At 36.7% G+C, this 288358-nt stretch overlaps 1 protein-coding gene across 6 annotated transcripts; it reads left to right on the forward strand.

Annotated features, from left to right (window-relative positions):
• Positions 1 to 64904: 64904 nt before the first annotated feature.
• EPHA7 (EPH receptor A7) lies at positions 64905 to 232508 on the forward strand. Of its 6 annotated transcripts, none has more exons than XM_032989915.2 (17): positions 64905 to 65235; positions 69752 to 69816; positions 74287 to 74956; positions 121452 to 121607; positions 122486 to 122821; positions 189633 to 189757; positions 193136 to 193304; positions 199117 to 199225; positions 199918 to 199973; positions 204426 to 204551; positions 208788 to 208973; positions 209535 to 209596; positions 210599 to 210808; positions 211859 to 212008; positions 216509 to 216702; positions 217819 to 217974; positions 231574 to 232508. In XM_032989915.2, exons 1-17 carry the CDS (start codon positions 65139 to 65141, stop codon positions 231767 to 231769), a joined length of 3063 nt encoding a protein of 1020 aa, XP_032845806.2. In that variant the 5' UTR covers positions 64905 to 65138; the 3' UTR covers positions 231770 to 232508. The 6 variants fall into 6 exon arrangements, with proteins under 6 accessions (XP_032845806.2, XP_032845807.2, XP_042659115.1 ...); XM_032989916.2 differs by having other exon boundaries at positions 204438 to 204551; XM_042803181.1 differs by lacking the exon at positions 231574 to 232508 and adding an exon at positions 219149 to 221276.
• The last annotated feature ends 55850 nt before the right edge of the window (positions 232509 to 288358 follow it).

Consider the following 288358-nt stretch of genomic DNA (forward strand, 5'->3'; position numbering starts at 1 on the left):
GCAATTGTCTACATTAAAAATCTTGTTTCCCTCTGGCAATGTAATATGATGAAGATCAGGCAAATAAACTGGACACAGAATCATTCCTAGATCTCCAACCTCACATGGGCTGGTGGAGTACAAAGAGCCCACAGTTTAAGTTGCTCAGGTGACGAACAGGCTTTAAGCTTACCACTGTAAGCAGTGAGCGTTTGACAGGCCTGAGTGTAGACAAAGTGAGAAAGGGACAAGAAGATTGTCAATTATATTGTTTCCAGGAATGTGAATTCTGGGAAAAGATGTATTCCCTGTATGTTTCTGAAATATCTAATCTAAATTCAGCACTGTGCAAAAAAATAAAGGAGGTAAAAATAATTTGAAAAAAAAAAAATTCTCAGAGTCAAAACAGATCTTTTCTTTATTTCCTTGTTTTTCATCAGTAGTTACTACAAAAGTTACCTAAGACATTTCACGGATTAAAAATGACAGTAAAACCATCTGAAGTGAGAAAAAGAAAGAGAGACTGTGTGTGCACACTTGTATGCATGCGTGAGACGTGCTCAAAATATTACCATTTTGATTTTGGAAAAGGAATTTGGAAGAACATTTGATGCTCACTGATCTTTGGTATGATTTTAAGATCTAGATATCTATCTATCTATCTTTGTCACATGTCTCTGGTATGTGTGTTATAGAATAATTTTGTACTCTTTGACATAATGGGCAACCAAATTTAGATTCTAAACCTAATAAACACTTCTGACTTCCACCTTCAAAATGCCCTGCTTTCTTTTCAACTTTATTTTCAGTATTAACAACTTGTAATGGTTGACAGAATACATAAGGGACTGGAAAATACAGTGGCACTGGAAGTGGTTGTTTATACTTTTCACCATTTTCATAGATGATTCTCCAAATTAATTAATTAAAAATCCTAAAAATATGTAGAATTGCTTCACATTGTTAATAAATGTAAACATATTTCATTATAATACTAAGACTAGGAAAACAACACACACTGGTGTGCAAGTTTGGGTTCTCAATCACACTGAACTTGATGGATTTAACTGATTAAATCAGTGTGATCCTTTTTTCCCCTTTGAATCTGTTTTTCCATGAACTTGCTCAGACAAACAAAATGCTTAATTTGAATTTTTAGAGTTATCACACATTTAAAATGTGATACTACTCTGTCATAAGTTATGTATTTTATAAGGGATCATTGAGAAAGATCTTGTATGGGTAATTTGTTTTAGGTACTGGGAGAGTTAGTGAATGAAACATAGAATCTGAGGAACTCTGAAATTGTGACACGTGCCTGAACCATGCTTCTTAGTTTGATCTATGGATTACTCATTCAGGTCCTGATCCTCTTTTTTTTTTTTTTTTTTTTTCTAAAAGCTGTAGAGTTTAATGACTTTATGGGCTTATAGTAAAAGGCATGAAAGGTAAGTATGTTTTAACAGTGCCTATGTTGCACTAAGAGAACAAACTAGCAGGGGAAATCACAGCTTCTGCGTTCTCCGATGTCACTGAATGTATGCTTTTCTGAAAGCCAAACATAAGATACTGATCTCACTTGAATCAAATAGGTAATATTAACGGTCTTTTAATATGCAGGTGAATATAAATGTGCAAACTGTGAACCCTAAAGGACAACGAACGTATATAAGCAGTCCATGAAGAAATAACTAAGGAAAAAATGTTACTTTTCCAGAGGCTTAAATATATTATGCAAGAGGTATCAAGAATCTGGAAACTGAAGCAGAAAGACAAGGATACATTTTATATCATAACAGCAAATAAAATGTGCGTGTAGTTATACATTGGAAGTGGAAAGGAGACAGTGCTCTAAAGTCCATTCAAACCAAGAGAAAGAATAACAACAACTGAATGGGCTTTATGTTGAACATATAATGAGTAGGTACAATGAGGACAGAAAGAGATATAAAAAGAGAACAATTTTATGTTTGCCTTTGACTAGAATTATCTTTTCCAGAGGAAGTGACTGTTCCCTATGTAGTTTATACAAGACTTTTTCTGTTGCTTAAACTATGATTTCTTTGTTTAATTCTACTTTATTTAGTTATTAATTTTTTAATTTTTCATAATATATTCAAAATTGATCTGATGTGATTTGAAGTAATACCTTGGAAACTGCTACTCTTTGACTTATTGCCAATTTTCAATACCTATAAAAATGGAATTGCTTGAAAGAGTTGTAAATTAAACCATTGCATATATCATAAATTGTGTCAGTGCCTGTTTGTAAGGCAATACTTTCTGGTTATTACAGTCCATCATGACTTTAAAAGACTGAAATATTTGAACCAGGTCACAATGTATCTGATATTATGACCTACTTCTAAATATGCTTTGTAGACAATTTTATGTTCTTTTGCCCCTTTAGCTGGGGGAAAAAAACTGGAAGCCTTGAGCATTTTCAAGGGTTGACCAGCAACAATATTTGATAACTGGAATACTATCTATTAAACTATAATGAACTGGCAGCCAGGAAGGATAAAATTGGGGATAAATCAATGTCTGGGCTTCTTGTCTTCTAAATGTCTCTAGGATATGGTTTTCAAAATTCTCTTGACTTCAGTAGTAAATATTTAAACAATTCCAACATCTGAGCTGGGAGGGACACATCCAGAACATACTGCATTGCTGTCATTATTTGAGAGGGAGATAGTTCTGCAGGTGCAAATTACCAGCTTTTCCAAGCTCTCAAATGAAGTTAGAGGATTTATGCAAAGCATGTAAGAGCAGTGCTCTGTATATTTCAGTTGTCTTGTTACTCTGAAAGCTATAGGACAATCTCTACCCTAAGGCAGATATGTAGGAACTCAAAATGTTTTGATCTTGGCACACATGAGTTGTTATTTGTTTTCTTGACTCCCATATTCTTAATCAGCACTTTGCCCCCCAAAACCTATTACTGGGTTTCACTGAGGGCTTAATTATAAGCATATCTCTGCCCTATTCTGTCTTCAAGCTCTTTCCTGTTTTCTTTCAGATTTAATGCACTTGTGCACATAAAACACACATAAATACACCTGCAGGTTAGTTTATTCCTAACAAATGTGCGTTTATACTGGCCTCCTGAGAAACTCAAATTAATCAAATGCCCTAGCAACTATCTAAACTTGTACTCCCTATTCATTATTTAAGCTATCAATAAATGAAAAGGTATGTATTTTTTCCTTACCTAGCCTGAATGGAAAGCAGCCAGCATGTTCTTTATTTTCAGACACTCACACTGAAACAATGAAACAATGAACAATGCAAGAAATTACAGTTTTAGGCCTCATTTACATAAACATGTGCCTAAGTTTAAATGTATTTGTTTTCAAGAAGATTTCAGGTTATATTTAGTTGTCATTGGTTTATATTTAAAATAAAAATAATTATTATTAGTGATAGTGCTTAGTGACAGAAAAGAGTTAGAGCATTACCTGTGTTCTGATCAGATCAAATTCTGCCTCCACTTTGACCGAAGGTATCAAATCTATTTGTAAGAGAGCAACTATTTAAATATTTCATTGCAAATTGACTTTACTGTAATTGTGCCTGCTGAAGCTCCCTCTTCTGGAGTCAAGTGTCCATGCGGGAATTTCAGCTTCAGCCAAAACCACTTAAAGCTCAGCCTGAGAACATGACCCAGATTGACCCCACGGGCTCTAGAAGCAGCAAGGAGAATGGCCATTTGCTTTTAAACATCTTAACTTAAAAGTCACTTTCACTTGTTCTGTTACCTAACTGGCTCATGAGTTTCACTTGCTTATTGGCTTTGGCAATATCAAAATACAATTATTTGTAACAGGAGGTATAAATTCAGGACTATATACTGTCTGCAGTGCAGGGGCCACAACACCCACTGACGTCAGTAGAAAGTTGGCATAGAAATCCCAGACAGGCTTTTATTTAATTGTCCAAATGTCTCCTTGTCACATTTGTTACTCTGAAAAGATTTGCTCCTCCTCTGCCCACTTCTGGTTTTATTCTTTGCTTCTTTTTTTCCTCTACCCTCTTCTTATAATTTCCTTTGCTCTTTTCCACAATTTGAATCCTTAGTTTCCAAGCCAAAGTGGTTTAAATCTCATCTTTTGCACTCATTCCATGAACAGTGACTAAATAGTAAATGTCAACAGCAACATGCCAACACTGGGCTTCAAAGTTGATATTCCAATCAGCTAAATAGAAACAGAAGAGTTCACTTCTCTGATTAATTGTTTCAGGATGCATGCATACTCAGGCAGAAATTACTGCATCCACTCTATTTAAAAAAGCTTTCTAAACGGATCCTTATATTACTGAGAATTTGCTTACGCTATTTGGGCCACATGAACATGTTATCTAGTCTGTGAAACACATTTTTAAGATCTTTCAGTCTTTTCCTAAAGCGAGGAAGGAGGAATTAAGCTTTTTCAGCCTTGCCACATACAATTCACTGTTGTTCCATGACTTTGGGCAATTCCTGCCCCACGGTCCCCCATATCTTATGGTTAAGACACAACTCTCAGTAAGCTGAGGTGCTATGGCAGGGTGGGCAGCCCTGCCAACTCACCATAGGACACAGGGTCTCTGCTCCAGCACACTTCCGCCACATCCTTCTCCTTCTTTCTGCTGACCTGAGTGTTCATTCTTCTCACAACTCCTCTTCATAAGTCCCAGCTCCTTCTCAGGTTCCCCTTCTTAAATACGTTCCTGCTGAGGTGCAATCACCATCACTGATTATCTCAACCCTGGCCAGAGGTGGGTCCAACTTGGAGCCAGGGGAGCGTTTTGAGAAGCTTCTCACAGGGGCCACCACTGTAGCTCCCCTCCCCCACTACCAAAAAAACCACACCACAGAAACCCAACACAGGTGCTTAATGAGAAAAGGTTGACAATGAGCTAGCAGCTGGGACAGTTAATTTGAGTAGCTGAGAGGTAGGATCATGCCCTAGGATACAGGAAGGGGAGATTAGAGACAGCTGAAACAAGTGAGACATCTGCAAGTGTGTGAGACCACTGGCACAGGACACTGGAAGAAATTGAAGAGCTGCCAGGAGTTCTTCCATAGCAAGAGAGAAAAACAGTAGATACTTTGATTTTACACTCTCCATGTTGTAGTCTCTAGCAAACTAGGAGCAAATGCACTGTATGAAATTAAATTAAAGGGCAGCTGTCAATTCATTTTGAAACAGAGGAATATATTGAGTGAAATTTTGCAGCTTTTGTTTTCGGCCTAATGCTGATCAATGGCTTCCTTAATATTTGCTTATATTTTCAGGTGAAACAAACACGAGAGTGCTTTGGAAGGTAAGATTAAAATTCAAAATAGAGGAAAATATAAGGAGCAATTAATGAAAAACTGTGTGGACAGGTGCAATAGATAGCAAATAAGGCAGTGGTAACCAGCATCACAAATGTAGAACAAATAAAACTTGAAGAGATAACATTAGATAACAATTAATTAGGAAAAAAAAATGGAGGCTTGTTGCAGAAACTCTCAAATAAACATATAAACAGTAAAAAATAGAATTTTTTTTTATACACAATTAATCAACACTCCACAAACATAGAAACAGCAGGTTCAAATGTCTGTGAGAGGAGAACAAACTATCACCACACAAACTTCTGGGGTTTAATGACAACCCAAAACTCTATCCAGGTTTTAACGACAACCCAAAATACTCAATCACTCACCTAATACAAGGTAAGGACTCTCAACCTCGAGAAACATCTCAGGGCAGAACCCTGAGAAGTTTCCTTGGGCAGCTTCCCAATCCAAGGGGAGAGTCTTTACCTGCAGCACACTGCTCCAGGTGAAATTAGCTCCAAATGGCTCCCCCAGGGACTCCATTTAAACCCCAGCTGAATCTGACCTGTGGTCAATACCAGCCCCTGTTGGCCAAGGACCCCAACTACTGTAAAGCCCTGAGAACAAGGGCACAGGGAAAGTTCAACAGCCAGGGAGTCACATTTTCATCGTGCGGGTGCACCTGCCACAAGTCTATAGGGGATCCTAACCTGAACATGTGCCAAAAGTATCAGCCTGTTGCAAAAAATGCAGACATCATATGTGAATAAGATGAGCAAGTACAAGTACAAAACAGTCCTGTTTGGAGTTGGCAAGAGTCCAGCTGGAATACTGAGTAGAGTATTGGACATTCATTTCAAGCAAAACGTTGGCCAGAGGAGACAGACAGAACCAATCGTGAATCTAGAAATCACAACTACATTGAAAGGAAATATTTAATGACTTGGCTTACCTTAATCCAAGAGTAAGGCCTAGGAAGTGAAGGAAGAAGGGAGGAGGGAAGCATATACATGTATTTCTATCAATTATATGTATATATGTATGAGCATACTTGTGTACATGTGTGCAGATATAGGCTACTGCAAAGAGAAAGTAAAAATCAGTTTTCTGCCTCCACAGTCAAAAGGACTAAAAGTCATACAGCAGGAAAAAAAATCAAGTAATACATTAGTAAAAAAATTCTCATGTCATTAATAACAAAATAGACTGTCTGGTGATACTATAAGTCTCCAATACTAGCCGTCTTTTAAAAAGGAAGGGCAAACATATGCCAGAATTGACATAGGCTTAATCATTTAAGTCTTGGGAAAGAAATGGAATAGAGCTTCTTGAGGCAGCCACTTCTGTTGAGCACAGAAATATCCTTACAAATGGAGTTAGATATGCCCTCTATTTTTATATTGCTACCCGACTTATGGTTGCTCTTAGGGAACTTTTCTCTGTAGCAATATTGAGCATCTAATAATATTAAACATTTTCCGGTATGGAAAATTTATAGTTTGCTCTTTTCTGAGAATTAACAAAACAAAATCAACAAAGTACATACTGTTAGAGTGTCCTGTATGTCTATCCATTTAAAATATTACAAAATTTACTTAGAATAGAAAAATTAATAAAGTTCAGAAATGAAATAACATCTCTGTAAAAAATAGAAGTAGGTTTATAGAATCTAAATCTGAGATTTGACCATTAATATCTACCTCAATACAAATTATAAAGTTAAGTAATTTAACATCTTATTAATAGATTATATGCACTACAAAAGAGGGAGTGAAAACAAGGTATGAGGATATCACATTTCTAAAAGTATGATTATGTAAGTTTAAAGCTCAGATACTAAAAAATGGAAAGTTGCAGAATTCTGGTTGTCATCTGCTATTCCAGCAGTACTAATAAAATCAAAGTTGATTTTTTTTTTCCTGAAAACCTGAATTCTTCCCCTTTTTGCTTCATCCCTAAGATAGTTTTCCTCTTTTCTACTTCTTACTTTTGGCTGTAAATTTAATGTTTCTGAGATCTCTAGCCCTCTGTCAAATTTAGTTGACATTGCAACTGGTATTATAATAGTCAAGTGACAGCTAGACTTTTCAATAAAAAGTTACTGTAAAGAAACACAAATGTAAGCATAATGGACCATGTTCCTGAAGTGTCCTTCCATTGGAAAAGGCAGTTAAAAACATAACTGGTCTTCCAAGCTTTCAGTGTAAGAAATTCTTATGTCCCACCTACATTATTCTTGTGACATAAATAGTTAATAGCAAGAAATTCAGAGTCAGAAAATTAGATTGCAATTACTTATATTTATGTAAAGGATGAGTATAGAATACATCAGCTTTTGTGTATATCAAGTTTAATGACCCTTTTCAGCAAAGGATATTTTTGCATACCACATTGTTTTTCATGCAATTCTTTTCACTGATTAAGAAGATATTATTCTTCCCTCTGTAGTGTGGTGTCTCAGTCATCCGATGAGGCTTAGCATGGGTTTGCATTTTTTCCATGGATGGATTCACATGAGTTAATAGAGATTAGGCATTTTCTTTTATATGTCTTCTCCAGAAGGGAGCAAGGGGAAAGCTGTTGGGTGCATGCATCTAACTTTTGTTTCTCTAATTAGGGAACTTTTACGTCACCTAAATGCTACATCTGTGACTCCTCCGAATTCCCACTGGCTGTGTAGATCTTAAGGAGATGATCTCACTCCAGAAGCAAAGCGTTTTGCCATTTATGTGGGAGAAAGGTTCTTCTTACAAATACCACCAGCAGATGAAGCTGTGAAACTTTTAACACATAAATCACAGTGGAAGCATTTTCACATTTTTTTTCATAAATTTTATAATATTAAATACTTTTCTTTAGTCATGGAAATATTGACAACAAAATCTTCAAAAATACAAAAATGGATAATGGAAAACAGAAGCTGATCTCCTACTTTCACTTTTATTTACCAAATGCTCCTTTTCCCCATTTCAAACCAAAAGCCACAGTGGTCACCTCCCATCCATTAAAATAAACAAAATAGTAATTAGAGAGGATATAATTTTAAATACAATTTTGAAATAAAATTTTAAAGAGAAAGTAAGTATAGAATATAAATTATCTTCTGGTGCCATGAAGTAAAATTTTTCCTAGTTTTGTAAATTATGAGTTAAATTTAATCCACCTTTAATTATTCTCTCTGTGATTAAAATCAGGAGATCTCAATGTGCCAGTGTTACTTACCAGTTTTAGGGAACCAAAACCAGGGTTAAACAAGTGAACTGTTCTGTGCAAAGTCACCTAAGAGACCAAACTAAAATATCAAAGTCAGAAATTTAGTTGCAATTATATTAGTTAATAAAATGTCCAAGTTCCATTACCTGTCCCTAAGTGCAAGTGGCATGGAACAGAGCACATCTTCACAGCTAAGCTGCCTTATCAGGCAATCTATATGACCTCTTGGGAAAGATCCGTGGGCCATGCTGTTTCCTGGACAGTGCTCAAGCATTACCAGTGCTTGTTGGCGTGTAGCAGAAACTGAGCTGAGGAGCATGGTATAGTTTTAAGCAGAACTGATGATCACAGGATAGCGCTGAAATGCCTGGGTCTGTTAATTTATTGGTATAGTCATAGCCCTTGTGTCCCAGTGAAAAGCATTAGGTATTATGTTACCTTACCTCAAAAGTAATCCTTTAAAATAATGTAAATACCTAGTTTATAGATCAGAGTTCTGGTCTCTAACTAGAAATTGCAGGTATAGAACTATCACTTGAATATAGATGTTTCCCCAACTTGAGAAAGTTTCTCTGAACTTGATTTTTATGTTGGACATAATTCACTAGACGGAAATTTTCTTTTCACTGCAAGTTTTTCACTTGGAGTTTCTTGTGTGACATATGCATTATATTCTCACAAATCAGAAGAAGTAACAAGGGTTTTCTTTGTGTGTGTGTGTGTGTGTGTATGTGTTTTGTATTACTCCTGGTAAAAGAAACTAACTAACAAATAAAAGCACAACACGGTGCAGCTTTATTCCAGCTTCTGTTTTGAACATGTAGTAAATCTGGTGCACAATAATTAATATTAGGCTTGATTTTTATTAGTGTTAGTTCAATTGTAGAAGAAATCATGAAAAAAACATCGCAAAGATCAGATCATGAAGCACATCTAACATCTTTTAAGACAACTTAATTCTTCAAGCACATTCTCTTTGAAAGAACATGTCACTTGCTGAACAGGTGATTGACTGTTCTTCCTCACATTGCCCACTGATATTTACACTAAGGTGATCTTATTATATTGTTTCTTTGATGACTGATATGCCTGTGATGATGGTCACAGAAGTAGTGACCTTTGAACTTGAGGCTAGTTGATGAACCTGGAAAGTCAGCTTGATGTCCTCCACAGCATTTGTCCCATTAATCTTTTGTGATTCTTCTGTCTTGACATGTGCTTTCAAATTGTCTTGGTGTGATGTTTTGTCTCTGTCTTATCTCAGACTAATTTTATACATGGCAGTTGGCAAGAAAAACAAGTTTTGAGAAATAGAGATCGCACAAAGCATGGGGTAATGGAGGAACAGGAATGCTGCGTTGGGTTGCTGGTTTGAGTTGAATTGACTGTGTTATCAATCACAGCTTCCAGTGACACTGTTCCAATAATACATAAATATTTTCTATGACATTACTGAATTTGGTTCAACGGAAGCAAAATTTAAACAATTAAATTGGAAAAAGAGCCACCATGGACAACTATAATTTTGCAGGGATCAATAAGAGAGATCTACATGAGAGATGATAGCCCGAACATGAATTTTTGGGCTGGGTGAATATAAAACAAAATATCAGATTTAGAAATATTAACACAAAATGCATGACAGTACTTAATCTGCTAGTAAATATATAACACTAGAGCTATTCTGGCAAGCACTCCCAGTCAACATACGATGGAACTTTTCTTCAAAAAAAAGTCATAGTTGTTTCCTGAATGAAATGCATTACTTGGGTAGAATTATTTTTGGCTATTATATTTGCCTTATTTTATGAACATATAGACTGTATAGTTTTGTGAGTTAAGCAATTTTTTCCACATTTTTAAATTAAGATAGTTCAGCTTGTAAAACTTATGAGATGGTTCATAGTTAAGAGAGAGACAGGAGAACAAACAGTCCTTCTGTTTTAGGTACCAGCTTCAGAGTGATAGTGTTGATGTCAATAATATCAGGAAACTGCTAAAGGAGAAGAGCACAGATTTAGAAATTAAATCCATACATTTAAATCCACGCAGTCTTGAACAACTAATGAGACACAAGAAGCCTAAAATATGAACTGCAAATCATTGGGATGAAAATGGGAGGTCTTTTCTTAACATCTCCATTATCTGAGATCACCCTGCCCCCTACCCAAAAAAAAAAAAAAAAAAAAAAAAAAAAAAAAAAAAAAAAAAAAAAGAAACGAGTTGGCAATGTGTAGGATGTTTGGAGAATGTAATGCTTAATGAAGAAAGTAGTCCACAGAAACAAATAATAAAGAAATGCTTAGAGACAGTCAGCCAAAAGACAAACAACTTAAAAATATCAAAGGACATCCAGCTTAAGGAAAGATTGAGCAAGAATGTTGAAAACCAGAAGGGTGGACAAGGAGAAGGAAGAAGTACGGCTTGCAAGCGGCTGTTTGAGGCATTTCAAACAGCAGCTTCAGTGCATGAAAATGACAGGAACTGGTCTGGAAGCTGTCCAGATCAATTTTGCAAAAAGAAACTTGAGACGACAGCTATAATCAGCATGTTAACTGACCGTAGAACTGAAGGGCGGGGCTTTCTTCAGGTGCAGGGGAAAACCGAAAAGGGGAAAGCGTAGGGGAAATCTATTTGAATGTTAAAAGCCAGGAAACAAACAGCAAGAAGGTCCAAATGAGCAGGAAGTGCTGTAAGACTGAACTCTGCAAGAGCAGAACTGAAGAGGTCTCAGGAAAAATTAGATACACCTTTCTGAATTAGTGCAAGCACAGAAGATTATGAAATGACTTACGTGAATTATTACTCTGTAATGTGAATGATTCACGGAGTAAAAAAGTCCTTTCTTGACATATAGGGGGAAAAGAAGGGTTGGCATAATGAAGCAACATGAGGAGTGCTAAGTTGTTTTCAGGACAAAGCAGGGACTGACATAGTTGTCGAGTGACTCTAAGAAGATGTCCTCTGAGACTGGGCTAACCACTAATTTAAAGCACCAGACAGGTGACTGCTTATTATTACATGTATGTTCTTTTCTGTGCATCTAAGTAAACTTATTATTTTTCTAATTGAATATCATAATTTTTTTTTTTTTTTAGAAAAAATATGGTAAGTTTACTAATAAAAGTAGCATACTCTCTTCAAGGGAAGAGAACTACTTTTACTGTGATTCACCTACATTTATTTGCATTTCTGTATGTTATTTCAATAGCTTTAATGGAATTAGTCAAAAGCTCTTTCTGCTGCATCGCTTGGAGGGAAATGTAGGAACACAGAGGGAAGCACTGAGGCCCCGAGAACACGAGGAATAGGAACAGAACTTACATAGCAGGTTACAAGGCCCCAGGAGTGCCTCCTCATGAATGCAGCATGGCTGGTATTAAGCAGGTTGAGAGGCTGTCAGCTTGAAGAAGGAGTGTGCCTAGGGACAGTCACTTAAGTTAAATGCCGGAAAAGCCATTAGCAGCAAAGCTCTTGAGTATATGCTGCCAGGAGTAAAGGAAGGATGGGAACTAATCCTTGCACAGATACCCTACATCAGAACTTGATTTCCCATAGATCTTTTATGCTTAGCAGGCACTGCTCCCTCAGCCTATCCATAAATATCCTCTCCCTCCTTATTTCCCCCTGCTCACTTACATTTTTCCCTTGACCTTCACCCCACTGCAAAATGTCTCTTTCAGAGCCATGTAAGATCACACTGCCTGAGGAATATTTAGGGGACAAAAAATACATTTGTTGCAACAGACAGTATTTCCCCCCAGAAAATTAAATTATATGTGCCACTTTGTGTTCCACAGATACCCTTGTGAATGGCATTAAGGGAGTACCTAAAGGAAAAAGGGGTTAACAGATATCTGGCTGAGATCAGTTTTCTGAAATACATTTTCTAATCAGATAACCAGTGCAAAAAGATAAAACTGTTCATCTGCATGCACCATTACAGAAAAAAAACAGAACCCTTTTACTGTACTACACAGTGTTATGGGTCAACTTCCAACTTCAAACACACACCTCCACGTTTCTTGAAAATTTCCAACACAACCATAAAGCCATATGTTTAGAGATTCACAGAATACTCAGCTGGAATTAGAATGTGATCCTTAATATCTCAAGTACTTCAAACAATGTTCATTGTGGCTAAATGCCATACGAAAATAAATCTGAGCTATAGTAAGACTCTACAAGTAGAGTATTTCCATATATTGGAATATGACAAATCTCACATTGAGGGTGTGGTTATAGAATAAGTTTACCTTGTGTCTCTGTCTTCTGATTACAAAATAATGAGTTTGCACAAGCAATTCTCTGATGCAGCAAGAGTGAAAACTCAGTGTTGTTGTGGTTTGGGCCTGATGGGCAACCCACCCCCGCAGCTAATCACCCTCCCTTCCCCCTCCCACCTGGGACTGGGGGAGGGGATTAGAGGGGTGAAGGGAGACTCGCAGGCTGAGATAGGAACAGTTTAATAATGGAAATAAAACGAGAACAATAACGATGATGGGGGCAAAACAAAAAGCAATATATAAACAGGCAATGTACAGCGTAATTGCTCACCACCCGCCGACCCACACCCAGCCCGTTCCCGGCCAGCGACCCCGAGGTACCAAGATCCCACAGTCGCAATCCTGGAAGCGAGAGAGAGAGAGCTCTTTCCCGACCACCCCTCCTCTATACAGTGAGCATGACGTTCCGTGATATGGAATATTTCACTGGCCAGTTTGGGTCAGGTGCTGTGGCCGTGCTCCCTCCCTGCTCCCTGTGCCCTGGCGCACGGGCAGGACATGGGGAGTCGGAGAGTCCTTGAAGTCTCAATAGCAGCTGAAAACATCAGTGTGCTATCAGCATTTTTCCCATACCAAACCCAAAGCTAAATCCAAAACACAGCACTCATTTAGTCCCTGAAAAGGAATATTAACTCTATTTCAGCCCAGACTAAGACAAGTGGTCATTCATGTGAGTAACGGATCACTTGCATGAGGGTGAGGTTTACAACCTGCCTTCTCTTTTTTAATTTCTAATCTGTTAGCAAGAGCTATATGTGCAAAGTATCACTAGTTTAAAATACTTTTATCATCATCTTAAATACATTTGCAATTGGTATAATTTCCTTCAACAAATAGTCTGAAGACTGCATTGCATTCTAGGTATGTGCAAAATGTCATATTCTTAGGAGAAAATAAATAGGAATGCAATAATCGCTAAACTGGTCAGATGAAAAGGGTATATAACTCAAAAAGCTGTCTCAAGTAATGTCCAGTAATCGGTGTTCTGGGAAAGAGCATGAGAATTAGCCAGCCTGAGAGTGGCCATTTCCTGGTATAGCATTTTAGCTTCCATCTAGACACAATTATAGTCTCTTTTATTTGTTCAATTACAAAACTAGAAGTCTTAATTAAAAACAATAAGAAGAAAAGGTTTTCCTTTTTTTTTTTTGTTTCTTTTCTTTTATGAAACATGTCTTCAGAACATAGAATTAACTAATTAGAGAAGTTTTACATTTGCTCTCTCCCAATAAAGGTGGAAAATTTAATCTTTTGAAATTCTGTTTAATTTTCAAATCATTCTGACACAGACATATTGACAATGAAATGGAAGAGTGTTATTCACTGTGCTCTGCTTCATGTCATTCAGCTGGGAAAATGTATGCAGCCCAGCTAGGAATTTCAACTTGCAGAAAATCTCAAATTGGGATAGAACAGGGAAATAAGGAGAACTGTTATTTCTAGTGCAGTCTTACCAAGCAGATCAAAACATGAGAAGATTGGCAATAATTTTTATTTTGTTTCTGTTAATTTAAATATTTTAACTACTGTAAATGTGGCAGTGAAAAAAAAAAAAAAAGCCTATATCTTAACTGTTCCATTTCTATTTCCAGCATATTATGCAAAAGATGTCAGTCACTTCCATGAAGACAAATATTGTTTCAAAGGGCCTGGTCTTGTCGAATATGCTCTGATAGGACATCTTCAGCACTCTTTTTAGTCTCCAGTCCCAATGAGGCATAGGCAATGAGAAGTACACATCTAGAGAGATGAAGTGTCCAGTCTGTTCAAAAATTCAGATGTTACAGAAAATTCAGATTAGATTGGGAAGCATCATAAATTTAGGCAGCTACTTGAATGGGCTAGAACAGAATTCCTTGGCCCAGGAAAGGAGATGGCCCCCAGGAACCTCCAGATGTCCCTTCCAACCTCAATTATTCTGTGATTCTGAGGAAGGGGCTGTGGGTAATAATTATGGACTTTGTGGTTTTTTAGAAGTTTAAGTTCTTTTCAAGGTGTCAAATAACTTGTAGAGTCAAACGCTTTTGCAGACATCTGTCTACATCTCCTTTGCTTTCCAAGCTTAGAGATGTTCTGCCACACTCTTGAATATGCTATGATGTTACAAAAAGAGAAATAGACTTAACAATCAACACAGAAGTTTTAAAGATGAATGTGAAAGCACCCCAGTTTTTAGATAATGACAGTGCTTTAAGTGAACTCTAGCACTCAAGTGTCAAATCAGAAGATAAGGAAAGGCATGCTGGATCAGAAAAAAGGTCATACAGTCCAGCAGCAGAAAAAGCCCACGCTTAACTACCCTTCTGCTGGATTTAACCTGTCATGTTCCCACCTATTGTACTGAAAGGTACACTAACCGATTCTCACAAGTAAAAAGCAAACTCCATTGGGTAAGGGTTACTGAAAGACGACCATGATACTCAGAAACTGTTCTTACATGTGACAAGTGCTCTTAGCAGTCTTACACATATTTCATAATTTTCAGATATCAGGGAAAGAATTGTCAAGTTTAAATGTAAAGATTTATCAATATTTTCAGCATCTACTAACTAATCTTTATTCAATTATAGTTCATCTTTTAGTGAAGACACCGCATTTCTACTTAATTATTTCAGGTTCTGGCAGACTTACAAACAGAGCACACTTGTTCCAAGAAAACTGTACTGGCTCTTTCAGCAATCAATATCTTCAGAGGTTTCAGGTTTTGCACGATTTTTCAGTCAACTGTTAATTATCAAAATACAGTAAAGGACAACAAACACTACTTAAATTTAATGAAATTTCATTTTAGAAAGGTCATCTGAACAAAACATAATCCTGATTTCATACAATGTAGACTTCATCTTTGTATCCCATTACATTTGAGATTGAATAATGAATGAGCAGAAAATATGTATTTTGAATAAAAAGCTAATATGCTAAAAGCAAAAAGATGTGATATTCACACTGTCATTAATGCAGAAATAATATTCACAATTAATATTGATAACATATCTTGTTTAAGAAACAGTTGAATATTAAGTACAGAGAATTACCTTTTCTATAACTTCAGACTGACATTTTAGAAGTGGACACAAAATTACTGATTAAATAACAGGACATATTTGGAAAGCAATAATTATAATTTGCAAATTAAGGGCATAAGCATATAAATACGACAGTATGGAGAAATCCCTGTTAAAGAAACAGTTCTGGATACATAATGAAGACTACTGAGCTGAGGTAAATGTGCTTTTAACCAAGAAACTTTACTTCATTTCCAGTCCAAGGGAATTTAATCCTGAGGCAAGGCAATCTCTTCCCAGAATAGTCCTTCATTTGCACGCTGTTACCCTGAGGCATTTATCTCCAGTCTTTTGTCTTGAGATTCCCTATTTTGGGTTACTTCACTGGTGTATTCCTACCCTCAGTCTCAATTGACAGAAATAACAATATAAGAAATATTACTTAAAGAGACCTGATAGTGCTTGATAGAGTGTAAAACTGGATGTCAACAAGCTGTAAAATGTAATCTCAATTATTCCACAGATTTGACATTATGTAAATCTTTAGAAGTCCAGTACTTCAAATTTCCCTTTTTACATGGGGCTAATGCCTCACATAATTCCATGAAGAATAACTGTTTAGTAGTAAGTGACTGTCAGACATCTGATTTTCTTACTTTATTACCCTGAATTTTAGTTAAACAATACAGTCTCAATCATTCCAAAGGTTTAAAGGAGAGGACTGAAAACCCACAAAGCTCCTCATGATTTTCCCTTTTGAAGTACCTTATTTTCATATTTTTTTGCAGTATACCAAATAGCTAGAAAACTGACTGAGCCTCAGCTTTATGCTGCTGTACATATAGCTGAAAGTCATTTTTTGAATTGTGAGATAGAGTGATGAAGGAAAATTAAATAATTATGCTTTTTATCATACCACATTGATCACCTACCAACATGAGAATTGGCTGTAGAAATGGACACTGTGCATTCTGTCATGACAAAAAACATACTGGTTTCAGTACAGTAGCTCTCTATAAGAAGGACGTTATTTACCAGTGACAGTGAATAATATGCAAATGTCTAAAATTATAAAGCAATTTTTACATTTTTAATTACATGCGGCATTTGACAATTAACAGTTTTTTAATCATCAAGTTCCCAGTTTTATTTGACTTCTAAAGCAAATAGGTTGCCCATTACCTAAGTAAAATGATTTATTAACTGAATCTCTAGTCATTCTCCAATTTTTATGTCTGTCTTACTAGTTTGGACTCCTGGCAGCTAGCTTATTCAGCCAAATTAAGTGACTTTTTCCTGCATTGCTTGGCTTATTTGCAGACAAGGGGCCCAAGTGGTTCTGATTCTAGACATCTTTCTAATATTCTTTTTTTCTTTTTTCTTTTTTCATTCCCATCTCAGAATTTATCTTACTTAATTTGGGCAGTTACACTGACTCTGTCCTCTTTGAATTACTTTTTTTCCACTCTTACCCACCTATGCCCATTAGAAAGCATTATATCCCAGTGTATCAAAGCACTGAAAATCATGAATTGAGCCAGCTCCCAAAATAGTATATATCAGGAGCAGAATTTTACAACCTCCCATATCTTCTTTGACATTCACAGATCTTGGCAGAATGATTATGCACTTCAAGCCAGATGTAGGCATCACTTTTCCAAGCCATGTGGTCCACTGTGATACGGATCTACAGTCTCTGTTCCTTACCCAACAACTATTGGTTCTGAAAAAGCCTAGAAATTACATCAACACTAGCACATTCAGAAGGTCTCAATGTTGGTAATATCCAAAAAATCACCTTCTGGACAGTCACCATCTCCCAGCAGAGCAGACCATCTCACTCTGCTGTTCTTTAGACTTATCAGCATTACCCACCCACCTCCCCAACAGCCATCTACTCCAGCCACAGCTAACTGGCTGTCTTGTATTTAGTCCCAATCTAGAACAGGATGAATGTACATGTAAGTGAGGAAACTGGTGACATTCACCTGTGAGAATGATTCATCCAGGAGCTAGTTTTGTATCCCAGGCTTCATGGTTTTGTATTACAACCAGAAGATTAACCTGCCAATTTTCACCTTCACAAAAAATGTTTATGCATTTCATAGCTGTCTGTGTGACAGATGCTGCAGTTTCCCTGACTCCATCTGTTTCTGCTGCTGAGTTAGACGCCCACTAGTGATAAGAGGTGTCAGGTTTCTCATCAGAGAAGTTGTCCTTACCACAGTAGTATGCAGAAGTCAAATGGGATGAAATCATCTGAAAACTTTTTTACTCTGATGCACAGAGCAATTGTTTCAGACATGTAACAACCTTTCCTGAATGCAAACTTCAAAATTCATTCCTTTCCTGCAGGTCTGGCAGGTGGGTAGTTATGCATTTTTCCCTCTGCAGCTTTACTATAGCAACTGGAACCACATGTATTACTATGTCATGTCAAGGTAATAGAGTTATTCATTGCAGATCAGATTGTCTGATTAATTTCACCATTTTTTGCAAAATAAATTATTCAAGAATGCATCAGATGAACAGATCTAATTTCAGGTACAAGTGTTCTATAAATTTTATTATTTTCCTCTTTTTGAGTAGCTCACAGTCTAATAACTCCATCCTTGAAAGATAAGAGTAAAACCACGACTCACACCTTAATCACAATTTAAAGTACATGGGTATATACCCAAGTGAGGCAAAGGACTCATAAAAAAAGCAGTAGATAAAACACTTAAACTGGTCTAAATATTTGACTGTTTAAGCATTCTGCAGGCCTTCTGTATGCAAGACAGTATATTATTTTATAAATCACTAGCATTAACATGGGATTAGACCCAGCAAATGACTGAGGCACCAAATGCTGCCTAATTGCCCCCTCTTCATCAGGTGAGGTAAACTGAGTTCAAATAAGCTAGGTGTTACAACTAGCTGTGACCAGGACAGAGACTATCATTCAGCCTATTCATTGTAAAAGACAAACATGAATGAAAGTTTTTTGAAGGAGGTAGAAGTATGAGGCAAAGATGAGTGGGGAAATGATTTGCATTCTGAATTAACAGCCCATGTTAAGAGTATGCTTGCAATTTGTTCAAGGAGGTTTACTCAGAAAAGCAAAATTTAAGCATCCTAACAAGGAATTTATTGGCACGTTCCCTCTAAGAATCAAACCCTTTTGTTTATGAAACAGGTTTTTAAAAAAACAAAGTGAAAAGTCTAGATTATTATGAAAACAGACACATCTGAAGTGTTGCATGTTGAGGATCAACTAATAAAAGAGATGTGAAAAGGACCTCTAAATTGTTTTCAATTTACAAGGAAAATAACTCAATCAAGTGGCCTTGGCTTAAAATTTTTGTTATGTTAATTTGTCTGTTAGCTTGGGAACATCCCATGAATTCAAATATTTAATATTTCTGTTTCAGATTGATTCAAATCACATACTTTTTGGTAATAAAAATGTATAAATTGAATACTTTTCTATTCTACTGCCCCCATAGAAAAACTACTTCAAAAACGTTTCATTGTTTATAAAAAAAGAGGTAATCAATATATTCTAAAATTTATAAATCTTAAAATCCATTAATTCCTTACAAGCAAGTTTCAATATTTATGTGATTTTTAATCAGATAAAAAATATTGTACATTTTGAGCTTTATACTTTTAAAATTTTGTTTCATTTTTAAGGAAGAATGAGAATGTAAACAGGAATGAGCACTGTGCATATGCTTATCTTTTACTTCAGTCTAAAAAGCAATTCTTCTTATTGGACTTTTGGTTGAACACTGTTTAAGAAGAAAATATAACCTTTATTATTAAGTGGAAAATAATGTACATTTTAAGAGTATCACTTAATATCTTCTTTGGCAATAAGATAGAGGTTATTTCATCATATACAAAGGAATACCCCCCCTTATTATACCTTAAAAGGTATTATAAATTTTCCTTATACACAAATCAAAGGAATATTAAAATATGAATCTGTTAACCAGTGAAAACTGTATTAAACATTGGGCTCTCAATGACTTTATATGGAAAGATGGGACTAAAATATCACAACATACTTTTCAATTTACTTTGTGGAATAGGATTTCTGGTAGAAATTATATTATGAAGTCCTAAAGTTCTATAGGTTTTCTGTCCTTGGTTGTTTTCCTGTAATGTCTCAGAAGGTTGAGATTTTACATTTCTTCCAAAGAAGTTATAATTTATGGAGCAAAATATAGACTTAAATATCCAGTGAAAGGACTTAAACATCTAGGGGAAGGTCAAAGTGCACAAACTGAAATATAGGAAATTGCACTTAAAAGAAAAAAAAAAATATTGTGAGGGTAGTCAAATACTGGAAGAGGCTGCCCAGAGATGAGGTTGTGGACTCTTCGTCCTTGGAGATATATAAACTGAATTCCTCTTCCTACTCAAATTAATTCTTCACCTTTTAATCCCTGTGGACACAGACAACAGGTTATTTCCCAAAGCAATTTTATTACATATTTGTCTGTAGTCATTCCTCCTCTAATATCAAGACTTAATGATTCACTACTTTCAGATTTTTTTCCTGTATCTTGTCTTTTCTAAATTTCTGATCATTTTCACAGTCCTCTGGATTATGCCTAATTAAGACCATTTGTGGGCAGTGGAAAGGATTTTTTTATTTCCTACATATAACTTTCCTATTTATAGATCACATAAAAATGTTGTTTTTCACAACTGTGTGACACTACCGAATTTCCCCAGAAATTTTAAGAATTAAAGTATCTCTAAGATCACATTCTGCAGAACTATTTAGAAAATCATCCCACATGTTTCAGGTGCAGATTAGTTTTACTAAATGTAGTACCTTGATCTCTTTCTTACTATTTTTTTCCTATTTTTCAAGAATTTATGCAGCTTGTCATGGTCATTTTGTATTATATTCCTGCCCTCCAAAATACTTATAACTTTTCCAGCTTGTTATTATTAAATAAATGTACTCTCAATTACTGTTAAAAAAAATATTTTGTACCCAGTATTCTGGTATCAGACCCAGAACAGACATCTGCACAACTTAGTTTCATAAAATCTTTGATAGCAAACAGCACACGTCTATACTTTGTTTTCTGATGCTCTGTCCACCCACTTTACAATAGTTTCATCTACCTACTTTGGTTATGGTGTCAACTAAAACTGTATTAGAAACCTTAGAACAGTGAAGAAAATCTACATATTTAATTTTTCTCTCTTCCATGAGGAATAGTTGGAAATTGTATTGATTTAATGATTGTTCTTAAAAAATCTGTGTTGCCTGTTACTTACTGCCTTATTATCTTCTAAATGCTTACAAACAGATTGTTTTATTTTTATTTCAAAACCTGAAATTCAGTATACACATTTCATCCTACCACATCTTTTTCCAGTTCTCTGATGTTTCAGTTGTCCTTCTTCATTTCCCAAAGATGACTTCTAACTAGTATGAAATGATTTCAGCCAATTCCCTAAAGGCAAAATCAACTCAAACTCTAGTTTATCTAAGAAGATTTTGACATAAATTTTTTCCTATTATAACTTGAATTTTCACCCTTATATGATTGGTGCCAATTGTTAGTCATACACCACAGTTGAACTTTATAAGAGAGAAAAAAATACAAAAGACAGTGTCACTTCTGGTGCTCTCAGTGTTTTTTCTTACTAGCTTTCCAACATGCTGACTAATTGACCCACTATTCTTACTGCTAATGTACTGGTTCAAAGAATTTTTATCTTCCTTTAAAATTCTGGTAAGCTGCAACTTGCAATTTCCAAGTGCATTTCCATTTTTGATTTGAGCTTTTTCTCCTCCTGGATAAAAACTTTGGATTCCACAGTTCTGTTTACTCCATTAAAATCAATGAAAAGATTCAGATTTAGTGCATAACATCCTATTACTCTCACCTAATACTAGGTATTGAGGAAATCAGGCTACTCTAGGATAGTTCCATATGTTCTTCCTACAATAAACGATGAGAAGTAGATTGTGATGAGGAGATAATCTTATGACACATCCCATCCTAAATTTGGTCTCTGAGTTAGGGAGGATAAATTATCCTTTGGAAATGCTCATCGCTGTTGCTAGTCACTGACTGTGCTCATCACACCCACAACATGGTTCTGAATTTCAGAAAATGTGAGGGATCCAGATCCAGTGTTTTATTTCTGCACTAGCTGTGTAAATCTCATGAAATTATCTTAAAGTGCCTTACAAATATTAGTTAACTTAGGTCACAATATCTCTATGAATGAAGGAAATAAAGATTGAAGAACCCATCTGTTCTCCATCATAAAACAATGCTACTCAGTAGTTTAGGACAAGAAATATTTTGCATCTAACCCAATATGTAAACACAATACAGAATTAAGAAAGATGATCAGAAAATTAACTGAAATACAATGAGAAAGTCCCAAAATAAAACATAATTATGATTTAAACCTTAATTTGCTCTGGAGAATGTAATCTGTGATTTCTAATATGAAACTACTTTGGGGATTTTGTTTTTCTGCTGCTTCTTCACCGAGGAAGTTCTAGCATTGTATAAGCACTTGGCATAATTATTAAAAATAATTATTGTTTTAATACTTGTATTTTCATAGTTACTCATCCCTTGTCATTAATAAAGCAGCTAGAAATTAACTGCTTTGGTGAACCTGTTTTCTTGGTTCATGCAGATATTGGAAGATATTCATACTATACTACCAATACAAATTTTTGTCATGCCTGGATGATCTTTACGGAACCTTCATGATTCAGATATCACATTTTACTTTTCAGAAACAAAGAAACAGAAAAGCAAAAGACTACATGTCTGTTCCCACCATTTCTCAATGCTTACTAGTAAAGAATGTGTCACATAATTCCCTAAACAGGTAAATTACAAAGTGTGTCAGAGTAGAAAATCAATGGTTCCCAAGTATGTATTTGCTGTTGAGCATTATGATGAAACTCCTGATATGAAGACCTAGTTGTTGTTGACATAGCTGTCTTATCTAAACTCAGGTTTTATTAAAATATGCTACTTTTGTCTGTTCTGCTCATTAATAATACTTTTGAAGGATTCATACTTAGGAACTGGTTATTTACAAGAGGAAGGCATGTACTATTCTATAACCTATACAAAATTCTATAACCTATTTAAAATATTTTACAGAAGAGGCCTCTGTCTATCTACTCAAGAGACATTCAAATCCCTTCTTCACCAGATACCTCAGTCCAAGGACAGATGGTGGCAAGGTAGGGTAAGCATCCAATATTGTTGAGATTACAACTCTGGCTGTAGGATATCTTGGAAAAGAGAGGCTTGAGGCATTACCAATGGCAACTCAGCTCAGTCCAAATCCAGATAAAATCCACTGAAATTTGTATTGTCTTCAGGAAGATGGTGAGATTAATGAGGAGGAAAATAACCTTCATGTAATCTGGACTTCATCCTCAGTTAAGAATAAAGGGATAGAATTCTTCGCATTGTCAGCTTGGGGCACAATTTAGTGGAGTGGACATTTTTCACAATGTACAGAACAGTCCTAGTCTTTCAATTACCCATACAAGGGGATCTATTAGAGCTTAATCTAACTTCCTCTGCCCCTTGCCCATGTACCTTGGTATGTGTTGCTGCCATTTCGCCAAGGCATCAGACAGAAGCAGACACATCCAATGGCCACTGGCATTCACTGTGTGTATTTACTTGTGTATTAGCACAAATCACTGGTGAATATCCTGAAATGAACTAGAAGTCATGAGTCAAAACTTTCCATTTCCAGTTCTGTAAAATGAGATGATAAAACTTTTCAGTTTTTGATATGTTCTACAAGGCTCAATTGCTGTTTGCAAAGTGCTTTGAGATGCTATGATTTAAACAAAGACTCATGCATTTCACGACGTGTTATTATCTTAGTGAATTTTCTTGAATTTAATGTATAGGAATATTTTATTACAGTCCTGGCATAAAATATATAGAAAAAAAAAAAAAAACAGATCAAATATAATAAACTTTAAAAAATGTAAACTATGATGGGTGTTCAGAACATCAAATGATAGAAGAATTTAGACTCTTCAGCTAGAGGCTGATAAACATATGTACGGATTTTTAGAAGAAGGTTTCATATTTCAGAAAGAAATGCTTAGATATCAAACCCAAACAAACAGAAAACACAGTTAACTGATCCACATGATGCAATGGTGGATCTGAAGTGGTATGTGTCTGTCCACCCACTATTGTACTGGCACTCAAGATACTAGTCATGAAACTATTTTTACCATCATGAGCTTGGTCTTTTAACCACCCACATTTGTCTTTTAGGTTTTCACCTGTCAGTGATGTAATTCACACCTTCACTTATAGCCCTGACCTAAAGCCAAGAATAATATGAAAGTAACAACATTTTTTAATTTCATTATTTCTCCTTAGGATTTATTTGCCTCTGTATTTTTTCGAGAATGTTTACATTAAATTATTCCTGGAACAACATTCTTAAGAAAACCAGGATTTCTGAGAAAAAGAAAAAGTAATTATGTTTAAAATATTCCCTAGGAAGTAAACTGAGTAAACTTTCTTTAGAGTTTCAGCCTGAAATAAAGCAGATAGCTTTTATTCCTGTTTACAGCATGGTTCCTACTTTGCACTGATGCTACATGGGCACTCTTCAAGAATGAAAGTAGGTGCTTCACGCTAAAGAGTGTCCATCCACTTTTCAGTACATGGTAACTACCGGGATCCTTTGTTCACTTGTCCAAATTAATTTGCTTTCCAACCGATCCATTTTTCAAGTCTCTAGAGAACCTTTTATATTCTGTGTGTTCAGACATCCTTTTCATAGCTGTTCATCTATCTTTCAAGTGGATCGAATACATTAGCTCAGGGGTAGGAAATTTTGTTAACATTTACACAAAAGGACCATTAATTAGAACAGTTTTCTTGGAAGGAAGGTTACTTGACAACTGCCCCCTAATTATGCTCTTGAACTTTATCCTAGCCTTTCTGTTCTTAACATTGATATTCACAGATTATGATATCATAAAGAACCACTGAGATTATCCAGTCTGGCCTTAAGGTAGCAATCCTCCATGAATAAATTTTTGTACTAGGACAGCAGGTAGTAACTGTAGTTTGAAAAGTACTAATGGCCAACAAGACTAAATTAGGTCATTTAAAGATGATTCTCAAGTTATATATAGTATTTTCAGAAAAATAAATTTATATATAGTAACATCCTGCAATAGACAAAAAACCTGCTACATGGTTACAAAAGCTCAGCAACTTCTGAACCACAGTTTAAAAAGCCTTGCTTTGAAAATTCCGTCATGCAACATCTACCGTAAAATTGAGAAAGTTAGTGCACCAGTCAGTTACTCCATTGATTATTCTGCCAGTCACTGGTAAAAAACATTGTCTTGTTTCTAGTGTAAATGCATGTAGTTTAAACTTCCAACCATAGGCAAAAAGCCCTAGTGATTTCTAATTATGTTAAATGTAGCAATCAGTTATGAGCATGTTCTTATATCTCAAAGGAGTTCATTCAGATGTTCCAACTGAGTACGTGCTGTCTTCATTTTTGCTGAGTACATGGGTAGCTTGTGCAGAACTCTTACATTTATCTCATTATTTTCTCTTACTATAAAACATTTTTAAGAGACTCCAGATTCTTCCCAGCTACTATAAAGGTACAGAATTGTGACTGCTACAAACTGTTTCAGAAAAGAGTATCACAGAAGAAGTTGTCATCTGGATTAATAGTGTGCATTGTGGGTTCACAGCCTTCATAGTAGATTGGAGGCTCCATTGCTCAGTTAAATACACACATAGCTAGCATTGCATATCTTTTCCCCCCTATCCAATGTATCCTAGATCTAAGGTGAATCCAAGCCATTATGACCCTTTTCCACATTGTACAAGATGTCCTGTTACCACCAGCAGCCTGGGGTTGAGTGACATCTATGAAAAACAACTCTTAACTATATTACTTAGGGAGGAAAAAACTAGGTTGTTATCCTGCAACTGCCAGATACATCATAGCTTTAAGAGTGGTCAGCAATATGGCATAATATTTATGTATTTCTGATAATACCTGTGCAGCCATTGAGGAGTTACATTTACTAATAGCAGCAGAAGCACTTTGTCAATCACTGCACACAGTCATCCACAAATCTTGATGGTTCCACATCAACAATGCTCCTTCAGAAAGGACACATAAAGATTTGCTGTCGGCATAAAAACACTTTTGCATGAATTACAATCTATATGCTTACTTACCAGTCATTCACTGTTGTCAGGTGATTGAGAAGTCTGTCCTTAAAGTCCGACATCTGAAATATGAATACAGAAGGGAATAGCCCTAGAGAGAGTATACAAACAGCATGAACCTCATAGGTTGTGAATCCTCTGTACGAGGGCTTGTGGTGTTGATCCATACATGCTTATGTTAGAGACAATGTAGTGTAGGTGAAATTCAATGTGTCGGATTCAGTGCCTCAGTAGTCTGATACTATGGGCTTTCAAAGGTAAGAAGCAAGGTCAATATCCCACTGGAAAAATTAACATTTCCACTTTTCACAACCACACAACAATCCACTTCTAACACCACAAATTGACAAGAGACTGAAATGACGTTACATTTTACTTTTTCAAAAGCTATCCCTCACCTAGCACGCAATCTTATTCATGTCTAAAGACAGTGCAAGTGAGTAGTTGCAGTTAAAACCTCATGAAAATATGCCCAAATAGCATTTTAAATATGCCCGCTTACTCTATAAATGGGAGCCCTAATAATATACAATTATCTAGACATATATAATTACTTATTTTGATTTCCTCCAAGCCTATTAATTGCATCTCAGATTTCAAATGTCTCACAGCTTCCTACAAAACCTTACAGTCTCTACATAGCACATTGCAGCATGAATGTCTCCTTTGGCACTTTCTTCACCTTCATTTGAAGCTCATAGCCTGCTGTTACTGAGCTGAAAAACACTCTTCCTTCATGGTCTGCCTCCACCAGGGACTCAGCCTAAGATTTAGTTCACTGAACTTTGACTAAAGTAACATCTACTCTAACTTAATCAATAAGGATCCTTCTAAAGTCGATGGGTCATGTAATCTTTCTAATTAAGGACAGTGATATTAAGTCAGCCTGAACCACATACTGGCGATGTCTCTTTCTCTCTATTGAGATGAGAGACTGGATGAGGAGGCTAAAATGACATGTGTATCAGCTAAAAAAAAAAGACATGGACTGTTTTCTGGCCTGAGCCCAACCAGTATGGCATAATTTTGAGTCCTCCATTCAATTACATACAACCTCTTGCCTGCCAAAACAGTGCCAGGATCTGTGCTTACAGCTGGATGCTATGGATGATTGCATGCCAGTGATAAGGCCCACATACTGGTCTTCTGTGGTTTACCAGTATAGGTGTAACCTAAGTACATGTAAGTAACTTCTATACAGCTAAAAATTAATCAAATGAATATACGTTTTGGTCTTGAATATACCCTGTATTAAAAGGGTGTCTTATGGTAAAGGAAACAATTTTTTTGACATATAACAGAAAGAATTATTGAAACCTCACTAACCAATTCACCCGCTGTGCTAAAGACATCACTTACAGAGTATTTAGCCAGAAGCTTCATATCTGAGTATTGTTTACACCAGAAGAGCCTCTGCCATTCTAATCATGCCAGTTACCAAGGCTGGCACCGCAGTCATGCCAGATACCTAGATTGGCACTGATGCCACAGTAACTCTTTAATGAAGACCTGGCTTTACTAACAGATAAGCACTAAAAATAAAATTCTATATCCTGGACAAAATTAAGGAAGTTACTCTTATAGATGATTAAACAGATGTGGACTGTTTGAATCTGCATAAGGATTCTTATTTGAAAAATAAAAATAAATTCTAAGATGGATTTACATGTGAAGGGCAATTAAGATACACTAAAGCTGATTTATATATTGTAATAAAATAAATGTTTTTATTATATAATTGCAATTTTTCTCATGCACACTTTTTGTTTGCATCTTTTTTCTTTTCCTTTTGACACAACTATATAACCCTTTTCTGAATACCTATTATGAAAATGATATTGTCTGATTAACAGCTGTGTAGCTTCTCAATAACCTAAGAGCTCATTCTGTAATCACAGAAATAGTCTTTCTGAGTGCAATGGGGCTATTTGCATGAATAAAGACTTGCAGCCTTAGTCCCTAAATTTGTATTTATAGTATCTTTAAGTATAATAAAATTAAATTACAAATGAGTCACTGATTAAGTGTCCTTTCAAGTGCTATAAAATCTTGCATTGAACTAGAGTTCCCTGCTGTTCCTGTGATAAATAAGTGTTCAGAAAGATACCACTGGAGGGTTTAGTAGGCATGCAGATCATGGGATCTTCTTTATCCTAGTTTTTGATAGAAAATGGCTTTTCAGGTTTACATATTATCTGAAAAGATATCCAGGGGCATAAACCTCGTTCTAGTTCCTCTTCAGATACTGCAACTACAGCTTTGGAAATGAGGTTTGGAAGGATTTGAGGAGATCGGTTCTCCTCTGGCACAAAATAGGGGACATCTGGGCAAGCCACAAACCGCAGAGAAACAACCCCAGAGAAACTAAGGTGTCCTCTTGTCAGGACACCTTAGTTACAATTTCTTACAAAGAAATCTGGTAAGAAAAGAAAACTCCACGGAGATTTGAATGCTGTTGTAGAAACATCCCAACAGTAAAAATGAGGTAGGCAGTGAGGACCGTGATGTTATGCTGGAAGGGCTGCCGTCAGTAGCGGACTTGGTTAAAGCACAGGTGCTCGTTAGTTTCTTCTCTTCTATCAACTTTGTGCCTTCAAATATCTTCTGTATTTCCTGCTCTGAAAATAGTCACCCATCCATCCCATATCTGAGATGCTGCATGTCTCTCCTTTTTTTTTGTTCCACTCCAAAATATCTTTCTTTTCCCTCTCACTCGGTGGAAGGTACGGAGAGATGGTTTTCCCAGCTACACTTCCTATTACCACCCAGCTTTTTTCCCTGGCTCTCAGCCAAAGCAGGCTTTGGGGAGGAAGCATGCTTGAAGAGAAGGAGGAATGAAGTGTGTTTCATTCTTCTTACCCCCTGCCTTCTCCTGCTGGCTGAACGTCTGTCCCACACCCCCTAGACATTTCCCAGCTGAGAAAACACTGGTCAGTTGTTTAAGTGGTGCTTTTTTCTGTATTTAACCAAAACCTGTAGAGTTCCAAATTTTGTAACCTTAAACTGCACATCTGATTGGAACTTACGTTTAAAATGTATCAAGTTCTATATGAGCAAATTGAAAAATCCCGGTTGCTTAGGGTCTCAGTTTATCCATAAGAAGAGCAACCAAAAAAAAAAAAAACAACAAAAAAAAAAACACACCAACTTTTTTCAATGAATTATGAAAAAAAAAATCAGTCAGAAAAATGGTCTTATACTAATGTTTCTCATATTAATTGAAAAAAAACACAGCCTGTCTCAAAGGCAAAAAAAATTGTTGGGAAAAATATCTGCGCAATATAGAAAGTATGCACAATATATGCACAGGGAACATGCATAAATCAAGATAGAATCTTCTTCCCCTTCTGTTTGGAATCTTACAGCTTTAAAAACATAATACTAGCATGAAATCTATAACTGGGATTTCTGGTTGGAGAGGGGGGCACTAGGTACATGAAAAAATTATGAAGCTCTTTAGTAAGAATCTGATTCAAGGCCTGCCATTATAATTTCAGACCTTGTCAGCAATTTTAGTGGTATTTAGATCATGCTATAAGGGAAGAAATACTATATTTACTTAGTTCACTTCAGGATGTTGTAAAAGATCACTCCTCGGATTATATTAATGCTGTTAGACAAATATTTATAGATATATATATGTATATAAGCATCTTATCTCAGAAAGGATTGTGCAAATGTATAGTCATCAGTTACTGAAGAAGTCCCACTGCCTCAGAAATTACTTCTGTAATATCAGAGCCCTGAGATGTGAAGGGACTACTCCCTAAGGTTAGCAGGACTTAGCATTGTGCCATATTTTAACTGGAAAATGTAAGAAGGGAAGATCCAAGAAATTACTTTCCTGTGATTGATAAGTGCTTTGCACTCCCAAAATTCAAGCAAGGTAAAAGCTAAAGTGAAGGTTGCTTAACATCTCACCTTAAATTTTTCCTTGAATTTCACCTCACTCCATCTTGGGGCTGACATATGAGCACAAGTAGATTAAACTTGTCTGGCTGAAACAGCTATTTTCTGCTATTATTCACCTTGCCTCTTTCAGAGGTGGCCACTCACAGCTGGGAAGGCTGGTCCAACTCTAATGCTATTTCTTGAACATCTTACCACTGCATAGTAAGGCAATAGGTTAGCTGTAAAATGATGCTATTCAGGAGCAACCTCACAGGGAGTGGGCTGTCCTAGCCCTGTGTCCAGCACCTGCAGGGAAAAGGGTAAAGCAGAGTGCTCCAAGACACTTCAGCCACCTGAGTTTAATCATCCTGTGAGTCAACACCTTCAATCACCTTGAATATCCTTTGGACTTGTTGCTTTTATTACTTCATTTACACACTAAGCCATTTTCTATGTCCTGCTCTGAAACCCCCTACACATGCAATTTCTCTGGTGTTTCTACTTTCAGGCTTAGCAGAGACCACAAAAATTACTCTCTGCTATTTAGCACCTCAAGCTAGACAGCAGCTTGGCCGTAGGAAAGAACAGTCAGTGTTTTATTCACCATTAAACACAGACACCTCTTAAACTGTTCACATTGCATTCTTATTAAACAAAAGGCATATTATTGGCTTAGAGCCATTTCACATAAATATTTCTTGGTCAAGATCTAATAATGTAAAACATCCTGAAAAACATTAAAAGAATCGTATAACAAGATTTGTATGTCAGATCACATAAAACTGAGAAATTTAAGGTTGATTAGTTGGAAATTATTGTACTGTATGAACTGAATGTTGCTGAAATCTATAAAAAATATAACATGAATATATAAACAGAAGTTCTGATATCTATTCCAGATGTATCGTTTTAGTCTGGTTTCCTGGTGTAGTAGGGTTTATGCTGCCATGCTGTCTGTCCTACAAATAACTTCTGGAGTCACTCATCAATTTCAACCAGTTTAATAAAGAATTTAACTTTGCAAACTTCATACAATAAATGGAATCTGGATAGAGGGAAGAACCTCAAATTATTGCCTCCCCTGAGGGAAAAGCAAATATAACTTTTCCCTTTACATCCTTTGAGAAGAATCAGACATCTGGACACTCAGCATCAGTATATTGGCAAGCAATCATCACAAACATAGCATCAAACCACCTATAGCAAGTAATAAAATAACACCTAAATGAAGTTGAGGAGGAGGGAAATACTGTGTGTGGTAAGAAGAAAGGATAAAATTCACAGAACAAAATTCAAAGAAATGAAGGCATTGCTACTTCCACTCTGTTAGAATAATCTTCTCCTTCAAAAGATTTTTTCCTTTTTTTTTTCTTTTGTTAAACCCCATCAGCACCTCTCACATTTTTTGTAAGGAGAAGGAGTTTGCATTTACAAGCTAGTAAACAGCAACTGTCAAATAAGATGCACAAGTCTAGGGGATTTTTTTTGTGTGTATATATATCTTGCTATGAGTTATGGGAAGTTCTAAACGTATTAAATTACACAGTATTAGAGAGGCAAACTAGAATGAGGTCCAGGGTGTCAGTCATGGATATACTGAAGTGGGGTTTTAACTTTATTGAATCTATCACAGTTTGTTGGATCAACATGTCATGTTGACCAAGTTAAAATATGGACTATTTTTCTCATGAAAATTAAGAATGGACCAGCCTATTCAATGTTTCAAGGACAAACACTGAAGGTAAATCACTCTTTGAAGTGATAACAGCAGTTTCCATCTCTTCAGTGACACAGATAACTAATTGCTTACTAGATTCACCAGAGAATATTGGGTACTTACAGGGTTTCTTATGCTTCTAGCCATAGCTGATCTCCACCATCTCCAGTCCTAGTAAAACACCTCAACAGAAAAGGCAGTGAAATGAAAAGCAGGAAGTGAGTCATTGGCCACCAAATGACCTGATTTTCCTCAAGGACTATGTTCCAAGGTAAAACTAATGCTGGAAGCTGTGCTGGAGAACAGAATCGAGTAGGTACTACATGTACCTACACACAGACAGTTAGTGAAGTTAAGAGAAATAATTAACAGCTTAGTAGGATGTGAGTTTAAAATGCATCATCATGCCACACAAGTATTCCTTGTAGACCTTTAAACTATATCTATCATATTAAATTCAGCCATGTCTGGGAGTGTTTCCAGATGCTAGAACACAACTGTCTATATGAGTAAATGCTTAAATGTTCCTTGGCACTAATTTGGCTCACTGACAGCTATCATGGCCCAGACCATGCCCAGAAATAATTCATGAGCTTGCACAGGTTAGCTCATTTCCAATAAACAGTTTACATGTAACACCCTGTTCTGGAGCCAAGAGAGTTTGCTACCAGAGATGTGGGCAGCATCATGCCAGTTGGCCTCAGCACCCAAAAGTGTCTTCATGCACATATAATTCACCAGTATAGACATAATATTAGTGAGAGCTACAAGTAATGTTTTGTGTAGTAGCTACACCATCTTGAATAGTGAGTTTCTCATCCCAGGCAGAGAAATCATTGTGTACATCCATAGTAGGAATTAATGAAGAGCAGATATTATTCCTATGCTTAATTCTTGCTCTGTGACCCTTCTGTGTATACAGGTCCTAAATAGTGATGTCAGTGTACACAGTTTAAATCATACATTGCCATAGAATTTCTTGTATTTCAAGAGAAAAGTGGTAATCAAGGATTTCTATAGTAGCTTTTTAATGAAAACTGGAATATTAATTTAAAAATTATCTTCTCACTAGCAATCAGTAAATATGAAAAATAAGGCTCATCCTGTAAATTAGTCAGTACAAATTATTCTTCCACTCTGGTATTAATGACTCAACATCAGCTTGGCAGAAGTTATTAAGCTGGGTCTCTCAGGGATCTATTCTGGCTTCAATATCATTCAATATTTTCATTAATGACTTGGAGGCTAAAGTTGGGAATATGTTAATTGCATTTGTAGATAAATACAGTGCTGAAAGTAATCAAAATATCATGGTGGTATAGGACAGATGTAGATGACAGAGCCTCTGTATACCTCATAAGTATAGAGTATGGAAGAAGCCATGACCAGGGATTCTGGATATGACTGTCCTACCAATGATAAAAAATAACTATAATGATGATAAATAGGGTATTATTCCTGAAAAAAAAAAAAAAAAACAAACAGAATCCAGTGAGATTACAAGAAGTATTCCTGATAAGAAGAAACAACCAAATGCACACATATAAAATATGAGAATCAGTAACTTTGCAGTTAGAGAGAAGGATCTAGGTATTTTAGCAGATGATGAATTAAATTAGTCAACAACATGACATATCTCAAATACCGTAAATGCTGTCTAGGTTGTATTATTAGGAGTGTCGTGTTAAACAAGCTAGGCAATTATGCTGCATTGCTTAGCAGTACATCAGTGTATTTTAGAGTACTATTTTCAGTTCCAGTTACTCCTCAAAAAGTGCAGGAAAAAAAGGAGAAAAAATGGAACATTTTTCCAAAGTAACAATTTATTCAAATTTGGAAGAAAGTCTCAAGTGGAGGAATTTGGAAAACAGTAAAATATGCAGATTTAATAAATGTAAAGTTAAATAAACTGATTCTGTAAATACTACATGGCTCAACTATCTTTGCATTAACCAGAACTAAACATAATGTTACAGGATTACATTCAAGGATTAAGATAGAAATCTGAGCATAAATATTTTGTAAAGCTTTGACTTCAAGTTGACAATGAAAACATCTGCCTGTTGAGTCCATGAAAACACCAATCAGTGTGAGAAAACAGGCACATTATGTAGGGTTGATGGGAAAATCATTCCTTTGCAACAGATTTTGGGAATCCTGGGACCATAAGCCAGATATGGGTCTTTTGTGAAGAAGCCACAGCCATTCAGGGCAGAAGGGCTAAAAACAGTATTACCCATGAATGTCATTGCTACTGGAAATGTCCCTGGAGGAAGTGCATCAGCTGGTATAGTGAAAGAGATTTCCAGCCAAAATGCATAGAGAAAACTTTACATCACCAGTGAAGAAGGTAGAACAGAAGCAGAGGAATCCAGGGGATTGCAATTAAAAAAAAAAAAAAATCTGGAAATATAATCTACAGTATAAAAGCAGATTAATGCTCCATGTAGGATCAGAAGAAAGGGTAGATGATAAACAGGGGTAAGAGGCAGTTTGAGAGAGGTGGCTGAGTACACCAAGTCTTATGAGAATTCCCACAGAGGTGAGTTTTGGGAGTAGGGGCTATGGGGAAGGGAAGAGAGAGTGTAGCAGTGCAGGAGTGGAAATGATCCCTAGTACAGGAAAAAAGAGATTTTTGCATAAAGAAGTTGAGTGTAATGCTGTCATTTGACAAAGATACTTCAAGTCAGGATGCGGGGAAAGATTCAAATAGTGTGCCTCTGTATTACCTTTATTACAGGGCGATGTGGCCCATTGGATCTAAGCTCGCTTTTATCTTTCATCTGAACACTATTCTACTAAGACTGAAATTTATCTCATAATTTTTAGCTGTCAACCAATTAGTTATCTATAGTTAGTCAATTGTTTGGATCCCTCTCTAGTCAGCAAAGGAAAATTTAGTCTCAGAAGACTTTCTCTTTCTCATTCTCTTTCTTTTTCTTCCCCTCCTCCATTGTTTACTACTTTTCTCTCTTGCTTTTCTTTCCTCCTTTCTACCTTTCTGTCTTTTATTTGGCATTGTTTCCTGTGAACTTCGTGTATTGAACTGGCTCCAGAGGGATCTGATGAACACCACAGGTGGGTGCAGTTGCTGAGTGAGAAGTGAAGAAAAATTAATATGCATCTGTCAGTGATGTGGAGATGTCAAGAGTCCACTGATAGCTACCCAGCTGAAACCAATGATGCCACTAAGTAAAAGCTATTGTTTTTTTCTTTAAATACTTACTGAATACTTCCCAAAACCACAATATAGTCCACCGTGCTCTCTTCTCATCAACCAGAAAAGCCCATTCATTTTTTTTTTTCTAATAGCTTCATTATGTTTTCTTTTTTTTTTTTTTTTTTTTTTTTTTTTTCCATACTGTCCTCTGTATATAACATTCTCCCTAGACTGGAAACTTGCTATCATAGACAGTTCAGTAGGTGACACATGGGAAAGTCTTGCACACGTAATTATATGTTTTAATTAATACTAAAGGGAATTACATGCTTGAATACTACATACTTTTGGAACTCTGTTTAATGCAAAGCTGCAAGGTTACTGAACTTCTCCTCTATTAAAACAAATGAACTCTTTCAAGAACAAAAGGAAAAGATGTTTTCCTTTAATGTTAACAATTTTTACCTCTTGGTTACAATCCCTAATCCAATAGTCTGTACTAAAGTATTGATTCTATGAAGAAGAAAGGGACTCAGCTTCTCTCAACAACAGGTTATATTTTTGCATTTCTTATCAAATGATGAATGATTTCTTCATATCCATTTTTAAAAAAGCCATGGAAAAGTTTGATTTACTAAGTGAATAAACATGTACTTGAAAAATCTTTATGCTTCCTTAGGATTTTTATGATTCTTATTCATTGCAATCAGAAGCATAATTTATTGCTTATAATATTTAGGGGTCATGATATGGGAGAAGGAGACAAAAGCAAGTTGACAAAAATTTCAGTGTAACCTGAATACAATGGCAGTCTTGTATACCATAGACTAACAGAAAAGATCAATGAGTTATACCATACATTTAAAATCTTGTTTGCTCTACATAGAAAAGCAAAATAATAACAGAAAGAAAAATATAAACAACATATGTGATGAATGTTAGGGAGCAATTTAGTTCTTCAGTGATATGTGATCACTCATTTGGAGGAAAATGGTAATATTCCCAGAAGAAAAGGAATTCTCATTTCTTTTATGATTGTTTATTTAAAGTTATAAATTGAATATTAATCAGAAACATAAGTATGTTTAATAACTGGTAAATTCAGATTTTAATGGAACTTTCATGAGCAATATGAATAGAAGAAAATACTTATATGATTTAGGAATAAACTTACAAATCTCCTCTTAAAAGTTTCTGAAAGAAAACAAGTCCTTTCATGACTGATTTTACCTTGAGATCTCTTAACGAGCAGCTACTGAAAGCAATTGATTTTACAAACTAATCTTTTGTATGTATCCCATAATTTACAAAAGGAAATGCTTGGATATATCATAAAAAGATCCAATCTACCAAGCTGTAGATGCATTGTTAACTTTAATCACAGTACTCGCATACACAAATGTTTGCAAGATCAACACTCAATGAAGTATTTAAAACTACAAAGACTGGAGCCATATGATTTTCAAACACTAATTACTTTTCCATTTACAACTGTGAAATCCAATATTTTCTCAATTAATATGGATAGCTCATTATACTGGGGAAAAAAAAAAAAAAAAAAAAAAGGAAATTTATTTGAAATATCTTGCTCTTGTTAAAAGAAATATGAAGGAATTCAGCCCTGGAATTTCACTGAGCTTAATAGATAAGTGACATGGTTAAATCGCTCCTGTCATTTTACAGATGAAAGGATTTGCCAGGATGTGAATTACAACTATAAATCTTCTATATATGAATCGGATAGTAGACAGTCTCAGTTTTCTAAGCCATAATTTGTTGACAGTAATAGCCCTGATAATTAGCAGCAAGTTTTTATAATATTTAAGCAGCAAACTTCAAGGGTCACTGCTTTTAAATCAAACCTCAGGGTTATTTGAGTTGTATTGCGTTGTAGAATCAGAAGGCTGGCACCTCATAAATCCCCTTGTATTCTTAACTGGTATTGACAGGACTCTGTTGCAGTATTACATGACTTCTGATTTATTTTGTACTCACTGTGCAAGTATTGCAATACTGGAAATTCTCAGAGGGTGGTTTTATTGTATTAATAGAGCAATACAAATAGAGTTTAAATTGTCTATTGTTCCATAACCTGCAAAAGAGGAGCTTGAAAGGGTACTAAATGTTTCTTTATACCAAATGTGGAAGAAAGCTTATTTTTATGACTACAAGCTGACAGCTAGATCCTGCATTATGAAAGCTACCCTTATAGCAGATCAGCACCAAGTCAGGCAATAAGAAATTTCTTCCTTCAGTGTTCGATATGCCAGGAACTGCTTCCTCCTACACAATCATCTCACAGGTGCCTAGGTTCATCCACCTTATCATCAGGGAGAAAGCAGCCATTACCAGAATTAATAAATCACTTTTTGAAGGTGCCTCTCCCTAAACTGGCTATAAAGGGAGCTTGAACTTATTTTATAAAGGGATAACATAGGGTGAGAGGACTTCAGGCAAAAATATAAGGACTGTCAGGCTTAGACTGAAGCTCTATTTAACTGACATTGTTGTTCCCAACAGCATGTGCCAATAGGACCTATAATCTCTTTGGAGTAACTGTGTTCCCTATTGCCACCAAAGAAGGGAATCTTGCTGAACTTCTGCTACACTACCCTTACCTTCATGTGTAGGTGGCAGAGATCCTCTTGGCATATGGAAAAATGGTGTCAGCAAGATTGGAGACCTCCTGGACTACAGTCAGTGGGTATTCATGGGCCCATACTGCCTGATTTCTGACACACATTTCCCATCCTCTGTTCCAGAATATAAGGGCTACTTTGAATCCCTTGATCCCCTCCTCCCTCAGGCAAGCCTCGCAGGAGAATGGCCACCAGACACGTGTGACTCTTGGCTACATAGGTCTGCTTACCGTGTTTCTGCCCTTATACATCTTTTCAGGCAGCGTGAGCACACCACAACCCCACATGAGCTGGCCTCATGAGATGTAGCTGCTCAGTCTCTAAACTGCACTGTGAAAACACTTCCTCACACACATAATTCTTTCACTCTGCTTCCTTGTTTCTGTGCTCCAGACACACTAATTGATAGGCTCTTTAAATATCAATTTGGCAAAATATTCTTGTGAGGCAGCATTCTTCACATTTCACTGTGAATGCATGGAAAATTGTCCACATGTGGATATGTTCATGAACATGGAGAAGTTCTTGGTGTCTCCTGCATTTCCTGCAGTGAGAGGGAAATTCTAGTACAAATGTATACCATGTATACCATGCAGTCCCTCTTCCACCTCTTCAAGAACCCCATGATTTATTTTTCTCCTTTTCCTTTTTTTTATACCAGTGAGGCCCTGCCATGCCCTGACATCTCTTCATCACCTTCCTGTTGGCCCTGACCATTCCTGGCACCAGGAAAAAGAAAATGCACAGGGAAAGGGGACAACTGCAGACTATTTCTGTTGCCTTGTCCTGTCACATCTCCATGCATTGCATCAACGGGCAGTGACCTGCCTGTCCTTGGATGATACTTCCAAGGAATTATGAGTGCTTTTAGGGGACTCTACTTGGTGTCTCCTGTTGTTTCCCTGCCCTTATCTTTGTGACCTTTTAAATGTTACCCTCCTCCCCTTACTGTTTATTATTTCCCACACACTCATTTTGCTTGCTGCGGAGGGTTTTTCAGAGGTGTATCTGTCTTCCCTTTGGGAACAGGATGTGGGTTTCAGGGGAAGACTTTTTGGCTGGGCATGAATCTGTCCATAAGAAAAAGAACCAGCAGGAGCACCAGCTGCTAATTTATGTTAAGGTAAGAGCATAAGAATAAGATCTACACAGTCTTTCTTTTGTTGGTCTAATTTTCCTCTTTTCTCCATAAATTGTTTCTGCTACCTGCTAACTGGATTCTGGGAGTTATCAAAGTTAGAGATTTTGAGATTTAACATCTATGCTAACAGGATTACAACTGTCAGTTGACCTCTTCTTCATTTTGACCAACTCTACGCTTCAGCTTTACAACTGTGTATAACAAAAAGTAGTATAATGTAACAATATTTTGTGTAGAAAAAAAAATAAGTCTTCTTTTTATTTGTTTTATAGATGCTATTTGGTAATTTCATTGGATTGTCCCTAACTTCTGCATTACAAGACTTGGTTCCTGATTTACTTTTGCTGTATGATGTATGATTTTATAGGCCTCCTTTATGTATTTTTCTTTATATACCATCCTCAGTTCTCATAATTTGTCTTCCAAATAAGAAGTTAAAAAGTATTTATTTTATTGCATGTGGTACTGATAGCTCAGATGGAACTTTTTTTTTTTTTTTTCTTTTCCCAGATGGGATAATGCTGGAAATGAGTGTGGTATTCATTTCGGATTCTCGTTATTCATTTTTGAAATACATGATATTTCCTGTTTATTTTCTTCCCTTCTCTGAATAATTACCCCCTTCTCATTCTAGGACTTTTCTGAATCATCTCAATCACTGTTAACTCCTTGATTAATGTGAAGAGAGATGACCTTTGCATATAATTGCTGTCCTATTGGTAGTGGGAGGCTAACCCTGTAATTATGGTAAAATTAAAACAGAATAATTCTGTGCCAGTGATATATACTTATTTGCCTTTCAAGGCACTACCAAAAATCTTTTTTACCTTCTTGCTGGTGTTTTCTCTTCTGTTCACTTCTTTATGTTCTCGTTTCCTATATTATCTTATTTGTCTATATTTACTTATGGTCATATTTTGCCACATTTTTTCATAGTGAGTACTTGTACTGAGTAAAATATTACTTCTCAATTTTAATTTACCTCATTGGAGCACACACATGAGCATTCAAATAATGATATGGTTTGGTCCCTACGTTGTAAGTTCTTGGACTTAAAGAAAATATCTTGCTCTATTTTTGTTAAGTATTTTATCATTTTTCAGAACTTTAATAAATAATAAACAGTACATTTTTTAAAAATTGCATCATTTATAAACAGAAATAAATACCAATAGAATTGTTAGTCCTTATCCTGATGGTCTAAAGAAAACAGCTTGAAACAGAACCATGATTTTTTTCTCTCACAAGCCTAAAATTCATGAAGCAGTATGCTGCATCTCCTGAAAGAGTTTAGGAACAGTTGCTTTCCTCTGGGGCATTGCAACTTCATACTACTTTCTTCCTCTGAGCTGTGCCTAAATGAAATAATTGAACCCATAATTTGCAGTTACACTAGCGGGAATACAATTATAAAGATTCTCACTCCTAAAACACGTATTTTTTTCATTCGATTTAGGCACTTAGGAGTCTAATTTCTATTGACTTTCAAATGTGATTTAGCCTCTTGTGCCAGATTTGTAAAGGTATTTAGGTTCCTAATTCCTGTAATCAATGGAAGATAGTAGCCTTTAAAAATCTGGCCCTGAGGTGCATAATTTCTATTGACTTTCCCAAGTGTCTAAGCCACTTTCAAACTTCTGAGTCATGCAGGTGTTTTTGAAAAGTCACTAAGTAGTGTCAACCAGAACACCGTCTCCAGTCACTGGGTGAGTGGTAACTGCAGTTACAGTGTGAATACTCTTAGCCTTTTATGGAGGGAGCTGACACTGCCTGCAGTTGGAGAGATGGCACAGAAATAAGTGATTCATTGATTGGATGTAATTACTATATAAGGCACGACTCCCAGACTTAATCTTGCTCACATACCATGATCACCATTATTGCTATTGCAGCTAATGACATTCATGTAAGCAGCAGCTTTTACCCTTGTCTATACAGGAAACAGAACTGGGCTTTTAAGGCATCAGTTGTATTTTGCTCTAGTTCTTTGTCAGCAGTTTATTCTAGGCAAAATGTTAGTTATTAGTGTCTCTGAATGCTCAGTTAAAACAGAACTAAATCTTTCTGGGTAGAGATCCAGATTAAAATTAAGAATATAAAAAAATATAATTGCTAATTAAATTTATTACATTTTGCAGCTGGCAAAGGTACAAAGCATAGGCTTCGTGTGTGTGTGTCTTTTAAGAAAAGTGTGGGCAGAACACTTGTTTTCCACAAACTGTGGACCATATGCTAATTTTAGTACATATACTTCCACTGATGTCAAATGGATTTTCTGATTCGTATCTGAAGATGCTTGTGGCTCTCTATATGCAAATAAGAGTAGACATTGTCCATTTTTTATATAAATTATGGACAGATTGAATTGGCATGCTTTGAAGCCATATGTAGCTTCAAGCATTGATGTACAAGCGCATATTCCATAGCAATAGGTTGCTGAGGGTTCATACAGAGAGGTGGTGTGGATGGAAGGTTAGGCTATAATGCTTAATAGGCTTAAACTGATTCTGTGTTAAACATTTCATAACAAATGTGGCTCTGAAAACTGAACAAAAATTTTGTTTCAGACACATATTTTTCTTTTCTGAAATGAATAAAAAACAACCAATCAAACAAAATCCCATGCACACATGCACCAGAAAACAGCTGTGATTTTTATAATGAAATTTTGCAGGCAATTAGCCTGGAATGTAGAATAATCAGTTTAAGTAATTTAAATTGGGCAAGATGTTGTGGTTTTAAAGCAACTACTCCACATTCTCAGAAGCTACTTGCCATTGGGATATTTACTTTCCATTGAGTACTGCAGGTTCATAATATGCAATCTGTACTATTATTACAACACAGTGTGTCCATGTTCAAAGGAGCCATTACCTTAATGCTGCAAAGTAACAAAAGTAGTGATTGCTTTTCATATATATAAAACATAAAAGATACTGATGTTGAAAAAGTGTTCCGTGAGCTTGCTTTAAAACTGCAGTAGAAGCTGCAGATCCCCTATAGCTATTTTAAATTATTGTGTGTACACATTCATACTACATGTGATAATGACCCTTGGGAAGACCATGAAAAATCTAACTCCACGTTATAGAAAATATCGACATTGAAGAAGCCTGCCAACCCAGTGCATTGTAACAGAAGGTCCCTATGTCTTTTTTTAATTTCCATGATAAAAGAGATAAAATAAACAATAAAGAATTACCCTAAAATCACATTGACAAGTATGCTACATTTCCAGCACAAAACAGATAATACAGAATACACAATTTATTTTAATGGGCTGCTTTCATAGTTAATTATTCTACTAGAGCTGCCATATGTCCAGGTTTTTCCTGACATGTCCACTTCTTCCTCGTGGAAATGGTGTCCAGGTGGAATCTGAGTATTTTGGACATTTTTTTTGAGTATTCCAGATGCCTGGCAGCTCAGTTGGAGGAGCAGCACAGACATATCGGCTACATATGGGCAGGTCAATGCATCTGATTTTATGTGCACATGCAGGCCATCTGTATAGCTCAGGTGCAGCAAGCCCAGTGCTTTCTAGATGTATTTCTTCTGGGAAATCCTGCAGAAAAAAAGAAGGTAAACCTATAAATTACTCAGGCTGAAAGTATACCTCCATTTATACTCTGTCAGAGAACTTCAGAATGAAGTATTCAGTCCCAGACAATACTCTGGACTATTGCCATACTCTAGAGCTCTTCACCAAATAAATTATCATCTCCTGCAATGTCGTCTCTGCAGCCTTGTTGAGGTACTTACAAAAAGATGAAGAGTGTAGTGCGGGGCCAAAAATGTTGACCCATGTAAAGCAGTGGGTGACCTTTTAAAGCCATCACATCATGACGACACAGCTCAGCAGAGCTCAGACACAGCTGAGAGCATACCCTTAACTGGTAATTCACTGTTCAACTTCTTCACTGTACTAAGGTATTATAGCAAATACTGAATATAATATACTACTATTCAAGACCACTTCAGTACTCAGTCACAACAGTGTGAGACAATTCTTTATAAAATAAAACATCTTCTGCCCCAAAGAAATCTAAGTCAGTTTATATATAAAGTTAGGAATCTATTCACCACTAACACCTTGTCCCACATCTAGTCGGAACTTTAACATTCCTGACTCTAATGGGTTAAGTTAGCACCAGCTTAACACAACTTTTTTAACTTAGTGATTTAATAATGCATGGGGTCTTCAGCTCCAAAATTAGTAACAGATGGTGAGGTGGGATTCATTCCCAGTCCTCATGAGCACTTTGCTATACTTTCTTTGCTCCAAAAGTGATTGAGAATGCAGCCCAGAAATATAGGTGTGCAGACTGCTTCTCATGGGGAAAGCCTGGTTTGTGCAGAATCCTCTTAACCATTGCTGTACCTCACTGTTTTATAATATGTAAATCTGAGCTCAATAAATTTATGGATGAAAATTGAAGAGATGATTTCAAGAAATGTTATATACTTCAATATTTCTAACTATTTCTGTGTCAGTAACTTACATTCTCAGTGCAGCCACAGCATTCTGAGAAATGTTTTAGCATATTGCTATGAATATTTTTTTTTCTTAAGAATTACCTGGCTATATATTGTATATAAGTAAGTGGGAAGTAAAAGTTAGTATTTTTATATTTTTCTCTATTTGTAGAATTTCTCCAAAATACTGCATGGTACCATACAAGAAAATTGTTACAATCCAAGAAAATATTTTAAAGTAACCTGTGTTTGATGAAAAAAAACCCCAACATATATATATAATTTTGAAACAGTACCCATAGAGAGTATTGTCTGATAAAATACAGCGTGACTTCCTACCTACCCTTCTTTCCACTATCATGTCTCAAAGGAAGCCCCTTTCTTCTGTTTACCTTTTGAATCATAGATACCCTCCAGTCCTATAAGCCTATCATTTATTTTTATTTCTTTCTGTTATCCACAAAGTCTCCAGTCCATTTTGCTTTTCTCCTAACAACACAAACATTAATCTACTAAAACTAAAAAAAAAAAAATAATCTCAATTTCTTCTACTTTTGAGTTAATTGATCATTGTTTATAAAATCTTTCTTAATTTTTTTCTCTAACCTAAACTCTATTTTCCATCTTTTCCTCTTAGGTACAGTGAAACAATTCTTGCTACAGTTTCTAATTACCCTTTTTTGCCAGACCCCATTCTATCTTAATCTGTCAGCTGTGTTTAATATTACTGACCTTTCCTTAAATCTTGTCTCACTTAGCTTCTGAGGTGTTTTGCTGGATCCTCTCCTGCTTCTAACAACTGTCCTTTCAGTACATTTGTCAAAGGAGAAACCTCAGTGTGGTGGATCTAGACACTGTGTTCTAGATTACCTTCTTTTCCTCTTTAATTCTCTCTCTGCAGGTAATTTTACCTTCAGATGCAAACTGATTTTTTTCTTTCTCTGTTATGACAGATCACGGTTCTACTTTGGTGACACCTGTCTTCTCCTGTACAAATCAAAATACTGTTTCATCTCACATACATTTGTGAAGATATCTAGTCTTCAGCTCAGACTCCATATGGCTAAAATAAGTTCTTGTTCTTCCTCTTAAAGACTACCTCAATTTTTTCCTTTCTGTTGAAAAAAACAATAGAAGACATATCTGTCAATCAGACCTATCAGCTAACCATCACAGACACCGGTAGGGACAGTTAAAGCTGAGCAGTCATTTAGACTTCCTTAACAATTTATGAAGATTAATAGATACTTCTAGGACAATTTAATTTTCTCTAGATCTTTGTTTGGAGACTGTATCTAAATCATTTGAAATATCTCTTGCTTGTAGCCTTTTCTATCCTTCTATCAATTTCAGCAGGTTCCTGTCATCTGGCATTTCAGTTAGCGTAACATATTTCTCCCATACCTGCCTTAAAACAGGTAAACATTCTCTTTCAGTACATTCAAAATGGTTCTGTAAAGATTTTGTCAATAGATTGACACTTTGACCAACCCAACCCACCCCTTTGTGTCTTTCTCTTGGCTTTCCCTTCTTTCTTACACTGAAATCTGGCTATCTGCTTTCACATTCAAGGAAGGGCCTTTCATGGTTTATCCTAGCCATTTTCATTCTTTTAAATGCAGTTGCTTAATTTTTCTAATTTTTCTGTCAGGTCCTTCATGTTTTTTTCCTCTCTTTTTTTTTTTTTTTTTTTTTTTTTTTTAACTAATATTTGGAAAAATATTCTTGTGAACATCTGCAATCTTAATTCACTATCTTCCTTTAAAAGTTAAACCTCTCCTTTTCCCTGATGCCTTCAAAACACTTCCCAACTATCTAGCTGCTAGTGCTGAGCCAACTGCCTGCAATGCTAACCAATGTGCCTTATTTTCCTACTGTAAAAATATGAGGTTGAATATTTTCCTTAATGGTGACTTCAGTTGTTCGAAGTGGTCAAAAATTCATAAAACAATATACTCATTGTTTGAGGGAAGTGGTATGAAAGTGGGGAAAAAAGTAATTTAATCAATGACAAGGAATTTTAATGAAGCTCAGCACCTGTATGAAGATTGGGTTAATTAAATACAAAAATTATAAGACTGAAAAATCAACAAACCAAAACTAATATTACAAAAAAAAAAAAATCTAAATATTGAATGAAATAGTCTGGGATAGTATATTCTATCTGTAACCTCATTTCTCAAAACTTTGAAAAGAAAATCTTTTCTTGATGGATGGACTCAGTAGTGAGCCTGGGGGGAAAAAAAAAAAAAAAAAAAAAAAAAAAAGATACTATTCCTCTTGTTCTTATTGTTATCATAATTGTCATCAAGACTCTTCCATTAAGGACTCATGATCAGCAGGATGTCCACATTAAGGACACCTGACCAGTGGTCAGGTCAATTCTGAGAGCAATCACAATGGCAGCAGAAATGGAATGGCCCAGATATTTCAGCATAGCCTTAGCAAGAGCAATGAAGGAGATGGACATGGCCAGATCAGTCACACAACATCCTGGAACAGCTAATGAGAGTCTGGAGCAGAAACCGTGATATTAGAACTGACTGATCCTCTTGAAAACATCTTGGGAAGACAGACCTCTAAAAGATTCATTACACTCAACTTTTACTATCCCATCTCTATTTTCATTTGTGACTTTTTAAAGGAGGAAAATAGGTATTACCACACTGATTAATTCAAAATTCACAAGCAGAGGTAGTACTATGTTTTTCCAGCATGAGAGAATGAGGCTGCATCTAACTGAGTATTGAAGGTATCTACTCCAGAGAACAATTCATGATCTGCAAGTCAGGTTGTGCCTGCTGAGTGCCTCACATCCACTCAGCTCAAAATTAGCTTCCTCTAGAGTAGACTAGTCCTGTTCACACAATGTAACACTTAGATGGAATTTCCTGTGGGTCCTATGTGGTACACCTTTGGAGGAACAGTGAAAAGGCTATTGTTTTCTTCTTTATTTTTGGTGCTGATTTGGGTTACTTTTTGTTGTTTGGAGGTTTTGTTTTTGTTTTGTTTTGTTTTGTTTTTCTGGCTCAAAGAGCTTTAAATAATGTAAAGGCCTTATTGCACTGCTGAGTTTTATAATGTAAATCAAGACTGTGTTAGGTCTTTCCTAAACATTAACTGCTTGTTAGTGATTGGATTATGTTAATGTGCTTGATTTTCTGAGCCCATTCATTCCTTTAAAATGAAACCAGTGGGTATTATTTGCTAATGTTACATAGTTTGTATTGTTAATTAAATGATAGTACAATCAAATTTCAGAGACAAATTAACATTTAGTTTGTTCTAGAAGCACAAATATTTCCTTTAGGGAACTTGGTAGTCTTTTCCTCTAATTGTCTTCATTGTCCTAGAAGAATGTAAGTTCCCTGGTAACTTACAGATGTTTTACTGTTTTGTTTGTTTTGTTTTTGTTTTTTAATTGTTGTCCATTGTATAAATAATTACCTATTGACTAGGCCACAGAGAAACAAATGAAAGTCTAGGACCTGCTAGAAGAAGAGACACCCAGCAGGGATTCATATCACCCAACGTTGGCTTGCTTCCATAAAGATTAGTTTTAAATAATAGTTTAAACTTCCTTTACCATCAGCAGAGAAATATTCACATCTCAAACTAATCCTTAGATAGGTCTTCAGACTGTTTTTATGACCTGACATTGACTACAGAGGGATCCTAGAAGATGGCTTAAACAAAATGACTACTGTTCATATGTCTAAAACCAAGCCACATAAAACTTGCTCTTAAATTTTAGCTTGTGCTTTGTTGAAAATGTCAGTGCGATACACAAAGCAGAAAAGCTGTAATGTGGAAGACTGGAGGAAGAGCAATTAATTGACTGCCAATATCCACAGAGCTTGTGTTTATGATTCAATTCAAAGAGATAATACATCAAAACCTTGGCCTCCTAGGTCCCAGAGAGGTGGTAGCAGCAGTAGGGTTACCAGAAGCAAGTATCACCACTTCAGCCATTAGGGGACTTTCTTGATTTTCTGAATGGTGCTCACACACACACACACACAAAAATTGTGTCAAGAATGCTGAACTGGACTGTTACAGTGTCTCTTTTTCTCCTTTTTTGCTTTTTTTTTTTTTTTTTTTCAATTTTTTTGCTTCAGCAAAAACTATTTATTAAACTTAATCCAAGTTCAAATGTTTTCCAATGCCCTAAGGTTTTACTTTGTGTTAGAAAAAAGATCCACTTAAATACTTTCATCTAGCTCTGAAAAGAAGTGTGCCAAATGTAGCTGAAAGAGGACCAAAAATATGTTCTGTCTTGGAGACTTTCCACTGTCCAAGTGGAGGTAATATCTAAGATTGTATCTCTTTTTCTCTCCTCTTACCAAAAATTATTTCCCTTTAGTCTGATGCAAACTGGTAGCATTTTGGTAGCTTGTATTCTTTCTTACCTTTTGAACCATAAGAGTTCTTAAAACCTTTTAATTCCCTTGTCTTTTGTCCATGAAAGTTCTTGAATTAATTCCTATGACTTCTTCCTTGGACAAAAGACTTACTGATGGCATATCTAATAGATGGACTAAAATTCTGGACAGTACTAATAGAAAGAGCAATCTGAACACAAGTCAGTTTAATCATCCTCAGGAGAAGCAGACCATGCTTTGAGCCCAGCTCAGTGACCATTAGTTCAGCAATCCCAAATTTGGAATACCTTCTAAACTGTAGGCCTCCATCCTAATATTCTCATGATCCTGCCATAATTCATCACAGCTAATTATATTAACTTTCTCAATTTCATGCCATATGCTTCACTATTTCCATAAGAGGAGTCAAGATTTCGAAAGAACAGTCTCTTATTTAAGGCTGAATGTACTCAATTATTTAATTATTTTATTTATTTTATCATTGTATCCCACTTAGCTTACCCCTCTGATGATATAGTCACATTACCATCAGCAGGTAAGAAGAAAATTATTTTTCTCTGGCTTTTTCTTTGTCCTCCTTTTGTAAAACTCAGTTAAACAGTGTTTTCCCTTTCACAGCTGAGAACCCTGCCCAATGATACGGCTGAAGTTAAAACTAGTTGAAAGGGAGTGTGAGCTTTTGTTAGGATCTGGCTGGAAATCGTTGCTTAGTGGAAGGCAAAAGTGTTCCTACTTTTTCCACAAACACTTTACAAGGCAAGGAACTTTAAAGAGGGATGACAGCAAAAACTATTGGAAGATTAATGAGGATCCCTGCAGCCTGGTCTTTTATGGATCACCAGGTTTTCTTTCATCAGCCATATTTACTCAGCAAGTAAATCTACTGCTAAAAAATATGAAAAGCTCTTCCACAATCCTGCTTAAAGGTAAGAGACCCTAAACAAAAGAGTTAACAGCATTCTACCAACAAAGAAAGCCCTGAGGGCGGGGAGAGGGGAAAAAACCCTTAGGGAAACCTTCATTTTGCTTGTCAATTAGTCATTTTGCTATTCACTGCCGAGCAGCTCCTGAACTATCTTTTCTCACAAATGGAAAGAAAGCAACACAGGGTGGTTAATCATATTACTGCATTGATCTTTCATTAAGCAATATGCTGAACCTCTTGGATTGTTATTAAAACCAAAATACATTTATGGCATACAGCGTGTATATCTAGCCTTTTGGATCAAAGTGTCTTCTGAGACTGTCACATGCTAATGATGAGGGGAGTTGAGCCTAGCAAACTTCACATTTATCAGGGGAAACAAAATTGTGTGTATTATACATTTTTAATGACTTGTCTCAGTCTTGATGTTAACTTGTAATAAATTACATTTGTAACTTATTACAGCAAATGCAATTTGTAATGATACAAAATAGTTCATGGAAATAACATTCTATTGACAGAATTTTCTCATGCGTTTCTACTATATTCTTGATGACATGGTGGTGATTCACACCCTATTAAAAATGATCATTCAAAACAGACCACTCCTATTCCAGGCCAAAAGCTCTTTCTTGTGCTCTGCTCATCATCAGCAAAGCTCCCCAACATGAGAAAAGCTCCCTAATCCCTGAGAATCAAGTCCAGAGGGTAAATTAGGCTCCTACCAAAGTTTTAGCGGAAAGCTAGTCCCTTTACTACATCTTTACTAAGAAACTAATCAGGGCCAGGGCATAGCTTTAAGTAGAAAGCTGTACTTGCCATCCAGGGCTCAGAGATGGGGCTGTTGGGGTTTGGGGTGGCCAGCACTGGATCAGGTGGGTGACACGCAGCCGGGACTGGTTGCAGGAGTCACTAATTCCACCCTCTTTTAGGATGGAGGAGTTGCAAACCATGCTGTGCCACTTGATTTCAGGCGTAAAGAATAGGCCGTGGCCCATTGTATTTACTAATGTGGATGTAGCTTTTGTTTGTTTTCTGCCATACTTAAAAGCTACATATATATTTGGTGATGCGCCTCACTTTTCAAATCACCTCTATACCTATTGAACCATTCTTTTTGCAGTATTTTCACCATAATAATGCTCAATATGTAATTAAAGTTGATTACTGGTTTTTTTTTGAAACAAACCTTCTTTATTAAAATTAACAAATAAGATGGAAACCAGCTTCTACCTAGGGTATTTCTCTGAAAAAAGAAAAATAATCTGGTTTTATTTTTGTCATTTCTCTTTGAAAGAAAATAAAATCCCACCACCATCAAAACACTTCAAATATAAAAATACTTTCATTTTTTCTTTTGAGTTTTCCTACAGAAAATATGAGAAAACCAAAAGTGTGGAATTTTCAGCACAAACTAAAGCTTCATTTTTATGCACAACCATCAGCCACATGCCTTAGGAGACAGAAAATCCTGCAGAGTACCGGGTTCCTTACAAATATACCACCATAAGATACAAAATCTATGTTTGTGCTTAGGTCCAATGGTCTGTTACAGAGGACAGGCTATGATACTAGCAGAAAATCAGACAATGTTAGATAATCAAATCAGCAAAGTTTATACCGTAACATTTTCATTTACATTCCATGGCTGGTGAGACTCGTGTAAAATCTGTGGTGATTTAAACATTTTTTTTTGTTGTTCAAAACGTGCGACAGAAGGCACAATCAGAGAATCTTCTGTATTTTCTTCAAAGGCACATCAGAGCTTCTCTCTTCTCTAAACTGCCTTCAGCCTGCACCGCAACTGTGCTCTATCCACGGATATGCACAAGTGCGCATAGGGGAGAAGAGTGGCAAACCAAGCACAGCTTGCTAGTTATGGATCAAAATCAGCTAAAACCAGACATTCTCACAAGCTGATATCATGTTTTCCTGTCACTCCAAGCTACCCTATGGGGCTGTTTTCATTCCAGTTTTGCTCCTAACTTTAGTCCTATTCAGAGGCAAGAAATCCTGTAACATATGTTCATTGATGCTTTCAGTTTGAGGCAGCGAAACTGGTAAATAATACCAGTAAAGATTCAAACAAACAGAAGTCAACACGGACTCATGTGACCAGGCTGGGGAAAACACAGCCGAATGTGGTCAAGCCTGCTAAATCTCCAGGGTCTTGTAATTTTCCCTGCATGTCTGCAAGAAAGAAGCAATTTCGCCATCAATATTTTGGGTGTGCTTATGTTTCCATCCCCAAAGACTTAGTATCACAGACAGCAAGTACTGGGCCAGCCCTGACAACTCACATGCTATTACTATGTAATATATACCTTCAGTCAAGCTAGGCTAATAAAAAAAAAAGAGTAATTCAAATGCAGCATATTCAAATGAACTCTGCAGTGAAAGAATGAGCTAAATGACCTTTTTGATAACATTTGCGTGTGAGTCATTAAGTGGCTGCAGTGCTTAGGAGGAATATTGTTCAGCAATTCCTCTTCATTTCCACTGATTAGACTATTGGTTAACAATAGTCTGCAAACATTTATGTATGTTTTGACTAATGAATCGCTGACTGCTTCTGTTAAAGTTTGGATGGATCAATAATTTTCAGGTCAGAAGTGATGTGTGTAAACCTCACCCATATTATGAAGTTACTTCTATTAGTCAATATTGTCAGTAAGTGGCTCATCATCTAGGTCCTACAGTATTGATTCTAGTCCATAACAGAGTTGAAATAACAGAATAAAGGGAAATAATCTTCTTTTTAAGAATACTTATATGTATTAAAATAGATGCAACTTTTGAAATCAGTAAGAATCTGCATAAATAACCTTTACATTTTTCACCTATCACATCTTCCCGTCTCAGAAATGATCAGCAATCACAAGTACATTTACCTGTGAAAGTTTATGAAAATTTACTGTTTCACTACTCTACTTCTCATTACCCCCTAAAACACAGAAAAGATGCACTGCATACTGCAGACAGGCCTGTACTCCATTTTGAACTTTTACAGATGTTCATTAAATTTATATTTTTTTTTTAATAAAATACCACTGTTTAAATGCCTGGAAAAGAAGAGAATACTTGCTAAAGAAAATGCTATTAAATACTTCCTGGTCTGTTCACTGGACCCACTTTCCCTTATTACCATTTTATTTGCTTTCACCCCTTTTCGATTTAGTTATGATATTCTCAGATTATAGCATCATATTTTAGATAGTTTCTACTGTCCTCAGCATGGCCAATGTTGTATAAAGACAAACAGCAAATGAGAAAAAAATAACACAACATAATTACTCTCCACCTGCAGAGAAACTGTAATACTATGTAACTTTCTCCTGAATGAAATAGAAAGGGTTTTTTTCTATTTCTCCACAATACCTTAATCATGAACTGTCCAGATGAATCAGGCTATCAGCCTGGACCTTAGCTGTCACAAATGCTGCTTCTGAAAGAAACCACAAGATCATACATTTTGTTCTTCACATCTTCTACGAAAACAACAGGTTTGTAATTTTCAGCACAACAGTAATAATGCCATCAGTAATAATGCTATTGTATTTTTTAATATCTTCCTTCTGTGAGCATTCTTTTATTTTTTTACTACCTATTCAAATCTATTTTCTTGCTAATTCAGCTTGAATTTTAGCTTCAGGGCTCCTATTTCCCATTAGCCAGCCAAGCTTGCCATACAAGAGGAAGTGAGGGGTGTGCTTAGTGGAAGCACGTGCCATATCACTGGACGCATAAATCACACAGGCCAGCGTCTTATTCAGTCACTGGAAGGACTGTCAGGTTCACTTGCAGTAGCTGGTAGGTTCATTTGCAGGCTGATTTACTAGGTAGCAGGCAGTGATCTTCAGCGTGTGCCTATTCCAAGGCTACTACTATGAAAAGAACACAGTTTTTCAGCAGTAGTGGATCAAAGAATATTTTATTCTTCTCTTATGAAAGCTCACCCAGGACAGCCAGACAAAACTGTACCTCTCCTGGAACAGTGCCTTTTCCTGTTAATATACCAGGAATTTGTTAGGTATATGATGTGCAGATGCCAGCATATGTCTATGCACTAGTCATTCAAGGCTACCAGCTCTAGAGGTAACACGGCCTTTGTCAGCTTGAAGGTCTGGCCTTCTGAAGCTGGATTCCTCCATTTGGTACTGGCAAACTTCACCCTGACTGAGATTTCAGATCAGTCCATACCAACCTCTAGTTATCTCATCAGTCTGAATGGCCTCAAAGTCTATGTCTGTATTAGTAAATAAAACAGCATTGGTGAATGTTGCCAAACACTGATTATTTACACTGTCAGAGCAGAATCTGGCCAGACCAGCTAGCACTTTCCTGAGTGATTCCTGGGCATGGGCAGGTGCAATTCCCCATGGGCAGCCTGGATGTGGCTGCCTGATTTGGTGGTTCAGCCAGCTGAATGGGATATAAAAACTCCTCTACCAGAAAACCGGTGACAGAGAACCGTCACAGACATGGCTTACCAAGACAGACTTGGACAAAGCGGCTAAAAACATTGTCAGAACCCAGAAAACTAGGACTTCCTTACTGTGAGATTAATATCATAGAATCATAGAATATCTTGGGCTGGAAGGGACCTTGAAAAGGTCATCTAGTCCAACCTCCCTGCAATGAGCAGGGACATCTTCAACCAGACCAGGTTGCTCAGATATAATACTGAAGAAGCACAGCACTTCTGAGATTTACACAGGTTGCACTTTCTAGCAATACTTATTTTTCACCCTACAGAATAGCTTCAGCTTTCGAAGGGGACATAGACGAAGAAAGTTAATTTAATCAAAACATCAAGAACTGCTAACCTTTGTTCAGATCATCAGTTCTACGGAAATAGCAGGCTCTGCTTAAAATTCCTATGCAATCCCAGTAGCAGAACATATTCTTGGCTAGCATAAATTTGGGTGAGCTGGAAAACAGGTGTCAAATCCCTGATTAATAATGAAATTGGAAGAAATAATCCAAAGGAGTTTGAAGGCTGAGTAGAGAATTTCAACAGCCCTATTACAAGCTGAATTTACACTAAAATGGGTGAGCCTTTCAGGGACAGAAGGATGAAAAAAGTGAGTTTGACCCTTTATGCCACTGAATCATAGTCTTCCTGATCTATTAAATTATGTCCTTTTTTAAAGTTATACAAACAAACAAGTCATCCTAAACTTTTTACTTCTGGTCCCTTTGGAGCTGTCCAACTCAAAAAAGTAAAATGGATCTTCTTAAACTTTTGGGAGGAAAATATGATCCCATAGTGAATAGTGTGAACACCAACTTTCATCCCAGTCTTAATTTTTATAGTCCATTTATTAATCTTTGAATTATAGGATTGTAATGGAAATACTGACAGACCTTTAACAATAGCGCTGCTATAATAAGATTTGTCGTTTATGATTAATTGAGGACAGTCTTAAAACATCTTTTCTAAAAGCATCTTCTTTACATCTGCTTTATTTCCCATAGAGTTCCCCAATCTTGTCAATTGCCAGAGACATTCTGCTTATTTACCCTTTATGATAATCCAAGCTTCTGACACATAATAATTTCCTGTGTGTCACTTCAATCAAATTGATTTTATTGAAAACCTACAAAAGCAGGGTCTAGAAATCTGCAGTGTTTTTAATAATGTCTTTCAAATCTCTATATTGTTTTTAAATCTGTGAGATACAAATGGATTTAAAAAAGATGTGTGCCTAATTACATGACTGAACTAAGAATACAAAACAACAAAGAACAGTTAGCTGAAGACTATCAAAAAACCCCCCCGTTTCATTCTAAATGTTTCACTTAGTGCATTAATACCACTTTGTGAATGCAGTTAGTTTACTCTAGTGTAATTGAATTTTTTTGTTAATCTGTTTCCAAAAGGTGTTTAGAGATACAGCTGTACAAGCAAATGGAATCTTACAAAAATGAATATTGATGAAGATCCAGATTTCCTTATTCCCAAAGGAATGTTAAAATTTTACCCTAAATCCTTAAAAAGATTTTTTATCTTGTTTCTTGCGTATATTAGTGATGTGGGCTGCTTATTAATCAATGTTTAACAATGTAATTACAGCTGGTTTTAGTCTTACCAGATAACACAGATTAATAAATGACCTGCAACTAGTGAAGTGTGTAGAAAGGGTAATGAATTCCTTCCATCAGCACATTAATTTATTAGTAATAAACAAAGAGTATGATGAATTAGAAGAATTTGTAGAGTTTCTGAATATTGCAACGAAATTTCCAGATGAAAGCATTTAATCATGCAGTTTTCATTCATTTATTTCACTTTGCGTGGTATACTGTGCTGGGATTTGCCTTTCTGAGCTGCATTAAGCAGTCCATTGAAAGCTAGGTTTCCAGAGTTTTATATCAGCTCACATTGATTCAGCTCATACTGCTACACACCAATTTGACCTGTCACTGAAGGTGGTGTAACTTTGATGTGAACTAATTAAATTCTTTCCATATAGCAAAACAACTTAATGCAGCTGAGCAAAGCACTGCCGCATTAGCCCTGTCTCTACACTGGCCATAACTGTGTGGAATTCCTTTGGAGAACGATATGCAGTCGCAGGTAGAAAGAAGCAGTTATAGAAGCAGCCTGATTAATGTGACCTAACTGTCAGTTAAGTGGGGTTATCACACATATCTGTGTGCTAGAGAGACATAACAGTTAAAACCATAAGCAAATGTAATTCAAAAATAATCTTGTTATTTTAGCCTTCTTGTGAATTCTTCTGGCTTTCCATCATTTGGATACAGCCAGACACCTTTTGAAATCAAAGTTACACCTTTCTGAGAATTGGATAATACCCTGTGAACAGCAAAACTGAAGGTGAGAATAGAAGGTAAGGCATGGATAATACACCACACCTGATGGCAACATCAGAAATTACATCAAACAGTAACAAAACTGTTTAGGTGACTACCACAGTATCCACAGCAATATGCCAGTACATCCCTCTGCACAGCACAACACAACAGCCTCCCCTTTTTTTGTGGCTTTATGCCTGCTACCCCCCTTCCTTAGGCTGTCCCTCTCCTCAGTTCAGCAGGGACGAGGTGGAGGCAAGCTGTACTCTTCATCTTCCCTGACTCCTCTCGTTTCTCCAGCACAGCCGTGAACCAGAGCCAGAACAGTGAGCAAGTGGAGTCACACAGATCTGCTGTGCCCTTAGGTGACAGAGGGTGCTTCCCGGGGACAGGCAGTGCTATATCTCGATGGCGATGTGCAGAAGAAGGCAGTTCTAGAATCTCCAATCTCACTGCAGGTTACTATCTCAACTGCAGGGCAAATTTCCTCAGGAACGAGTCCCAGCGTCCTAGCAAAATCAGACTGGTGGGAAGCTAATGGGAGACGTGGAGAGAGAAATCCCCATTCTCACAAAAGCCTGCAGATCTTTTGTTCCCCCCAAAATCTAATATTATCCAGATACCTAATATTGTAGATTTTTGTTATATCTGTATAAGCACAGTTTGAAAGATTTAAATGTTATAACTCATCATAAGGTAGAAATCTTAGCAGGTGCATAAAGACAGTAACTTCAGGGGCTCACACCAGGAAAGGCTCAGGTTCACAGCAGTTAGTAATTGGAAGCATGTGCAGAGGACTATTAGAATAGCTCAGAACCTACCGTGCTGTGACCAACATCCAGCCCTATTACCTATGTGCATCTAAATCCTGCACTGACTTCTGTGAGAACTGCATAGAAGGAAGAATTGCAGCAGTGACTCTCAAAGTGACACAGCGACAGAAGCAGATCCACGGAGAACCTGAGGGCTTGTCTAAAGGGAATTCACAAGCAGAAATCACTGGAACTGTACAAGCTATGCCTAAAAATATGCACAGATTTCAGTAGGTTAGAATATGTTGTAATTAATTATGTAACTGGCATGAATTCTTGCCAAAAAGCCCCAACTAGCATAATGTTGTTGCAATTATGTCAATTCACAGGAGATAAGGGACTGGCCTTCTGTACACAGTATTGTGCACATGAAACTATTTTCTCTACATTTCCTTTATCTACAGCTATTGAATTTATAAGGAAACTATGTACGTAGACACATACATATGCATATTTGACAAATAAACATTCAGAAGAGTCTCTGTCTGAACAGATACGGTGCAGTATTTGTTTTGAAATAAAAGTATCTTAAATTAATCTCCTAGTGAATCTGAATTCAGATGAAGTTCTTGCCAGCTGACAGCAGTTACTCACAGGTACAGTAGAGGCAGTGCAGACTTAAAGCTATGTACTGATTTCAGCTGGAAGGAATGTGACAAGCTATGCTATTTTACTGAGCCTGATTAAGCACCTAAAATCTAGTTTAATTATGCTACAGCTGGTTATAAGCAAGGCGCATTATACGGAAGGACAAAGAGGCTGGAATAGCATTAAAGTCCTACAATCACTGTTTCTGAGAGAGGAAAGCCTTGTCATAGGCATGCTAGAAGACAGACTTCAAAGCACTGCCTTGCAGATCATAGCAAGGGGCAAAGTTAGAGGCAAGCTGGGGGAAGGAAGAGTGGGTTGGGGCAGGGCTGCAGAAGACAGAGACTGAAACTGGTCCTGCAGTGCACTAGACAGCCTTACGAGTGTACCATAATTTTACAGTTCCCCTTGAGCACTTTTGGATACACTGAGGACATTTTCAGTTTACCAAATCAGAAGGACACAAAGGTGACAGTGCTCTCTCAGCCTGCCATGCCCCTGGTCTGTAAATTTTAAGAAGCACATTGTGCTTTTTCCTATTTTTTTTTTTTTTTTTTTTTTTTGTGTAGCAACATTCATTGAGAACTCTGTGCCCATTTCGGGGAAAAACAAACTCCCACTACCCATATGGGACGATTAGAAAGATATATGTCAACACTGAAGAAGGAAAAAGTAACATAGAGTTTTTCTCCTAGAATTCAGGAAGCTGGTTTCTGCTGAAATGTCCTTGGCAGATGCCCTGGTCTGGAAGACTACCTTTTCTTTTTTTTTTCTTAACACTGGAAGTTCAGTTAGGTAAGTTATTACTACTGTAATACAACAGTTACAGAAATTTGTCTGGTAGTTTGTGTACCAATAAAATACATTAAAAAAAAAATCATATTAAATCACAGAGATCATGAACCTGAATTCTTTGTTTTTAAGGTTCCGTCTGCCAGCTACACTAATTCATTTCCTTTCATTCAATGTTATTTGAATATTTCATTATATTTGAAAATGGGATAAAGAACAAAAATAAAAAGCAAATGGAAATGGACAATGTTGTTAATTCATGTATTACATTTACCTTTCCATGCTTTGGATTGCACTATTAAAAAGGGAAAAAATAAAATTTCAAATAAAATGATAAAAGATAGTCTGTTAAGTCTCCCCAAAGATGACTGTTAAGATCTAAATAATTGCAGAGTGTGAGGTAGACATCTGTCAAGAATTACAGTCTGGTTTTGAGGAGGAAAACAAATTGCATTAACAAATAAATGGTTAATTTCATCATAAAATCAATCAAATTATAGGATGCTCCAAGATATGTAGTATGAGTAGCACAGTTTAATATATTTATTATGTATTGTAGAAATAATAGACAGAGATATGGCAAAAGATTATTAAAGTTAGCCAGGATTAAGAAAGGTTATACAGTGGATTAGAAATGCTACCTATAAGCAACTGGGCAACACAATGACAGATGAATTACTGTAGATAGCTTCCATGTTATTCACTAGAAAGGAGAAAGAAAAGAAAAAAAAAAAAAAAAACACGACTATTCAATCACATTGATGGGCTTTAAATTTATTGCAACCACTTAAGAGAAAGACCTAGACATCACTGGCAAAACTACAGCTCAGTGACAACTGCTTATTGTGCCATCACTGGTGGAAAAAAAACAAAAACAAAAACAAAACAAAAATCAAAACCCAAACAAAACAATCTCAAACAGAAAAACAAAACAAAACAAAAGAAAAATTGCACCAACAAAAAAAAATGAAAAAAAATCAGTTATGGTCTTGAAAAGAATTGATATACGAAAAAGCACACCCCACTGCATCAGTTAACTCTGCTTACTGCTTACAGTACATATCACCTCCTCAAGAAAAACATGTACAAAAGGACAAATAAAAGATTTCTTGAAATGAAGTGTTTTCCATCTGAAGGACCTTTAAAGATACTTAGTGTTTACCTAAGAGTGTCACTCTCATTCAGCTTGAGTAGCACCTAACTCTCACCTAGATCAATGGAACTGCTTACAAGAGGAAAACATTATCTGAACAGAGGCTTTAGACAGGAGACAACTAAGAAATTGCTTGGTAAATGTCAAATAATAATAATTAAAAGAAAAGAACCTACTCGGTGGTGACTGGGGTGAAATCATCCATTTTCTGGTGCACATTGTCATGGGGACAGAAATTGCTAATCTGGTTACATGAAGGACAGAAGGGGTCCAGACGCAGTTTTGTAATAGTGTGGTTTATTTCTCAGTCTGTATTTACTGATCCAGGTAGGTGTTAGCTTGCTCTTTAGGGTCAAATATAGCAAAACTTTTTTTCTTCGTTATACAGTCATGTAGCTTAATTTTACAGAGGATTTGTATCATCCCTGCATTTGTATTACAAGATTATTGCTTTAGATAAACCAGACTTGACTGTATAAAGACAGTTTGTTAGGTACTTCTACTAACCTTTGTCGCACTACAGTAAATACTAAAGAAATCACATCCCGAAACTTCAGTTGGCAAATTCAAGCCAAAAGTAAATGCATTCTGAATAAACTCACTATCACATGAACTTCCACATTTGAAAGAGATAAAATTAAGTATGTAAGGTCTTGTGATTTAGCATATCTGCTAAGCATCAACTATCTTAGGATAAAACACACTCCCACAAATTAGTATGTTTTGCTTGAGAGAAACCTGGTTTACTTACAGTGGATAATGAAAGATCAGTTTTGAGAGGAGGTAAATCTACAGACCAGGATAGAAGTGGCAGTATATGTGCATGGAAACCTGACAAGAGTATGAGAATATGTGGAAGATGGAAAAGAGGGAAATCTGCAGGGGGTTGTACTCCTGACGGATGTAATTCTTAAATTATTCTACTTCAAGGAACACCTTCTCCCATACACTCTGTCAGCTTTCCCGTCAGTAGCAATGCTCCACATCACTACACTTCCTGGATCTTGAGGTGAAAGCACTGGAACTCCTGCCATCACAATCTGTAGTTTATCTCTCAGAACTAAATAAGGGTTACTGCATCTGTTCTTTCATCCTTCCCCCTCTTACCTCCTAACACAGAAGGGAGATTGAGAGGAGACATGCTTCCATGCTCTTTCACAGAACCATAAGGAAATTGAGAGATTGCGACTGACTGTAAGAGGAGGTAATATATGGAAACAGGAAATCTACTGGGTCTGATTTTTCACCTCAGCTGGTCTGAAAGAAGAATCTAGGGCTGTCACAGATGGAAGTGATCAGATGTCACTTGTACTGAGGAAGAACAGGAAGATACTAACCTCACTGGAGCAGATTGCTAGAGTTTATCTACTACTTACAGCTAGTTAACTAAAATAAGAATTAGCTACCCTTATGATCAGGCTCTTCTATGTGGATTTTTCAGTATGACAAACATCCTAGGAAAATCTGAACTTTCAATCTTATTGAGTGTTGAAATCAACAATGTGCTTATGTGTGTGGTTATTTCTTGTTACACCTGGGCATCAAAGGCATTCCTTTAATTCACAGGTGAAATGGAAATTACGTCCTTTCAGAATATCTCCAGATGCTACTGCAGGATGATGACACTGGCTTGCCCTGCTCCGGCTTCTCAGGGGAAAGTCCGCAGGACAGTGAGATTGACTATCAGACTCTGAAGAGTGATCAACACAGAGGCAGTATACTCTCCAAAGGCTCTTGTTCCTCAGTAAAACAGTTTTCAAATTCAGATTTATCAGGGGAAGGAAGCAGTCTTACAAACCCAGATGCAGCATATTTTTGGACCCCGTACAACTCCTCGCTACTGTTCCTTGGGAAAGGCAGAGGCATTTCGTGTTCACATACATATTTAATGTGAATTTAATTTGTATTGTCCTATAGAATGTATTTCATTTCCATTAAATGGCAAGATGACACACCATTGTACCTCTATTTCTGGACAGTGTTTTTCAAGTGTATTGAAAATTCATAGATTTGGAAAAAAGAATCTGAGTATCTATTTAGCACAGTATAACTAAATCCCCTGAGAGAAAAATTGTCAGTGAATTGTTATTACCATTCTGATGTACATGAAGACTTTAAAGTGTGAAGCTTTATAGCAATATTTTTGATTTAACTAAAATAGTTTAATAAGAAAAACAAAACAACTGAAATTTCAATGACAGAAAGGACTTTTTATATGAGCATGCTTTTCAAAAAAGCCAGTCTCAATCCTCTAAAATTTCTTTATGAACCAGTAATATTTATTTATTGCATTGCCTTCATTACTATAATAGAGCTAGTCTCACTTATAAATCCACCAGAAAATCTGAAATTCACACTGTATGGAAAATTCAGCTCTGGTCCAGATTTAGAATATAAGTGCCATTACATCTGGAAGACTAAATGCAAAGTCTCATATAATGATCTATTATACACATATTACTTAAAAGCCAAATTTCATGAAGCTGCTGCATTTCTGTAGTAAAAAATCTACAAAAATTGTACAAAAATATGTACTTCATATTTCACAGAAAACCTTGTGCACAGGTAAAGAATTGCTTAGGGATTGATTAGATTATGACCACAAATGACCAAACTCGGGGTTTAAAAAAATCTTCTTCTATTACTTAAGCCTAATTTCTACTTTTATTACTGTAAAACACAGTTCAAATGTTTTTGGTCAAAACCAGTGTGAAGGATCATTCTGGTGTGGACAGAACCAAGATCCAATATAATTTTCATAAACTATGTGTGAGGCTAACCTTCAACACCTTTTCGAAGCTACAGAAATTTTGCTTCAGCCCTGTACAGAGTAGCCAAGCAAGAAAGTTTGAATCCTGCAAAGAGGGAATTTGTGAAAACAGAATTTTATAACTACTTTCAAACCATGCTCATATCCTTACGTATAGCCTTAGAATTCATCTCATATTTCTTGTATCACAATTTCACATTGAGTTATGCGGTGAAGATAGAGTAAGCCAATTTTAAAGAGAAAATTCTTTAAATATTTCTCCGAAGTCTTCTTATACCATTGCAATTCAGTATAGGGAAGCTTGGCTAGTATCAAGCTAGTATCAGTACATGAAATCTAGGTAATATCAAGAAAGTCATTCTAACTACACACAAGTTCAAATAAAAGGCAGAATCTGGACTACAGATTTTGAGTAAGAAAAAAGGACAAACCAAAATAAAATGAAAAAGCAACATTAGTATCTTTGATTACATTGTTCAGTTCCAGTTAACCATTTACTTTGATGGTGTCTGAATTGTAACACATTGAGTTGAATGAAGTTCCCACTCTTTTTTTCTTTTTCTTTTTTTCCCCTTGTCTCAGAGATTTTGATACCAAATCTGAGGGTTGGAGTCCATTTAGCTTGAGTATTTTGGTTCAGTTGTAACATTTCTCTTTTCTGTTTTGTTCACAGAAGATCCAACGCTCAGCTGGATGAGATGCAATACAGGCTGTGCATCTTACAGAATACAATGAAGTGTTAGAGAACACTACAAAAAAGCAGAGGAAAAGGAAAAAAATAAAATTCACTAAAAAGGATTTCAAATTCTGAATCAATTTCACAAAGATGTAAGAAGCACAATTTAAAAAAACCACACTGTAATATACCCTCTTGATGTATATGGATTGTTTTGGTATAACTGTGAATACATCCATGACTGTTTTACGGATTCCGTACATATAATATGTCATCTTTTCCTAAATTTATGATTATCAGGAAGACAGGGCATTTAAAATGTGTTGATTATGGAGAGAAATACACTTTTTTTAAAAAAAAATATTATTTAATTTCTTTATACACTCTGTCATGTGCACATATATCCTTTGTGTGATTAATACTTTTACAAAATTTTAAGTATCCTTATATGTGTACAGACCCTATACACATCATTACACACATACAATATTAGATTGTACAATATAGTACAATATAGCCTGTATAAATGCAGGTAATTATGAAAATAAGTGTCTGGCCTAATACTATATGCAGGACATGGATATTTCTCATTACCATTTGAGCCCTTCTCCTGTCAATTTGTTCTTTTAATAAGTTTCTGCATTTTTATGAACATAGTCATTCAAACTCTCTTTACAAATCCTTTTTTTTTTTTTTTTAAATAGATTCTGTAGGTGTAAAAATTGTCTTTTGAGTTAATGATGTTGCAGTGAAATGCCTGAACTTTATGCTAGGAAATCATAAAGGACTAACTAGGTTAAGGACTTTCTACATCTGCTTTAATCACTGCTACAATGTATGCCACATGAAAACTAACTTTACCTATGAAAATTTGCAAGGAAGTTACAAAATACCTGCACGTAAGTATTTAAAACAAAACAGTATTTTTAAAAGAAGATAAGCAAACTCACTGTTTTGTACAGCTCCCCTTTCTGAGTGTGCACGCATGAGGATGGGAATGACAGATGAGAGAGGACGAGAGAACCAAGAGTGCGTACTTTGCCTACACTCATCATGGCATCCAGAGTATCAAAAGAGCGTTCTGAATGAAACGCAAAACCTGTCATATTCTAAGCCGTGAGTATCAATTATTCAGCAAGTGAAAGGAATACAAGTGCATTTTTGAGGCTACCTCCACACTATTCCAGAAGTAACAAGGAGACCACAGGTAAAGTGCTCAAAGCCCTGAGTATGGTGGCTGTTTTTCTGACAATGCTGAGCATGGTATTAATTCTAATTTTGCCTTATCTACCTAAAAGTCCCATAAACATCACCCCACCCCCACCCCCAATTTAAATTTCCATTTGTGGCATAACATTTTCCGTATCAGCGTCCCCATTTGCGCAAGGATCGTTTCAGTTTCTCGCATAATCTTGCCACCGAGTTGCAATCACACACACACACACACACACACACACACACACACACACACACACACCGCGCTTCGCTGTCTTCCGCCTGCTTCCAAGACATTAATCACTTATTCCATTTTTAAATCGCGTTCCTGGCCTCCGACAGGACCCGGCGAGGCACTTTTAGCGGAGCTGTACCCACGCCCGCTCCGCTCCGCGCGGCAGCAGCCGCGGGAGGGTGCGCAGGGCAGAGTTTGGGGCCGGGGCTTCGCGGGGCGCGGAGCGGGGCCACCGCCACTCCCCGCGGGGGCTGCGCGGCCCCGGCCCCGGCCCCGGCCCGGAGCGCTCCCACCGAGGCCACCGGAGGCACCGGTGCCCCCGGCAGCAGCCCGGGCTCTGCAGCCTCCTGCAGGGAACGGTAAGTTTTCGGGTCGCCCTGTTGTTCCACTCACGGAAGGAGCACGGGTGGGTTTGGGGAAGGGAAAACGGAAGGGTGGGGGGCATAACGGATCCCCGGGGAGAGCGCTCCCGGGCCCGGAGCGTGAGCGCTGACAAAAGAGATTTGGCAAGTTCCCCTCTCCCTCGGGTCTTGTCTTTTTTTTTTATTTATTTATTTTTTTTTATTTATTTATTCTTTCTTTTTCCTCCCCTTCCTATTTAAATTGTTTCATTGTTAGCGGATTACCCTCGCCTCAGGTTACACCCGACGGGGAAAGGGGAAGCAACCGCCCCTTCTTTCCCCTTCTCCCCCCCCCCCCCCATTCCAAATAAGATCTATATTATCATTAACCTGCTCTTCGTATTTGGGGAAAACCGGAGACACAGGGCGGAAAACCCAGATAAAACAAAGGGAAGGGAGCCCGAGCGATGTCAGCCCCGAGGAACTTGACTTTCGGCGGAGGACTGTTTCGGGGCACCCTCCCGCAGCTCCTGCCGAAGTTTCCCTTTCGGCGGCAGCGGCCCAGGTGCGCGCTCGGCCGGGCCACGGGCGGGCACCGCCACGGGTGGGCACCGCCACGGGGGGCAGCGCCTCGACCCGCGGGCAGGTCGGGATGGGGCTGGGGCCAGGACGCCCATCGCTCCCTACCCCGGCAGCTGCGGCACAGGGGAGAGCACACGGAGCCCCGGGGCCGGCCGCCCCGCTCGCTCGGGGAACCAGCCGGCCGGCCGCCCCCTTCGCGTGTGGGGCGGCCCCACGGGCCGGCCGGGCCCGGCTCCCGGCTCCCGGCTCCCCGCTCGGCCCCGCCGTCCCACCGCCTTCGCCCCCCGCACACCCCGCGGCTCCCCGGCCCCGGCGGCAACCCGACACCGCCGCACGCTCATTGGGCGGCGCCGCCGACCCCGCCCCCCGCCGACCGCGGCGACTCAGGAAGGCGGCTCGGCCCGCCGGGCGCCGAGGCTCGCTGTTGTTTGGCCGGCGGGGGCTGTCAGTCAGGTTGAGGGACGGGCCGCCCTGCCGCTGCGGTCCCGCCCCCTCGCCCTAATTGATATTATCGGAGCGCGGCGCGGGCGGCCGGGCTGCAGTCGGGGCTGGCGGGCGGCCGGCCCGGTGCGGGAGCCGGGCAGCGGCGCGGAGGAAGAGGCGGAGGAGAAAGAGAAGGAGAAGGAGGAGGAGGAGGAGGAGAAAGAGAAAGGCAGCCGGGAGGGAGGGAGCGAGCGCCGAGCCAGAGACTAGCAGACCAAATTCTCCACCGTCCCCTAGCACCCACCAAGCGGCGGCAGCGGCAGTGTCTAGAAATATATAGCTAGAGATATAAAACCACCCCGCTCCTGCACCATGGTTTTCCAAAGTAGGCTCCCTTCTTGGATTATTTTGTGCTCCGTCTGGCTGTTCCGCTTTGCACACACGGGGGAGGCACAGGCTGCAAAAGAAGGTAAGGTGATGCGGAAAACAAAAGTTTGGGCTTATTTATTGCTTTTGCACACTAAGTCTGTGTGGTGGCTTAGCGAAGGACCTGCCTGCCACCGCGAGCTGCTTGTCCACCCTCCCCACCCCCGCTTAAAAAAAAAAAAAAAAAAAAAAAGACATTTTTTTAGCTGAGGTGAGAGGGGGGAAAGAGCAAGGCATTCGCTACGGGGGGTGCGTGTGTATGTGTGAGAGACCGGGACAACTGCCTTTGCGCTCAGGAATGAGGTTTGCGAGGCATTTGCACGTGATGAAAAGGCGTGGATGGGGCTGGGGATCCGTGCAAGGGAGCCTCACTCTCCCCTGGCAGCCTTCATCCTCCCGGCGAGGGGCGGGGGGGGGGGGGCTTGCCTTGCTACTCCCCCGGTGGGGGCTGCAGGGGCCGAGGGCCGAGTTTCGGGGCTCGGGACGTTTGGTGGGAGGCAAGGCACGGCGCGTGGCGGAGGCTGCGGGGCAGATCCGCGCCACTGCCCACCGGGGGCCTGCGGCGCCCCGGCCCCGCGGGGCCGTGCACGGACCGTGGGAAGGAGCATCGGGGTGCAGTTTTGCACCTCCCGGCCAATGCAGGCTGGGCGTGAATTTAAAGGGTGCATACAGCCCGGCACCGCTGGAGAGAGAGAGGTTTAAGGATGGATATTTTACACCATCTGCGTATCACAGCGGGGCTTCGCGATGCCCATCAATCCAACACTGGTACCTGTGTGAGGCGAACCCCGGACGTTTGTTTCCCCCGCGCACAGAGACAAAACAGGCAGTTTTTTATCAGAGGCTGATGGAGGTGTATAAAATCCATTCACAAACTCCATCTGGGAATCTCTTTCCTCACGATGAGACAATCCGAAATGATTTAAAGGAGCGCCTTGCTCGCGTCTGACAGCCAAAGGCGAAGGTCCGTCTCCATCTTCGGGGGGGGGGGGTGTGGGAGGGGGAGAGAACGGGCGACGACGACAGGGAACAGGGAGTCAGGGGCTTTTTCGGTGTCTCCGCATATGTATGCGTTTGGGGGTTTTCCCCCCTCAGCTAGATACGTCAGTATTTTTCATCAAACAGTTGGCATGCAGTAAAATACCATTTCGAGCTTGTAACTGGAGCTTAAATTAAAAAAAAAAAAAAATCCTTCAATTAAAATGTCCTCTGCCCTTAAGGATATGACGAGGTTAGAGAGGGAAAGGGGAGAGAGCCATTCCTTAGCAGCATTTCGAAAGTTTTTCTGGAGGGTCTGTAGAGCCCAGAGAGGGCCCCCCCCCCCCCCCTCCGCCCCCGCCACGGGCAGTACTAACGCGTGGCCGTGGGGCGGGGAGCGGGGAAGGGCAGGGAGGGTGCGAGCTGCCTGCCCCGCTCTGCCCTGCGGATTTCGCCGGTGCCTCCCGGCGGTGGTTTGCCTCGTGTTTGTGTATGTCATGGATGTGTATCTATATACATACATCTCTACATATCAGCGTGTGTTCATAATGTGTGTATGCTTGGGGAAAATTAACCTAGTCAAAGGAGGGTCAGGAGGGGGCGAGCGGCAGACAGGGATTGATAGCTGCTACCTGCTGCAAGCGCAGAAGACTCCCGCGGAATAAAGAGCGAGGGGGAGGAAAAAAAAAAAAAAAAAACAAAACAACAAAAAGCCCAAACAAACAAAACAAAACAAAACAAAACAAAAAAAAAAACACCAAAAAAAGAAGTAACTTTGCAGCTTCACCCCCGGCCTCGCCGAAGGGCCGGAGGCGGCGGCAGCCCTGCGTGGTTTCCCACCGCTTCCCCGCAGGGCACCGAAGAGGGATGAGAGGCTGAAAAGTTTTGCGAGTTTCCTTACTGTAGCTAAACAGAAGCCGCGGTGAGCTGCTGGAGAGGAGCGGGGCAAGGTCCGCCCGGCTCTCCAAGCCCGGGGGTGGCCGCGTTACCTGCGCGGCCAGCGCCGCGGCCGGGACCCTCGGGGCGAGCGCAGACGCGGGGCCGCTGCGGCTGCTCCCCCCGGGGTGTGAGAGGTCCTACCCCACCCCCACCCCCCCCGGCTACGAGACCTCGGGGCTCCGTTTTGGGGCTGCCATCCCGGGCTCTCCCTCCCCAAACCGGCGGCTGCCGGGCTGCGGGGTGGTGTGTGGCGGGGGGGGGGGGCCACCGCGGTACCTGGTCCTTGGCCGCCCAGCCCCCGTTCTTCAGCGCGAAGGCGCGGCCGCCTGCGCGCTGCCCCGCGCAGCGCCCGGGGTGGGTGCGCGGCTGCGGCCCCCCCCGCGGAGGCGAGAGTCCGCTGCTCCCCTCCTGCGCGGCGCTCCGCGGAGCGCCTTGCCCCCGCCCCCGCGCTTCGCCCGCTGGTTTTACGCCTCCTTTCGCTTTCTGTCCCGCCGCGCCGCGGAGGGCGGGGGGGGGGGGGGGGGGAACGGGGGACCGAGCGGCGTCTCTCCGCCCCCACCGGCGGAATGCGACCCGCTGCGCCCCCGCGGAGGGACCGCGCCCCGGGGTCTCGGCGTGCTGTGGCAGGCTGCGGATCCCTGCGCGGCTGCGGATCCCTGAGCGGCTGCGGGCGCGGTGCGCGGAGCACGGCCCCCCCACTCCCCCCCCCCCCCCCTCCCGCATCCGCGCAGCGCGGGTGGGGAGCAGCGCACCAGCCGCTGGGCTGGGAAGCTCTTCCCCGGCAACTTTCGGTGCCACTCGGGAACGCCACGTTTTCCTCGCACGGGGTGTTTGCAGAGCCGAGGGATTTATGTCTGTTTGTTTATTTGTGTGTTTGTTGTCTTTTCTTTCTGGGATTTTTTCCACCCGTTGCTATGTGATGGAGAATTGCCGCCAAATAAAAAGTGTAGGGAATTGCAGCCATGGGACGTTGTGCTGGTGCCGAAATGGTTAAATTCTTCGTGGTACCTTTTTTTTCCAGGAGAATTATAAATGTTCGTGTTTAACAAACCACCACATACACCACCTGCTTTTTCTATAGAAAATGTTACAAAGTAAAGCCCCTTGAATCCAGGCTTAATGAAATAAGCAGATAATCTTTCTAAGAGAGAGACTATCAAACTTCCTTAACAAGCAGTTCCACTTTATTACTAAAATATAGGCCTAGAAGCTACCGTTTTGCGTTCAGCTAACATTCCAGATATTACTCTATGAACCTTTACATAACTTTTTTAGTCATCTCATCTTTCTAGTAATTCACTGAAATTTTGTGTTAAATTCTACTAGGAGAAGGGGCCGGAGCCAGAATTATAACCATTTCAAAGGACCTGACAAAAGTTGCTGAAGTTTACAGACTCAAATCATGCATTGAAATATCAGTACTTAAGTGCCGTGTATAAAGTTATAAATAGCTTTATAGCTAAGAATATACAGAATAGATTTACATTAGAAATGTTACTTTTTATTTAATCAAATAGAAATTTGACGTTAAAAGAGCAGCTGTGAAGAAGGAATCTTCAAAGTGTTCCAAACCTAGACATATGGTTGATAAAGCTATGGCTGTTTGAAAGAAGGTATTACAGCAAATTACTTCACTTTTAAAAATTTATTTTATTTGGGGATCACAGATTAACATATGTACCATTTGAAAGTCTTACAGAAACTTATAATAATATGCTAAGAAAGAAGCTCATAGCTATAATTGAAATATAAGACATACATAGAAATGTATGTTTGGAGGTAACAGAACATCAGTAATATAATCTCTGATATGTACTGTGAAATATGTAAGAGTTGGTTTATTAGGCTGTGATTAGCCACTTTCAGAGATGGGGTTACAAGTAGCTGAAAATAACCGTGGTGCTACTAGAACTGATGTTTTTTTTGTATGGAATGTCACTGGGGTATAACAACATGAATATTTTTAGTAAACCATTACCATAAAGTGAATTAATCTGATTTTGTGTATGTATGTAGTGTTTTAGGTATGCATGCAGAGTCTTTTATTTTCTGTATTCCTGGTTGTCATTTGTTTACAGAATTATGGCTTTAGCACCTAAGGGACATGTTTGGTTTTTTTTTTTTTTTTTTGTTTCAAACTCCGAAAGACCATTACTTTTGCAGTGAAACTGCCAGTAAGGTATAGTCTAGTCCTGTCTAAATCAGTTTGGAACAGTGTTGAAATGTTGGTATGCGTTTGTTTGTTTTAAGCTCATTGTAATAACCAGCATATGGGCAATGTCCTTATGACAAAGGACATGAAGGGAGCGTGCATCTTAATGACTGATTAGTAACACTTTAGAGCACTAAGAAAAACAATACACTTTGATTTAAGCAATGAAATTGTTAAAATTGAAGTGTATCTGCTTGTATGTGGATGGTACATAACAATTTAATCATCTATTTACAAGTAAATGCATAGTTGGGATTGCAGATTCTTTTTAATAATATAAAGAAAAAAATATTAATTTGTACAAAAACTGTATTCTTTTTATCACTTTTTTTAGTCAGACTTTGTCGTTTGGTTTTATATTCCCTCTTACTACATTTAACAAACAGTGAAAATTCTTATGTGGTTTTTTTTTTTTTTTCCCCCTTTTTAGTAATATTGCTGGACTCTAAAGCACAACAGACAGAGTTGGAATGGATTTCCTCTCCTCCCAACGGGGTAGGTACTCCAGACAAAAATGAAGTTCCTAAAGACAAGTAGTTATTTTACCAAAGCAATTGAAAGACTTGCTTTAAACTAGCTCCCCCCTCATATTTCTCTCAGTAATTGTACCAAGTGTTTATGACTTTTTCATTTTTAGAATGGAAAGGAGTGTATTTCAGGTTACAGTGTACAAATGTACAAGCTAATTAAAAGGAAGAATCTCTTTAGAAACTCACCTAAATGTTCTCCTTACCTTTTTGTTTTGTAGTGTAATCCTTTGTGCTGTACCAGAAAGCTCTGTATACTTATAACATATTATTTTAAATCACTTTTTCATTCTTCCTTTAGAAACAACAGACTTACTCCTATGTGGAAACTTTCTAAAAATATGTTTTTCATTTTCTGTATAATGGGTGATCATAAATTTGTTTACGATGTTTTCTTTGTAATTGAATAGCACAGATTGAAGTGCTCTAAAATAAAAACATTTATACTGCAGATGTGTTTGAAATGACATACCAAACTTGAAACATCCCCGAGTCTTGAGGAGCTTGATATCTGGAACTAGGCACGAATTATGTGGTTAAGGCCACCTCCAGTTTGCTTACAAATGAATCTCATGGTACTCCATGAAATGTACCAGTGTAAAGTACATCATTATAAAAAATGAGAAGTTTAGAAACATTGGTATTATTGTCTAATATATGTAAAACTGAGAAATGCTTCTTTCAGTCTGAATTACAAATGGTATAAAAACCTTCCTTCCTCAAGCCCTGAGGAAGTACATTTTAAGAAAGATATAATGGGTATATTGTCCTACCTTAACTCAGTCTGAAAAATCATAAATCATATGGATAGTTCTTACTCATGGAAGCAATCTTGCTGAATCCATTGTGACTCCTTGCATGAACAAGGACTTGGGGGATCAGGCCCTTAATCTTCACCGCATTAAGAAATCTGGAGCCAGAAGGGCGTGAAGTGTGAGTGGGGATATAAAAGTGTAACAAATCCTTTAAATAAGAAGAATGAAAATCCAAAAGTGTCTTTCTTTAAAAGCAAGATCGTAAAATCAATACAAGCATAAACTGGAAATGAATGTAAGGACTTCAGAAAGAATGTTATGCGAGCTCAACATGTATGATGGCTAATAACCTCGGCATTAGCATTTTGCACTGGTTGAAGCCTTTATCAGAGGTGTTTGAAAGATTAGCTCGGTGGCAATTATATTAGGGTAACCTGTAGATAATGAAAGACATGTCAACACGTTAGATGTGTCAGCATCCTGAAAGATGAAAAGTAGAGTCCAATTCAGCAAATAGTAAAAGGCAACTTTTGTATGTAGAAGCCAATTTCAATCATGAATTAAAAGTGAATCAAAACTAATGGCTGGATTCATATGTGTGAAGATGTCCAGAAATATTTGCCTGTGAATTAACATAAAAGTACCATTTTAATAATGTAATTTTGAAAAGAAATGTTTTTCTAGTTTTAATTACTGAATTTTCTACTATGCAAACAAGACTTCATGGGAATAAACACAGAAAATCTAATTCTCCAGGGAAACTACTGCATCATCACAGTACAGACTATATCATCCAGACACTCGTTAAATGCCTCATTCAACTGCAAATGTTACATCTAACAATAATCTCAAGCATTGTTAAGATAACTAAGAAGTTAAAATATCATATATTGAAACCAATAGAACTGGACACATTTGAATGGAATTCCATGTATATTCTGATATGTTGCAGCAGGACAAAGAAAAGTTGTATTTTCTTGCTGTAAAAGCTATCATGGAATTGATCACTTCAGAAAGACTTTAATGACACATGACCTCAGATGGCATAGGTGAAACCAGATCCTGAAATACTGATGTATTTTTTTACCTGCAGAGAAGCAGGTACACCTCCAATGGGCTACCTGAAATAATAGATCTGTGATTACATACTTGAATCATAATTTTTTAGAAAAATCATACTCCATGGCTTTGGGAAGATACAGAGTGATAGACTTCAGTGGTTAATGCTAGGGGTAATGTAAAGTAGGGCTTATCTGAATTTAGTGTTTTGTATTGTTTTCATTGACTGTAACATGAGAATCTCTCTGATACTAGCTAGCCTCATGTAGTGGGCTTTTGACTCCAAGAAGGCTCATTTGTTTTGTAGTGTTGTATTACAAAAAATGGTTTGATTTTGTTAAATTTTTTGTTTGTTTTTGTTTTGCTTTCTCTTTTTTTTTTTTTTTTTTTTTTAATTATTATTAATATTATTTTCTTGGTTGGTTTGTTTTTTTTTGGGGGGTGTGGTTATTTCTTTTGATGCAGCAGTTCACATCAAAACTCGGGGAGTGAGATTCTGTTGTGTGGTTACTTTCACTTCAAAGATACGATATGTCGTCTAACAGGAATATCTCATTGCAGAATCTGGCTTGCTGTTTTGAGGGAGGACTGCTTACACAAGATGAAAAATAAACAAAAAACCCAAACCAACTCAAAAAACAACCCCACCTCAACACAACCTGATGTGAAAAGGAGAATATAAAAATCAGTAAAATTTTAGGCTTCTTGCTTTCTTTGTCATCTTTGTGCGTTGTTTTTTTTTCTTTTGTTCTGTGTTTTCATTTATTTTTGTTTTTGTTTTCCTTCTTGTTTGTTTTTGTTGTGTTTTTCTTTTTTTTTTTCAATGCAGCAGAGCCAAAAGCTTCTGTTCAAGGCCCCTTTTTTACTTTTTTTCCTTGTTTGTGCTAGTTCTTATAGAGGGGGGGAAAAATCTTACTTGTTAAGATCTAATAAATCTACTATGAAGACAGACTTTCTTCTGTTCTGAGATTAATACAGTTCCATATGCAATTGGTTCAGTTAATTCCATAAGCATTTAATAATAAATTTCAATCATTTAATACCATATGCATATATAATACCATACATACCATGTCTATATTAACTGTAAGCCTTTGAAATGTGCTTTGATATTTACAACTTCTGTGCATTTCAGCATCTGCAGCCATGAAATATTTTGTGGTGATAACTTCCAGCATCAATTCAACCACATCTGCTTTTTCTTGAAGCAGTACACCAACATTAAAATGATCTCATTTGCTGTCGAATAGGCTTGCAAAGTGTTGTATACTGCGTGGCTCTTAGTCTGGGAAACCAATGCCTTCCACACTCGGTTACCAGTGTCAGGAACGTCACTGGGTGCTCCATCCTGTGGAGGTGCTGAGTATGCTAGTCCCACAAAGCATTTAAGCACATGCTTACCATTAAGCTCATAAGTACTGTCATTGATCTTAAGCGTGAGCTTAAGTGCATTATTGACACAGGGCCAGAGGGCTAAGAGCCATACGGAGAAGTCATGGTTGACTATCGTTGGGTGAGGATAGCTCAAAGCCCCCCTCCCCTAATTTATTGCAGCTGCAGTTTCTGCAGTGAATTAAAGGTTACAAGAAACGTGAAACAAGGTGGGAGACAGATACTGTTTTCGTTACACCTCAGCAGATCTGCCTGGTTGATTTCAGTGGAAGGTTTGCCATTGCTGGAGGTGCAAATTCCCACGCCACCGAAGGCTGTTAAAGACTATGGGGCTGTTACAGGCTTACCAGTTTGTTATGTAGTTGGTATCCCAAAGAGGGAATAACAACAAAACCCAGGCTTCAAACCAGTGAGCTTTCAGTCATGTGGGTTGTTCTTAATTACGCGTATAATCTCACGGTTCGTTTGAACTCCCAACTAAATGAAGTTTGCTCCTTTTAACATGGGTGCAGCCACTGAATAAACTGCGAGGTGAGGAGCTCCTGCTTACCCTCTTTAATTTTTAAGTAGAACAGAAGGTGGACCTGAACAAAAAGGGGACAACCAAAATGTTTTCCTGCTTTCAGATTTTTAATTCTGTCTGTTTTCTCCTGTACTCTCTCTCTATGCCACTTTCATTGTATAGCAATCATCTGACTCACAAGTTTCAGGAACCAGTCCCATGCTTTCTGTACAACTGAAAGTTCCACTGGAAGTTTTATGTACACAAGTTTTATGTACTGTAACACTAGGCAATTTCAGTTTCTGAGACTTCACTGATTTTAGGTTTCTCTGTAAGTGAAGCTGCCTCCCTCCTTTTGGTCTTTGCTTACCCAAAACTGTCATGACCTTAATGAAATGTGGGAGCGTCCAGTGTGAAATCAGAACTTGGTACGGTGAACAGCCTTCTCTCAAGCTTCTCCTTTACAACTGTGCCGATGATATGACAGTGATTTTTAGAAGTTATTTATATGTGGGAAAGACACAGAGGGAGAGAGAGCCTGAAGAGCTGCATTAATGTGTATTTTCTTCATTTGGGTGCTCAACAGTATTTTAACAATAACCTACTTTTTATGGAGCCGTATTGTTAAAAAGGAGGGAGACTTGAGTTGTATGAAGCCTTTTAAAATACACAGTAGTTGCATCTGGTGGCATACTTGTTTTGTATTACTAACTGTTTGTTATTGTTTTAGTGGGAAGAAATTAGTGGACTGGATGAAAACTACACTCCTATACGAACATACCAGGTATGCCAGGTGATGGAATCAAACCAAAACAACTGGCTTCGGACTAACTGGATTGCAAAAAGCAATGCACAAAGGATTTTTGTAGAACTGAAATTCACTCTGAGGGATTGTAACAGTCTTCCTGGAGTTCTGGGGACTTGTAAAGAAACTTTTAACTTGTATTATTATGAAACAGACTACGACACTGGCAGGAATATCCGAGAAAACCAATATGTAAAAATAGACACTATTGCAGCAGATGAAAGTTTTACCCAGGGTGATCTTGGGGAGAGAAAAATGAAACTTAACACAGAGGTGAGAGAAATTGGACCTTTGTCCAAAAAAGGATTCTATCTTGCGTTTCAGGATGTAGGGGCCTGCATTGCTTTGGTCTCTGTCAAAGTCTACTACAAGAAGTGCTGGTCCATCATTGAGAACTTAGCTATTTTTCCTGACACAGTGACTGGCTCCGAGTTTTCCTCTTTAGTTGAAGTACGAGGAACTTGCGTCAGCAGTGCAGAGGAGGAGGCAGAGAACTCGCCGAAGATGCACTGTAGTGCGGAGGGAGAATGGTTAGTGCCTATTGGAAAATGTATCTGCAAAGCCGGATACCAGCAAAAAGGAGACACCTGTGAACGTAAGTAAACATACAGCTTGCTGTCATATGTACATTATAGGTCATGTTCTACTAGATATTTTTTTTTTTTTTTTTTTTTTTTTCAAGAGAAATGCATCATCAGTCTTCCGTTAAAGTTTTTGGATCCTCAATCTGTAAACTTCACACTGGCTAATCTAAAGCAGTCAGACCTTCCAGATATGGAAATCAGTGGTTGCATACTGCATTTTTAAATTTAAACAAGAAAAGTTAAAGTTGTATGAAGTATAAATATAGATTCAGGACTAACATTTTAAACAGGTTAAGATGATGTTCCTTGTACCTCCTGGAAATGCTGAGGAAGTCATACCTATCACAGAACATTGTATAAATAAACTTGGATATGAGTAGTTAAACAGTTTGTTCTTTCATCTGATCTCTGACAGAAATATAAGAAAACTAAAACTAAGTAAACTTATAATGAGGTATGATTAGTAATGGGAAGAATACACACACAATAAAAACTTGAGTTAGAGGTTTGTGTCAAGTGGGTATAAATTCAAACACAAGATAGGTCTTTCAAGCAGAATATCAAGTTTTCAGAATAAAGTGTGTTTTCCTTTCTACAACATCTTTCTGCATAAAGCTAACTCTAAACTTTTGGCTTGCCATGTGATCATGGTGATTAGTTTAAAATACTGGCAAATCAGAGACTACTGAGTTCTAAATCAGACTGATTCAGCTATCCGTATTCTTAGAATGATACGTACCCTTAGCACTGCTGTCACTGGGGCTACATGCATAAGATATTTCTGCTTAGTGTGAGAAAGGATATTTCGTTGTCTTTGCTTACAGTAAAATCAAAAGACTATGGAGTTTGTTTGAAGACAGGTGTTTTCAGGTACATTTAACACAAGGTCTATCATTTTTATCATAAGATAACACAAGTACTTATATATCACCATGTTTTTATTGTAAGATAGGCAGATACTTGTTGGTGAGAAATTTACTAAGTCAAAAACTGGAAAAACCCCTCAGAAATCTATAAAGAGGAGAAACCTACGGAATCTCAGAAATAAAACTGGCAGCAGTCACTGAGTCAGAGATGTCTGTGTGAGGACTTAAGAATCTGTAGATGATTAGGGACACCCAAAACCGGAGTAAACGAGTCTTCTTATTAATAATTTGTCCTCAGGAAAAAACAGGATTTTGTTCTTGATGAGTTTTTATGTGGAAATTCAGTACAAGGTGAAGTGAGTGGAGTTGATCTGAGGCCTTTGTAGCCTTGCACAAATCTTCCATTGTTCTGTTGGGAAGGGATGAGGGCTTATACACTGCGGACAGTGATCTCATTAGGAGTAATTGTAATGTGAGAAACTGCCCCCACAAAACAATTCAGTAGACTGTATTAAAGCTCTGTTAAAAATATTAGGGGCTGTGTTCCATAGAAGCATGTTTTCAGGTTTTCAAATATTTTTTTTGAGCGACTGACTTTTTTCCTTTTCTTAGTTAACTTGCTCTTGATTACAGACCCAGTCATGGTTGATGTAATTAATATTCTAATTTTATTTGACTTTCAATAATGGAGAGAAAGTATCCAAAAAAGAAAGCAGTGCATGTTGGGAGGTAGGTGGAGGACAGGAGCTGAGTGAGCATGGTGGAGATGGAGAGAGAAGAAATTGGTGTTTAGTAACTGGAATTCAAGTAACCTGTTTATTAAACAGGCTTCTTAATTTCTAACCGTGCTGATGTTGACAAAAGAATTAAATGATAACTTGTACTTGAGCATGGCAGCGTGCTCATTTGCAAGAACACTTCCCATTTTTGGCTTGCTTCCAAAGCAATCGCTAAGAGAATACGCTACTCTGGAAACAGTCCAGAGGATCATTTATGGTATTTTTCCTCTTTTCTTTCAGTGATCCTGTTAAGAGTTTCAAAACAAACTCTGGCTCCATATCGAGGCAAGTTAATGTATTTGAGAGGGAAAAGGTGGGAGGCAGGCGCTCACCGAATGCGCGCCGTTGGCAGCTCCGAGTTGGAAGGATCTGGGTGACTGTGGCGCACGATAGTAATTGCCGTCTGTGATACTTGTTAGCTGTGTCTGTGCTCGAGGATGTTATTAAGTATGATCAACTATGTAGTGGCCGATAATACAGCTGGCACACTGATACTGCGTCTGTTTTTTGTGACAGATATTGAGAGAAACTTATCTGAACATTGACACTAATGCAACCGGCTATCTGTTACTGTCAAGCTGTGTAACAGATCAAGCAGAAGCAAGTTGGCGTGTGCTTCCTTAACCCAGAGCTTTTATAGCCCTGTCTGAGGGCTCACTTCTGCAAATACTTTGTACCTGGCATGCTGTGTGACTTCTTTGGGACTACTCATGGCAGAAAGCATTGTGCTCTGTCAGGATGGGCAGAAGTCTGTGATTCCTCTCTCACACTTGCTAAAGCTCAGCTGAATTAACTTAACACAATAGGAAGGTCTTTTAAAGATACAGAATAATACCTTATCTGGCTGCATTGTAGCAAAGGTAGGAGTAGATGGCCACATTGTAGTTCCAAATAGCTCTTCAGCCTGTAACTCAGTGGGGATTTTCATTTGTGTTATGCTGGCTTGATTGGCTGGCTGTGATTGAAGAATGTGCGCTTTTTGCATACATCTTCTCTACTGTGTGTGAAATTTATTGAGTTCAGATACTAAAACAATTGAATTTTGATTTATGCACAAGTCTGCACTGGATGTGTTGCCAGATTTTTTTTTTTGTTGTTGCATGAATGTAACTGGTAATGCTGGGAAGGAAAAGGAAGAAAACAATTGTGAGCAGTGAAATGCATAACCTGGGAAATGAGCTCCCATGTGTTCCTTCTTCAGTGCTCAATCTTTCAAAATGATTTTTTTTTTTTTTTTGGATGTACACTGATTACTTTTCACTACAGGTGTACCAAGGAGTCCATGACAACTCAGTGATCTATTGTGATAGCACACATACATAAGAGAGCCAAATTTTAAGAGCTCACAATTTTAATTTAAAGCAAAATCTTAAAGCTGGGTGAGGACACTCTGAATTTTGAGTTGCAGATTCTTTTGCTTATGTGCAAGAACACTATCTCCTCAGTGTTGGTCTTATGTCTATTTGTGTGTGGCACTGTGCTTAGGTGTGGAAGTTGTACACTTTAAAGGATTGTCTTGAAGGCACCTAGAAAAGATACTTAGAAATATTCAGTTCTTCCAACATAATTTACTGCATTTGTTCTGGAAAAAATGAACAAACAAAAAAATCCAACGAAATAAAAAACTACCACAAAACCCCAATAAAGTTCTCAGTAACTGTAGTGGACTCCCAGTAGGTCTAACTTAGATTTTTTTTTTTTCTCACAGTGGAGTTCAGTCAATACGTTGTGCATGTAAGGAGTACACTGTGATCAGTGATTGGTATTTGAAGGAGAAAATGATTTTTTGAGAACTTCTAATGTAATATATTTTCCAGCTGTTCCATGTTAGTTGGGGGTGGGGTAGGGAGAGAATTAGATTTATTTAATCGGAGCAGTAGAGTGATATTTCAGAAGATAGGAAATATCTCTTAATATGATTGAACTGAGAAATTACATAGATGATTTGGCACCAAGTCCAAAAGTTCATATTTCTAGGGAAAGCCAAATGGGTGCATTTTACTGTTAAACATTTTATAATACCATATGCATTAACAGTTGTTTCATTGGCCCCAAAATGGAGAGGGGATTATAGCTATTTGTACATTTTGTCTTGGTGAGGTAAAAAGGGAGCTACAGGCTTTTCCTTCCCAACTTTGTCATGTGCTGTACACTGTGCTAGACCTCAAGCTACATCTGTTCCTTCTTTTTTTCCTTCTTGGGACAAACATTTATCTCTTGATTTTGTGAAATATGACTTGATAACAGATCCAGAAACTGAATTTGCCTTATGCTTTGCATAATCATGGTAAAGTACGTGTGGTTGTGTGTGTTTGTTTGCTTGTGTGCCTGTTTGTTTTCTGTTTGTTTGTTTGGTTGGGTTTTTTTCTGTTTTTATTTTTTAATACTGCTCCACTTAGGAGCTGATGTGCCCCAAGTTTATTAGCAGAGGGCAATGAATTAAGGGGCAAATGTGAATAAGTTGTCATTAAAAAAATGTTACCATGCTTCTAAGAAGCCCAAGTTGCACATATTGTGAATTGGGTGTTGAGTTTAGCCCAGGTAGTGTCCCAAAAGCTTTGAGTGAGCTGCAGTTTGAGTAACCTGTATTGACATTCCTGCATTTTTAACTTGAAAATGTTTTGCTTTGTGGAAAAGGGGAAAAATGGTAGAAAACTTTTTCAGTGACATTTATATCATTAAGACTCTATATGTTTCCTTTTTTGAAGAAGAATTACCTTTCTTTCATTTGCCTCCAAAATTACTCTAGGGAAGAGAATGTAATTATTCTCAGCAAATTGAACCAGAGCAGAGAATGAGGATATCTTTGAGCCTTGTCATTTTCTCTGAAGCCAGTGGAAGTTCAACAGGAGAGTGTCTATCTCCTTCCCTTTTTATCCCCAAACATTAAATAAATTTTCTGTCCCTTTTTAAAGAAAATTCAGTGTGATCTGATATAAGGTCCCAGATACAGCTGCATAGGAACAATTGGATTAAAAACAAAACAAACAAACAAAAAAATCATGTAAATATCTTTCCAAAGGATCCTAACAGGGTTCAGAAAAATATACCAGATACTTACTTTTAAGGTGCAAGTAAGATCTTCTAGCTAGATGGTTAGGAATACTTGAAGGTGTTTCTACTATGAAATGCAGAGCTGTGATTTCCCCTTTCAGCCCTCTTTGGAGTTTCTGGAAAGTTGAATCTCTTGGCTTTCTTTCACCCTGGAGTTTTCTGACTGCCTTTCTTGTCAGAGAGATGTGGTAGAAAGGTATTTTCTTGCTATATCTTTCTTTCAGAACAGTCCAGTGTCCATGAAGAAGATGAATTCCACAAATTTGTCAGTCTCCCTATATCATTTGGGTTTATTTGACCTCCTTTGTTCATGTCCTTCAGCCTTTTGGATGTGTCAACACAGAGAAGAGGATAGGAGCTATGTCTACTGTTAAACACATCCTTTTTGAAAAGTAGTTTCCAAATTAAATCATACAAAATGGCTTGTGTTCTCAGTGGTAAGGGCTAGCCATTACCTGAAGAAACTGGTGCCTTCATGCTTAATAGCGTTTTTTCCAGGTCTCCTTTGGGTTGTCTTTTGTCCCTAAGATGCAGTTATTTTTTTTTGTAGTGTTCCTTTGCCTTCAGTGTCTGATCTAGTTTGGTTAGTATGATTATAGGCTATCATAATTTTGGTGATGCAGCATCCTCTCTCAAGTGAGACATGAAGATATGTGGGAAGTAAGGTGATGTTGAGTTGAAATGACCAAGTGGCAGAGGCAGTCAAAACTGTCTAGTTCCCATCCATAATGCCATCAGAGTGATCCCAAAAATTAATTAACTGCAGAGCTACTGATGGGTTTAGTTTCCAACGAACTAGTTGTTTTGCTCCAGAAGAGCTGACAGGAGTGAAATAGCACATGCAGGTGGGCAATCAAGAGCTCAGATCCTAGAATTGAAATTGTTGGATAGTGTAGTAGAATGTAGGGCTCTTTACCTTCTCCCTTCCCTTCACCCTCTGCCACCCTTCTGTACCTCTTCCCAGATTCTGTTGTCTCCAGGAATTAATATTATTTTTGCATTTTGCTAGAGGTTTGTTGAATATCAAGTTCTTAAACTAAATTTTTTGTACTTTTTTTTTTTTTTTTTTTTTGTCAGATTCACTGCTGTGCACAGATTTTGAAATCAAAACAAAGCCAGCAATGAAATCTAACAGAATCTTAGTAATTTCTCCTTTAGTTACAGAGAAAGCACTAAAGCTGTCTTTTTACGGGTCTGGGATGCCACTGCTGAATTAGCTACGGTTGCTCAACAGCTGGGCTGTTAACTCCTTAGCCATAAAGTCTATCTTCTGTTTGTTCTAAATGAAGCTTTAGTTGGTATTTAGAAATGGAATCTCATCATGTCAAGTCTGTTGCCCAAAACCATACATCTTGCTTCTGAAACAAACTTTTCTGCCCAGAAATCTTTTGTGAAAGGTGCCATAGGCATGCAATATCTTTGTTGTTATTTTCTAAGTATACAAGATTTTCCTAGATGAAAAAGCAACTGGCTTGCTTGGAAATCTTGGAAAATCTGGGGTTGTTCTTTTCTGTTTATTTGTTTCTTTCTTTTTTTTTCTCCTTTTTTTTTTTTTTTTTGGTCCAAATTTTCTGTTAACCTCTGAGAATTAAGCCACTAAAAAGAAATTTAAATATTCCTTCATTTCCGAGTACAAATGGGAGCAGTGACACATTTAATCCTTGTTAAGGGAATCTCAAATGTACATGCATTCCATTAAATATGAGTGTTAGCTTTTTAAGAAAAAAAAACAAAACAAAACAAAAATTGACCCCTCCAGCCAGAAACCAAGGTTCCAGGAACTGAAAAAAAGAGACTTACTAGATTACAGAGAAACTGAAAGTAGAGGTTGCTTAATGATAGAAATGATCACAGAAAACATGTTAATAAGTGATTAATCTACTCAATGTATCTGTAAGATGTGTATTGTATGGATGGTGAAATGCTATTCAAAGTTGTTCAAGCATGCTGCAGTTCAAAGTATAAATTGTTCTCTGCAAAAAAGGAGCCTTAAGCAAAGGAGTGAAGTGGAGGTTCTTATTTGAGAAGTGGGAGAACTGTACAGAGAGAACCATGTTTGGTACTGAAGCTGAAAGAAAATAAAAATTATGTGAGCAAAATCATTAGATTAGCTTTTGAATTTTGCTACATCCCAAACTTCCCATTATCATGAACAGATTTGCCCCCTGACTCCCCAACAGTTCATGTATATTAAACAGTATTAAATATTTGAGAATATATTTCTGCTTTTACTTGGAAAATTGTGGAGATAGATTTCTCTTTATGTGAGTTTTCAGTTAGTATCATTCTTATTGCCACTTGAACTACAGTGTAAAAATTAATTGTTGCTTCTTGACTTTTCAGCATTAAATCTCGGTGTTTTCCCTGTACTGTGCAAGCTCTGTCTGCAATGCTAATTTAGTTATTAGAAACAATAAACTGTACACAGCTTGTGGATTAACACTTTTTAAATTGAAAACAGGTAAAACATTTTCAAATTAATATCTGCAAAGACAAAATTAATCTTTCAAAGTGTACTCAATACATATATTTTGTTTATGTCATGGTTGTGTTGGTTCCTGCCCCCCCCACCGAGTGTCACCCCCCCCCCCCCCCCCCAGATACTATAAATACTACTTTGTTAATAAAAACTTAAGGCTGGAACCAAGTTAAGAATAAAAGAGTTTGTAAGGGTTTCCCTTAAAATAATTAGAAAAGTATGTTCAGGAAGCTTATTAAAAGCCAAACACCGTTCACATGACAGGAAAAATATGTGGATGTTTTCTACTGTAACCCTTCACAGAATGTTGTGGCATCAAGCAGGAAAAAAGAAAAATAAAAAAAGGCAGGTTCACTGTTTAATTCAGCACTACCCATCTTCAATTTCATAAAAAGTAACCTCTCTCTGCATGATGATGTATCTAAGTATCTAATTTCTTCTAGAACCTTAGATTATTGAGAAAACAGTAACAATAGCAAATATTTTTAAGACATTTTTATGAACAATCTTCTCCTTACTTAAAGAAGCTTTTATTCCTTATGCACTTCCTGATTTTTCTGTTGCCTGTGTCTGTCACAGTGAGTTCTCTTGCCTCTAATATTAATGAAAAATGTTACATGTGAAAGTGAATAATATCCTAGTTAATAGTTCACAGCAGAAACATTGTTTTCTGTGGAATTTTTGTATTTGATTTCTTGTCCTTACACATATCAGCAGTATGTCCAGTGTCTCTGGTGAAGGAATATTCTCATGTACTTTTCCATTAATGACTGTTTCTAACTTTAAGTCTCCCTTATAAAACACAACACGCCAGCATACTGGACAGTGACTGTTCAGTTTTTAACGCTTTTTTCCTTACTTCTATTTTTCTTCATTAAGAAGAGATTTCCTTTTAAGAAAAAATATCTTAGAAGCTATATATGTTTTAGGAAATTTTGCTTAATATTAAGATTATTATAAGATTAATTATAAGATAATTATATATATTTTATATAATCTTAATTATAAGATATCTTATAATTAAGATTATTATAAGATAATTCAGAGTAGCAAATTCAGTCAGGTATAAAACTTGTATGAGATAAGGATTGGTCTCGATTCTTATACTTCTGGAGTCCAAATCCTGTCAGTGCATGTACCATATAGCTTTATTTAGCTGGGTGGCCCTGCTGCCTATACGAAGGAGGATAAAGTTGCTCACAGCTGTAAGAAACATCAGGGTTTTATACCCAAGGTAAATTGATACTTTAACTTCTTAATTTTTATGGTTTGGATTAGTTACATGTGACTCTTGGCAAGACATGTCTCTCCTGCAATAATAATATAAAGCATTTTTCTAATAAAAGTCTAATTAACTGTAATTATTAGTGTATATTCTAACACCTGACATATCTCAAATGTGTGTGATTGATGAATAAAAAGGAAGTACACGATTAAGAAATATAATTACTGTTATTATTTTGCAAGGTATTTAATATACATAAATGCAAAGATTATTTCTTGCTATAAGTGTGAAATAAGTGTTCAATTATGAGAAGCTGGTGCAACTCTAGAGCCTTGGCTTGCTGGTTGGCTACTGATTTTTTTGTTCTGAACAAAAAAATTTCTGATAGTATGTAATGCCATAAAAGAATGTGCTGTAAAAAGTGTAAAAATGGGGCTCCTACTGTTCAGTAAACAAGTTGTGATTATTTTAAGGAAGTAATGCCTAACTCAGAAAACTATCTGTAGGACTGTGGGCAGAGACATCATCCCTAAAACTTAATGGCAAGAATCCTATTAACCCAATGAAAATAACATCATGTATTAATATTTTCCTACTGAGGAAGGTGCTAAAGTTTTAAGTAACTGTAAGCATATACATAAACCTAAAACTTTTATGTTGATGAAACATACTTAAATGCATGTTTGATTAGATGTGCTTTTCTGAATTGTAGGTATTGTGCTGGTATAAATGTATACAGAGAAGCGAATATAAACGGGACTCAAAAATTCCACTGATGGTACATGAGATGTATAATCTCTAGCACAGTTAGTGGCTACAACTTGTTAGTATTCTTTTTTGGTCTTGATTTAAGCCCAGAGGGCAACTGAGCACCACTGGCTGCTCACTTACTCCTGCCCTCCACCCCAGTGGGATGGGGAGGAGAAAATACAACAAAAGGCTCGGGGATTGAGACAAGGACAAGGAGGAATGACTCACCAATTATGTTAATGGGCAAAAGACAGGCTCAATTGGGGAAGAAAGAACATCAATTTAATTTGAACATCACCACCACTAATTTACCGATCTAATCAGAGTAGGATAATGAGAAATACCACCACACCTTAACAACACCTTCCCCCCACCCCTCCCTTTTGCTGAGTTCAGCTTTGCTCCTGATTTCTCTACCTCCTCTCTCCCGGTAACTAGGGGAGATGGGGAATGGGGGTTGTGGTCTGTTCATCACCTGTTGCTTCTGCCATTCCCCCTCGGGGGGAGGACTCCTCACACAGTCCTCCCAGCAACAGACTGCTCAGCACAGGCTTGCATCCGTCCTGGCCTTCTTTGGGCATAGACACCTGCTCTGGTGTGGGGGTCTCCATGGGCTGCTGGTGGGCATCTGCTCCACTGTGGACCTCTGTGGGTTTCAGGCGGACAGCCTGCCCTCTCACCACAGGCTGCAGGGGAATCTCTGCTCCCGCACACCTCCCCTGCTCCTTCTTCACTGACCTGGGTGTCTGCAGAGTTATTTCTCTCACTCTTCTGCCTCCTCTGCTGCAGGTTCCCCTTCTTAAATATGTTATTGCAGAGGCACATCCACCTTGGCCAGAGGTTGGTCCAACTTGGAGCTGGGGGAACTTTGAGAAGCTTCTCATGGGGAACCACCACTGTAGCCCCTCCCCTATTACTAAAACCCTGCCACACACAAACCCAATGCAACCATCTTTTTTTTTTTTTACAATAAATTATTATATGGGTAGATTTTGATGACAAATGATAGATTTCATGAATGCCTATGTGGTACCTATTTGAATCAAGTCACTTGTGTCCACAGAGGGACATAGCTGGTGCTGAGTATCTCATTAAATCTCTAATTTAAAATCTTGGAATGAAAATGCTTCAAGACTGTTGATAACTGAGATTCTATAAGTAAAGTTTACTGTATTCCTAAAAGCTTGGCAGTTTATGTGCCAAACAGCTCAGCTCTGTTGATGCTGGAACAAATTACATGTTCAAAAATTTGTCTGTGGAACACTGTCTGAGTGGGCAACATGTGGCTGTGATCACTGATCATATTTACGTGATCTCATTCAACTCAAGTTTTCCAGACTTAGGTCAATTATTTTTCTTGCTAAGGAGAATCTGAACTCAGATCTCTTCCTTCAAATAGGGCATGGCTATTAACCGACATACAGTCACTGTTAGAAGGTTTTATTAGCCCCTGCTGAAACTTACTCTTCTCATAGTCTAGCAGTTAGAACCAATCACATGGAGCGATGGGTTTCAGTCTCTTAGGTTCTGAGCTCTCTTTTATAGATATATATATTTAACATATAAAACACACACACGCATACATATATAAATATAAACCATTTAATCTTGGATGTTTGAGCTCTTGTGTTTCAGAATGTTAACACATTTTTGTTTTGATCAATTTATTTGCACAGCATATATATATCTGTATATATTCCTGAGGTGAATGATAGAACTGGAGAAAACGTTCTACTGATTTTTCATTTGTTTATAAGGCTGATGTGTTTACATGTCAAAGCAAATGTAGATGTATTGATCTTTTTCTTGTTTCTGTTAGACCGTATAGTTTTGTTTGAAGTCTTAAAATATCAAATAGGAAAATGTAATTAGAAAGAAAAAGATCGCATGAAACAGATTTATTTTTTTTAAGATCATCTTTGATATTTCTTTCTCAATTGCTGCATAGATACACATTTGGAATGTGATTGGAATCCTATTGAGGAGAGGGTATTCTTACTTGATTTTGTTGTGTTGGATCAGGCCCATGATACAATCTATTAGCTGAAATCAAACATTGAATCTTGAGTGTTTGATTTCTCATGTTTCAAAATGTCAACATATTTTTTCTTGGTCAATTTATTTGCACGATAAATAAATTAGATAATTCTTCATTTCCATTTTTGTCCAATTTATTGAAAAGTTTTGTTTCATACCCGTACTTCTTCAGTAAAAATTAACTTTTATTATTTTCTTTCTTGAGTATATTATAATTGTGACATTTAGTGCTGATTACGTAAGGATACTGTGTTTGTACAGACAAATGGACAACTTTCAAAATCTGGGCAGTTTTATTGACATTAACTATAAAAAAAAAGTACTGATAAAGTCCCCCCAGATGATACATACCTAAAGGAAATGGACATTGATTTAACTGTTAGCAAATCCCAAGGCTCCACATTGTCACCTAATTATCTCACCTATGGCAGCCTCAACCAGATTCAATCTGCAATCTGCTGCTGGGAAGTGTGAAAGTATCACCTGCTTAAAACCATAAGTAGGGTTGAAAATCATGTCCCCCCAGTGCAGACTGAATAGAATATTTGATCTGTGATCTGTGACTATCTCTTATGTTCATTTTCACTTATCATTAGTTGCGTATCACTTAGTTTTCTGATTAAAAGGGGCAATTCTTCGGCTTTATGATGTGTATGCTTGTCTGTCTGCTTTAGTTTGTTAGTTAAAATAAATCTCTATTTGGCCTATTATTAAAAAAAGTCTTGTCAGTGGAATTTCTAGTGAATAATGCCAGTAAACAAGGGAGAGAAATAACATCTTTTTAAAACACACTTTTTCTTTTTTTCTGTGTGAGTGCAACAGAGGATGAAACAATGACGTACCTACTTTTGATCTTTTATCTCAAAGATTTTCTGTCATATGTAGAGCTACAGTCACTGTATTGTGTATTACTGTTGTGAAAATCATGTATCCAGGAACATAAGATTCAAAATTGCATGGTACAAGTAGTCATGAGTGTTTTTTAGAAAATAAAGCACATGTTGATAGTACCAATGTTATGCAGTCTTTAAATGAGGAATTTTGTTTCTCTCCTTAATACACAGACTTAATGAAAATACAATCTTTGTTCTCATAGAACAAACCCCATTTTTTAAATTCCACCAATTACAGACATTTTGTGTATTTAAGCAGTGACAAGGGTATTCATTATTAATTAACATTCAGGAGATAACTGACTGTCAGTTGCCAGTCAAAGTGGAGCTTGGAAGAATGTTGACATTGATTGATGGATGTGTTCCGGGTCTATACACAAACAGGCTGATCGGGTCATCTGAACACATAAAAACATTACAGATACACAAAAAGATCTTTTGCTTGGGCTGCCCTTCTTTCTAAAGGGAGGATATCCTTCCATGTATTCTAGATTCACTTGATTTTTAAGTTAAACCTTAGCTTTCTAGCACCATGGTCACCACTTAAGAGGAGTTTAGTTTAGTCCAGTAAACATGGATAATGTGTCATTGTTCTGTTTCTAGCTGTGAGTGGTAGAGGTGCTTAAGCATTCAGGTTGAAACAATACTTTTGATGTTGCTTTATGAAGTGCTATACGTACTTACCTAGTGTAATTTCTTCTTTAGGTAGAATTAAATCCCCAAACCCTTATTTATATTATATTGAAATGCAGAGATGGAAGAGGCTTTTCAATCTTTCAATATCTTCAGAAGTGAGTTTTAAATATCTGCGGTCATACCAGTTGTCTCCATTCCCCTGAGTCAGTAGTGTATTTTTATTCAGTGAAATGAAGACCCAGCTTGTGGCATCCTCACACCTCCTTTTAGAGGAGGATATAACAAGCTCTTTGTGTGTCACATACAAATTATGCTTGCCCTAGGCTGGGTAGCCTATGCCCTGTGGAAATAGTGGCTCAGATCCTCCTGGTTCTTGTGGTGGGCAAGTGATCATACAACACTGGTAGTAGTTAGGTAAAGAAACACAGCATGGTGGTTTATGGAACAGTATAGCCCATGTAAAGAGATGATACTTTCCTGTACAGGTGAATAGCCTGGTCACCTTCAGTGTATGAAAAGCACCTGCTTCACAGGTAATTATTTCTCATAATTTTTCTTCATTTTAATTTTCCGAATATGCTTACAAATATATCATGGCTGACTTGGATTTGTTAACTGAAAGAGATGGAAGGTTGTTCATTATGGTGATGGAACAGGAGAATGTCTTCTGACTGGAGCCCTTTTCCTGTGATTATTCATTGGGGAAAGTCCCATGTGCTGTGTTACACATCTCTCTAGGCTAAAAAACGGATCTGTCTTGTCTTCTTTAATATTCCCGTATCTATCTGCTTTGGGAGACACTATAGTTCCACCCAGTCCAGATGGAAATAGAGTGCTGCTGGGGATCCCTTGCCAATCTCCATCCCTGATAGCAGTTTCTGAAGCATATTGGGGAAATCTGTTGAGAGCTGTCATCATTTCATGCTTACGTGCCAGCTCACTTTCTTCCTGTTCCTTCCAAGTCCCTGCAACTAAGGTTCCTTAATGCTTCCTTTGGGGCTGGCGGGGTGTGCCGAAGAGGCAGAGCTCCCTACTTTTATGCAGTGGAAAAGGGGACTGCAAACATTTTTGTTGCAAAACTGCTATTTTCCCATGGGTAGAATCTTGCTTGCTTTATTTGTAAAAAAAAAAAAAAAAAAAAAATTAGTCCCTTGAGACTACTTGTGAGTGTAAGAAAAACAGGAATTGGCCCCATGTCATAACCATCTGTTATTAACACAAAGAGCAAGGGCCCAGTCTTGCAGTCCTTGCTAAAAGCAGTTTGTTTAATAGGAGTTACTACAAATATGAAAAATGTGTGTTTTCCTCATTACTGTGGCAATAGTCCCTACCAGCAGTGTGAAAAAAGAAAGTCATCATGAGTCTTGGTGTACAATTGCACAATTGCGTTATTTTACACTGCAGTAGGTTGTATGCAATAAACATATAATTCCAAGAAATATATGTATTGCTGTATTTTCAAAAATCACTTCAGCTACTTTGATGCATATTTTTTCATAGTACATATTTTCATTTTATAGCTGAATTATGACTGGGTTTTCTTTTTTACTATTTTTATGACTGAGGTAGACTTCCTTTCAGATTGTGGCTAGTTTGAAAATGGTGCCATTTTTCCCTCTCCCCCAGCAGAAAATGTTTGCCTTTTTCCTTGATGACCTTCCACTTCTTCCAACATCCCTCCCTCAATTATAACTACAAGCATTATTGGAAAACTGAAATAATTTGATCCATCCTGACATACTATGTCATGGCAGAGAGGTAGTTTTGGTGGTTGATACTTCCATTCACCTTTATAGGCTAGAGTGCCAGGTTTGATTATATTTTTTTCCCACCTTTCTGACCTCCCTTGTATTTGGCATTTCTACCTTAATATTTGAGATAATTACTCCACAATAATTACTACAAAACCCACAGTTCTGTAAAAATCAGTTTTGGTGTCCCATTGCCTTTTTTTTTTTTTTTTTTTTTTTTTTCTCCCCATCAGTTTTTATATGCATTATTTTTAGATCATCCTTGGTTCAGAGAGTCCTACCAGTCCCTGCTAGATAACTTGGGCCATGCGTTTTAATAGGGACATTTAATCCATGTTCCTTCGCTTCTGGCTATAAACCTATGTTAGGCAGAGCAAGGGTTATTATAATCCTGTCAGTTGCATGTCAGTGGGAGACCAGTCCTCTGGGTAGCTATAATGCCTTTAAGGGTGGCTTTGCACAATCAGTCTGGCACTGAGTATATGCAGCACAGCCCAGAATCTGGGAAAATATATAAATTATGATAGAAGGTTGGGTGTTTCCATGGTATATGCAGAAAGACAGGAATTGCTATATTGGATCAAACAAGTGCCTTGTCAAATCCATTACTTTTTTTTTTGCCAGCAATGGCCAGTAGCAGATGTTTTTTTTTAAAAAAAAGATAAAAGAACATCAGTTTTGTTTTTCTTCAACCTCAAAGCATTGTATGCAGCTCTGTTATGTTTCCTTTAGATCCTTTCCCCAGTCATTCTGTCATTCAAGTGTTAAAAGATATCTTACTGTTTTAATTCCATGTGATAGATATGTTCTAATCCATTTAAGGTCCTAAGGTATTTTTGTGATTTTTCTTAAATTTGCAGCCTCAGCTTTAAATAGACTGGAAATTATACAGATGTTTACATTATTAACTATTCAAACCTTATTGTTTATAAAATGTATAATTTGAACTTGACTGAAAAACCCCTTGAGGATCTGACATAGAAGCATACACAGTAACAACACCAAACTGATTTCTTTGCATTTAGAGATGCGTATCTGGAATAGTTTGATTGGAAAAACTAATTAATCATTTGTGAACTACGTATTGGACAAATGCACTAGAATTTTATTACAGCAACGTTACGGCAACTTCTTTTTCTGTACTTATAGACATTTTGAGCCATTGAAGGGTTAACCCCCCCCCTCATACCCCCTCTCACCCCCCCCAGGCAAACGGTGTATCACTTTCCTTAAAATGCCATTGGGAAACTGAGATAAATGGTGAAGCATTTTCTGTGTTGACATGATGTTCGCCTGTCCGATTGCATCCTTCCCAACAGACAGCAGAGAAGCAATTACAAAAAAAGACATCTGTGCCAAGGTTTGGCTAGCCAGGGAGGGCAAGCTCTTGTGTTTAAGAGGTAGAGAATCCAATCGATGAAAATGTCTGGGCCTGTTAGCACCAATAAAGCTGAAGGCCACTGGGAAGCTCAGAGAGGGTCTTTTGTTGAGGAGACAGAAAAGAGGCCGATGCTGTGACACTTGGGGAGGAATAGGGTCAGCTAGTACGATCATCCATCTTCCTCAATGGCAGCTTTCTGTCAGTTTTTAACCCTGCTCAGCAGAGGATCTAAACCTCTATTGTTGGCACCAGCCAATTCTCAGCCAAGTGTAAATGAAGTTAATATTCACTGACCTTATGCATAGCCAATGAAGGCCCTTGATGTCATCCTGGAAATAATGTTATCTGACACTTCAAAAAGCAGATGTTGGCAGGTTGTTTGTGTTTTTTTGCTGAGCCAGTACGCAAAGACACATTGTTTAGCCACCTCACATTTAAACTGATTTCCATAATAACCACAAATAGGCCTTTTTGACCTTAAATTGACATAGTTATGGTTTTAGTTTGCATATCATTATACGCTGCTCACAAAGCGCGGCTAACCTGCACTAAATGATCTGGGAGAAGTAGCTCAGTTCACTTAAATAAGAAATATATGGGTCAGTGAGCAAATTTTATTTATGCTGATAAAACAGTGAGTAATTAAAATAGTTTAAATAGTTCAAAGTAGACATTTTTAGAACACAATGAAAAATAGTGTTTATTTTGCCTTCATGAAAGGAAATATATCACAGAAGTAAAAAAAAATTATCGCTTTCATGGGTATGTTTTTTATTTTGAAAAGCCTATTACAAGCAATGGTTAAGGTCTTCCTTTGTCTCCAGTAATATTTTGTTACAGTGAAACATGATTATTCTGATATTGTTTTAATTACAGAAAGTTAAACGTTTTTCATAGGTTCTACTTTGCCAGAAGTTTATCTAAGACAGAAGCGTACTGATGATAACTGCATATTTATACAGCACATTTCATCCAGATAGATTCCCAAACCTTCCACAGCCTTTTACGAACAGATGCATCCACGCTCCTCTTGTGTAAAAGCCAGTGTCAAACATCTGTTGTAACTCTGGGATGACACACTATGGCTCTTTTTAAGTCACAGTGGTGTTTCTCAGCAGCCTGTGGTTCTGATTCGAGGAAGCACATAAGCATGTACCATGCATGGGAGGTGAAAAGTAATTTGATTTGGTTATTTTTTTCTTGTAATTTAGCTGTAGTTCTGGCTCAGGTGTGCTTACCTTATGAGAGATGAGCATAATGACTTATGGTAATAAAGTGCAGATGCAGGATGAAGAGTCATTATTAATGAAAACTTTCAGCTGTATCCAGCAATGAACTTCACACAACCATGTTTTTCCCCGCTGTGTACAGAACACAACAGCAGGTAACAGAAAAGTAGAAAACTCTCTTATTATGCCACAGTATTGGTTTTAAAAATACATTTGAAGGATGATTGTAGTATAGTTAGCACCTTTCAGGCTTCAATCCATACCTGTCACTTTGAAAAAGAACTCCAAGTGCCGTAGATTTTTTTTTTTTTTTTTTTCCTTGGTGAAAGAATGAGCTAATGGTTGAATTGAGAAAGCATGATCACCAGAGTTGCTTGGGAGGCAATTATCTGACAAGTCGGCAAAGATGAGAAATACCAGAACAGATCTGCATCTGATTGAAATCACTCAGATCTGATCTTAAGATAAACAGTCCTTGGATTTTTGGAAACTATTTCCTTGATTGTGTTCTTCCCATCAGTTGTGTTTGTTTGTACCTGTTAAAGATGTGAACATGTTTCATGTAGTAACAGATTTACTTAGTAACTCACGAGCAAGAGATTTTTCTGTATGCCTTTGCTTGATATTAATTCTCATCAGATGGGATTTAAAGAAAAAAAAAATAAACAAGAAGGGAGAAATAAATTCACTAGGTTTCTGGATTAAATTTTAAGAAATTGGTTGTTGATTTTGTTTGAAGTACAGCACCATATTTCATTAGCTTTTGGTTATTTGTGTGCTGACTGTGATGTATGATGGCTCAGTCATGTAGCTCAGATGATTGAAAGGGTACTTTTAGTCTGGACCGATTTTAATGGGGTATCTGATAGGACTAATTTTACCAGATAGATTTACTCAGATTTTCCCCCCACTCCTCACAAATCCTATATTCAGTCCATTCTGCAATCATTCTAAAATTACTGAAGCTAGAAGATAATTTCTAAAATTCAGAGTTGCAGGCAGCTACTGAACAGTGTGGGAAGAGCAATGAGCCAGAGAGCATTGAAAGCAATGAGGCACCTTAGTGGGCCTTTAACAAGCCCTAAGTCTGCTAAGCAAGCAAATTAATTTGTGTAAGACTTTACAAAGACCCATTTCTTCTGTAAGTTATATTGAGTAATAACCAGATTGAGTCACATTCTGATTTTACTACGCCGCTGTAAATCGATTTATTTCTGGCTCAGTTTTGATAGTCTGTCCCTTTGTTGGGCTTTATCCTATGAAGAGTGTAGAATGCCAAAAAAACCACCAAACTGACTCAGTTCTGCCCTCTTCTCCAGCAGAAATGGATACTGAAGTACAGAAGTTTATTTCCCATTTCTGGGACAAGACTGAAAGAGAAATTTGCCTTTGTGAATTAAACCATGGGCAGATTGATTCATTTCATCCTGTCAGTATTGAATATTGTTTTTGTTTTAGTTGAAAGTTTGCAAAATGCTAGCTTTCTATGGGCAGGCTGCTGAGGAAGTGATCCAAAAATAATGTAAATTGAAAGTGTTTGGTTTAATGTACTTTCCTGTTTGTTTGTGGGTCGTTTGTTTTGTTTTGTTGTGTTTGTGTTTTTTTTTTTTTTTTTTTTTTATTATTATTCTTCCTTTAAACAAAACAGAACAAAACAAAAGATGCTTTGGACTAAATGTCAGCAGAAGATTCATTAGGAGGGTAGTGAACACAGCTAGCTGTGAGCTGGAGGGGTGTGGAGAGGTGGCTGGTGGTGCCTCTGTTGCTGTCTGAAGGCAGGAATAACGCTGGCAGTATCAACAGCTGGTTTGCTGGTGATGTTGTCACCATGTCTGGCTGCTCTCATGAAGAGAACCTGGCAGGGGCTGGGAATCTGATGTTCTTGCTTGGAGCTAGGTTGATTTTGCCTCTTACTAATCTCATCTGCAAGGGGTGAGGTCTTCAACAGCAGATTTTTTTGGCTGGTTCTGTTGTTTAGAATAATAGATAATTTTCACCTCTGGACTCTGGGCCTCTGCAGAAATAGTCTGTATGGATCCGAGTTCATTCTGTATTGCATTGTCAGCATAGCTGTGATTTTCTTTGACAGGTACATCAGTGGGGAAGAATGGAATTAGGTATGAGAAATTGCTTTGTTCTCCAGTTTCTCAAAAAGGCCTTCGAAGGTGTAGTGTGAAATCTCTACCACATCTGCAGATGATTTATACTAATAAAGACTAGCTAGTAAAACTGTGTTGGAAAAAAATGATATTTGAAGAAAAAAGCACAAAAAAATCAATTGTATGAGGAAACAGAATATTTAGTACTGAGTCATCTTTCCTAATCAGTAGAAAAAATGGATTGTATGACTAATAAAGAATCACCTCAAAGAGAACAGCTAAACCATGTACCATTTTGTTGGACAGATCTGAAATACTGTAAATAACCTACCAATAATGAAATATGTGATTTTACAACAAACAAATTTTGCCATATGGGGAAAAAATCCCAATCAAATGTACCACTTTGTTCTTTTGTATACTAACAAGGCTATCCATTTGGCTGGTTTTGTTTTTGTTTTTTTGTTTTTTTTTTTTTGTTTTTTTTTTTTAAGTTAGTAATATAATTTGTTCCACCCACACAAAGCATTGAATTGCTTAAAGCACCTGCTGTTGAACTGAAGCCTGGGGTATATCCGGAGGAGATGGAAGAGGAGGGTATGTTGATGAGGACGGATGGCAGACATGTGAGGAGATGGAATATGAGGGCATGATTTTGGGCAGGGGCTGATCTTGAGGGTGGAGATGTGTCTCAGCCTCTACCTTGTACTTCACAGTGCCAGGCAGTGGATGTGTCAACAGGTGAATGCAAGTGTAAAGCAGGAGTTTTCATCACTGCGGTTGGCATATCATTTAGTGGTTCGCATACCACAGCAAAGTGCTATCTGAATGCTGTGTAAATAGCCAGTGTCTCAGCCAGTGTGCGGTGCATGGCTGGGAGCTGCCATTGCTAATGACACAGGATCACGCAGGCATCCTTGGTTTGCACAACGAGTTCTTTACTTAGGGCTTTGCCTTTGTTTCATAAAGTCAATAATGCAAATGCATGAGAATAAAGGTGAGGCCTGACCTTGTCCCATTGAAGTGACTGGGAGACTGTCTTTGTCTTTCATAAGAGCTAAGGTCTACTTCCTGCATCTGTTTTGTTCTTTTCATAACAGTTTTCAAAGTGCCTTTCACATACAAAAAAGATAACCGTTTTAATAGATTAAATATCAGTGGTAAATGTTGTGGAAATACCTTTCATAAATAATAAAAGGAGAAGGGCTCATTTGTAAGTGCCGCCACATTCTTTTTTAGTGGAAGAGAATAAGGTGCATTCTTCCTCTTCCAGGCTGCATGCTCTTCCTCTTTCTCCTCAAATGGTGGAGGGTGTGACAAAGTTTAGATTTTTGTACTACCCATACCAAAGGCTTCACTGTGTTTTATCCACATGGCAAGAGAGGGAGGAATTGTGTAATATCACTTTAGGAAAAAAAAGATATAATTTAAATTTATGGTATGGACCTAAGGCGACAGCTCTGTGCTTCACATTAGGCAAGTTGGAATGACTCTTTTTTCTCTCCATCATCCCTAAGCACCTGCAAACTGGAAATTAAAGGATGAATTTAGTACAAGAAGAAGGCCTCTGAATCTGGGAATTTCCTGTGGGTTTTTTGTTTGGTTGTTTTTTGTTGTGTTTTTTTTTTTTTTTTTTTTTTTTTTAAAAAAAACTTCTTAACCTTTAGATAGACTTGTGTAGCTCATGTAACTGAAATTAATTGGGTCTTCACAAAATCAGGAATGTCTGAAATCTTCATTTTTCTTTAATCTCAGTGTATGCATCTGTTCAGTCTCTGCAATGTAGTTGGGTCATCTTTTCAAACTATTTTCCACAACTGCAAGAACTAGAAGCCATTTTTTCCTCAAACTAGAGTTTAGATGCTTGTTCAGAAACAAAAATAACAACAAAACTATGCGATTCTTAGAACTGAAATTTAAAACAGATTATCAATTTCATTAGGATTAAAAAAAAAAAAAGATTTTTTTTTTTTTTAAATGGAATTGGCAACTTTATATGCTTAATCATACTTTTATTCTGAAGCCCACATTGAAACCCACAGTTAAAACAGCTGCAAATTTCTTTCATATTCAGTCAGACCAGTTTGGGATTCTTCTGCTGTTTTTTTTAAAACATGCTTTTAGTTCTGATGAATCAACGTATCTCAAAAGTGTAAGCCTAGTTCATCTCATGCACCAGTGACACGACTGCTTAGAAAGTTGTGATAGCATAGTCATAATGACTTCCAGTACCTTTTACCTGTATAAAACCATCATTGGCAAAGTGTCTCAAAATGTGAGAATGTGTATTTGTTGCATATCTGTAATCAAGGACATAATTTAACTTGTGAAAATACTGTTACCACCGAGGAGGAATGAGGAGGAGAAAAGCCACTTGGGGCTTTGAAAGTCATTAAGTAAAAACTGAGTTCGTATGGCTGGTGAATTGCAAAAGCATCTTTTTTCTTGCAAACTAAGTATATTTGCTGCAGAATTCATCAAGCAGACCATAAGCATGGATGGTTGTCTCTCTACTGTATGACTGTAGAGGCCCTTTTGGAATGAAATCTTGCTACAGCCTGTGTGTGTAACATACACTCTATGACCAGACTGCAGAGGACGTTGAGCTCACAAGATCTGACTCTTTCACAGTTCCTCGCATGCAGCACATCAGGGAGCACAGGACTTGCATTCCAATGTCTGTGTAATTCGAGTCTCCTTACGGGCAAAATTTAGGTTAAGAGCAAGGAAATATCCTTCTACACTGAGCAGCAGAAGGTTTCTAGTCAGGGCACACCTGTTCCTCCATGCTGAAGAGTGTGGGATAAAACAGGAATTGTTGGTGGAGCACAAGCATGTCAAGGGGAATCTAGGTTTAAAAGCTTTTTAAACTAAACAGGAATAAGTTTTATTCTGTTTGCATGGATTTAATCAGGAACAACTGCATGTGAAAACCGCAGTGATCCTCAGCTTGCAAATCAGATGTTTAGCTATGAGTTGCAATGTCTGTTCTCTTTACCACTGACTGCTAAATGGGAATAAATTGTTGGATATGCAATACCAATCTCATTATTTCAGAACCGTATTCCACTGCATTTCCTACTTTGCATGTATTTTTTTACTTCCATTTAAGTAATGCACAGTGCTCTCAGTATATAGCCCTAGCAGTTTACAGCCTTGCTGCTGCTCATTTATGTTATGACATCTAACATTCCTGGAATGATCAGCTTCTGCTCTGCTGTATTAACTAAAATGCTCTCTCCTGGTGATACTACATCATTCACTGAATTTCTTTGTACCACTGGGGAGAAATAGAGAGGGTAACTTTTAATTCTGTGCTAAAAATAAAGTGCAGGAATTCAGTAAAGTTATGCTGTACAATAAAATAAGTCTGAATTTGCCTCATTGTGTGAAGTGACTTTTGCCAGCTCTTGTAGTGTTATCATGAGCTTTATGCTTACTTGCTGCTGTACAGTATCAGCTCCTGCAGAAATATATTTCTGTTTTTCTTTTCTTGAATTTTTTAAAGGGTAAGCTGTCAAACACTTCTGATGTTTGACAAATGCTGTGTAGTTAAGGATACTAAAAGAAGATAATAAGTGATAAGGGATAATCAAAAAGGAAAATGGAAATGGTCATATTTAGAGTCTCCAGTGCAAATAAGTAGAGACCGACCTCCTGTTGTTAACCTTTCTGTATGCCCATCGTTCATTAGGCAGGGAGTTTAAAGTTTTTTGTTGAGATGTGTTTTTCAGATGTGGACTATTTGTTTGGGGCTGTGTGAGAGTCCAAAGTAATCTGCTTGCTCCAGAGGAAGAAAGTAATGCCTTCTAGGGAGTTTTCTTTTAGGACTAAGAGAATGTCTTTCTATTTTTGTCGCAAAGCTATCACCTATGGTGCACTTCAGGCCTGAAGAGGATCATCTCGATGGAGGAAAAAATGGTTGTTCTTTTACTAATAAGATACAGTGTATTATGTTTGTGCGGGTCCTTGCTGCTGCACAGAAGCATCCCATTAAAGTCATTAAAAACTCATTGATACATTTATTCTCACCACAATGCACTAATAGCATTCAAAGCCATTAGTAGCTGACTATTGTGCATTTGCAAAAAGTTGCAGTGCTAGGTCAGCACACATGCTACTTTTCTGTGATAAATGAGCAATATTAATGTATCTGGCCAGAAACAGATTAAAAATATTTATAGCATCAGCTTTCTATCTTACATTTCACTTTTTTTTTTCTCTTGCTACAATTGTGAGGTAAGTGCTAATTAGGGTATCATATGGGTATAGTAATTTTACATTATTTTTTTTTCAATTTGAAATAATGATTAAACATAGTTTGACAAACTTACAGAATGAAGCTATGTAGTAAAAGATAACCCTCTAACATGATCAAAAGTCCCATACTCCTTGTTGCCTCAGTAAGCACAAAGAGTTAATATAATCTCACAGCACATTGCTAGAAATACGGAACAAAACAAAATTATGTGTAATTCAGGGACAAACAAAATAATTTTATTTCTATTTGTAGAGTGCCCCCTTTTAATTTGGCCACTGAGACAACTAATGAACTCCCAAAATCCTAAACTTTCTGTGGACTATATCACTTTCTATAAAATATTCCAATGTATGCATGTTTTTCTGCCTCCACATCTTATTTGCATGAGATAGGTTTGTCCATGTTTCCACAAAAATGAATGCCAAACCTCCTGCTGACTTTATTTATCAAATGTTATATAAAAACTGGCTGCCATGTTCTGATCAGCTATTCCCACTGGATTTTCATTGGAGGAAGTTAAACGGTGTAATTTTGGCCTTGCTGAAGAGAAGGGCATGTACTGTAGTTTATTTGGAACAGGTTTTGACCCAAAGTATTCTGCTTATTATCTCATATTAATTTCCATGACAGCTAGTTGTGATGTCACAAAGCAGAAGCATCAGTGATGTTTAAAGGCATTTCACAACTTGCTATTAGAAAGAGTTGGTATTTTTATTAGGTAGTGGTGAAATGAAAATGAAGATTATAAATTTCTTCATGATTTTAACATAATTGTATGAATATCTTCATGCGCCAATTCGCTATACTAAATTTTGATCTGAACAATGTGCAGGACACTGACCAATACAGGATCAAGGTTTCTCTATTTTGATTACAAAAGTGTTGTCTACTGTCACAGGAGAAGTGAACTTAATCAGATGTGACTCGACTTTACATCTGTGCAGGAGGTTATCTTTTGTAAAAGGGTAGAGTTGTGAATGAAACCTTCGTCTTCAGCTTCCTTGTAATCCTGCAGTACAGGTGAGCATGTTAGCTCAGTTGGAATAATGTGCTGATTTTCTAAAGATGAAAAAGGATTTTAACCCCCCCTTCCTCTTTTTAAGTTCTCAAATATGCACTTAGATTTTACACTACCTGACTTGGTTTTAGCAACTCTGATTTCAGTCTGTCACTTTCCCTGGCTAAATATAAAAAAAAAATATATGCTCCTCTCCTTGAAGGAGAATATTCAAGAAATTCAATCCCGGTGAGAGTGCTGTTTTGTAGCAGCAGGGATTCTTTTTTCCTGTCATTTTCTTAATTTGGTCTCTGTTTCAAATCTTTATCAGCACCTGTCCTTTTAAGGAAACAGATTAAAATGTCTGAGGGTAAATGGAGGATTGATTTGGTGTGAACGTACAGCTTCTGTGCTTTTACAATACAAGCAGTTATGAACAGATATACCACATGCTTTATCATTCTTACCAACTCTAACTGCTTTGCTTCATTGCCTTTGTGCACACTGCTTTTAGTTCTCCTTACACCATATTAGGCATAAATTAAATGTATATTTGAAAGGAAATAATTGTTTGTTTGTTTGTTTGTTTGTTTTTTCTTTTTTTTTAAGAAAAAGAGAGCAGGTGAGGCTATTGTATGAAATGTTAGATCATCCAGTCTGTGTTGGAGAGAGATTATCTGCTAGGAAACTCTGGAGGTATACAAGGAGTAAATACGAAAGATATTTGGTTTAATAAAATGATAACAATATTCTGAAATATTATGGAATATATTGCTGTAGCTCAAATATATTGATGACTGTCTGACTAGGTTAGAGATAAAAACAGTAGACATGCATTTGCTCTGTTTGCTCTCATTTAATTTCATCATAGTGAGTCACATAGGCATCAAGATTTATATGTGCCTGATAAGTAGTCGGGATAGAGAGTGCTAATGATGGTTGTAATGCTTTCTAGAATTCTATTTCTTCTGACTTTGGTTGACATTGTGACTCTAAATACTGCAGACTCTGTAAATTAGAGAGTGGAAGACAGAAGAGGGGAGAATGCACCTCAGAATTCATACCATAGTCATCAATATTTAGTCATCTATAGGTTGATTTTTTTTTATTTTTTTTTTTTTTTCCCTGTATGTCTGGACAGGCAGGATGCATGGTGCTCCTCAGGGAATATTTATCAGATTGGAGTGTGCATTTATCAGGAGAAATTCAGGGCAAGTAAGTCATAAAACATGCTGAGGTTTTTTGTACATACAAGGAACTTAAAATATTTATCCCTCATTTCAAAGAAAATCCTTTTCAGCAGTGATCAGTGCAGAATGGAGAGAATTGGCTGAGTCTTACTGATGCACATGGGACAACTGTCTCTAGCACAATCTGTTTATGCTGATGGCCCTAGCACTGACACGACAGATGCTTGGAAAGCTGCTGTCTCTACTGCTGCTGTTGTTGACACCATTGCAAATTCTTAAAGGGAAGTTGCAATGAGTCTTACTCTGGCTGAAAAAAAGACCCACAGTTAAAAACAAGACAGTCTTTTACAGCCTGATCCTATGAGATCTCTCTTGCCATCATGTGCTTTTGGATGGTCTTAACTGTAGGTATTGTGTGTTGAAGGTCTTCACCTCTTTAAGCGACTGTGGTGTTGATTAATAGGAGATTTTGGAATATTGTGAAGTGTTTACATATCTCTTACTGTCTTCATTTATATGACTTGGGTGTCTGCTGCTGTTGTAGCAGTGGTCCTTGGAGGAACTGCTTTTCCAGGACATGAACAAAGACAGGAGCAACAGTATTGTAGCTAGGAAAAAACATGGGAAAAGATAGCTATGGGCAATTTCCACAGCTCTTAATAAGTAGCAAGAGAAGTATAGCACACAAAATCAATAAAAGCCCCTTGTCTACCCTCTTACCTCCACAACCCTCTCCTGAAATCCACAAGAAAAAAGATGCAGGAATAAAGTGTTTATCATCTGCAATGTGCCTGTCTGTTAGGTATATCCTATGGCTGACAGCAAGGCTCTTTTCTGCTTTATCATTTCACGCTTGTTTTGGTGGAGGTGTAAAGACAGTCAGTTCTTCCATTTAATTCTGTCGGCTGTTAGGAAGTATTCTCTATCCTAGTGATATTTTCCTTTGAGCAGCTTAATTTCTTCTGAAACTGCACAGGTTTTACTGAAGGCTGTTGTTGCTGTTTAGTGTGTCAATGCTTACATGTTTCAGCCAGATTCAAGAAGAGGAATCAGTTGGTTCTGAAATGCTACTGTCTGTACACTGAATGTGAATGTATCCCCCTTTGTACTTATTGTTCAATATTTAACCAGAGGAGATAGAGAAGACAAGAGAAATTATGTGAGTTGGCTATGGTCACAAAGCTGTTAGGTGCTAAAGTGGGGATAGATCCCAAATACAAATTTCGACTTAGTACTCTTGTTACTGAGCAATACTTCTAAATACTTCTAAATAGTTTTCTATTCTAAATAATTTTAATCAATGAAGAAGAATGCTTAGTCTGCAAAACTGACCAAATACCTATTGCAGTTAACAGAGTAGCAGAATGAAATCTCAAAATGAAGTAAAATCAGGTGTGGATTTGGTCCACTTCTACCTTATACGTCTGCTTAGAACAGAACAGAGGTAATAAAATCTACATTTTCAGGCTGTACCGTACCTCATCATGACTAATGAAAGTTGTAACAGAGTAGGGTATCCACCTTTCTGCAGCTCTTCTCATGAAATCTACTTCTAGTTTGATGGTTATCATCGCAAAGAGAAAGATACAAAAATAGACATTAGGCTTATGGACATTTGCATAAATTAATTTTGAAGAAAAGCCAGTATTGTGAGTTTTGCTCATATTTAAACATATGCAGCCAGCTGGAACAATGTATGAAAATAACAACTAAATTTCTCTTTTTAAACACTTTTCATGATGTGACATAAGGACATTGTACACATATTGTTGTCAACTCAGTCACGTCAGAATAAGGGCCTGTGAAGACAGACCCAGTGAAAAGATATGTTATGTTCCTTAGTGAGGGAGTAGTCATTTAAGATTGGCAGACAGGTTTGGTATACTCAGTGCCAGGAAGTCAGGCTGAAGAATATGAGGCAGTAAGATGGGGGAAAGCCTAGAAGAACAGTATACAGTTTTTCGGATATAAAAATTAGAAGCTAGAAGAGGTAAGATGAATTATCATGATGATGAGTTACTGTGGTCATCTTCTTTCAAGGAATAGATGCTTCAATGGAGAATTTACCCAAGTTCATTGAAAATGTAATATCATCTTATTTAAAGAAATGGAGAATAAAGAAAATGACTGCAGTTTTAATCTGTCTTTGATGCAAAAAGAAAATTAACAAGATAATGCAGGTCTATGGGTTACCAAATGCTATGTTATTCTTTTATGCAGAAAAATTGCCTTTTCCCATCCCACTGAAATATTTAAGCATGGCTACAGCCTTAATAAAGCAAACCTAAACCCCACAGAATTAAGATAACTCTCCAGAAATTTAGGAACTAAAAGCAGCAGAAGTTTGCATCACCTATTTGACCTTCATGAGAACAGCAGTGCAATCAATCTTCTAAGTTTAACAGAACTGGTATAAAACTTGAGCAGGAGTCATAAATTTTGCTGCATATGCAAAGAGCTGCATGTAAATGGACTATATACCTGTCGAATCTTTAGCTGAACAGTATAGACTGAGATAATATCAAAAGTCAATCCCTTCCTCAAGTTTTGTGTTATTGGATTTGATTTACTAGTAAAACCACATAAACCCTACTTAATCTTCTTGCATCCTGAGTCTGTCTGAGGTTTTTCTTTGTTCCCTGTTCTCTTTTGGTTTTCTCATCTGAAAGAGGTGCTTCACTTTTTTAAATTGGTGGAAGCTACTCATGACTTGGTATTTGTTGTCTTAATTCTTAAGGTTGTGAGATCTCTTTTATTTCTACATAAAATTTTAAGTCTGCCAACCAGTTACAGGATGTTACAAAGAGAAAAGGAGTATTTTATTTTCATATGTCAGTGGACATAAATAAAAATGTTGTGTGCTTAAGCACTGTCAGGAACAATTTATATAAAGTTTTAGGACAATTACTATATGATCGATTAGACTATGGGCTTTACTGCCAAAGGATGTTGTAGAAGCATCATAATGGAAAAGGTCAAGAATCTGTATTTCTAAATTGTACAGCAGTAGCTCTTAATTCTGCAAACCAGCTACATCTGATGGGATATTTTATAGCAGCTTCACTGCAAATAAAAAGAAGACGCTGTAAGTGAAATCAGTATTAAAAAAAAAAAAAAAAAAGAGCAATCAGTACAGTGACCCTAGCATTACCTATTTTCACATTAAATTCCATTTCTTTTTCCACTAGCTCCCATTTTCAGACCTTGATGAAACAGGTTTTTTTGATTGCTAATCCACAATATGTGCTATGTTCAGGACTGAAGGAAGATGAGTGAAAATCCAGCACTAAGTATGGGCTGTTTGAAACCTCTGGTACTGCTGTGAAAGCATAAATGCAGAGGACAGGTGGGAGGATATATTGGTTTAAGTCCATCCAGAGGTACTTGTTGGGAACCGTACTGGTCAAAAACCAGTATGCCCACAGTAATGATATACATTTGAGCTCATTCTTTCAAATATGTACAATAAAGTCACCCTGTGAGACACTGATGTCAAATGTGTGGGTACATACAGTCACAACCTCCCCCTGCATTTGGGTAAGGCTTCAGTGAGCTTTTTGTTCCTTTTACATCTTATTGCTCCTTGTCCTGAACAGCATTTTGTTTTATTTTGACAATGTTATCAGTAATTATAAAATATCTTAAAAACTGCAGGTTAAATGCAGAATAGAGTTTTGACCATTTATGGGCCTTATAGGACAAGGAAACAAAAAGGGCACAAAAATGCACAGTAGTGCCTTATTAATTCAATATGAGAATTAATGGCTGGGCAAAAGGGTTGGGACCCTTTGTTGTGCAGGAAGAAGAATGTTAATTAGGGATTCCCAGATCCCCCAGAAGTGTCCATAATTAATATTTTCTGTAGCTTCATGTATATAGTGGCAAAAAGCCCAATATATGGCTTTTATATCAGCTATTTCAGTGATGTCATATGTTAGTTTATTCCAAGGTCTGAGGAAAGATGAGATATGGAAAGACAAATAGAGGGTTTTTTTTCTTCTTTTAACAATCAATGTGTACTTGATAGAGTCTTTAATAACCTAGCTTTCCACAGGCACAAATAACTGAGAATGTTTACTTGTTCTTGGGTTTACCCAAGCTATTTGCTACTCCTGCCATTCTTTTTTGGATACATAAAAGGCCAGTAGAGACGGTTATATAATTGAAATATGAATGCTCATAAAGCATGCACATGTGTACACACATGCCCAGAAACACAGACACACTCATATTCTTCGAATGTGTGTTCTATCTATACTGCTGCTGTAATGCAGTAAATTGCCAACTAACATTTGCATACATATCAAATTAATTTTCATCATCTTCCACATAGATGTTGTAATAGCCTAACATAGCCATAAACAACTTCACCAGTATTTTATTTTGAATTTAGATAACTAGTTACAGTGCACCAGTTCTCTACTCAAAGTCTCAGATATGCCAACCTCAGCTTGATATCTCATTCCCTGTAGGCATACATTACTCATTTCAGTTCAGTCACTGAGCCTTTGTGTGACAAGCTATAAAAAGCTTTACAACGCTATGTGTATGGATCTATTTGGTACTTGATAGAGGCAGATCTGATAGAGAATTGTGGATAATCTACTGTTCTCATTTCTCATCACTACCGACCTATCATAGGATGCTAGATAAACTGCTTGCATATGAAAACAGGATATATTTTATGAGGTTATGCAGTTGGGTGCCCTTTGAGGATTACTGGTAATTTTTATGACTGGATGCTTTATATGTTGGCATGCCAGGACAAGTAACTGAGAGCAGGATTTATTTTGAAGCTGTCGCCTGGAGAGCCATTCCACTGACCATTTGCAAGAGTCTGGGGTTGAGTTCATAATCATTGTTTGTCTGGTCTTGTTTGAGGTGGTGTATAGTATACAAGACATCTGTGTGGGCTGTCAGACATGATACAGGAGTCACAGAAGACTTGTCCTCTTTTGGACTGTTAGCTGGAGACCTGGCAGGATAGACTTTTTCAGGGCGGACTGGGCAATTGCATTAGGGTAGCTCAGAACTGAGCTCTGGGTCTCTGTAGACTCCAATGAGAACTTAGCTACTCATTGAACATGTAAGCACTAACATATTGACACTGAAATTTAGGTGTTGTAGTCTTGGGAGAAATCACATCCTGAATATTTAATCTGTGGCCTGTTGTCACCCAGGCAGTGGAGATCAAGGAATTAACCTGGACGACAACTTCTCTAAAACTATTCCCACTCTGTATCATGTTGCTGCAGTTTCTCTTGATGTTTCCCTCCCAACAGCTCCTTTTTCCCTGCTGAAATTCTCAAGGCAGACTCAGGACGCCCAGGTCCCTATCTTACTTTGTATTTAAATCCAGTGTCAGAGTTGGCCAACCTTTTTTCTTTGTGTAGCTTTCCTGTCACTGTCTCAGAGGAGACCCATTTGAGATCAGTAAGTCTCTTGGACTAGTGTGCTTGCTGGTGATAAGGACCTGAGTTGTGTAATGGAAATTCATCTGGCTGAGCAATTAGGAAAAGTTGGGAAAAGAAGGGAAGGAACAGATCCCTGAGTGAGGACTGCATGCCTGTTTTGTTTCCTGTTGCTCAGGCTCATTCCTTGACTCCTAGTGGGATCTCCACAGCCACTCTACTCTGAATTTGTTCCATCTTTGTTTTTCTTATAACATTAACTTTACTTAAAATTTAATTATATTTCTGTTTCTATCATTCAGAAAAAATGTTAATATTTAACACAAAAAATTGCAAGAATGGGGAAGAAGGACAGTGGTACTAGAGGACCAGTACGCTTTTGGGTAATGTTTCAGAACTGAAGACAGAAATGTATTAGAGGCCAGGGAGATATTGGGGAATGCTTTCTGTCAGTGACAATATCTGCTGTCCCCTGGGCCATTGCCATGACTTTCACTCCTTCTTGAGATATAGTTTATTTCTTCCTTGGCAGTCCATCCTTTTGAGAATGAATTAATGATTGTTGAATAGAGCTGCCTAATTGAGAGCCTTAAATTCCACCCTATGTGGAAAACTGAATTCTGTCATGGGCTGTGAGGGTAATTCCCTAACATGGACAATATTTTTTTCTGGGAGCTGTATACACGTTATAGGACAAACTGGGCCCTGCTCCCAGTTACTGAACTTTATATAAATTTGCTTTTTCTCCCCTCACTTCTGTAAACCAGCTTTTAAGTTTTTTTTTTGTTTGTTTGTTTTTCTTTTTTTTTTTTTTTTTTTGTGTGACTGTAACAACTCGCTTCCTTCATCATTTCTCTTTCAACATCTTGCTCTTTTTCAAAGAAATGTGCAGTTTCTTGAGCACTGAGGAACCAACATCTATAGATTTATCTTTCTAACAAGCTACACAGAGCTGTTTGAAGAATTACTTGCACAGAAAAAAAAAATCATTTGAGTTACATATTGTTCTCAGTTAGGAAGCTGAATCAGTTCTACGTCTGTTAGATAATTTATGTAATGATTTGTCAATCAAAGCCAACAATTAAAGCTTCTCCAAATAAAGAATTCATGTTTTCCCTTCATGGTGGTGTCACCAGAAAGGAGCACGGAACAACAGGAGTGAATCTGTAAAGAAAAACAGTTAGTCCTGAGGACTTGATGTCTACACTAAATAAATTTCTGGGGGGTTTATTTGGGGTAGGTCTAGTCTGGTCCAGTTGTGGTTGAAGTGCATTAGTTTCACTCTTGGAGCACATATTCTGGTTATTTTTCTCTGAAAGCAAACTAGTTCACATGCTCCGAGATTACTCTGATGTAAAGCAAAACAGAGTAAGCAGGTATGACCAGAAAATCACTTCAAAAGCACACTCCAGATCCAAGCAAAAGTGCTAATGTTGATGCATCCATGCTATATTAGCATTCTTTCTATTCCCTTTCAGTTTTTAAAAGTCGAAACCCAAGACACAAGTAAGTAATGATAATAAAAACACAAATAGACATTCTAACTTTCCAAATCCTTAAAAGTTTTGTAAATGACTTGGAACATCAGTATTCTTGGAAATATATCTGACAGCTGGTGAGATGCGATGGAGGTTGTTTATGTGTCCATACTGCAGTCTTTGCTATGACATACCTGTGCTGGCTGTACAGTCAGTGACACCTGCACATAGACCCTCTAATGGCCAGTGTTTGAAATGTGCTATTTACTCAGATTCCTGGGCTTTTGAAAGCCACAGCGTTGTCTGCTGCTGTGGCATTACTGTAAGCATTACCCAGACTCAGTGTTGTCATGGCTGTATCTGTACAAACTACAGCTATGTAAGGAATTGTGCGGAAAAATGTGGAAAAATGTGCTGTGTATACTTTCTTATAAGAAATAAAACATGCTTTAACATTCAGGTGAATAGTCACTTGGATGAAATCTGAGAGTTTATGAAAATAATTTTACACATTCATGAGAGAAATTTTTGTCAGGGGATGTTAAGCAAAGAGGTGGAGATGGCCAATAACTCAGGATTGCTAGCACCTGGTTGTTGGATGTAGATCCCCTCTGCCTCTGCCCTGCTCTTTCTTTCCTTTTGTAAGCATCTGGCATAGGTCATGGGCAGAAACCAGTGAGTGGTCTAGGTGGACCTTCGATCTTCCTCATTTGCCTTGTCTTTATTGCATGATTCAGGTCATCCATGGTCCAAGACACACCTATTACTTCAGCAGGTTTGAATCAAGCCCTCGGGGCTGTAATTGCTCAACTGACTAATGCCACTAAGTTTTTGGAAATTTGTAGAGAACTATGATTACACACAGCTCCAGTGAACCTGGACATTGTATGTGCACAGAGCTGTTTTCTTAGGGGTTTTAAAGGATTAAATGTAATAGTAGTGTACACTGAAACAGAAAGTGTGATAATCTCAAAGACCTTGATTAGGTGGCAGAAGCAGTGTTGGAAGTTCACAGCATTTTCAGTGAAAAAAATCTTTTGTATGGTTAGATGAATATCCTCTTGTCTTTTCTAACAAAAAGAAAGTTCATGTTTTAAGATTACTCCATGCTGGCTCCATAAAGCTTCCTTGGGTATCTAGCTCCTTTGTTTTGCCTTGGTGTTTAATCACTTGCAGTATCATAGACTCTTCAACCATGCACATTATCCCTTAATTATATATGACTAAGCCCCTCTTGACTATAAGACATATTGTTTGTTCAAACGCACTTACAAATCCATTTTCTTATCAGTTCTTTGCTGAACATTTACACAACGGGGTACTGTTTAAATATGAAAATAAACCTTTTTAAAAAAAAAATTGTTTGACCCACCCACCTGGCCTCCATCTGTGATTGTTCTGTCTCTGCAATCTGTTGTCTGCTTTTCCTCAGCGTGTTCTTTATCTTTTTGGATGGCTGCTATCTTTGAGTGGCTTTATTGCCCCTCCCTATTTTCTCAGTGCTTAGTAGAAAGTGACATTTCCAAATCATAAGGATCAACTAGGCAGATTTGATACATTCTCTGCTATAAGACACACTTCTGCTCAGAGTATGCAATTAGTAAAGACAACTTCATTTCACAGTATCACAACTTACCCTGTACTATTTCAAGTTAAAGCATTGTGTGAATCTGGGAAGTTTTCGTATAAAAAACTTGGAGCAGATAAATCTGTCAGAGTTAGCAATGTTTTTTTCTTGCCGCAGATTTACTGAAGCAAGCCCAGAAGAAGCTTCTTCATGTTTTATTCCAGTTCAGTTTCATATCAGTGAATTACTATGGTAATGTTTTTCCTTTATATTTTTATTTGTTCATTAAAGGGGAGTTGTATGTTTGGAATCTCTTAATAAACTAATTCTCTAATCTTTAGTTAAGAAGGTTAAATCCATTTTTATTTTGAAATATTATAATTAAATACTTACACAGAAAGTTTAAATTTCCAGTCTTTGCACTAATAGAAAATGTTGTTGGCTTCAGTGATCCTGAAAGGGAATCCCTTCTTAAAGAAATTAGAGTGTATTTTTTGTTTCCTTTCTGAAAGTATTTCTAGTTCTTTCTGTTCCAAGCCAAATGTAAATGTGGAGAGCAGTTGATTTTTTGCATTAAAGTTCCTCCAAAAGCACCACAATGGATTGATAGGCATGAACATATTTTTCTGACTGAGTAGGACAATCAACATTAAAAGTAGAAATATCTGAGACCAGGATATGCAACTAAAGTTATTTTTAGATTCTGTAGTGCTGTTGTGCCGAAGTGGAGTAATTTCCCTCTTGTGGGTTCTTAGAAGCTAGTCTTTTGTTTGGATGGATTTGCCTGATGTATAATGATGGCCTTGAGGAATGTGTTACAGAAACCTGTGAAAAATTTCTTCTGGATTGAGTCCTGGAATGGTAATGTGGTAGGTCATTGTCCAAAGGAACCAAAAATGTGTTATTAAGTTATTTTAATTTAATTTCAATTGGAAAGCTTATAGAGATGCCTGCTTCTGTTCTATTTTGTGAGTAAGCCCTTCAGATTTATTTATTGCCAGCCAAATTATTAAGCACCATTACAGTTAAATTAAACATCCACATCAAGTTGATTGTCTCAAAGCTTCAGGAAGTCTACAACAACAGATCTATTTGCACCCTTTCCTTTAGAGAGAAAAACTTTATCCTTGAACCATATGATCTAAGACTCCCCCAGAAGCCCTCTGTTATTTCACAGGGGACAAAACAATGAAAGTATTTCAGATTATCTGAGGCCTTCACAGAAAACTCTCCCATTATATTTGTATGTGGACAGTAGTTGTAAGGCAGGATTTTGAGGCATCAGGAGGGAGACATCTGTTTGAAGAGGGAATATATGGCATAAAGATAGTATGAGTAAACCTAGAACTGTTCTCTCCACAGAAGTACAAGAAGCTACTCAGGTCATATTTTTACTAACTGCATTTTATTAGTGCAGTGATTAAGCACTGCTGTTGAAGGAAATGTTTCCATCATTTCTCATTCCCTTGCTCGTGTGCCATGTCTTTACAGACACTTAGTGGCTATAGAGTGAACTGGATTGAGGGACCAATAAAACAAACATTACAAAGTTAGTTTAACAGTAGTACATTAGAAGGTTTTGCAAGTAAGGCTTTAGTGACACTTGAACGATCATGCCTGTATAATAAAGTATCTTTTATGTCTTGAAGAAGTAGATTGCTGTTGGGGAACTCCTTTGTCAGCATAGGTGCATCTACATTGTGTTTTGGACATCAGTATTGAGCCTTAGGGCAAAACCAGAGTGGCTGAGTGTCCACGGAGAAGTGTTAGATAAATTTCATGATATCCTGGGACGGAAAACTTGGCCTGATATCCTCATGGTCCCACTCATGCCTGCCCATGTTTGGGGTCAGGCAGGCAGCTCAGTGTATGGACTCTCCTGGAAATTTGCAGAGGGGCAGATCCAGTCTGTAGGCAGACTGAGAAGTGCCTAGCTGCAGGAATCTGCTCTTCCTGGGGCAGTGTAAGCCATCTGTCCCCCATGGCCATGGGAGTGGCCCATTGAGGAACAGTTCTGAAAGATGAGAGGCAAGTTGGAAACTTTGATCTTTGCATACATAGATCTCTTTGGCTGGCAGACCTGGCTGAGATATTTCTATGATAGACTGTAATTTATCCCTATTTCCACTATCACTCTGATGGTAATTTAGAAGCAACTCCACCAGTAAAGCTATCATCATGAGTCTTCCCTTCACCAATTCATGTTTCTTTTCCTGAAAGTTTCTTGGTGCTGCTCCCAGGAAATGAGAAGAGGGGTAGCCAGAGAGTGAGAGGGTTTTTGCTGATATTTTGAAACTGCTTTTGTGTGGTTTGGTGAAAAACACAGTGACATCCTGATTAGAGGGCTTTGACAGCAAGACTATTGCCGTTCATTTGGCAAGGGAGATGAGAGAATTTGAGGAGCTTAATAGACATTAGAGATGCTCATGTCAGGGGACAAGTCCACTGCTCCATATAGAAGGTTGTCATATCGTAGTTGTGTTGTAGCACTGCTGAGTAGTGAGGTTATTATTTAGACAGAGACAGTCTTTTTTTGTTTGTTGGATTTAAGGTAATGAGGCTAAAATATTCTAAAATAATGAAGTTGCTTAAAAAAACAGTAAAGGGAAAAAATAACAGGTCCTACTTAGTAACCAGTACTTTCAGATTCCACTGTACATTTTTACCTTTAGAATCATAGAATCATTTAGGTTGGAAAAGACTTTTAAGATCATTGAGTCCAACCATTAACCTAACACTACCAAGTCCACCACTAAACCATGTCCCTAAGACATGGTTTTTAGATACCTCCAGGGATGGTGATGCAACCACTTCCCTGGGCAGCCCAGTCCAGTGCTTGACAACCCTTCCGGTGAAGAAATTATTCCTAATATCCAATCTAAACATCTCCTTGTGCAACTTAGGGCCATTTCTTCTGGTCCTATCGCTTTTTACTTCAGAGACCAACACCCACCTCGCTACAACCTCCTTCCAGGTAGTTGTAGAGAGTGATAAGGTTGCCCTCATCCTCCTTTTCTCCAGGCTACACAACCCCAGGTCCCTCAGCAGCTCCTTATAAGACCTGTGCTGCTCTAGACCCTTCACCAACTTCTTTGCTCTTATTTGGAGATGCTTCAACACCGCAATGTTTTTTCTTGTAGTGCGGGACCCAAAACTGAACAAAGTATTAGAGGTTAAAGATTTTTTTATTTAAATCCAAAGGCCTTTGGTACACTGGAAACTCAGGTAAGAAGACCATGTGAATCTCGTTGGCTTTAAATTCAAAGATATTTTGTCAAAATATTTTTATTTTTTCCAAATGATTTATCAATGATTTATTTACTGTATTTTTTAGAAAAAAAGCAAACGCAAAATACACCACACCACCCCCACCCCCAAATTTCGTTGTTTTCATTACTGCTTGGAGATTTTTTGATGTCTTTCGTTCTCTTTAGAAAACAACAGGAAAACTTCCCTAAGACATGTTGACAATCACAGAGCCCAAGTATGCATTAAACACCTCTAAAAGTTCATTTGTGTATGGACAAGAGAAAGTGTGGCTGTACAGAACCTGTATAACATCAGAGGAGCTGAGTCATAGCATTGCCACTGTCAAAGTCCCTACTGAACCCAGTACGCTCAGTTTATTATTTAATTGGCAGCTCTCTATAAGGCAAGGTAGCTACATTATAGACTATAAGGAATTTTTTGGAACTTCACTGTTTGAGCTATACCCCAAGAATAGGGAAGCAAAAAAGTTAAAGAAAAAGCACATGTAAACAATCTATTGTATAAATATCATCACCAGTATTTTTTTTTCTTTTCTTATAGCTGTTGGAGTTGAATTTTATACAAGTTTTTTTTGTTTGTTTGTTTGTTTTTTTTTTTAAAGACAAAGCTATTAATATAGGAATGTGACAGATTTAGGATAAATTTTTCATACATCTGTTTAGAAAAAACCCCACCACTTACAATGCAGTTTGCATAGCCAATTTCTTTTCATTGCAGCAATGTCTGTTGGCTGCTGATGCACCTAAGGGATGTGTTTTTTTGTTCAGTTAGATAATCATACAATTTTCCTATCAGAGCATCATAGCATCCATAATATAAGTTAGTTGGTGGTCTTAGATCTGCTGAATTCTTAGTCACTGTTATTTTAAAATATTTTTAGTAAAATTTTTAAAAAGTTCATAATTAAATATTACCAAGTCAGTAAAAGAGGAGACAAACAAACAAAAAAAAAAAACCACAAATATGCAGAAGCTATTAGCAAATCAAACACATTTTTCCATTAATTCTCTGATGGATTGAGAACCTTTTGAGGAAGACAGATAAAATCTCTACTGCTGACAAAACTTCAGGTATGGGTTCATTTTTTTATGATGAACCTACACTGTGTTCTGCAAAGTATGGAGCTTTTGCTCCCAACTGTCACTCAACCATGTAGAAGCTATTTGAGCACCTTGCAAACCTAATCTTGAGGGAAGGGCATGGTGGAAGAAAAGGACAAAAAAAAAATAAAAAAAAATAAAAGAATGAACAGAAAAAACAGAATATCTTTTCTCTTTTAATTTCTCTAACCCACCTTTCAGTTTTGAAACCTGTTTAGTAATAGAGTTGCACCTGTCTGTGTTTTTGGGTCTTTGTATTTCTCACATGTTAATTTCCTCCCAGTATTTATGGTGGCTTTATATTTGTGGTTCCCAAGAAATTTGATGAAGCACATGCCCAAGTCCTTGCAAACTCTGAAAATGTAGAGAAACATTATGTCATAGTCTCAATGTACAACTTTTAACTTACCCATTTAATTAATTCTGCTCAGACTATACTAGAGTTTCTTTAATTGCCATTTAAATGTATTCTTTTATGTACTTATTCAGAATAATTAGATTCAAAGTAATTTTGCTGTTACAGTATAGTGACATTGGATATTCTTTGATTTGTGGGATATTTTATTCAAACTGATTACCCTGTTCCTGTGTATAAATTAACCAGGAAAACACAAGAATATTTCTCTGTGCCTATGTTTCTTTGCAACTAGATAAGTTAAAAAGTCACACATGATAATATGCTCAGGATGTTTTTTTAAGCAGATTTGTAGAGAGGTGAAGGTTTCATTTCATTCAGTGGAAAAATTGGAATAAGTTACTATTACTTAGCAAGCATTCTATTTCTGGATCTCTGTTTGTGTGAACAGCAGCATGTGAACATCTCTCAAAAGACATTAGGAGGACTTCGGACAACAAGGGCAAATTAGGCTTGGGAAATGAATACAAGGTCTGAGAGAATCCTGACAGGCAACAGCAAACATTCAGTGGATGATGGTGTGCAGCCACAGGACAGCCCTATTTAGATATGTCATTCACACTATAGCTGAGGCACCATTAAGAGTCTTGAGTTTACTCTGGCTAAACCATACAACATAATTCCTTGGTTGAAACATGAATAATCTTTAGATGCTATTGCAGTTTAAAAATCAAGCTAAAATAAACATCTTTTTCAGCTAGACATTTATCATTGCATAGTAGTTAGACAAATAAAATACTACAGTCTAAGCTCCTTATAAAACAATATATATTAGGTGCCAGAGAAGGCATAACAGATGCCATTTCTCACTCTAAAAGTAATTTACAGTTTCAAACATAGTCATGACTTAAACATACACAAATTATATGGAAAAGGGGATCAGAGGTTATAAAGTCTCCTTTTGTTACTGGATTTCTAATGTCTAGTATTTCACAGTGAAATCCACATTTGGGAATTATTTTATAATGGCCTGCTTTCAGTTTATCTAAACCTTTCAGATACTTTGGCTAAAAAGTGCCTGTGGCTGATGTTGTGATCTACCAGCCAAGTATCCTGTAAGAGAACAATGCCCGACAAATTATTTTCAAAATTTTATTTTTGATACTGTGGAATATTAAGCACTTTGTGTTTCAGGTGTCTCCCATGCCAAATTGTCATATGTTTGTAGCAGGTTAATACAGAAGGGGGTTGACAAATCTTGCTATAATCACTACCCCGTGTTGTTTTCATCCTCCTTGTCTGCTGTTCATTTTCATTGTGAAAAACCCTAATATATCAGTGACAGGAGGTCTGGATTTGTGGCCGACTGTTATAATTACTCCCACTGAGGCACTGTCAATAGGATTAAAATAAAGATTCTGGACCTGTCCATCGTAGATGAGGTCAGCAACACTAGCAGTGGGAGTACTGTTTCTGCAAGCTGTGCTTTCAGTCCTGAGTTATGGAACTATAGACACTAATATGAAGCAAATATTTGAAAGCTCCAGTGGAGAAAGACCAGCCCTTTTTCTGCATTAGCTAAAATATCCATCTGTAATAAATAATCTAACAACATCCATCTATGTCCTGACCATACATATATGCATGTTAATTTTCAAATGTATCAGAGCCCCAGAGAGTTCCAATTACAGAACAATCCATTTTGCATTTTATAATTAATAAAGTCTTTGCAGCTGCATAACTTCATCCAGGAAACATCTGCACAAACTCCTTGTGTATACATAATTTCAGTGAAAAGGGGGTTAGCTGAATTGTCTTTAATGTTCACAGGCTTGGAGAGGGTAGAAAGGTAGAGAGCTTATTAAGGTAACACAAAAAGATCACAAGAATGGAGGCTTATGTCCACACAGATATAAAACAAACTCTAGCCACTGCCTGTAGGAAAAAATAAAATGTATAGCATTACTTTAACAGATAGTCAACTTACTTTATTCAAGTGAAGAGGAGGGAGGAACGCAGGGGAAAATCTGAGCTCTCCAGAGGTGGTCAGTCATTTTGCCGTGGTTCTCAGTGGCACCAGGCTGTTGCCTCATGTTTGTAAGTAATACTGCTGTTGTTGGAACTCTGTGATTACTCCTTTGCCATCCTTTGACACTGCCTTTGAAAAAGTATTGGTTTTTAAACGTTAGTTTCATCTTCTTCAGTGTGCATGAAACTGTGACATGTACACCACTAGAACTTACTCGTGACAGTAAACTCAGGGAATGGCGAACAGGCAAGAATAAACAGACAAGATCGCTTGCTCTGCTAGCACAGTATGCCACCTTTATTTTTCTCCCCTCACACCAGTCTATTTTTTATAATGGGATCAAAAAATAATTAGTGCAGTCACCTCCTTATGTTTCATTATTTTCATATAATCTCAAAAATTATTATCAAAGCCATGTTCAATCAAGTGCCTAACATGCTGAAACAATTGCATGCCCTTTAAGTCTTAAGGTGGTATGCCACCTGGAAGCCTTGCACTTCTACAAATAGAGATTTCTTTTTTTAATTTGTTTCTATTATTGTAGTAGCAAATAATTTTCTTGATTAATGTGTCACTGCCCTACAACTGTTTACTCTTTTGCCTTTGGTTATATGAACACCAGTTGTTACACGTCACCCACAGCCCTCACCGTATTTCTGTCATCCCTTCCAGTTTAAGTTCCCTAGCTCTCCTAGAAGCAAAATGAATCTCCATGTGTTTATAGTGAAAAGGTTACATAAAAATGATCAGTAATGAACACATCTCTTTTTTCCTTTTTCCTGTCCCACAAGTGAGACTCCAGACTGCTCTTTGCTGCTCTCTATATCTACCTTCACTCCCCCTTCCAGAGTTTCTTGGAATTTTTTTTATAAATATGAAAAGAAAAATATACATTATTTGATCTCTACCAGGCCACTAAGGCATGTGATGAGCTCACAGAAGGGAAGCTGCAATTTTTCTGCATAAGCTGCAGTCAGCATCTCTAGTTACAACAGCTAATGCCTTGTTGTTCCACAGATGTGGCATCATAGTTCTTAGTAGTGTGTGTTAATTCCTCAGTATTTACTTGTGACTTTGCAATACTCCATTATTTACAGTATTTGTATAGGGCCTTAAATGGTACCAAATACATTGGCTCAAAATGTTTGTGATTGCTCTGACTGCAGGGGCATATGCTTAAATGTGTATTCAAGTGGGCACCGTGCACTGACACAGCAGCCCTGCCCAGCCGTGTACCAGACCCAACTGTCCTGATACACCCTTGTTACGGCTGAGTGCTACTGGGTGTACAAGAAGAAAGCAGCTTAGTCCAAGCCAATAAAGACTGCTAGTGTCATCTTCACCAGTGTCTTTCGTCCTGCATTTAAAGTGTACCACTTTATCCAGTGCTTCCAGGCAAGGAAGTTTAAACGTGAAATGACGATGCCCTGCTTGGTTTCAAACTGCCACTCTGCGGTGTAAGGAGGCTCGTCCACCTGAGGGCCATTCACATCATCTTTGTATTTCACTGTGGAACTCTGCCAGCTTCCCAACATGAGAAACCTCATTGCTTCGCAGAGGAGGTGGGAAGATTTGCTCTGAGGAGCAGCCATGGCTGTAACAGACAAGTAAACAAATCCAAGGTGCTGGGCAGCCCTAGGAGGGTCACTGATGGTCGGTCCCTAACTGCTGTGAGGCTAAGGTGTTAAGCAAAGAAGCCTGCCTTGGCTGAAGCATATCTTTCTTCTGTATTTATTGTTGATTTTGCAGTATATGGGGAAAGAATTAGCAACTAATTTTTACATTATTTGGAGACTGGTTTAGGTTAGGCTGGTAGGTGTTATTCTGTGTCTTTGTGCTGTCAGTAAACTTGACTGCTCTTGGTTGGAAACCCTTTCCTGGAACATGCAAGACTTTGGAGCAGCTGTTGGAATAAAATAGGAGCTTCATCTGGGAAGAGCTGTTCTATTAAATTAGCAGCTGTAAATGACGCACCACAGTGAATGGAAGTAAATTTATTTTGTGCTGGCTTTCTTCCCTTTTCCCCTCCCCCTCTTTTTCAGTACCCCAGAAGCCCTTCCGTAGCAAAACTACTTCTGGATCTTAACTTGCTTGGGGAAGATGAGATGAGTTCACATTTTTCTCAGATCAACAATAATGAGGATTATGGCTACAACATCAGAGAGCTACCTCATCAGTTATACCCTCCCGCATACCTCCCATCATTACTTGAGTTCTGTACCATGATTTACAATACAGGCTCCCTTTAAAGGGAAGAAGTGCTGTTGATGAGTGCTCTCCTGCACTAATGAAAAATTAAAATGGATATGATCAAATGAAGTTTGAATTGCCTCAAGTTTTGCCATGAGATACTTTTGTGGAACAGTACCTGTATTTATCACATTTAGATTTGCATGTACAATGTGTTGGTTTTTTTTTTTAACAATTAGCATTTTTAAAATGTTGCTTATGAAGGTAGTAGCAGTGGAGGTTTTATACCATCTGTTCCTGTGATCTTAAAAATATTACATAAAGAACTAAATTGGATCAAAATAGGTGGACTCAAAATAGTGTAGAACAAACCACTGTATTTAAATTACTTGCAATATAAAAAAAATTCACCATTGCAACTTGTCAAGGAAGGACAAAAGGGAGGAAAAAAAGGAATCAAATACATATTTTTGAATGGTTCTTTCCCATCTGTGATCTGTAATAGTTCACTGGCAAGTTATCACACCTTCATAAGTGATCCATGTAACACCCTGTCTTGGTAGAGTTTTCAGTTGCAAGTTTCTTGGAAAGGACAATGATGTATGTTAAAAACAGATAAAGATTCATAGCTCCCCAATTTTTCAGCAATGGAAGTATTCTACTGCTAGGCTGAAAAAACCAAATTTTTGTGAAAAATTTAAATTTATGAAGAAAAATGGGAAAATAATTTAGTTGTATTCCTCCAATGAGTACTTTTAATTATTTTGTGTACCCCTGCATACCCTCCTTTCTAAAGAACTGTTAAAATTTTTTAAAATCCTTTTTAAAAGCACTATTTTCATACTGTTAAAAATTTCAAGGCTGGAATATTCTGCCCCTTGTATTTATGGGGTGTATAAGTTGAAGGGATGGTTATTAAATGTCATCACAAGCCTCTTATTGGAAAAAAAGCTAATGGAATGGTAGCATGGTATGAGTGCCTGAACCTGCTGCCTGTGGTATGCTGTGTGGGAGAATAAATGGCTTTCAGTCATGTAAACTAGTCACAGACATTCAGATCCTTTGAACTCTAGTAAGAAATGCACACTTACTTTAAATAGCAAGTGACTAAGCATATAAATGTCTTGATCAAGTCATCAGAAAAAAAATTAGAAGGGGTTTTCTGTTTACATTTTGTTATTTCTGTCTGAAATCTCTATCTTACACTCTGCGTCTTTGCTTTGTAATGTTCCCTGCTGAGCAGGACAGACTGGAAACACAGTAGGGATCTTTGCCTTTTAAGATGCTCTTTGCTTTGCACAGAGATACGTGCTGCAAGACTCAGTGTATTTGTCCAGTGTTTTGCTCAGTACGAGAGGAACATGACTATTTAAGAAAGGCAGGAAACTATTATTTGGTAATTTTAGTTACATTTCAATTGCAAGTACTGAAAGAGCAGACAGAAGTTTAAATATATGTCTTAAGGTACACGCATACAAATCAGTTCAGCTTTTGTGCTCTTTGTCTTTGGTCAGAAAATTCTGAAACAGTCTTGAAAGAAGGTGTAAAAGGACAATTCTGAGTTAAATTTGCTGTAACTATAAATTCACAGGTCATATCTATCCACACAGTGTTTCTCCAAAATTCTTTCTGTCTTCTCTAAATAGCATATATAACAGCTACTCTGGTAGAATCAGACTAGAGCAGGGCTAGATTTTCTTCTAATGTAAACTTGTGCCCCTTTGTCAAAGTCAGAGGATACATGCTTTGCATGTTAATTTTCTCTGCCAGGTAATGTAACTTTCATCCACTGTTTTTTTCAGCATAACAAAGTCTAAATGTTATGGTGATTTCTGTCCTTTAGCCATATTTTTCTTTAGAAAGTTAATATATTGAGAGTAATAGAGAGCCAGAATTTCCTATCATTTTATACTGATATGATCTGCTGTTGATATACCTAATTAATCAAATTTAGTCTACTGTTTTCTTAAGTATTACCACCTTTTTTTTTTCACTGAGTTGCATAAAATTACTCAGATTAATAAATTATGTTGCTGTAGCTACACTGTGGGTCCAGTCCAAAGGCTATGAAAGTCAAAGACACTCTTTGTTGACTTCAGTGAGATTTGGATAAAGCTCATTGTTTTCATGCTCTTTCCATCATTGCGTACCAGACAACTGAAATAACTGTTCCAAATATCAGTGCCTTTGGATACTTTGCATTTCTGTTCTGAGAAAATATCCAAGCAAATATGAATATAACCAAAGTAAATTCTCTATGAATTCAGAATGACTATTTAACTAGCTTTAATATTTTGATACTCAATACTAAGTTTCACTTGCTATGCCTTTTCTTTGCATACAGGTGGTGGCTTAAGAAGGTTAGACTGACTGCTAGGGTTGGAAAAAAAAGAATAAAATAGTGTGGTTGAAAAAGCCTTTGCTTTATTAGAAAGTTCTGGAGGACCTTTGTGTTCTGTTTTTTCGTGCTCACAGTGTTTGTAAGTTTGCCCATAACCTCAGTGCTGAAATGGAGTCTTAATCTGTTTCCAGTTTTTAGCATTCTGGTATCCCCACTTTTCTTTTCCTCATCCCCTACAGCTCTCATAGTTTATCCATTCTTAAGCTGGCTGTCTAGGTTGCAATTCTCTGCTTGTAAGTGTCATTATAGGTGTGTTTTATGGGTGTTTCTGCTTTGGGAACTGTGACAGTAGCTGAAAGAAGTATTTCTAAACATCAGGTTTGGAACACATCATGTTTTTTACTCACATGGGTTCATAGCGGGACAACCAAAGTATGGAATTATTATATATACATATTTCCAATTAATTACCTATTAAATTTCCCTTGAAAGTTTTAGTAAATTCATTTCAGCCTAGTTATCTCTCTCTGTGAAACTGGAATAGCCAACTGTGCAGCTTACGCTCTCTGCCCTCCTCCTCTTTCTGCTTGTTCCTACCAGCATCATCTGTTAAACAAGTATTCACACCTCATTCTTTCCTCAGGATCAGGGTCCACTGGTGGGTTACAGCTTCTTTGGGTTTCTCAGATCAGGGAAGAGTAACTTTTGCTCCATTAATTCAAAATCAACTAGTTCAGATACCAGAAGCTCTTCAGTGGTGCTAGAGCAGAGCTTCTCCAGACTGCTTTTCCCTTGTTCAGGCCTATTGCAGACATCCAGCTGTTTCACACCGTTATTGTACTCTTCTATGGTGAAAAACAGATGCTTGTTATACTTCTGTGGCCTTCTGTGTTAAAATATTATGCTGCCAACTGCTGAGGTATTTGTCATGTATGCTCGAACTCATAAAAATGTCACAAAATCATTAACATCATCAACTGAAGAAAAAGAAATTGTGAGCATATCTTGCTTGTGCCAACAGAACAGAATGGGTAGTTTAGACATTTACAGGAGCATGTACTTCATGTGACAGTGACAAAAAAGATCAGAACAGTAGTCCATGCAAATCTAAACCTTAATTTGTTTTGTTCTGTTTTAGCTTGTGGCCGTGGGTTCTACAAATCCTCCTCACAAGATCTGCAGTGCTCCCGCTGCCCTACTCACAGCTTCTCTGACAAGGAAGGATCTTCAAGATGCGATTGTGAAGATAGCTATTATAGGGCACCTTCTGATCCACCATATGTCGCATGCACAAGTGAGTCAGTCATGAATTTAATAGTAAAGGACATTGCCTAACCAACCAGGTGCAGCCACTTGTATCTAGTAATTTTGGATGGCTTTTCCTATTTTTGAAAAGTACATTTACAACAGTAAATGAAATTGAAAGACAGAGGGGAAAAAAGGTTGACAGTGAACATAGAATCAGCATAAATACTATTTTCATGTTTGCTTGATATAACATTGGAAAACACTGCATGTTGGGTAAGTGTGTAAGTCATTGTAATAGGTAGTATACAGGCATAGTTTTCCAATGACTGTAAAATTGTTGTAGATAATGTGCTTTATGTGATATAATACCAAAATGAGTATTATGAAAAATGAATAGTAACCTGTGCAGATCTGAGCTTCGATTGAACTGTAATTGGATCTGGCTTAACCCTCTAACTTCAAATAGACTAGCCTGCGCAGATTGGTGGTTCAAATAGTGGAAGTCTCCTAAATCCAAAGCAACACCAAATACCTCTGTAAATCATATCAGAGCTGATAACAAAGAACTGGATGCAGTTTGTACAGTACATTTGGAAGACACGAACAAATCCCATACTTGGGAAAACTATAAAAGACAACCTTTAAGGTACATTAACCAATCTTTTAATTGCACAGAAGAGAAACAGCTAAAATCAGTTGCAGTAAATATACAGACAATTGTTATTCTGATGCCTTAATGGAAAATAAATAAAGCTCCTGCCAAGTGAGTTCAAGGAAGCTTTTATGCAGCTTGTACTAAAAATAATGGAATGTTTATATGAAGAAAAAGGCTTCTACTATTTTCTGTCTCAATAATTAAAATGCTAGCTACATGTCCCACTGTGGTTCTGGGCAATTACCTTGGACTTTCTGTGTGTTACATAGGACCTCCATCTGCACCACAGAACCTCATTTTTAATATCAACCAGACTACTGTGAGTTTGGAGTGGAGTCCTCCTGCTGACAACGGGGGAAGAAATGATGTGACCTACCGCATTTTGTGCAAGAGGTGCAGCTGGGAGCAGGGCGAATGTGTTCCCTGTGGGAGTAACATTGGATATATGCCCCAGCAAACTGGATTAGTAGATAACTATGTCACTGTCATGGACCTGCTAGCTCATGCTAACTACACGTTTGAAGTTGAAGCTGTGAATGGGGTTTCTGACTTGAGTCGTTCCCAGAGGCTTTTTGCAGCTGTCAGTATTACCACCGGCCAAGCAGGTAAGTTTTCAGCACTTATGAATCTCAACACTGTGAGACTGAGAGAAATTTGGAACATGCAAACTACAGATGTAGTAAATCAGGAGCATGTTTGGTGTGTTCTGGCTCATTAATCTTTTCATCTTGCCAACTAGTTAATTTGAGCTTATAGTATTTCATGATAACCTGTCCTGTTTCTTGGCCTCAGGATTGCTTTCAGAAAGCATTCATGAAAGACTTAAAGAAGACATACAGCTTTATCATTAAATAGATTTTCTTAAGTCTGCAACTTTTTTTCTTTTTCTTCTTATGTCATTGTAGGTCACTCCCTAGTATTTCAAGATTAAAAAAAGTAGATGTGATGGTCCTGTGCAGGTTTCCTTTCTGAATTTTTTAAACCTGTATGGGAGACCTAGGTCACTGGAAGATGATTTCGATAGCTGATGGTGTTTTCAGTGTTAATGTTTTCTCTCAGGATAATGTTTCTAATTTATCTTATATTTCCAGATATTTGATTATGAGATTCAGTGAGAATGTGATGATTGTTCTTTGTTTCTTCTACTTATCATAATCTGACACGTGAAATGTCAGGGAAAATAAAATCAAACTAGCATATCACCTCAGGCAAAAAAAAAGGCTTTAGTTTTCTGCATGCTAAATGAAAAAAAAAAAAAAAAGAGTTATCTGTTTTAGGTTTCTGAAATCATGAGTTACTTGTTGAGAAAAATTATAGGACTCTGAATCCACAGTAGTGCAATGTGGGCTTTAAAAGAAGATAGTAAAACTAGCCTTTTATACATTGAAAAAAACATCTTAAACTGAACATTAATTGCAAGATCTGGCTTCTGAAGAAATGCCTTAAAAGAAAATAGCTGATGCTTGCTGTAAGAACAGTTAACCAAAGTGTTAAAGGATACATACACCTTTGAGGAAATTTTAATGACTGTGATCAAGCTATTCTTTTTTAGTGCAGTAGAAATGATCCCCCACAGTAATGCTTTGAACTGAGGACAAACTCACCATACAGGGGCAATGAACAAACAGGAAAAACTGTAGTTATATTGCACTTTAAAGATGGTCATCTCAAAAAAAAAAAAAAAAAAGGACACGAAATTGACTTCAAAACATTCCCTACCTTCCCCCAAACATAGAATGGTTTATACAGTTGTTAAAGCTAGGCTGGAATATTTATGGGATATTTAATTTCCCCATAGTGCTTTCCTGGATACTAAATGCACATTTTATATTATTTTGGAACCATCCCTGTGACTGAAAGGATTGGTCTCTCTGCTCATTCAGGTCTTGGAGTTTATGATGAGATTTTGAGCACAGAGAACTTACTCTGAAACTATTTTTGCACCATAGATTGCATTATTTTGTCACCTTGATTTTTCATCTTTAAAATAATTCTTGAGAATTCTTCAAACATGCACAGGTGGACAGTATTCTGCTCTCTGTAGATATCTGTACAGAACCACTTAATGAGGAAGAGGATTTGGACTTTTTCCTGTTTAGCTAAATCAAATTGGCTTTATTTGCTTTGATGGTTCAGTGGCACACAGGGTAAAGGCAGAGACAGTGCAATTTGGTGGCTACTATCACATCTCAGGAAGATGAAAAAGCCTTAATCAGAAGTTTGTTGTGTTACCCTCAATATAATTCATTATAGTTAATCCTACTGTGCTCTCACAGTCATAGATTTATAGGGTTTTTCAGGCCAGAAGACATAATATGATTATCCTGTGTTATAAGTAACAGAAGCTATATGATTTTATTAAATGGTCCTCACATCAAGACCAGAGATGTTAGTGAAACCATAGCTTGCATATACGTTAGAGACAACATCTAGACTTCACCTAGTGATTTCAGGTAATGGGAAAGCCTTCAACCTCCTAGATAAATTTTGTAAGAACATGTAGCATGAAGCAGGAGACCTGACTCTGTTCCTTCCCTGCTTTCCAGTTTGCTGTGGGATTATGCACAAGTGAGCCTTTCCTGGTGCTACAGAATCTGACACGGTCACCGTTGAGAGAAAGGGTACTTCTATGACTGAAGCTTTGTCTGTTTAACACATCTGAATATCAGGATTTAAAGGCTTCCAGTTGGGTATCTAAAAGGAATATACTTAGGAAACAGATTCTGGGGAAAAAAAAATAAACCAAACAAAAACCTTTAAGCTCTCTGTTCAGTTTTCTCTGTCTGTAAAATGAAGATAACCCTTACCTTTCCTTACCAAGTTCTTCAAGATTTTCTGATTAAAAGTGCCATACAAATGCAGCAGTTTATTTTCACCCAAATTACAAAATTCATGTTAAAGAAAATACAGTCTTTCAGAACAAATGCATTCACCAAAAGGAAAGACCTCTTTTACATTATTTTTACAACAGCATGTTTTGGATCTTAATACTGATTTCTTTGGTTTCTCAAGGAGGAAAGTATTTTAGGTGGAACAGATTGATGACTATAATTGAACAGAAAGAGACTGGTTGCTCAAAGGAGACTGTTATGCTTCTGTGCTCCTATTTTATTTTACCATGGAGAGAAAGAAAATGTTGGATTTATTTATAGCCAAGTAAACTAGGATTCATGCAGCTCTCATTTGTTACTGTGTGACTGTTCTATACTTTTGGCAAAAATGACTTTTTCTATGCCCATATTGCTTTTTATGTGTGTAAATGTGTCTAACTAAACCTTCTTCACATGTTATTATGCTAGCACAATAGGTGGCTATATATAATTACTGGGTTCACCAGTTGCACAGAGGCTTGAAGTGAGATTTTTCCTTTGTAGTTTTGGTTTAATTGAATTGATCCTTTGTGGCCATATTCACGAAATTCAAATCATTGTGTAATGATAACGGGAAATTATTGATAAAAGAAGGTGGTTATGGATTATATTCAGTATTTCTTCACCCACATATAACAAGTTTCTGATGAGACAAAGAGAGTGTGTCACAGAAAAGAACCAGGTGGTTGATAAAAAACTATTTATATTTGTGGAAATTACAATACAATGACTGTAAGTGGGTTGGTAGCATTTCACATTGCTCACATATATACATATGACACATCGCTATTCATTCCTTGTCATAAAAAGACTTTGTGACTAGTCTATCAGTTGTCATATGGTATATTTTTTATGCTGCAGCCAAGAATCATGAGGCTTTTTGTTTTGCTTTGTTTTGTTTTTTGACAAAAGCATGAAAGAACTGAGCCGGAATTGGAGGTAAAAGATTAAGTGCACTAAGTCCCCCAGGAGTAAACCATCTTGTTTGATATCTTGCCTATCCAGCATCATATAAAGAATACAGGATGTCATCCCAATATTGCAAGCTGATCTATGTGAACCCCTGCATCCTTGAAGATTTAAATGTGACTAAGCCTCAGTCACAATAGGTGAATGTACTGAAGAGCTGCAGCTGGCAAACAGCTGGCAAACACTACCTTTGGAAGCTGACTGAATGGCTGTTTACCAAAGATAAAATTTACCAGTTCCCTAATAAGATATTCACCTTTTGGTGGTACTGGTAGTTTCTTTTGATCCATCAAATTCCTTTATAAATTATACATTTTTTCCATACAACACTCAAAAAGCTAATGCAATCGGATAGATTTCACCACACATCAATATTGGTCGGATTTTGGCATTTATGCATTTTCAAACCTTTAAAAAAATATCTGTTTCAATAACAGTTGTATAATTTTTCTGTTTAAACTTTTGTAAAGATAGTAAGATTTTAAAACTCTTTTTGCATCCTTTCTTATGTAATTTTTCTGAATGGGCAATGGACTGGTCTCTGATAAAGGCTGATATTCACCCAATCTAGCCTGATTTTGAGAAAACTTAAGATAGATTGGATGAATCCCAACATTTATCACAATTTGAGAAAATTTAAGTATCTGTCCTGAGACAGTTTGAGTCGTCTTTATAGTCACTGGAAAGAAAAAATCATATCCAAAGGGATACTCATCATGTCTTATTATCATAACCAAACATGACAAACAGAAGTTAAAATGTAATCCCAATACCTGTTCCTAAATGTACTCTCTGTTCTTGTGCAGGAGGTACTTGTTAATGCTTGCTCCTTCTTCACAGCGAGAGAAAGGTGTCCCACGGTACTCTTAGGTCATGCTGCACCTTCAGATGTACTTGATGCTGGCAACTTGAAGTGGTTAAAAAATCCTGATTCAGTTCCATAATCAAGGCTTACTCTAGAAAAATGCTTTTTAGAAACAATTTATTTTGTATATGTTGATTTGCTTTTCCATATATTTACATCTTAGAGTTCAATTTTCAGAAAAATTCCTACCAAAAAAAATATTTTTAATCTCTTAAAAATTTTCCTAGAAAAAACAGATCCCCAAATTAAAAAAAAAAAAAAAAAAAGTTTAAAAAAAACAATAAAGGGAACTGAAATTTTCAAACTTACATTATCACAGAAACCTGAGCAGAAAAAAAATATTACATGCCATAAAATCATGACTATTAACAGCAGTACCATTGATTTACACGGCAAGAAGAAATGACTGAATGCATAAAGGAAACAAACTATCCCTTATGTAAATCTCTGTGATGGGTTCTGCCATTCTTAGATACTTCTGAAGTCTTTCTAAACAGGGGAGACACTTTGCATTCTCCCCTACTTTACATTCTCTTTTTGTTGTTGCTGCTCATCACTTTTCTCAGCTTCTCTTCATATTTTCCCCAGCTCTCAATTATCTCATTTTTTAAAGTCTTTTCTTTCATAGTCTCTGCACTACTGACCTTTTATTTGTTTCCTGTGCCCTGTCAATCTCACTTAAGCCTGACTTTTCTTCAGCAATGAGCTATACCCCAGCAGAGGCAGCAGTCAAGAAGATTTATGCCTGTGGGTTTCTCAGTCTCTTTCACCTCACCATTCTAGTCATATTCTTACTTCTCTCCTTTCCCCAGACCATTTTAGTGTCTTCCCATTCTGCCACCAAATTGTTTTAATCTGCCTTCATCTATGCTTTCCATTCAATGTTCACTTCTGGTGATACATGACAGCTGATTACAAATAGCTTCAATGTTCAATTTAACACTGCTTCTATGTTTTACCATTTTGATGGACTTCCTTTAGCTTCAGGTTTAATCTGATATTTCCTGCTAGTGACTTTACCTTTTGAGCTATGCTTCATCTTCTAGCCTTCAGCTGTAGATCAACTTTCACACAATGATATGGCTACATCATATATTTAAAAACAATGCTTCATATAAAAAGAATTCTAATTATAAAAATAATATCTTTCTTTTCTTTTTACCAAACATGTTCCACCTGTTGAACTGGAAGAATTATTTTATATAAAAAGTCATTTCTCAAAACAAATATTCCCTAACTTCTCTAATTAAGCTGTGGTTTTTAGAAACATATGTTATGATGATTGTATTTTGGGTTACCATTTTGCTTAGTTTATTTAATGGGAGATACAAAGATCTTTGAGTTGTAAAATGGTTTGGGTTGGAAGGAACCTTAAAGATCATCTAGTTCCAATTCCTCTTCCCCTCCCCTTCCCCAACCTTCCACTAGACCAGGTTGCTCCAAAGCCTGTCCAACCCAGCTTTGAACACTTCTGGGGAGGGGGCAGCCACAACTTCTCTGGGCAATCTGTTACAGTGTCTCACCACTTTCACAGTGAAGAATTTCTTCCTTATATCTAATCTGAATCTAACCTCTTTCAGATTAAAACTGCTACCCCTTGTCCTATCACTACCCTCTCTGATAGAGTCCCTCCCCACCTTTCCTGTAGGTCCCCTTTAAGTACTGGAAGGTTGCTATAAGGTCTCCCCAAAGGAGAACAATCCCAACTCTTACAACCTGTCCTCATAGGGAAGGTCCTCCAGCCCCCTGATCATCTTTGTGGCCTCCTCTGGACCCTCTCGAGCAGGTCCATGTCCTTCTTATGCTGGGGCCCCCAGAGTACTCCAGCTGGGGTCTCATGAGAGTGGAGTAGAAGGGGAGAATCACCTCTCTTGACCTGCTGGACACAATTCTCTTGTTGCAGCCCAGGATACAATTGGCTTTCTATGCTGCAAGCACACTTTGCTGGATCATAGTCAATTTTCCATCCACTAGTACCCCCAAGTCCTTCTCCACAGGGCTGCTCTCAAGCCACTCCTCTCCCAGCCTGTATTTGTGCTTGGGATTGCCCTGACCCATGTGCAGGACCTTGCACTTGGCCTTGTTGAACTTCATGAGGTTTGCATGGGCCCACCTCTCAAGCCTGTCAAGGTCCCTCTGGATGGCCTCCCTTCCCTCCAGTGTGTTGATTACACCACACAGCTTGATGTCATTGGTAAATTTGCTGAGGGTGCACTCAATCCCACTGTCCATGTCACCAACAAAGATGTTAAACTATGCTGGTCCCAGTACTGACCCCTGAGGAACGCCACTCATCACTGCTCTTCACTTGGACATCGATCCATTTGAGTGCAACCATACAACCAATTCCTTTTGTACCAAGTGGTCCCTCTGTTAAATCCATGTCTCTCCAATTTAGAGACAAGGATGTTGTGTGAGACATTTTCAAATGCTTTGCACAAGTCCAGGTAGATGATGTCAGTTGCTCTTCCGTTATCCACTAACACTGTAATGCCATCGTAGAAGGCCACCAAATTTGTCAGGGAAAATTTGCCCTTAGTGAAGACATGTTGTCTTTGACCAGTCACCTCCTTATTTTCCATGTGCCCTAGCATAGTTTCCAGGAGGATCCACTCCATAATCTTGCCGGGCACAGAGGTTAGACTGACTGGCCTGTAGTTCCCCAGGTCTTGTTTATTTCCCTTTTTAAAAATGGGGGTTATGTTTCACCTTTTCCAGTCAGTGGGAGCTTCACCAGACTGCTATGACTTCTCAGTATGGTAAATAGTGACTTAGGCACTTCATCCACCAGTTCCCTCAGGACCTGTGGGTGCATCCCACCAGGATGTTAGTGCTTATTCTTAATCATTTTTAAGATCTGTTTTAATCTGTTTCAACATTTTTCTAGACTAGTAGGCAGACAGCATAGTTCTGTAAGTGTTCCGCACTTCATGGCCACCAAATGAACAGGGTAAAACTAGAGTAGAGTAACTACATGTGGTCGTTACTATTCTTCTAGTTTTTTACATGCCTTTTCGGTATATTTAAAAAAATGGATTGTGTTATTTCTGTGGCGCTAAGACTGCCTATTGATCTGCAATCACCTTACCCTAGACTAATATCAGAGATATTTTGACAGGAGGCAGTAACTGAATTTATGCCTGAATTAAACTGCTTGATAAAAACTTGATAAGAGTTCCAGTCTCTGTATAGTAAATACTATCAGATCAGGGAAAGCAGTTTGTTCATTCACTGATTGTATTAGGTCATCTTTAATATAGTGAAATCCACAAGGTTGTAGAGACACTGTGGAATTACTAGGTTGGGGAATTATTGTAAGATTGCTAAATGTTAAATTATTTTTTTTTGTTTTTTTCACAAATAAGGAATCATCTGTATAGGATATAATATGGTATGGCATATATGATGTTTGACAGTTTTGATAATACTTGATATATATATACAGAACATATATATATATATATATATATAAATTTGAAATGACAAGCAATATGTTTTATAAGAAAACTTACCACAGCATAGCCAATTGATAGTAATTAATTTTTTCTAATATTTAGTTCTCATTTATTTGAATATTTTTAACTGAAAGGTAAGAGAGGAAGCAAGAAAACAGATGTTAGCTGTGTTGCTTAGGGTCTGATCCTGCACCGCTGAAGTCAATGGAAGTTTTGTCATTGACTTCAATAGGAGCAGGATTTGAACCTTATGCTCTATCAGAACACACAGAAACCAAAGCAATGGGCACTCTGTCATCATGAAAGGAAACTTTAACTTCATATCACATTTTGAGTCTGACGGTAGCAGGTTTTTGCAAATCAGTTTGTGGCTGAATGTCATTTGAATTATTATTTTTTTAAAATTACACTAAAAAAGATTAAATTTTATTCCTAGATGGGTATAAGAACTCTTGCCTGTACAACTTTATCATAAAAGTTTTTTAAAAATAGACGTAATCATTTTTGCGAAGAAACTAAGTTTTTCTAGTAGAGACTATGTGAGTTTTAAAATATTTAGAAATAAAAATAGTGGGAATTTACCCTCTAGTGTAGCTACACAAAGATAAAATAAAGATTCACCTTCCCAGAACCAAAACTGAAATAGAAATGGCCAGATTAAGCTTCTATGTATGTTAAATATTTGGTAGCAACCTGCTAGGAGAAGCATGACAGCCACCGGGCTCTTAACTTTCCTGTGCACTGAGCTATTGAAATGGCAGGTTATATCACTACAGTCAAATGTACACTACTAAAGCATAATTTCACTAGCTACGCAATAAATAACTATGTACTTGAGGGAGAAAATGAGTGATATAATGTACAATTTAGCCAGAGAAAGGAAAGATTGGTTTGCTAATATGGCACAAAGGACTTGGAACAACTTTTCTTTCTAATGTTACAAACACGGGCCAGATATTTCCTTGATGTTTATGAGTTACATCAGTTATCAGTTTAAAAGTAGTGATGAAAAATTAATCCTGACCTTGAAAAGAAAATATGTGTGTTAACATCATATTTTCTATGACCAATCCCAGAAAAGTTTGTAAAATAGAAGAGCTCTACTTGTGACACTTGCTGGGTGGGTTTTTAGCCCCTCATAAATATGCCTTGCTTCTTCTTTCACTTAATCCATAATTAGATTATATCTCATGGCCATAAATCCTTTTGAACAGAATAGAAGCTAAATAGTACTCTCTGAGCTTTGTTATACTCTTTGGGGACTCTTCTACATAGTTCTGCAAAGACCTGGCCAACCTCAAAGACTTTCAAGATACCTGCAGCACAAAGACAAGAAATCACTTGATACATTTATACATGGTGATACACAGTCTAGTGTAGCAAATTAACTCATGTGCAAAGAAAACAATTCCATAAACCTCTGATTTGGCAGCAGAACTGTATCTCCAAACCTTCCTTTTTCTACTTCCTGTGAACTGATGCAGGATCTAGATGTATGCTGAATACGATCAGTAGGATCTCATTAACTCTATTTTATTTGTTTGGTATATTGCCCACATGTATCATTCACTTACTAAAATAATGTCATGATGATGATTATTAAAGGTAGGCAGATATTTGTTTGGAAATTTTATAATTTGCATAGGAAGTCATTTTACGTGAAACACTGTCATGGCTATATTGAGACTTAAGAGTCAAAGACAAATACAGTGGGGGATCTGGCAAAAAAAGGCCTGTTCTGTTTCTGTCATAAAATTTCTCAATTATGTTTTTCATTTGTTTGTTTGATCTTCCTGTTTCTTATTTGTAGCTAATAGCTACACATAGCTGGCCTCATAAAAGCACAAGGAAGATTTGATTTTCAGTATTTAAAAAACAGATTTGAACTCCTTCAGTGAACAGAACTGTGAAATATTGATATCTGTAGGACAGAGTTATACATAGTGTTTGAATTAATCTAGCCAAAACCTACTGTGCTCATGAGTTCTGAGATCTTACTTTAGTACAGTGTAATTTATGATTAAGGTGTTTAATTTCTTTGTTATTTTGTCTAGAAATAACAAAACTAAGAGTCTGATTATATTTATAGCAAAATAAGACATTAGAAGTTTTGTCCCTGAATTTCCTAATATTTGATGGTTTATTTCAGACCTTTTGAAATAATTCAAGTACCACTGTCATTAGAACAAACAAAACCCTCGAAGTGCACAGATGCTTTTTTGATGAGAAACAAGCATTAGTACTGAAAGGTGCTATTGCAAGTGCATAAGTACCACCAAATGTGAAATCCCAATTGAGGTTGTATGCATTAAATTAAAAAATTCTTTAACTGTAACATCACTATAGAGTGAAGCATTTCATGACAGCATGGCATGGAGTCAGACTACTGTAACGACTCCTGTGGAAATGTTTAAAAGGGAAGATAGCTTATACAGAGAGAGCTAAAGAAGTTCTTCCATTAAGCTTAAATGATAAAATAGCTAAATGTGTGACTTCTGGATGGGGAAGATTGCTCATACTAGTGCTTATTTAATAGCTGAACAACCTCTGTAGTGAGTCTATCACAGCTAGGGTAGTCAGTATGCCAAAAATGCACTGCAGGAAGGGACGAAGAATGTCTTGAATCAAGAACTTTCTTAAAGCAAGATTCCAGTCCACCACTTTGGGATGGAGTTCAGTCTCATAATTACCTGTCTAGAAAGAGGTGCTATGTAGATTTGTCCAGCATTTTAAGACAGTATATTTCCAGTTTTCTTTATATATGTATTCTCATTAGAAATAGAGTCAGAGATTCTGCTGCTGTAGTTTTGGAACCCATCATATTTTATTCAGTTACTTATTTTTTATTTGTTGCATGTGTCAGCAAGCCTGTTTTTTTTTAGAAAAACACAAATCTTCCCATTCTGGCCCATGGCCTTCTGGCAGTTTATGAAGTATCAATAGCCCAAGAATGAATGGTTGGCTTTTGGCAGGTAAGGGTTAAGATAGTCGAGATGGGTTGTAAAGTCAGTGCAAAATAAATGTCTGTGAAGAGCTGGGCTTGATATTTCTGATACTAGTGGGGTAATAAGGAGGGGAGACATCTTCCCTAATAGCAGTAACTACTGCTGACTTATACACTATGACAGCTCCATGGGTGGCAGCAGATTTTTCAGGTACTGGGATAGTCTGGATAATTAATAAGTCTGGATAATTAATAAGTCTGGACAATTTTTGCTCTCTCAGACATGTTGCTGCCCTATGTAGTTTCTTCTGTTTTGCATGTGATAGAACCACCTCTGTCTCCATAGGGCATATTCCTAATTGAACAGTTATATCTACTACTCTTTAGTGTATGAATTATTTTGTACAGTTTGACATTTCTGTAGTCTTTCCCTGTTATAGTCAAAATATATCATTGGATCTATTTCTAAAGGAAGTTCTCAGGGCAATTTACTGAGGAAGCCATGGTTGAAGGCTGCAAATTGACAACAATAAAAGCGTTATCCTGAGTTCAATAGTTAATGTTAAGTTAGAAGATGCTGATTATCTTTTTCTTTGCTTCGTTAGTGATGAATGGAAGCAAATTTGATGCAGACAGCAATCTGGTGGAATGATGCAGAGCTATCTATGAAAACATCTGTACTAATCCACCAATGCAGTAAATTATAGCTACAAGCAAAAGACATTGATCCAAGAGGATCATTAACAGCTTTAACCAACTGATCCAAGTAATAGGGTAAATGAGAGAACATTATCAGGATCTGATTTTTACAGCTGTCAACTACAATTGTTAAAACATGGTTACCACTTTCTCTCAATTTCAACTATTTTATGACTTAAGTTTAGTATATTCTATTGTGGGCAGCCAATAAGGATCAATTAAGTGGTAAAATATGCAGGAAAAAATTGCCCAGCTATCATGCACTCCATTTACCAGGAGGTCAGTCACAAAGGGAGAGATAATTGCTGCAAGCCAGCAAAATTAATCGGGGATGAGCCAGAAAGGATGATGTATGTTCTGTGACAAAGTACGTGACAGAGATGTACGCGTAAACCTGTAGCTGCTTGCCTTGTTGAGGACACAAGGACAAGAGAAGGAGACCTGTGAAAAACAATTAGCACGGCTTCAGAGTGAGCAATTCTTAATTATCCATAACATGTCGACATCAGATAATTAGTGTCCCAATTTTTAACAATATTTGGTCATTAACTACAGTGGAATAGGGAAGATCAAGAACAGAGCCATTTGTCTGAGCTAAGTGTTACATAACTGTGTCTGCATGCGAACATAAGTCAACTAAATCATGCTCACGATAATGACAGAAATCTTCTTATTATGGGACCAATATAAATGTCCTAAATTCGAGTTTATAACAAGCTGCATTTTGTGTTTCTATAGGGTAGGTTGTTTGTGATAGCAACCCACAAAATAAAACAGTCTTTAGTGACAGCTGTAGTTTAAATAACCTGAATTCCTGCTTTTTCACCTGTACATTTAAATTTTCAGAGCAAGCAGCATAAGGCACACAACTCAGGCCACTTTAGTAAATGCTAATTAAGAAAAGGTTATTTTCATCTCAATTCTCTAAACATACAAGGCTTTGTGAGTATGCTAAATGTGTATTTCTTTGGACAATCTTCTTTCAACTCCGTTGTCCTCTGACAACAGTTTTTGACCAGTTTTAACTATGTTTGACAGAGAGGTAGAAATCTTAAACTCATACATGAAGTCAACAGGTTAATGAAGACCTGTCCTTACTGAATGAACTAAATCATATATCAGACATAAGAGAATCCACATAGGCAGAAACACAGAAAACTTTAAGAAAAATTATTCACAGAACTGATGGTATTTTTCTAATGTTAATGAAAGAAATCTTAGAAGTGCAGAATAGGATGTTTAACATCTTACTTCTGTCTGGTTTCTGCCATATACAGGCAGAGAGAAAGGAAAAGAGAAGGAGGGCTGAGCACACACGTGCATACACATACATGCATGCATGTAGCATAATCTTCTTTTAATCTCACTTTCTTCTAAACTGTTAGTGCGTTTTTCAGAATTTTTAAGCCAGATCTCACTTCTTCTGAAGTGAGACTAAGACTCTAGGGATGAGGTCCTGTCACTGTGATTCTTAGCTTGTCTTTTTAAGGATGACCCTCCTAAAATTTTACCTACATTTCAAGAGCTTGTTGTACACAATTATACATTGAATTTGGGGTTACCTCTCACATGTATGCATCTGCAGGAACAGACTCTTCAGTTGCTGTATCTCCCATCTCATACGTGCTGATGGATCTATTTACCATCTCTCCTTTTGTCCTTTTCTGTCCATCTGTCATCCAAACATTTTTTTTTTTTTTTTTTTTTTTTTTTTTTTTTTTTTTTTTTTTTTTTTTTTTTTTTTTTTTTTGACTGAATCTTTTCCTAATGCATCATGGAACACTCATTTTTTTTCCATACCATGCAAGCTCCTTTCAGGCAGTAGTGGCTGAGTCAGCAGGTCAGATTCAGAGCTAGTAAACCCCGATGCTTATGTAGAGAAATGCCATTTACTTTGCTAAAGAGTCTATTTAAGTTCATAGAGCCTCTAATCATGGCTGTGAAATGAGGAATTGGATGTTAATATTTCAGAGTCAATACTGTAATGATCTGTCTCTGTGGACCTCCTGTGGAATTATTCCAAATATTCCCTTGTGTAGCTGAGATCCAAATTTCACCCTTAGTTCTAATTTTTTGTCTTGCAGCTTAACTGGTAATGAAGAGGGAAAAGTGTCATTGCTCTTTATATTGTGTAGAGTTAATCACATGAAGCATTTTAGGGCTAAACATTCTGCTCTTTGATGTTGGCATTAAACATTAGCATTTAAATCTTTGGTGGATATTTACATTGTTGTAGTCAGTGGAGATTGATAGGTTTCTTTAGGGAGTGATTTGGAACAGGAGCCAAATTTAGGAACTGTGCTTTGACTCGTCCTTAATTACACAGGAAGCTTTAGATTACCTTCTCTATTTAGCCACCTAAATTAGCTGCCAAAAGTTGATGACATGGATGCCCTCTTCTTCCCACCCCCACGTAAGCAAATGTTAATTTCTGCCACAATGTGAACATTAAATATTTACATGCTTCTATTTATTTTCAAGAAAATACTAAACAAGCAAATTCAAAAATAATTTCTTGACTTCAGGATTTTAAAACCCCATAATAGTTATTTGCTAGTCCTATTAGTAATTCATGTTATTAAGACTCTGAAGCCTTTTACTATTGACTGAATTAACTAAGGTGCTTAGTGAGGATATGCATATACAGGCGTGTCTTAAAAATAGGGATATTTCACTTGATTGCAATTCATAGCATTAATATTAAAAATTATTTTAAAATGTAAAATACTTATTCTATGCTTTCTTTTTATTTTAATGCTAGTTAAGGGTCCCCATTAAGAGGGCTGCAGGTGCCTTACAGTTTATCTTGCCTACAATAATGCGATGTTGACCACTCGTCAGTGTTATATACTTTTGTGTAAGCAATAAATTAACTCAGCCATGCAGTGGCACAGAACAATTACAAACAGATAACCTTCATTGAGCAATAAATAGAGCAAGTGAACTACTTCACCATTCTCCTGGGAGCTGTTTCTCAACCTTTGCCCTAGCAGGTACCCCAAGCTCTCAGAGTATTATCACATTCATGATGCTTTGAAGAGTAATTTCTAGATGCCAAAGAGGAAACTACCTTTCACACCTCTGCTGACTACAGCAGGGGTAAAGGATGGTGGTGATCTCTCAGGCAGACAAGTCTCATCCCATTTAGCAATCTATAGATCTAAATCAATAGCTCAAACCCCACTTGGATACTAGCAGACAGGCAGTGGGATTCTAAAGAAGCTATTGTGTGTTGCCTGTTTACCAAAGCTATGCCTGCATGAAAGGGATCAGGGTCCATCCTCCATTCCTGGCACATCAGGGCTTGTGCTTGCAAAGCTGAACTCCTTTGTCTCCCCAAACAGCATACCCACATTGAGATTGCCGCAACTATGCCCAACTAACTAACCATCCTAACGAAGTAATGGTATGGGCGAGCATGTGTTTGTACTCCATCGTCAACTCTTCCACAGTTTACTTTACTAGGTTATTACTAAGTTTATTGAGCTATATTCATAGATTAGGAAGTCTATAAAGTTTGATTTATTGGAAAATATTGCAATAGCCTAATCTCAAAGTGATAAAACTATGCACAAAAACAACACAGTTCCTTTTCTGGGGGAAATGCCGCAGCTGCCAACTGCAGGGGAGTTGGTAAAATAGTATCAGGCCTCTTTTTGTCACATGTTTGTATAAACTTCTGTGAATATAGAATACTCCCCCAGACTGGGAACAGACAAGGCCGGTGTCATAAATTCTGTTTTGAAAAAAGGCTATGCTTTCCATTGGGCACCCAGAAAGGGCTTCAGTTTGTAGCTCATGTTTTTGAAATTTACATCACTTTTCTGTATGCACTTAAATTTTAATTTCCTGTACACACTCTGAAGCCTAGGGAAGGGGAAGACATTCAGATGATGTGGAAAACAATTTTGAAGTTATTTATAAAACATGCAGAACTGTTGTTTCAAAATGCAGGAGAACCTTAGGTATAGTTTTGGGAAATGAAATTAAGTAAAATTTTTATATATATATATATATATATATATACATATATATTCTTGCCTATTTATGCCCTGATTCAAAGTCCATGGTAAGTTTTCCTTTAACTCTGGTAGGTATCTAAGCCCTTGAAAATGGCTGTTTACTATTATTAGAGACAAAAAGGGTGACACAAAGTTGCTTTCCATTTAACTTCCACTGAACAGTCAGAATTATCCTAATAACACAACCTAGAGAGTTAGCATACATAAAAAAAAAAAAAAAAACATTGAGAGAAGGTGGTAATTATTCAACTATCCATTTTCATACATTTTAATAATCAGATGTTACATCCAAAATAAGATCGTTTTGAAGTTTTCTATAAAAATATGGGATCTGTGAAGTTCTTACCCATGTAAACAGCTCCTTTTTTTTCAAGTAGAGAATAATTACTTAGGAATTTGCATAACCTAGCTGTAAAAAATACTTTGATCCTATTTTTTTTTCTGCGTTCAGAAATGCATTTAGTCAAATATTTTGAACTTAATCAGTACATCTAAAGGGGAGCTTTGGTGTTAAAGGAGTTCATTTTGACCCCTTTATCTTTAGAAAGTAAGAGTCGGTGATCTCCATTAGACTGTATATCCCGCTGGGTAGTATCAGTTGCCCTTTTGTTATTGTAAGCTCTTTCTCTTACTTTTACTGTTTAAATAAATATATTGAAGCTAAAGAGTTAATGACAAATTCAGGAAGTCTTGACTTAACGGTGATGAAGTGAGACGCATTTTGTGCCATTCAATGTACACAATTTATAACCTCGTTTGATTACCACAGCATGTCCTCCGTCTATAAGGATTGCACCCGGGGGACTAGTCAACTTATTAATTCATCACTTGCCACCTTTTATGGTTGCAATAGCCCTTTATGGCATACAAGCAGAGAGATCTAGTAATCCGAAGGCTGCCAGCCGACTGGTTCCACTCTAGCTGACCCTTTGTCTGCAGGCACAAAGCTGATAACTTTTCTCTGGGTTCCTCTTTCTTGGAGGCTGCGTTACACTCCTGCCTTTTGTCTTATGATAGGAACAAGCAGCTGCTGTTACTGCAGCTTCCAGGGAGGAACGGCCTTCCACAAGTTAACCTGTAGCTTTTTAAAGTGTCTTTTGATTTATCTGTCACCTGATCCATCAGCAATGAATAATTTTCATGGAAGGTGCACTTTAATTACCTTCCCATTTGACTAGCATTATCATGCCCTATCTAGGTAATTAATCTCACGAAGTATCCAATTTCAGTCTTTATTGCTGGCAGGCAGGCCTTCTGAATTATATGTGCTTGAATGGGCATTGGGTCTGTTGTTAAACCAAATAGGCCATGAAACAAATTTTGGGTCCCTCTTTTTTTTTTTTTTTCCCCCCATGTTTTTTGTACTTTTTTTTTTTTTTTTTTTTCCTTAATATGTCTGTAAAGATGTTGTGGTCTAGTTGCTTTGGCTGACATAGTAGAGATTTGTACAATGTAAATCAGGAAAGAGCAATGGTAGAAAATGGTGACAGATCCAAAAATAATTAAAATAGCACAGATAATAAAAGTCAATCCGTCTCTGAAGAGGTAGTTACCAGGTTGTGAAACTGGGTACTGCAAGTAATCGTTTTTTTGCTCTTATATAATGTATAGCTTTTACAGTATGAACTCTGCCAAAGAGTTACTTTGTAGAACTCGTGCATTCAGAGGATAAATTAAAAGTCATCCTCCCAGTATCAGATTAGGAATTTGCAATTGTATTCAGTTTTGTGTTTCATTGCTCTGTGGGTGAAAGGTAGACCTTTAAAAATGTACTGGTGAACCAGAAGATTAAATAACATGGTAATAAATTTGTAGAAGAGGTATTTTTTTTTCTTATGCCAGTCTTATTAAAAATGGTGAAGGGTTAAGGTATTTGGAAAGCTGAACAAAAATGCTGTCTCAGTGGCTAAAGAATACATAATAGCATATATCTGAAATCTTTAATTCAGTTGCCTACCTCTTTAGACATACTATATCTATTTTGGTGATTCCTAGCTAATTTTTCTGAAAGTGTTTTTTTTTTTCTCTGTTTCCTCTCAATTACCTTCCATTCCCTAAAGAAAAAAAATTAACAAGTTAAATTTTACAAAGGTTTTGACAGAAACACCTTACCTCAGATACATCTGAGAATTCCTTGAGAATTTTCACAAGTCCATTTCCTGGAAATAAATGTACTCACTTTATCACTGACGCTGAAGAATGTGTGTGTTAGTCAAGTTTCATGTTTTGAGAATTATCATATTTAAAAAAAAAAAAAAAAAAGGGAATTAAGAAAGTATGAAGATTTATGAAGGAAATTATGAAATCTTAATATCATAAGATTTTTCTTTGTTGTCTTAATTTTTAAGTTAGCCAAAGCAGGCTGTTTGATACTCTTAACTAAAATCCTTGAAATAATAAGACAGCTTTACAAAGGTACAATTGAACCTGTAATACTGTTTTTTCTTTACTGTTTGCAGGACTTCTTTAATATCAAAGTTTGATTATCTACCATATTTTTTTTTTTTTCTTATTTAGAGGAGATACATTTTTTATTAATCAGTTCTCCATACATGAGAAAATTTGGTATAATTGTGGTTTATGCTTAGAATAATTTTAGGGGAAAAAATGCGAAAATATTTAACTGGATGAAAAGTGGAGGTAACTGTGTTTAACCATGTAACTCTTCTACCACTTTGAACTTCAGAAAATGGGAACAATGAACAACATGGAGATTGATCCTGGAATGCAGAATCTTTCACCTTCAGGTCGCCAATTCAAATTCAGTCAACCCAAGCAGTGACCAAAAATTGTTACCATATGAAAGTTGTTTGTGAACTGTGTGGAATTTAAATGATGATCTCAGTTCATTTTCTTTTTCATAAACATCATCATAAGCAGTGCTTTTGGCAGGCACCCAAAAGACAAGGTAAGATTAAAGGAGCATGACCTAGTAAACTTTTCACTCCTGGTCATGATCCCTTCAGTTGAACATAGTAGCTGAAGAATTTTAGGTTGCTAATGTGAATTGTACTTATTATCTGGATAAAGACAGAACTTCTGTATTTTTTTCCTTAAATATCATATTTTAATTAATTTGGATCTTTGGAGGCAGATACTGACTCAGTGTGTTAGACTGCCAGTTTCGTGGGTGCTCCTGCAGCTTGAATTACATTCAAACCAAAACCGTTCATTGAATATAAAAAGAAAACAATTGACTTCCTTTTGTTTTTAAGAAGCTTTATGAAATGATAAACTGATTTCTTCAGTTTTGTTTGCAGTTTGCCAGGAAAGAATATATTTTGGTACTTACCGAATGGCTCTTGCCATATACTCAGACTTATATATTGCTAGCATAGTAGCTGTTTTCAGTCACAGGAATATAAAAACCCTTGAGAAAAAACTGTAAAAGACTTTATTAAAGTATGGTCATTTGCAGAGCATGAAGGATCTTTGCCAGCTGCCAAGCTGCTGAGCTTTAAGCTTTGCTACTGATTTTGAAAAGGAATTTAATGTTTGGTCTGAAAAGTATTTGTGTTCCCAAGTTTCACAGCTGATGTTTCAACAAGATACAGGGTGCTTAATTAAGATTTCTCAAAGTCTATTGCTTTAACAACTTTCTTTAGAATGGTGCTAGAGAAAAAAAATATAAAAAAATAGCTATTTTGAAAGGTCATTTAAGGTACTATACAGCAGCTCTTGTCTGTTAAGAAGAGAATGGTCTACTGGTTCAGGCACTGGACTGGGGCTCTGGAGATCCATGATAAATTACATAGTCATTCCCATAGGCATCTTGTGTTACTTTGGATAAATGACTTAATCTCTCCATGACGCGATTCTTCATGAGAAGAATGAGGATAATAGGACTTCTTTGCATCAAAGGAGCATTGTGAAGAAAAATCCATTAGTGACTGTGAGGCGTTTAGATACTATTTTGCTAGTGGCTATATAAGTACTAAGATAGGTGAAAGTTATCTATCTTCCTGCGTTTTTTTTTTTTTTTTTCTTCCTCTGTGTTTTTTTTTTTTTTTTTTTTTTCCGTTTCTTGTTAAAATGTATACTAGAATTAAGCCCTTGTTTTCATGTTAACCTAGAGCTGTTGGTCTTTGTTCAGTAATGGCCAAATTCTTCTTAACTGGAATTCCTGTAAACCTCCCTTAACAGACATTTTTGTCTTGCAATGCAAGAGATTGTAACATTCACTAGTCCAGTATATCACCAGCTTTTTAAGAAAGCTTGAGTCTCCTGCAGCTTTGCTGGATGCACTGAGTAACTGCCAGTGTCGCATATGAAAGAGAAACAAATCTCACCAGGAATCTCCAAGTTCTCAGACAGTGAGCAGGTAGCAGGTTTAGCCCTTAAGGATGTTTTAATACATTTGCTTATTAAAAAAAATCATGAGACTGTGACCTTTCTGAAATAGTTTGTTCTTGCTGGAACTTTGCTTTTAATCACTAATCACTGTGACATTTTTTTTGGCAACCTAACCCTTGTGAATCTTTCTGCAGTGTTCTAGGTAAGTCTCCTATGGGACAAAAGCAGGTCTTTAATACAGCAGTTTTAAAACTGTAACACTGATGCATTCTTCCATTCCCTAATTGCACCTGGGAAGATCTGGTTCTTGTTGCAGTTAATAAGTTGTTCACCCAGTGTTCTAAAATAACAAGACTGGTCACATTAAAGTGCTTTTTCTTGGCTCATGTTTTTTTTTTACCCCACTACTCCAAATGAGAGGAATAATTTTATGGAGACCAGCACCATTATCCTTTGTGTGGAAAGATCTTAGGTTTGTTTTATATTGGAAGCATTCTAAAACTTAGGTGTCACCTTTCTGCCACTTTACAACATCATTAAAGCTCAGGAGGTTGTTCAGGCATATGGGCATAAGTTTTTTTTAGCTTCTGTTCTAATGGCTCCAGAGTATGCAATTTTTCAATCTGATGGTCTTCTGAGATCACACAAAAGTAGGTGTAAACAGAAGATACTAAACTTTGGGGACTAATTTTGTTATTTTCATTTTGATTTGAAATACAGTAATTTGTGGTGGGCAAATTCAAACCTTTAATAAGGAGATAGTCACAGAGTAAGTTTTAGACACAAATGCTGAGGACAGTGTCCCACAGCTCCAGATGATGGGGAACAAAGACAGAACCATCAAGTCTTGGCCTCCTGGTTCTTCAACACTTTCTCAAAGCCACCATCCTGCCTCACAAATTTGCAGTGTGATGCTGTGATCACTTTGCCACCTTCTTGCTCCACATTACATTTTGTTGACCCAACCATAAAGGAAGAGAAAAACTAAAATGCTCAGCTGAAGCTTGGAGAATGCAACATGTTTGGGTCCCACACAGGTGAGAGGACTCCCACACAGTGGTATATTCCCCTCTTCTGACCATGCACTACCATTTTGCTTTTCACGACTGATGATTTTCACTAGGGGAAAGAGGGATCTTCAGAAAGCTGTTTCTTTATTCACATTAATTTTGAAAAGTTTCGGTAAAAGAGTGAAAGGAAGGTAAAATATGTACTACTGAAGAAAGAAGTTAACTGATAAACTTTTAAAAGCATCCTCTAGATTCCTGTTGACGTGAAGGAAATTTCACACATTTGGACAATGGGCTAATAACATTTATGATATAGCTGGGCTTGTAATGGTACAACCCCAAATGTGTATTAAGAATACATAAAGCTCTTAAATGAATGCCTTGTCTACATTCCAGGGGTTTATAGACAACTTTGCACTGTTCAGTCACCATGGGAATAAGGAGTCCTTGCACACCTATTTCCTAATCTGAAATTTCACTGGTGTTTTTCTAGTCCTCTTTCCTTTATGTTCTCAAGCCCCTCTTCTTCCCCCTTCTCTTCCCCTTCTTTCTTGTCTCAGTGACAGTGTTGGTCTGTGAAATAACAGTACATCACCACTGTTGCTGACATTTTACAATTACTTATGCCATTAATATCACTCTGAAGTTGAAACATCACAGTCTACTTACAGGTCAAATTCCAAAGGTTTTCAAAATGACTGTTACTGCAGTTGTAAATGAGGGTTTTAACTGACATCTCTATCAATTGTTATAGTTCATATTCTTGTAAAGCAGTTCGGATTTGTATGAAATAGAGTTATATCTTCCTCATGGTTTTTGAAACACAGAGAATAGAATTTACCAGTCCAGTAAATACCACATTTTCTAAAATTTTTACTACTGTAGTGAGAAAAGCCATTATTTTTTAAAAAGAAGACAGGAATTGTGGCCTCTTTATCTTTTCCTGTGCAGTACAAAAATGTATTCAGTTTAATGGAATGCCATAATGCACTCCTAAACTGTCAGATTTCTAAATACGAGCCATACATCATGACAGTGCAGAACAATGTATTTTGTACCAAAGCAGTTCTATTAGAGAAGGTGAAAATATGTTAATCCTACCTTGATCATTCGGGGATCCATATGAATTTGCATTATTCTTTTAACCTTGAAGTGAGTAGGAGATAGGTTTTGATTTTTTGAAGAAAATTATGTTCAACTACAAAAAGTATTTTTTTTTACAATATTATTAATGACTTCACAGACATCAGTAATTATTATTTGCACATATTCAAAATATCAAAAATCTCAGTGAAAATTTGTTACACCTTTTTAATTTTTTTTCACTAGGGGAATTGTTTGAGGCTTTTAATTTTTTTGCTTGTAATTTTTATCCATTTTGAGTTAGAATACTAATTGTTTTATTATAGTCTATAAAGTCTGGACATAAAACTGCTCACAGTTTCTGTTGCTCACAGATTACACTGACATGCAAACTAGTGTTGGAAAATATGGCCACAGATAGGTTATACAGATTTATAGATTATTGCATTGAGTTGTCTCAAATATAATTGCATAGTCGGAGCACCTGAAAATACCATTCTAAAAAATGTTTTAACCTTACAGGAAATGATCCAGGTGACCAGTGCTAACTGTACTATTGAATCCGTTTTAGGGGAGGGGTGTGTGGGGAAAAAAAAAAAAAAAAAAAGTAGTAAGGTAAGTGTTGCAGTGGATAAAAAACTTAATTTTTTTTTGAGTTTATAAAGTTGAAGTACTACTAGACAGATCAAGTACCGCAAAACATGAAAGTAGTTAGATTTTGGTAACTTACTGTGAATTAAATGAAATCTACTCATGTTCTTATCATATGAAACATCTTGGGAAATTTTGATTTGAGGTGGTTTGTTTTTGTCAGGAACATACATAGAACAGAAAAGCTCAAGATAAATATGTATGAAACCATTCATACTTATATTTAGTTCAAGAATATTAGATTTTGGGGGTTTTATAAGTATGAAATAATTTATATTTTAGAATTTAACAAAATTATTTGCTTCTGAAAGGTCCAAGAGTGGCCACTTGGAAAGTAAAACTTAGTCTTCAGTATGAGTACAATGTGGACTCCATTAAAGATGACCCTCATTGTATTGCTTCAGCACCATGATCACATGTGAGCCTAGAGAAACCTCAAACAGGTAGTTTAATTCAATATTAAGAAGTGATAATTATCTCCGTTTTACAGTTGCAAAAGCAATGATACAAAGTACTTGAAAGGACTTGAGTGCTAAATCCTATGTTCATAATCCAGATTCCAGTGTTAAGAAGGCAAGAGAACAGTTTCCTCTTACTCTCAACTGTTGTTCCACAGATCTCATGTAAAGAAAATGATGGAATAGTGTGGATTTGAGCACAGAGGAGTAATAGAAATATTTTATCAGTAGATTATTATTACGAGGGATCAAGAATAGCATGAAATTTCTGCCTCTGCTTGTAGAAAGTCAGGTGACTCAGGAGAAGGGTTCAGGAGAAAGGTACTAGAAAGGTACTAGGAGCTGATTAGCTTAAAACATAGCTCCTTCTGCCTTTAATTTGGCACTGTGAGCCAGAAAACCTGTCCAGAGGTGAGTGTGCCAGTATTCATGATTTTTTTGAGAAAAGAACAGGGTCAGCATTCTGTTAAAATGGGGTGCTATGTCTCGGAAATGCTGCTCTGGCATTATTCTGTAGCCTGTGAAATGGGAGAATCGGGTTTGTTCCCTTCTTTAATGGATGAGTTTAATTGCGCTTCCTCCATTTATCTAAGAACATCCTAATTTTTAGGTCACAGTCATGATTATGTGTAGCGCCTAATTTTCTTCCTCTCTTGTTGCCTTTTTTTCACATGACAGGGATTCAACAGGAATGATAGAGACTCCTTGTTGCTACAGGTTTCACTGGTGTTCAGAAATGTACTGGGAGGGAATGCAGGGAAAATATCATTAATGAAATGACAGTTTAATATAATGATTAGTACTGATATGAAAACAAATGATTGATTTTGTAACATGAGATATTTAGGCTGGAAATTATAAGTTTTCTAACCATCAGACCAGTGAGATTCTGGAGCAGCCTTTTGATGAGAGATCTGATTTTAAGATGGAGCTTGATCATTCTTTTGGAAGGACTGACATCACGTGGTTTCCTGAGTTGGCACGTGACTGGATACAGTGATCCCAAAGCACCCTTCCACTCCTACCTTCTTAATTAGGAAAATACTTTATATTTTGTTATGTTCTCCAATTTCTCAGAAACATTTCACCTGTAATTTGATGGTGGTATTTTTTATTGCTTAAGAGAGGTTGAACATAGAAAAGAAAAATCTTTGTTGAGATTGCAGAAGTCTGGTAATTGATATGTGAACTGGAGATGATGAAATAGCTGCATGTAGGGTAAGAAACAAGGAGGACACTGTTCACATTGAAATGGCTGGAAGGGATGTATAAACAATTATGGCAGTTTGTATAGCTCTTTTAATATCGATGTCAAGTCTGATAAAGCATAGAGTAAGTGTTGTTTCATTGGATAGCATAAATTTAGAAAGCGAACAAAGACTTATCCCCAGTTTGTTTACTTTTAAATGAATGTTGCATTTGTTAACCTTTTAGGATCTGTAAATTCTGCATCACTGATACTAAAAATTCATTTGAGTGTATTCTGACTTCACAATTTTTAAATCAAAACACTTTTTTTGTAATTTGTGGGAGGACAAATCATGCTGTAGTCAGTAAACAAAGTACTCCAAAATATTGGTTTACATTGATACTACAGTTAAATGAGTTCAAATCACATTTTTTTTTTATTTTTTATGTTATGCCATCAGTACTTCAAACCCAGAAGACGAATTTATGATCCTTAATAGTAACTGATTCTATGATGCAATTTAAACAAATTTTTCCTTGCTTTATAAAAACTAAATGCTAAAAGGCTTTTCTGCTACAGGGAATAACAGTATGGTCTTATGTAGTGTCTGAGTTTAAGGGACTCTGGAAGATTGCTTTTATCCTAGCTCTGTTAATGTTAAAGCTTCTGCTTTCACAGGTTGTGCTGCTAATGACTCAGCACCTTTTTGGCAATGAAACAAGAAGCATGTCATTCATAATCAAGGTGTTAAAATAAAGTTTTGAATCCCATTATAAGGAGGTACTTTGCAACGGGTGATTAACTTGCTCTGTGGCATGAAACCCCTGGAGGAGGGTCTTTAAGGTTACAGATTATAAGTAATGACATAATTACCTGATGATGTAAAAATATGACCAAGGTTTTAAAATGTGGTTTCTGTGAATGCTTCAGGTGCAGGATGCCCACTGAATAATGCCCATGGCCTGATTTTCAGTAGTGATTGCTATGGGGAACAGTTCCTGTCAAAGTCTTGGGAAGGAAGATGTGATGATAGGACACAAATTCACCTTGCTCAGTCAGGCTTCAGGGACACAATAAAGCAGACACCTGCCAGACTCCTTGGCAGGAGTATTTACTGCATAACTGAAGTTCCACTGGACTTGTAGGCAATTATAATCTCTGAAAATCATTATGTGAGTTACGAAAACAAAGGAATTAAAAAGCAGAGGCTACTTCTGAAAAATTTGGGCATTGGTATGAACTGCCTATGTACATTTTTTTTTATTATATATCATTATTTGAAGCTTAGATAGAAAAGAAAATGGATTTCTTCATTGCTGATCATAGTTAATTTATCAAAAAAGTAGAGTTCTGAAAGGAATTGCTTTTTAAAACTTTGTGGGTTTTCAATCCATTTTTCTTCCTTTAACAAATTGATCTGTCATTCTTGAAAGATCAGCAAAATCCCACAAAGTCATAGTAGTTTTTGTACAGCTTTTGAACATCATAAAATAGATTCTTTTACGTGAATGAGAGTGTGTACATTTCTGTGGATTTTAATAACCTGCATTCATTTACTTACCACTCTTGTTTAACCTTAAAGTAACAACCTAGACATTTTCCAGGATCTATTCTCCAGTGTTTAGTTCACTGTGTTGTTATTTACTTTAGTTGTCTTGCCAACTAAGGTTGAATTACACAAATATTTGACTCAGAGTCACTGTAGCTATACGTCTTTAAACTGTTTCTCTTCACCTATCAGACTGAGTAGGGTTATACTGGGGAATATTATTACTTGAATGGAATACCTGCAGTAACAATCCAGATGTTGAAAGAAGTGCTAAGGATGATTCAGAAGACAGTTCTTTCTCACTGTATTATGCCGAACCCATTGTCCCTTCTGCGAAAAAGAACTTTGCAATTGGATTTTTTGTTTTTCAAACAAAATAAAAAAACCTGAAGTCTTGTCAGCTGTAGCCTTGGCACAATTTGCAAGAGAGGTGTTAACCTCAGTGTCCTGAGCAAATTCTGGTTTTAAAAATTATGTCTTACATCCCTATCATTCCCGCTGTAGCTTCAGTTGGATTAGCTATTCATTTCCTGTCCCAAACCTTTGTGTAGCTTTTCCATGTGCTCTTTAACAGTTTCCACATTTCACCCTAGAGCTAACTGTAATCATCTTTCTTTGTCTGTCCCCACGTACAGACAGAATAATTGTGAAACTCTTTGCAGGCTCATAGAGAAGCTAGCCAAAGGCCAACTGCATTAACTAAATTAAGATAAAATTCTAGATCCAGCACAATCAGAATTTAAAGCAGGGCATGAAATGGTTTTAGTGGCATGTGTAATAGGTAATCTGCTCCTGTCAGTGAAGAGAGTTCAGACATCTATTCTCATCACTTTAGACATATCTGAATCATTTAACACGGTTGATCATGAGATAGTACTTTCTTACTTGAGAGTTAGTGGGATCCAAAGTAATACACTAAAATGGTTGGCGTTCTTCTCAGGCAAACACATCTAACAAGTAGTCAGGACAGACTGCCTTTCTGTTCTTCATCCTAGTGTCTTTCAAGAATCAGTTCTATTGCTAGGTCTTTTTGGCATCTATACTCAGCTACTGTGTGAACAGGTCAGATGGTATGCTTGAGAAATATGCAGATCATATACATACTCTTTTGTACTTAGAGACCTGTAACCAGTCCAGTTTCACTGTCGTGGCAACTGATTGCAAGAAAACAGGACAAAATGAAGAATAGTTGGTTGAAACTGAACTCAGATGAGTCAGAGATGGTACTAGCAAGAAAAATATGACAAGTCAGTGAGTTTCAGTCCCAGTATAGTAGCTTCTCATGAAAGTTATGCATCATTTTTTGATCAGTGCATTCCATAATTTAGGAGAACATCTGTATTCTGTGTCAACACTATAGCTGCCACAAAGTGACCTCTGTTAAATAAAACTGTACATCTTTCTTCTTTGGGTAAGAGAGTCTACCTCATCCTGCTGGATGTTGAACTGGCTGCAGTTTTTCATTCATTTAAAGCTTCTCCCTTGGATGAGAGCAACAGAGTATGCCTGAGCGTAAAGCTCTTAGTGTGTAGGGAAAGTTATCTAATACAAAAGGTTGCAACAACTCAGACTACCATGAGCACATCAGACTGCCTTACATTGGCTTTTCAGAGAATTAGGCTTAACTTCAGTCTCCACTCTTATCTTCAAGACTCTTTGGCCCGGTCCCAGATATTTAAAAGGCTATCTCAAGCCCCAGTGCTTGATACCTTCCCTGCTGGAAGTTCTCCAGTAGATTTCTTCACAGTAAATATAAGGCTTATCTGTAGAAGAGAGCATACAGCAGTACAGTTTGCATCAAAGTCTCTGAGTTAATTCCCAAGGAATCTGATGACTATCGAAATGCTGCCTTATTTCTCTGTGTGATGCAAATTTCTTGGACTTGCTTCTATCTTGATAGTTACACATAAACAGCTATAGCAGAACAAAGAGGCACTTTCCAGCTTAGCTGTTCAGTTACTCTTTTCTGTACTCCTTGAGAAAGGATGAGAAATACATATTACATTTATATGCTTCAGTGTTTGTAAAGATCGCTAACTTTATAAACTAGTGGAGCTCAAAGGACTACAGCGAAAATGTCATATTATAACAGATGAATATATAGATGGGAAATCATTATTACAATAACTTGCTAGATTATATGGCTCATAAACTTTTCTTCTAAGGAAGCTGCTAGACCACTTGTTATTTTGTTGTAAATCACAGAAGTAGATAACTGCAATATCTGCATTGAAGCTAAATGCTAAAATAATGAAATAAATGTTATAACATATGATTAGGGTTTTTTTAAATATTATTCCTTACTGTTAGCCAGTAACCAGATGAGATGTTGGCTATACAACAATAGATAACCCAATTTATTTGTATACAATTCTGGAGTTTTAAATTGTTTTTTAAATTCTTCATATTTTTTTTTATTTTACAAAAACATGCTCCACTTAATTATTCTCTGACTAATGCTAATAATACTTGTTTTGGAGAACTTCAAAATACAGAAGGTAGTAAAGTGGGTTATGTACATGTGCCTCTGCACATAACTTCATCATATTTGGGATTTTTCTGGAACCCATGCCTCTCACAATTTAGTTTATTACTGAGATTCTTTGTAATGTTTCTTGCATCAAAAAGGTGAAGGGAAAGACAAATATTTGTTTTTCACAGTTTAATTGTATTAACTTGTTAGATACAGCAGCACTATGTATTATATTGCTATGTATTCATTAGTATGTACTCTTAGGTCATAAATTTATTTCATACAATGTAATACATTTTTCTAGCCCAGACTCCTTTTCTACTGACAAATTTGTATTCATGCAGATAGACAGGGCATTGCCAAGTGAACTAGAAGGGATAAAACATACAAACCTAAATCTTTATGCAGAATTTGGATACCTTTCTCATGACTGTTTTAATTTGTGTTATTTGATTTCAGCAGTTGGAAAAACTTTGGGTTTCCTATGTACCAGATTCTGGTAGTAAGAGTAAACTTAGAACAAAATTATGAGAAAGCTGTATCAAAAAGGCTCAGAAGTATCTGATGTGGAGTCTAAACTGTTAATTGATTGTTATGTCTACTTAAAACACATTCCTGAGTGACAGGTTTTTTAATTAGAAGAAATCATTAGATGTAGCAACATTTTCTTTTTTTTCCATTTTTATAAGGAACATATGTAACAGAATAAAAGAAGGTGTAATATCCAAAATAAAATTTAACTTTCTAAAACAAAAATATATTCAGTCGTCAAGGAATACGTCAGAGCTAAACGTGTCTGATGTCTCTTCAATATGAAGTTTGGCATTACTCCATTCACTTCAATAAAATTACTCTTGTCTTTCATTAACAAAATTTACAGAAGCATCATACCTTTTCATCCCTCTTGAGTTTCCAGTAGGATGTCTTTAAATTTTAAACCAGAGTATAGTCTATTCATCCATTCTTTTGCTGTCTTCCTATGTCTTATGTTACTGAAACTGTTTAGAAACCCTAACTGGGCTGGGGAGTTGTTCTGGTTTTGCCTTTAAGATGACAAAACAAATGCTGGTCCGAATCAGCTGGTCTTTTGAGTTAAATTGACTTGTATCCATTATTTTCAAACTGTTGTTCATGAAGGTAGATTATCTCAGGTCTCTGGCATGTGCATTTGGTGACTCTCAGAAAGAGGAATTTACAGGCCCTAGCAGGTATAGCAGGAAAAACATACTTGAGGTTCTTGTGGCTAGGATTAGTCTTCTCCTCCTGCTCAGCCATTGTGCTATCCCCGTTTCACAACAACCTCTCAGACTTTCACAGTGATGGAACTGGGGCTGCCCCACACCTTTTGTGGGGTCCCAGCAGGGGAGTGGAAAGTGAAAAGCATTTGCTTAGTGCTTTTAAACATCTGTCCGCGTTCAGACTTGGTATATTAGTGTTCTTGCCTTAGCACAGTGGCAGGTACTGTGCCTCGTGCCCTCTCATTACCACACTGAACTTTCTAATATGATTCTGACGGTTCAAGCTAGAGCCACGTTCACATTGTTGCTTTGCCTTTTCTTGAGGATTGTTATTTCTTTGCTTAAGAAGATCTGAATGTTCAAATGCAAAAAGGAGAATAAGAGTAGTGGACTAGACCTCTATCTGATACAAAGGCACGGACACAGCTATCGCTTCAGAGCATGCTGAACATGTGGAAGTCAGTTCAGACTGGTAGTACATCTAGGATTCCGGTAGGATGTTGGCTTTACTGATCCTACAGGTAACCCTGCTCACAAAAAAGGGGCATCTTTTGTTTTCCTAAAAGGCTCTGAAACACTGCAGCTATCATATCAGTTTACTGAAGTACCAGTTGCAACTCTGGGTTTGCAGCTGCAGTGCTTTGGGAGCAGGCTGAGAAGCACACTAGCCTTGCCTGCCTCTGGGGTGGGGCAGAAGGACTGGGAGCTATTCATAGCTGCCACTGCACATGGGTCAGGTCGAGCAGTCACGTAGGCATTAGCAGGGGCTCTGCAAGGGACAAAGTGAAGGTTTCTCAGCTCTGGATTTCTGTTTTATTTATCTGTTCTTTTTGCACCAAATTCCTTCCAGTGGGTCTTGTGGGTTCGAGGCAGACTATAAATAGATGGGCTTGTTTCTCCTAAATATATTCATCAGAGGAATAGAAGAGTGAAGGGCCACCTGGAGTTAAGATTTTAATATTTCAGTTGTTACAAACCAACTCCAAAAACAATATTTTTTTTCCCCGGCAGATTTGGTGTGAAAATGTTTAGCTGAGCAGATGGAGCCACAGCTGGTAGTGTACATGTTTATCGGGATAGTTGGCATTTAGCTGCATCCAAAACTGATGTCAAGCTCAAAGATTCTAAAAAGCAGGAATGACTGGAAGCTGAGATGGCACTTCATTAGATCAACTAGGAGCATATTTCTTTAATTTTTAGTACTTTGGCCTCATAATAAAAATTTTCATCCAACAGGAAGTTAAACATCTAAAACTAAAATTTATAAATATGTCAAAATAGGTAAACATTTGCTATTACTATGCTTTAATAAATAGCCTGAGGAGTGCAGAACATAACCCAGAATGTATTGATGTTTAAGGCCTAGTTAGCAAATAGCACGCATCTGCTTGATGTTTAATTAACATGTATACTTTGCTGGCAGATTTCAGAATCTGCATAGTTCATATTTACTAACGTAGTCTCTTGTTTCACACATAAGAACATTCAGAAGGAAGTTTGAGAGAGGGGAGGGCACATGAATAATAGTGAGGAACCAAAGAAACAGAACAGATATGTGTAGATGATAATAATTTTACAGTTGTGTCTAACGCACACAATGAGGTTCAATGTCCCGATGTGCTAGACACCTTACAAACAACGAGGGAGAGTCCCAAGAAGGGAGGACAAAGGAAGAAGACAGATTCAGACACTGAAAACTTAATTTCAAACAAGGATTTCAGCTTAAAGCTCCTTAGGACAATCTTAATATGTGCAAGTGACAGAAGTGTACTGTCTTGGTGGCCCAGGCCATGCAGCAGTCTTATGACAATGTGGGGTATTACTCTGTTTAGGTTAATAATACTGCATGCATTTATATCAGGGATGAATTTGGACCCCTGATTTCAAGAGTATTTATGGAATTCGTTTTTTAAAAGGACAAACAGTTCCATAATTATTTTTTTCTTCCCCAGGTGTTTATTTGTCCCTGTACAATTATTCCTCCTGTGCAACTTCTTACCAAATACCTTAGGTGCATCTTGGACTCTGAAGAAAAATGGGGTGTGTTTCTTTCACCTCTGTAATACACAGCATTTTATGACACTGGCATGGTAGAGATCTGTTCTAGTACCCGTACAGATGGGGTAGCATACGGAAAGTGAGATTTATTCACGTATATTTCTATCCTGCGGGCAGCGAGGAATTTTTGCCCCGTTTTTGGCATGTGATGTTCTGAAGTAGACTCCTTTGTTTGTTGTCATTGCACAGGTAGCAGAGAAAAGTGTCTCTCCAGGCGTATAAAATGGCTGCATTATAAATGACAATCTAAGGGGAACCAAACTGCTTTACTAGATGACCAGTGATGCCTGTCACCACTTTGCCGTTGGCTTGTGAATGCACAGTGTACTAAAATGTAACGGTGCCTTCAATAACAAAATAACAGCATGTGGCATTGTGCAAACTCTGAGCAATTCTGCTTACCTTAGGGCATCCTTGGAGTCTGCTATAATACAGAAAGCCCCCCTCAGCTGTCATCTCCTGGGGTCCATTCCAATTTCCATCATAATCCAGCCTGGGAAACATGAAAAAGTGCCAGAAAGGCTTCCTAATCCTACATTTCACTGAACTGGGGTTCTTAAAAACGTAAGCTTGTACAGAATTCAAGTGCCATGTTTCTTCCTTGTTGAAAAGTTGCATAATAAAATAATTATGTAGCAGCATTTAAAGATGTTTCAATCATAGACTGTACCTGAAAAGAATTAGTCAAACATTCAAATTGCTGATGTCCCTTTTTAAAGCACAGTGATGTCCCTTTTAAAGCACATATGCGCTCATGCACTCCAATGCACTCACCCAGTGGCAGAGTGATAGCATAAAATGAAGTTATAATTATGCAAGCTTAATGACGGTGAAACAATAGTACTTTACGAGATAAACAGCCATGGTGTTTTATAAGGCAGTGGGTTTGTTACACATATTTGACTCATGCTAATTCCACAGGATGGAAAATACAGTTTCTGTAATACAGTGTGTGGAGACATGTGGAACCCCTTACAAATAGGATTGTCTCCTAGCTATGTCCAGATTATTCTGGGGACACACGAGTCAGTAAGCTTATTCTTATCTCACCTTTTACCTTTTAGCTTTGTAATGCTGTCTCAGGACTTTATTAATTGTGTTGAACCACACTGTCTCCAGAGCACTAAATATTACTACAAATATGCAAGCTTTGGTCAAAAAATAGATTGGCATTTATGTAGTTTAGTATATTATAGGTAAATCTCATAACTAGAAAGAATATTCCACCTTTTTTCTTTTTATTATTTTTCTATTTGAGTTTTATGTTGATTTTCCAAGAACATATAGCTATTGTAGCACCTAATTATGAAAATTATATGACATCTAATTATAATGAAAATTTAGGGGATGTGTTCTTACTTTGTGTAATGAACTTGGACGAAAATGCTTTTTACACTAATGGCTGCACTCCTTTTTAAAAAGCTAATATAACTGGTCTTTATCCCCAGGGTATATCATAGAAACATAAAGCTCATCTTTTGGAACTCCTTTTTCAATGGGGAGAATGATAACATACATATATTTTCACTAAAATGAATATATATTTTTTCTAAAATTTTGCTCTATTAAAACACACTTGCTCTTAATTTTTAGTGAAACCCAGCATTTAATAAGCCAGTATTTTTAAGGGCAGGTGTCGTAAAAAGGAATTTTCTAATCTCAGCTGCATCTCTTTATTTTCATGGCAGATCATGACATACAGCAGACTGAAATTTAGCGGATGAACTCCATGCTAAATCCTGATGCAGTTTTCACTAACAGCTGGTGGTGAATATTAAAGTATAAATAGATAAGAAAATATATATCCCAGATTTAGGACCATATCTTTCTTCATGCAAATTTTTGTATACAGTATGCCAGTAGGATTTAGCCTTTTCAGTAAGGTATCATAATCAGAAGTGTATTCCAAAGTAGTGGATGAGACAATAGGAATTATCTAAATTAGGAGAATGGTCATATTTCACTTGTGTTCTATAAATAGTTGGAAATATTGGACTAGGGTGGTGGAGAAGGTTCAGCTGTTATAAACAGAGAAACAGTAAAAGTCCTTGCATAATCTGTTTGTTATGATTAGGAGCTGAAAATTAAAATTTAATATAGCAATGCATAAAGAAATGAATTTGAGTGTGTTCTGAAAAGAAAATGCTTTACATAAAAAATATTGTTGTTGTCCTAACAAAAACATAGCAATTTATTTTATTTTTACAAATATATACTGGTACATTTGATTTATTATTGCTGTGTGGACATCAATGATATAACAGTGGGCTATACCTGGAAAAAAAAAAAAAAAATTGAAAGTCAGTGGATAAAGGAAACCAGTATGCTAATTAAAAGTCTTAATGTATATCTGAACATCTTGCCAATAAAACAGATTGCACATTTTTCTCCTGTTGCTTGAACCTTGAGACCCTATTGTCTCCATATCTTTTGCTTTTGTTCAAAGCAACCAGAGTCTGAATATACTCCTTTTGAATTCAGGAGATAGAAGCAAGTGTAATTTAGAGTTACTGTCTACTGCTGCTTTCACATTTTGACTCGTTTATAAAGGCAAGCCTGTGGCTAGTTTGCAGTGTGTTTGCTTGTGTTTTGGGAAGCCAAAGTCATAATTAGTTTTAGGAAGTTTGATCTGTCATATTACCATTTTGTTTGTTTATTTTATTTTTTGTCATTCTTATAGAATTATGAAGTGGGTTGAGTTAGAAGGGACCTTAAAGATCATCTAGTCCAGTCCTGCCTGCCATGGGCAGGGACACCTTCCACTAGACCAGGTTGCTCAAAGTCCCTCCCAACCTGGCCTTGAACCCTTCCAGGGAGGGGGCAGCCACAGCTGCTCTGGGCAGCCTGTGCCAGTGTCTCACCCACCGCACAGGGAAGAATTTCTTCCTTATATCTAATCTAAATTTACATTCTTCTAGTTTAAAACAGTTACACCTCATCCTATCACTACCCTCCCTGATAAAGAGTCCCTCCCCATCTTTCCTCTAAGAATTACTGGAAGGCCGCTGTAAGATCTCCCCGGAGCCTTCTCTTCTCCAGACTGAACAATCCCAACTCTCTCAGCCTGGCCTCATAAGGGAGGTGCTCCAAACCCCTGATCATCTTCTTCCTCACTTCTCTCTGTTTGCCAAATCAAACCAACACATTTATCTCTATTTATATATTGTGAAGAAGGAAAAGGCATCACTGGCATAAAAATGGAAAGTCTTTGCTGTGTTTATTTTTGTTGCACAAAAAGAATAAGTCATTTTATAGATACTTTAATCCAGTGTTCCTATGTCTTATTTCATCACTCCTGGTCCTGGTCATTCACTTTAGACTAATGAATGTTGATTTTCTCATAATAATTTTATTGGATTGAATTTCAAACACAGTATCTCTTGCTGTTGTTGTACATGTCAGCAATCTCAGTTGTAAATGTAAAATATCTCCATCTACATAAAATGAAAGGTTAATGGTTATTTGAGTAAGTTGGGACAAATTGAAGGAAACTTCTGCTGCATCCTGGTTAGCATAGTTTGCTTTGTTTTGATAAACAAAGATTTTTACAGTAGTAAACAGCCTTTTCACAACATACCAATTGTGGCATGATGGATTCATTCATTTGCAGATTCTGGAACCAGCTGCTCCTATCTAGTGCTGCTGCAATTAGAAAATCAGTCAGTTAAAATATAATGAATTTAATAAATCTCATGCTTTCAGATTTATGTATTTATTCTCTACTACTCATGGTGGTGGAACCTATATCTAATATAGTTTTTTCAAAAGCTAAATAATAATAATAATAAATAAATCAGAAGGATGACTTCTATTACAAAGCAAGTCTTTTTCATGGTTGTCATCTCTGCGAGAAGAAAAATTGCTGGTGGGTGTAGAGAGGCAAGGATAATCTCACTGCTTCACACACTGTTGCTAAATACAAACAGCAGTAATAGTCTTATCTTTGCAGAAATGTTCTTATTAAATAGACACAGTTGGGTCAGTGAATGACCTTTTTGTTTAATGCAAAAATTGCATTATGTTTTCACAGAGATATGCCTTATAGGGTTCCTGTCTTAAGTATAAGAATATCACTAGGAAAATGTGACGTACTGGTTATTTACTAATCTTCATATGCATCATAAATAAGAGTAAGTATTATTATCTGTAGGAAGGACCCCGAACGGAGACAAGACCCGAGTAACGACCTCACACCAATACGATGAAAGTCGTTCTCCTTTATTTGCCCAAATAGCGCCAAGATATACAGAGCCAGATGGTCACGCGTTCTTTGCTTTACAATCTATTGGCTAAAGGCACTTACCACGCCCCCGGAAGTGCTGTGATAGGTCTGCATCGTTAGTACGTGTGAACAAACTAAATCTACTTTGCGGTTAGTGTATCTGGGCATTCAAACAGGAAGGAAGCACTAGCTCGACTTCCTCATTCTTGCCCTTCCAGGTGACCTCAAGGGCAAGATTATCATGTGGCAGTTTTCTGCTCAGAGACCCAGCCTGGATTGTCCAAACCCTGTAGGATCGGTGCATGTCCCTGATCCCCAAGAAACCCTACCACAATTATCCAATGCTGCAGTAGACGTTTATGATGGAGAGATATCAGTTGTTACTGAAGATATGACAGGAGATCATTGGCAGAGTGTAGGAAAAAATCCAAACATCTCAACTCCAATTTTTGTTCCTTAATCATTTAATTATGCTGATTACTTAATGTGAACTTTGTGGCTAATTTATTATGTAATTACTTTTTCTTACGGCATTGTCTGGTTAAACTACACACATAGACTGCATTCACCTAAACTGTAAGAAATCGGAAGGCAATGTGGCTGATATATGGTTCATATTTTGAGTAGACACCTGGAAATGCTGTACATTTTCTTTAAGCAAAAATTCCTTTATCTCTATTCCTACTTTCCTTTCTTAATTTCATTCTCTTATCTTTCTTCTCACCTGTTCTGAATAGTCTATCTATTTTATCCTTCAAATAGTGGATCAATAGCCACCTGGCAGCCAAGAACAGGCCAAGATCTGGAAGGAAGAAGTTACATGAACAGCCAAAGCAGCATTATCCGCTCTATTGCTGCATTGATGTTGGCGGATGTTTGTTCTACTCATAGAGTAGATTCTCCAAGGGAAACTCGGAGCTTGAACAGACTTCAGGAGCATCCTGGCCACTTCTGCTCTGCAGCTGGCATGCTGTGCAGAAAAAGGGAATTGTAATTTGCCTGGATATATTCCACCTCTCTGCACCATTGGAAAAACCTGTGTTGAAATAACCTAAGGCAGTAAGAAGAGAAAAGGAGCGAGTCTGCATTCACTTCTTTGGCATGTGTTACTTTAAACTTGCATTCATCAGAACTGTGTCTGTCAGTGTGTTGTCCAGAAAGCAGCTTTGTAAGAATACTTCTTTTTGGGCTATATCACATACAACAGGGATTTGGGTCTTGTAAAGGAGACAGAGTTCAGATTTTGCATTATACTGCTTCCTTCACTTTCTTCCTCTCCTATTGTCACTTCTACCTCCTACCTCTTCACCACAGCTCTTTTAGTGTCAGGCTTCCTAGGCAACCATTCTCTCCCACTCAAATTTCTCTCCTACCTAAAAGATTGTTTAGTGACTCCTCCCTAAACATTTCAGGGATGTTAGATATACACATTTTGCCTCACCTAAGTAAAGAGAGATGAAAATACCTAACATTTATCAAAAGAAAGGCAGATAGAGAATGCTCATAAGTTAAGAACGGATGCTTCTCATTCTAGAACAATATTCCATTCAAAAAAGCAGCAAACCCCCTGATATTTTGCATCCTGATATCCCGACCACATTATGTTATCTACAGTATATTTAATGGAGCATTAAGTTTTGTGACCCAGAGATCTCTTTCCAGTCATAGAAGTGTGATAATTTGTCAGATAGGATTTATTTACTGACTCCAAGAAATTCCAAAAATTGAACAACATATTACCAAATAGATGAAGGACAGAAAGTATCTAGGAAGTGTGCCAGGCCAACAGACATATCTCCAGGTTATCTTAGCCTGTTCTGTTAGAGATGGAGAACTTCCCAAGTCAGAATATGTAAATCAAGCTGTGACTCTCAATGGAGGTGGCATTTCTTAAAATATTTATCCATTGTGATCAGAAATGTCAATATTGCCTGGATTTTAGAGGACATAAAAAAAAAAAAAAAAAAGTCTAATAAATCTATTTTTAATTCAGATGTCCAGCATTTCAAAATAAATAGTTTAAGATTACCAGACTGATGAGCATGTTATTGGTCAGGCTATGTAAACATGATAGCAAGAAAGGCAAATTCATGCTGTTTGTCAAAAAGAATATAAAATTCTCACTCCATAGAAACCATATGGTTGCAATAGAAGTTCTCAGGCTTCTTTTTGAACAACTTCTGATCTAAAGGAAGGCTTCTCAAGAAATAAAAGATGGGGTAGAGAAATTCAAAGTCTTACTGTGTTAAAGTAGGAATTTAACTTGGTTATCCAATTTTTCATTAGTGTTTTTTTATGCACTCCTTTTCAACTTGAGTTTTGTCCCATAAGCAACCATAATTGCAGTTGTCTTCCTCTGTCCATGTTAACTTTAGCTGAATATACAAGTGTTGCCACTTTTTTAGAGCTATGAGGTATGATCTCAGCTACTCCTCAGTCTAAGTTCTCCAGTTAAAATACTCGCTCCTTCCAAAGTGGCAGGCAAGTTCCATTCCAGAGATGGAAAAACAGTATTTGACATGAGGTTCCTTATTTTTACTTTCTTTGTTCATGTTTCATTTTAGGATAGAGAGAGAATCTCTGTCAGTTTAAGAGAGAATAAGAATAAAGAAAGGCAAAAACAATTTAGTAATAATAATGAGAAATAAACAAAGCCCTGAAATAAGTGTCAGGTAAATCTTTTTACCAGATAGTTTGCAAAAGAATAAAGAAGGGAATCTGAGCAGAATAGATGGTCCTTAGCTAGCAGAGGAAATCAGGGCTTTCCAGGGTAAAATAGATTCTCAGAGGGAGAGTAGTACATATGCCTCAAGGTTCACTTTAACATAAACTTCAGATAGCACCATCAATTTACATTTGTTATGACATAATAGAAAAGACAAGTTTAAGGAATACCTCTCTTAAAGAATTCTGTTTCCTCTAACCCCAAACTAAAATAAACTCAATATATGTATATTCTTATTAGGAGGATCTTAAATGTTTCTTGTTTTTTTTTTTTTCCCCCTTCCCAGCATCGTAGTAGTACATTTAATAGTCTTTTTCTGTGGTCTCTAATTCTTTTCTTCATTTAAAATCTATTTACTCCATAGATAATTTTTATTGGCCATCACAGCAAAATGACTTTACTCCCAACAATGTCCTGAGAACATTAGGCTCAAATATCAGAGGGCTCCAGTCATAATAAGGAAGTTTTTTCCTGATATGCAACCATCCATCCTTCCTATACAAATGTAGCAATTTAAGGGATGAAACAACATAATTGCTTCTTCAAACATTTCCATTATGTGCAGCTTTCTGAACTAACAGTGCAGAAATTTTTAACAATTTTGGTTTTGATATAGTATCTGAACCTACATTATGAGAAAGGAGCCTGTGGTCTTCATTTGTAGAAGAGCTTGAGGAAGGAAGACAAGGAACATGCACTTTCTGCTGCGAAAGAGTTATGCATTTCACATGGAGTGACATACGGGTGTCACTTTCTCTATTCAATAATTTGAACTTTTAAAATGTTTCTGTGGATCTTTGTCCCATTCATGTTTCTTGTAACACAGAAACCTTGTTGCAGCTATGATCAATCCCTTTTTCCTGAAGCTAAAAAGGGAATGATAGAGTCAAGAGAAGTTTAGCAAATTTTTATTTCATTCTTCATAAGATTCTGGGGACATTGATGAGGAGGGGTGAAGAACAGCTAATTAGAAGTGAATAACCAGATCTGTGTAAGTGTTTAGTTAGTTCGGCTTGTGACTCATGTCTGCTGTGTGCAAACAACTGAAGTTGTTTAATAGTTGAGATTTTTTCCTTTGAGAAGCACAGAACAAAGGATTTTGACAATTGAATTCCTTCTTGAATATCTTCTATTGCCCTTAAGAAGAAAGATGAGAAAGTTTGAAGATTGGTCTGAATCTTTAAATGAACTCAGTCAAACAGTTCTCAGGATTGCTAGCACTGTTAAATCTAGACAGGGTCTTCTTACGTGCCATGTATACTGAATTTATAAAATGATAGCCTGCTACTTCAGGAGTGTTCCTGTGTCCGTACTTATTCCATTCCGAGTCTGAATGTCAGTTATGACTTTTGGTTTCTTCAGGTTACTCGGAATAAGAACCCATAAGATGATGGCTGCGAAAGGGTAATTTCACATTATATTACATTTAATAAAACTAGCTGGGTGCACTATTTTAACTATTTAATTAATTTTGAAACATTACTGACAGTAACAATCATAGGGCCTGATTATGATCTCAGGACTTTGTTGCATATCTTGTCAGGGACAGAACGTGACATGCTGCCAGAATATACTGGCTACACCATGGCAAGGAGGTCAGCACCTGCAGGTTTGATTAGAGCTTTAAAAAACACTAAACCCCTCAAAATTACCAGTCATATCCTCTGGGCATTTGTCATGAGAACTTAGACAATACATTCCACATTTTTTTTAAAGGATATTTTCAAACCAAGTTTAAAGTGTGCTGGGTGCAATTTCACATCTAAAAGTTCTGCCTAGTCAAGGAAAAGGAAATTAAGAAGAGCATTAATCTGATCACACATTTGTGGAGTGTAAACCCAGGAATCCCAAAGGTATGCTTAAGATACAAGACTAATTCATAAGATTTTCATGGCATGGATCTACTCTTATGACTAATAATTATGTTGATGAGCATTTATATATTTGTATAAATCCCTTTGAAGCTATTATAAAAGAAGCTTTCTTGGTGTAACTTTATATGAATGGAATCAAACTGGGTTTGATCTAAACCAAGACAATTCTTTATAAGTCTTAGTGGTTTAAGACCAGGTTTGGGTTTGGAGTTTTTTTGGTGGTTGTGGTTTTGTGTCTTTAAATATATTGAGACATCTTGAGAACATGTAGAACTGAAGTTTTCAAAATAATTAAAAAGCTGATTGTGAGAGCAGGAACGGTCCACTAATCTGATAGATATAATTTGAAGCATCTAGGACCCCATATAGGCAGATATTAAGACCTGAAATGGATAAATATATGTCTTATCTATGAATCTTTGATATTACATAGGATTCTTGTATAATTGACTGTCTTTGTCTACGGAGTAGATCTTGACAAAATAAGGGTAGTATGCCCATCTTGTATAGGAAATTGCACATAATCTCTCGTTTCTTAGGTAGGGTTTATAAATGTGAAACTATTTAATGAAAAATTAATAGTCGTCTTTGTAGAATTTCTGGTCTAGCCTAATCCTTTCTTCCCAAGAATTTGTATGTAAAAATGCCTCCAAGACTCCACTCTTATTCCTTCCAAGGCCTGAGGCTTGAAAGGGAGAGATAAGGAAGGACAAAACAGATGAAATTCACCTTGAAGTTAATGTGGCAAGAGATGTATTCATTGCTAGAAGGATTCTCTCCATAGTGTTCCCTCTTCAGCATGTATGAGACTGATGACACATGAAGCAAACTGCAAGAAATGGACTCTGAAAGAAAGAATGCAGAAGAGCCCAGAAATGCCAGGCAGAGATCTTTCTACCACGTGCTCTGACACCCATGTATAAGCCCAGAATAACTTAGAATTTGCCTGAGCACAGTTTGCCCGATGTTTATGACACATAGTTAAAATACATAGTTGTTAAAATACACAGTTAAAACCTTTGTCTGCAAAAGATTCAAATATAAAGGACAAATGTATTTGCTTTGTGTTCATTCATCTTAAATGTAGTGAGAATATGGGAATGTAGTGGAATAGATTTAACGCAGGTAGTTATCTATGGGTGGGTTATTTAGTTTGGACTTGATCCCACAAAATACCCATTTTTAACAAAATAGGTAAGGAAAAGTCAGCATATTCTTAAATCTCATTGACTTTAATTGGCTGAACATTTAGGCACAGGCTTGCAGAATTTACAAAACTGAAGCTTGTCAAGGTATTCACTAACAAATGATCTGGTTAAAAATATGTTTACCCCTCCTACATATTTCTTGCATCATATTAAACAATTCCAGAATCAGAAAATGAAAATATTTATTTAAAAAGGGATAGCTTCTAAATATATGATTTATTTTCCATCAGTGCTATCCTTCAGGAATAAAAAGGCAACAAAGAAAAAAAAATGAAAAGCAGAAACCCCTTTCTTTGGCTTTGTGACTCATTTCAGCTAAATGATTGATTCATGGTAACTCAGAATCAAATCTAGTGTAACCTAGGGTTGTATCAGGGTGAATTTGTCTATAAAGTATCACTCATTCCTGGAAGCATGAGTAGCAAAACACTGATTCAACAAACAATCTCTGTGATAGTTTGTATTAGAATTATCATTTCAGCAAAGTAACGAGGTTTATGTAGAAGAATGGTGGTTTGGAGTTTATTTATTTATTTGTTCATTTATTTTTTGCCCTCACTAAGCTGGGAGAGATTATGAGTCTAAATCATCTTTCTCTTTGTGTGTTCACTATCAATTCATTTGTTGAAATACAGAGCTAAAGCTGCTTTTTATAACAGCCAATACTTCAGCATATTGAAGACTTTCAGAAATTAAAGATTTTCTAAATGTAATCTCTTCCAGGAGGCAGGGAGGGAAAGAATCTTGCCAGACGTTCATCTTGTTAAAGAATGACCGAATGATTTATAAAGTAGCATTCAAACTGATTTCATTGTCGAGGCTGGAGCAAATCACATTCTGAATTTATTGCAGATTGGGCTAGATTAATCTGCAGGCCAGCATTTCCTAGCTACAAGCTTTGCTGATTCCACTTCTCTCTTCTTTCATCTCTCTTCCCCCTCTTCCATTGCCCCTTTCCCCTTCCTCTTCCTCCTTCCCTCTCCCCCCATATTTTTATTTCTCTTCAGCTTCAAAACAAAGTGGATTAATTTTTATTTAGTTCAGAGGGGTAATGGAAGTCCCATTTTTCTTTCTAAAGCTTCCTGCTTATAAAAGGCAGTGCTTGGATAGATCTTTCTTTGGGTTTTTTCAAAGCTCTCACACTTTCAGAGCAGGTGATGAAGAATGTATGGGCAGTTCAGTGAGCCATTGAGAAATAGGTTGTAGTTTTTAGGTGCAATAAAGGTTTGGTGTGGGTAGATCCTGAGATGGATCTTTGAGTTATCATATGTCACATCACTCATTAGTGATTAAGCCTCAAAGGCTTCAAAACAGTAACTATTTCATGGAAGATAAAGAATATATTGTATACTTGCACCCCTCCAACTTCCTTTGTGCCTTCAATCCTGTTTTCTTGTCTCTCTTTTAAAGTAATATCTTTAGAAAGCGTCTTTCTCACTTTGTCCATTTATGCTGTCTGAAACGAGATCCTACCCCCCCCCAAAAAAGAGCTACAAAAAGCTTTTCAACATTTTCATATGAACACAAAGAATCTTCATCCTCTTAAAAAAAAAGTATTCTTCCCATTTGTCAAAGTGCATAAACCTGATTTCCAGAAAGCATGTCCCTGATGTTAGACATCAGAAAACTGGTAAGAAACTATGTGTATCTTTTTACAGCAGTAATTTTACAATGTTTAATAAAGTTAACTAACATGACATTTTATTTGCACTTATAATCTGGATGTGCCTAGCAAAACTTAGTAAAGTTTGCACATTTAATATTAATGCATATATTTTAATTTTGATACCTTGGCACATACAGATTTCCTTTTCTTAGACTCTCATTTATAACATTGGAAGCTCAGAGAAATCCTGAAAGTTTGTCATATTTGTAGTGTCTAATTAAAGTGAGAATGCAATAATGCATTTGTATTTGCATTTGTACTGTAAAAAACTCTTTGTTTTCTGAATACTGTGCTGTACCCTAGATGTCATCTTGAGGTAAGGAGTAGAAGCGGTTGTTTAATCACCTCTGTGTTCCCATGCAAACATCTGTATTCTGGTCTAAAAGCACACATACCTTCGGTAAATGTATTACTAGAAGGTGGGAAACAGGGGCGTGGCCCGCTTGGCAGCCCAGGATGTGGGGCTCCCATTCCTGCCCCTCTGTTTGGATGTGGAGGCAGCCAGACCAGTGAACTGCAGCACACTCAAAAGGCTGATTAAGCATTCCCCTTCCTCACTGTGCTCCTCTTTGCCACCTGTCTATGCTACGGAGTCAAAGTAAAGCATTTGCACAGAAGTTTTGGCAGATGTAAAAATCCAAATCTTTCACCCCAGCCTCAAAGCCTGGAAGGAGAGAGGGAGACATTGATCCATAGAGAGGTGTCAGAGCCACAGTACTCCTTAGGAGGACTTCTGGGGCATTTCCAGATTTCTCTTTGTTTAAAACTCTGTCAGCATTTGAAATCTAGCTAATGTGAAGAGAATTCATAAACCGATAGCACGCAGTGCTTCCCTTGTTAAGGGTTAATTATTATGCATCTTTCCCTGCACCATATGGTGGACTTTTGTTTGTGGTAAAATACCTCTCCTTTCGACAGCTCTGCAGACTAGAAAGTAAAGCTCATTAGCTAACAAACACTATCATTTTCACTTGTGATTTACATTGTTTTATATAGTTTCACATATACTTGATTCATTATCAAGCATAACTAGATCTAGTTAATAAAAATCAGTCTTAATTTTTAATATTTATTTTTTAAAATGTTATGGGGGTTTTTGTTTTGTCTTCTTTTCTTTTTCTGTACTCTGTACTAAGAAGAAAGGTTTTCTTTCTGTATCCAATTGCTGTGTTTACAACGAAGTATGTCCATGGACATATATACTCCTCAAATGTCAAAACTTTAAATCATTTGTTGCTGCAAGATCAATGCCAAGCATCTCCAAATAAAACTGGTTTTATGAAGCCAAAGATGTCTTAAACATATTTAGTTTCATGATAATCCTAGCCTAGATGTTGGTACAGATAGAACCAAGATAGAGCAAAGTCAATTAGGCTTACAGTTGCTTAAGCATTTCCATTCCAGCTCTTTCTTGGATACAATTTTTCAGACTGATGGAATTTCTGTTTTTTTGCTTAATAGTTTGTGGATGAAGAAAATTGGACTTCTGAAATAAAATATTAATCTTTTTTATTAAGTGAAAAGTGAAGGGATGGAATGTTTGGGGTTTTTTTAATTGCTTACTTATATATACATATTTATTTGAACCACACTCACAGCAAAATAACCAAGAATAATGAGTTGAAATTTTGGCAAGGATATAGTAATTATTGATTATTATTATTATTTAATTTTCTGATTAAATTCAATTTTGATCTGGCATAATCACAGATCAGTACAGATTTTGCATGCACCTTTTATAGAGTTATGCCTTATTGAGTGTTATGTAGATGTTCATGAACATTTGTGTTGATGAATCCTGAGAATCAGCAGATAACGAAAAATTTTGAATGTTGTACATATGTTACCATGCCCTCCATATTGTTTATATAACATTAAACACACTTTAGGAGTTACTAGAAACAATTATTACTGTAATATTAAAATATTTATTCCATTGCTATTGCTATTACCATGCACTACTGGTAATATCTCTGTCTGGATATACGACTGACATTATTGATTATTAATGGTAAAATAAGGAAGGGAATTCTGCCAGTACATTATAAATATTCAGAGAAATGGAATATGAATTCTCGTAGCATACTTGTGGTACAAAGTTTTGGAAAGCATGTTTTTATTGGAACTAGCTTTAAACGAGCCTTTAGCCCATTTGCTACTCCATTTTTTCTCATATTTTTCTAGATATTTCTATGCTTTTTCTGCTTGTGACCCATCTTTTCCTGGCTTATTGTTCAAAGAATATTTACTCCAAAATCTGTGATAAGACTTGTTACACTGAACATTAGTTGTGATGTCACAAATCAACTTTATATTTTTTTTTGGGACTGAGTCCTGCTAACCAAGATGGAAATAAAGGTAGTCTATCTTGTTTCATACAGCTATTTCTGATAAAGGAAGAGAATGGCAAGGAGTGATGTATAAAGCAAGGGAAAGTAGATATAATTCAGTTATTTTTCTGCTATCAATGTGCCTTATTAAATCTGTGGATTCATCAGATTTTTCACCTTATTTTTGGAAGTATACTTAAAATTATCTCCCATCTGCAGGGCCATATAAAACTTTGCTACCAAACTAGCTGAAAGACAGTGTCATTATCAGGGGGTTTTTGCATACTGTTTTTTCTTTTCTTTTAGAATAATGTTGAAAGGCTCCCATTAGACTTCAGACTGACTACATTAGTCATTAGATACACATATAAAAATGCGTTCTCTAACCCAAAAAGCTTTTACTCTAAGTAACAATGGCATGATTTGCCAAGGACAAGGTGAAATGCTAATGTCCTGTTTACTGCTTGTTCCAACATGGTGAAGTAGACAAATGCCCTTACTGTGAAGGACAGCTTTATGATTCTAATTTCTCGAACTTCCTGAGTAACTAGGACATGCTTATTTATTATGCCAATTTACAATGGTTCTGTCTGGAAAACAATATGGATTCTTCAGATTTCTTTTCATCATTGTAGATGAAAAACTTTATTTTCTGGTTCAACACACATTTCCCATGTCTTCTTTCCTAAATCTCTGCCATAGACGATTTTTGTTGGTGTTTTTTGTTTTGTTTTGTTTTGGTTTGGTTTGGTTTTTTAATTAGGCATGACAGAGAAAACGTTACACAGCTTTTGAACTTTAGATTATGAAAAGCAGTCAAAAGTTATTTGAGTGTCTGCAGGTTTATTTGAGGTGGATTTGAGGTATGCCTTATGTGAATTTTCTGGGACTTGGAAAAGTTTAATCCAGCACATTTTTGTATTCTAGAGTAGTTAAAATATCAATTCTCTGGAAGACTGATGAAATATACATTTAACTTGACTTCAGGTTAAAAACTTTAGAGTGGAAAACAGAAAAGTATATTTTATAAACAAGTCATTACACTAGTAATTTTTAATCATTGTGTTTTTTTAAAGAAAGAGTTCTAATATTAGAAAGAGTTCTAATATTAAAATAGTACAAATAATTGCCAGGCAAATATTCTTATGACAGTGAGAACTTTGCTGAAAACAGATATATTGCAAAGGGTTGAATGGTGTTCTTGCTTTTGGTATTGTTTTTTGTTGGAGGAGAGGGAGCTAAAACCAAATAAATAAATATGCAAATAAAACAAATAAATTATTAATAGAGAATTGTCAATGTATTTGTAACTAGGTTAATCATTCCTGTATTTTAAAGATACATTATTCATTGCATATATATACATTATATATTCCAAGTAATATTACATAAAGACAATAATATAATATATTAGAATAGATAATAATTGCTGTATGATTATCTTCTACTCTGCTGATTTTTTAATCTTAGTGTTATGAATCACTTGACTTATATGAGTGGAGAATTTTCTTTTCAAAGAATACCCTAGTGTTTCAATGTATACATATATAACAGATGTGTGCCTTATTAACCAAACACACTGAGTTACTTCTGAAGATGTTTAAGTTATATCACTGTAGTTTAAAAATATTTTTATTCATATTCTAATGAAGGAAAACAAATCTCATGTGTAACATCATAACATGTGAACTTAAATTCTGGTCTGAATTAGTCGTTCAAAGAAGTTTTATAACAGTGGACTTAATTTTGTTCACATAGCAAAACTAAACAATTTACAGATATAATGCATAAGTAGAAAGTAAGTTACAGAATTTCCTGGCACTCTACTGATTTGAGTCAGATAAAAAACTAACCTTATATCCCTATGACAAAGGACTATATTAAAAAGAAAGAAAAAAAAAAAAAAGCAGAAGTAACCCTTAAGTTGTCACTTTTTAAACTAAAATGATGGCAGCCACTTTTTCTTCTGCCTTGGAAAGTCTCTTCTCTATTAGGTGGCCAGATCTCAAGAGCAAGATTGAGTTTTGATGAATAAAGAGAGTTGTAATGACTGTAAATAGGGGAAGGTATTTCATAGAGAGCTGTGATTTGGAAGTGTCAGGGCACCTCACCCACCCACTCACTGATTCCTGAGATACTGCAGCTCTTCACGCTCAGTGTCCACTTGTCTTTTCTTTTACAGAGTAATTCTCACAGGCAGTACTAGTAGTTGATAAAACATGTCATAAGTTTTCTCTGCAATGCAGGATTTGTAGTGATTTTACTATGAATTGACTTTAACCTGTAAAAGGAAAGATCAAGAGTAAATGGGTGTAATTAATAAGTAAAAAATAAGTGTTTAATATTCACCATTCTGTAAGCTGAAATCATACAAGCAGTAAATGTTAGAATGACATTTCTGAGGCACCTTCCTTTGAGTGGCAGGATCATTTTCTCCTTGAACTGTGGCCAAGCCCGAGATATAGAGAGGAGAAACCTCTTTGGAAGAGATATACAGTGATCTCATGGTCTTGTTTTCCTGCATTTTGTTAGCGCATATCACTAGATTGATGTTTACACTTGAACAGACCCAGCTTTTATCAGGAAGAGCATTGTGAATTGAGTGCCCTAAATTCTCATCTCACCTTGTTTTGGAAAGGGATGCCACCATTTCTATAGTTAAGAATGAAGGAGTAAGAAAATAAAAAAGATGAGGAAGTAAATGCTGATAATTCCAGCCTGAAATAACTTTTTTTTAGGCTGTTGTTCAGTATTTTGTTTTGCTTTGTTTTATCCCATACACTAGCTTTGCTGACCTTTGTGGCAAGCTTTGGCCAACCAAGATTGGAACTGTATAGTAGATGATATTTAGATCAAGCATCTGCTTTTTCTGGACTCCCCTGGGACAATATATCTGTGTAAATTCAGTCACATACACTTTCTAGATAAGGACTCAGGCCTAGTTTTAATCCTTTTCAGCTTAGCACCTAACCAGAAATCTGTATGCTAGTGATAAAGTTTTTTTTTTTTTTTTTATAGTCTCCTAAATCCAACAGCAAGACATAGGGAAGTTAGATCAGAATGTGTCTTTACTCTAAGGAGTGTTGGAGACTTTACTTTTAACTTTGGTGTGACAATTAGTGCATAAAATTACATGATGATGAATGTGGGTTTTCTGGTTCAAAATCGCCATTAGATAAGGAGGCACCCAGGCAACTTTTAGTCACTGGTGCAGATGCTAATGCTTAAGGTACTTCAGTTCCTCAGCTCCGTTTTAGATGGAAGTCTGTAACATCTAAGAAGGCAGTATTTCTGTTAGTACTGAAGTTTCTTGCTTCCTCCATTTTTTTTTTTAATCAACATGCTTCAAAAGTAATATTCACAGAGCATTTTAATAAATGCTAATAAAAAATGCATACTTTAAGTGGAATTATGACTAAGAAAATTTTGATCATTAAATGAGAGAACCTATTTAAAATGTATTAGTACTTGCTATGGTAACACCTGGTTACCATAAAACACGTATTACAAAACTCAAGCTTGTCTTCACATGGGCATATTACCATTTTTTTTTTTTTTTTGTCAGGAAAACATAATGTAGTGATTTATTATATTATTGGCATCACTTTGGTGGATTTTGTTTGTTTGCTTGATTTGTGATTTTTATTTTTACTGTGTTTCGGGATTATAGTTATCCCAGCAAATTCAGTTCACTATTTCTCATGAATAAAAGAACATTAAACTGAAAAATTACAGTGTTTTCCTAAGAACACCTCTGTGTTATCAGAGGTCTGTATCTAGATCAAGAAAGAATAGTATTCTTTCAGGATACAAAGATTCATTAATTGGCAAAAATCAATGTCCTGGCAATATAAAATTCCAACAGCATTTATAAATATGCTGCCATTGACTCAATAAAGATGTGATAATTAGAGTGTCATCAGTTTAACAGTTTTTTGTTTCTTTTATGTCATTAATGCACAAGTCATTTGTAGTATCGATTGTTTCTCGTGCGCAGAATTATTTAACTGGTAACCAGTTAAAACAAAGCAGGTGTATTAGCTTCTATTCACAGCTGATGTTCCAGTGAATTATGTAGGCCAGAAAATAAGTAAACCAATCAAACAAAAATAGTGCCAGGTGATAATATGTCTTGAATGAAAGCCCATAGCACAACCTTCATTGTGCAGAGAGTTTGAGTTAAAAGGACGTATCCTGATATACATAAGTGAGGTTGTTGTTTGCCTCAGGGATGTGAAAGAATGCAAATAGTAAAAAAACCTTAGAAAGTGAAAAAGAAATATGGAAACACCAAGTCAGTAAATAAAAGTATATGTCTAAGAGAGAAATAGTTTTACAGAGTGGATTAAATAAACCATTGTTAAGGCTGGCAATTTCAAAAGAACTACCTTGAAAAAACAAGTCTTTTGAGAATTTGAATAAAACTGAAAAAAAGACATCTAAATTTTATTTAGAAGAAAGCTGTGTTTGAATACTATGACAAAAGAGTCAAGAAGAAAAAGAATGAGGACAAAAATGAATTCCATTAAGATCTCTTTTTTATTCTAGTCATGTCTTTTTTTTTTTTTTTTTTTTTTTTTTTTAAAAAAAAAACTTATATCTGTGATTTAACACGAGGCTGGATGATTACAGTGATTAAAAGTCAAAATTTGTTTTTCCAGCCCTTGGCAGCACTTGACTCTTGGGGCCTCTCTCTCAAGCGGTACATACCACCTACCTTCCACTCCCTTGGGAGATAGAGGCTAGTAGTATAGATACTATCTACTGGGTAGATTTAGGTCATTGTTCCAAAACTGAGAGGGATGCAGAGGGTACTGTGTCATAATTATTACTGTGAAGTGAATTTACCATTTGCAATTAAAAGAATGAAAGGTAATCGAAGGATGTAAAAAAGATCCCAACTTAGACAATCTCTGTTCAAATACGGTTGTCTCTTAAACAAACCACTCAACACCAGTACATCCCTGTTTTACTTATGTAACTCTTAATCTTCATCATCTGCCATGGGCAAACATCACAGAGAAGTCTTCTGTAGTAAGATTTTCTGTAGTAAGTAGAAGTTTAAGTTAGGTAAGTTTCAGTTAAGATACAATTAAGTAAAAGTTTTTGATTGTGATATTAGAGGAGAACTAGAAGTACAATTTCCTGAGTTTGCTCTAAACTATATGTAAATTTGGTTCACCATTCATACCCACCCTTCCAGTGGTTTGATATGCTTTCCTTGCAATGCCTCTATTTTGCTATATTTAAGAATTTTGTCTTTTCCATGCAGTTTGGTTCTTCTACAGTAGAGACACTTAAAGTCTTTGTCCCCATTTAATATTGCAGATTCTGTGGAATTTAGGTTTCATTAAGCTTTACCATTTTGTTATTTAAACTCCACAACTTTATTTTAAAGCTTTGAGAGCATTTAAGTGCATGAGACATAACCTAAAAGATAGTTGAGTCAATGTCAGAAACACTTTGTCATTCTTTTTACTTTTCAATACAGAAAAAATAAAAGAAGGTGGAATGAAGACAGGAAATCTATAGAGTAGAAAATTCAGATCAGTCTCATCAGGCATTCATAGCAGAGATAATAGGATAGCAGATACACAGAGTAAGGCTTACCTTTCTTCTCTTGTCTGCTTTGTTCTGGAAAGAGAAGGAGAGTCTTGCCTGTATCAAGTTTGATTCAGAAAAGACTGTGGCTCTATCCAGGAAAAGTTGGTGCAGACCAGGTGACATTTCTAAAAGTCAGATTAATAAATTTGCTTCTCATACCAAATGATTCTCTTCCAAAGTCCTGATTCCTGGCAAAGGGACTTTCCTGTGGAGACAGAGGAAAGATGGGACATTTACTCTCAGTCCCAGAATGACTGGGGCAAAGGATGGTGTTTAAGCAAAAATAGCATTCCTGCAAAATTGCCACTCCCCAGATAACCAATGACAATCTGGAAATCTGTATCTGGAGGTAACACTGTTGATCCACCTTTCACTCTAATGATTAATAGCCTAATTAAGAGGGTAGTGTGTTCCATTTGTTATAATGTGAGTGTTACAGTGCCATGTTATAAAGTGCCAGTGATTAGACGATTCTTCATTTCAACTTAAAAATAATACCACTGGATTTTTAAAAAGCATTAAATGCTCCCATCACTATTTTATTTATATTTGTATTTTCTGCCTTTGAGCTTTATTCTTTTAGGTGTACCATTAACAACTAGTCACCTGTTAATGTCCTGAAGGCTTTAGGTACCTAGATGATTCTTTGAAAAGAACTAAAGAACACCTGCAATGTCTTAAGGTAATAACCGTCAAACTGTCAGAGGGAAAAGTAACAAGCAAAAATATTTGCAACAAAAGAAAGTAGAATACAGCCGTTGGAAAGAGAAGAAAAATATATTTATAAAGCAGGTTGTAAAAGCGGTTAATGCTAAACATGTGATGCTTATACCAATAGAATGAGTCAGCTATGCTTCAAGTGAAATACTGTATTTTGAGCTGCCTAATGTCACCAGCGCCTGCAGGGACAGTTTGTTAACTCTCCATGAACACACAGCCAGCTCTTCAAAGTAATTTCCATTATGTAACAGCGGAGCTTTAAAGACATCCTCCCTATTGATCTTGTTTTTGCATGATTCAACTTGTTAACAACAAAATAAAGTTCCTCTGATAAACATTGATATTCTATAAGTAAGGAGAATTTCTTTAGTCTAACATTTTTATTGTCATTATTTGTATCTATGCAGACAGTTTAACTTGTTCTGAGACTCTGGTAAATCATTAAAATGGCTTTTTTTTTTTTTTTTTTTTTTTTTTTTTTTTGTTTCAACAGTTAATCTTCCTTTAAACTCTAGCCAACTGTTTGCATTCCTAACCTTCTGGAAGTACTGAGCCAGTACTCAAGACCAGTCATGATACCTCACTTGCTGTTATACAGTCAGGGCTGGGCCAGAATTTTTCCAGATTTTGCTTTCTTCATGTTAAAGTCAGTGAGGCAGATGAAGGCATCTGATTTCTCAGAAAGAAACCACTGATTTAAAAAGAAACCCTTCCCTTCCCTCCTCTTCCCTCCTCTTCCCTCCTCTTCCCTCCTCTTCCCTCCTCTTCCCTCCTCTTCCCTCCTCTTCCCTCCTCTTCCCTCCTCTTCCCTCCTCTTCCCTCCTCTTCCCTCCTCTTCCCTTCCCTTCCCTTCCCTTCCCTTCCCTTCCCTTCCCTTCCCTTCCCTTCCCTTCCCTTCCCTTCCCTTCCCTTCCCTTCCCTTCCCTTCCCTTCCCTTCCCTTCCCTTCCCTTCCCTTCCCTTCCCTTCCCTTCCCTTCCCTTCCCTTCCCTTCCCTTCCCTTCCCTTCCCTTCCCTTCCCTTCCCTTCCCTTCCCTTCCCTTCCCTTCCCTTCCCTTCCCTTCCCTTCCCTTCCCTTCCCTTCCCTTCCCTTCCCTTCCCTTCCCTTCCCTTCCCTTCCCTTCCCTTCCCTTCCCTTCCCTTCCCTTCCCTTCCCTTCCCTTCCCTTCCCTTCCCTTCCCTTCCCTTCCCTTCCCTTCCCTTCCCTTCCCTTCCCTTCCCTTCCCTTCCCTTCCCTTCCCTTCCCTTCCCTTCCCTTCCCTTCCCTTCCCTTCCCTTCCCTTCCCTTCCCTTCCCTTCCCTTCCCTTCCCTTCCCTTCCCTTCCCTTCCCTTCCCTTCCCTTCCCTTCCCTTCCCTTCCCTTCCCTTCCCTTCCCTTCCCTTCCCTTCCCTTCCCTTCCCTTCCCTTCCCTTCCCTTCCCTTCCCTTCCCTTCCCTTCCCTTCCCTTCCCTTCCCTTCCCTTCCCTTCCCTTCCTTTCCCTTCCCTTCCCTTCCCTTTATATTCCAAGTATTTTAAAGTACCATATTGAAGATCTCTTTTACTTTTAAAATTCTTTTGCCAACAGCTTACCACAGAGTTAAAAAGGGAAGGGGAATTACATACTTAACACTAGAGTATGTAATCTGGATAGACTGGCTGTACAGTAAAATGTAGGGTTTAAGCACAATTTTGGTTGAGCCTGTAACTTCAGTCCAAGCTCAGTCACTTAAAACACATGTATATGGCTGTTGTGCTGTGAGTCAGCTGGCTAGCTGTTTGCTTGTTACACCTCACAAACCTACATTAGTCACAATCCTAATTTATCATGTGTATCAATGTATCTTTATGTGTGTTTTATAGAATACAATCTTGTGGAAATTAATTGCAGAAACTAAAAAGTCTGTTTGTATCTAGAAGGTGAGAGTGGTTTCTAGGGATCCTGGAGGAAAGTTAATGACTGCAGCAGAAAGGTGGGTAGGTGGTAGACTCCATCTGCTAAACTTTGCTGTGTATCGCATGTCGACACAAATTTTAGGCTCTGAGTAAACCAGTCTCCTTAAAGGATATGCCTTCTTTGCCTCTTGAAGAGTGGCAGATGCTTCCAAGGTCCCTCTGAGGGAACTCCTGCCTCCCTATCTGGGTGCCTGAGCTCTACCAGATAGCATGTCTCTCTGGAGGCCTTTTAGGGCAGCCCCTTTCCCTGGTTAGGTTTCTTCTTGGGAGAGTTTTTCATTAGGTATCTACTGCATAGACTCAAGTGTTTAAATTAAGGAGACTAGTTCCCAGCTATGGGTAATAAATTGATACAAATACCAGAAATTAGCATCTGTGTATTTCTATCACAGAAAACAGATATTAGACTAACCATTTAAAACTGAATATTGATAAAAAAATAATAATAAACCCCCCAGGTCCTATGAAAGATGTAGCATGAAAAAGCAGTCAAGTGATGTAGGTTCCATCTCGGGACACCCACTGAACAACAAAATCTAACTTAAAGACCCACCCAGGGCTTGCTTACCATAAGATCTAAATGACCTGCAGGATCTCTTTCTCCACTAACTGAAAGGACCTTAAGGAGGCTGGACTTGCATTTCAACATCTCAGGTACAAAATTAGATGGGATCAGTCCAGGTGGGTATTGCACACTTGGGGAAAGAGTGAAATTTGTATTCAGATCTGGAGAACGGTATTTATTGATAAATTGTACACTACCTTAAATATTGCAATGTGTGCAGCCAGTATATGGTAAATGCTCTTTTAGTAAAGATATGCCTGTTGGGTGCTCCATGCATAAAATCAGTTTGAAATCATGTCCATCTGAAGGTATCTGTCCTTTATCTTAATAATCTGCACACATACTGCATGTATGAATCTCTGATTGGTTCCTGTGGGATACAGATGTTATTATAAAAGTGTCATGAGTCTTTATATTATCTGACTTTATATGTGTATTTCATAAACCTTTAATTTAGTTTGGATTAGAGAAATTATAAGGTTAAAAAAAGAAAAACTCTTTAAATAGAGATTTAAAATAAGACATGCCCTTATTATTTCCAGCTTTACTTTATGACTAATTCAAACACTGTTGGCTAATCAGAACAAAGGGTAAAATGTATTTCCCTTTTTTTTTTTATTTATTTTCCCTGTGCATGTGTGCAGTACAGCTTTGATTAGCTAAGTAACCTACTAGTCCACCTTTCTTCAGTAGGATTTATGTAAAGAGCTACAAAAACTCATATCTAAGTAATGAGTAAATTGAGTATTTTTATCATTGACTGATCATGAGAGGAGTTTGTAATTGTTTTAGCATAGCTGTTTTCTAAGGCAGGGTTTTTACATGCACATTTAAGGGAAAGTAATGATCATTCAGTATATTTATTATCATGGGAAATTCCAGTGCCACCAATAATTTATTTTTTCATTTCATACAGTAAGCAGTGTTGAGACCATATTCATTAAAGAAACAAGCTATAGATGTTCATGATTCTGATGTATATCCATCTTAATATGTGTATTATAATACATTAATGAGTATAAATAATTGCACTGGAGCTTTTTCAAATGAATAAGGCAATAAACTGATATTTAGTAGCTATAGTCCTATTTCTGTTTCTGCTCACATGCTGTGCAACCTTGCACATTCTGATATTTAATACACTGTTGGTCTAAATGATGTCATATTGTTTGGCTAATCTAAATATGAACCATATTTTACACTGTGCTCACTCAGGTAAGTTGAGTTGCTCTACTAGTGATATACCTTGGAATCACTAAATTTAAGTCTTTCCGTGTTGGTGGTGAATACAACTTTTATGCTATATATATACATGTAGGTAACAATAATTTGTACTGTAGACTTGGGGCCTCATAGGAAAATAGTAATTGAAAAATGATCTACACAGTATGTGTAGGAAAACAGTAATTTTCTTTAAAACACGGGATAGTGCTGTGGTTATGATTCAAGTTTAATTTCTTTTGTGACATTCTGGTTTTATTATCTTTTTGCTCTATCCTTTACAACCTGGAAGGACTTGCAAGATGTGTAGACACTATTTTTCCATACTTTATTTTAACAGGACAAGTGTGTGTTCCATACAGTCTGAAAGGGAGACCAACCCTTCACTCTCCCACTACCTTCACTATGAGTGAGGGAATGGAAAATCATATGCAAAGTTTATTATTTAGGATAAATAGAACTGAAATAAACTAATCAAGGATGCTTATGAAATTTTGCTTATTTTTACAATATATTGAGTGTTTCTGCAGTAAAATAGAACCAGCTTTGTATCTTTTTTTTTTTTTTTTTTTAAGTTTAACCTTTCTAACTAAACATTGCGTGGTTTTCTGTTACTGCAAAGAGCTCCATTTTCATCTCCTTTATCCTGGATATTGATTAAAGTTCAGCATCCAGGATGAAAGGAGTCAGTGCAGTCACTACTTATTCACACCATTAAAATCTGAAAGCGAATCAGACCCAGAAGTTGCTGTTCTGGTTTTTTTGTTTTGTTTTGTGGGTTTTTTTTCTTATAAAAATGTTAGTTCACACTTCAATTATACTTAGGAATATTTTCATGATTAAATTGATTCCCTACAACTATGAAGTTGTAGTTATGTAAGTAGCTACAGTATTTAGCTAGCAGCTTGTTAAAATGCCTCTAAGCTCATCAAGAATTAGACTCATGCTATTGTATATAGAAACCTGGATCCTACAAGATTTGCATGAGAGGTCAGTCAGAGCAGACTCCAGACTGATTAACTTAAGGTGTTTTAAGGATCGAGGAATACAACTCCTTGAATTCACAAGGAAAATTTAGGAGCTATGAAGAAATTCTAGATAGTGTGTGAGGATGATGGGGTCTACGTCACCTTAAAAGTATGCAAATGTTATGTGTCAGGTTTATATGGTGTACCAGGTCATCTGTTTCTTCTAAAATCAGTGCCTGAAGTCACTCTATAGTCAGTGGAGAAAGTTTTTCAAAGGCCTTAAAATGAAGATATTTTTGAATTTATGGGTCTCGGTTTAAATGGGCAGGACCTCTTTCTGGATCTTTTCAATGCACTTAACTCTGTCACAGGGAGCAAATCTATTTGGGAGAACTTAAGCACTTAATTTAGGAGAGCTGTAGTTGCCTAAAGGTGCACCCAGGTGCCTGAGTTAGATTGTCTGGATCCCATTCAGAACTCTTTCTCAAATAAAAGAATAAAACCCTATCTCTGTGAAATTGGAAAAGAAATTTTAATCTTTTTGTTAAAAAAAATTATTGTAACCAATTAATGATGTAGCTACATTGCATGATCAGTTGTGGTAATTACATTTTTAATTACTTTACCCTTAGGACCTGATTCAGATCTTATTTCTATTGGTATAAAGCAAGGATAACTTAGATAAAATCAATGCAGCTAAACTAAAATATAATTGATGAGAGGTCAGAATTGAGCCTAAATGGTATGCTAAAAGTGGAACTAATCAGAAAACTAAATGGGTTTATAATTTGTGCAATTGACATTTTCGTAATCTAAATCTCCAAGAAGTTAACCTTTGGATACAGAACTTGGGTTTCCCTTAGAGCCTCATAGCATTCAGAGAAGTGGAGCCACTAGAAAGTCTGTAAAAAGATGATGATTATGTACAGCTTTTAAAACCACATTGTAAATTCTTTCATTAAATGATTGATGTCTTTCCAGTTTAATAAGTTTCTGCATCAGACAAGTCTTTGTGCAAAGTTTTACGGTAAGCAGAAGCTGGAGAAGTGTTGAACCATAGCATGTTCTCAAATAACAAAAAAAAAAAAAAAAACACAAATCAAAGGTTATTTTAAGCAGTAAGGAGATTTAGGAACCAATATCTACTCAAAGTCAAGAATATTTAAGTCAAGAATATTTTAGTCTTTTGGAAATTATGTTTAGAGTTTACTGTTTAATAGATGATAGGGATACATTTTTCTTTTTTTTTTTAAATCATGTCAATTTTTAGTTGCATAAGTCCTAAAAATGTGTTATTCCTGTTACAAGTTCTAATATTATTGATTGCAAAAAAGAGAATATATAAACAATCTGAAGATATTTTTGTACAAGTTTTGTGTATTTTATTAATAAGTAAATATGTGCATTATCTCTAAAGTAATAACTGCTGTTTAATAAGCAGGTATTAATTTATGTTGCATATTCAAATCAATCAACTAGCCTCACTTTACAAAATAAGAGGTTTTACTTCTGCTTTTGCATGACAGTATTTTCTGAACAGCTCATGCATACTGGCAAAATTATTTAATTTGGGACATTCGACATTGTATCAAGTGGATTTTTTGTCAGTTGTTTGAATGTACAGGAATTTTTATACTTCAAGGGAGAATTTGACTATTGTATGTCAGTGGCGGTTATCCACAGTGGTGACCTCAGTCTGGCCAGCAAAACTGCTTCTTCCACAAGCCCTGACCGAGGGAGTCATGGGCTGACTGCTGTGCCTGACCTTCCTCTCAGGGACATGACTTTCACTCCTGTGCATAGTCACTAACTTCAGGCTTGTTACTTCTGATATTTATCACTGTAGCAGAGATTCCCAGATGGATATTTATCTATGTCCTTAAATTCTAGAGATTTAATGTTCTCTGGGGGAAGAAGTACAGACTCATAACGTGCAAAATAATGCAAGCCATTTTTGCAAGGAATTCTTCCTGTTTCCCTTCAAATACCACCCATGCTGCTTTCAGAAATATGCCTGTCGTTAGCAGTGCCATTATAATGCATTTCACAGGAATTTGGAAGGCTGGAACAGGAGTTGTATACATTTTAGGAATGTTAGTAGAGTAATATATTTTTCCCCACTGAACAATTATGTCTTTGAAAGCATCAGTTTGATCAGACCTCTGGCACAGTGATAATTATTGTTGTGTGCTGACATCTTTATAGAATATTTATATGGTTTTCTGTTAATATTTGATCAACTGTTTTTATTTTTTTGGCATGGCGCTTTGTTTCCAGATTTTCGTTGGCTGTGTCTGAAACAAAATGCTTTGTTATGGGACTGGAATGCACTCAATTGTCTCTTGGACATCCTACACTAAATAAACATAATTGTACTAGTCCATAGGCCTCCAAAGCTACCGTTCTAGTCACCTCATACCCTCCAGCAAAAGCAACTTTTACTTTTAGAGAAGCCAAACTAGGGTGGCAATATTAGCTATACAGTAGCATTGAGAATCTATTAGAGGGTTTTGTTGTTGTGTTTTTGTTTTGTTTTTTGTTTTCCCATGAGTAGCATCCTTGAAGCTGACATCTTTTTGTGACTGAGTAGATGACAGCATGAAATTCAATTACAGCAGTCTCAGTCATTACACCTGTCTGCTTCCAGAGGAAAGTATTTGTAAATTGTGCTTTATCCTTTCATTCCCTAAAACCTGTGTCTGTAATTGACACTTGCTAGCAGAGATGACTGGAGACAGAAGGAGAACATAATGTGTCTGAGTAGCCCACCAGGGAAAAGAGTATCCTCATCTTTTGGGAGTTTTGTGGTGTTTTGTTTTCTTTAATGAAGAATAATACCTGTGTGCCAAAGATTTACTGCAAGGCTAGTGGCAGATGTTTCTGCTAATAAAAAAAAAAAAAAAAAAAAAAAAGAGTTATGAAAGATGAATCGCAAAAGAAGGTAGGACAAAAGAAAAATCTAATTAGCATAGAAATATTTCTTCTGCAAAGGAAAACAAATGCTTCAGGAGAACAAAAGCCACTCTCTGTTATTTGTAAGGCTGGTCTGTTACTCTAACACATTTGTAAGAACCAGGTTTGTGCCTGACATGTCAAAACTTATTCACAAAGCAAGAGTTGTGGATACCTTGGGAGTCGATGTTGTCACTTGTTACGCAACTCAGCATCCGTTCAGCGCTGATTGATGCCCAAGTCTCCAGTTTTGGAAGAAGTGGGACACAGACATGACAATAATATTTGTACCAAATGTCAGGCAGGAGAAACAGGGGAGTTCATAGAATGGGTCTAGATATAAGCTCTGACTAGAAAAAAAAACCAAAACATGACAGAAATACTGTCAGCTCCGATCTTTCTAAACTGTTTAATTTATTTCTGTTAAGCTGTTTTTCTTTCTTTTTATTGGTTTCCATGCCCAGAATTTTGCCAGAGTAGACAGCATATAAAACTGATCCAGCTGGTGAGTTTCAAGCTAGATGAAGGAATTGCCAAACTATTAACTATTGTAAATGCCTCAGATATATAAAAGATATGGACAATTAGTAAATCACTACATATTTGGTAAGAATGTTATTTGAGCATAAGCTTTCTTAGAACTTTGCTAATAATACTAGGTCAGATCAGAATGTATTTATTGTTTTTCCTTATTTTTTGACTTACATTTATTAATTGAGTTACAAAAGTATTCAGGTAACTACTACTTCTGTTCCTCTCTGTAGGTCAGCAGGTAATCTGAGAGCTTCTCAACCGCAAAAGCAATGGCAAAAAATGTAATGGAGTAATGCAGTCAAGTATTACTTGACTACATTGCCTGTTACCATGTACTCAGGACATCCTCAAGTGGCCAAGACAGCTGTGTGTGCCTCTTCTCATGACTTACAGAGCACTGTAAGCACACTGTGTTATATTTATGAGCTGGAAAGTAAAGTGTGTCAGAGAGGAAGTTAAAATGCCTTCTCTGTAGGATATTGTTAGTGTAAAATATCTTATTTATTTGGGTCTCTCTTTGAATGCTGCAGCTTGTAAACACAGTGGGGAATTTCTCTGTCATTGATCCAAAGCAATGGGTACTAATGACATAATACAGTGGTACTCAATAACCTTTTATCATGGACTACTTTGTCATGTGGAGTTTTAACTGAGGAGAGAGAAATATACTGGAACAAAAAAAGAAAATCTTACGAATTTTCATCTATCCATTTAATAATATTCAGTTTAAGAGGTATCATATTCTTTTCTATTATCTTTTTGCATGAACTATCATATAAAATAACATGAAAATTACTGTAAGTATTAGTGTAAACATGAAGAGAAATGTAGGCATTTTTTCCCAAACATTCAAAGGACAAGCCATGGCAGGTCTCTATCATGGCTTGAGTAGCACTGCCATATTACAGTGTTGTGAAATTTTAATTAATTTTAAAATTATAATAAATATAATAAACAATTTATGTAGATATAAAATATTTTTTATATATGTATATAGCTATTTTTCCCTTTTTTTTTTTTTACCCCCACACAAAGCTTTTGTATCTTTGTAAGAAACTGAATGAACAAATAAGGGAAGTATCAACACAGTAAAGTTTTAAAATTTGCCCAGTACCTGCAAACCCTTGTCAAGGTTTTGTTTCAAGTGACAGCTGTGTACATCAGACAGCTCTTTAGAAGTGAGTGAGGACGTGCATCCTGGGGCACACGGCTTCAGACCAGCATAAAAACCAGTGTGGTGCCACATGCTCACCCCAGGCCACTGACATCAGTAGCTGCAGTTCCTCAAGGTGTATAATCTGTTTGCCTACTACTCTTATTTAGTAATTTTGGCAATTCTGAAGCCCAAAGTTCCCTTCAGAGCAAACCAGAGCATAATGGGAGGCTAGGTTATGACTTCATTTACACACTTTCTCTTGGGAACAAATTAGTACTCAAGCCAGTGCTGAAGGGTGCCATTTGGGTAATCTTGGTGCAGGACTGGTAATAGAGTATAGGGAGTTTTGTATTCTCTTCCTGAACAACCACTTAAGAGCTAACAACAGTATAATTTCTGCTACTATTTTCATATATGTATACATGGCTTCATTTTGCATTTGTTGTTGGTAAGATACCAGATTCCAGTCTGACATAAAATAGATGTAGAGTCAAAGCAACTCTTATCTAAAGATTTCTGCCAAGAAAGGAGACAACGAAGACATTTTAAAAAGAAATAATAGAGTAGGTTATAACCACTGGGATGCTGATATCTCTTTTTTTTCCATGGTTTGCATCTGTTAGCAATGTCCCCTTCAGGCTGAATATTCAAGACATCCCCCAACCGTTGTAGAACACTGTTGCAGAAAAATGGTGTTAATGTTCATGTAATGTACAATTTACAGTGGGCCCTAAGATACAGTTTTACATGGATGCAAAAATTGATATCTCTGCTGCTGTATGAAAAGCTGGTGGTTTTGAGTTCTTGCTGCATATCTTCACAATATGAAAAGGAAAGAGGCCAAAAGCCAATAGTCTTTGTCCTTTGAGAAGTGCTGTAAGTGTCCTGTGTTATGAAAGTGAGAGTGTTATTGTTGATTTCATCAAGTGCAACACAAAGCTCAGATTGACATAAGCACATCATTGCTATTATAAGTCAAAGAAATATAAAAATATGGTTGAGGAAGGCTGATAGCTCGCTCATTCATTCATTCATTCATTCATTCATTCATTCATTCATTCATTCATTCATTCTTCTGTTTATAACAAATGATGAACCTGGAGTTGCAAACGTAGATTTGGTAGCATTTATTAATATACGGTTTGGTCCTGCACTGGGAGCACTGACTCATGTTCATTTGTGAGACTTTCTGCATGAAGTGGGACTGCAGATTCGAAACCCTTATTTCTGAGGATTTTTAATAGATTGTTTTATACATGTGAAGTACTAAACACCTGAGATGCTGCTTCTAGAGACACTTTTTAAAAAGTATCAAACTATAAGTCTCCATAACTGATGCTGTTGATGCAATTGAGACACATTCAAGATGGAGGACTTAAGAAATCTCAGAGAAATGGCTAGGTATATTTCTTCTACTGAGTTATTTTTTTTCAATAAAAAGGCGTTACAGCTGATTTTGTACTATCTATTGGAGGGTTATGCCTAGTTCTTATATGTGAAAGTCCAGCTTCACATGTTTTAATTTTTATTGTTTTGTTTTATTATTTTGTACTTTTTTTTTGCAGGTTTCTTTTCTGATACAAAGTGCAAAAGATTTAAGTTTGCATCTCTCTGTCTTTTGGAAAGTACACTGTGAATTAAGGGAAACGTTAGTCATGAGAACCAGAGAATAGCTAAGGATGGAGATTAAAGGCATGAACAATATTATATGATAACATTTCAGAGGACTCTGGACTGAAAGCAGTGCGTTCCAAAACAATCACCACAGTTTTCTTTACTTAAATATTTGCACATATTAATAATATACCATATGCTTGGCTTGTATGAATGTAACACATCAGTCTACCAGATGCAATATTTTCCCTGGAATATCTCCTTGGAATATCCTGCTCTCTTTGACACCTCAGTTTTAACTTTTTCTATAACTTGATCTGAAAATGATGACCACCTTGAAATCTATATAACTTGAAGGCTTTATCAGTAAAGCCCAGCAGAGTTATATTTCTCTGTGCCTGTGATGTTGAAACCCGGTGAAAATCAATTTTTCCTTTTGCTGAATGGTATATTTGAAACATTTAAAAAAGGTGAATGAGTGTGCTGAGGGCCTGTCATTCTCGAAATACTTTCTTATGAAGCATGTGTAGGTACATCTGCCTGTTAGCCCTGTGAGGCTGTGTGTGTTTGATGCATTGGATGTTGTGTCAGCAGGAAGGAGAAAAAGAAGAGATGAGGTATATCAGAAAGTTGATAGCAAATGGTGTTTTGAACAGTCTGTATCCCCCAGTGTAATATATTATGGAAATAATGATTCTGACAAGTGATACTTCTTTGTAACCTGAAGTGATACAGTAGGGATTATGCATGCTCAAGTCATCCAGGACTGGGTACTTAGTTGTCTAGAAATGCTGTAAGAAGTGTCTTTATCACAAACAACTTTGTTATAGATGCAGTGGCAAGAACCAGATTACTAAAAGAAAAAAAATACCAGAAATAGTTCTTCATTATTATTATTTTATTGGTTTAGCTAGCAATGGGAGCAAAAATGGCATTTTAAATTCTGTTTTTATAGTTATATATTTTTTTTTGTGATTTAATACCATATTTTATCTTGTATTTAGAGATGAACTGTATGCTTTAATTCATTTTCAAGCTTGCTGAAACATAGTTGTTTCAAAACTATAAATAGGTTGTTAATTAATTAACAAGGATAGGCAATGAGAAGTGGGCTGAAGGTTTAAAAGGAGGTGTCAGGAAGCCAGAACAAATAAAACATGAATGCAGAACAGTCTGTAAGAAAGGCACAGAGAGAATATGGAGGAAATTAATATGCTAGAATAAAGGAGAACATGCTTCTGACCTGTACACTCTCATTAAGCACAGATCAAGAAATGCAACCCAAAAGGCAGGATAAAGATAGCATATACATCTAGCCTCTCACGTCAGTAGACTGGCTTACGTGTTGCTCAGGTTTACAGAGATTTCTTGCGGTAAGAACAGACCAGTGTACCTTGCCAGAGGAGGATACTCTGGCTTGAACCAATTTGATGATTCCCTTTTTCCCCCAACAAATATGGGGACAAAAAATAAGCTTAGGTTATTCACTGCATTTTAAGAATATCATATAGTATGGGAATTATATACAGCATAATTGTCTTCAGAGCTTCCAATATATATGGTCTTCAAGGTTGGACTTTCTTTTCTTCCTCATGTGGTTCTTCTACCAATGAAAAGTAGCACAGCATTTTTAGTTATGGGGGGAAAAAATGCCAAAACACAACCAAAAAAACCCCAAACCAGCTTTTAATCTGACCATTCTTGAATGAAAAGAATAATAATTGACAGGAAAATATATTGAAGTGTACATTTATTTAAGAGTTTTGAATGTTGTCTTGCAGTGGTGATAGATCACTGAGATTTTGTTTTGAATGGAAATTCCTTAAGAATAGAATATGCCTGTTTGTGGTGTACTTTGTACAGATGCTAAGTAGGAAACTTAGTATATTTCACTTCCTCAAATAAAATCTTCCCCCTTCTCTGTTCTTCCTTCTCTGCATTGCTGTTCCTTCCCCACATACGCAGAGTTAACTAATACCAGAGGAAGCAAGTTCATTTGCTTCACTGCTTAAAAAAAAATAATGCTATGACCAATGGTATGAAAAAATTTGATATGCTAAAATAAAAGACAGTGAATGTTGAGAACAAACTCCAGTAATCTAGGTAGTATAAGATTGTTTCATGATAAGTATGAACATTAACAATTTTGGACATCTAAAAATGTAAAATTAACAATTTGAAAACATTTATCTGGATGATATAGAACATTATACATGAAACATAATGACCTCTCTGAAATTCAGCCAGGATGCTGTAGTACTCATTTAGACAAAGAAGACAACTAGTTAATCACAACAGAGAAAACTAGACAGAGTAAATTAGTTTGCTGCATTCCAGACTCTTAGCTACAAAAGATAATATATTTCACTAATTAGAGAGTGAAAATACTCTAAGCTTTTAGAAAGAGAATACAAGAAGAGTGAAAGAGAGCCATCCCGGCTTTGGAATGGTGTATCAACCCATGGTGTTTGCATGATACAATTTTATGATTTTACCAGTTAGGCAGCCTACATTAAGAGGTCTTCAACTTTGATTATATTGATTATATACAACATAATAGTTCATAATGAAAATTATCATGCATGGCTTCAATCCTTAATTTTCATGGACTCTTGGAGCCTCTAATGAAATGTAAATAAATTTAATTTAAAAACCTACATGAATATACATGTTATAACAAAAAAGGCTAGAAACTTCACAATTAAAATAAGAATTTAACAATCAAATTTCAAGTTTTTTAGAGGGTTATTGTCTTTATCGTGCTGTAAATATTTTTACTTTATCATTATTTTTTTATCCTTAGTGCTACATAGGTGTGCATACTACATGTTTTATTTCTGTGTTCTTTAAATTAGAGGAAGTTAAATGAACCTACTTGTTACATAGGATAAGAATACTGTTTTATCTGAAGACTGTTCATCATTTTGCATAGTGAAAGATTTATGTAGAGTTCTGAAATTAGGTTGTTTTTTTTTTTTTTACCTAAAAAAAGTTAAAATTGCAAGAATTTTTGTTCAAACAAACATTCAATTATAGAATCGGTACCAGATTGTATACTTGAAAAAGTTATAAATAAATTTATCTCTAATTTTAATTTCTTTTCCTGTGTCTGAATCTGCTCTCTGAATATGACCAAATTCCTGTACATATAAATGTCATTTGTCTTTTAACTGCAGGGGTCTGAGGATCAGGTCCTCTCTTTATTTATCTTTTGCATAAGTGTTGTTACACCCTTGAATTATTTCCATTGAATTGAAAGAGAAGAAGATCAAGTTTTGCATGGTTCCAGTGCCATAGCTGAGAGCTATGGTTTTAGAAGACTTCTGTGCTACAGTCACATAGGCAATATGTATGTTTGAGGAAAAGTGCAATATTTGGCCTCCTTTGCAACTGCACATCGGCAGAAAACTTTTTTGTTAAACATGAGATAAGCTGATAAAACAAGTTACTTTTTCAGTCTATCTCTTAAACATTTTTAAATCAGAGCCAGTGGCTCTATAATGCTTGTACATTGCTGTGGGACTTTTTCTGATTCCAAAAGGTGCTTGTTTGTGGGTGATGTTTGTTAGGAAACGGCATGTATGTGTGTATGCATGCAAGCATGCATGTATGTATGTCTCTGCACAGGGAGCTGGAAGAAGACAGTGTCCGCTTTATTTCACAAGATCTACTTTTTAAATTGTCTCACACTTTCAAAAGATGCCAAGACCAAATAAGGAAACTTCAGCTCTAAAGAGAGAATGGCTTGGGAAGGTTTGAACTAATGAAAAAGAAGGGGTTTAGTCTCTTAACAAAGTTGTCTTCATCACCAAGTCATGTCGTAATCAGATAGTGTGACAGAATATTTATTAAGCAGAATTGAAATCAGTTATATGAAATCAGCCTAAAATGTGATTTGGTTTCTAAAACATTATTTTTCTTTTTATGCGGATTTCAGAAATATATGCAATAAATATTTAGACTTAATTTACTGCACATCAATCTAAAAATCTGCTTTGCTCTCTTAATCAGAATTGATTTGCTTAGTTGTTATTCCTATCCCATCAATCTTAGTTTTGTACTAACTTGAACAATACCACCTTTTGCTGTTTGCACTTTAATTCGATTTCCATTCTGAGTTTATGAACAGTAATAGGGTCCTGCTTGAATTTTCATTAGCTTTGAATTGTGAGCTATGAAAAGGTGCTTTCTTTTACCTTAATGAAAGTGGCTCGGCATGGGGTGGATCAGTAATGACATTTGATTTTAGGCATCCAACAAATTTGCTTTTTATTTATTGACACATCTTGTCCAAACAGCTCCCTCGCAAGTTAGTGGAGTAATGAAAGAGAGAGTGCTGCAGAGGAGCGTGGAGCTTTCCTGGCAGGAACCGGAACATCCCAATGGAGTCATTACTGAATATGAAATCAAGTATTATGAGAAAGTAAGTGCTGAGATTATCTGTAATGTACAACAATGTGCTGTTTGCTTCATGTTGGCTTGCTGTGTTGTGGAACAATGTTAAAACCATCAGCCAGCAACTCTCCTATCTCTTCAAAGTCACAGTGATTTTACTCATTTTTAGTAACTAGGGAATCCCTGCAATTATTATTGCTATCATATGTCTCATATATTGTATTTTGGTATCCTAAAAATGAAATATCCACTTGAAATCTGCCTTTTTTTTTTTCTTCCACTTTTTTTTTTACTGTTAAGTTGGACTTGGATATTTTACCATATTTGTTATTTTTCTGTCTCTTTTACATTGTGTTTAAACCTTGCTTCATTTCCTTCTGTGTCACTGTAATTCCAGTCTTGAGATGATATATCAAATACAACTCTTGACTGCATTTGATATTTCCTTATGAGCTGGGCAGTTTCAACTTTGTGTCTCAAAACTTCGAAAGCAATTCCTGCAGTTTCAGCTGATAAATATTCCTCATTTGTCCTTTTAAAAAGTCCCAGCATTGTGAAATTTATTTTTCACTTGTTCTCTCAACACAATAATGAATTGAGGGCTGCTTTTCAATAGTAGATTAAGTGATCTCTGTTTCTGGTAGAGTGAAATTGCAATCTTATTGATGTCAGTTGGAGTTTTGCCATTCATTGCAGCGTGTCTAGGGCGTCATTCATGATGGCTTTGAAGTACTCTAGAATAAAAAAATTCTGACAAGCATATAAGTAGGGCCACATGCAACTGTAAGCTGGATGAAAGCAGGGTGACGCAGGTTGTGCAGCTATATATTTGTCACGGGACCCAGACTAAGTGAGGCTCCTTCAGATTCCCTGGGAAATTTACTGCAGCATGTAACATATTCCTAATTTTTATAAAACATTCTGGGAGAAAAAACAATGAATTAAAATGCAAAGTGAACAAAGGAGCTCCTTTGTGATCACTTGTGAAGACAGTTTATCTCTGCAAACAAGGTAATAGTAACTCTATATCAAAAAGTGCATGTCAGTTTACTAGGTAACATAGAATTAGGTAAATTCAGACCAGATTGGATCTAGTATCAAGTGTCACATCTAATTTTCAGTGCTGAATTATACAAATGTACTTATCAAAAGATCCTTATGTGATTCGGGAAGGGAATAATATGTTTATTTGTTGATGCTAACTCTCAGTTTAAGTTGTTCACCTTAATCATTCTTATAACAAAATTTACCAGATATGTACATATAGGTAAGCAATTTTTTAAAAGAAATTTTACTAATTTTAGCAGGTAATTTCTGTTTCTCAAGCATTTGCATGTGTGCACACCCATAAATAAAGCCCATGCACTTTTAAAAAAAAAAGTTTACATATTTACCAAAACCAAAATTGTTCTCTGCATAAAAATATAGAAAAAAAACTAAAAATCAAAAAACTTTTTTTTTTTTTTTTAATAGGCAGTAAATAATTTAAATAAGTAGTGGAAAATGACAGTAAATTTACCAAGATACTAGGCCTTTCATATAATGATAGCTTTTAGATTGTGGCTTTTATTATTTCCCCTATATATTCATTACCAGTTTCCTATGTTTGTAATGACGAGAACTGGTGTTAAAGTTCTTTTGTAATGGAAGGAAACCTACCAGTTTTGCAGAGAATAAGAAGCTCATCCTACAATCAATCACAGATAAACTGGACTATATACGTTTAACTCAGTGAGACAATTTTAACACAAATATTTAAATGCTTGTATTCCTTCCAAAATAATGTAGTTCAGCTTGAAAAGTTCTTCATAAGCTTCTTGATCAGAACAAGAGAGGCAGTTTAAGCTTTTTTCCATTAGTTTAAAAGGAAAAAAAAAAAGATCTGAACTTTCAGCTCCTTTTAGAATCAAATTAAATCAAACATTTTTGTGGTTCTGAAACATTCTGATAAGTGTTTTTTTCACCTCTCACTTCTGGCTAGGGCTGGAATGGAAACTGCCTGAAATCTCCCAAGTAAGCCTGTCCTGTGAGATTTCTAGTGCAGGTTATTTTTATTTCTTTGTTACTTATTTATTTTGAATGCAAGAACTGTTGGCAATTTAAATGATCTTCATTTATGCATCAAAACCCAAACTCTGAAATTCCACTGTGGCTTACAGTCCCAAACCTGACTGTTTATGGTTTCCTTACACTTGTTTCTCATCTCTCAAGCATTCCTGTTCTTTCTCACATACCAACACACATTCTACCATGGTCCTCACTTACAGATGATTTAAACCCTCTTGGAGAAGATATGAAAAATTGTTGCTAGCTGAGCTGGTGGGCTTGCTCAAATGACAGACTGGGTGAGACCCAGGAGAAGCTATTACTGTATCTCAGAAAAGAAATCATGTATGTTGTATTTAACCCTGTATTTCAGCAAAAGCCTTTGCTGCTTTACTGACTGGAAAGGGAAAGGTTCCTCATCATTTTTAGCTGGAGAAGTACTACTGAAATGAGTTACAGATTTATTCCTTCCCTCTGTATCTGTCTCATTAGCACTGCCTCATACAGCTTGTGCTCCTCTGGTCATGGCGTGCATTCAGATGGATGGTTAATTCATCTCTTCTGCCCTTAAAATCAGGGTTTCATCTGCCACCAAAAGTAAACAAGGGTGCACGTATCTATGCTGAAAGAGGATCTGGATCACTAAATGTGATGAATAAGTAGAGCTTTTTGAGTACTGTAATGATCTGTGATTCAGCTTTTGTAGTATTTGAAAGTGAGTTATTACCCATAGGGTTTGTAATCTTATAGCTTCAAAATTTGGGTGTTGTCATACTGAGCTTCATTCCCTTGGTTCTTCTTGACGTCATTGAGTCAAAACCTGAGAAAAGACTAAAAGCCAGAGGGGGAAAAAAAAAAAAAAAAGAAAAACAAAACTATGTGAAAACTGAGTTAAGGACCTCAGAATTTGGTGCAAAATCCAGCCAGTTATACATTGGTGGTATTGTGTTTCTTAAAGGTGTTGTAAGGTAACAAGGAAAGTTGTTTTCACCAGGAAAGGACAGATTTCCCTGTCCTTGAGTTGTTTAGACCCCACAGATCCCCCAGGCAAGCTGTGGTCAAGCTGTTTTCCCATCAAAATTTCACAAAAGGTAATCAGAGCCAAAGAAGCAATCATTTTATGTCTGGATGTTTTATGAGTAACAACACGAGCATCCCATTTGAATTTTATGTTACACTTAGAGCTCCTCATTGCATTGATAGTGTTTTGCAATACTCCACAGAGGATGCTTTATTTTTTATGGTGGGAAAAAAAGCATTCAACAAATTGAAATAAACTACCCAGGCTGGCTGTCAGTTGCTGATGTGCAACCATGGTAAAATCTGACCTGTAAATGTCATTTAATCTTATTGTTTTCAGGATCAAAGGGAGAGGACCTATTCAACAGTGAAAACCAAGTCCACTTCAGCGTCTATTAATAACCTAAAGCCAGGAACAGTGTATGTTTTCCAGATTCGTGCTTTTACTGCTGCTGGTTATGGAAATTACAGCCCCAGACTGGATGTTGCCACACTAGAAGAAACCACAGGTAAACAATTAGATTTATAGGAAATTAACATTTTAGTAGTAGTAAATAGTAAGTAAAGCCAGAAAGGAAAGAGTCATAGTCAATATTATTAAAACTAGAAAGAATGAAGTTCTACATGAAGGTGGATTTTTGTCACTGTATTTTGACGGATGATCTTCTATTAGCTGTTTTGCCATAGAACTACAAATTACACCCTTCTAATTAGCTGGAAAAGGTTTGTAACATAACAGGTTCTTCTCCTCTGATGTCATTCTAACACAAATAAAAATACTTTTTTTTCATTTTAATACACACCTCTTTAGCCCACAAGAGAAGTGAGTAGTGGTGAGCTGAATAACTAATAGATTCTTCTGTAACTGGGGAGAGGAGGTAAGATGAGATTTCAGCCCACAGGGGCTTATCCAGGTCATTTTTTCCTTTTTTGATTTCCTGAAAAAACTCTTTATAGTTTTGCTTATGTGTGTGTCTTGTTTAAACTATATGTCCATCTTTAGTGTCTTTTTAGTTCATTGACTAGTTTCAACTTGATTTAGTAAAGAAACGGAGGTTTCAAAATACTAGCTTTCTTTAAGGCTCATGTAATATGTTGTAGGCTGTGTAAATAAAAAACAACCTCTCAAAAACCCTCAGAAAAGAAAGTATGAAGCTGAAGTACAAATTCTTTCAGTACAGCACACCAGACATCTGGTTGTGACATCTCAGCAGAGAGATAATATTTTGGGAGAGCTTGCTCTTTCCTTGATGCTGAAACCAATCTTGTGCCTTTATTTGTCTAAAAGTCACATTGATGCCCTTTTTCTTCACCAGCCTAAATATGTACATGCATGCTTAGAGAAAATCTTCCACATTTTGGGTCTTCGGAAAGAAACTCTGCCATCACTGAGACTTTGCAGCCATGAGCCCATTCACAGGAACTGCATGTGTTCCCGGGGACTTCACCACTCTGTCACAGCCCCAAATTTGGTTCCTCTGTTTTGGGTCATTTTCTTCAGGCCAGCCAGATCTGGAGCTGAGAATGCCTAGCCTACAGGTTCAGAGAGTAATGATGCCAACTCTGCTCACTGCTCTCCATGCAGCATATATAAGGTGTGGACACACACTATTGCATCTTATTAATTGCAGACAGATGTCGCTTGAACAAATTGTGGGTGATCTTAAAACACAGTAGTTAGGTCTTGATTCCACCTTGGTTCCACACAGATTATGAAAACTATCAATAAGGAACAATACCACGTATCTAATAGACATAATGGAAATAGTAATTATCATAATAACAGCAATAAAGTGTTATTACTAATATTACTAGCTCTGTGTCTGATAGCATACTTGCCATCTGTAGAGTTCTGGTTTAGCAAGAGTCAGTAACAGAATCCCCATTTTGCAGAATGAGAACCTGAGGTACAGCCAGAAGTAATTGTTTATTTTGAGTAGATTTCTGGAAAACACATTAAAAGTTGATCATAATCTGTCATAAGTTTCTGCTAATTAGTTAATTTATTGTCCAGAGTGATTTAAAATTAGCAGACCAAAATATTTCCCCAGCATTTCCTTAATTAACTGAGTATTTTTTATATACTGAATTTAAGCATATTGGTAGGTGCTAGGATTAGCAAAGATAATTTCAGAGGTAAAGAGTCTAGCCTAGAGTTTGGTCAACATATGGAAGATTAGGAAAACCTAGAATAAATGCATCACTGACCACACTTATGCACCCTTTTTCTGACTTAGGTGATGAAAAACTGCATATAAACCATCAACATACTCAACCAGTATGCACAGTAGATTTTTCTCTTTTCACAGGACAGCTTTATGTTTTGATATGCCATGCAAAATGTCCTGTGCTTTCATTAAAGCAAATTTTTAAAGTTGCATATTTTCCATTATCTTGAGAGGACCTTATAGAATATAATTTGCATCAAGGATAAGCATCCACAATTTTCCATATACAGTTTTCAGAAATAATTAAATTGTTGGTAAAAAGATAGTAAATTCTACTGAATTCTTCTAGAATTGTCTTACACAAAAATATTTGTTTCTTATAATTTATTTATAGTTTTATCAGAACTTGCAGGCTAATCAAATTAGTCTTTTATTAACATTTTAAAGGAAGATATTTATTGGATCATTTTTAAGAAGTGTACCTCAAGTGAAGTACTGTACAGGTGAACAGTAAACCAGTGTTATATTGCAGTTTAGAGGCATTGGTTTCTCATTATTCCAGTGGATTTCTGAATGCAGCTTTTAAATATGTCAAAGTATTTTAAGAATAGATATATAGTTAGAGTATACATATATACACACACATATATATATTTATGTAAGAATATTTATATGCACATATATATATATATATTTATGTAAGAATATATATAGTGACCGTCACAGTCAGCTAGTCATGTTGCCCACCTGAATTTCTCTTGGCACTTCAACTGGTTGGCACCTTTTGGTTGGTGTTGCTCATTAAGTAGATTTTTGTGTTGTGTTTTAGTTCCTGAATTGTGAGAGAAACTGCATGGTCACTTTTCAATGTTTGATGAATTATAGACATTATATTATGTTATGTAAAATACACATATTTTATACCTTCATTTGCACATATCATACGTGTTTGGCATTCCATACATGTTTACTGAAAATTTCAAAATTATAAAGTAAAAATGCTTTATAAAGGGATGATACTTCTAGTCTATATTGTGTTTGCCCCAGATCAAAATACTTTAATCATTATATTTTTTTATTTGAATTATTGCTGGTTATTAGAGATGGAAGTGCCTCAGGAAGAAAATGTAAATGCATAAAATATCAATTAAGTGGTAATTTTATCTTTTGATTCACTGAAATATTTAAAAGTTATATTAAATGACTTTTAGCCAGTGGATCTAAAGATGATCATGTGCTTTTTGTAATTGAAGGGCATTTTGCCACTTGTTACAGCTCTCACTGCTAAAGTAAAAGGACTCAGCACAACCTGGCATGAGGAAGACACTGCTTTTTCCTTTTGCCATGAATCAGTTTAAGTCAAGCAAAGTTGAAGTAACATGCTCATGTAAAATTTATTCCTAATGTCTGGAATAACACTACTACAAATTTTTATAGAAGACATAAAGCATAACATTTAAGAAAGTAATATTTGGCCTACATGAATCCAATTTATCATTAAAGCTTTCACAGTGGACTTAATCAGGAATTCTTTTTTGCAAATCATACATTTCAGGTTGCTTGCACAAGAAAATGTCACTGGAGGAACAGCACAGCCTTTACAGCTGATCTTTTTTAAATCCTCCAGGGTGTTTGAATATTCATTCTCCATCCTTACAACCATATATTTAAAAGGTGGCTTTATCTCCTTTAAATTAGTCATTGCCTCATTCATCTGGATATGCAAATATCATAACTCCAAATTAGGTATCGGCTGCAGCTGATTGCCCGGGTACCAGGTCCCCGTCTCTCCCTCTCAGTCTAAGCATAGTTTAAGCAGAGGTAAGGCCAGACTTCCCTGTCCTGCTGGTGGTTCCCTGCCATTGCCACTGTGGCAGTACCAGTGACAGCTAACCATGCCACGCAGCCCCTGAAAGGATCATCCGCACCCCAAAATCATTCCTCTAAGAACACTCTGGTATCTTTATTTCTGCCAAACCGCAATGATAGTTCCAGAAGCTGGGTTCTGATTCCCCCTTACACTAACAGACCGAGTTCACCACACAGAAGAGAGAAGCTAAACAGAGGCAGAGGCAAAGGTCTTAGACTGCTGTCACTGAATTCATACCAGACCATGCCCAGAGTCAAACCTTTTTTTTTTTTTAGGGATGTAAAAATACATCATACGTTGCACCCCATCTATCTTACCAGTTGGAGAGTGTAGCATGTCCTCAACATTTTCCAGAGCCCAAATAACACCCTCGGCTAGCTTCCAAAATGTGCCAGTACCCAAGATCTGTAAGGCAGTTATACAAAGCAACCCACTCACATATGTCAACCTCTATGCACTCAACTTGGCTGCTAGATTAGGTGAGAGGCTGGGCTGGGTATTTTTCCAAACTCTGCTGGATTGGAACATCTAATGCAGCTTTTCACCCTGGCCATTGTGATAGGATGATGCCTCTTCTTGACTTCCAGTGCGGTTTGCACTGAAGTTCAAAAAGAGAAGAGAACAGCATTAGGAAATGCTGTATTTTACATAAATGTTACACTGTTTGGGATTGTCTGCTTTGATGACCTGGTGATGTTACAGGAACTGAGTTTTACTACTTATGCCCCTACACTTTTGCACAAGATAGTGACCGTTGATTTCCTACAAGTTCCACAAGTGGGATATACACAGTCTGCAGTAGCATCCTACTGACCTGGGTATCTCAGAAAGTTATAGTTGCTTAGAGACAAGCATTTGTTCTTACCAGTTAAAGTTCAATATGAATAATGAGATCTTCCTCACCTGTATTAGGTAGAACATAAAAAAAATTATAAAGTGTCTTTAGGAAATAAAATTGAAGAGGGGGGCAGGAATATCTCTTGAGTGAAGATTGTTATATAGCTGTGTAGTATAACAAAGGGTTTGTTGTTTTGGGGTGAAACAGTTGGTACAGGTCAGGGTCAGTGTCAATATAAATCGTGCTGATTGGCTCACTTATCCCAGGACAGAGCAAAGAAAAGACTGGTTTATTTGTTTCTATGGGAACCTCTGAAGACTGCAACAGGAACCTGATTCTGTGGAATTCATAACATCATCATGTAGACATTCCTGTGCAGTTACCACTACCAGCAGTTCACCATATTAATAGACCATCTACAATTTAGTTAATCAGCTATCAGTTGGGTTTCCTTTTTTTTTTTTTTTTTTTTTTTCTCTTTTATCACTCTGCTGCTTCCAGATGACTCACACTTTCACAGTCCCTTTCTCAGCATCACTGCCTCATGTCTCCTTTATTCTCAGTCTCTTGGGCTAGATCCTTACTGTTACAAACCAGCATAGCTCCACTGAGTTCAGTATTGCTGAGTACATTTAATGTGACTGAGTACATGGCCACCCTTATTAGATGTCACGCAAGCAATGTATTTAACAAACCTTAAGGTTTCTCAGGCTAAGTATTTACATCCTCAGTTGACATTAATGTGACATGCATACATTTGCATATATTAATAGCATTGACATATCTGAATAAAAAGAGCAATAATGTGTGGCTATTTTAGCATGTAAATTCTCTGAAGCATGGAGAATTCCATTTTGAATACGTGGAAGTGCCTTTTCATTGCTAACAGAAACAAATGATAATTAATAATAGCAGTTTACAATGATTAATAGCAGGAAGAGATAGAAATATGCTAACTAGGAAATCTGTGTGAATAGTGTTTCATCTCAAACATTCTTCTTATAGTTAAGACACTATTTCTTTGGGAACCATCAAAGTCATATCAGCCAGTTTTAAAGAGGAGGCTAGAAGCAGAGCTCTTCAGGGATTATTCCCCTGCTCTCCCCCTTACAAGGATATCCAGGTCTTCCCTTTTAGGAAGGAGTCAACCGCAGAGCAAAACAGAAGGCTGCGCAGCAGTAAGAAGGAGTGGCAGTGGCTGGTGCTGGTGCTGGCCTTCGGCTAATGGCTGTATCACTTTGGCCAAGTCAATTCCAGCATAGCTCCTTTTTATTCCCTGTAGATGATGATTAAGTCATCCAGCATTTGGATGACTTTCCAGTGGAGACCCTTCTTTAGGTTAATTTTATCAATGTAATAATTTCAGGCAAAGGTAAACTAACAGTCTGCAGTTCATGATTGTGGAATAATTTTAAACTAATCTCTGCTCTGTGCTCCATTTGTAGCCACAGCTGTTTCCAGTGAACAGAATCCTGTTATTATCATAGCTGTAGTTGCTGTAGCAGGAACCATCATTCTGGTCTTCATGGTGTTTGGATTCATCATCGGGCGAAGGTATTGCACCTTGCATAGGCATAAACACATCTGACCCCACTCTTGTGAACTCTTGAGACATAGTCTAATCTGGGATAGTAATTTGCAAAACTGAAATGGAACTAATTTTTAATAAGGACAATTTTCATTTAAATCCCATTATCTATTACATTGTTTGTCCTCTTATTTTGTCAAGACACACTTAAATCAAGGTGTTCTTTCTGTTTTATGTATGTGCTGTAAAAGAAACCCCTAGCAGGTTCTTTACTTGTAGTCCTTAAAGTCCCTCTTTCTGTTCAGTTTTCTCATGTGGAGAAGTCTGACACTTTATCTGATCAGCCTTTAAATGACTTTACATTCAAGAAAAAGAGGCACAGCAGTAAATTTAAGAATACTCTCATGTAAAACAGTTTTCTGCTTTCAAGTTCTTTAATCCTCTGTTTTATCCATAGAAGCTTTTCACTAGAACTAGAATTTTCTCTTTAGGACCTGGCCCAACTGGTATTTGATACAAAAGCCTTTTGATTGCAACTGTTCATGATTTATTTAAAACTCTGCTGTCAAGAGAATTGTAGCCGAAACTTTCAAAGGGCCTACAGGAGTTAGGTGCTGAGTGCCTGATAATCCCAGCCTGCAGAACTGATGTTGTCAGGACTTTAGATGTGAGGAAGTAAATCATTATTTACCAGTAAAACTGGTGTCTTTTGTTTCAGGCATTGTGGCTATAGCAAAGCTGATCAAGAAGGGGATGAAGAACTTTACTTTCATTGTAAGTGTTTTGCTTTTTTTTCCCCCCCTTTCAAAAATTCCCAACTGCAGTAGTGTAGATAATACTAAAACAACACTCCATGAAAGACAAAGCCATAAGAAATTCAAAAAATGCTGTGTAAATAGCAAGTGGGAAGTTAAACACTGTAAAAATGTGACCTACACAAAAAGAATGCAGATTAAAGTCAACATTGCTCACACAGACGGTTTTATTTCTATATATGTGTATGATATTCTATTGTTTTCATTCTGCTTTTTTTTCTTTTTTGGATGCTCTGAATATATGTTACACACCACCCTAATGATCCCTCTGAGGTGCAGTTTCTGAGACCTAATTGACTATATGATCTTTACCTCAGATAAACTTCAGATTAAGAAAGTGTGGGTCACAGCATCACCCTAACAATAAAGCTTTTCTGCTCAAAAGCTGTTTTCTGCTCCTGTGAATACGGTAGCATCAATATTTACAAAACACAATGTCCTTAAAAATAGAATATTTAATATGAAGAAAAAGGTCAGTTCATTACTGCTTTCTGTTCCAGAATCACTTGCCTAGCTAAGAGTAGCACCTAAAGCTTCCTGTTAAAATCACAGCTACCATCTGAATTTATGCTAGAACCCTGGGAAAATTCAATAAAATACATCATTCTTGGGTTAATGACAAGTGAAAATTTAAGAGGAGTGAAAGGCTTATGCAAGAATTGTTTCAGTTTTATCAAAATAGTGTTTAAAAATTTCTTATTTTAGCCATTTCCCATTTCAGTTGGAATATCATTTTGACATGAAAAAATTAAAAATGTTTTAATTTCTTTTAGAATCAGTCATTAACTGAGGAAGTGTGGTAAAACTAAATTGCAAAATTGTTTTGAGCATTCCGAATTGCAAAATCACATAACAGAATTAAAGTAAATAACAGTTCTGAGACAGAACAATGCCTGGGTTTCAAGTCTTCTCCCATACCAGGTGTGGTGGTTTAACTCCAAGCAGCAACTGAGCACCATGCAGCCACTCCCTCTCTCCTTCCCCCTCCCAGTAGGATGGGTAGGAGAATTAGAAAAAAAAAAAAAAAGAAAAACTCACAGGGCCTGGCTAGCTCAGCTGGTAGAGCATGGAACTCTTAATCCCAGGGTCATCGTGGGTCTGGGACTCACACTGATAATGCAATTGCTCACCAGCTGCCGTCCAGTCCCTAAGTAGGGATCTGCCCCTCCCAGCCAACTTCCCCCAGTTGATATACTGAGCATGACATTTCATGGTATGGAATATGCATTTGGCCAGTTTGTGTCAGCTGTCCTGGCCATGATCCCTCCCAGCTCCTTGTGCACCTCCTCGCTGGCAGAGCATTGGAAAAAAAAAAAAACTTTAATTTACGATAAGCGCTACTTAGCAACAATTAAACACCAGTGTATTATTATTCTCATACTTAATCCAAAACACAACACTGTACCGGCTACTAGAAAGAACATTAACACTGTGCGAGCCAAAACCTGGTATCTCTCATATCAATAGAACTTGCCATTTAGTGATGCTATACATTATGTAGCCTTTGCTGTCCAACAATAATTGCAGCTGTAGCTTAAATCTATCAGATTTTTATTTTTTTTATAAAAGCCATATGGCTTATCTTATTTTACATATGTTAAAATTGTGAACTGTTATCAGAATGTAATGAAGTAGCCACTAGTCACAAATTCATAGCATCTTCTCAATGTATGCCTCTTTAAATGAGTAGTTCTAACTGGAGCTCTACTCAAAATCAGATCAAGGTTTCTGTTTCACCTTTCTGCCCTGAAAAAATCAGACCAGCTGGAATTTGTCCATGCTCCCTGAGTTTGGGTGTGTTGCTACCTAAATCATTTAAATGCAGAGAGTATTAAACTAGGTAGTGACATCATTTCAGCTTTAGTCAATCAATTCATAGTCTGTGCAAGAAAGATGGAAAATAATAATGGGATAAGAATTATTTATCATGCACTTTGCAGTGCAGCTGATTTTAAAGAATTCATCACAAATCTGATGTTACTTAAATGTTACTATTCTGGGAATGATGGATTTGAAATTTGTCTCGCATAGATGCATTATAAGCTTTTCACGTCTTCAGAAGAGCTACTTCTTTCACTTTTGAAATCACCGTTATGTCCTTGAAGGAAAAGATCCACTATGTATTCTCGTATGTCAGTATATAAACAAAAGGAATATGCTAGCTAAATAATTCCTTTCCTATTCTCCATTATTGGTGACATTTTTTTGTTTCAGTGAAAGTGTAAATGAATTAATATGAAAGCTGCTACTTAATGATTAATAGTTGATCCAGAAAAGGTGAGATTTTATAAGTGTTCATTTCCCTCATTTTACTTTCAAGAAATCTGGTTATCCAGCAAATCAGTCAGAACGGTTAGCATACACAGTCTTTTTTAAATCATAACACCAAATATAAACCAATTTTTGCTAAGCTCGTTTTTCATCATATGTTCATTGAAGGTGTAGTATTTAATTTTATTTGATAACCATGTACAGAATGAGATGGAACCCAGTGCTGTGGTCACCAGCTTGGTCACAGAGCTGTGAATACCACTTCGTTGTCCTTTTGCTCCATAATATCTAGACAACCTTCTTCTGTGCTGAGGTACCACATTAGATTTTCAAAAATGTAGCTTACAACAAACACTTACTTAACACAAAAACTTTGAAGCAACTATTTTTTTTAAAGCAGGTTTTCAAGCACTGTATTTAGTAGAGTGCCATATATTTCATTTCAGTCCCCCTCAACTCTCTGTGACCTCAAGTGCTACACTTGAAGATACAACTGCAGTGGAGGAGTTTAGTCAGGGAATTCAGATTTATATTTGGTTTCCTTCTACCATTTCTTCTAACAGTGTCTTCAAATCCAGGCCAGGATTATTTCACATCAGTATGCCAGGATAGCATTGGCCTGTCAAAATGTTTTATGACAGCTTGAATAAAGAACCACCAGAGGCCCACTTGAGATTCGCAAGTTTACCTCCAATCCAGGCCCCTTACCACAAACACAAGAGGATGGCTCCTTCTCCATCTCCCTGCCTGAAAGCACTATTATAGGAGTTTAACCTATTGCTTTCTTCTCATTTTCTATAGTCTTTTCTGGTTTTAAGAAATAAATATTTATAATCTAGAAATTTGTAGCATTATCAATACTGTTGGAAGAACATCTATTTACGTACATAATATGGCAGATAATAACATCTAGGCAACATTTCAAAAAATTTATCTAGTTGTAAATAGATTACACAAACAATTTCTCTAGCTTTTTCCTTCTTATGAGAGTCTGGGGGTTTTTTGGTGAGTAATACAATCTGAAACATAAATACACATGATTACTAAGCCATTTTTCAATATATTTTCAAATTTAATGTATTCTATTTGCAATTAAAATATTAAAAAACAACCATAAATTATTTATGTTTTGTATTGATTTTTGATCCTATTCTTGTATATCAATTAGCAGAGGAACATTCTTGCATTTTCATATGGAGTTTTAATTCACTGATTTAATTAAAGCTTAGGAATGTAATCCTTGTGAGCCAAATTTATTTCATAAAAATTGCTTGATTAATAGATTTCCAGGGTTGCTCTACTTTCACAAGAAGTTCCTACATTCACCAGAAGAGCAAAAAATAATTTTCCACAATCAGCAGCAAACTAAGGAAAAAAACTATATGCTGGCCAGAATGCTGCTCTGCCTGAGTTGCACTAAGTCTATACTGGAGAAAGAGGGAGCAAAACCCAAGTTGTTGTATATTATTCACTTAGGTGTTTGAGAGAGGGGATAATTGTGCCACAGAGCCTACTTTCCCTTCTTGTGCCTTTACAAGTTGACTACAAAGTGTTTCTCATGTTCATATTCTAGTGCAAGAAACATACCTGAGGATGTAAATTCTAAGTGCTGTGAATAGTTCAGCTTGACTATTGCCACAGTCTGTAAATATTATATTCAGTAGCTTAAGCAAATTGGAATAGCTAGAGGAGCCTTTCAAATCCCACTAGAAGACAGAGATAACATAAAGAAATGCTGTTTACGCAACCTGGGAAAATAGGATAAGCTGTCCTTACACAGAAAATAAAGTTTCACCTCTTCTGCTGGTTTTATACCCCTTCCCCTGCTTTATTTTTACACCCACTCAACCCTTGCATTTTATTCCATTGAGCACTATTTAATATTTATTACTTCTTTCACTTCAAGGTGGAGATGCAGATGCTAATGCTAGTCATTTTTAGAGATGGGATTGTGTACTTGTGTCAGCATGCTTGCAGATGATGCCTAAAACTAAGGTTGCCTCTCACGGCAGCTCTAACTCAGGCAGTGTGGAAGCAGGTTCACTCTTCCAAGGAGCACTCTGCATAATGAAATTCCTGGGCTGACTGCACAATAAGTGCCTTTGCTTCATCACAGTCATGCTTTCTTACATCATTACAGTTAAATTTCCAGGCACCAAAACCTACATTGACCCTGAAACCTACGAGGACCCAAATAGAGCTGTCCATCAATTCGCCAAGGAGCTAGATGCCTCTTGTATTAAAATTGAGCGTGTGATTGGTGCAGGTAAGGCTGCCGTGGCTTCCTGATTCAACTGTTTCATTTAGCTGGGATCGAAACTCATACATCATAATGACAGGCAAATAATTATACCTCAAGTGTAGAAGAACTTTTCGCATTTGCCAGAGTGGTTAAGAGCAATGAAGCTGCACTCACTTCTAAAATGTAAAAACAAACAGGGGGGAAAAAAGCAACAAAACCCAAATAAATAAGCAAATGAAGAGTCTTGCTTGACATTGAAAGCTTGTGGGTTTCTAATTCTGTATCTGCTGTTAAAAATGTAATTGGGGGGAGGAGGGCAATTTTGCTGCCTATTATTTACTGTCATACTAAAGGTCTTAGGCATGAGTGCAAATTCTGCTCTCTTTCCTTTTGCAAGAGGGCTTTTTGACCTCTGAAGTTTGTTCATGTGAGTAAGGAAAGCTGGCTGCAGCACAAAATCTTAAATAGAGACTAAGAAGGTCCTGTTTCTGTATAACAAAATCTTCCCTAAGGCTGTTTTTTATTCTACCATTTTTCTTTTTGATATTTTATGAATACAAAAAGTTATTGTTTAACTTCTCATGACTGATTGTAATTGCACCGGCATTACATTGCTTTTCTTCCTCTTGAACTGTCTACCACCTACTTAAGCCATGGTGTTCATGCTCTAAAAAGGCAGTTTCATTTGTTTGCATTAATAAGATATGTGACATTTTTATTGCACTACTCCATGTAGTGAAATTAAGTTTCTGTGGGTAAGAAAAATATCAAATACTTTAGATTCCTGGAGGAAATGTTCTTTTGCTTTCCTGTTGTTTTATAAAAGTATTAGTAAAATACTTTTAAAACCACCCTGTAGCTTGGCATGCACTGTAAATTACATACTGTGGTATTATTTAAGAAGAGGAGAAGAAATGTCTCTAAAATAAGCTGGTTTACCTGTAAAAAAGATCTTTACACTTAGAATTCACAATACCTCTTTAACATAACCTCACTCATGTTGAATCATGTCTTAATCAAGTAGTACCATTGAAATTAACAACACTGTTAAGCAAATTATTCCTTCAGATGAGTAAGAGCATAAGAATCCAGTCCTTGCTAACTAGTAATTTTTGTGATGCTAGAATGACAACATCTCTTCTAATAAATACATAATATACAAGATTTAAAATCAAGATTAGCATAGAAAAATTACTGAGCCTTATCTTTTATTTGAGTTAAGAAACTATCAGCATAGAAACAGTTGAGAGCACAAATATATATTCAGTTGGACTTTGACGATGCCTTCTAAGCAAAATGCTGAAAACGCTTCAGTTGCAAATACAGTTTAAAACATATTTTCACTGTTATGACAGAGTAATTCCAGAATGTTAATTTCATTGACTGCAGATGAATTTACTCTTGATTTTAATGAGTATAACTGATAACAAAAAAACTAACTTGTGTCAGTAGTCATTCTGAAGGAAGTTAATTAAAAGCAGTATGGTGAAAGCATATTGTGTATGGGGTTTAGCTGTGGCTTTAACCTGTTGATGTAGATAGAAAATAGGAGTGAAATGAAATGAAGTCCAAGAACAACAGAATGTTAAAGACCCGAAGAAGCAGCTGAAACTCATACATCAAAGAAGAATATAGAATTTCTAATAGGGACAGCACCAGAAAGGCCACTTAGCAGTCTCAATATGCAGCAGCAATGCTGGCCATGTCAACTACTGAGTAATGCCATGTCTCTCTCAGACAAACAGGGTGCAGGTATGCTTGTGCTCAGTTTGCATGAGGGATATGTGCTTTCCTTGCCAACATTTTCATTACCAACCCGCTGCAGCCACCTGTCAGATACAGAATATGGTGTCCACTATGTTGAATCCTTGTTCATACCACATATCCTTTGTTTTAGCCTCTTCCTTGTTGACATGCTGAGCTAGTGGCTGTGAGGCTGTGCAGTATTCCCACCCTTGTTGTCATATTTTCTGGATCATTTTTGGGCATCATTTCAGCTGAATATACTATTTTCTTGGGAATAAAGTAGTTCGTTGGCTAGCATCCTGGCCTGAAATGCATAATATACAAGTTCAAGTTTCTAGTTTGCCTGAGTGTGAGTGATCTGCTTTTGGAAATCAATCAAAATCAGATTACAGAGAGCTGGAAAAGAGTTAAGCCTTAGTGTCTCCTGTGCCAAGTATACTAATTACCTGGCTCTGAAGTATCACATACACACACACAGACACTTATCTCTTATTTTCAAGATGAAGCAGAAACAATTTTGGAAGGTACTGCTAGAGAAAGTTGTTATTCTTTAGTAAGTTCTTGTGGCGAGGAGCTGTGAGTGTGGTGACTGGTGAATTAATTAATAGTCATTCATATTGCTAATGAAGTGCAGGAGGACTATTAAGGCACCAAGTTAAGGGTGTGAGCAAGTAGTTGTTAGGTATGTAACAGTTATGCCTCACAGTATTCACAGCTGTGACATGGATATTCATATCACAACTCTAGTGTCCAAGGATGGTTGAGGCTAATGCCTCACCTGTGCAGGAAGGGACAGTTGTACTCTGCCTGGCCAATTAGCTCAGGTACTTCACACTATTTACAGATGTATATGGAGTTGATTAGAGCTAGAATAGAACAAGAGGGAGATGAATTCGATTCTGTATGCAGTCATCTCCAATGGGATTCATAAAACGAGTGATGCTGAGTGGAGATTTGTCCAAACAAGTTGGCTGAAAATATTAAGATCCAGTCAAAGTTCTACCCTTCTGGCTGGAGAACGGCGAAGATGAAGCCCAAGTACTGCTTTTTTTCATTTTCTGAGCTCTGGTGTTGGGGGTGACAGGAGAACAGTAGAGTTGGAATAGTGACTGTCCCCTAAACAATTTTTTTTCAGAGCTTATCCAGTAAGACACACCAACATCTACCTCTGCAGGCATGCAGCCCCATTTCCAACCATACCTCCACTGCCAGCCAGGCACCTTGCCAGTGTGCATGTGCACTTAAGTCCTGATCCCACCAGGATTCTCAGAACCTCAGTTTATGTCCCAAAGGGATTCTCTAACCAAACTCCCTGTGTTAGTCTTTCCTAATTCAATAACTTTTTTCAGCACTCACCCTAAAACATGTCTTGGATGTAGGTGTGTCTGCATACTTGTGTATACTCAATAGCTTAATGTTAAGGCACTCCACTGGTATGCAGGAGATAAATTTCAGACTTGATTTGATTTGGAGGAGGGACTTGGATCTATATCTCCCATACTCCAGATAAATTTGCAGAGTACCAGATCTTTAAATATTTTTTGCAATGAATCTTTCTCTTTTTAAAGAGATGTTCCCCTCTACCCAGGATAAGATACGTTACTACCCTTTTCTCCTATATATCTCAAGTTATTTCTCATCCTGTCTACAGAATAGGGGTTGTCTCTTTCCCTCTCTGCTGACATAGCTGTGAGGCAAGGGACAATCCTTAAATCTTCCACAAACTCAGTAGTAGTAAGGTAGATGTTTTGCCATTCAGCTTCATATTTTGCATGCTTCCATCCTCTTTCCTGTCCGATGGAGTCCAATTACTTCTCTCCCAAATTATGATTGTTGAGGCTTTTGGTTTTTGTATTCTTGATGGCTGGCTGGCTATTTTTAACACATGCTTCTTCAAGTTCCAATTGTTTGTTAGTTTAGAAGCCTTTTACAAACTTCCAGCATTTGCTTGTGTTTGTTTAATGTAACAAAATTATTATAAGTCACACCTTTCATTCCATAATCTGCAAAGTAAATTATCCTGCTTGAAGGGAATAGTGTAGTGCTTCATTTAACACCATAACGATGTTAAATTAAAAGCAGCTCTAAAAGAGCTGCCTTTTGAAAGAAAAAAAAAAAAAAAAAACATTGGATCTAGAGATAGCAAGGAAACCATGTAAAACAGAATGATATTTTCACTTAGTAATGGTATCACTTTTTCTGTAATAGTATTTTCTTATGAAAGCTACTTCATATTCATGAAAAAAATGTAATTAATTACTAACAAGTCTTTTAAAAGATTCAAATAACAGTCCTGTAAGTTAGCTTAACATGAAGTGTTTTCTCTGTAAGTTACTTAGTCAGAAATTAATTTAAAACATGTGCTTGTCTTTGTGTTTCTAAGTAATCCATTTCAAATATGAACATTCACGTATTGAATATAAACACACACTTAGGTGGCTAGTTGAATCAAGTCCTAAAAAGGACTTTGATATTGTAGTCAGAGTAACTCAGCATTGATCTTCCTCATTTTAGGAGAGTTTGGTGAAGTATGCAGTGGGCGTCTAAAGCTTCCTGGCAAGAGAGATGTTGCAGTAGCCATAAAAACTCTGAAAGTTGGCTACACTGAAAAGCAAAGGAGAGATTTCCTGTGTGAAGCAAGCATCATGGGACAGTTTGACCACCCCAATGTTGTTCACTTAGAAGGTGTCGTTACCAGAGGTAAGCAGCAGCTCGATCTGTCAGTCAAATTACAACATAATGGCAGAAATTACTTTAGCTTATTCATGGTCAAAGATTCAAATTATAAGCAGGCTGTACACTCCTAATGGATTTTCTCCTGATGCATAACTAACTAAAACAATACTTACTTTATGTTACAACCTGAGAAAAAAAATTAAGATGCACGCATGATTAAAAGATGAAGTACTTTGAAATATATTATTTTTCTAGTTTCATTTAGCCTCAAAGACCATGCAGAGAGATAAGGTTTCTTATGTCCTTTCATATTATCTGAAGTGTCATTATTCCAGAGTCCTGTTCACACAGCAGGAGTTAGGAGAACACACTGACATTTTGATTTGTATGGTTTAATTTTGTGAATCATGACCACATTCCATGCAGACATTTAAGAACTTATTAGAGCTCAGTAACAGTGCTGGAGGCCTCAGAAATGTTCGTTGTCTCAATGAGTCAGTCCTTCAAAGGAATAACATGTGTTTTATCAAAAAAAGGCACTTCATTTGTGTTGCAGTTTCTCAAACAAAATCTGTCTTCTTTCAGGGAAACCAGTCATGATTGTAATAGAATACATGGAGAATGGGGCCTTAGATGCATTTCTTAGGGTGAGTACCAAAATGAAAACATATAAAAACATATTTTAAGTTACATACTTAACATTATGATATAATATTATATCATGATATGATATGATATGATATATTGTCACTTTTAAAATTATGGTTTTATATATGTGCTTATATACATGCTTAATATTCATATAATTAAAATGGTTTTCAGGATGAAATGGAGCTTGACAAATACTAGCAGTTCTCTCTGTTATTTCAGCAAAAACAGATCAGAAATGAAAGGATCGGACAGGATCACATGGGAACATTCTAGGACTTTAAGTGATTTAATGTGGCATAGACATGGTGGGTTTTATTATTGTCACCAGCTGAAGTTAAAACCACTGATACCTGAAGCCCAGTAGTCTGCCTATTGGGAGCAGAATTTTATTGTGTCAGCATGGTGGGAATTATCATACAAGCATCCCTAATTGAACTATAGTTATGTTTAAAAGAACAAAAGAAAAAGAAATGCAAATTCACAACTTTTAGCATCTTGTGTGTTCTGAACTCCTTACGAGGTCTGCAAGACAGTGTGAGATGGTTTAAAAACATTCTGCAGAGAACAGAAAGATTATGTTTGATTGATAAACTCCAAGCTATGAATAAAATTGTCAGTAGCTAGGGCTCCAAAAGGAGGGAGTTCTTGTTTTCTTGATACAAATAATTATGCTGAGAGATGAAGAGCACAGATAAAGACATAAAGAGCTGTGCATCAGGTAATGTCTCTTAAAAGAGCCTTTCCATGACTTAGCCAGAAATTTATAGTGATTATCAAGTTTTGTTACTTGTGGTACATTAACTACTCACACATTTCTTAACTGGATGTACTGCTTTATCTCTGAAGAAAATAAAACTTGTGTTTGAAGTGAGTTTCTTTGCCCCAGGATGAATTGCCACAGAAGTAGTAAATAAGTAGAAAGCTCACATTGTAAAACTAATTCTTATTTCTCCTCTCAGCTATACTAACAAGAATTGCTGCTCCTTTCTTCCCTCCAGAAACATGATGGTCAATTTACAGTCATTCAACTGGTGGGAATGTTGCGAGGAATTGCTGCTGGAATGAGATATTTGGCCGATATGGGATATGTGCACAGGGATCTTGCAGCACGCAATATTCTTGTCAACAGCAACCTTGTTTGTAAAGTGTCAGACTTTGGCCTTTCCAGAGTTATAGAAGATGATCCAGAGGCCGTCTACACTACTACCGTAAGAGAAACCAATGGGTTTTAGTAGTTTTGATATGTGGATATTAAGAAGAAGCTTATCTTCTAGAGAGTACAGATAAGAGAAATACATTAATTGCTTCAGAAATGTTAACCAGTCAAAAGGAAAAGAGTCTCTGCAGAAATCTGGGTCTAATTAGGGACTGGTATTTTTGTAAGAGCATACATTTTATTTGGTAAAGTAATAAAAATTTAGCACAGTATCTTCATTATTCCCTTCCTCATAATTTTCTGTTTGAACAAATACAGAAGTTTTACCCATAAAAATTTTAATCACCTCATTTACTATAAGTTAATTAAAATATTTGTGGCCTATTATTATTTTTCAGACTAGATTTTATCTCACCAAAAGGTTGAGTAGCTTGAGGCTAGACTGTGACAAAGCTCAGCTCCTGTATTTTCCCTTGCTTTTGGGTGGGACGTTTTTCTTAAATAAGCATTCATCGGGCACACTATGCTCTTTATTCTTTTGTTGAGCCAGCTCCACTTTCTCACCTGTGAGGCCTCATTGCACCTATTTTCTCATGATGAGGGAAGGAGGGGCCCCTGGAATCTGCTCCGACAGGCGCAGGGATCCGGGAAACCGCACCAGTGTTCATGGCTGTCACTCCCGCTGCTGGGCTCTAAGTGGGATTCTGGTTTAAAAATGTCAGGCAGAGATTTCAGAGGAGCCATATGACAATTCAGTGGGATTTATATACACAGGATGAGATTTCCCTCATCTAGCTTTAGCCAGCCAGGAGTTAAATGACTAGTGTAAATCAGACACCTAAGCAGCCCCTTAAAATCAATGGAGAGATAAGCCTTCCAGAGAAATACATCCAAATTAGCTTGGACAGGTACCTAAGTTTCTGTGGTCCAGCCTAAACTTCTTTAGACTCCTTTGAAAATTGTACAATCGGTAAACTATAGTAGATGATATAAGTACTGATTTTGATGTTGATGGAAATAGTTATAAATGCACTCTATGGATGATGATATGGACAGTTTGTGGAGAAAAAAGAAAACTTTCCTGTTTTCTTTTTTTTCACAGGGTGGAAAAATTCCAGTGAGATGGACAGCTCCAGAGGCCATCCAGTACCGCAAATTTACATCAGCCAGCGATGTGTGGAGTTATGGAATAGTTATGTGGGAAGTAATGTCATATGGAGAACGGCCTTACTGGGACATGTCAAATCAAGATGTAGGTTATACTTTGTCTGTTTGTGAGTGCACACGCATGTGTGTGCTAGAAAAACAAAAATTACATATTGTAAACACATACATATGTGTTTCAGTATACATACATAAAATGTAGTTTTAGAAATAAGATTTATCAAAATACTGTAAGGTTTCACAAAATGAAAAGGTTACAGGGCTTTCACTTTTTACCTAAATCTCTAAATTTTCTTCTGCCATGTGGACATTGTAGGTTTCTGTCCCAAGTATCAATCAAAATTGGAACAACAAAATTAGTAATATGTGCTCTTCACTTTATTACACCTAAACATAGAAGAAATTAATATTTTTTCAATAAAAAATAATTCTGAAGTTTCTGACCTCAGAGCAATGATTAATCAGTTGAAGAAAGTTGTTAAAAGTCTGAGTGGCAGTTAATGACCTACTTTGGCTTTTTCAAGTTAATTATGCTGATTTAACAATACCCTTGTTTGCATAAAATAAGACCCAGAGCAACAGGTCAGTAAGTAATAGGACAGATGGGTGTTAATCTTGATTTCTGACAAGAGTATATATTAATATAAAAAGTACACAGGAAAAAGCCATTCAGGTGAGAAAAATGTCAGAGTCTCATTTAAAGTTCTTCAGGTCAGAGGCTTGAGTGGTTTTTTTTATTATTATTTTATTTTTTGATTGAACAATTGACATCAAAGTTGAAAAAAAAAAAGATAAAAGTGTAAATGATGAGTCAGTTTGGCACAGTGCAAAGTTGTTAATATTTGACAGGTCTCAGTGTCAAAGATTTCATGGACTGTCAAAATATGGGCAAACAAGTCCTTGGGGCAGAGAAAGAGAAATATTTACATTCCCTAGACACCCAGTGGAGTTTCATTTCTTTTGACACCTTCCTTCTGTACTAGATTCAAACATAAAAGAAGTCTGACAGGAATATGAGATGCCTCAAAGGCAAACCTTACCTATCTTTTAGGGAACAATAAGGAAAAACTTTTAAATAGGGGAGAAATTTTGGCATCTTCATGCTTCCTGTTGGATTTTAAAAAGTATTCCCTCTATTGAAAACTGCAAGTAAAGTGCATGAATTAATCTTTTTCATAAGAGTTAATTACCACTTCTTGCATCTTACATAATAATCTTCAACAGCACATAGTTAAAAGGTGCATGAATTGATTGGCAAAATAATTTCAAATATTCTTGTATGCTGTGATCTTCAAGCGTATCCTCCCAAAACATATACATGTCCTACCAATCCCATTGATAAAAATGATGCAAAAATTTAGAATCAACTTATTATTAGTTATTTATTCTCTTTCACAGTTGCCAATGGGAGTATTTGGAATAAAAACTGCTAAATGTGTTTCTTCTAATTTTGCATATACACTCAGGCAGTTTATATATCTTAAGTGTACCATTTTGCCTAAAAGTGGATGTGGGTGTCACCATAGACCAGATCAGATCTCCTAAAAAATATGTCTCCCTGACTTTGGATCTTCAGATGGCATTTCTTTAAGTCATTGTTTTAGATTGATGGAGGATACAAATTTGTGTTGTGATCTCTTTTTAAGCAAAAATCTTCCTTTTAGCAGCAACTGGGAGCTAGGGTGCACCACACGAACACTCATCCTACAAGCTCTCCACATCAGCACAGAGGGCTTAGCACATATGATACACAGAGTCCCCCCAACTTCTCTGAGCAGTGGGCTCCCCTCAGTTTGATCCTTGCTGGTAACAGTAGCCCTCAAAACCACTGCACTTTACCCTATTCCTCTGCTGGACTGCTGATGTTTGCCAATTCTTGCTCTCATTTGGTTACTGACCCTAGTGCTGATTAGTTCTTTAGAAAAGGGCAGGAGTTTAGGCTTACATATTTTTTCTTTGTTGTACTCCTGTATTTATTACCATTATTATGTTTATTAATTTGTATTGTTATTATATGCGCAGAATCAGAGTGATAACATTACATTGTCCAGTTATCCATATTTAATACTCCTTTGTTGGTGACTAGTATATACAGTGAACAGACCTGGCCCTTTTCTAATCTGCTTTACCTCCTCAGATATCCTGATTATGATAAAAGCATACTTAACAGTATTCCTTTTTTCTATTCTTGCAGCAAAAGCAGATTTTGAAAAAAAATTGTGGGAAGTGTAAATAATATAAATCAATTCTATTAAGAAGAACTCCAGCTGTGTGTTCTTTGTAGCTTTACTTATTAAAAAAAAAAAAAAAAAAAAAATAATTCCTGCATCTATTTCATTATCTCTGAGTACTGATTTTTGGAACCCCACCTCCAGATTTCTTAGCAGAGTAGATACTTGCAATATCCTTCAAAGTGCCCGAGTTCTGAATATTTTATTGGTTTTTTAATAAACTTTACTTACCAATATTTTTGAATGGTTTTGGAGGTTTTGGACATTCCCAGAAATTCCATCTATCTCTAGCTAACTTGTTATTTTATACTTCCCAGTTTTATTCTTCTTGCTCAGTTTACACATCAAAGAAGCTGATTCTGCAGTATCCCTAAAGCCTTTTAAAAATAAGATCATCATCTTGATTCCCAACTCTCTTCAGTTTTCTCTGCAGATCATAGTTAATGTGGAAAAGTCCTGTTCGTGATCATTTATTCATGTTTTTACTATCCCTGACACTCTTGGATTTAGTCTTACCTAGGTGATTTGCCAGTTCTACGGGTCTTAGATGTTTTGGTGATCGTGTTAGTTACCAAACTTTTTTATTCCTTATTGGTTGTCTCTGCATTCTGACCTCTTAAGCAACTGTTTTGTTTGTAGTATATCATATATAGTATGCACAAAGGATTTAATACCTTTTTACCTTTTAGGAGGTCAGAAATTTCTGCATTACTTTTCATAGCACACCAGTTGTCCAACACACACTTTAGCTTATTCTTCATTTTTATTCCACTGCTACTTCTAAGTGTAAGGAGCTGTTCTTCTGTTTTTCCTCTTAATACTGCTCTAAAATGTCTTAGATTTTACTTTTAATGTTTTCTTTCCTATATAGTACTGTTCTTTCAATTTCCCTGTTCTTCTGCTGAAATCTTCTGTTCCCACCCTGCCTGACAGATAACTTCACTACCTCTAAAAGGTCACAGCACTCATTCTTCAAGCTGTGGATGTTACTTCAGGAATTAAATATTTCTCAGTCATTTTTGAGTATAGGACAGTACTGTCATTCTAAATGTCCAGATAGAAAGCTGAGGCTCAGGGAGATGAGGCAAATTCCCTGAAGTCAAAAGGGCATTCTCTGACAAAAAACCTGCAGTAAGTGCCCTACCATTGGCCTCCTCTTTTCACAAAACTTCTTTTCTGCAAAAGGTTTTGATAAAATCATGGATTTCAGCCAGGTTTTTGAAGGTCCTTTTACATTCTTTGCAGTTCTGTCTACTTTGCAATCCACTGCTTTTGCATTTTCTCACACAACCTATGGAATATTTTCTATCTGAGGTTATTATTTTCACTAAACCCCGGATATTCACCAACTTGATTTATCATACCAGATCTACTTCCTAGGGCTACATCCAGAACAGCTTCTGATCTTGCTTTCTGTACAAACCAAGGGAGAAGACAGTCCTATGCACTACCCTTCAGGAACAAGCACCCTTCCTTAGCAATTCTAATACTGCTTTGTCAGTCAATGTCAGTATACTTGAAATCCCCCATGAACAGTGTTTTAGCCCTTTTTCACAAACTTTTCTTATCTGCCTTGTTTCCTGATGTACTTTCTTATCCTGCCCTCAAGGTTTACAGCAGTTTCCTGTGATTTTACTTTATCCATTTTTATTTTTTACTTAAATCCAAATGGACTTGGCTAAGGAAGTCAATGGGTGGGTGTAATCCTTGATTCAGTCATTTATGGTCTCCTTCAATCATATCATCATCTAGCAGCATCTCTTATTAAATCTAACTTTCTGTTTAGGTGATATATTAAAATATCATTCAGCCAGGTCTGCTCTCACATGGCACATTTTTGCTACTTTATCATTAATATAACATGGCTAGACATAGGATACAACTTTTTTCCATAACAATTTCTGTCTGCTAAACATTTTTCTTGGATCCTTTTATAATATCTTCAGGCTTTTTGTATTTTGTATGTGCATGCACAGATCCCTATCCACTTACAAGTCAGCTGCTTCTACCACACACTCATAAAAGCCTTGGGGCAAGTAATAATGCTTTCTGAAATAACTCCATTTATCAATCTATCTGTTGCTCCCTTGGTGAATTTAATTGTTGTTCCCTGCTGCTCACTTGACTAGGTAATATAGCTATGTTCTGCACATATAGAACAATATGCTTAATAAGCCCAAAGATAAAGTCAGCGAAATTATTTGAAAACCTGAAGGCTAGTGTCAAAACAACAGACTCATTTTTTTGCAACACTGATAGCAAATTTCAATTCATTGATTTTTTTTCTTGAACTGGGTAACAATATATATTCCTTAAATATCCCTTGATGAAAAATGATTAACTATGTTGGCTACTAGGTTATAAAAGCAATTGAAGAAGGCTATCGTTTGCCAGCACCCATGGATTGCCCAGCAGGACTGCACCAGCTGATGCTAGATTGTTGGCAGAAGGAACGCGGTGAGAGGCCGAAGTTTGAGCAGATAGTTGGTATTCTGGACAAAATGATTAGAAACCCAAACAGCTTGAAAACCCCATTGGGAACCTGTAGCAGGTAAGAAAAGCTGTAGTGTGTGTTCTTATGATGGTGCACGTGGCTGGGTTTTGGATATTCTGCTTGGTGGCTGGTTCCAGTTCACACTTACTCCATGTGTCTCTCAGTTCCTCCTTCCTTCTGTTCCCTGTTCTTCCCTTCCTCATTTGTCCTTCTTTTTTACCATGCTGAACAAAGCCGAAAAGGACTTTCTTAAAAAAATAACCAAAATAAAGAGAGTAAATATGATGGAGCTAACACATTTCTCAGTAAACTACTGTTGGCTTATCACTCTTTCCACACTCTCACCACTAGCAGTCTTTGTTTTCTTTATTTCTTAAAATTGTAAAGTCTGGAGGGCAAGGATCATTATCTATTGTAGTTTTATATGATGCATCCCTTGCCCTAGGAACTGATACAGTAGAAATAGTAATTAATAATACTCATGTTTGGCCAATGTACTTTGACATGCTACACTCTAGATTTTTACCTTTCATTTTCTGGCTTTAACTCCTTTCAGTGATTGCATCTCATCGTATTTCATGGTGTAGCTTTTAATGGATTCTTCATAATTTCCAGGTGAATTATTTAATTGTGGCAATCTTTTGATCTGCTAGCTAGATCACTGCACTAGGGAATCAACTGGCCTGTGTTCTACTCACAGTTCTTCTACTGACTGATTTGCTGTGTAACCTTAAGCAACTTACTTTGTGTCTCCTCTCTCTCCTTGTCTTTGTTTTGTCCCATCCAATTGAATAATGGGAATAGCTACTACTATATTTTCTAAGGTGCTTAAAAGAATAGCATCTTTATTTTATTCAGCAACTTTAGTTGCAACTGCTGCCATGCTAGGTAATAAGGTTGATTTTTGGTTGGTAACAGTAGTCCATTAGGCTGATTGTGCTCACTCTGACCTTTCATCTTTTACGTGAATGAGCTTAGGAAGTATACCTATTGTGAGCTACAGAGTAGTCAAGAGCTATTCACAGAATAATCTAAACTGTATATAAAGGCCTATTACTTTCTACTCTTGACATTTTTAATACCCCAAACTTATTTGACTCTCACCTTGATAAATACTCCCTGATGTTTTACTCTCTTTGGATACAACTTACTTTCCTTTTTCCTTCTCCATAGACCAATTAGCCCTCTTCTGGACCAGAACACTCCCGATTTTACCACTTTCTGCTCCGTAGGCGAATGGTTACAAGCTATTAAGATGGAAAGATATAAGGATAATTTCACAGCAGCAGGCTACAACTCTCTTGAATCAGTTGCCAGGATGACTATTGAGTAAGTTAGTACTGGGCATGTTTAACTTGCATTTAGGGAATTTCTAGGTAAAATAATACACAATGTTCAACACCAAAACTTTACCCTAAGTACAAATATGGTACTTGGGTTTAAGCCAGCTGGTTTAGCAGCTGATTATGTTATATTAGAGCATCCCATGAAAAGGCAAATACCCTGCTACCTGTGTGGGGCATCACTTTTTTCCCTGCTTTTGAGACCAATTGAAATAACACCAAGGGGCTAGAATTTGAGGGAGAATGTGGCCCATTTCAAAGCATGTATGTACAGGAAAATAACCAGTTTGCCTCTACTACCTAATTGGTACCTTTTTCCAGATGTGTACTAGGAAGATATGGAATTTTCTTCTAATTGGCTGGACGCTGTCTGTGTCCTGCAAGAAATGACTTTGCATCAGGATAAAAGTCTATAGAAGCAAAACAGTTTTCTGAAGGCAAGCATGGCCTGTATTGGTACTGCCATCTTAAACAAGTCTTCTTGGCACCTGCAAACAACATTCTTGTCCTGGTGGTTGCCAAACACATGTAATTCCTCTTACAGAGAGCAGTCGTTTTCTAAACAAGCTTCTCAAGTTTACAACCCTACTCTTATCTGCCTGGTATCACTAGGGGTCTCAGCCTATAGCTTGGGAACTGTCATCAGCACCCACAAGCTTCTACTACATCAGTAGCACCAGTAGCGGTGGAACTGAAACAGCTGCTCCTCTTTCATTTGCATGATGGGTATGGGTCAATATGCAAAGGGTTTCCCTAGGCATCTCTTTAGGAAGCAGAGTGTGATCTCCAAAATCTTGTATTTATACATAACTTTGTCCTGAAAGCCACCTGAAATATTTTACAAGAGAAGCGTCTCTTCCTTCAGGTGTCCTTAAAAGCCACAATAAACGATTATTGTAGTGCAAAACATACTGGCCTTATTCTCAGATGTGGAGACACATGCAGTGTGATTACATGACACTTGCCATGTAATTGCACTCCTTGCAGAGAAGTTGAACAGTGCCCGTATGAACTTCACAGTACTAAGCTGAGGTTCCAGTGTAGCTTCAATATTAGAAACCCGTAGCCCAGACCACTACGTAGTTTTGACTCACAGTTGAATACCATACAATAGCAGTCTAAGTTGAAAAATTAACAATGTACGCATTTATCTTCCCCAGGGATGTGATGAGTTTAGGGATCACGTTGGTTGGTCATCAAAAGAAAATCATGAGCAGCATTCAGACTATGAGAGCACAAATGCTACATTTACACGGCACTGGCATCCAAGTGTGATAGACATTTCTCCCTTATGAGGGAGGTGACAGACTGAGAGAACAGCACTGGCCTTCAGTATATATGAAGTGCTGCTAGAAGACACTTGATTTCCTGGGTCCTTCCTGCAGTGAATAGAAGAGCTACAAGAAGCACCTACAGACTTGAACTCCTAAGTGCCACCAGAATTTATGAAAAGGGAATTAGGATCCACCAGTGGTGGCAAGGAAAACAGCAGTGACAATAAACAAAGTACTACCTGAATAAACATACAAACACCTTGAGCTCTCTAACCTCCTTTTTATCTAATAGACTTTTTAAATGTACATAAAAATTTAAAAAAGAATATATTTGTCAGATAAAATCATGATATTATTGTTGAATTCAACAAAATATTTTCCTTAAATCTGTGATTTCTGAATCTTTTTTTAATCATTTGTGTTTATTCTTCATAAAGACTTTCTTTTAGTATGATGTTTATATCTTTGGACCTTTTTAGTGCTAATTCTATGACACATTACTACACTGGGTACCTCTGAAGGATTATTTGAGTTCCTAAAGATTTAAGAAGCATGACCAAGCAATGTATACCTGTCCAAACTTTGGTATCCTTTTGTGCCATTTACTTTTGTTAAATCAGCACCGTATTGACATGGCTAGCTAATTGGCAGGGAGTCAGGAAAATGTAAGTTGCCAAGAGCTCTGATATTTTTTAAAGAATTTTTTAAGGTTACACATATACTATCTTTTAAAAGAAAATAAAAGAGAAAAAAAAAAAAAAAAAAAAAAAAGAAAAGAAAAAAGAAAAGCAATAATGACCCCTAAGTAGTTCTAGGCACTTTTAGCAAATTGTTTGCAAGGTGATTTTAATGGACTAGAGTTAAAGGGAGATATACTCTAAGATGTAGATCTACAACTGTAAACCTGCTGAGACACTGCATTGAATGGACAAGCGACTGTAGGAGTGTCTCAGCATATGGGTGCAGTTCTCCAGTGTTACTTAAACCATTTAATCTGAGCACATCACATTTTTTTTCAATACTCTGCATTAACAAATCTGAGAGAAATAGCTGGCATATATTTTATATGAGTTTAAGCCGTATGCAGTCCAGCTGTCAGAATAAAGACATAGATTTTATATGAGAACTGTAGAGCATGAGGCAAGGGGCAGTTCAAAATTTTCAATTTTTTTACAAGCTTTTGCTGCTCTGAACAGACATGTGTGCGTGCTCACACAGACATAGCAGTCATTCATCAGGAACACAGATGCAAGAGTAGTTGCTCAACGGAATATCTTTTTACATCATTTACTTATGTAAGAATTTTGATTAAAATATTTAACGACCATAAGCAATAATAAACGGTGTCTTTACAGATATTGCAGGAATCTATATGAACCGGAGAGAAATGCTTTAAAAAAAATCTGAAAATTGTGAACTACCCCAGCAATGAAATGCTGTACTTCCAAAGAGAATTGGGCTGCTTCTATTGATTTTGATAGAGAAAGATCCCAGGGATCAGTCATAAATTGGTCTTGTTTCATAATGTGGGCATCCACACAAAAAAAATAAAAACAAAAGAAAAACCCTGTAAATGTTCCTTTGTAAAACTTGTAAATTTTATTTATACTGTCTTGTTTTGTACACACATTTATGTGTAGTGAGCTCTGAATACATTGAAAATGCACTATATTTTTCTATTTTACTTACAGAGCATCACAAACAAACATGTATATTCAGTGCTACATAATGTGTTTTCCCACATTTAGGACCAAAGATAGTTATCAAAAACTTAAATGCATCGTTTTCCCCCCTCCTCTTTTCTCCCCATTTTTAGATCACTGTACAGTGTTATATTTGTCATTTTATTTATTTGTTTCATTAGAAAAATCAGTTTGGTTATACTAATTTTTTGTCCCTCCTGCCTTTGTTGAAGAAAATCTGTAAAAAGCTTTTAACTAGCATAATCCCATTACATAGACACTTCCATTTGTAATCTTTGTAATAGACTGTAAATATATTTTTGGAACTATAATGCAATGTGCATAAGGGTTATTTTTCAGTGTCCATATATGATTGTTTATACAATTCACAGCACTTTACAGTCATGCTGAGAAACCTAATTTATTGCCTGGATTTGGGCAGAGTAAGAAAAAAAGGTGAATATTCTTATTTCGTATTAGATTGTCATTCAGTAGAAATGGAGTTATTTTCATGTATGCAGCTCAAGATGGTTTTTTTAACTATTAAAATTAATTTTATAGAAATGCTGTAGAAGTAAGATGCAGAGTAGACTGCATGCCCAATATTGAAATTAGTGCACACAAGCAGTTGGCCAAGGCACTTCAGTTAGCCATTGGAACACTCTTGATTTATAAACATCCATTCTGAGTTATAACAAATGCTAAGTGCCTCACTACTGGGGTTAGCATCTGTGGGCAACTGCACAGGGTGCTTGTCAGTTTTGCTGCTGCTTTATGCACCCAGCTATGAATTTAGGAGTCTAAGTTCAGACACCTGCTTCCTTACAAAAATCAGCTACTGTTTCTAAGGGCTTGGTGATTAAAGGTGCGATGCAGCAATGCTGGTATTGCTGAGAACCCACAAACCCAAAAGGCAAGAGAGTTGAGGCCGGGCTTCACCTTTAGGACTTGTTCAATATTCTGAAGCCCGGAGGCCTCGAAGCATGTGTGGTGACCTGGGCTCACACATGTAAAAGTGAGGGCCCTAATGGTATTTCTTCCTTATTTTTCCTTGTTTGATTTAAGCCATCTTCTCTGAATACAAATATATTTTAGCATTCATCTATATACCTTGACTGCCTTAATGTTGCCACAGATTTTTACACATTTGAAAGTGGTAGAGTAGACCCAGAAAGCACAATCACTATCAATACTCCTATCATATCAATCTGTTCAGAACATTACTGCAATTTAGAGCACATGCATGTAAATGGATTTGTAACTGCTAGAGCAGCAACATATTGACATTGGTTGCAGTTCCCTAGGTTCCAGGAAAACAGTCCAGTGTAAGAAAAATAAAGTGCCAGAGAAAGTTGATGTTCACGGGAGGAACAGAGGAAAAAGTTGGGTCAGAGGAAGAATTAAAGGCTAAATGATGAAACAAAGAAATGATCTCAGTTCTGGTTTAATTTCATTGTATTTGGAAACTGTGCATCACTAAAGACATTATTAGGCTGTCAGTGAGGCTGATCTTTCTTGACTTTATCCATCTACAAGCATCTAAAAGAGAGATACCTAAGACAAGCAGGATGAATCTCCCTCTGGGAATGCTTATCTCCATTACCTGTAGAGGGAACCCAGATGATTCGCTTAAATTAGGTGTCTAACATCCAGATAGCTAAAGTTAGGTGAGATGATTCTTACCCTTTATGTCCTTGGCTGCTACAGTTTCCCCCACAAGCTGCGTGTCATAGAAAGGTAGCTCCTCCACTGCTAGTATTTCCCAGGATGTATTTAACTGGGCTTTATCACAGAGAGGTGATTTCTTTTTATGCAGAGATTTGTAACAGATCATCTAAATGCTTTTTGTATATGGGTATTCATTCTTGAAAAAAATTGTGATTGTTCTGAGGAAGACCTGCCTAGTAAATTACAGTTATTTAATATTTTAAATAATCAGAAATATTTGTTGACATACTGCTTCAGTCCAGAGGTTATATGATCAGATATGATAGTTGCTGTTTGCAAAAACCATGTTTATCTAAAGCCTTGTCATGTAAAAATCTCCAGGAGGCAAAGATGCCTAAATGTATCTCAAATTGAATGTTGCCCTTAATATCTCGATAATTGAGCTCTGTCTGTATTATTCTCCATTTAAAATGAGTTTTTTATATTGTTTAAGCTGGAGTTATCTGGCATCCACTGGGGGAGTATGAAAAAATGATTTTAAATTAATTCTGTTTTTCTCCACTAATAATAATATAAGGTAAATAGTTTCCACTGTTTTGAATGTTACAAAAACTATTGCTTTAATGTGGGGGATGAAGGGGTTTATTTTGTTTTGTTGTTGGTATTTTTTTACATTTATTGGTTAGTAGTTGAAATAAAAAAATAATAATTTGTCCTTAACTTTCTAAATAATTCATATATAACAATTTTGAGAATTATTTAAATTCCATTACTTTCGGGTTGCTACTGAGACGGTGATCATGTTACTACAGCCATAATACCAAGTGATGCCAAGACACCCTGCCACGAGGGCAGGTTCAGTCAGCATTCTGTTGCCCAGTAATGGCATGGGGCAGTCCACTGGCTGTGTGTGAGGAGCAAAAGCCAACTCAGCCAAAAAATGGTCATTTCACCTTTTAAAAAAAATATATGTGACATGTTAGAGCTAACATAGCCTTAATGCATTACTTCCCTGCATGCAGTTAGAAACTGATATCTCATTATATGCATTTGGGTTTTTGTGGGTTTTGTTTGTTGGTTTCTTTGTTTGTTTCTTTGATTTTAAACAAGTGACATTTGGGGTGCTTGTGGAAGAGAACAGTTCCCAGACAGGATGTCTAGCCTGGTTTAGGAAAAGTACAATACAAATTCTTACCTAAGAGTAATTCTGGCAGCAGGTGCTGCAGGGATATTGAGGCAGTTGGTGCAATGATTTGCTGAACAAATAACACAACAAGGTTTCTGCACGTTCAGGACCTGTTAGGATTGTATTTCTCATGAATTAACTAACTGATATGTAGAAACAGGTGAATTTTTTTCCCAACTAACTTGGAGGTGGTAGATTTGGGATTTGCAAGACTACTCAAAAGTGTTAGCCTCAATCTAGTTTCTAGTAGAACAAGAAATTCTGGGCAACAACCTATATTTCTCTCCTATTCCCTTAAGGGTTGTCAAATGTAGCTAACAATTACTTTTAAACAGAATTTGTTATTGTTTGCATAGTGCAGACTTCTATTTACTTGGGAATAAGCAGTTCTGTCATTAAATTTCCTGAAAAAAAAGATTAGAGAGGGATGGGGAGGGGGGAGGGAATACAAAAAGTTTGGAAAAAAAAAAAAAAACATAAAAAAAAGAAAAACCCAATCCAATAAATAACCTGTGAAACCCAAAGTGTGGCTGGGCTCACCATTTTTGTAACACGTTCCAATAAGAATTTGAAAAATATAAGTTTAAACCATAGGCATAAAATCTGCAATATCCTGACAAAAGTGTAGTGGCAGAATGTAAGTTACATTTGTGGGAGTTTTTCCTCTCTGGATTTGGTTTTGTGAGAATTTTAAGTTAGGATAATTAACACATGCATTTAGAGTAAAATCTGTTGGGACAGGCTAAGGGACAAAATTAGTATGTCTATAATATCCATTAAATTCTCAGTGCACTTTCAAGGTGGGTAAGGGTTTGGCAGTTTGAAATTGAAAGGAGTCATGTGGAGTTTATATGCTGTACAGACCATAAGTTACGTCCAGCAAGAATATGAAACATTAAAAGTTAAAGAGGAAACCCCTCACTTTTGTACCTGGTGAAAAGTCAGAAGATGGGAGGGAATGGAAAGAGAGGGGTGCGAAGCCAATCAGAATGTGTGAGTCTGAGTGGTAGGGCTCCTCAAGACATTGCTGTCAGGGGAGTTAATGAGTGTCAAGATTTTTTGTTTAAGTAAAGAGGCACTGTTAATAAAATATACCTAATAATCTAGTGTGGAGTGGTTTCAGTACTGTGATTTTTCCTCAGGCCAGATTGGAATTTGTCAAAGGGACTTAATTGAGACAGATGGGAAAGCAACTGGTAATACACAGCTCATTCAAGCAGACTTGAAAGAGAAATGAAAGGAGAATTTTACATTAAAAGCCTGAAAATAAAACATGAACTTTGATGATATTTACTCTCAGATGGTTTTAGAGTAGTTTTCTATAAATCTAGAGTAATGATAGCAGATTTTAGCACTGATACTATACAAATTATGTGAAATTAATGTCTAATTAGAGTGACCAAAAAAGAACCACGAGTCAAAAACTAGTTGATGTCTTGATAGACTGTGAAAAAAGAGGTGATACAGCCATGCGAAACTTGTGTAGCCAGCCAAATGAATCTTGGACAAAACAAGACATAATGCCTGGTGCCAGGAGAGCTAAATCAGGAACAGAAAATCTATTCATCCACGGACCAAGGCTTCTGTATTTAATTGAACCAAATAACCAATTGTAGAACTGTGCTGCTAATAATAATTGTTACTAATATTGAAAAACTACAATTTAAAAGACATCTGATGAATCATAATATGGCTAAAACTGAAAAACACACTCAGTGCTTTAAATCAGAGCTATGCCCAAAGACTAACACGTGCTGTTGGTGTTAGAGTTCCATGACTGGAGACATTATAGCCCCAAGTCCATAACTAAAACCTGTGACAAAAAAATAAAGGAAGGAATACTGAGGAGCCTGTAAGGTCTATCAAGTACAATAGAAATTATTTTCTGATTGTTTCCTTAGAATTACCAAGAAAACCGTGAGTTTATCTCTTACATAAAGAAATAAACTTCCTGCTCCAAAAATGCCATCTCACTGAGAAGAAAAATCATCCATTAGTTTTACTAGGACATCCAAATCTGGCTTGAAAGAGGCTAGACTGAAGAATGATAGATTGAATGATCTATGTTGATCCCTCACATTTCATGTCTGTAGAAACATTACTCAGGCAATTTCTTGACTATCATTCAAACTGTCTTACTATGTCAGCTTCCACTGGCTTCCTGAAGGGCTGCGTGTCCATTTTTAAGATGTCTGCTGCAAAACATGTTTCAATTTCCTTTCCTCAGGGACCAACCAGCCTTTGCCAAGAATGCATGTGTAGTTTAAGAGTAAGAAGGTGCAGGAATCTCAGATTGGTTCTCTCCAGGGTGTTCTTTTCAGTCACTGTTGTAAATTACATGTGTTCTGCCACTGGAGTTGCACATAGTAAATTGCATGAAAAATCTGATTTGCCTGGAATAAACTTAGTAAAATCATCCAGATACCTCCTGAAGGCCACTCAGAAATAACAGTTTTTAGGTGGTGGTTAGGATTTTGTTCAGAAAGTGAAAGAGGTGGGTCTATGGGGAGTGTGTGTTAAGCTTCCACACTCTCTAAAACACTCCACTTATCAAGCTATGGAGCTTTCTGGGTAGCAGATATCCTCTGTCACTGTTGCTGAAACTAGATCACAAATGCAAAATCTATGAGCCCGTACAAATAAACAATAATAACTTCTGTAACAGAATTAGACCAAGTCTTCACTATTTATTTTTTCATCTTGGCAACAGTGGTGCTTCCATGTGAGGTCAGTAGAAGAGTAAGATGGGTCCAGACAATAGAAGAGGAGTGTGGTATTGGGTGGAGTGAAGGGACTCTGGGTGGGAAAGGAGAGGCTGAGAGTTGGTGCTGGACCTGTGGGTGATTTTGAGCAATCTGCATTTCTCTTCCAAGATCTCTGTGGTGCAGATCCCTTGCCCTCAGCCCATTTCATCCCACATCTCTCTCCTGGCTCTATTACTTGAGTAGCCCCTTAAGTCCTCCCTTATATTACTCTATACAAAATAGCAGTGTCTTCTTCTGCAGTAGCCAGGTTTGTACCCTCGTGGGCTGCTGGAGAAGACAGTTAGATACAAATCCAGGCCAGTATGCCTAAAGGAAGAAATTGGGCCAGCAAGGGATTGAGAGGGGTTCTTAATCAGGATTTTCCTTTAATATTACTGGGCATCAGTACTATAGACAAATGATTGATTGCTATTGTGGAGAGAAAGGCTACACCTCACTATATAGCTTCCCTACATACTCCAGTTCATCCATTGCCAAGAGCAGCAAGGGGGGCAGGGCGGGGAAGAGGGGGCAGGGAAGAGGGGATAAAAAAAGGAAAAAAAATGCTTTCAGGCTTTTCTTTGTAGTGCTCTTTTCAAGAGAAATAATTGTCTCAACGACTACATTTTGCAAGAGACAAAGCCTCTTTGATGTTTCCTACTTGTTGGCAAAAGCATCCCAGGTAGACTGCGTGCTGTCTGTTGTAAATCTCAGTCACAAGCTGCATCCTATTCCACGAATCTGCTTGCTGAACGTCAGGGTGTATTTTAGATGGTAACATGAGGATCACAACTCCAGAGTTTATGTTTGCTTCCTTGTGCAGAGGTGCCTCTGGCTTTTGAGGGATATTTCCCCAGCCATGAGGAGGGAAACTATTTTTTGTAGTGTTCTCTACTTCCGTTTCTCTCCAGCTGGCCTTTGTCATTAATACTTACCTAGAAGCACCCGTGCTTCACTGGTGGGTAAGTAGATGACAGTGGGGGAAGAACATTTAGTACCCCAGCAACAACAAATGCAACATCTATCTACATGCAAGAAACTGTGTGTCAGGGAGATCCAAGTGATCTGCGCTCTAAGTGCAGAAGTCATTAGTGTTGCTCAAAACAAATTAAAATAAAAAAGAAAGAGTGTGTATGGGGGAGGAGGGGTGTTGAATACAGAAGAGCTGTATCAGTCAGGCTTACATGTAACTGCTCAGTAGAACCAATGGTACAAGCTAATGGAATATATTCATTTGGAATAATATCCAAATCTTTCTAGAATAGAGGATCTTTCCTCTTCTAGAGGAAGCCAAATGGCAGAAATCAAAGCACCTGGTGAGGAGACTATTTCAGGGCAGTGTAAGGAAAGAGTTACCTTCTGTGATTTTATACTCCCCATAATGAACGGCAGAAAAGTCTCTTCTCATTCTTTTATACTATTATAAACCTATCTCTTATGTCTCTTATGGATTTTATGAAATGAATATAGCTGGATTAATGAAAATCATATGGAAACTAATGCTTTACTTGTGTTATCTGCTTCTCAATTATTTGCTGAAAAAGAATGAAGATATTACCTGATTTCAGTATAGCAAAGTATCTTAATAATAATGGAAAAGAAAAAAAAGTCTTATAAAGTAAGCCTTCAAAGCATCTAATACTATTTTTACACTTGTGTTTTGAAATAGAGTTGTACAAAGCTGAAATTATCTTTTTTTTTTTTTTTTTTTTTAACATCAGATGCTGTCAAGTTATTTAAATTTAAAAACCTAGAGGAATGGATATTATATATTTCATAATGCTTTTACAAGTGGTTACATGATATTTTAGGTTGAATTTTCACATCTAATTTAACAGTGCTTCCTTTTAGATACCAGGGAAACAGAAACCACGTACCTTAGCATACAGTTATGCATCTGCACGTCTGCCACTGAGCCATCGCCGCATACTTCTACAAAACAGAACATTATATTTGGCAGTGATTAGACTATAAGTTCTATTGTGTTGTTGCTATTGTTTTTGTATTTAAGGCTTTCTGATAATGGAAGCCCTTGTTAGAGAAGGTCAGTGAGCATCAGTAAGCAGATGAGTATGATGTAAATTGTTAGAAGCCGCTTGGTGAAATTATGTAGATATCTCACAGAGGTGATGTCCAGCTGTTAATGATCTCACTCTCTCTCCTTGTCTAGCATAAATGCTGGAACAAGCCAAAAGACTGACTCTCCTCATGCTTATTGACAACTGAATCGTGGCTACCCATAATAGTTCAGGATAGATAGCTGATGGAAATGTAACACCTGCCTGTCATCCTTTTACCTCTGTTTCCAAGAAGTCTCACCTTATTTTTCTTTTGTGATTTGATGAATAGATTATTTATTTCCTGAGAACGCATGGAATTTTTACATATCTCTTAGGTGAGAAAGGCATAGAAAGAATAAGACAGACGCTACAGCTTTGGGCTGTAGGAAGGTATTACAAGAAGGCCAACACGATAGTACCAACCTCTGCGTGGGAAGGGAGAGACTCTAGGTATTCATATATTGTCAAATATATGATCTGCAGATGTTTGCCTGGGAAAAGGTTGGTTAGGCTAAGCCTAATCAAAAATTACCTCTGAAATTCATTCCTGCACTGTACAATACCTTCCCTTCCTGAAGCACTTTTCCCTCCCAGAAATAGCCTCCATCTTACTGTGAAATTGGTGTTTAGGCCACTTCTCTGGGAATGATGATACCATTGTTTTGAGTAAAATGGAATTTTTTCATGGAGGATGTTGAGGGGCCTGTCATATTCCAGAAGAGATAATATCTTGGTCTACAGGCACCACACTTTCCCACATCATTCTGCCATTGATAAACTATTAGATAAAATGCATATGCTCTCCTTAATCCTTCTTCTATATGTGTTTCCTGTTGAAAGGATGAATTTAGGCATCTAATTTCACAGAAGGATTGGGGCTGTGAATCCCTGAAAATAGTTTCCTGAGAACACATCCAGATTTACTGCTGGGATACATAATTGCATGTCCAGGGCCCTCTGAGAACTAGTTCTTGTTGGGTTTCCTTTCTGTGGAAGTTACGGTGTGGGTGGTAACTTGTGTGTGTGATAGTTTTGTCCCATCATTTTGTCCCTTAATTTTCCAAACTCTTTCGGGTTTCTATCTCTTTCCAGGGAGACAGAGTGTCTAATGCAGGCCTGGAATGACATTAGACAGCAGGGCAGCTAGGAATGAAGCATTATGATAACGAATAGCGAGGTCATACAGATGCAAGGAAATTATCAAATCATTTTACCACGTATCACTCAGGGATCCTCATCCCCCATTTGTTGATGTTTCATAGTTATTATCTTGCACCTGGTCTCTGCTCTGGTGAAACCAGAACTTGGTGGTGAAAATCAGATGCAGCCTAGAGTAAAACCATGCCACCGTCCAGGATATACATACACTATCTCATGAATCTCTTGGTCCGGAGACCTTCATCCTAGAGCTAACCATAAAATAGCAATAGAGCCAGTACAAATGTAACCTGAAGTTTTAAATACCTTTGCATCTAAGTGCTATTTGTGACTACCATTTGCCTTTAGCTTTGAATAAATTCACATGTCAATCATTTTTACCAATTCAAAGACTTACTTGACTTCAAAATAGTAAAAAGAAACTATCAAAGTCAAAAAATTCTTCCTTTTGAAAAGGATTTCTCCTCAGAGTTCCTTTTTGCTGCATTCTTTTCTCATGCATTCCTTGCATTACTAGGGGTTTCAAAGGGCAGGTGCAAAGAAAACTAATAGAAGTGAGATTTAGCTTAGTTAATACCCTCCCTTCGTGTAAAATTAGTCCCTAAGACACTACACTAGAGACAGAAAAAAAAACATTGTGTCCCTCCATCAGATTGCTTCTTCTATCTTTTCTTTTTTTCACTGAGCCTCAGACATTATGGCTATTGATACTGTCAGATCCTCTTCTCAGCTTATCATAAAACATCTGCTCTCATTTTGTCCAGTTTGGTGACAGAGATGTATGGCATGCTACAATGTATTAATAATGCTCTTCTCTTGAATTCGTATCTTCCCTTTGATTCACACTGTTAAATAATCTAATCCATGTGTTGGAATGACAGATACTACTTTGGAATCAACTGTAAGAATATTGGTTGGTATGTCAGGGGGACATTCCTTCACTGGTTTATTTTTCTTTAGTATTAGTGATACATTGGCTTGTCTCAATGTCTGTAATAAATTGCTTTTCTCTCAGGAATTTTCAAATAATTTAGTTAAGAGATTGTTAACCATATGTAAAATAATTTCTATTCAGTCCTGGCCTACATCCATTAGTCTTAAAGCTATATTGTTTTAGAGATTTCATATGGCTAGCCTGTCACTAAATGTACAGTAAAATCCACCTTTTTCTTTCCTTTTCTTTTCTAAGTTCGGGGGGGGGGGGGGGGGGGCAACACAAGTAACATAAACATTGTCTTGGGGTGCCTAACATCATGTAATGACTGAGGCAAGTCAGTTAAAATGTTTCACAAGATTCTTCAGCAATACTGAGATCTTCTGATAACATCAGTTAGGCTGAAAGGGAGTCTACTTTATTAGTTTACATGCTAGAATCTAGCTACCATGTGTATGCTTTTTTAATTAAGCAGAGTTTAAATTGAACACACCCATTCCACCGCTTTCCTGCTTCTCTGTTTTAAAGAGTTAACTACATCTTCTCCCAGTCCTTAATTTTATACCCAAACACCCATCTGAAAAACTGCACCTCATTCATTTATTTCCTTTATTTCCAATACTGAAATTGTTGAATATAACCTTGTGGCTTATTGAGATCCACCGTGAAACACAACTACATTTCTTTCATGTTAGAGGTGTTTACTTGGGAATCTTTGGGTTTATTGATGTTTACCTAGCTAGACGATGACAAATTTTGTCAAGCAGTGGTGTATACATGGCAATGACAATGCTAGCGTAATTTGCCTCTATTACTTCCTGATATCAGGATTCTGCTGCACTGCCAATTTCATATCTGTTGTTATTATTTGTTTGACAGAATCAAAAACATGCCAGGTGCTTTGCAAAACAGAGAACAAGAAAAATCCCTTTCCAGAAGAGATGACAGCCTGAATAGAAATGACATAATGGCAGGAGACAAAGAAAGCAGAAAGGGGAAGCAAAACAAGAGTTATAACCATAAGATCATGAGATTGGTTTGGAGGCACAGTGAACGCTATGAGGCATTTTTTTAAAGCGCATAAGGACTGTAGTTGGGATTAGAGAATGGAAATGTAGAAAAGAAGCATGGAAAGGAATGGAGAAGAAGGGAGGAACAGACTGGCAACAGGAGGAAGAGTAAACAGAGGTGTATGGGAGAGGCCAGAATACACACCTGACAAACTGAGGATTGTGACTAATGCCAAGAATGAAAGACCACATCTGAAGAGCATGATGATTTCAGGAGGATGGCGAAGCAGGACATGGCGATGCTGCTAGGGAGAGAAGAGCCAGCAAAGCTGCCCTGGAAGCCTGCCCTGGAAGCTCCTCACACTAATATAACACTGCTTCCCCATCTTCTTTCTAGCTCCCCTCTTATACACAAAATATGTATATAGAAGAGCAAAGGAGAAGGAGAAGCAGATAAACCAAACATTTCCAAAGATCCTGCTGGGGAAGAAGTTTAAGCTGGGATGATACAGATTTACTCCTACTCATGCTGCCACTGGTAGCAAGCAGCAGAGAGCATCCTGTTAGCCTTTCTCATGCAGACAAATCAATGGGAGTCTTTGCCACTACTTACAAATAGGCGTTGATGAGAAATACTCAGCAAAATTATAATACTCCAGCCAATCAAGGACATTTTAAAATGTCCTTTCATTCTAGATCAGAAAGCAGCAGAAATGATAATATTCATGGTGAAATTGAATCAAGGAAGGAGAATATTTGAGCAGTTTCTTTTAAAGCTGAAAAGAATAATTTCAATATTACAGAAAAATATAAGGGGACTTTGCTCACTGAAAAAAAAATACATTTTATAAGTTTTCATGAAAATTTCTTACAAAATTGGGTATTATTTTAATTATATCAGATTGGCTTTCTTTTTTCTTTTTTTTTTTTTTTTTTTTTTTTCTTTCTGGAAAATTGGTGTTGTTTTTAAAAGGAAACTGGAAAATTGACAATTTCAGTCTGTCAGACATTTTAAACTACCCTGATTTTCAAGATAAGAAGTCTTCAGGCGTAATAAAGCTGAAAAGTGGCCAGTTTAATCTCTTCCTCACTTCCTTCTCCTCTGCTTTGGTGATCAGATATGTCTAATGATTAGGTTGCAAAGAGCCAAGCCAGTTTCTATGTCTCCCTGACAAAAGGAATTTTGCCAACTTCTTTAAGAATTATTAACTAGATCTGCTTAGGGGAAGTCACTTTTTTTGCTGCAGACTATGTATCCATTTAAATCCTCCTTACAGCTCTTCCATTTTGCCTGGGAAAGTTTATCAGAAATCATGCTGGAAAGGCTCAGATCTTTCTGTCTCCAATTAAACTGTTTTTAGCCATAGTTATAACTTGGCAGATGTACTGGTATGACAGCTGAGAGACTACTACTGGTAATGGAGTATCCTCTTACTTTGGCATATATAGACACTTTTTGCTTGATACTTCTGACCGCAAAGTATTGATGTTTAGGGTACTATAGGTACTTACTCACTGTATTTTTTCTTGTAAGTTTTAGAGGACAGCACTGGATAAATTTGTCTTCCTCTTCAGGGTAACACATCTTTGCATGAGTCATTCATCTTGAACGTACACCAGAGTAATATCAAGTTGGTTGTTGTGACACCTTATCAATATGACATCCACTTCTAGTCTCTTCTAGTATTGGAATGATTTAAGTATTTTCTAGTGGAGACAATAGCCTTGTTTAAGAAGATCTTGGTGACTCTGGATAGGATTCAATTAATTCATCTCGGTGAAGAGGAGACAATTGAAAGTTATAGTGAAATATTACCAAAAATCCTTAACTGGTTGGGTTTGTCCATCATTCATTGGAAAATTTTGGTAAATCGTGGCTTACTGAATGCTCAAATGGCAACAATGACCAAGTAAATCTTTTTTTACTGTCTTCAATTTGAACTTTGCTTAAGTTAATTGAACTCTTGTCATCTCAGGGTACCATTTCAGCAATGAGGTTTATAGGACCTACTCTGTCAATGTAGAAACTTCAGCTACTAAAGAACATACAAGGTGTAGAAAGTTAACACAATGTGCAGCAGTGCTTGAAGAATCAGGCCCACCTCAGTAGTTTCTCTCCAATGTTATTGAAATAATACTGGTTTTAAATCACATAGCGGTAGTGTCAACTTACAAAATATACCCTGTTTAAAGTCCTCTTACAATCAAATGTAGCTCAAAGTTTTATAACAGTCCATGTATCATTAAAAGAGATTGCAAAGCAGTGCCATAGTATCTCTCCATAATACAGAATTTTTTACAGATCATTTTTACATGTTCAAAAGAACCCCATTAACACAGTTGCATACAACTTTTTGCAATAAAAAATTCACCATAAAGCAATATCAAAACATAGTTACTATTTCCACTAATTATATTTAGCCAGGCTCCAGAATTTGTATTATTTTGCCCCTGCTTCCGGCATGATAGCAGATATGAAAGATGTGTGTACCTTTCTTTTGGCACGAAGAGAGGATTCTGCTGTGTGGCACCTTCCCACACCCTGCTATCAAAAAAAAATAGATAATTTCAATTGGGAAAGGTGGCATAACCTCTGCAGTTTGACCTGCTTTCTGAGTTCAGACACTGAATTGGATGCATGATTTGGGAAAAGATTTAATACCAAGTGTTAAAGGAAAAAGACTGGAGGAAAAAAGAAGTATCCTGAGAGTAAAGGACAGTGTAGTTATTTTGCTTATATATTTTTTTTTTTTTAACCTTACCTATACTTTTCCTTCCAATCCCTTCTTATTGCTATCTATCAGTTTTTTCCAAAAAGACACTTGATTGTGCATAAACTAAGAATAGCAGCACTGACTCAAACTACAAGTCCGTGTAGCCCTGTGTACCTGACAGGGGTCCTGCCTCGGTAGGGGTACAGTCCTGTTGTTATAAAGCCTCCACTCTCCCCTACAGATTAGGGACACCTTCAGCTGTTGACTTCCAGACATCTTCAGGGCTCTGTATCCAATATGTACAGTTCAAATGCTTCCTAAATCAGGGGATGCACTATGTTTAATAGTCTGAATTTGTCCTAGATTCTGTGAATTTACTTCCTCCTTCTGTCTCTCTTTCTCTCTCTGTCTTGACTTTCTTTCTTCTGAAGTAGAATGACCAGGGCTGCATGAATTATTCACCATAAGAGTGTATGATGTATTTATACAGTGATATAGCGATACGGTGTATTTATACAGTGATATATATATATATATATATATGTTTTCTATTTTGTTTACAGTTTCTTTCTTAATCATCCAAATATCCTGTTTCACATTTTTACTTGATACTGAGTACTTGATGTTTTCAGAGAGCTGTCTAACATTAATTAATTATTTTTTTCTTCTCAAGCAATAGCTAATTTATAGTCCCTGCCTGTGTATGTACAGTTAGACTTATTTTTCCCTTGTGCATTTCTTTCTGCTTAATCAAATTTTATCACCACTTTATTGCCAATGGCATTCAAAATTGTGAAATCATTTTTGCAGTTCCTTGCAGGCAGCTTCTGATTTACCTTTTAAAAATCATTTTGTATCTAACTTTCTCATCTGACAGTTCTTAGATATCACATTTCCCTTTACTACTAATAAAAGTACTTTTGCTTAAATACTTTGTTTTAATTCATGCCTCAGTCCAGGAATCTCTGCACACACTTAAGTGCCCAGTTGCTATAATTCACTTCTGCATTTTTGAGGATGGGGGAGGGAGGCCATCAAGCTATAATAATTTATGTTTTATTAATTGGAAACCTTAAAATTAGAATTTAGACCTTCTTATTGCCCACTGGTCCTTACAGAGTGGTTATACAACCTTCAGAGTGAAAAATTGCTAAGGGCTAGATCCATAAAGTGCATTTAGACTAGCCTTTAGCCTCTTAGATGTCCTTCCTCCTCACAGAAGCTATAAACCCAGATTAGGCACATCCCTCTACAGTGAAAGAGGACATCTGGGTTTAGCAACAGCCTCCACCAGCTCTGGCATACTGAGCGAGGAACAGTCTGAGTAAACTGGACAAACAGCCAGATGGGGGAAGTAAAACAAGTGAATGTTGTACTGATATTGGTATATTTTTCAACACTGCCTTACTCATGGGACTACCGGGCATTGTGAGCTGAGACTTTCAGCAACTCTCTCACAGTACTTGTTCCTCTTGTTTATCCCACTATCCCCTGCAGTGAGCTCTAACATCAAACTACAGTGCTGAGGTGCCAATCCCTCTCTTTCTCTTTTTCCCAATAATTATTAAACTTTTAGGGTTAGGCAAAAACTGAGTGGACTTTGGGGAGCTACCCTGTCAGTGTGAGCCCCCAAAGCTGCATTTAGCCACTTCTGTTTTATTACAGGTATAAGCTGGAGTCTGTGTTACAATATCAGTGAAAGCAGTGAGAACAATTTGGACCCTGACTTAGCAAATCTGTTAAACTTGCTTGTGTAAAGAGGAATCACTTCTGTTTGTCCCATATCTTAATTTCACTGAAATGGCATTTTAGTAATTCTCCAAAACCTATTCTCTGTCTACACAAGGATTATGCCACGACCCAAGATACCTTATGTGAATACAGAGAGTATTTAATTGTAGTCAGGTGAGTAGATTCAATGAGCTATTAGTATTCATAACATAGTCTTACATAGAGGGGGAAATAGGTGGGTGATATAAGTGGGTGACAACTGGCATTTAGTGTTTCTCAAGCTGAGTTGTATCTTGGATACTTGAGAGGAGGAATGAAGAGCTTATTTATTTATTTGTTTTTTTAGAAACATCTCCACTTGCCTATATTTAAAAATACAGAAATATGTAGAACTGTGTTTATTTTTCTCTAGTTACAAAAATAATTCTTTCAGAAGCTATAGCCATACTCATCTGGCCAGTGACAAAAGAGAACTAGATACCAGAGGAGATTTGTGATGTTCCTAGAGAAAGTGTTATGAATTTCCATTCATTCCTCTACAGTGTAGATGTCTGTAAATCTTCCTCTGAATCAGTAGAACTTTAGGAACTAATAAGCCCAAAATTAAGAGACTCCAAAAACTATCAAGTCAAACTGCCATGCAATGTTTTAAAAATTAATAAGGCCTGAATGACTGCTATCTCTACCTCTATCATCTATATCTAAGTCTTTAGATTGATATAGGCTACTACTCACATTTATAATTAATTTCTTACTTTCTCAGTTTATTAGACATATATGTTGGCTCAGTGTCTCCATTGCTTCAGCATTTTTTTGTATTGCTGACATTAACTTTAATGGTTTCGGCTTTTTAATTGACAGATATTAATTAAGAGTGGCAGACAACAATAAAATAAAAGAGAGTGAACAGAAGTTTGGGATTAGAGGAAAACTCACAACAAATCCCAGGTCAGCCAGTCTTTCCTGGTATGTATGGAGCAGGGACAGGGTTTTTTATATATGATGCCAAAGTGGCAAAGTGGATTTTTGTGCCCTGATGCCAAATAACAGTGAAGCTATTTCTAGGAGATCCAATATATTCAGTGACACAAGGGAAGGAACTGGTAGAAGGGCTGTGGGTTTAAACTTGGTCAAAAAATTCTAAGTAGTAACTTTAAGTTGATGAACTCTTTTGCCAGTTCTGCCATTGTGTATTCACACCAGGTCATTTAGGAATGCTCACTACATGTTCACATCCCATCTCAGCAGCTCTTTCTAGCTCTTTTCCTTCTATGTGGACTGTGATCAAAGACTGGATATCCTACACCCTTTTACAGTACAGTCTCTAGACATTCTTTTATCTTTACTTGGACTTGTTCTTGCATCACTTCATTGGTCATTGGCCTCATGTTTATTTAAGATTCTCTGTCTTTTTACTTGAATTTTGAATGTAATCTATAATGATATTATTGAAAGATTAATTTGGTTCAACCTTTTGTTCTAATCTAAACACCAGAATATAGGAAGTGAGAAATGATTGATTCTTTAGAGAAAAAAAATATCACCTTCTCTAGTTCTGTAAAAGCAAATTTTTTTCCTGTAACATAACTTTGCAATAAGGTTTCCAAAAGTTTGGGAACTCAGCTTGAAATCTTTCATGGGAATCTAACTTTTTTCTTTAAGTACTGATTTCCAAACTTCTGAAATACAGGAATGCTCAGTTTATTACAAACTACAGAAATATAAAATAAAATAAATCTGAATTTAAATTTAAAATAAAAGGAACAGCCTAAATTAGTGACTTTTCATTGACATTTAAGGTTTTGATTTATTTTATGCTCAAACTCTCTCTTTCTTCTAAATGTATACACATATGTCTGCACTTTCATAGAATAAAATCATAGAATCATAGAATTCTTTAGGTTGGAAAAGATCTTCAGGATCATCGAGTCCAACCATAAAGATAACATTGAAAAGTCCACCACTAAACCATGTCCCTATGTACAACATCTACACATCTTTTAAATACCTCCAGGAATGGTGACTCCACCACTTCCCTGGGCAGCCTGTTCCAATGCTTGACGACCCCTTCAGTAAAGAAATTTTTCCTACTATCCAATCTAAACCTCCCCTGGCACAACTTGAGGCCATTTCTTCTTGTCTTATTGCTTATTACTTCAAAGAAGAGACCAACACCCACCTCACTTCAACCTCCTTTCAGGTAGCTGTAGGGAGCAATAAGGTTTCCCGTCAGCCTCCTCTTCTCCAGGCTAAACAGCCCCAGTTTCCTTAACTGCTCTAGACCCTTCCCCAGCTTCATTGCCCTTTTCTGGACACGCTCCAGCACTTCAATGTCTTTCTTGTAGTGAGGGGCCCAAAACTGAACACAGTATTTGAGGTGTGGCCTCAACAGTGCTGAGTAAAGGGCGACGATTACTTCCCTAGTCCTGCTGGCCACACTACTTCTGATACAAAACCAGGATGATATTGGCTTTCTTGGCCACCTGGGAACACTGCCTTTTCATATTCAGCCAGCTGTTAACCAACACCCCCAGGTCCTTTTTTGCCAGGCAGCTTTCCAGACACTCTTACCCAAGCCTGTAGCATTCCATGAGTTTGTTGTGACCCAAGTGCAGGACCTGACACTAAGCTTTGTTGAACCTCATACAGTTGGCCTTGACCCATTGATCCAGTCCATCCAGATCCCTCTGTAGAGCCCTCTTACCCTCAGGCAGATCAACACTCCCACCCAACTTGGTGTCACCTGCAAACTTACTGAGGGTACACTTGGTCTAGAACATTGATAGAGATATTAAACAGATCTGGCCCCAATACTGAGCCTTGCTGAACACACTTCTGACTGGCCACTAACTGGATTTAACTCCATTCACCACCACTCTGTGAGGCAGGCCATTCAGCCAGTTTTTCAGCCAGTGAAAAGTATACCCATCCAAGCCATGAGCAGCCAGTTTCTTCAGAAGAATGTTGTGGGGAAAGGTTTCAAAGACTTTACTGAAGTCTATGTAGACAACATCCTTCCCTTCATCTACTAAGCGTGTCACCTTGTCATAGAAGGAGATTAAGTTAGTCAAGTAGGACCTGCCTTTCATAAACCCATGCTGACTGGGCCTGATCACCTGGATGTCCTGTACGTGCCACTTGATGGCACTCAAGATGATCTGCTGCATAATCTTCCTCAGCACCAGGGTCAGACTGACAGACCTGTAGTTCCCCAGATCCTCCTTACAGCCCTTCCTGCAGATGGGTGTCCCATTTCCTAATCTCCATCCAACTGGGACTTCTCCAGTTTTCCAGGACTGCTGATAAATGATGGAAAGTGGCTTGGTGAGCACTTCTGTCAGCTCCCTCAGTACCCTTGGGTGGATCCCATCCGGCCTCATAGACTTATGTGTGTCTAAATGTGGTAGCAGGTCACTAACCATTTCTACTTCGTTTACGGGGGCTTCAATCTGCTCCCCATCCCTCTCTTCCAGCTCAGGGGACTGAGTATCCAGAGAATAACTGGCCTTACTATCAAAGACTGAAGCAAAGAAGATATTAAGTACTTCATCTTATTCCTCATCCTTCGTCACTATGTTTCCACCTGTATCATTGCTAATGTATTTATAGAAACTTCTTTCATTGTGTTTTATGGCAGTAGCCAGATTCATTTCTAGCTGGCTTTGACCCTTCTAATTTTCTCCCTGTATAACCTCATGACATCCTTATCACCCTCCTAAGGTGCCTGCCCTTTCTTCCAAAGGTCATAAACTCTCCTTTTTTTTTTTTTCCCTCAGTTCCAGCCAAAGCTCTCTGTTAGGCCAGGCCAGTCTTCTTCCTTAATGGCTCGTCTTTTGGCACATGGAGACAGCCTGCTCCTGCACCATTAGGATTTTCTTCTTGAAGAATGTCCAGCCTTCTTGAACTCCTCTGCCCTTCAGGCTTGCCTCCCAAGGGACTCTGTCAACCAGGATTCTAAAGAGGCCAAAGTCTGCCCTCCAGAAGTCCAAGGTAGCAGTTCTGCTGACATCCCCCTCCCCTTACTTCTCCAAGAACTGAAAACTATAATTTTCTGATCACTATGCCCAAGATGGCCTCCAACCATCACATCACCCACAAGTCCTTCTCTGTTCACAAACAACAAGTCCAGAGTGGTGCTTTCCCTAGTTAGCTCCATCACCAGCTGTGTCAGAAGTTATCTTCCACATACTCCAGGAACCTCTTGGACTGTTTCCTTTCTGCTGTATTATATTTCCAGTAGACATCTGGTAAGTTAAATTCCCCTATGAGAACAGGGTCTAGCAATTGTGAAACTTCTCCCAGATGCTTATAGAATATTTTGTCTGCCTCTTCATCCTGGTTGGGTGGTCTATAAACAGACTCCCACCATCATATCTGCCTTGTTGGTCCTCCCGCTGATTCCTACCCATAAACACTCAACCTCATCATCCCTATCATTAAGTTCTAGACAATCAAAATACTCAACATACAGGGCTACCTCACCACCTCTCCTTCCTTGCCTATCCCTCCTGAAGAGATTATATCCAGCCATTGCAGCACTCCAGTTGTGCAAGTCATCATACCATGTTTCCATGATGGCAACTATGACATAGTTTTCCTGCTGCACAATGATTTCCAGCTCCTGTTTTTTGCCCATGCTGCATGCATTGGTGTAGTTGAGTGGCCAGGGAAGTCTCTCTAATATTACAAATAAACATTTATCCAGTGGACAAAAATTCTTCTCAAAGCTGAAGTATCAAGGAAAAGAAATTCAGAGGGTGAGTTTGGAGACAGGATTTCTAATAAATACAAGGATTTGGTTATATGTTTCATTAAGTATTCCAGCTAAGTGAAACTTAAAAGAAGATGTAGTGTTGTCAATCATAATTAATAGCAATTTGGACAAGAATATTTCAAAACCTGTTGTAGTCCACTGTTGAAATAACTATCTCCAGAACAATAACACCACTTCAAAACTGTATCTCAATAACCAGAGCCAGCAGAAATTTCTTTAGTCAATTTAAGATCTACAATTTTCTTACTCTAAAGTATTTATATTTTCAAGAATTTGCCAATTAATCTGTAGACATATCCGAAGCACATTCGTTCTGAAAACTTCATGGTGTAGTGTTTTCCAAGATTTGTTGAAAACACAGTTTAAACATAACTTATAGAAACAATAGGGAAGGATCACAGCAGAAGAAAAGAGCAAACTTTTGTAGAAGCATCAAATTAAGTCTAAAGCTAATACAGCATATTAATATTATCCCTCTCTGACAAGTAAAAATGTAGGAATTGTCACACTACTCCATTCGATATAATATTTTATCTGTATAGTGATCAACAACTGTACATACATTTTGATGGCTGAATAGAAAAAAGGATTTAGATACTTGTATCATCATATCTTAATTATCACCAAAACTGTGCATAATTATTTAGGTAGATGTAGACCAAATTCTTGGGCAAAAGCTATAAAAATCATGCTCTAAGTTTACCAGAAATTTTCTCTACCTACCCATGGGTGCACACAGATATCGAAGCAGACATGCACAAATAGATGTACAGAGGCCAGTCAAAAGGTCTTATCTTTGTTTCTCTACTCAGGGACTAGAGGCGTGTTCAGAATTAAGCAACTTTTTAAGGAAAACTTTCCCTTTGTATGATATCTGAACTGAAATTGACAGAAACCTTCTTCTATATAAAGATGTAGTTTTCTGAAATCCAACAAAAACAAGCACTCAGAGATGTAATCTTCCTTCTTGCTTGTCTATCTCTGTGACCATCTTTTGCTTTTATTTTGAGAACACCTTTATTTTCCATCCCCTCACTTCCATGCTTCTGGAGAAGATTAACAGAATCTCTGACTGACTACATTTACCCAAGAGACCCAAGGAAAAACCTCAGAATTATATAATTTGTACTTTAAAGTAATGAAAGAGTCCCTCTGTCACCCTTGAAAATAGGGGGCACTACTTTCCACACTTCCTTCCCTCCAGGCTGCCCTCATACTCATTTTTATACTGTAATATTCCTAACGGAGAAAACTGCAGAAGATCTAATTTTTTTTTTTTTTTTTTTTTTTTTTTTTATTATCATGACTGCTAGTGGGAATGGATTTGGTAAGGAGAATGTAACCAGGATTAAAAATATCAGGTGGTATTAGGTGACATTAAACGTAATGAAATCTCAAGGTCAACTTAATTTCTTGCCTCTCCTTATCTCCCTGACACATAGTACTTTATCTCAGTAGCTGCCACCAACAGCTACCATCAGAACGCTTGGCTAATTAGTGATCAGTCATGTCACTTGGTGTGATCTCATCCAGTCTGACTATTGAAGCTGAGTACAACAGCAAAAAAGGAAACTGGAAACTCTTAGGAAATATGTGTATAGTCCGCTTATTTTCAGCAGCATTATGCGCCTGCAGTTCAAGCAGTTATGCTACGCTAAGAGACATATTTGAATTTGATGGCTTTGGTAGTTATTCATTTAGGAATAGTCTGTAGCACTAAGAAGCATGACATTTAACTACCAGGCAAATAACCCCATCAAATGCTAAAAGATAAGATGTCTTAGCAGTTCAACAGCATTAAGGAAGAAAAAAAGCTTTTTAATAAAATTCCTAATGATATATTCTTTCTCATCAGTAACCATTTCATGAAAGAAAGTACCCATCATCGCTGAATGAAACAAGAGACCATCTTATTGCCAGGGTCTGATCCAGCAAAGCGCTTAAACCCATCTAGAATATAAGTACAAGAATATCTCATTAAAGTTACTATGATCACCCATATGATTAAAATTACACAGAAATGTAGGTGCTTTTCTGGATTAGGATCTAAGGAATAAGGCATTTAAGATCAACATTTCATGTAGTAAAAATATTTATGAATCTTCTAAAGAGGTGACGTATAAATAAAAATTACTATCTTGCCTTTTGACTGCTAGACTCAGGACAGCTTCATGTGTGAAAATCCTACACATTAAATGATCACTTTATTCTCAAACTAAGCAGCTGTCTGAAATGTACTAATCTCTGCTACTAATAAACAAAAGTAAATCATGGCAGAAAACTCGTTTATGTGCAGTAATCTCCAGAGGATTAGCATTTCAAGGGATCAGATTTCCTAAAACTCTTCTTTTCTGATAAAAGCCTCTGCTGCGAGGTGACACACCAATAGGCATAAATTATCTGGAGCTGCAGATAAGCAGAGGCCATTTGGGGGTTCAGAGTGCAATATAAATAGATGCAAAACAGTCAGAGAACTGGTGCTCATCACAAACCTCAAAAGGATTAACAGTTCAAGCTCTGATTTCCTAGCTGTTGTTAGCTGCGATTTATCATCAGACAGTGGCTGAGAGTCTGCCTTATCTGTGATAATTTAATGGCTTAATGGCAGTCTCTTTATCTGGGGGTCATAATTAAGCTTGTTTGATCAGTTTCCTAACAAGAACCTTCCCTGTATTTTTAGCTATGCCTAGTTTTTTTTCTGGCTGTAGGAGCATTTTTGTTAATTAGTATTAACAATATTATTGTTAACAGTTACTGGTAATGATAACAATCTTGTAAAAGGTTAGCATTTATCTGGAGGAAAAATGCAAGCCAAAAAAAGAAGCAAGACTCTGAGTTTAAATACACTTAGAGGAGATTTTAACTGCAGTGTCTCAGCAACTCTTTGGTTTGTCGGCTTCAAATACATAACTAAAAATGAAAAAGCACTGCATAAAATAATTTTAATTTGAATATTTTTTTCTGGTACAAAATTAATATCAATTTGAAAGTAAAAATGACTGCTATCTTACAATGCATTTACTGCTTCTCTCTATCATCCTACTGAGCTGTTTCTTCTACCATCCTAAGAATTTTCTCAACAAAAGATGAAATTTAAGACCTTATTATGGTTGTTAGCATCACTACAAAAAGAAGCAAATAATGTTTAAAAGTGTGCTAAATACTAGATAGTGGAAAGAAAACTTTCCAATATTTAATTAATTTTTTTTTTAAATACAATACAGTGACAAGCAAAGAGACAACTGCATAAAATATAATGGTTTGGTTGCATTTTTTTAAGGAAGACCAAATAAAAAAGGAAACTAATTTAGATTTACTATGTTACTTTCTTAATCATTGATGTAGTTTTCATAATGAAATACCCAGGAGGCCACGAGGACAGGTGAATAAGTTATTTACTGATATTTAGTGAAACAGAATGATTGGATATAGAAAGACATCTGGAAAACTTGATAACACATAGACACAGGAGATATGGGTATAATATGTGTGTATATATGTATATAAATCTATGTATATGTGCATTTATGTGTATTTGCACATCTATGTATGTGTTTATGTATTATATATTTTATTTAAGTATACTTTGAGTCATATACATAAAATTCTGCATTCACAAATTTATTGAAGTTTGTCTTTAGACTAGATCTTATTTCTCTTGAAGAAAAAATTAGTAGTGGGACAGAGATTCTATCCTAAATTAATTATTTAGGTACTATAATTAATGCAGAAAGACAAGGTTCATGAGAGGGTGAATCATTCCACTTATCTGAATTGCTTGTTCTAGAATTGGGTGTGTTACTTTTCTTTTACATGGCTACCCCAGGTGATGTGGCTAAGCTTGTACATGGCTGAAGGTTAGATGAGATGAATTCCATGCACATGAATGAAAGAAGCAGTAAACTGCAGAATAAGAATTCCCAATACTTTATCAGAAATAAAGTTACGTCCCTGTTCTTTGCAAAATGGAAGGACTGCCACATAAGTACTATGTATGCATGTGTATATAAATATATTTCCTGCTTCATGTAGAACAAGATTCACCTAAGGCCCTTGAACCATTCCCTCAGGTAATTATCGAATAACCTATAGTAATCAGTAGCTGATTAAATAGACAAAGACTTGCAGGCAGCAGCAAAGAAAAACAGAACCAAAACCCAACACATCTGTTCATTCTCCTACCTTAGCAATATGATGTTACTGACTTTTGCTGAGTTTTGAAGGTGGATCAGAAATGGTCTGTGTTCAGCTGCTTGGGTCTGGCAAGCAGGATTTTGATTTTAAGCTTGCTATCTGACCAAGAGTATGGCAGAGGAGTTCACTGGGAGTATTACAGACAACAGTCTTCAATAAGCTTTGTTCCACAAAAAAACCCTTGATCCAGATCTTGATGAAATCAATGAGAAACTTTTCATTGACTGTGGTGGGATCAGGGTGCAGGTGCCAGCCATATTGCAGCAGCAGCTGGCAGTTGCCTGGGGAAGCTGAAATTTTACTGAGATATGAAAGAAGCAAAATGTGTGAAAGGTAGAAATGACAAGGTGTAAGGGACACTGCAACATAACACACTGAAATCCTTACCCAGTATCTGCAGCTAAGGCCATTGACACTTGGGTGCTGATCTGACTCTGGGAGGCCTCAGTGAGATAAGCCCACACAATCACTGAGACGCCTGCTTTATGTGTCTAACTTCTCAGATAACTTTCCAAATCTAACAGGACAGAAACATTTCTTGATTAATATTTTGTTGTTGTTGTTGTTGTTGTTGTTGTCAGTGTGTGACAAGCTTAGTAGATTTTTTTCCACTGCTAGAACAAATTGTTGAGGATACGTAAAATAGGAATCTTTGCCCAGCTCACAGTGAGAACAGAGACAGCATCATGCAGTCACCACTGTGCTATGTTGTTAGTTGTTCACCAGCTAGTGCCAGATATAATACAGCCAAATAAATCTCTAAGAACAAAAACATCATGAAGCTTGTGAAATACTGAAACCTTAGCTTTAAGTTCACCAAAGGTTTCATTGGATCTTGCTGTTGTCAGTATAGAAAAAAATAAATATCCTAAATATATCTCATTGTTTAATTTTTGGCCTTTACTTGCCATTACTTGTAGAACTAATGCTCTTTCTAAAAAGAAATCATAGATAACACAAAACAACTGCTCATATATCTGAAAACTGAAATAAGTTTTTAGTTGAAGTAATGCAGCTTATTGGTTTCTGTCTCTGGGTCAGGATTACAGCTGGATTAAATTTACCATTTTGATTTTGTGTAGTTTTGCATAAAAATTGTCATTGTCTGGTAACATTTTCAGTCCCATTCTTCTTCCTGTATTTGTAGATTTAGTAACATGATTTTATTGGCTATATGTATATATAAATATATTGATATACACATACATAGATATGGATATATAAAAACATAAATTCTCACTTGTTCTTTGATGTATAAACAATTTTCAGGAATCTATCTTCACCCACAAACAGGCATGTTATTACTGGAAAACAGTCCCAAATGTGATTTGAATACTTCCATCATAAAGATAAATTTTGTTCCCACTTGCATGTAAATGTTGTTTTCACTAGATTGGATCCAATTATATATCTATAACAAACAATCTCCTTGATATTTAAGACATTTTTTATTTCATTATGAAAATTTTGCATAATATGGTCTTCTCATTCAAACTCTTGAATTCTATTTTCAGCTCTTCCACTGATTTACTATTTTATTATAGAGAAACCCTTTAATCTCCCTGAACTTCAGTTTGCTCATTTGAAGTAGATGAGGAGACAAGTGTGATTTCATTGATGTTTATAAAACAGTTTGAGACCTTGTAATGAAAAATAAGACAGGAGCGATAAATATTCTTAAGGGTTCACCCTGTTTCTGTTCTCCCGTTTTTGCTAAAAATCTATATATTATTGTTACATTTAGGATTATCTGTTCAACTGATACTCTTTTCACAGTCAGAATTGTTCAAAATGTTACAGCATGATGTATTTTTGTACTCAAATCACCATTTTCACAAAAATGTAAAATATTTTGGACATGGTATGGTTCTTAAAAAGTGAGTTTTTAATGAAATATTTCCTGTAATTACATTAATGTCTTGTTAAATTCCCAAATCTGCAATTCACTGTTCATTGGCAGACTGCTGTATACATATGGAATCCCAGTTGTATATGGCTCAAAACATTCAGCAGAGGAATCTATTGAAAATTCAGTTGTGGGGCAGACAATGCAATAAGAATGAGCCTGTTGATAACATAAACCAGCATCCTATGATCTGTATACACATGAATAAATATTTATATATAAAAAGCAATGCATATATCAATCTCTATACATATGTACCACAAAGATTTTTTTTTCTTTAAAAAAGTAATAATCACGTTGCAATGTTATATCTATTTCTGAGGAATAACCATTCAATGTCACAAGGTATTTGGTAATGAATTAGCAATATGAATTCAAACTTTTCTTTGGATTTGGTAGTCTCTAGAAATGCAGGGCAGGCAGTGAGATATTTGCCGTTACGATCTTACCATTCCAGAGGGACAGAAATTTTTGGGCCTATTCTGAGTCTATTTTATATTTTGGAATAGTTTCTCCCACGATGACCTAGTTGCTTGGTTGCAGGATACCACAGCCATTGGTATTGAAAACGAATATCTAATACTAGAACTTAAGAATGGACAGATCAATGAGGCTGACCAAAACCTGGTTTCTCATTCTTATAAACAGCCCACAAACCCTGCTTCCTTGGAGAAAAAATATGTAAAGTTTTTTTCTATAATAGCTCTTCAGACCAGTGGGGGTCCTAACAAGGAAGTGGGGAGGACACATTAACTCATTTTATGGTCAGAGGTTTTTCTTAGACTTTAAGCAATAACTTGTCATTAAGGAACACCACAGAAAAGATAATATCATCCACAACTGTATTGTTATTTCCTTACAATTTCTATTGTGTTGATGGGGGAAGCAATACCTCTCTCAGGGACTGAGGGAGATGACAAGTTGGAGAGGGTTATTAATTACTAGTTACTATTCATGGGTTTTCTGTTTAAATGGGCAGGAATATGAGATTGGGATGTGAAAGCAAGCTCATATCTCCCAGGCAGCTGTGCAGAGCAGTATCACTGGAAATGCATAATTTAGAGTGCTTCTAACTTCAAGCTCTTGCATGTCATTTTAATGTCTCACTTGACAAAATGATGCAGGGGGAAGAACAAAAATATTAAGTCCTCCCAGATGAGAATCAGAAAGAGAGACCATTCCTCTTTTATTAAGTTGTGCAGGGATGCTGTTCTGGAAAAAAAAAAAATAAAAATCGAGAGATGGAGAGTACAAGTTGTAGGTATTAAGTAAAAAATAAGTCACTATAGTTACTTTAGTAAGTGTCAGCTACTCCATGTAGCACATAAACCCGTGCTGACCTTTAAGTTCGTGAGCAAACTAGGGAAGGCCAGCAGCAGTTACTCACATGCTTACAAATCTGAACCTACCACTGGCAAAGAGAATCTCTCTATGTGATTCCTCTGACAAGTGAAATATTTTTCATGTCTTCATCAATGCAATTTCAATAGGTGGGAACCTGTTTTCATATTGCAAATCTTGACATTTTGCTTAGAAAATGTCCTACCAGGGACAACGTGTGAAGCATTATAACTTATACTTTGAAAAAAGCTAGATCCTCAGGGAGAAGTGATGAAACTTTGCTCTCATCAAGATTCTCCCTGAAACACAAGAAAACTGATACACTCCTCTGAAGAACCGTAGCTATAAGTTAAAAGCAGGCTACTACAAAGGGTCAAAAAAACAAAGCACAGAGGCTAAATGCTTGCTGTTCTTGAAAGCAGTTAAGGTTTTATCAAACCTTAGTACAAGGTATTAGTAGAGATGGCATAAAAATAGAAGATTCCTTGTGTTATGAAATGATTACAAAGATTAGCCTTTACAGAGAAGCATCCCTGTGTAGTACCGGGGAAAAACCCAAACAACTCCTTTATAATTCAGCTTTACTTATTTCATTGACCCTTTTCTTATTGTAATGTCAGTGGGCTTACCTTTTCTTATTTCATAAGTATCTCTAGCTTAATAATACTATTTAATTAGTGATAACATCTTCAGAATGCTCAGCTAGACCTGTTCTTCACCTCCATTGAATTATTATAGTTTCCTGCAAGCAGATATGTCACTGCTTGTGGCATAACATGTTCATTTGGGTCTAAATTTACCCATTTCCATGGCCAAAATAACTCACAAGGAACATGAGAATTCATATACATGTGCAATTTCTCTTGCATTCATTGGCTGCAAAGCATAATTACCTCTTCCTTCTGTGCAAAGTGAGATGATTTTGGTTTTTTTTTTTTTTTTTTTTTTTTACAAAACCTATGGGTCTCCTGAAAGAAACAAAATAACTACTGCTTGGCCATGTTAGTTCATTGTCTCTACTACATGCATGTAAGATTGGAGATATGTTTCCAGAGATATGTTTTTTGTCACATTCCTAACAGTGGAAAAAGATCTAAAGTTACTGAAGGCTAGTGACAACTGGTGACCGTTTGTGTTTTGGTGTGAGGGGGAAATACTGAGATCTACAAGCTCCATTCATTCTCTTTGAGCTCAGAATTTTAATCCAAGGAAGGAAAGGGAAGGAAAGGGAAGGAACGGAAGGGAAGGGACATTGAACATTTAAAATATTATATCAGAATCAAATACCATCAAAATAAAGAGACACAGATGACTTGTAAAATGGCCCATTTTTTTGTAATTACATGATTAGATTCATTCAGTGCCACTGATCTCTTCAGATACATGTGTAGGTCTATTGATCACAAATCTGCCTCACTGATATACTAACAGATGCACAGTTATTAATCTTGGAAAGAATCCACATCCTCTTTTCAGAAAGATCAGAGAAGCCAATTAAGGATGACATAGCATCTTGTGTGGAGGAACTGCTCTGCCCTTCCTATAAATGGACAAAAATGATGCCAGAATCTGTGAAAAAAAAAATCCAAGAAAAAATTGTTCCATATATCATAATCTTTTAATTCTTCTTTGCCATTTAAAGATGGTATCTTTCTCAGATTACATGTTCAGTGTAGCAAGTGCAGCTCTGCAAACGCATGACACCTGCTAACTATTCTCCTTCCCTTCTCAAACTTCTCATTTACCAACATTTGTTAAGTGCTCCAGTGGGTTGACACAGCAAAAAAAATGCCAAAAAATGCTCACTACAAGAGCACTAAGAGCTCAACTGTACCAGCCAGGTTTGCTAAACCACATCCTAAGCGGTGTCTGAGCTATTGGGAAATATAAATAAATAATGAGGAAAATACAGGAAATCTGTGCTCAGAAGAGATTAGTATTCAGGTTGTCAGGGTTCAGTCGGTGCCAAGATCTAGATGATGTGCAAAACATACTATTTGTGTATTCATTTTTACAAGATAAATTCTTATATCTATTAGCAGAATTGCCTTGGGGAAGAATACTGAAATGACTTAAATAAATAAACCAAATCAAAGATCATATCACTTTTCTGTCTGCTTTTGAGATTTTGGCCTACCTCATTTTTGTTTTGTTTTTCCACACTTATACCTGTTAAAACTGTTTTCATATATGGTTCATGTGCTTCCTTGGAGATGACTCCTTCAGATACTGAAATATCAAGACAAGTCTTTGTCAATAAAATAGCTAGATTCATAGTGAGTGAACAACAAAATCCCCTATGAAAGGAACATAGGGGTAGTTTTTACCATCATGTTGGTCATTTAGCTGTTGGTAATATTATTTTTTTTTCTTTCCCATTTTCTCTGATAACTAGGACAAACCTTAAGAGTATGGAGGTAAGTGATTTCTTGGACTTCCAAAAATCCAGGATTGCTCTTCCCATGAACGTTCTTCCCATGAACATCCTCTTTCTCTGTAAGATATCTGAAGGAGCTTACTCCTCCTTCCTGAAAGGGTAAGGATTTCAAATCACCTAGCATGTGCTACAAGGCCAAAGAGACATTCACAAATTAATTTCATGACCCAATTGATGTAGTAACATTTTTAGAATGACAGCAGTGCCCTACCTTGTTTTGTCAATGACTGAGCTTATGAAATTCCTGGGGGAGATCAATGACATTTGTATGGTAGAGGCTTTAAGACATCTGGATGCATGGTTAAGGAGGTAAGTAGATGAAGTGCAGCACCTGCAAAGTTGAAGTCCTGAACTGAGGAGGTAAAAAATACAGTAAATAAAGTGACAAAGATATAGTCACAGTATTGGAGATCAGGGTAATAAAATGATTTCTCAGAAAGAACAGAGGAATTGCATATATTACAGCATAAATCAGGGTTTGGCCTCTCAATTTTACTTGAATTCTTCATTTGCCTAAGGCTGATAATGCTAAATTTAAGACACAATAACCTAAAAAAATGAGAGAGGAATGAAGGACTGTGGATATAGTGGAATACCAGCTTGGTTGCAGGTGCTGGCTCTGAAGTGTTTGTTTCAACACTCGGCCCTGAAGAGGATGGTAAATGATTTTGCCTGTAGAATCCACTTTCCTAATTCATCTGCTTTACTTAGTTCAAAAGATTATAAATTCTAACAACAGTTTGTTTTGTTTTGCTGGGAAGTTGAAGGAAAAGAGGAAGAAGTAAAGGGCAGGGAGCATGTAAGGCAAGATTGATTTTGGAGTCCGTAATGGCAGCTTTATTGATTCTGACTCATGAAGTATGAAGTTATAGATTTCTGTGATGTTACAAAGCCAGCTAAAACAGCTACATAATGTCACACACTACCCAAGTATTGGTCAATTAGAGTCTTGCTTTATATCTTTTGGCTGTTTATGATACATTGTAGCCATGATTTAACAGCTGGGTCAACCATCCAGCTTTTATTTTTTTTTTTTTTTTTTGTAGCAAACAATAAGGTGTACTCTATAAAAATAGGGGCAAAAGAGCTTTATGATACTCCTAAAAATAAGAATTTAACTTCAAAATTAAGAGGAGAGATGGCAATGGCATTTACACATTTTAGAATATTTTTAGTTAAATGCAAATCATACTGCATTGAATAAAGTTTTTGCTTTACTATAAATAAAAAGAATAAATGTACTGTGCATACCAGTGATTTGCCTGGGAAGCTTAAATCTCAGGAACTGGGCATCTGTCAGTGTCCCAGTTAATGCGAGTCACATCATAACCATATTATTAAGAAATAAGTTAAAAGAAAACTCAAAAAGCCCTTATGCAGGAAGAAAAGGTGTCATAGGTGCTGTTTAGTATTCCAGAGGTATTTCAATAAAGCATCATGATGACAGATTTCTGGGAAAAAAGTCATTCAGCTTGGCTTATCTACCGACTCTAGAGTCAATGGAGAGAACAAGAGTGGTATTTAAGCTAGACTCCCAAAATAAGATGTTTGTTGTTTGTTTAATTTAGGTTTTGAATGTTTTTCTTTTCACTGACAGTAGAGCTGGCCAGGTGTGCAAATATTAGCTAGGATGATAAAAAATTCTAATTTTTAATTTGACCTCGGGTGCAAACGTATCTGTAATTCTTATATTTGACACCTCTAGAAAGTTGTATGAATACAGGCATTTACTATTTTCGTAACTGTGATGGTTAAAAGGAAAATTGTTTCCAAAGACAAACAAGATAATAAACGGTCTTCAAAAGATATAGTATTTTTTTTACTATTTTTGTCTAAAGCAAAGACTGTGCCATTAAAAGAGTATATGTTTCCACAGACATGTAGGGATTAATATTTACAAGGCCTTTAAGAAATCTATATGCACGATTGAGCATCATTGCACAAGTCTGTGCCATGTCCAGCTTGCTAACATGGGTCTAGCTAATGTGTCTAGAGTAGCAACAGTCAGTACATAAGCACTTATTATAATTGGACAAAAATTACATATTTCTCATACTAATAAATATTTCTATCTATTTCTATTTCTAAAAATGTCTGTTGCTATTGGCCGAACCCTATGCATGCACGTGTGTGCATACATGTGTGTGCGCACACACACACACACAAACACACACATATATACACACACCTCTGGATACAAAAAAACTTGAGGTAACAGTTTAAATACAGAGAAAACACAAAACTGAAAGCTATTACTGTTATTCCTATTCTTGGATTGAATTTGGTGACATCAAGAGATTGAAATTACCTAACTGATGTTTCACAGCAAATCTGAACAATTAAAACTAAATATTCTATGTCCCTGTCTGCTGGATTTGAGATTTTCATTCATATTCAAATTATAGGAACAATAATAGAAACTTTCCTGATGGATCAGGCTGGCTGTGTCCTTGAGTACCTGCTTAGAACAAAACAAGCCCTTGTATATCCAGGTTTCTTTCTTGCAACAGCCAAGATATAGAAAGCAGGTGTCTGACATGCCAGAACACGATCTGTGAGCTCAGATGCACTTGTGGGTCCCCCCAGTTCAGACACAGTCCATAAATCATCCTCTCTGGATGTGGCATCTGTTCTGTTCATGGTCTAGCAGAATAAAAATTGTATTTCAGGGAAATGAAACTCTAGAAGTAGCAATCAGTATAATTACATTCAAACTATTACTTGACATACAGGTCATAAGAAAATTGTTTTTGTTTACAAATACATACCAGAAGTATTTCCTTTAGCTCTGTGAACTCCATAGCTCTCAATGTGAAAATACACATACAAATTGTTGTCTGTTCCAAGAGATTTATGTGAAGATTCATACCCATATATACCAATTTCCTTGCCCAATGCAATCCTTTTTTTTAGGGTAAAACTAATAAGAAGTACTTCCCAGCAGACTTATCCCACAATAATAAAATGAAGAAATGCTAAGATTTAGTAAAGCGATCATGTGGACGAGTTGACTAATTCAGAACAACAGATTTTCTAGTTGTCTTAATTCAAATACAGCAGAGTGATACACACAAGAAGCCCCAAAATCTTCAAAAATATTTTTTCCATATGAGATCTGTCCAGATACTTGTCTAATTTTCTTCAATTTGTCTCAAGGAAACATGGATTAGAATTTATGAACTCCTATGTCTGCATCTTAAATTTATTTCATTAGGCTTCACTGCTTCTGAGCTAGAAGTATCTGCTTCTGTAAGTATTCCTTTTAAATAGACCCCCCCAAAAAAGTGAGTAGTTTCTGAGTAAATTTTATACATTCAGTTCTTCAGTTAATGGATTTGGGGTCCCTCCTGCTTTTCACTGCCATCTGATGACAAATGTACATGCTTTTCACTGCTATTTAACAAAGGAGTTATTGTCATGTAACATTTATACAGAAGCAAAATAAGAACAATGCTCACATGATGTTCCACAAAAAAAAAATTTGCTCACACCAGCTGTTGAACTTGTCTCTAGCTGTTAGCTACAACAACAGACTGATGTAAAGAAAAAGATGCCTCACAGGAAAAAACAAAACAAAACAAAACAAAACAAAACAAAAACGTAAAACCGGGAAATGTTTGGATGATGAAAGCATGGTGAAGTTGAGGAAATTACCATGCCTTACTTATTCATTTACTGCCGCTGCAATTCCAAAGCATATAGATTGCATTGTTCTCTATATTGCTCTTTCCTTCTGGACCCGATAGGTCTTGTATGAGGCCAGGTTGCTTTATGTGAAATGGAAGAACAATCACAACAGTGGTTCACTTCTTTTCCCTAGTTAAAATAACTGATCCAACTCACAGTGGGAACACAGGGATTCAGTGTTGAGCCTCACCAGTAATAAGTTACTAACTCCTAAGATGTAAAAGGAAATGGGAGGAATTTGGTCCATGAGATACAACGCCTCCTGTGGTTGTGGTGGGAGTGGGCACATTCCTCACTCAGTGTTGTGCCTAATATCAAACTCCAGCCCTTTGTAGTCTTGCATGGATCTCATCAGTTTAATGTTGCTTACCATGAACCACAACTATAATCTTACTTTGAAGGAGAAAAAGGCTACATTGAAAGAATTTTTTTTTTTTTTTTTTTTTTTGACATCTGAATAAGTTAAATAAATGTCATGGATCAGATCCACAGCTTGTGTAAATCAGCTCCACTCCATTGATTTCATTTCAGCTGAGAATCTGGCCCAGTAATTTTTAAGTCAAACAACATAATCTGATTTGCATGAAATGTTACATGCAAGAATGAACTGGGAAAAATAATGTGGGATCCTTATATTCAGCTTTTTAATTACTTTTCCATAATTCTACAAGGCGGAGATTATTACATTCATACGACAATGTTTGATCCCCTTTGGTTAATTTAAATCTCATTTAAAAGTTCCTGTGGGAGGGTTTGGATCAGAATGTCTGATATCACAACTGTGTTTACACCAACGGCAGTAAAAATGTTCAAGATATATAAGACGAAATAAACAAATCCTGTTTAAAAATCAAAATACTTTTCAACATCAAGCTACACACATATATTTACTAATTTTCCTCATGCAACTCCTATGAGGCGAATAAATACTTATCTCCAAATTACATATGGGAAAACTCAGAGAGGTAAAGTGAATTGCCCACTGCTACAGCAAAGTCATTTTCAGATGCAGATTTGGAACTTGGGAGTTTTTTGCTATTAGATGTTGTTTCCCTCTTCTAATTAACTAGAAATTGTTTGGTTGTTTGGTTTTTTTTTTTTTGTTTTTTTTTTTTTTTTTCAGTTAGCAAAAGCAAAGGAAAAAAATTTTCCTCTGTTCTTTCACTTACTCAGCATTTCTACATTACCCTCTCTACACATCATTCTTTAGCTGTACTTGTTTCTGGTAGATTCCTCTTCCTCACCTGTACATCTTCTCCCTCTTCTACTGCACACAAAAGATGAATGCTTATGATCTATTTTCAAAAATAAATGAGATTATTTCCTTCTTATTTACGCATACACAAGAACAAAGATAAGAAGACTGTATCTGTGTGAAAACTAACAGAATGATTAGGGATATATTTAAAAATGTTTAAGTCTTCTTTAGATAGTCAGTGTCTTGCTATCATACGTAACTTTTTTTAAATTACTTTTTATGAAGTGCTTATATACTGCAGTAGGTGAATGAGCACCTTGAAATGAATTTGTTATAGGGGTATGTGCAGAAATATTCCTAACTAGTCAGCTTTTGTCAGAACTCCAGAATCTCCCTTCTCTTACATTTCACATCCACTTTATCCTGTTCATCTTTTGATGTAGTTTCTTTGCTTACAAATTTTTATGTCCAGGTTACATTTTTTTTAATGTTAGAGAATGACCAAGATAGTTCTTTATAGTATATGAAATGAATGAATAATACAGGACTGACTTACCCATTCTGGCAGCTGCATCCTCCCAAATAGTTTTAGATATATAGTCTTATAATTACCCAAAGATTGCCATCATGCTTAGGCATGTCTCGAGAAGACTCATTAGAAACCAGACTTCTATAAAATATTGTCAGAATAGTGGAAGCATATAGGTACTTTGAAAGCAGCCCCAATAGGTAAGCCAAAGCTCAGAACAACTGACAAAATAACAGTGGACAAAAAGAGGAAAATGGAAGATCTGGAAATATTTTTAATGCCTGTAAGAATACTATAAAAATATGACAGCATTTTTGTGAGCAACCTGACTCTTACTAGAGGTTGCTATAGCTGATAAGTTTCCACAAAGAATAATAAAAAAAAAAATTTAAAAATTCATTGAGCCAATAAGCCAGCATGGATGGTTCCCAGGAACCCAGTGTGAGTTCCTTTGACTTCATGCATGTCCTGGTGTTCAACCAATAAAAGATTCACACAGGGCAGCCAAGAACTATATTACCCAGCAGATTTGGAGATTACACAGAAACCTTAGGTGGTCAGCTAAACAGAAAACGTAGTGCAGGACAGCTCTGCCAGCAACCAGCAGGAAAAAGCTGCATGGGGGAGCTCTATTAATAACACTGATTCTTTTATCATGATTCAACTACAAAGACGAGACAAAAAAATCTGTATCTGTGTACTGGATATCCAATGCCATCGTTTACTCAAGAAAGAAACACTTTGGGTGTGATTCAGTTTGAGACTAAGATAGTTAAATCTATGTGCCTATCTTAAGGCCTCTGTATCATCTGTAGGCCACAAGACTGTATTACGTTCAATGAACATCTTGTCAGTATACTTAGTGGAGCTGACTGATTCTGCTAAGTTTAGATTAAATTCCAAGGTATTGCTAAACCATGGGTATCTGGAGGCAGTTTAGAAGCACTGGAATGCCTAGTATCCATCCAGGAAGTTTACAGTCCTTAGGTCTTATGTCATATCTGCCAGCCCATCCAAATGCATTGGACATGTAGTACACTATTACTCTCTTATAGCTGAGGCATTTACACATGCTGGCAGGTCTAACACAAGATCTATGGGACATGCATGCTTTCTTGCAGCAGTGGATGGAAACCAAGTAGGAGCAACAATATGGCATCTCAAAAGGTTCTGGATGCTCATCCACAGGAAAGTACCCTGGACTCTTTCAGCTGGCCATCATCACATTTGCCCATTTTTCAGCTGTCATCACACACAATGGCATTCCCACCAACAATGGCAGGAGTACAGGGCAGGGGGGGCAATGGCAATGTGCGTCATTCCTCTGAGGAACAGCTCCATGATTTTGTCCTTCTTTGTCTCCACCACAATGCCTTCCCTGGCTATGCGTTCCCCTTTTGTGGTAGGTTGTCCTTCCCAGTCCATTAAAAATGTGTCAGAAAACCATTCTTCTACAGTTCTACCTTCCAGTCTCTCTGTTAGGCTAGATAACAAATCTTTCACATTTTTTTAAAAAACAGAGATTCATCAGGCCCTCTACGACTAGAAAAAATTAGATAACACTCAACAATTATATAGAGCTTTACAACCGTCAACTAAATAATCTTCTTTACACCCCTGTGCAAACATAATTAAAAAGTCTACAATGCATGTACAGGAGTGTTTCTTATTCTAAATAATAAAAAAAAACCCCTTCTGGTTATTGCAAGTAAATATTTTATTTTGGGGGTTATTTTTATGTTTTATTTCATTAATCCTGTTTTTAAAGGTGAAGACAGACAAGGAGACAGAAAAGGATATAAAAAATTGTTTCTGTGTTAGTGGGAACACATCACTCCTCACGTCAAGGGCTTTTTTTTTTTTTTTTTTTTTTTTTGGTGTTCACAGGTTACACTGTCACTGATTTACTGGAAGCTCAACATGTTTGAAAAATAACTTAGATTTCACAAGAGTCATTGAAAAATTGAAGAATCTAAATGTGAAGACTGTTGTTAATGTGTTTCTTTTAGTATTTTTCCCCACAGCACAAATCTAGCTAACTGAAAACATATTAAAAAAAACTCCAAAACCTAAATCCAGTCAAAAAACATATGGTCATATGATTAAAAAAAGTGAGATATAAATAACAGTTTTCTTTATGATCACATAAGATAACTCCAGCCTTAATATTGGAATTTATTTTACTTCTCCTCTTATTCTAATATGAAAAAAGATAATTAAAGTGAAAATTAAACAATAAATATTGGGTGAAGGATGAAAAATACCGTAAAATTACCTATTTTAGACTTAAATGTAGCACAATTTTACCTTTTCACTCAGCAAAGGATATCAAAAGCACATAAGTGAAAGAAAAGCATATTAAGAATGAAAACATATTTTCTACCTAAAATTAGCAGCTTGAGAGTTAGAACTTGGCTTAGTATTAGCAAATTGTTTATTGGTCTTAACATCAGTGATAGTCCCAGAGCATCATCTGTAATCAGAGATCAGTTTACAAAGGTAATTAATTTACTTCATTATTTTCTTTCCCTTCTCATAAAATTAAAAGCTTTCCCTATCACTGCTCCTAAATCTTACTCTTACAAATACACGATTAAAAAAAATATAAAAATAAAAAAAAGAGAACACAGACTTTCAGGCTGTTTACATTTCATTAAAAATCCTCAGAGCTGACAATTGTTTCCAAGTCTAATGAGACTTAAGAATATTATTCCTTTAGAAGTTCACAGCAGAATTATTTGGAAAAAAACATGTAAAACACAATTTAGTGATACCAAAATGAGCAGGTAGCATTGTGGGAGAGTATTTCCATGCTCTGTTCCCATTCTCTGCCCTTATCACACTTTTAACTGCTTGTATGGTCAGGGATTCCTAAACTCAACATTAAAATGAACTACAAGAGCTAGCATGCCATCAGAAGGTATTATTTGAAAATATCTGTCTAACAGTTGGGAAGGGAGAAGAAAGTTAACAACAGGGAACTGGATTAAGGCCAATGGTACAAAAAATGAAAAAAGTGTATCCCATATACCAGCTTTGAGCAGCTTTTAACTTCTCAAACGAGCTGTGAAGGCATGCTTACAAATGTGTGCGACACTTATCATTTAAAGACCAAAGTGCATTGCTGTATCATGGATTGCAATGAAATGAGAAACCATGATGATTTTCCCCACAGACTTCCCCACATTTGACTGCTTCCAGGCTGGAAAGCAGAAGCTGTACATCTAGAACTTCCCTTAGCCCCAGCCTGAAGTGAAAAATCTAACAAAGCCAAGGGCAGAATGATGGCACATGACTAAGAAGCTGAGCATTAGTGCCTATACACTGTTGACTGATTTGCTTGAAACATTGGCTTCAACATCATCTCAGTTGGTTGACAGCAAAGACCAAGTTTTGTCTGAGATAAGAGTACCAGCCCAGTGGCTTGGTATGCTTTCACTTCACGTATGGGATAAATCTGTTCCCTCTGTCCCTTTGTATTTGCACAAAAAAGATATTCAAGAAAGCACATAGCAGTATTGGAGTTCACCTAAATCTAGCTCGGTAGGTAAGGTGAGGCAGGCAGAGGGACAGTTTCGTGTGATACCTGACCCACCTTCCATATATATATATATATACACACACAAACTATTTATATGCATATATGTAACTTTTAAAGGTAAGGGTGCAGCCTTCTGTTATTTTTAAGATCCATTTCTGCATTCTATGTCCAAGACAAGCCTGCCAGATGAAAGGAAGAATAATTCACAGCCTTTTAGCTGGTCTTACAGGGGATTTCTTTCTTCCATTTGAATGTCTAGTGACTGGTGAACAAGCTTCTGCAGCTCAGCAGAGAATCCTTGAGTGGCTTCTGGTGTTATTTTGATGGTATTAAGACAATGGTGTATTATAACATGATATGCCAAGCTTTTTCCTTCTGAAGAAATGTTTGTGTTTTCTAAATTGGAATACGTCTTTAAGCTTAGAATAGAACCTGTCAAAAGGAATCTAATTTTTTCAACTTTGAAACTAAGTACATTAAATGGAATTGTAGTAATTTTCAGTGGTGGCAGATTTGGGATTATGCATATTTCACTCAGAGAAAACAAAACACTTTTCATCACAAACATTTGTACAATAGTATATTAAACACTAAGTAAGACCATTTGTTTCAAGTAATTCATCTGTTTTCAGAATTGACTTCATATTAATGTTCAATAACAAAACTGGAGATGGTAAGCAATATCTTCTTGTAAATAAATATATAAGAGAACATGTTATTTATCTAAGATAGAAACATTATATGATGTCAAATAAAAAGTGTAGATGCACTTTAATTAATTAAAATAAAAGGTTTAAAATTCAAACTAGAGAATCACTTTAATCAACCTTCCTAATAATACAGTGATATAAATGTCAGGGGAAGATATATATTCTTTCCTTACAGCTGTGGGCAGTATTTTCACAAGGTAAGATGTGTAAAAGGTTATAAAGTGGTAATGGTGTGACTAGGTCCAAATTTATGACCCTGAAAACCCACATTCAACTGGTACCTGACTGTCGTAGTGCCAAAGTATCTGGACATATTAGCGCTTCAAATGAACAATCCTCAAGTGCCTCTACATTCCTAGCATAGGCTCTGTTTTTATGTGCCAGAGCAGCTTCACGTCTTAAATTCAAGCAAAATCTAGAAAGCAATATTTTCTCCACTCAAGTCCACTATACAACTATATTAGGAAATTTGTAATACAGGGAATGCAGAAATGGCTGCCATTTTCTTTTAAAACCCAGACACAGGAGGAGAAATTCAAGGAGGTAAACCTTTTACAATAACTTTCTTTTGCACAGCAGCCAAAGCATAAATATGAATGTGACTCCGAAAACATTAGAGAGACCACTTTAGTGGGGTGTCATGGTTTGAGCTCAGAGGGCAGCTAAGCATCACACAGCTGCTCACTTCTTCCTCCCCAGAACTCAGGAGAAAACAAGCCCAGCTTGGGATTCAAGGTAGAACAGGGAGGGGCTAATCACCTATTAAGGTCATGGGCAAAAGGAAAACTCATTAGGGGAAGAAAAAAAGAACATACATTTATTACAGACACTAACAACAACACTTAACAGACAAAGTAGGACAGTGAGGAGCATTGCCACATCTTGAGAACACCTTCCACTCACCCTCCCTTCTTCCCAGTCTCAGCTCTGCTCCCGATATCTCTACCTCCTCCCCCCAATGACACAGGGACAGGGAATGGGGGGGTGCAGTCAGTACTGCCGCTTCTTCCATCTTTGGTAGGGGAGCTTCTGGATCTTGTTCCCTCTGCTCCAGCGTGGTTCCCCTCTCACAGGAGACAGTCCTCCACAAACTTTTTCCTACATGAGTCCCTCACACACGCCACTGCATTTTCCTAGATGCTCTAGCATGGGACACCAACTTTTTCCAACTGGAGTCCTTCCTATGGACTGTAGCTCTTCCTGAGCTGCTCCAGTGTGGGACAACCCCTCATGTTGCAATCCTCCCAGTGCCAAACTACAACACCGGGGGCTGCTTCTTCCCAGTGTCCTGGCCTCCTTTGGTTGCAGACACCTTAGTTGTCCCTGCAAAGCCCCCCACAGGCCATAAATCAGTGTCTACTCCACCATAGACCTTAATGGGTGGCAGGGGAGGTGGGGGGCTGCCCTGCCATCTCACCACAGAATACAAGGGGGTCTTTGCTCTGGCACATCTCCCCCCACTTTTCTCCTCTGTTCCTCCACTGACCTTGATGTTCACACAGTTGCCCCAACTCCTCCTTAAAAGTCCACCTTGTCCTTACCAGGTCCCTTCTTAAATACGTTATCGCAGATGTGCAGCTGATTTGCTTGGCCTTGGTGCTGAGGTGGAGCTGACTTGGAACCAGGTGAGCTTTGACAAGCTTCTCACAGGGGGCCATGATTGTAGCCCCCTCCCCTGCTGCCAAAAAACACCACCACTCACTCAAACCCAGGACATGGGGTAAGGATGTAAATTAGTGACTTAAATTTTAACATCTATTTAAGGAATCATTATTTTCTTACATCACAGACTCATTATATAAAAAATATATGTGTTCTTTGGAAATGGTTTGGAGTCCACATGTCCCTAACCCACAGCAAGTGCCTTAAGGATTAGAGTAGTAGCCATACTCTTTGTCTTGCTCTCTGAATCACTAATTCTTGCAGTCTTTGCCCCAGAGTAGCTCAGGTTCAACAGGGAGACCTAGATGAAGCTGGTTTGGTCTAGCTTGTTATTTGGTGATTAAGTCCCTCTCCTGGTTAGAGGAGCTGTAGCTCTGACAGCCCTCACAGTTCTGAAGCTCTGGTGTCTGCACCCATATGTTTCTGGGTAAGCATTTGAATTATCCGAATTAATTGCAGTAAGATTCTTCATCTGGCTATAGCTTTCAAATAAAACTCTACACTGTCTGAGTGTATTGTCTTGCTAAGATCCTATCTTACATATTGGGAATTCTAAATGAGTAGTTGTTTCCCAACCCATCTGTGAATCATCAAGGACATTAGTTGGGAACCAGGTGTTACTTTCAAACATATGTTAGAGCTTAGACTTAAGCCCATTACAAACTTTATCCTCCAAACCAAAGGTGTCCAGAATTTCATGCCACCAGCTCAGGTGGAATGGATCAGTCTCAGACATAAATGCTTTAAATTCTATCTGAGTATAAGGTTAGAGGGAATTAAGCAGTCTGCGTGTCAACCTGGATGGTAAAGGACATTTTTTAAGCTTTAAATTTCACCACACAAGAGAAATATTTTTCCTTTTGAATCACTTTCAGACTTAATTTTGTATCAGCCAATAACTAAGATTATAAAAAAATAAAGTACTGATCAACTCCTAAATCAATGAAATATTTCTTTAATCAGTTGCACATTTAATGAAAAAGGTGAGAATGATAATGAGAAGTTAGACAGTAGTGGAAAATCTTCAATTCTCTTCACCTGTAAACTTGTAAAACTCTTTCCCCCTATGTGAGAGAAAAAGGAAAAGATATTGAAGAGCAGTCTGTGCTAATTTGTGAATGAATACACATATCCTGTGCATCAGTGGGTGTTGGTTAAGTCTAGAAAGAGCATCCACTTAGCCCTGATCCAGCCCCATGCTTAGGAGGCTACTTTCAGGTGTATTACTTTGCTTTTGTGTTTAACACTGGCTTTATGGAGGGCTTGATACATTCCTTCTAAAAAAGATTAACCTTCTTCATGGGAGGTGACACAATTCATACTTATTGGCAATACTTTAACTGTGGAATTATGCTATTTATATAACTGTCTTGCATACAAAGGAGGCATAATACAATCTAAATAAATGGCCAGCGAATGTTTCTTTTCTATAGTAAGCTGCAGCTCACTCTCATGACAGAGCAAATGAATATACAAATGAAGGTTTTGTCTCTGTTTCATAGTGACTATACAATAAATACTTCCCTGGTAATGTTAAGTGTCAACAGGCATGTATTTTCTATCAAATTATTGTTTCATTTTTATGGAAGACAGATCCTCCTCTAAGTTTTTGTAAAAATTGTCACAGTGGGTCTGCTTTATTTCTTTCTTGCTGCTTTCCTTGTTGCTTTCCTTGTTGCTTTTTTTTTTTTTTTTTTTTTTTTTATTGTATACAGTTACATTTGCGAAAGATGCAAGTGATGAGATATTAATAAAAATTATGAGACTTCACTGTAATTGTGTAAGCTTAGAGCATGTTCTTTATCTCTCTCTTCCTCTCTATACACATACCACACGCATACATTTATATACAAAGATAAAGGCATTATAAATAGCAGATAAAAGCTAGACAAAAGTACATATAAACAGCGTCCTGGTGATAATTCCTAGAAGCACTGGTTGTATCTATATAGATATGCCATAAAGCTGTGATCTTGCTTTCAGGTTTCAAGTGCATTAAATTTATGTCCACACTGTATATCTTACTGTCGAAAGGCTAGATGTTTTCTTATTGATCACAACAGTTTTGTGTTTAGTTAAAATGCACAGCAATACACACCTGACCTATTAAGACAACTTTGTCTCCACCATGAAGTGGCAAAAAAATTCCCAAGACTATTAAATTGCACTACCTTTTGTAACCTCCTGAAGAAGACAGAACAACTTTTTAACTAAGATTACATAAGGTGCAACACTTCCTCCTCTTTGTTGTTACACTTATTATTTTTGAATTATATTCTTGGATATGATTGGTAATATCTATGTATGGAAGAGCGTGCTGCCTTTCTAGAAGACACTTGGAAAGTTTATGAGGACAAGAAGTTCTAGTCACCAGATATACTTGTCAATGAAACGAGAATGAATAAGGAGTTGTTATTACATGTCAGAGGTTTGGAGCTGTGTCCAAACAGTGAAGATTTAGGAAAAGCATAGTTTTTGCATTGTTAAGACTGAGCAAAATTGATGGGCACAAATGGCAAAACAATTTGTTTATTAAAATTTGGCTTCTAAAAACAAGTGCTGTGTAAGCACATAATTAACTGGGAGATACTTCTGGTCTGGTCTGACTCTTGGCAACTTTTTACCTACATATGGCGTGATTATCAAATAAGGACTGTCTGCCAGTATTCCTGGAGAGTCTGAAGTGAGCTTGAGGCTTTTGTGTTTGGACACAGATTGTATATAGGTCTTTAGGATGGGCTAAGTTGTCTCCTGGAAACCTGCTGAAATGGATAGAGACATTCAGGAACCCATTACATGGGTGTACTAATAATAGTAATAGGAAATACGTCGTAATCCAGAATCACTTCCTCTCCACCCCACCCCCTCCTGCCCAATCTCAATTAAATGAGTTAGTATTCTCAAAATCTTCCAGCAAGATGTTATTCAACCTGCTCTTACTTTTTTATTCAGTCTTCATTATCCTGGGCCTCATCTTGTTCTTAAAAGACCAACTATGTTAACTAAAATCTAAGCAATAAAAGTGTATTCACTGTTAAATGCAAATGTTATTCTACTAACATCATACACAGACCCATATTTTTGGATGTTTCCTTAAAAAATGCACAATGCGCTTTATTCAACGAAGTATGGAAGTTGCAACATTCTCCAATAAGCCTGAGAGCATTGATTTCATATTTCAAAACACCTTGCAGAAACTGAACATACATGATTATTCAAACATGACTGAAAAGCAGGGACATATGTGGTAGAAGTAACTACTTGTTCTAGGTTAGTAATGATGGAGAATGAAGTATAACATACAGTTTAACTAGATATTCAGATGAGTGGATTTACATGTACTTTCAATTTTTTTTTTTTTTTTTTTTTTAGGATATTTTAAAATATATAATACTTTTTTTCTAATGAAATTCAAAAACAGAAATTACATTCATGACCTTGGAACATTAGGAACCAGTTTAAAACCTACTGACTTCAGTAAGTTTTGGACCAGAGCTGTCAATGAAACTGTGGGAAAAGACTGATGAATAAAGCTAATTCAGAGTGGGGTGAGGAAGTTCTCTTTTGACAATGAAAGATATTTCTCATGCCAAGATCTCTCACTTTTTTCCACATATATATTTGCAACCAGAAGCAGAATAGAAGACGTTGATATGCATTGCCAAGTGTTGTCCATCTATCAAATACCATTGAAATGTAGGAATTCTAACAATGCTTTTACAGATGAAAGCTTAGGAATGGTATACTACAACACAGAAATGTTAATCTGAAGCGGTTTTCAAGATAGCAACCTATGGGCTTGATATAGAATCAGGCCCACATGGGAAATAAAGAAGCCTTGAAAAATAGATTACAAGTATTACTGCTATTCTACAAGAAAAGATAAACAAAGTAATATTTCATACCTGTCTTCATGCCCTACCTTTAAACAACCACAATACACACATACCCAGCATATGTCTATGCTGTTACATTATCATGTGATGCTTTACTTCTAGGAATAGCAAGCTGGCAGAAACTAGAATTTTCAATACAGTCACATCAGTAGCAGAGTTACTCTTTCTCATTAACTATATGTGTTCAGAGGAGTAGATCATATAAAAAATCAAAGACCTGTGCAAGAAATGTTAGCATATTTAGTGGTATTTGAACCACAAAAAGATGAATTGTGTGATTCTCTATTTTCTGAGATCAAGACCTAGTAAATCCTAATTTATGAGCAGTCTGAAGAAAAAGGAATTTTTAAAAGGCCTACCTCATACCTAATTAAACATAAAATATCTTTTAGAAAATTAGTACAGTTAAACAACACCACATTTTGTTTTTTTCTATAAGTGAGAGCAGATTTTGTGTGAATTGTTTGTATTTTTCATTATCTAAATAAAGACGTATAAACAAAATTTTTTGAGAAAAAAAATGTTGTGAAGTTTTAACATATGTGTATATTTGGGTTATCAGCACATTGTATTTCTTCCTAATTTGAATGTCAGTGGCTTATGTAGTTATAAAGCCAAACAGATTATCACAAATATTTATCACCATAGAAAGCATAACACTTTCAGGAAGTCCTTGTTACCTTCTCATCTTCAAATAGGTTTTAAAAGAATTAATCATTCTTCTCATTGGTAATTTATTGTATTTGTAAATACAATGACTATGAAGCCAATGCATTTCAAGTTATGAACCTGAAAATCAAATGCTCCTGCCCAAGAATGATTAATATTAAATTATTTCAATGTTCTGTGATCCATGTAAAACAAACAAAAAAAAAAAAAAAGGAAAAATAAGGAAATCTATTTCTGTAAGTATAACATAATAAGAAAAAAAAGTGGAACTAGTTTATTCTGCTTTCACATATGTTTGGTAAAACCTGAATTTTTCAGAGATAGCACTAATTTTAACGGGTTAAATTTTAACCACCAACTTCCTCTCTGATGGAGAGGAAATCTTCTCAGTGTGAGTCAAAATCATTAAATGTCATTATAAATTGTGCTTTGGTTATTGCAAATACTTTTAAATAAACAGAAAATGGTGAATGTTGTTTAGCTAATCTGATTTCTTTATCATTTGTTTGGTGTTTTATTGTTTCACATAATTTATGTATGAGGTTTTTTTGTTATGAATACCAGAGAGTCTTTTTCAGATTCAATTGGGGTTGGCCGTATGCACAGAAGTGCATGTGTTTTCATAAGGGTTGGACCAGCTTGCATTCCTCTAACATTTTGAATCAGAATATGTGAGAACATTGCTTTTTCATTTTTTACAAAGATATTAGGACAAAGTTTCCTTACTCAGCAACATTGAAATTTAATGTTGTGTTATACTCATGATATTATTGGACATCAAGTATTCTGGTAAACAGCTGGCATGATCCTGGATTGCACATCTGGTAGGTGTGGATGGAATTCATTACAATAAGTCTACCATAAATAACGTGCCAAAGCTTTGATATAACAAGTGCTTATGCCTGATGGCAGTCATTTACTGTTTGCCAGTTCAAATGTGCTTCCAGTGCTGGAATTCATCCACGCTGGCACTTGAAAGATTGAGAATGAGCTCACTACATTTTAGAGGTGAAAGTTGAAGTAAGAGAGCCATATACTCAGCTACTATGAACTGCAGCAGCTCCAGGGAAGTGAGGAGAATCACCTTACTTTGTAGGTGAAATTTTAGCCTGAATACTTCAATTTTTAGCCAGCTTAGTGTCATCTTAGGACAACTAATCATGGGGCATATCATTCTAGAGAAGTGACCTTGAATAGACATGTCACCTTAGAGAAAAGCCTAAAACAACAAGAGAGGAAGGACTTATGGGTTATCATAGACCAATAGAAGATAGATCTAGAAAGAATCTTGTAGATTCACCTACACTGTCTTTCTGCTCCAAATGTAGTTATCCCACTCCTGATGGTTGCTTGACTAATCTGTTCATTAATAACTTATCATTAATCTCAACCCAACATCATCATCAGAAAGTAGTACACATAGTTCCCCTACGTCATTCACCTCAGATGCAGGGAAAAGTCTGACATTTTTTCTCTTGATAGGACGTGTAATAACCAAATGATTATCATCCTTGCTTTTTGCAGATGTAGCAGAAGTGTTCAGTTGAAGTGCTGACAAGAGGTTGGATCTGACCACAAGGCTAGTAAAAGAGGACCACAGAATGACAATTTAGTAATTTTTATTTGTGATTCAGAGGATAGTCCCATCTAAAAACTGATCAAAAGGAAACATCATTCTCTCCAGACACTTTATTACAGTGTATTCTTATTATTTGTATTTTATTTTAAACATGCTGCCTTTTCTGTAAAAAATCTGTTCTTTTATTTTGCCACATATATAAAAAATGGTTTCCAAGTACTATTAAATCTCTTTTATATTTGCCCTGGCAATAACAAAAGGCTTATAAAATTCAGTACTTTGCTCATAGTATGGGCATATTAAAGAAAAAGAAGTTGGAATGCATAAAAAATACAGAAAAGACACTTATTTAATATCCCTGGGTAATATTTTCAAAGGCACGTAGGTTGTTTAATAACATAAACTGAGATTTAGGCTCATAGGTGATTTGGGCACTTCAAAAAAATTAATTTCACAGAAAAATCTTGAGACAACAATTTTGCCCCTCAAATGAAATATTTAAATTAGATTTTAGCTGAATTATAATCAATGATCAAGGCTTTACCCAACTGATTATTCTTCCTAAATAGATTGTACATTATCTATTTCTCTGCAGAGTAATCTCTTTTTATGCTTTTATGCCCTATTGAGCCACAGCTGATCAGAACATCTTTACCTGTGTTAGTGAACTGTAAAGCATTAAAATGTCACCCTTCATTACACCTTGAAAATAGATACAAGTGGCTCAATTTTATTTCTTCTTCTTGTTGTATTTTTACTGTTGTTGATAAGGATTCTGTATACATTTTATTCTTAATTTTCTCACTTTCATATCACAATCTTTATTGGGATAACCTGGGACCAGAAGAGACATAAAAGGCACACATTGATTTAGCAAGATGAGAGCAGCAAAAACATGTTCACAAACATAGAACAGTTTTTTCTCATGGGCAACAATTGTCTTTTATTAAAATTGGCAAGAATGATGAATCCAATGCCCCAAGAATTTTACTGTGACATCAGAAAATTAATAGAGGATAACAGGAAAAATTGCTTGGCCTAGAAAAAAAGGTGACAGCAAGAGCTGTGTGGGATAGTAAGAATCTATTAAGACTTATCTGTAACCCAAAGTTGAAAGGAAAGAGGCAGTGTTTATCTCTTGTCTTGTATCATCAGTTACTAACAGTCTTTAAAAGCATTTGGATTTCTTGTCATGGTGGCAAGCTTCCATGTTATTATCTCTCCTTCTGACTGTATAGGAGAACAATAGAGAGAAGAGAAAAAGGTAATATATTTTTGAATTCACAGTGCTAACTTCTTAGTCTCCCTCCCCTTAAAACTCAGAGGAAATAGAGATACTCTTCTGGTGCTTACAGTAAATAGTGGTTTCAGTCTCAGAGAGGCAGTGTGGAATTACAGATTTACATTTGTGCTTGCCATCGTAACACTACTCTCTAGTTCCTTTTAACTCAGTAAGTGTTCTCATTTACAGTTAGTCATAGTTTTCTTCTAATACATTGTCATTTAATAATATACAGTTCAAAAATAAGAAAGATGCTGCACAACTGCTGCTTAAATTTATTAAAAGCATTTGACATCAGTCTGAAGATACTGCCTATGGTATCAATAGCACAACTTCAAGTGATTTCAAATGAACCATGGTTAGGCCAAGGACATAATGTACTTTAGAATATCCCTGCCATCATGCTTTGTCTTCATCTTTTTGAATCCTTTGGACAGTGACTATGCTTACAGACACAGTGGAGGTTTAGCAAATCTAATGACATGGCAAGTCAGCTGTAGTTCAAACTGTGATTTGTTGTTGTATGTACATCTACACTGGAAGACTAATGCAATAATGAGAAGAGCAAGCATCTAACATTTCACAAAATAAAAAACCCTCCAATCTTACTTGTATTATGACTGTCTTTATTGTTACAGACAATAATAATCTATAGATTGCAGATAAAAAGACATTATATGTCAAGAAGATGTTTGTAATAAAAAATAGAACTACTTCTAGATTTTTTCTTGAACACATATATAAGAAAATAAGAAATTAATAAAAATTAAGCTATAGGGAATGTTGGATCATCTAGCCTTACTCATTTATTATAGGACATTAAACTTCACCATTTACCCCTATACTAAAGACAAGAGTCCTTGTTTGACTAAAACATGCTTTGCATTTAGTAAAATCATGCTCCCCAAAAGGCATCCTCTCTTGATTTGAAGATACTGAGAGACAGAGAATTCATTTCTCTGATGGGTTGTTCTATTCATTAATCACAGCCTCTTGTTTTTAAAAGCTGTTTTATTCCTAATTTGAATTTTTCTGGGTTCTTCTTTCAGCCGTAAATCCTGTTATGGCTTTCTTTACTAGACTTTAAAGTCCTCAGTACCCTATATTTTCCACCTATGATGATATTTGTAATTTTAAAAAGCCATTTAAAAAAAAAGTCAACACATTAAACCTTTACATCTCCTACTGTAAGACATTATCTGTAGACTGCAAATAATTTCTGTGGATTTAGCTACCTGATTTCCAACTCTCACCCTCCTTTCAAAGTTGTGAATACCGGAATTGCACACACATTTTTATAATATCAGCCTTACCAGTGCTGTATGTGTCTATAAAGCCTTAGAGAGACACATTTTCTATTTCCTTTCTTTTTCTTTTTCTTTTTTTTTTTTTTATTTTTTTTATATATATATATATATATATATATATATATTAGTTAAAACAAAAAGGAAAAGTAAAACAAAAAGAATGAAATAATGTGAGTTCATTCACCATTTTAGTGTTTAGGCATTATACAACATAAAACTCAAACCCCTAAGAAACGTTCCTAAGCAGGTAGATGGAAAATATCAAAATAGTCACAAAAGTTCACCTTATTAGTTGGCAGAAATCTGTTTAGAAGCATAAATTAATTCCTACAGATTTTGTGAAACAGAGCAAATCCTATATAGAAAAGCTAGGCTCACAACTCAATAGATGCCACAGCTGCATTGTTCAGATACACCTGCCCTGAGTTTGCATTAGCTACTGGAAGAACACACAGAGAGAATTCATTTGGGTTAAGTTTCCTACTTTGTTCTAATATGCAGGTTCCTTGTCAGACAGGTGAGGCCAAAGATAAAACAAGGGAACTTAGATTTGACTGCAGTTGGTTATGTATTTTTCTTGGAATAATTTAAGCAACACAGTTTTTTTTAGTGTTTGTAAAATGAGAATAAGATGGATAATCCAACAGCTTTCATCACTGAAGTTATTAAGTTAAAACACTGGCATTTATTCCTAAATCAGAGGAAACACGTTCCTTTAAAGGTCTGACAGAGATGCTGAAACCTGCCTGAAAGGACTATTTCAGGGAATTAGTAGTAAACTCTATTTTAAAAAATTGTTAATTTATTCTCAGCTCCAGTATTGCTGCAACTAAGGTAAATATCTGTACCTCTGTAGCAAATAGTTTGGGCTTCTACCAGCCTTGAACAGATTTTACAGGTGACAAAGACAGAAGCTCTTTGTCTTGTTTTAAAATTCTATAATGGCTGAGTTCATTTAATTAAATGGAGGGAAAAATGCAATGCCGCAACCTCCTCTCTCCCTCTCATGTCCTGTTACAAGTCACATTTCTATAGTGAGGCACTAATGACATCATTCACAGCCATGAGCCTGCTGCAATAAAAGAGACACGTAATTTCAGTGTGGCAAAGCGTAGCATCTCTCTTCTTATTAACGTCAGCTGTGTTTCTTGTTTCATCACAGGGAAAAAATCTCCCTTGTCAAAGAACTGCTGTAAGACATGCAAAAAACTGACTTCAAACTGAGAAAAGCTTATCACTACTATTAGGGGACGGTTCCCTTCTGACTCACTTGGTAAACCTGCTTTCTATACATCCCCAGGGTTCTGGTTCAAGGACTGGCTGAGTGCACACACAGCAAATTCAGTTACCAGATTTAATCTGTCAGATGCAAACAGCTGTCATATCCATCTGTGGGACATGCTGAAAGGGTAGAGAGATCAAAACCCAAGATTCCCTGTTTCCAGAATTAACAGTCCCTGATCTAAATGAACAAATCTAAGTAAGCACAGGGTGAATGCAGGTAGTTTGGCAGGTCTGAGACAGACGCATGGCAGGAAATATAGCAGGGCAAGAATAACATTTATGTTTTTATTTCAATAATGATTATGAAAAATGTTCATTTTCCTGTTGTGCTTTCTGTTCACCTTTAGCAACTGGCCAGGCAGTTGTCTTGGTGTCACTGCTGTTGTGCTGAGCAATCCATAGGAATGTTCCTTGGCAGCATTCCTTTGACCATCTCTGACATTTTTGTCATAAAGAATACCCAGTCCCTCCCTTCTGTTGCTAAGCTAATTCATGCAGCACAGTTAAGACTGAGATTTATCCTCTGCCTCATTTCCCTCATATCTGACTGCTGAGCTTTCAGCCTGTTTTGTCAATACCTCAACTTGACTGCATGAATGAGTTGCTACCACGCAATTTTTACTGTGGGGAAGAAGGTATACATTGACATTCATTCACAATTTGCATTCACATGGACAAAAGTTTGTTTAATTTTCATTACTTCAGATATGGCTGATTTAGTGCAGAATGTTTAGAAATATGAGTCATAGAGCAAATTTTAAAAATTTATTTTAAGTTGTTGAAGATCTCAAGTCTGCAATGAAGTAATAGTACGCATACAGATGAGAGTTCCCAATAACTAGAGACAATCTTAATTAAATTTATATTTGGAAAGAAGGATCAACAGAGTGTGTTTGTATAGCTGAGTTGCAGTTTCTCTGCAACAGCTGAAGACATTTGAAACACAGTTAATGTAAAAAGGGGAAGAAAATACATGTAGCCTGTCTTGTTTGAGATAATTGCCATATACATTTATGCAAAGGAAAAATAAATGGGAAGAATTTATTTCATATGTGAAAACAAATTATTTTAAAAAGGTAACAGAGATCACATTTTGCAAAGTAACTCTTCTTTAATAGGCTCATCCAAGACACTAGACATCACACTATGAATACAACCCTAGTCATATCAGTCTTTGCAAATGCATGAAGCATGCTTGAATTTAACTGCGGGCCAACAAGTGAAAAAAAAAAAAAAAAAAAAAAACAAACAAAAAAGCCTCTAAGCAAGGTCAAGTGCTCCAACAGAGAAAGACCTAATAAATCAAAGCCATAATGTTTTAAACTTCAAGTATGCTCTGTTAGTTATTTGCAACCTTATTCACTCTTTCTTTTAAAAAACTTTTAAAAGTTTTGAACAATGACACAAAATTAAGGCTGTGATGAGCAGTTCCCCAGAGTTCTGAGTTTTGTTAAGAAAGTCCTTCAAAACTTGCAATCTAATTAGAGCTCCTAAGGAAGCAGCATTCTTCAGTGGATAGTAATTGGAATATCAGTCACAAAAGCAAGAGTAATATATTATAAGCATAATCAAGTTAGCTTTAAAAAGGGTAGCACAGGCACCTCTTATAGTTTAACCACAGCAATAAAGAATCTATTGTGAGCTTACAGCCATGATTTATTGGCAGTTTTGAAGCCCACACTCATCTTTGTGCTGATGTGGCTTCTAATGCTTTAACTATCTTTAAACTAGTCATTGAATATGGACTTGATCCTACTGTGACTAACACTTCAGACTTAGTCTTGAATTACTCTCTTAGGTCTATCATTCAGACTTGAGAAATAATTGCTCTTCTCCATGTCTCGGTTTTGCCATTTGTAGACTAGGAACAATAATATCCATTTCAGAATTGCTTTAAAGGCTATGGATATAAACTATGATAGAATATTCTCAGAACAATTGAGGGGAAAATAAGATTTTGTAGCATGAGGAGCAAACACAATTGGGTCTGGCCTATGTTCTGTGCATAAATTTCAACCAGTCACTGTTTAGTATCCTATCGACTCTGTCTTCTTGCTTTAATCAGGCCCTGTGGAGAATAACATAAAGTGTTCTGTGAGCATTCAAGGCATTTTAGCCAGTTCAATTTCTCCAGTGTATAACAGGCTCCTGATGCATAAAGCAAACCCATCTAAGCCAAAAGATATTAACCGTGATTATGAAAAACCTATATGACTAAAATGAGTTCTGAATCAGTCCTGTAAAGCCACATGTTAACAAAACATTAAGTCATACCTACCCTGTGCATTGTGTATGTATATGTTACAGATTTGAAAAGGAGTCACAAAAGACAAATACAGCACTTGTCAAGCAAGCATCTTACTGATTTTCATTGGCTTGATATCCAAGATTTCCTTCTCTTCTCTCATCTACCCTCAACCAACATAAACAAAAGGACAGACTAATATTTATGTTCCTCGGCTGCTCAAACAGACCAAACAAAACCCCCCAACCACCCCTGTGCAGACATTTTATAGAGCACAGCAGATGTCCAAAACAGCTGACAAGACAGGAAAATGTTAACACTAACACCGTAACAAGTCGAGTAGAATTTTGCTGGTCACAGGCTGCTCAGCAAGCAAGTTCAGGGAGTTAACAGCAAAGCTGCTGCATATGTTTAAACTTTGCGCTGCAGGTCATGTAAACATTCCTTTCATGGAAACTGTGCTGGGAATGTAGAAACTCTCTGACCCTGTTGTGTCTTCCCTATAAGGTTTATCATAATGCTGTGACATAACTACATACTGTATCTGTCAAAAAGATGGCATCTTGCTGTTTAAGAAAACCAAGCTCATGTTTATCAGTGGAATCTGGTGAAAAACAATAATGCAGTCCTGTGCCATTGGAAACATTTCCATTGATCTTGACATTTTTTAAAACAAATTGTCATTTGAAAATGGGAATGTAAACTACAAGACTGTAGAGGTTCTTTTCTAATAGTAATCAAAGCAGGTATGGAATTGAATAGGCATACATGGTTGTGAGGAATTTAAATCTCAGTTAAACTTCTCAGATGGAGTACTAGTGCTTCCACAGATAATTGGGAAATGATAACATTTAATTTTATGTATTTTTACTTTGCCTTTTCCTTAATTTTCAGAGGCAGGGAAGTTGAAGATTATACTATAGCATCCTAGTTATTTCACTGCAGTCCTAAAGCAATATGTCATTGTCAGACACTTTGTCTGCCACTTACACTCTTGCCCATAGACAGCAGTAGCCTTCTGGGAGATTTCATGGTGACTTTTTTTTTTTTTTTTTTTTTTTCCAGGCTGCAGCAGGTGTGAAGTCACCACAACTCTATTAGCTCCACTGTGGCAATGAAAGCACATTATTATAATAGAATTGCATGTCTACTCATTACTAGGGAAGCGACTTGCTCCAGGACTTGCCCTTTTTCTATGTAAGGCCACACTTTCCTGCCAGCTCTTTTTCAGAAGAGGCCTCAAAAATGAAGACATCAAACACTCAGCTGGAATCCAACTGCATTCCACCCTGCCATCCTCACAGACTGGACGTGAAAAGCCCCTCTTCTCTTATTTCAGTCTTGACAAAAGCAGGACAATGGGTGGCTGTTGGTAAAGTCTTTTTTTTGCAGTTAAGAGCCATAAGCATTATCCCAGGAATCTCCATTCACATGAAGATAATGCACAGTCACTCTCTCCTTGTTTAGACTACAGCTCAGCCTATCTCAGACCACCTCTTACTTTCTTGTGTTTTAATCCTTGGTTTTACCTACTGAGTTATCCAACAACTGAACAAACTAAATAGGAAAATAATTGTGGTAAGTCTGAGTGCATCGAAGCTTTAGACAAAGATGCCTTGCCTTTTCCCCCTCAGCTCCTAAGGTATATCGGTGGGAAGGAACTTCCAAACAGACATGTTTAAGGCCACTGAATGAGCTTCTGGAGCCTGGAAGGGGTCAATGTATTCTGTAGAGAATCATCTATCCTTCAGGGGTAAAGGGAGTTGATCACAAATCTTCTTAGCGCTCAGCTTCTTAATGGGCTTTTTGCACACTAGTCTGCATTTACACATGAGGTTATTACTATAAAAAAAAGTCCTTGTGTGTTGTTTAAGAGTTTCAGCTTCTGGTGGGGTTTTTGGGGGGGGCTGGTTGGTTTTTCTTTCTTTTTTTTTTTTTTTTTTTTTTTTTTTTAACAAGGGCATAGAATATGTTAGGATGTTCAGAAACCAACTTTTTCTATTGCTGAGGTTGTCTCTAAAAGGGTGACAGGGAAGGCATCATTATGTCTAATGAAGGATTGCTTGAAGAGAAACTTTCTTTAGCAAAGATACAAACTACCTGGAATGTACATGAACAAGAATTATTTTTTAGATATAATTTCACATCTTCAAATTAAACAAATATCTCAGCTAGTAATGTTTTTCTCTACTGATTCTTTTGCTCCTTCTAGCCTCTATCCTGTCACTAATAACAGCAATAAACAAGTAATGAAAAGCTTGAAATTTCATTTCCTCTAACAGTTTGGACCGTATTCCAAGGAATAAACTCTACAGAGGCTTATTTCCTTCCTCTACTGTATCCTGTATGTTTCTATGCTTTGTACCACTGCTTTGACAGGCTTCTGTTTGCCTGTCACCTGGATTTGATTAAGTCCCATCTTCGTATTCACACCTGAAATGAACCTAGGACCTATGAAATTTCCAAAGACATCCACAGGATTCAGCAGTTGTTGAAACAATTAACTTAATGAAAGGTTATCCGACATCCTCTGTGATCCTAACCTCACCAATTTACCAGTCTCATTCAGGGTGTTATTCTTATAAATCCCTACATCTGTCTACATACAAATACATTTACCAGATATGCTTGTTCCAGATCACTCTTCAGTGCAGATAAATCATTAGAGATGTTGTATGCTATTTAGGCAGCTAGGTAGACTTGGTACTATATCTGAGAAACTTCTGTGAGTGCATTAATTTAAAAATCACATTTATTTTGCCATTGGCGTCTCAAAACCAAAACTATGTGGGAACATTTTTCTGAATTATTCAGTATTTTACCACTATGAATATTTATGTTAAAATAGAGAAGGTTGAAATGGGTTTTCTTTCCCATGAAAAATTGTTCTAGCAAACTCCTTTTGAAGAGTAAATACAGTAATTAACAAGATCAGCTCTGTTAAAGTTATGTCTCTTTAGGAAAGAAGACTTTTCTCTTTGGAGATTTTTGTCTGGACATGAGGATTAGAGTTGTCAGCAGTGACATGCCTCTTGAAGAAGAGCTATCCTGGATACAGACCATTTAGTGTTTTAAAGGTATGAAAAGAGGGCAAGATCCAAAACAAGATTTAGATCTTTAAGTCTGTAAAACCAACACTTACCCTGTTCAGCAAGCATATTTTTGCCTCACAAATTGCTTAGGTACTTAAGATTCTGCTACAAATCAGGCCCTGAAGCATTTGACTCTTATCTGGTGAGTATCTAGGTGCTCACCAGCTGCTTAAGGCACCTGAGATCTACAAACTCTTTAGGTTTGTGCCCAGCATGGTCCCTGGGATACCTGGACTAATGCACTCCAGCAATACAAAACACAGCAGCCATGGTCAAATTTGCCAAAAGGAGAAGTCCAGAGGAAGCCTGCTGTCAGTATAGGATCTCTGTGTATCTGTCTAGCAGCTGGCATGCTCCTCTGGAAAAGAGAAATAGGTCAGTTCTCGGCACATGGGGTTACAAATTCTCAACTTTTATTTTCAAAACAGTGTAAAAATTACGTTAAAATAGTTATCAATATCCAATTTTATAGACATTCCAAGCCCAGCTGGTGTTTGACAGATGTTTCACTTAAAGTATGAGCTAGTCCAGATGTGCTCCCCATCAGCAGCTCATGGGGAGGTGGGGCCTCCCCAAGGGATACCAGCCAGGACCTGTCCCACCAGTCCAGCCAGGACCACTGGAGCAGCCACAGCCATGATCACTGAGCACCTCCTTGGGGATGGGAATGGGCTGAGATTGGGCTGGAATGTGGACCTGAAGATGGGCCTGGCTCAACCAGGTCCATGGCTGGACAGGTCAGGGCTGTGGACAGCTGGAGACAGGCCTTGCTGTGGCATCGCTGGGGCAGGAGCTGATAGCCCAGGGTGGCTGAAATGGGGTCCTGGGCCATGGGCAGGGTGTGGGGAGCCCTTGAGAGGGGCTGGGCAGGGACAGTCAATCCCATTATCGCCTTTGTCTTGCGATATCTACAGCACAATGCATGCACAAGTAAGACATGTTTTTTTAGGCTAAAGTTTCTTTGGTGATGGAGCATTTCTGACAAATCTGGGAGGTCTCCCATCTCTGAGATGAAAGTCCTGATTATGGGGATGTAGATCTATGTCCTTCTCGCTGTCTCCCATAACCTTTTCCTCCTCAGATAGAGAGCTTTAGTCAGAAGTGCACAGGATATGGTGAGCTAGGTAGTGTATGATAACTCATCTTTCTACAGCTGGTCACACAACCTTGGGCCAAGTGGCATTCAATATTTCAGCTCCCTGCTCTCACAGCAGGTTTTCTCTATACTTGCCTATCAGGCAGAGTGGTCACTTCACCATTCCCTTCTTTTCTCATACTATTTTTCCAGAAAAAGTAAGTGTTGGTAAACTCTGCTCAGTGTCTAAGATGAGAAGAAATCTGCATTTTCAGAAGGGATTTTCAGTTTTCTATGGGTGTCTTACTGAAGACTACAGCTACAGGCCCAGTGAAGACAGAATTATAGATGTGGCCTTATTGTCTCAGATGGTCATTTCTGTGCTTGTCATGTCATCGGCTGAACATATCGTTCCCAGGTACACAGCAACAATCCTACAACATATAGGCAGATATAGCTATAGTTAAGCCTAACTTGGTGTTAAGAATTTGAGACATTTAACTGTTAGGTGCCAGTTAGCACTGCCCAAGTACCTTTTTAAGCTGTCAATATTCAGACCTGACAACAGATGGGGTATGTTTTGCTGTTTGTGTACCTGTTCTTCCATTTTTTTATTACAATTGTATGCTTACCATTGACAGAATCACAAAAGAAAATGCATGATGCTACTTTCTGAGAACAGGCAAATTAGATTTATATTCCAAATTATGCTGGAATAAGTAAAATCCTCTCAAATTTAAAAAATAGAGAGAAAGGAAAATAATTTCTCTGATATCACTGTGGAATACCAGTAAACTGTGAGTATGTCATTAACAACAACACAAAAAAGAGACGGAAAGCATCATTGAATATAAAGCACTGAAAACTTTTGTCTTAGCTTCCATTCTAAGTGTCCATGAAATGGTTTATCATCTTAATGTCCTAACTCTACAATAGCTGTGGTTTATGACACTAAACCAAATGTTCATCAGATGAACATTTTACAGCAGTTTGAATGTTGTCTTTAGAAAGCAAAATCAAAACAAACTGCTGTAGCCCTGATTGAATATTGCAAGACAGTTTTCACTGATATTTGAATATTAGCAATTGCTACTGTTTATTTGGTACTTTTTTCTTTGCAGTATGTTAGCCATGGTAATTAATAGACTCCTTAGGTGATCTGATTTATTTCAGTCAGAAACATGACATATAAACAATGTAGTCAGAAAAACTGTAAGCTACCAAATATTTCCAATTGAGCAAATTTGTGCTGGTTAAATTTGATGAATTTTTAAAATGTCAGTAATCTGTAAATTAATTTTTAAAATGTGAAAGAGAAAATACATGGGAAAGTGTTGATAACTTTCTCATGACCTTCTATTTCTTCTCTTTCTTCAGCTATACAAAAGATAATTCTTCAAGAGATATGAAACAAAGTAATTTGAATTATCTGCAACTGATATTAGACTTTTGTGAATAATGGAAATATTCAATGAAATATTTTGTTTAATTTATGAAATTTAGCATAACAAATATCTGACAAGCAAAGTTATGAAAGGTCTATGACTGAATATCTTCAGAAATTATATGTGTTGCTTATTAAGGAGAATTCATGATTCTAGCCTGTCTCTCAGCAGAGCCACAAGGAAATGAATCTAACATCTTCATCCGTAAAGATATACCAGAGACACTGTGAGCAAAGACACTGTTCCTTTCCACTTCAGTTCCTTGATCTGGAATGACGTGGGATTTATTTCATCCAATGGCATGAACTAGCTAGGTAGAGAAGGGTGAAAAACCCACTGCTTCTTATGACAGCCCTGAACAGTAGAAAGGTATATTGCTTCAACCAAAAATACTCTTCCTCTTTCAACATAATCTGGAAATGGTGAAATGCTTTATAGCATTGTATGCCCTTCATGGAAAAGGCAATCATCTGTTTCAGCAATGCATATTCAAACCCTAGCAGCAGCTGGAATTAAAGAGTTGCATATTACAATAATGTCTTGTACAATATTTGTATAAAATTGAATATTCAAGAATGTTCCTGTCCCTGTCTTTCTAGTATATTTTTTTTATCCTTAGTGTTATTCATTTAACTGCTTTCTTTTCCTGTTTATAGTTGTTTTTTTTGTTGTGTTTTTTTTTTTTTTTTTTTTTTTAATTAGTTCTTAGATCCATGGTATTTGGTATTAGTTCTTAGATTATTTTCTCTGGGTTTAGGGCACAAGAGACATTTTTAAAAGTTATATTAATATTTATTGTTTCCATTTTTCAAATAAAAGACAACCTGCTGTTTTCTAATATAACCTGTAACTTTGGATACCACTACATCAAAAAATAAGGTAATTTTCATTTCAGTGAAATTGCATGAACATTATAACATTTTGATGTTAACATCTTCTTAACTTTTAATATCTTTAATGATCTTTTCACTTCATCTGAATAATGACTGACATCTGGATCTCAAAGCCATCAAGCATAATAATGTAGCAAATGTGTCAGGCAAGAAAGGAAAGCTTCATTAAAGAACCTGCTTAATTAACCTATTTGTTTACAGAAATGCTATGGACATCTTCAGAATACTTCAATGGATACAATTCTGTCACACAAAGAACAATTCACAGCGTTTAAGTAGGCCTGGACCACTTTTGCAATTTCCAGCTTACCCTCCTTCAGATCAGTGGCTTCTAGGTTATGCAAAATTGTCTATTTAATTCAGTGAAGACAAATAACAGTGGCAGGATGACTGAGTTACTTTCATTTGCATGTGTAAAGGAAGCAAATATATACCTTTTTTTACAGAAAGCTTTCTTAATATCAGTGTGTTTTTAGTAGGTGTTCACATGTCCCCATCATGTTAATCTGTGAAGACTTTAATAAAGTGACATATCTTTAAAGAATCCCTTTGTTTGAAACTAATTATTTCTTTGTAGCTATGGCTGTTAAAATCACAGTTTTACCTATATCAACATGTAAAATGAAATAAACTGTAGGAAAAAAGATAATTTTTGGATAAAGAGTCTTAGGAAAAAATATAATATTGTCAGCACCAAATTACATTAATAACAGAATATTAATAAAAATCAATTTGAAAAGTTTACTTTTCATTTACATACAATGGATTATAAATCCATTTCCTCATAGTCTTTTTTTTTTTTTTTTTTTAATGAAAAACCTGGCTTAATTTAAGAAAAGGAATGAATTTTAACATTAACACTCAGAGTCCTAAAGTACCCATGAGAAATAAATACTTGTTTAAGCAGGCAGAATTAAAATTGAGTGAAAAATTAAAAGTAGCCCTTCATCTATCCATTGCCACTCCTCTTGGAAATGCAAATTCAATATTTTCATCACCAGAAGATCTGTTTCAAATCCATATTACTGCATATTGTAAATGTTTGTATAGGAATTTTTAAAAAAGTTAAAAGTAATACCCTTTAAGTCATTCCTTGAATGCCACACCGGGAAGTATATAGTCTACTTCAGCATGGGACATCTTCTGCAAATAATTTCTGTAGTGCATTTTAGATGTAGATTGTCCCTATTTAATTAATTGCAAAAAGATGTGCTGCATTTAGCAGAATTTTGCCACTTTCATAACATTTCTTGACACTAAACCATGCTCTGATAGTAAAGTTGTCATGAGGCCAGAAGTACTGCAGCTCACTGTTCCTGACACTTATTTGTGTAACACACAGAAATCAAATGAGTAAGCAGAATTATCTGCTTCATATAAATTTACATTTAAATTTATATTTTCACCTTTAGACACTCCCTTTGCAACAACAAAGAGAATGAGTTACAACTATATTTCTCTACTAGTATTTGTCATCTGAATATTTGTGGAAGCTCAGGTCTTATATGTTAAAAGACATTAAAATAAAATTTTTTTTTTTTGAGTGAACATGGATCAAATACTTCCCAAGGCTATTCCAGTGTCTTCCAAAATAATTCTGTTGTTATGAGTAAAATAATCTGTTTGAAATTCTGTTTTAACAGTGAACAAAATGTCCTCACATGTTTAACAATAAAGCCTTTCAGACTGTTTCTCCTCATGCAGCATATCTCCTATCCAAGACACATTTATCTATCTCTAGTACTCATTTTCTTTACTTCGATTTAGAAAGAAAACAAACACAAAACCCAGAATGATGAGTCTTCCTGATCTGAACTCCCTTCCTCACTTTATAATTGCCAGTAGCATGCAAATGATCACTTTGCAAAAGTTCAGCAAACAAGTTTGGACTGAAATCCTTTCTACCCTTTCATCAGCTAGTATCATCGGGCACCTCTCATACTTTTTTCCAGTGTTACCTGAGGATCATCAAGGTCCCACTGTCTGGGTCCACATTCCTTGTTGCACTAAACTGACAATATCAGACATTCTGAATTAGTTAATATCACACAAATGGTATTTATGTTAATTTTACATGCATGCACACACACATAGATAATAGCTAGGCAGCCGGTTTGCTGGTATGCATCACTGCTTATCATGCTGATTATAATCATCTCGTTGTTACCTTATTCTTCCTCCATCTGTTTGTTGCATCCATCTGTTGTCTATCGTCTTATAATGAGATTGCAAGTTCTTTGCGGCAGGGAGAATTTCCTTGTTATTTGTTTGCATGCAGCTAGGAGGAATGGTTTGATGCTATTCAGGGTGTTATTGTGGTTTAGATGATGGTAATAAGAATGATCTAAATAACCTTTTTTTCCTCTCAGAATAGTCTGTGGGAAAGAGTCGTAGACAGTCATTTTAACATACTGGTGTGGTAACATGACTAATGGTGAATTGATTTTAGGAAAGTTTTTTTTTTTTAAATTGCTCTTTTAAAAAATACTCCCATGTTTTCACGTTCACGGACTTTCTAGGAGAAAGGAAAATTTAGCATGCAAATAAAACCTTTGAAATTCTTTGACTTCAGAGTCTGTGCAACAGATGTCTGCTTAGATAATGCAAAGAGATTTCATTTTTTTTTTTTTCTATGGTGATAGCTGTATTGTAATCCTGTGTTAAAGAAAAAGTAAAAAACATTTATTATGTTGGTTAAATCCAATTTGCCCAGTTAGGAAAATCTTTTTTATTATTATTATCTTAAGCTGGTCTGTTATGAAAAAGTGGGTTTTGGCATAAAGAAAACTTGGAGTAAAAAAAAGAAAATCTGATTTCCTTGGAAATTTTTATTTCTTCATTTATATGCTTTTGACTCTCATGCTTTTAACTGGAAATGTGGAAGTTGTTGCAAGGTAGTAAAACTAGGATGAACTGGACTTTAACTCTCTGCAGCTTCCCAAATTCTCTGCCCTTATCCTGCCTCAAATGCAAAATACAGTGAGTGAGAATCAACCCAGATAGAATTACCTATTGCCCTGAAAACACCTCTGAAGCCGGGAGACGACAGGTAACTTACAATTTCCATGTAACTGCTTGCACTGGGTCAGATATAATTCCTACCTGCTCTGGTGTCACTTTCAAACTAACACATAGGTTATTTCCCCTTTAAAACTTCTTTTCCCACTCCCAGTGTTATATGGGGATTAAAAAACAACAGTGTGTAAGAGCCAGCAAGACTGTATCTTAATAACATATAAGAGCACACAGCAAATTTAGACCTTGTAGGTTATCAAGTGACAAGAACTTTTAAACAGCATTATGAATAAGCTGTTACGGACTTCACAAACTTTTCATTTTATTTTAGGATTAATTGTTCTCTGGGAAAAGGCCATTTTTCTCACGTTAAAGTTTCTGCTTACTGCTGATACTGATTAATTTTATAAGTAATTACAAAATCCTGTATAATCAGTTGATAAGGTCCTATTAACTACCATTCAAATCATATTCATTAGCCTATGAAATAAAACCTGACTTTTTACTTCTTATCTGTTATGATTTATTTAATAGATGATAAGTTCAGCATAAAAATATTACATGAAAAATAGCAAAAACCATCCCTTTAAATCAAAATTACAGACATTATAACTGAATCTTTTTTTTTATTTAGAAACTGAAATTTGTCTTGCAGAGGTGGATGGTTAGATAGATAGATAGATAGATAGATAGATAGATAGATAGATAGATAGATAGATAGATAGATAGATAGATATGTAAATACGGGTTTTCCAGATTTCTTTGTTGTTACATAGAGATGAACTTGTCTGTAAGATACTGATCTCTGAAAATCCCCACTATGTAATATGTTATTATCTTTCTACAGAAACCAGGAGCAATTAGATAATATATGCAATATGACAAATAATCCGTGGATATGGTGTCTGTACTGAGAAACAAATTCTTACAAGAGAATGTGCTTTGACATCACCTTTTCCCATAGCTGTTACAGTGACCCAGCCAGTACTGCTAAACCAACAACAAGAAGTTCAGCCTGTGGTTGGGGAACCTCTGGAGTCCACATGAGTTGTGTGTGTGTGAGAGAGGGAGACATGATGTGTGCACATGTATGTGTATGTGTAAGTTGCATATGGGTGATACAGCTCCTGAGAAGGAGGAAGACGGGAGGTGATGGCGGGGGAAGGAGGGCCATTCTTAGCTGCCCCATCAGCAATAATTAATGATTTTACTGACCGAAAAAACCTGTTCCAGCATAACCTCAATGTTGACAATAAGCTTGTGATCTGCAGATCACAAGTGAGGGAGCTCCCTGCCCTGTAGTGCTGGGTAAGTGTAGGGGAAGGTCAGTCAAGCTGTCCACATCTGCATGAGTGACACCTGTTATGTGAAATATTCACCTGTTGTAAGCTAAAGGGAGATTATCACACACGAAAGAGTGACTAAACTGCCCTTTGTCTTTAACAAAATTTCATTTTGGCTAAATTCAATATTTTTCTTTCTGTATTGGTGCATGTAATACACAATTACAATACAGCAGGAGCTCAAAGACTAAGGGTGGTCAGTGGTGGTTGAGGAGGCTATGGGTGGGTGGGAACAGCAGGTAGCCATCAGAGGAGGTGTAAACTGTGTGAAGTTAGTCATCTTTTAGGCCGGTTTGCAAGGACAGTTGAAGAAAGCCTGGTGGGGCCGACAGAGGGGGAGTGAATTTTCAGGGGTCTGCAATAGCTTCAGGTGAATAATATGTCTGTGCTTTTCCCTCTTCTCAGCTCTCTAACCTAATTAATTTCTTGTTTTATTTTTTAAAAATTAATAACCATTTTTTCAAAAAGTTGTCCTTATACTAAAAAAGACTGAAAGTTTACTTGAATATGCCTAATATTTGTTTTTTTCTAAGTGAGGTTGAGTGCATGATGCATTTTAACCCCTATATTTACAGCTTGCCTTTGATCTACCAGGAAGTAATTAAATATGAGTCAGCTGTATTAAAATATGCATATCTATGTGTTAATGGGTACACTGTTCTGGCATCAATATTCTTATGTCTATAGTTTTTGTCTTTTTTTTTTTTTCATGTAGGAATAACAGAGCATGTTAAGAAAGCAAAATTTAAAATATATATATATATATATATATATATGCATTCTGTACGTAGGCAAATATAAAAATACAATCAGTATTTGGTTCTCCTAGTAATGTTGATTACCCCTGGAAGAAAATCACATCACATTTCTGAGAGAAAATGCACAGTAGTTTATGCCTTAGTGTGCATGTTCAAATACACATTCACCTTACACTGATGTTTGCTGTTAACCCTAAAATGGTACATATCCCATGTCTCAGAAGTATATTATTATATTTTATAAAAGTGGAGTTAATAGTGACAATGAAATTTGACCATCTGGTAATTCATTGAGCCATGGTCACATTAAAGAAACAAAGTTTATTGTCACTTTCAGATCCAAAATATCACTTGATCAGAGCGAAAAAAGTCTACACAAGTTTGCATCTCAAATGTGAGAACCAGAGAACCTACTCTTTAATCTGTGTGTTGACTAATATTACTAAGTTGACTTGGTTTTAGGCACTAAAAAATTAGTGCATACAGTGTGAGATTTAACAGGGTGTTCAGGCAAGAGAACTTGAAACAAAAATTGTTGACAGACACTTAAATGCAAGAAACTCCTTGCAGAAACGTGTTAGAACTCTACCAGTAAGATCTCTTAACTTTTATTTCTATTGCTGTTGTTAAGGGTTGACTGGAAATGAAAAGAGAAAACTGTTCTGCAATTTCTCACTACAACCAAGGTAGCTGGTAAAAAAGAACTTAATTTACACTGAAAGGGAACATTTTTAATTTGCAAAAACATAATCATTATTAGTTTAGTACTCATGAATATTGCATTTAATCATACATTTTGTTCAATGATGTATATTATTTATGGGAAGTTGAGAATTGTATGAAAGAAAAAGTTGTATAAGATAGAGTTGTAAATTCTCAAGCAGTGTTTTTGTGTATTTTCAATCACTAAAAGCAAAAGCTTTACTGGAAAAAAAATATGTGACTAACAACATAGAAACTTTCATTCACATTTTGATGTGCATTTTCACATGACCTCTTTAGGGTAGAGCTACAATATAAGGAGTTTTACAAACAAGGCAAACTAAAGAGAGATGTGCAGGAGTAAAGTAGAAGAATAAACAAGAGTGCAAATGAGAGGAAGACATTTGAATCTGAATGGCCAGTTAATGATTCAATTAGTTTTTTACTTTGTTAAACTATGATAATCCTTTTCTACTAGCTCTCCATATTGAAGCCTGTAGAAAGAAAGAATGCAAAGTATCTTAAGAAAAGCCTAAGGAAAAAAGTAAAGCCTTTTGTAAACCATTGCTGCTTCCCAACAAAATGCTGCTTATGAACAATAATACTGATGCAAGGCAGATATTTTACTGAGTCTATGATTCTGAACAGGCTTGGTCTGAATAAAAGCTATCAATTTGAAGTGATTCCTTCAGTTATGCAGGCTGATTGAAGTGCAGGTCTGGCTTCAGGAGTGGTGAGAACCTAGTAAGTTATATGTACTGTGACTTATCTCTTTATCTTTTCTTACTCTCATCACTTCATGTTTATCTTTCCACCATATACTTTAACTTATTTTTCCCTTTTCCACTGTTTCTCCCCTCCCCAACTTGGAAGTTTCCTAAATAGAGGTTGGGTACCTTCTCCATTTCTCCATACTGCAGAGCTATGGAAATAGAGCTTTTAAAAATGCATGTACATAAATATATATTTGTATGGATGGACACAGGTGTATATGGGTATATTGCCATATGAAAGCTCTGTGAAGATAGTATTCTGATTTGCGGTTTCTAAAAGGTGGCTGTGCAGATAGGTGACTGACACTATTTATTATGACTGGTGCTAATGTGTAATAAGGTACTGATTAAAATATACAATGACTGACATTTGGCACTGAGGCAGCATAGCATTCCCTACCCTTTTAATTGTTGGGCTGAAATTAAGCAATGGTTACATGGAGTCAAATAACTGTTAAGTAATGGCTTACATTAATGGATCACTTAAAAATCCTGAGAAGTTATCTGATTACTTTACAGGCCAACAAAAAGTACTATTTACTTAACTACTTTTCGTGGCAATCCTGTCATTCCCAACCACTGTGTGAAAGCTTATTAATGATATCATGGTAGTCATGGTATTCAGTACGGCCTCGGTCTCACTACATTGTTTGAATGTCTCATGCAAACAGGGTTAGACACTTGTGATCTATTGCTTCTAAGAAAAAGTAACAGTGAAAAGACAATTGATTACCATTTTTGGAGCCCGTAATTTATCTTACCCACTTTCAATAGGAGGCAAGGTGATATCTAGACATAACCTTTTTCAGCAGGGGTAGATGTTTGTGCTGGTATACAGTAGACTTCTGTAGGTTCCATGGGTTCCTCAAACT

Source organism: Tyto alba, unplaced genomic scaffold (genome assembly GCF_018691265.1).
Source record: "Tyto alba isolate M040663 unplaced genomic scaffold, T.alba_DEE_v4.0 Super-Scaffold_40, whole genome shotgun sequence".
NCBI classification, from domain to species: domain Eukaryota; kingdom Metazoa; phylum Chordata; class Aves; order Strigiformes; family Tytonidae; genus Tyto; species Tyto alba.

Coding starts and splice junctions, on each gene's coding strand:
- EPHA7 (XM_032989915.2), top strand. CDS start 65,139: ATGGTTTTCCAAAGTAGGCTCCCTTCTTGGATTATTTTGTGCTCCGTC. Junction 189,758..193,135: donor AAATCAAGTATTATGAGAAA/GTAAGTGCTGAG, acceptor TATTGTTTTCAG/GATCAAAGGGAGAGGACCTA. Junction 199,974..204,425: donor TGAAGAACTTTACTTTCATT/GTAAGTGTTTTG, acceptor ACATCATTACAG/TTAAATTTCCAGGCACCAAA.